Source organism: Manacus candei, unplaced genomic scaffold, assembly GCF_025592945.1.
Source record: "Manacus candei isolate 608988 ecotype Guabito, Panama unplaced genomic scaffold, ASM2559294v1 h1tg000008l, whole genome shotgun sequence".
In the NCBI taxonomy this organism is placed as follows: Eukaryota; Metazoa; Chordata; class Aves; order Passeriformes; family Pipridae; genus Manacus; species Manacus candei.
The window spans coordinates 22,699,062-22,950,541 of record NW_026138056.1 but is presented as its reverse complement, the minus strand read 5'-3'; the positions used below and the strand labels follow the sequence as shown (position 1 = coordinate 22,950,541).

The window sequence follows — 251,480 nt, the reverse complement described above, 5'->3', positions numbered from 1 at the left end:
CTACGTCTCTCTCTCCTTCTACTGAGCCTAGCTTACCTTAGTGAGGTGCCAAATAGTACATGGGATAAATTATATTAAAATCTCATGATATTCTGAAAGAAAGTTAAGGCCTGTAACTATTAGAGGAGAATGTCTGTTAACAATAGAAATACCAGATCATGGTTCCTCTGCTAAGGACAGTTGATTAGAATTTTACTAACACTGATATTTCAAAATCTTCAACAGATACTGAGTTCTTTTTACAAGAGGTGTGGGGGATGCACACATGCATTATCTAACATATTCCACCCCATGGACACCTCCATGAAAGATCACAGGTGTCATCTAGTGCTAGTAGACGTTTATTCTGGGTGAGTGATTTTAACATAAGTCTTTACTGAATGAGTTCTGCACAAAGTTCAAGAGAGGGCTTATCTAAGCCACGGCAATGCTGAAGAAGGGAAAATCTACAAAAAATATTTACACAAGATCTCAGCAAAACTAAGTTGTTCAATGTACATGGCACCATATGTCAAATCTTTTATATATCTCTCTGGATAAGCAGAGAGAATCAAAGGTGAAAGCTGGTTACAAAAGACATCTGACAGCAACTCATGTTCTGGGAAGTTACATAAATAAACCAAAAAGCAAGCCAGTAAACAGCTTCTTCACTTTTGTTTCCAGAGTTATAGACAATTGCCTTGGCTGGTCATATTTCTTTGGTGGTTTGCCTATAAAAACAATCCAAGAACAATTACTGTAAGTTGTTGGACAATGTTTTTCTAAAAACTATTACTTGAGCGAACAATCACACTTCTACAAAAGAGCAAAATTATTTTATGTTCTCTGTTTAAATAATCTGGCATTCATTTCCCTGCTTTTCCTTCTTTCTGAGTGTCCTATGGCAATCTGCTCCCATCTGATGGAAAGCTCATGTATTTCTGTAGCTCTGTGAATAAAACGAAACTTTTTTTTTTTTTAACAGTAAATTAGAACAAGATTCTGTATTTTCACTGTAATGCTTTTGGCTCTGTAGTGAGGTAGTGACACTCAATAACTTTCTCTGTAAAGAGGTGCCATTTCTTTCTAAAAAGAATGAAAGATTGTCAAGAAATGCACTAAAAGCCAGGAAATCCATAACATTTTGAAGTTAGGAAGTTTTCTGCATGCAGTTACATCCACTAAGGTGGCATTCCAGCCTCCTCACATGGCCTGCAATACATCAAGTATTCCTATCCCCAGTTTGTGGAAATCTGCACAAACTGGTAAGTTGGCACACAGATCTGATACAAGGGTCCCAGTGTTTATAATAGTTTTGAACATTCCAAACTGAGTTTAGGGCCTTAAACCAAAATGGAATCCTTTGGCAATACACAGCTACACTTAGGCAAAAGTGTATAAAAAATCGTTATTCAAGAATTTGAAAGAATTGCATCTTTTTTTCTTTCCAAAGGAAATTTGCATTGAATCTATAATATGAACCTAATTCAAATGAACTGGTTTTATTCCCATGGAGAAATAAAAGTTTCTATGAAGATTTGTCACACGGTAGATATTTTTCCCACTGTGGTGGCTTGACCTTGGCTGGACGTCAGGTGCCCACCAAGCTGCTCTATCATTCTGCTGCTCAGCTGGATGGAGGAGGGGAGAAAATAAGATGGAAGGCTTGTGGGTCAAGATAAGGACAAGGAGATCACTGAGCAATTACCATCCTGGGCAAAACAGACTTGACTTGGAGAAAATTAATTTAATTTATTGCCATTCAAATCAGTGTAGGGTAATGAGAAATAAAAACTAAATCTTCAAACACCTTCTCCCCACCCCTCCCTTTTTCCCAGACTTAACTTCACTCCTGATTTCTCTACCTCCCCCCTCCCTCAGGGGACTGGGAATGGGGCTATTGTCAGTTCTTCACATGTTGTCTCTGCTGCTCCCTCCTCCTCACTCCCTGCTCCTTCTCCAGTGTGACATTGCTCCTATGGGAGACAGTCATCCCCAACCTTCTCCAACGTGAGTCCTTCCCACAGATTCTTCACAGACTGCTCCAGTGTGGGCTCATCTCTCCATGGGTCCACAGGTCCTACCAGGAGTCTGCTCCAGCATGGGCTGCCCACAGGGTCACAGCCTCCTTCTGGCACATTCACTTACTCCATCATGGGGTCCTCCATGGGCTGCAAGGGGACAGCCTGCCTCACCGTGGTCTTCATCACAGGCTGTAGTGGAATCTCAGCTCCAGCATCTAGAGCACCTCCTCCCTCTCTTTCTTCACAGACCTGGGGGTCTGCAGAGTTGTTTCTCTCACATATTCTCTTCTCTCTCCAGCTACTCCAACCCCTGGTTTTCTCTTTCCCTTTCTTAAACACATTATCCCAGGGGCACTACCACCATTGCTGATTGGCTTGGCCTGGGCCAGCAGCAGGCCCATCTTGGAGCTGGCTGTCATTGGATCCACTGGCCACAAGGGAAGCTCCTAGCACCTCCTCACAGAAGCCACATCAGTTGCCCCCCCACTACCAAAATCTTGCCATGCAAACCCAATACACCCTCAAAATTTCAAAATAAAATTGCTGTTATTAAAGACTTATAGAAGTCATACAGTATTCAGTTGTTTGGGTTTTTTTAATTGAAGGGTAGAACTCAGCATCGAGTTTTTCAAATTACATTTTTGTCAGATATGTGACTAACAGCTGGGTAGTTAGCTGCTTTTAATCATATTGTTCTCACAACTTGTGTCAGCATTGCCTAGAGCTACAGAAAGCTGCTCAGTGTTGTAGAAATTGAGAATCTAGTAAACAAAAATCAGTGTAAAATGTGAACAAAACTACACCAATACGGATTTAGACAAAAGGATGTGGGAAAGGGTAAACACTCACTCTCTTCTACCTAGTCTGCAAATAGGAGAGGGAAATGGATGCAACATGGGCATCTCTGATGGGCAGAAGGGCATGTGGTTTACGGCAGCAAAGGTGAATGGAGGTGGGGGGGATGTGGTAGCAGGGAAGCCAGATCCCAGCTGCTGTGTAACCATGGGCAACTACGTGGACTCACAGGGAATTTCAAAGGTGCCAGCACAACTGTCTTTGGGGTCTGCCAAACAGCCAGATGCTGGTGCAGAGTGAATATTTTAGACCATTTGCCATACTGTTTTCAGAATTCTACCTGATCGTCTTCCCATATCTTTTGGAAAACCCAGTGGTATGTTAATTACCAACTTCATAAAAGAAAAAAAATATCCACAGTAAGCTTAATGAGTTTACAGAACTTTTGCTTAAATGCAAGACTAAAAAAAGGATGCTATTACAATCAGTGTGTTAAAATTCATGGACAATGTGTAACATTCATGGCATCTTTGATTAAAAATGAAATTTCTTTTTTCTGTAACACCCAGGGATTTTCATTAAATCAAGATGATGATCTTAACTGCAGCTACTAAAAGCAGCAGCTGGCGGTGAAACTGGTAGAGCTATATGGCCTGTGACATGTGCTTTCCCTACTTCTCACCTCTAGTGAGGCAACACATATCTTCTCTATCTTCCTTCCTCCTGAAAACCCTCTCACCACCGGCGAAATATGAGAGTCCTGTAATAATGCGTGGTTAAGTCGCTCCGATGAGAAGGGTAAGCTGAAGGTATAGATTTGCAATCGGTAGATGCCTGTCTGTTGATTAGATATAACTGTGTTTTTATTTCCATCTCTCCTCCAGAGGATATAAAAGCAGTCACCTGTCAACCCAATCCAGCAATGAAATTCAGCGGCCTATTGTCCCAATCACTGCTTTCAATCACTCTAAACGGTCTCCAGAGACAATCATTATTATAGGACATGTTCCTAAGAGTAGATAAATGGAGCTCAACCTGCCAGCCTGCATAGGGAAAGATGGACAGTCTTGGCCAAAAATATGAAAGGGCCTGGAGCTTTATTGACATTTACATCAAAAATAGTTAGCAATGAAAGCAGCTGTTGTGGAGAGCTTTCACCACAACGTGTTTGGAATATGCTGTGAATTGAAATACAGACCTCCTGACAAGCAATTTACCTTCTGTCATTCTCCATGTGCTTGCAGCATTACTGGGTACTTGCTGTGATAGCCCACTTAAAGCTGCACATGTGTACAGTTTGGATGAAAGATTAACTGCAATTTGAGGCAGGAAGTAACGAATTGTGGAGTGTCATTCATAATGGCCGACATTGTCATCTGCAGGGTGACACCACAGCAAGAAGGTGCCTCTGTTGTGATGAGCTTATAGATTCAGATGTCATTCATCCTAATGAAGATCTGCCTACAGTTCTAATAAGCAGAGTGTGAGACAGCTCAGGATTATAAGCATTAATCTGCCTTGTTTGTTGACATTAACATGATGACTAAAATGCCATTATGCAAGAGATTCTTTCAAAAGCTATTAAAAAGGGGCAATCTTAATAGGAGTATTACAGCCCAGAACAAAATATGTGCCAGGAGTTAATTTCCATGTTTACTCTTGTCATTTTCTACACTGTATTTTTCCTCCTCTAAGTAACTTAGGCTGCACAAAAGTTTTTGGTATTTCATGAGCATAATACCACTTACTGTAGCTGAAATACAACCCACATGCTGGTTTCCCCTAATGCAAAAGGTAAATCCATTAACCCATGGTGCTGATAGCAGATAATGTTAAATACAAATAACAATGCAATAAATATTTAGCTGATATTTTGTGGAAATAACAAACCCGAATCATGCCAAGCACACTTGAAAGGAAGACTTGTGATAATATTTAATTTAAATAATTGACCTAGTCTATAAGTAGATTGGATTTTCTTTTCAGCCACAGAAATAAGCCATTTTCAAACCAATGTGGTGCTCTTGACTATGGGGGTCAATGGAGAACTGCCAAGGCTGATTTTTCCAAAGACATCAAGACTCTTACAAGTCATTATCAACTGGAATTGAAATAAATCTGTGTGTAAATCTCTATTTAAAGAGGGCTAGAAGGAGGATATTAAGGATTTTGATCTTTATCCCTGCAGAAGCGGATGACATACATAAAAATGGATGTGTGCCTGTCTTTGCAACTAAGCTTAAAAGAAAACTGTATTCACTAGCAAAATCCAGACAGCAATCTAGTATATGCAGATATGGAATAAAATATTTTCTTTCTAGATGCATCTAAGAGACCCAGGGGTCAGGTTTTAGAGGACAGTGATGCAGATGGGGGATCTCTTTGAGCTTATAGATGCTTCTGCATTTTTTTTTTTTTTCACACCTAGTTTTTAAAAGCAACTTGAAAATTCTTAATTTTTAGTTTATGTAAGACACATTTCAACAGAACATGGATATTTTTGCTGTCTGGATGTGGAGCAAACTACACTCCGCAGTAGGAGATTTGGATTGGGGATAGGTTAGTTAAAGATCTTCTAAAAAGGTTAATCAAAATCTAGTGGCAGCTGTTACCTTTGTAATGTGTCAGTGGAGAAAAAGGTGAAAGATTTATCTTGATGTATGTTTGTCTATATATCAGTGGATGCAGGTGAAGCAATTTAAAAACAAGAAGGACCTGGGAGACATGCTGAGGGCCAAGGAAAATATAGACTGCATATTCTTAAGCCTTTATATCTTTGTGAAATGGACAACACTATATAGTCCTGTCTACCGGAGTTCAGCAAGAAAGGAGTGGGAAGTAAATCCATTTTATGTGCAGAACCACTGTAGGCTGCTTCTAATGAGAGCTGGGATGTGGGAGCCTTATTGCAATTCTGTGAGTTAGTGACTGAAAACTACATGGAACAGCAAAGCTAGGCATGGATTTTCATTTTCTTTTCTCACAAGGGCTCTTTTTGCTACTACGTCAGGACACCCTTAGAAAGGTTCTTTTATTACACTAATCTAAGCACATCTAAACTGGAAACTAAAATTGCCAGAAGATGCATTTACTCCATAGGAGATCCAGCTTCCTTCAGGAAGTAAAAGATGTCCCATTTAAGGTGAAGGATAAATGGCCAGTTTATGTCAGGTTTATACTTTGGGCTACAGGTCAAGTCTAGTATGGTATCTAAAAAGGCCTTCAGGTGGGGAAGACACTGGACTCCAAATGCAGTAAGTGGGATGAGTTAAAAGTCTTGGATAGGGGTTTAAAAGGGACATAGCTCAAAGCAAGGAGTTGCAAGAAGTCGTGGTGCAACGTTTTAAGCACAGACAGATAAACGAATACCACTGATGGAAATAATCCCAAACATCAGGTTATGGTAATCTCTAATGAAAGCAGGGATATGGTCTCCTTTCTAGCAGTCAAACTGGGCACAGGTTTATTAAATGACAGGACCTAGAGAAGATGGCATTTCCCTTCTCCCCTGTTTCTGGGACAGAGTAGAAACTGGTGCTGGAGGGCTCAGGTTCATCACATTTCTTCCATTTGACGGGTCCCTAAATTCCCTCTCAGGCCTCTTGATTGGTCAGGATTTTTGGTGTGGACTCCAGTCTTCCTGTGGATGCACGGGCTTTTTCTTAGCAGGTGAGAACACCATTTCAAATAAGAGGTTTATGCTGAATGGGCTGAGCTGCCAGGCACGAAGCTCCCTTGTGCCAGGGACTAGCAGGAGGGCAATGAGGAGATCCTAGCATGGAGATAGGCACTGGCCTCTGTCTACCCCTTGTTGTTGAGGTGGACTATGCTCTGAGGGTCTGAAGCACAAGGCTGCACTCACACAGAGGTATCCAGTGCTGCTTCTTGTCTTCTCCATTACTACACAGTGTTAACATCCTGGCAGCACTGCCAGGCAGTTCTGCTGGCTGTTTCAGCTGGGTGGGACTTCTGGTTCAGCTAGCACTAACTCCCTGACATATTTCTGACTAGAGATACACTCAGTCCCGAGGGGAACATACCTCAGAGAGCAGCTGCTTGCTGCTCATCCTACCCCCTGCACCAGCTGCACATCTCGGGAGCACCAGATGTACACAGGAGCTTTCATGGTATATATGCCTGGTCTGAACATTTTCAATACTGAACCATTTTCCTGTTCTGTTTGAACAATACTAGTTCACATTTCTTAATCCCATGTCAGGTAGATGAGGACAACACACAATTACAATTTCAAGTCCTCCTGAGAGAATCTCCCTCTTGCAAAACACTGCTCCTTCATGGTGGTACTTGGTTTTTCCATGGGAAATGTCCTAGAGGTAAGTGTGAAATACCAGTTGTAAAGGCACTTCTAGACCTCTTGAAAACTATCTCACAGAATCACAGATTTGTTAGGGTTGAAAGGGACCTCTGGAGATCATCTTGTCTAACCCCCCTCCCAAGGCAGGGGCACCTAGAGCAGGTTACACAGGAATGTGTCCAGGTGGATTTTGCATGTCTCCAGAGAGGGACAGTCCGCCACCTGCCTGGGCAGCCTGTTCCAGTTTTCTGCCACCCTCAATGTAAAGAAGTTCTTCCTCATGTTGAGATGGAACCTCCTGTGTTTTAGTTTATGTCTGTCGCTCCTCCTCCTGTCACTGGGCACCACTGAAAAGAGTCTGGCACCATCCTCTTGGCACTGAGATATTTATATGCTTTAAGGAGATACCCTCGCAGTTTTCTCCAGGCTAAACAAGCACAGCTCCCTCCGTCTTTCCTCATAAGAGAGATGCTCCAGACCCTTAATCACCTTTGTGCACCTCCCCTCCATGTAATCTCAAATATATGGCCATGAGAGTTATTCCAGCCCACGGAATCCCTGTGGGTGAATGCCCACACCAGGGTACTGGTCCTCTAAGCAGGGGAGGTGCTTTGAATCCCACTGTGTATTTTGCCCAGCCTTTACACAGATAGCTTTTCTGTGGACAAAAAAGGAGGCTCTGGGATGGCAAGGTAGAGGTGATGAAACCCCTGAATCTCACCTAGACAGAGCCAGCTGACTCTGGGAAAACTGCCTGGGTGCCACAGACTGGGCAGGGTCTTGCTGAGCCCAGGCTAGCTCTGAGGGTCTACCTACCTACACCGAATAGCAGGCCCAGTCCAAACCAAACAGATTCACAGGATCTCAATTCAGTCTGAATAGTGTCTGGAGATTCAAAAGTTGTGAATATTTTTGGGAACCACTTGTTGGAACTTCTTTTGGTGGGGAGTTTATCACATCTTTGTAATCAAAAAGGCTTTTGAAGTGAGCATGTACCTAACATTTTTTGTTTGTTTGTTTGTTCGTTTCCAAGGAACAAAAAGAAACATTCCAACATTCCAAAAACAGCTGACACTTGGGATGAAATTGTTCTTTTCTGGGAAGAGCTGAGTGACATATTTTTATTTTCTGATAGAATCTAGCTGTCCAGAAATCTCCACAAGCTTTAAGTTTAGAAGAACTGAGTCTGCGAGAACAAGGCCCTCACCACACTTTTTATTCTGGACTCTGAGAGCAAAAACATAGCTGATTTATTAGACATTTCTAGAAATGTGAGCTAATTATTTGCAGCTAACTACAGATTTTGGTGGCATAAATTTCCCACAGAACAGACTGACTGAGGAGGTGTGAACAGGTTAATAACATCCAAATTATTGATTACTTTCCATATTTAATAGAAGTGGAATATTTCTATAAGGCAAATGAAAAGGATAGCTGAAAGTTTGAGGAGAATTTGAAGGAGATATTCAAAAAAAGCTTGAAGGGGGAGATTTTTTTTTAAATAAAAGTAGAAAAAATACCAAAGTATATGTTATTGAACAAACTCATAGTATTTTTAACTAAGAATTTCAGCTGTTTTGAATTCACTCACTGAATAAAAACATTGCCTTTTCTAAGCAAATTCTCATGCACTGTTTTCCCAGACCTTGGCAAAATTTCCATCAGATCACTTGTGTCTTTAATTAGACCTTGTGCTGGGAAGAAGCTGACTGTGACTTTAGGGGTCAAGATGGAGCATCTTATTTTTGAGAGAAAATAATAGTCATTGGGTCATTGAACTGCTGGGTAAGTATTCAGAAAGCAGGAGTATTTGACTGCCTATGAAGTTTCTATTTGGATCTAGGAGTAAATCAGAAAAATTCCATGAGCCTCCATGGAAAATCATCAAAACTTGTCGCAGGGTTAAGGGAGGGGTGTTGAACTGGACAACCTCCAGGAGTTCCTTCCAACCACAATCATTCTGTGTGTGAATCTTTGAGGTAACTAAGTTCTCCTGGTGAGCAGACTGATCTGACAGAAATTCTGCAAGGGCTTTCAGTCTGTGCTTGAATTTTTTCATGTCAGAGAAAAGTACTGGCCTTAATAATGGAAGGGAAAAAAACCAAAACTAAAGGTTTGAAAATTGTTTATTTTCCCACAAGTATTAGGAGAAGCAAACAAATTAATGCACTGGAGGATTTTTTTTTTCTCTTTTCAGACTGCATTAACTTTCAGCCAGAGCTGTGTAGGATTATTTCTAGCTCAGAAGCTGGACCTACTTTTGCCTCTAACACTGTCGTTAAACAGTAACACTATCTGGCAGCAACAAACAGCACAAAATAAGTCTAAGATTATCCAACAGTACACACAGCTGAGAACATTCAAAACCAGCTGGCAAATGTTTGGAGTTACTCCAGATTCTCATAGTTGTCTTCCTTAATGCAGATGAAGGTAACAAACGTGTATGAGGGGCCAAAGACCTCTGGTTCGCTCCTGTGCTGTGCTTTAGCCATTAAACTGATTATTGAGTTAGCTTTGCTAACAAGGACACACAGCAATTTTCTTTCCTTAAATCCCTTGAGTTTTGTTGAATTTCAGCAAATGATAGAACAAAATTTTAAAAAGCCAACATCTGTGAGCACAGTGTGTAATGGAAACGAAATGTTCTTCCTACATATCTTACCAAGACCTTGCAAAATGGTTATATGTGACTTTTCTTCATTCTGCTCAAAGGAGCATGCAAAAGCAGTTCTCCAAACCTGAAGTCTTGGTTTATTGCCATCAGAAAAATCCAGACTCAGAAAAACAAGTCCTTAAGCAAAGGACTTGTCTCTTTCACACAGCTCTTGCAGGAGAAGGAAAGACTTCAGACAGAAATTGCCTGACACTAAAACCTACTTGTCTGCCTAGTGGTAAATCTGTGCCTGATACACAGACACAGATGTCCCCATGCTTGCCTTTCACTTGAGACTGCTCATTGCTTGTAGCTGCAGTTCAAACCAGCAAATGGAAGAAAAGCTGGATTGCCCCAAACACACTAAGCACAGGCGCCAGTCCCTGCCCTGGAAGCAGCTGGCTGCTCCACGTGACACTGGTAAAAGGAAAATTGTGAATGTTGTATTATTATGTATTTCTGCTTTTTCTAATTGTCTTCAAAGGGAAGGCATGCTTTTCAGATTAAGTACAGCTGCTTCTCCTCAGTCTCCCCAGCCTTACCAAGTTCCTCCTGCAGACTTGGGAGCTGCAGGAATCACATCCTCTGTGGAACATCGAGGTTTTCAGGTGTTGTGAGCTCCTGCCCTTTAGCCCAACAGTGTATTTTCTCTGTGAGTGGCTACATGCAAACATAATTTTCTAAGTTTGGCAGTGAGAAGTTAGTGTAGATGATGTCCCACAGCTCTTGTTCTCAGTGCTCTAAAGTGCAGAATTAAAATGTTCCCTAGTAAGGGAAATCTTACTGCTCTGGAAAGAGCCATTCTGTTCTGCATGGCTGCAGAACCTCTGTGTCCCTTTCTGAGGACAATTTGGACAGAAGGTACTCATTCCTTTGGGAGTAATACCCCACTATGAATTATCTTGAAAAAAAAGGGAGTGCTTCTTATTTTGATTTCTGCCTTCCCTGGGTATATAGGTATGATCAGGGGCCCTGGCTTAGCGTCTTCACTGGCAAAAGGGGAGCTGCAAGACAGAGGAAAAGATAAGTCATTGCTTAATATTTGTAATATGTCAGGGCCCAGGAGCCTAAGTCAGTCTCAGGATTCCCTTGTGCTAACCTTCATTCAAACACTTTGTCCTTTATTCTATTTACCTGTTAATAGGTCTCCTCTCCCCTTTTTACCTTCTTCAACTTTGTTTGATTTATTTTTCCTTTCTTTCTCAAGGGCTTGTTACCTCTTTCTTTGTCTTGTTTCTGAAAATCAGTAGAGAAAACAGAAAAAATACTTACTGTAATGTGCTTACTAGATCTTATCTAGTGACTAAGTTACAAAGAACCCTCCCTTCTAGGGAAAATTTCCTCTGAGATCTTCCTTTTTCGTAATAGGAACAGTTTGAAAGACCAGTACTTTTTGTTTCTCTTTGAAGGTATTTTTTGAGTAAACAATTTTAGTTGGAAATTTTTGTTTGTCTCCTTTATGACTTTTGGAGTATTGGTTGCAAAAGTTACCCTCTGAACCAACTTTTTACTGTGTTTCACAAACTTATCTTCATTCTGACCTTGTACCTTGAGTATCTCCATGGACACGTGAGGGCTGCTTCGTAGCAGGTATAAACTGCCCCAAGTCTGAGTGAGCTACTGAAGGAGACAGAGAAATGGGCAAAAAGCGAACATTTTTCTGAGGCATCCAAGGAGACATCATTTGCAGGCTTTTATTTCATGGTACCAATGTGCAAACTGAGGAAAAAAAACCTGAGTGCAGTAGAACCAGCCAGCTCCACTGTGCTCTGATTTGATTATAGCTGTAAATTGAAAAGTCTTTAGGAACAAAACTTTTTAAGATAAGTACTGTTGAAGAAACAGCTGTCAGTCTGTAATGTCCATTAGACAGTCATGGCTGAGGAGCTGTAGATCCTTGTTTGAACAGTAGTGAGACAGAGATGACACTGCAGGGCCTCCTTCCAGACCTGGCCCCCTCCTGCCCTGGGGTCAGAGTTTGCTGCTGTTTTATGAGTTGAGTAAGGAGGTTTAGCAGCATCTCTGGATGGCAGGGGACCATCAGGGACCCACTCACTGCAAGAAGCGACCCGGTGAGTGCTAAAAGGCTGGGAAAGCCCTTGAGATGAGTCCACCTAGAGGTGGACTTCCCAGCTGCATCATTCTCCTTCCCCTTAATCTCATCCTGTCCCCCAACCTGTGTCCCCTTTGATTCAGACTCCTGGTGTTTTAGAAACAGGCTGTCCCTCCCCTGCATTGTCAGGCAGAGCCTAGTTCCAGGCATAAATGACTAATGACAGCAAAGGGGGATGGGGCAGGATCTGGGTTTCGAAATCTAAAGTTAAGCTCTGAGATAAGGGAAGTTGTGGTCATTTAAGCAAACAAACCTTGGACAAGTAAGGAAAGTTCTGGGGAGAACAAATGAATAAATAAATAAACAGATAAAGTGCCTGTGTGAAGTTTTAAATAGAGTCAGCTGCTTCATAAAACCAGGAAGCCTTTAAAATACAAGGAGAAAGAGGTATTTGTCTTCCGTACACCAAAAAACAGCCTTGCCGAGGTAGAGAGAGCAGTGGTACTTTCATTTCCACTCAAGGTGCACATAAGCATAGGAGCAGGTTTCTGGTCTAATGAGACTGGGGGAGAGAAGGTTTAAGGTTGTAGCTTGAGCAAATCCCTGTGGATGAAAGGTATAGTTCTGTGTGTCTTAAGATGCAGACTGAATGAAGCCTCAGCACTACTGAGATAATTCCAGTTTCCTTGCTACTTGCTCCTTATTCTTTCTTAACTATTCTTGAATGGAAATACTTTTAAGTAGCAGGACTGGTTATAAATAGCTCTGAGTAATCAGTTTGAAGAAGCATGGAAAAAGAGAGGTATCTGAATATATCTGCTTTTGCATTTCACTTGTCTGTTTCCAGTTCAAGTTCAGTAAAATTTCCCTGTTTCTCATTCATATAATAGAAGGGATCCTCATACAAAGATATTGAAATATCTTCTTGATATAGATTTGATATAGACATATAGATATGCCATTTCTGATACAAAATGACATATTTCTTTGTTTGCGTATTCTTTCAAAAGATGAGCAAATAAAACTGAAATTGTAAAGTGTATTGCATTAAGAGACTCCTAAGAATTTCTTTAACAACATTTGCAATTGTTTCCTTGTGAAGAAATTTTATGAAATGTGTTTAAATATTTATGGAATGTTAAAAATGAGGCATTAATTGGCAAACAACTTAATTAAAATGCTTTCTCGAGTAATTAGGAGCAAATACTTTCCTCTCTGTTTTGCATACCATTTGTCTTGTTCTCTGTTTGATAAAGCCTGCCTGTCAGTCAAACTTTGCTGCAGGTAATTTTTTAGCTCTGTGGGGAAAATCTTCAAAAATTACATCTGAATTTAAAATATTTTTATTATCATTTTTGTCTAACAAATTCTCCTTTTTACTTCATCTTCTATATGTCCCAGTAAAGGAGCGTCCTGGGAATTTAGGGCCTGAAGATGAAATTCTGCATCAAGGCATTACTGAGTTTCCAAAAACGCTCTCCTGAGAACAAACTGAATCAATCTAGAATCAACAAACAGTGCAGTTAATTAATGAGTACACCATAAGGGAGCTTTTTTAAACAATGTTGACTGCTGCTGCCTCAGGACCAATAGCACCAGAAGTTATTGCTGGTTTCAAAGAAGTGATTCTTAGGGTTCCCCCAAGGCACCTTTTGCTTACATTAGCTATTTACTACAACTTTTCCTCTTATTTGCACCCTAGGGAAAGTATACTTATTTGCTAAATTACTTTTTAAGTGATGCTTCTTCATGCCAGTAGCCTGAGGTATATGAGGGAAGATGCTACAGCATAAATAATAGCAGAAACTGAGCTGCTTTACAGCAAAGTGCAAAGAAAACCTTTGAGCTGGACACCACCCAAGCAGTGCTTCCAGGCCAAGCTGAACCCGGAGGGCTGGGGAGAGCCTCAAGGACCAGCTGCACACCCAGCCAGCTGAGTCTCACCAGTGGTCACAAACCTACAGAAGTCTCCAGAGGAAGAAGTCCTGCAGAACGCTTTGGAGAATCAGGATGGAATAATGGAGGAAAAAAAAACCAGATTTCCAGCCACTAAAAAACAGGGAAGCTGAATCAATCTTAGGAGAGTGATACAGGTTTGCACCAGGTGAAATCCTGGCTTGCAGACTGTCCCTAACAATAATCAAAATTAATGGAATATTCTATCTACAGCCTTCCATGTAAAAAAATCCAAACAACAAAATATTAAAAATAGGACTGCATTTTTTTGAGGTCACAGTGTTACGCTATGGTAAAGCAGTGATTACTTTTCTTGTGCAACTTTTGGAATTTCCCTTTCAGGCCACTCTGTAGGAGGAGAAAAAAAATATCTAAAGTAGGAGGCTGTGTTTACCAAACACCCTTCAGAACATAAACTGGGTAGATCATCATGTTCTTGCAACATGATGTTTTCTTATCACAGATATGTTATAGGAGTTTAAAATTCTTATTAAGTAGGGTCAAATTATCAATGGCCTGGGGTAAAATTGTATTTGTATGTAACCAAATTCAGATATTGGATAAATTGCTGAAACTTCTTTTTAAAGATGCTGGATGGCAATTGTACTTACCCCAGTCATGTTTGGAGCTCTTATAACTGTAACAGCATCTGTCATTCACACAATTTAAAGTGTCCCATGAAATCATAGTGTAGAAATATTAATTTAAATCTGAATGGAAGCATTATACATCAGTAAACCTCTAGAGACCATACAAGCATTGGGTATAGCAATAATCAGTTGATATTACTAATGCAGTCTTGCTGGAAGGTATTTCTAGCCTTCTCATGCTTTTAATAACATTTACTGACAAATTATCACTAACAAATATTTCAGTGGGGATTCACTGATGTAAAGTAATCCCTAAAAGTTAGGAATGACTGATGTTCAGGTTTGTTCCTGCTGTAGAATGTTAGACAGTTTTTTGTAGGACCAAGGAAAGGGTGATCACCAGTAGGATGGGAGTAAAGCTGGAGAAACCTTTGTGTTTCTGGAGGGCTTGCTTTGTAAAGGGTTCAGGCAGACTGAAAACAAAAGGATCCTACAAAATGCAGCCTTTGTTCCCAGAAAAGAAAGACAGTGAAATCTGTTTCCAAGAGGGCAAGTGCAATCTAAACCCAGGAAGTTAAACTCAGTCATTTAATTCTCCTGTGTTTATGTCTGGTTTTGTTAATTTACTGTAAATTCGAAGGGACTTTACACCACAGGCACCATGACAGGGTTTGACCCCGGCAACAACCATCTGCTGGAAGGGAAAGACCTCTTGCCACCGTGGCTCGAGCACATGGCACATGAGCCTTGTGCAGCTGGCAGCTGAGTACGGGGATGCTGCTTCTTTGGAGCTCCTCCTGGCATTGCCAGTATATATAAATATACTATTCGGGATCCACTTTCCCCAACTGAGTGCTGATGTGTGCTGCACACCAGAGCAGCTTCATCCAGGAACTGTGACCAGAGTTGGGGTGTGAAGTAGCCCTAGGCTCTAATCTCAGCACACCAGTGCTCCAGCAGGTTTGCCTGCAATGAAAGGTTCACAGAAGTTGCCATTTCCTTATGGTTGATTTTGAGTTAATTCTGCTTAGTTCAGATTGCAGTCACTTCAGTCCTGACATCAAGGAGCAACTTCTAATTGTGTTTTTGATGCTAATTATTTATACCTGATTAAAAACATAAAAGCCATGGATTGCTTAAATATGAAACAGAAATGGATTAAAAATTGGTAGTGAGGTGGGAAGTTTAAGTACTTCTATTAAAAACAAACAGGAAAACCCCATCAGATTTGTACTCTTACTAGAGATGGTTCTGATTTCAGCAAGCTCTCAGAGCGTGTTTCTGAAGCAGCTTGTTCATGCTGTTTCATATTTCTCAGTAATAAATGTTGCTTCTCCCCCCAAACTTCAAATATAAATGTTTATTACACATAAAGGATTAGGAGTGTTCATATCAAGCCTTTTTGTAAAAAACATCTTTTGTATCAAATAGAAACAAGAGCAATTCACACTTGGCAATGATACATTGAATACTACCTCAGTAGTATTGGATCATCGCTATGCCTGTTTGTTTCTTGATATTTAGTTAAAGTTCACCTTACAGATATCTATCAGATAACAAAAGTTGGATATGCCTGCAAAATTGGAGATGTTTTCCTGTTTATCTTATGTGATGTTCTAGTAACATGAGCCACAAAAATCCTGGGACTGCATTCTGTTTTGCAAAAATGATTATCAGTATCTGCTTTTGTTTGTGTCCTTAGAATGTCAGGTAAAGTACAGTAATGCCTGACCATTGTGATGATCAAAACCCAGGACTGAACCAACAAATGATGGTTCATATTTCTACAGATTAAATATTATAAAAGGAAAAAAAGTCTTTTCAGCTCATGGGTATGATTTCATAGAAATAAGACTAGACAGTGCAACTCTGACAATGTGAATTAAGATGGTGTGGTGAAGAAAATGTTCTATGATGATCTATACTTACACTATACATGTAGTTTTTCCTATGGGCCAGCCAACGACCAGTGCAAGGCACCGGGCTTGATCCTCCAATGTGGATGTGAAGAAGTAAACTATCTTCAGTTGAATTATCAAATCACTCCAAATTGCCAGTGTGTGAAGAAGACCATTAGCAACATGCTTTCTGGTATCAGCTGCTGTCCTGTCTAGTCTATTTATAACACAGCATTCCCACTACAAGGTCTCCAGGCTTCTGTAATGAATTTGATCTACTCATGTTCCCAAATCCTTGCCTTCTCTCCCGCTGGATGTGGGAGCCTGTCACCTTCTTTATAATAACTACAATAAGTTGACTTGTTCCCAGTGCTATGGGCTGTGTTTCTGTGCTTCTGTCTGGCTGTGTCCCTTGGCTTACAGTAATTGTAAAACCTTGGAAGAGTATTTATTTTATGTACATCTTGGCCAGCTGATTCAAGTTGCTTTTTAGTGGGTTTGGTTCTCAAAATTACCTCTCAGTTTACAGGGATATTTTCCTCCCTGATGATCTTACTGACAAACTGTTTAACTACTACCAGTAGACCTTCCTTGCACCATCCACTCCAGAAATATTGTCTGCTCTTCTCTGTCCACAGTAACTCTATCTGGCATGCAAGATCCATCCAAGGTCCTTGGAAGGTTTGAACTTAGACACTGTTACTAACTTGCATATGTACAGGCAGTTTATAGATATACTTCAGTATAAATACTTGGCAGGGCCAAATGATAGCTCTCTCTGCATGGCTCTGCCTCTGAAACATTTTGAAAAACATGAAGCTCTCCATATCTTCATGGTGAAGATTTCAGTCAGAAAAGAGAAAAACCTAGATTTCTGAATCTGCAGGTCAGGTACCCTAGATTTAGGTATGATTCTGGATTCAGTGACAGACTATATGGATTGACAGTGCTTTACAGCTTTTGGAGTGCCTAAGGATTTAATTCTTGACTGAACACAAATTCTGGGTCCTCTACAACTTTATAAGTGCTGGCCTAGTATGAACACATTCAACCAGATCAAACTCTTTAAAGTTTTTGTGAAGAGATGTCTTCATACAGCAGGTTTTATGACAGCTCAAGTACTGTCTATGCATACAGCTTGCTAAATCAGGCATCACCTAGCCTCCCACAGATGACACAGAGTCTCATAAAATATATGGACAGAATGAAATCTGTATTCTGACTAATTTGACAGACAGTTGTGAATCCACACTTTACCTGGATCAAGCTTGTATTGGTAGTTGATTCTATCTTAAAGATGACTGATATGAAGAAAAGTGAACAGTCTCTGACCTGTTCATAGTGAAGTTTAGAAAAAAACAATTGCACTTTTTCTGATGTCAGTTTGTCTGAATTAGTGGAAGATGATGTCTACTTTAAGATGTTAGCTGAACTAACCTTTTAATTACCGATGTAAGTGAATATGAATATTGACACACAGCTCATTTCTAACTAGACCTTATGAAATTCTTGAAAAACCTGAGCTACCAAGCATCATATTTCTGGAACATGTATTATCATTGCTTGTATTGTGGAAGGGGGATTTACAAAACTGGATCTGTAGGGGATAATGTAGTAACAGAGTGTGGGACTGCTAATTTCCATGTAGTTCTTTGCTGTAATCAAAAGAGTTTGGTTGATGCTCTTGCTGTGTAACCATTTCTTTTTTTCTGTTTGTTTCTCCCTTGTACAACACTGGAATGCTCAAGCATTATAGCTGCAAAAGTTTGAAATGCTGTTTGCAAGTCAAACTGTTTCAAAGTAGCCCTGAGGGGAAGGAAAACAAATATTCCCTTAACCTTCATTCTAATTATATCAGTCATTAAAATACAAGGAACAAAGAACAGTGTTTATTAAAATTCCCTTCTGTTGATAGCTCCTCTTAATAGTGTGATTCATATCAGCAGATGTTTAGAGGAATAGTATGCTTATGAATTAAGTTCACCAAATATTTTAAAATATTCTAATACTCTCTATGATCTTTTATACTATCTGTAGGCGGAGGAGTTATTTTAATGATGCATTTTCATAAAAGTTACCTCTGTGGTTGTCCAACTTTGCACAGTCCATTAAATCTACAAACCTGATGAAATGACAGCATTTGATACTTGTCGACTAAGATCCAGAGCTTCATTGTATGCTCTTCAGAGAGAATAGAAATGGCTGTTTTCAACTGAAGACTTAATTTCTTTTTGCTAGGAGAATTCTTGATTCAGTAATCATAAATTAATAAGTTAATTCTGAGATTATTAGTACTACTGGCATCTACTTCAAACAATGAACCGATCTGCTTTCATAGGGGCATTGCAGAGGTACACACTTCTTCTCTAGATAATTTACTTTCTTCATAGGTCTTTTCTCCTTCCCTGTGCTGCAAGTTTCAGAGTGGGTTTCAGTGCAGGTGCCACTATCCTGAGTTTGTGAACAAGGTGACTATCGCACTGGCTTCAAAATACTTATACTATGCTTTGGAAAGATTGGTTTCAGGCTGTCTGGTGATCAATAGAGATGAACAGAACAAGAGTACTCTGCTTTTTAGCCAAAATGTGCACCTGAGTGGATATTTCTCTGTAATTTAAGTATTTTTCCATGATAATAACTAGAACAGGATGTTGATGTCAATTTCTTTATCACAGAAATTAGACTGGAACCATTTATTGGATTCAGTTTTCACTTTTAACTTCCTGATGATAATAGCTTTGTTATAATTAAGAGTTTTAAAAATCCTTAAACTTCAACATTTATTCTAGAGGTGATTTCAATTTTCTCTCATCTTTGCTTTCATAAGCAGGGTCCTGCATTTTGGCCATAACAACCCTCTGCAGCGCTACAGGCTGGGGACAGAGTCGCTGGAGAGCCACCAGGCAGAAAGGGACCTGGGGTTCTAATCAACAGGAAGCTGAACATGAGCCAGCAGCGTGCCCAGGTGGCCAAGAAGTCAATGGCATCCTGGCCTGTATCAGGAATAGTGTGGCCAGCAGGACCAGGGAAGTGATTCTGCCCCTGTACTCAGAAGTAGTTAGGCTGCACCTTGAGTACTGTGTCCAGTTCTGGGCACCTCAGTTTAGGAAGGACAAAGAAGTGTCCAAAGAAGGGGAACAAGGGCAACAAGGCTGGTGAAGGGACTGGGGCACAGGTCCTATGAGGAGAGGCTGAGGGAGCTGGGGTTGTTTAGCCTGGAGAAGAGGAGGCTCAGGAGAGACCTCATCACTCTCTTCAACCCTGAAAGGAGGTTGTAGCCAGGTGGGTGTCAGTCTCTTCTCCCAGGAAACCAGCAGTGGGACAAGAGGGCACAGTCTTAGGCTGTGCCAGGGGAGGTTTAGGTTAGACATTAGAAAGAAATTCTTTACAGAGAGTGATCAGACATTGAAATGGGTTGCCCAGGGATGTGGTGGATTCACTGTCCCTGGAGGTATTTAAGAAGAGACTGGATATGGCATTTAGTGCTGTGGTCTAGTTGACAGGGTAGTGTTGGGTCATGGGTTGGACTTAATGATCTCAGAGGTCTTTTCCAATTCTGTAATACACCAAAATGAAAATTCACTGTGATAATGCTTTAAAAACTTCTTAAATATTTTTAAGCAGTATGTTTGTCTGCAAAAAATGGAAGCTGTGTACGCTACTAGTCTGATATAGAGAGTAACAGTTCATTTTCCTCTGTTGGTGTTCGTGCCACAAGGCCTCCAACTTGCTTACAGGATGATTCGGGTATAAGCAAAATGAAGTAGGCAGAGCAATCAGCATGGGACTTAGGGGCTCCATCTCTCAGAGAGGTGCTGTGTTGCACATCTCTGCTGCACAACACTTGTCTACCTTTATAGGGAAATACATGTTGCTCTTGATGGACATGATGGTGATAGCATATGCTATTGATGCAATCCTTCTAAGTTGGGGAATTCTAACACGTAAACCAGGTTACTGAGGCTTGTATGAAATTCAGGTCACACCTGACACAAGAAAGACAAAGGAGATGACTTCTGGGAAGCTGCATATCCCAGCAGTAAAAGGGGGAGCAAGAACAAGCTCCTTAAGTTGAGTTACCTAAGCTCCATGGTATACAAGTGTCAGCTGGTATCTGAACTCTGTCATGTTCTGTGGTTGTGAGTATGAAGACCATTTGGAGTGAAAAGAGCACAACAAGAACACCAAGCATAGGGCTGGTGGTATGAAAACAAACTGTTCAGGGAGCAGGTGGAAAGCCATGGGGCCAAGCACCTTAACCCCACTTCAAGCATGTCTACTCCTCCAGCAGCAGAAGGCAGCTGTAACCATGGTGGATCCTGAGGCAGCTCAGAACCACTGGTGTGACATGTAGATCCCTTAACACTGGGGTATAGTCTGAGACTGCCAAAGCATTTCTATTACACTTGAAAAATCTTCTTTATTCAATAAAAAATATTATTTCCTCAATTGTGCCTATGATATCCATATAGGTAAGGAGTGGGCTGCTGAGCTACCTGCTATAGAGGTATATTGAGACAGAAATGACAAGGAAGTAGTTTCAATACCTAACCCTCCAGAGTTCTTCAATAAATTTAACTTCTCTCATTTGAGAGAATAGTGCTGTTTCCTTCTTTTTCAGCCTATTTCATGTTCTGATGGACTTTGTGCCTTTTGCCTCTAAAATCTGTCCCTTGCCTTTTTCTGTAAAAAGAAAAGCAGAGGAAAGAATTTGGTTCTGTTAGATTTTTATTTTACTGAAGTGCATAATTAGTATATAATATATGGAACCACACAAGTATCTTCCCATCATAACTCATAAAAAATGTTCCTAGTTTCCAAAAGTCAGAGTGAGTGGAAAAAAGGAGAAGCCTTACAAAAGCATCCAAAACTGAGGAAAAACTGTCATGAAGACAAAATGCCCGATGTTATCAATGTATACAACTTGTCTTCAGGAATGAGTTTCCACAGGTTGTTGAATCACAGGTAAAGAATTTTTGTTTTCTTGGATGATCTTAGCATTGACACAGGCAGTAGTACACTCAGTTCTAGCTGGAGCAGAATAAACATTTTTGCTCTGCACATGGGTGCAGGCTACAGGGTGACTAGACCTTTCCAGCTGAGGGGCCTGATTCCATAAAGGTAGATTTGCACGGAGCTCTGGAAGATACTCCCTTATTGATGCAAGTCTGATGGCATCCAAAAAAACCCCCCAAAACAAAAAAGGATATTTAAAAACTCTAAAGAAGTTCTAACTAATTTTTTTACCCTGAAGCTGTCATGCAAATAAGGTTTTCAGTAGGCTGCTATTTTATGTGAAACTAAATGCATGAGTTGCGAATCAGTGCTTCAGATTCAGTTCTGTGATACTGTAAGTGAATTTAAATTAAGGATATTGATTTCTACTTAAAGTCGGACCAGAAGGATTTGCTCATTGCTAGATCTTATGGGTAACATGCAGTAAGTCATTAATAGTCTGCTTTTATTTTTGAAATACCACATTCTCCTTCATTTTGCTTTGAGCCTTACACAAAAAACCACTTCCATTGTTAAAAATCAACAGCAAAACCCAAATAATCCAGTATTGCATGTATTTTGGAAAATGAATATGACCTAATTTAAAATATAGAGGTAAAAGCACCAGTTGAATTCAGTAATTGCCAGCAGGCAATGTTATTGCATGCAGAAAATTGACTAGTACATCCAATATAAATTATTGATGCACTCATATTGACTTACTCTGACTTTGATGGATAGAAAATGTGACACTATTGTAATGTGCATATTGTATTAATAACATAACTAATCAAAGATAATTTTTAACAAACTATGACATAAGGCCCTAAATTATTGATGGATAACAGTTTAGAGATGGTTAGTGCATTAGTTGAATGTGTTCATTTCACTGACCATTTGGTCTGGTCCCATCTGCCACAAGTTAGCTTCCTCATCTCTCTAGTACCCATTCAGGTGCATTTGGAGCAGCTGGGATATTAGTTCTCTATGGAGAAATAAGATCTCACCATGACTTGCCAATGCTCCCTGCAGTTCCATGCTCCCCAGCAGCCTCTTCAACAATAGGACAAGGCCCTTCTCAGTTCCAGGTCTAATAATTTAATCCCATAAAACAATGTAACTTAGTCCCTCAGAGAGCCCAACCTTATTAATAAAAAATGCAGGCATACAATTTACATTGTTATAGTGACATTCCTCAATATTGCTTTTTTTTCATTCTGTCAAAAGCTGCTTAGAAAAAGAGAGACTTATTCAAGGAAATAATGTGGCCATTTGAGGTAGTTGGCCTAGGATTATAGCATGTAAACTAGGAAAAGGTGGGGGCAGGGGGGGAGCGATGTGAGAGTTAGGGGAGTTACTGTATTAAAGGAGATCTGTTTCCTTAATTCTTTACTATGGAATACTTACAACAAAAAACAACAGAGTATGGATTTCAAAACAATAAATGCTCACTTTTGATCCCCTTTGCTGAAGGACTGTTCTTAATACTAGTAGCATCATTTAGCAATCTGTTAGATAGTGAACCAGGACAATTCAAAATGTATCTCAAAGCACTAAAACAAGTGGCTTCCCATGACTTTTATTTAAGTTTTGTGGTACAAATCAGCCCTCTGTATCATGCAGTGTTTGCAGATTGTGTCCATTTCCACAGATGTTTTAAGTTAGATGTTGTTCTTTGTTGTTAACCCTGAACTAACATCTCAAGAGGAATGCCAAAAAGGAAGCAAATGATTGGAAGTCTAAAGAAAACATTACCTGATGGCAAGCATCTTTTGAAAGAAAATATGTCTCATTGCCAACCTTCAGCAGGGGTGGTGGGAAACAATGCTCATAACAGACATCTTAGTAAACTTTCCAGAACTCCCCCTCCACCCTGCTGATTTTCTGCTGTGTAATGGCTTTGAAAATGTCTACATTTTCTGAGACCAGTTTTTAGACTAGGCATGTTCTCTTTATGCTGGAAGACTTGCCATACTCCCATATGGCCTTCTAGGCTGAATCAGCTTGCCCACCTAAGCAGCATCCTGTATGCTTACACTGGGTCTCTGCTAAATGGGCTAGCAGCAGTCAAGGCATGAGTCAGAGGATGAAGTCAGCCTCTGAACGAACAAAAAGATATGTCAAAGAACTATTTCATTAATGTCCTTATTTCTGAGTTTCCATAATCAGAGAGGGTACAGTTTTACTTGTTTTTCCTTTAGGTAGGCTGCAATTTACTCTTCCCACTGAAACAGAATGAGGTAGGTCTGAAAAAGTAGGGGAATTTCAGGAAGTATTCATATAGCAAACCACTGTTTACTGTAATAACACAGACCAAGCAGACTGTGATGAAACAGTATCTGGATTTTCCATGCAGTTCCTGAAAATCAAGGGAGTGTTTCTGTCTTCATCCTCGCTTGCCTTCTCACTCTCCAAAAACAGTAGGAAAGACTTCTCCAGAGCTAGGTTTTTGGTCCTAGTGGCAGGTGAGAGATTATTAAGGGCAACCGAGAAATATCACTTCCCTGCTGTGGTGTGATTTGTCGTATGTGACTAACATATGACAAAGGAAGCTGTGATGAAGTTTACAGCTTTCCAGCTCTAGTGGCACACACTGAGGTCGCCTGTGGCTCTTCAGCTCAGTCATTTGCTGGGGAAATTCCTGGGAACTTCCAAGAGCCCAAGCTAGACTATTTCCCTTTTACTGATGGAAACACCACATTTGGCTTACCCGTTCTTGCCAGACATGAATCCCTCAGGATTCATAAAAGCACTTCTGGAGAACTGTTTTTTTCCAAAGGATTTCAGATGTATAAAATTAGATGACCTTGCTTTTTTTCTTTCTTTCTTTTTAAATGACACAAGGAGACTGTGTCCATGACACAGCTGAACCGTCAAATTTTAGCTCAATATAGTGTTCAGATCTCCCAGGTTGAACACGGCTGTGATATCAGTATGTGATTTTAGGAAACATGGCACAATGTACAGAAGGGACAAAAACGTGTTTTCCTACTGCTGCTGGCAAAAGGAGTACTTATTTTGGTATTCTAACTGCTAGAGAGCATATGATCTCCAACTGTTTCTTCCAGAAGAATTAAAAATTGTCAAGTGGCATTCTGCCTTCTTCCTGCATTTTATTGAAACAGCTGGCTAAACTTCTGCTCTCCCTCACCCTTCTGCTGGAGCCTGGTTTTCAGTCACCAGCTTGCTTTTTTGCCTATCTATTTAAACATTGTTTACAAGTTATTAATCTAGGCAAAGTAAGACATTCTGCAAGGCTTTGCAATGAAGCACAAAAATTGTGTGGTGGATTTGTCAAAACACACTTGAACAAGGACTGAGATCTGACACTCCTGGTGTAAGTTGAAAGGTTTATCCATATTGACAGAAGTTATTAGATCCCTGTACAGTTTCACAAATACACAACATGAACAGTCTAATTTGTGAAAAGAAACCTCAAAAGAAGCTCAATTTTTTCTGAAGTATATATTTTATGATTAAATTGTTTGTTCCCATGTCAGAGAAATCTGTGTCTATCTGCATGTTTAAATCCTCAGTGTAATGCGGTTAGCTTTACATTGCTAACTGCAGTGTCACAGGCCATACAGCAACGTGAAAAAAAATGATGTAGCATAGGCAGTGTCTCACCTACATAGAGCAAAGAACACAGAGTTAAAGGTATCCCAGGGTAGGATTTATTTACCTATACAGACTGTCCAGCTAATGCAGCAGATCCTAATTAGAGACATTGGCCAAAGTGCTCTGCCATCCCAGTGTGAAAAATATGGGATCACTGGTGGTCTCAACTGCCCTTCCCACTCACACAGCAGTGACAAAACCATCTTGCCCATCAGCATACCATTGTTTAAGGATGGTACATTAAAAAGGTATGACTAAAAATCTGATGTGGTTTTATATGCAGATTTCTAAGCCTCTCTAACATGTTTTCTGAAGGGACTTGGGTTTCATTGGCTATAGCTATATTATAATGAGTCTGTGCTTAAGCCCAGAGCATGTGGACACAAGCCCAGGCTGTGGCATGGACATTCAGCAAGCTCCAGTGCTTGGGGAGAGAAAGCCTGATCCCTCCCACCTTCCCTCTTACAGAAAAGCCACATCCCTCCTGCCTGCAGCATGAAGTGGCTTTGTGCAGTTGTCCCAGTCACACACAGTGCCTTACAGCGACTGCACCTTGCCAAATTCAGGCAGCAAAGCTGGGCTGGACTCATTGCAAGAGAGAATACCACGTATAGGAAGGACAGAAGGGGTGCAACAGGAAGCCTAGGGTGGCAACAGGGAGGTGGGAGGGGTGCTGTGCCCTTGGTGGGGCTCTGGCTGGTGCTCTGCTGAGCAACGCAGTCGCTGCCTTTGACTCTGGCAGGAATGTAACACCTCACACTAAGGTTACAATCACTTGATGCCAGCTGAACATGCAATTTAGATCTTTAATAGCAGGGAAAAATGTTTTGTTTCCTCTTTTTAAATTGATAAATTTGGTGCTTTCTCCTGCTAAATAGCATCCAATTATTTCATCTTCTACTACAAAAGCATTTGAAAATATGAAAGTGCAACCTGTTTTATTTGGTCAATGGAGATGTACACTTAAAAGGAAGTCAAGCTATTATTTGCTTACTACATCCAGTTTACTCATCTAGCAAGATGATGCATTTATCTGAAGAATGGTTTCTTTGGCCCTGTGTCATGGAATATATGGAAAGAAGAACATATCCACAGTTACTGCAATCTCAAATTACTGATTTGTTTTAATGAAATTAAACTCCTTACAAGATTGCACCAGAACAATATAACGATTTGAAGTGCAGCGTGTGCACTGGGATCTTTACGTTAGCAAATAAATCTGGGAAAATAAATATATCCATTTGTCTGCCTTGCAGGGATATTCCTGAGGAGGCAGCTGCATGCTGTTTTGTTTCATTGTGTTGTTTTGGTTTTAACCAGCTTGGCTTTCTTTTCAGCCATGCTGCAGGACAGGAAGGCTCCATTTCAGTGGTAAAAATGTTTCATTTTAGCCAAAAAAATAAATATGTCAACTCCACCAGAGAAGTTGTAAGACTGCATAGCACAGCTCTATTTAGAGTAGGATGGACTACAGCAGCACATCACTGGGAGTCTTCACTGCTTCCCCACTGAGTTCCCATCCTGAAAGCACCCTGTAAGACTAAGGTGGATTTTATTGAGCTAGTCTTCCTGAAACCACTAAAAGCCCGTTTGCCAAGTTTAAGTTTCATAGAAATAATAAACAAGAGCAACCAATGTGCATCATGACATGGATATAAAATCTTCAGAGATGGCTGAAATTAACTGCTCAAATAAATCCTACACGAAACTAAATATAAATGAAGAATTCAACACTTAAAATAAACAAATAAAAACATTGAGAAGTCTTAAGCAGATGATGAGAAACTTTCAGCACATAAATTAAGGACCAAGCTACAGATTTTAATGGGGAACGAGAAGAAAAATATCAGAAATATCTTAGATGAAGTAGAAATGTAAATTCTTTCTTAAACTGAGATCATGTCTCTGAAATTCAACATATTTAGGGGTTATCCTCAAGAATCCCTCCTTCAGGAAAAGTTTCACTGACCAATCACATGCGATGAAAAAAATAAGAACTGTAGGCATCTGAGAATGTTGTATCTGACTTTAGATATCAGCTAATGTGACTGAAAAAAATTGTTTCCCAAAAAGGAGGCTAATAATAAATCCTATTTTCAAGTAATTGTTTGACTAACTCCACAGGAGGACAAACCTTGGGAATGAGATTACACAGCTGCAAACACACTTATAACTGCTACACATCTCATCTCTTGACTTTGCTAAGTAATATACCTTTCTCTCCTGTATCAATCTTCAGAAATGGGGAAAAGAAATAAAACAACCGATAAATTCTTATTTTTCACTTGGAAATGGGAGACTGCCCCTATTCTTTACTTCCATTACTTCACATGAAGATGCACCTACATAAAAAATGTTACATTTTCTTTAAAAGATATCTAGGCTGGTAGGTGCTTCATCTAATTTTTATTTCAAATTTTAAGATGTTTTGAAGAGAGAGATACTCAACACCTTCTAAAATCACTGTCTCAGCTCTCCAGATGGTGAAAAGAAAGAGGTATTTCTAGATAGCTAGCTTAGATATAGGATCTAACTTTTGGTGGCTTAGGTTAAATAAGAAAAATCCCATCCCCAGCAAAGCTCTGCTGCCAATCGCAGATAAATAAATGCTCTGTCTAAAATCTCCAGTGCGAAGATAAACTGGTGTTTGGAATATATTGGCATCTTTACTGGTTTTTCTGATCACAAAAATAATAATTGGACCTGTCAACCTGGGATATATATATTTTTTCCCATTCTGTGTCTAACTACCATTACTGCTAGTAGGAGATGTATGTGGGTATTGAGAGCAGAATATACACTAGTTTCAAGTACTTGAATTATTTTTACTTTGCATGGAAATATGATTAGTTGTAATGAGAATTCAGGATTCAATGAAGGTGAGGTAGCTTAATGGTGAGAATTTAGTGCACTTTTACAATCTGATTAACTTAAAATGTCTCAACTTATAGCTTTTCCAAGCAGACATAATGGACCTTATTCAATAAGTTTGCTTAATCAGGTGTTACTTGCAGGGAAATATTACCATTCTTCTAAAAATAAAAGATTGTGTTTCCATGTGTTACTATTGGGCTTTTTCCTTTTCTTCCTGTGGAGGGAATTTCTGATATAGCCCTGAAATTATTTTATTAATGTCTTTATTTCAGTGAAATCAAAACAGCCTGTAGAACTAGCTCCCCTATGTTCAGGTTTTCATATATATATATATATATATATGTATGTATATGTATAAATATAAATATATATTAGGATAGCAGTAATTTGAAGATATTTTAGCTTCAATAAACACTATTTGGCAGAAATATCATAATTAACAAGCCATGGCTTTGCAGGAACCGGGAAAACCATAGTCTTTAAGGCTGAGGCACTGAAGAATGGGCCTCCTAAACCTGGCTTTGTCACTAACTCATCACATTGTTTCAAGCAGCTTGTCACTCCTCTGCCTCAGGATCTTTATCTTTAAAACTGAGGCAGCAATACCCATATTGCAGGACAAACCATGATTGTGGCCATGACTGTCTGCTTGAACAAGCTGCATGAAAAAGCTTAGCTGGTATTGGCACTACAATGAGTTGTCTGTGCCTTTCCCCACATGAAGAGCACAGTCTCTTTCTTTTGGGTGCAGAAATGAGATTAAGTTTGTGAAAATGGCCTTGGTATGTCTGCTTAAGGGCACAGACTGGGCCCACTTTGCTTCTTGCAGAGTGCTGCACTGAGCATAAGCCACAGGCAGAGTTGAGAACACTCCATTTTGTGATTCCAATATTTTAAAGCTTTTCCTAGATGCAGTTTTATGCTTATGATGGGATTAAGCAGTCTCAACTAAGAAATGTAGTCTCCAGGAAGAACACTCGTAAATTTGCGGTTTGGGGTTTTTTTTTTTCATTTTACATATATTGTGTTTATGTATGTGCAAACGCATTTGAAACACCTAATAAAGAAAGCCTCATTTCTCCTTTCCACGTTTAAATGTCAAGACAAACTCAATACTTACCATATTACCAAAGCAGGAGGGTATGAGGAACCAGAAGTGTGTCTTACACTTGCAATGCTTTGTGGTGTGCTGTGTTGAGCTGTATGCTTATCTGTGTTAACTCAAGTTTCCTAAACACTAATTTTCTAATCTAAGCCAGCTGAACCTGAACACAGCACTTCCTCTTATCTGAAAAGCAGTGTTTAGGAAGGTGTCGTGTTCTGTCCTTTGGAAGTGGTTTTTTTTCCATTGAGTATATAAGGGCCTAAATGACCATTTTAGTCTAAAATTATGGAATAAGTTACAGTAGCATTGAGCAGAATGATACCAGCCTTCAGGTTGCTTGAAAATATTAAAAATGTAAAAAAGTACTGTACATATACAGAATAGGTTTAAATATATTCATAATTCACTTTCATCCCCATAAAGAACAAGGTTGCTAATGTTATGGAATGGCTATGGATAATTTTGAATGCCTTTTTTTGATAGAAAACACAGGCATTGCTGGGGAAAGCATGAAAAATATGTAGATTTCTGACTGAAGGTTCATCACATGAGAAACCCACTATCATTGAACAGACTGGTACCCTATGCAGAAATACTAGGCCAAACAAATGACTAACATGTTAGGAATGACAAAAATCTGTCATCTCACTCTCTCAACATCTCACCATGTTCTTTTCGTGCTGCCATTTAGTATCAAACAGAAAGCCTATGGTATGAAGAAGACTAAAACAAACAAACAAACAAAAACCAAAACCAAACAATCAAAAACATTTTTGAAAGAATAAAATTATTCAGAAAACATCAGGACAGGGCAAAATTTTAGTGAAATTTCTTCTCATTTTTCAAGCTGTGATAGAGCTACTTAAAGAAATAATAAATAACAGAAAAAAATTGAAATGTTGTAAATCCTCTTCTTCTGCATTAACAGTACAAAATATTGAATACTGTAATCCATATTCCAAGATTCAAACTGATTAAAGTTTTTTTTGGGGTAAGTAGGAAAGATCACATCTTGACATCACTTGCCAAGTGGTACTTTTTACTGATGAATATAGGACATCAGATGTGCCATTTCAATCTGTCAATTCCCAGACTATATATCAGAAAGAAAAACTAATCTGGGACTGAAATTATGAAACCATTTAAATCCAACATAGAATGAAGAACTTTGAAAAAAGCTAAGAAGCAAGTATTGTGGTTAGTGCTCTAACTGCAGCAAGAAACTGCCAAATGGTAATGTGACAGAAGTAGTTTAGAGATCATTCTACGGCTCCTGGTGCTTGAAAAAGTTTAGGGTTATTCTGGATTTTGATCCAGAAGGTCATTCCTTATTCATAACTAGAGAAGTCTTTGGAGCTGTTCTGCCCTCACTGATGATGCCACTGGAAAAAAAGCATCACCCCCAGCTTTTGATTTCCTTCACTTGGTAATATGAGTTTTCCTTTGTCTCATGTACATACACTGAGAATTCACTTTTATTGCTGCAAATGGTTGTCATTAAAAATGACAGTTTGTGGAGCAGGCATTTTGGGTGATATTCAGGGTACTGCCATGATATTGCTGTCCATTTTGGAGTCTGACATAGCCCATGAAACTCCACACACGTTCAGAGAAAGTCACTTTCCTATTGTCCCTGTACCATACACACATATAGACATGTATATGTTTTTGAAAACTAGAGCTTTTAGTGATAGGCTTAGCTAGCACCATCCTTAACAAGCTTGTTTTAGGCTATTACTTCAAATTAATTTTTTAAGTCTAAAGCATTAGAGAGGATGTCTGCTGGGGCTGCAGTTGGAAAGACAAGTCTGAGGGCTAGTTTATGAAATAAAAACAGCACATAAGGGAAGAAAATTGCCTAAAGGAAACATACTTCTGTTTGAATAGCAGGCGAGAGGTGGGAGGCAACCTTGTTAAAAAAAACAAAAACAAGAACAAAAACAAAAACAGGGAAAAATGTCCAGATCCTCTTTAATATCCCAAACTGAAACTGAGTTTTTTCCAGTTTTAATGTATCCTACACATTTTTCTTATCGCAGTGGTTGACTTTTGAGAATTGCTGGTAAAAAAAAAACTTAAAAATTGCCAGTGCTTTAGGTTTGTGTCCTACCCACTGATACTTGGGAGGTGGGGTGCAACGCATGCTGTTGTTGTCTCTTTTGTAGTTGCCTCTTTTGCAGCTGCACCCCTCCATTTGATGCATCTCATATGACATGCAGTAGGGAAATGTCATTTTGAGTACAGCTTGGTGTACCCACTACACTTTGCACATCAAATTCCAGGTTCCCAGAACATTCCCCAAAGTGGAGTTTCATTTGTAAGATAGAAAAGAATAAGAAAGCAGACGTGACAATCAGAAGATTGTCATCAATACTATGAAACTGTATGTGCTGGTTCCTTTTTCCTTATCTTTACCTTTCCCTTTTCCTTTATCTTTACCTTTCACTTTTTGTTTTTTTCTTTTCTTTCTGATTTTTGGACTTGGAAAGCTTTTAGTTAATATCTAAAAGTAAATTATTATTTCTTAAAGAAAGCTGATGTTCTTCTGTTGTTCCAAGATCTAGACGTTAAAAGAAACACTGTTCAATACCATGAGGTTCGTGCTATTACTGAGAAACAGGAAAGCTGAGTCTAAAAGTGTGCCCAGAGCCTGTAGCTCTACCTATACTCAAACCCTGACTCCCTGTGCAAACAGAGAAGGTAGTATGGGACATTCGTGAACAAGTTTTTTCTAATACAAATATTCATCTAGGTGAAAGGAGAAATAGGAATGGCTACACCAATGTGATTTGTGTGTACAGACCTCCAAAATTGTGTCTGTGTGACACACAGGCTACTGCGAGTTGTGATTTTGGATTTACACATACCTAAAATATTGTCAATGCAATCTCAGCCTGGAAAATGTGTCCATTTTTTTTTTTTTGCCCTATTGGACACATTGCCTGTAGTTATCCAGGATTTGTTTAGAACTGCAATCTCCACCTTTCAAATTTACCCCTGCATCCTCACGTTAAACTTGTTATTTAGCTAATACATGTCATGCATATAATTCTTACCAGGTCAAACCCACTAATTAGCACTGAACAATCATTAATATGCCCCTCCTGGGTAATTCTACCAGAGTAAATGTCAAAAATTAGATAAGGACACCATCAAAATGACTAGAAACTGGTAAGATTACTATTTTAAACTGACAAAGAAACTCTCCTAGAAAAACAAAACCTGTGAAGCTGCATCCATGCTGCATCATGTAATCCTTTGTGGAAGAACTGGACAATCAGAGGAATTCCATACCAGCTCAGAGTAGGTTTGTGCATATGCACTTGTATGTAAAGTTACTTTAAATGTGTACTACTCTCTCTCCCAAATGTAAATTGGGAATCAGTTGAATAGTTTGTTGTCAATTGAGTGATACTCACATTTAACTCCTTCTCTACAAAGTGACTGTGTTCAAAGTGGGACAGAAACATTTTTTCCTGAAGTGATTAAAGAAAAAAATTATGCTGAAAATTATGGCTATATCAATTTTTAAATTATGCTTAACAAAATAATTCCTGCTAAACCTCCTTTTTCCCACCCCCTACCCCCCGCAAAGAAAAAGTGCATTTAAGGATACAAAATGTCATTGAAACCCTGAGAACAAAAATATTTCAAACTGCTCTGTTGCTAGCATACTAGGGCTATAGCAAAACACATAGTAGCAAGTTGGAATCATATCATCCTGAGCATCTGCACTACTCCTCCTTGGAGAGTGCATACTAATCATCTCTCTTCATGGTCAGTAACCACATAAGGACAACACCAGACGATGCCAGTGGTTTTGGTCCTGTAGCATTTATATGCTTTCCTGCAAAGATAGTGATGCCAGATAATATTCGTCAACCTTGTCTTTGGTCTTCTCTCTTGATTGAGGCAGATGTTTATTTTCCATCTGCACTATATGTCAGTGCAACTGCAGTCTTCATCTGGCAAAGGGTGCCTGTAATATTATGAGGCCATCACATAAGCTGCTGGAAAGATTACTCTTGTGAATAAAATCAGTTTATAGCTAAAAACATTTATTCTTCATTTTGATAAGCCCTTAACAAATGAAAATTTGCTTCCTTACACTTTTGCCAAGCATAGGACCATGTTTATTTCTAGCTATATGGGTCACGAAGGATTCCCAGCTGTTAGATGGAGTCAGTTGTGCATTGCTGCACTCAACAACATCTGTTTCACAAAAACAGTATCCAGCTTTTAGCGCTCAAATGGAGGTTATACCATATGCCAGCAGACCACTTAGTTTTTACCTTGGGAACCAACTTTACACTAGTCAAGGTAACAGAGGAAGTACTGAGTATTTAAATGCTACCAGGCTTCAGTCATATCTTCATGTGCTCTTGTCATTTCCAACTATATATAGTAAAATTAGTTCCAAGTATATACCGCAAGCTGTTCCTCTGTTTAATTATTAACTGGAAGAAAGTTTGTTTGCAAAACAGTTAAAATGTTTTTTGTGATAGACTCTGATGTTGAAAGTGGTGCCATAAGATGCTTCTGCAAATACAGAACCTTGTTAAAATGTCAAATAATATCAGCTATCAACAAAGGCAGATCAGGCTGAATACCCTTTAACTACTGAGCAGGATGTTAAAAAGCCATACTACCGTGGAACTCTTCAGAGCCTCACAAACCATTCAGAATGTCTGGCGGTGTTACACTACCAGGATGTTTTTGATTATGATTTATGTTGTGCTACCAACTGTCTGCTTTCCCCTCATTTTGTTTTAATCACTTAATGACTCTCTAGAAATAAAGTTTTAAAAATATGTATTTTTACAGCAACAGATAAATTAGTTTGAGAGAAATTACTCTGAGGGGTGAATCATTCTCTAAGGAGAATACCAAATAATTTTATGCCCTTAATGGTTGCAGAAGGACAGTTGTTGCTGGTAAACATTGCATAGCATTGTATTGCACGTAGTGATACAGTAAAGCAGATTTGTTTGTCAATGATGCAAATGTTGATGATGATGTTTTCTTGCAAAATTCCCTTATGCCAAGTAAGATATTTTCAGTAGCACATGGATTAAATTTGGTGTGTGCTCCAGAATAGCTACAAGACTCCCATTATACTTGATTCTACCAATTGTATCACTGAAAATGTAGATTAGGCCCATGAAGTGAATGAGATAGATTCTGTTAACACAGACAAATTTTCCTTGTATGTGATTCAATTGGCTGCAGTGAAATTATGCTTCATTTTAATGATGCAAAAAGTCAGTCATGATGCTACAGACCAGTTTGCTCCAAGTCCTGTCCTTAGTTTGTAAAACTGAACAATAAGATGATTCAAGTTGCACAGAGAAACTGCTTATATTTATTTCCCTGCCACTGCACAATCAAGTCAGTAACAGATTCATATAATCAAAAAGATTCTGTCCTGATAACTTCCAAGAGAGCAGTAATAAATTCACTTGGTCCATTGTAACTCTTCTGTGAACATCACATGTAGACAGCACTAGCTGTATCTGGTTTAGGCCTGTTTCTTTACTTGTCTTCTGAGCTGCGCTATGGACATGCCTCAAGCTCTTCTTGTTCTTTTCTACTGTTCATGCTTTTCTTTTGGATGAAATGATGTGGTGTTCACATGCTGATATGGAGTTTACATCCTGATATGGAGCAAAGTATAGCCAGAAAAGCAAACACCTCCGATAACAGATGCTTCAAGTTCCATACTACAGACAATGCCAGAGTCTGACAAAGCCGTGCTTTTGGGAAATGTGTCAATAAATCCACAAAACACAAACCAGAACTCTAAGTATGCCAAGTCATAAATTATATTAAGAATTCAGGGAGCTTGTTTCCAAAAGGGACACCAACAAAAACAAAAATTCCAGGGCAGATCAGAACATCAGAGGCTGCAAATTTGTGAATAAGATGATGTGACCTCATGGTTTAATTTATGTACCCTTTTGCAGAAAACATGTATTGAAGCTTCAGAGAAATAGGTTTGGAAGAAAAATATGATTGCCTAGTTTTTAAAATTCAGGTTGGTTACTTGATAAATAGAAAATCATCCCAGGTAGCTAAGGCCAAGCTGCTTTAGCAAAACTGAAGTCAGAGGAGTGACTTCTCTTTATACAGCATCAGGACTTGGCTTTTGTTGTTTTTTTTATTTTGCTCACTGAGGTCAGGTATGGAACTAAGCAACTCCTGCAACACCACTTACTTAAATCATGGGTGGCAATTTCAGTTTTCAAATCTGTTTTCTGTTTCCAAGCCCTTAAGAAATCATCCAGCTAAGAATAATCGACTCAAAGGACAGTATGAAATACTTCATGCATTATAAAAGCCAACAAATCCTTGAAATTATCAGTTCTATCCATTTATGATGGGAAAAAAAGTCCTCTTTCCTTATATTTTGAATATTCTTTTTCCTATCTCCATCAACATTAAGTTCTTTGGGACACTGATGCCTTTCTGTAACTCTGTATCATGACCATGTTTGGCTAATTCTGTATTACAAGGAGTAACAGTTTAGTTTGTTCTTTCCTCAAGGGCTAAAATTACTGAGACTTTGGGTTTACCATTTTTGTCACCAGCTATTTTCTGAATATTCACACCCTCTGCAAATTAAAAAAGGATTTTTATTTTAAAATTAAGGGATTTTTGCAGAAATTAATGGTACACTATCACTTTACAGATTTCATCTTAGAATGTATCTCATTTTTCAAGGAAGATGGGAAGTGTTTTGTTTTTCAGTCTTCAGCAATTTATAAGCTGCTGGGATATCTTCCCTTCCATTCATTATTGTTTGGCATCCAGCTCAGTTTTGAAGTATTGGCCCTTGCTCCACTTGGAAAACATGAGGATTCGTGGAGATGAAAATAATACTGGGTTGTCTAATGTGCTGTGAATATCGCTTTTCCAAATGAAACAACAGCAAAAATTGTTCACTCCTCAATCCACAAACTCATCACAGATTTTTTTGTAATATTTCTGACCAATCATGCTAAACTTACAACAATAACTCTGAACAGACAGTACACAGAGGTGCTCCTGCCCCCACAGAAATAGGAAAGCTGTTAAGTTCATTACACTCATTCTGGATTTTGAAACTTTGCCCTTTCCTCCTACTGAATCATTAGCAGGAACAACCCTTCGTGTCCCTTTTCAGACCCTTCATTTCCACAATGCATCTGTACAGCCTTGCTCCACAAGAGAAGAATTGCATGGGTACTTTGAAAGCCCACCTTTGGTCTGGGGTGTCTGTGCTGCTGCTGCTGCTGCAAAGCCACGATGTCTTCAAAGCTATCAGCTAAAAAGAGACACTCTTCATTTTTCATCAGCAGGCAAAATGTCCATGTTGATTCTGTGAGTCTCACCGAATGACAGTCCTAGACTGTTATTTCTCAGAGCTCAGCCTACTTCCCACAGCCTCAGCAGGTTAGCAGGAGGGCAGCAGTGTGTGTGTCCTTTCCAGGGCAAGGGGGTCAGACAAATTTTTGCTCAACCTTTTGGTGGTTCCATTGTCCCATTCTACACTCTTTATACATTTCACCTACAAAATCAATGATGACTGGCACCATCTGCTTCTGACTCCCCATTAACTGTTTACCATCTAGTCTTTATACTATGATTTTGTACTTCTGCTTCATGTCCCTTTCCCCTGTCCCCAATTTAAAACTCTCCACTGGTTTTATTTAAGCTTTCCCTAAGCCTACAACTTTGGTGAGCTATTCTGAACAAAATGTATTAAAAAACAAGCTGGTTTTCCAGGTGGGTTTTCCCAAGCTCTCACAGCTCCCATTCAAGTAAAGTTTTTACAGTTACATCTGTGCAAACAGTGAAAACAAACACAGTGTAATGGCATGGAGCTGAAGGAAGTTAAGTGCACCTCTCCACCTGCCAAGGCCCAGATGTGGGAAATAACATGGCACAAAGACCCCAAATATTGGGACACAGAAAAATTATTGCTACAGAAGGCTTTGGTACTATGTTAGTTTAATTTCTTGAGGCATAATCTTTTCTGCAACCATTGTTTTCCCATCCCTGCTGCAAGCAATTTTAGCACCAAGCATGAGGTAAGATTTACAGTGTCTCTAAAAGCAGAGATGAGCAAAATGTTTGTCTGCAAAGAAGAATGTCCATCATTAAGAGAGACCATAAAGAGGCATGTTTATGTCTATTACCAGAGATAGGCAAGACATAACTTACAGCAGAACTTACTGCTTTAGAGAGTTTGGATGTTTATTTAGAGAGTCAAACAAAAGTCTGCTTTCTAAAATTTTTGAGATTTTCTAACCTCCCTCCAGCTCCCCAAAAAGAGACCAGTAACACTCACACTGGATCTCTTTCTCTTCATAAGTCATTTTATTAATTCTCACCAAGTGATACTACGTGGCACATAGAGGCAGTGTTGTTTCTTAAAGATGTTTCCTAAGCAGAGAAATCTCCTCTTAACTCTAGACTCTTGTATCTGCTAGACAGGCACAAACTGACATTGTAACTAGAGATGGTTAAAGTCTGGAAAGCTTCTGAGGTGTACTGGACTCTGCACACCTTCTCATACTGGGTCAGGCCACAAATCTATTCTATCCAGTACATGATCCTTAATAATAAATATGACAATGTACGAGTATGTACAGCCCAACACTCCCTCAAATACACTCCTATTTTGTGCAGTCTTACCTAGTTTATAGACTGGACAAGCCAGCCACATCTTTCCATTTAAACAGCCCTGTTTTTACACCCATGCACACAGTCTATGATATCCTTTAGGTATGATCTCTATGATCTAATTTCCATGTGAAAAAATCATGGTTTTTTGTTTCATTGCTTGATTATGTACTTGTTTTTATATTCGAGAAACAATTACTAATTGTTCCCAGTTCTCCATCTCCACAATACTTGCAACTTTACAGACTTGCCATTAAACTTTCCTTTTCCAATTTGAGGGGAGTTGAGTCCATTTAATCCCTGTTCATGAAGGAAGCCTTTCCCTATTCTTCTGACCACCATTTTCACACTCTTCTTCTGTAGTGTCCTTTCTGGTATGGAGGGGACCAGAACCAAACACAGTACTCATGGGACACACAGGGATTCACAAGGGCATAATGATCTTTCTGGTTTGTTTTTTATTTCTTTCCCAATCATTTCTAACAATCTATTGGGGATGTTTTTATTGCCTCTGACTTTCAAGCTTACATTTTCATACTCACAAGTGAAGATCTCTTCTCTGGCTAATAATAGCTGCATTAGAGTGTCTCACTGTGTATGCATAGTTTACAATCATTTTTTCCTATTTGCATTATTTGATACTTTTGGATATTGAATTTTCTATATTATTCTTAGTCATTCAGTACTGCAAGATCCTTTTGTAACCCTTTGTAGACATTTACTATTATGAAAGGTTCTGAATAATTTGCAACTTTGCCACATCTCTTTCCAGATTATTTATAATTCAGACAAAGAGTCTCAAGCCCACACCCCTAAAAGACTCTCATGGCATTGTCCCCTCATTGTGATACCCGATCACTTCCTTCTACAACTTGTTTCCCATATAGAAAAGTTCCTGTACAGGAACCTGTGTGTCCTCCTCTAGAGCAACTATCAACACAGAGAATTCACCCAGATTTTCTCCTATGTCATTATGATCCTTGACCGCTCTATTCACTTTTGAGTAATTTCTTAGCCCTCAAAAGTTGCTTCACACAAGTTCTTCTCTGTTTGGAAAAACATTCTTGTTATTGTTTTTACACTTTTACCAAATTATTTATTAATATTTCATTTTGTTATCTTTATTAGCATTTACATTTACAGTACTAGCAGTTATGCTTTCATTTTTTTCCCTTTTTTGGACACTTGACCAGAAAAGCATTTCCTGCAACCCAAAAAAGGCCCACTATTCCTAACTGCCTTTCTTATTCTGTTGAGTCTCCTCCCCTGATTCTTTTTCAGACCTTCAGGACAACTTATGTCTTGATGTACATAGGTCTGTTTCGAAGTTAACAATTATAATTACATAAACAATAACTCAGAAAGTCAGGGATTCTGTAGAGTGAAAGTAATTGCCTTGTAAACTTACAGAATTACAGCTCTAAGTAATACAAGAAAGAATATAGATGGTACTGTAATAAGCAAGTCTTTTTAAATGCTACCAACATCTGGATGAATGGAAAAGGGTAAATGAAAATATAAGAATGCCTTGTATTTACCTTCTGACAACACAGGCAGTTCACATCTGCCAGATTAGGATTGGTAATGAGGTCATGTACCCTTGTATTTCTGTAGGGAAAATTCTGTTTGTTTGATTTTACCCCAACTATTTGTTATATTTTAAGAATTATCAAGGGGAAATAGTCTCTTGGTCTAGTAAAAGGGAAATCTGGTGTTTAATAGAAATTACATAAAATCCTAGATTCATCCTTCTTTTGTCAGTTTATGGTAGATGGAAGAATTGGACAAGAAGGGTGTTTAGATTTCAAGTGTAAGGATTTGTTTTCTGTCATGTTACTTCAGTTTTGGGATATTTTTAAGAAGGGATATTTATCAAGTCATAATGTAGGTTTCAATCGTCTCTGTCAGTAGAGGATAGTGGAAATTGATGAAATATAAACATCAAATGTAGGGGAAAAATACAACAAATGCCTTTACATAGATATTTCTGTGTCCAAGTTACTTGACTCTTTAATTTGCCGTAACAGCTGACTCACTATAGTATTTTTCTGTGTTTATTCCTAACCACATCTGTGAACCTTTTGTTCTTTTCATGTGACTAAACTTTCATATATATGATCAAGTAGTGTTGTAATTTATAAGCAAGAGATTAATAACTCATATAGACAGGATCATATTCCACAGATAACAAACTGATACAACAAAGGGTAAATAAAGGGTATTATTTAATAGGGTACCACTAAACGTACATTAAAATATGGCCTTTTATTAGTGGGTACTGGGCAACCAGGCAAGTGTTCTCCATTTGTATTTAGCTCAGAAGTTGTCTATCTCTGTTTGAAAAAGCAGAATGTTTTAGAGAAAAGATTTCTATACCTAAAACCTTGTAGCTTTCTCAATGACTTGTCTCAGTGACAAGATCAGCTGTTCTGATGGGAGATATTACTGCTACTTATGAACCCTGACTTATGCATGTCCTTAAACCTCTGTGGGTAGTGATCAGCAGTAATTCTATCACTTTTTTTGCTGATAATTTTGAAGGTTGTTGATCCTCTCACTGCCAAAAGACTCAGGTAGTTTATGTGTCAACACCCTCTATGGAGAATTTGAGACCGACTCTTTCCTTCAGTCCTCATATTGTTGTTGCCAGCTAAATGGACCTATAAAGACCCTATTTAGTTGGTGAAAACTTTCTGTTTGGGTTTTGTTGCCTATTGTTCTCCTGAATCCAGTTTCCCTGAACATTAAAGTACAAAAAATTTGGTCCTTGTTCTGACTTTCTTAGCATAGGTATAAGGAGTGTATGATCTCAAAAGATTTGGACGTCTGTAGTAATTAATGGCTATATCTGAGATTGTTTTCCTGGGCTTTTTCAATGGTCAAGAGAAAAGGAGAATGTATCTGACCTGTCTTAGATGTCTGCTTTATGATGAGATGAATCACACCTTGGAAGAGTATGTCTCTCTGCTGCTAACACAGGGGTCATGGCAAGTAATCCATATGTCAAGTCTCCTCTGTAGTTGACCTATGTGGTCGAATGAATCCCACACAGAGTGTGCTGTCACTTTTTCAGAGTTGTAAAATTTCAATTGTAAAATTTCAGAGTTCTAAAATTTCAAGCCAACTGAATCTGAGCTGCATCAAAAGGAGTGTGGCCAGCAGGTTTAAGGAGGTGATTCTTCCCCTCTGTTCTTCTCTTGTGAGACCCCCTGGAGCACTGCATACAGTTCTGGTGTCCCCAACATAAGAGGGACATGGAACTGTTGGAGCAAGTCCAGAGGAGGGCCATGAAGTTGATAAGAGGATTGGAGAACCTCCCCTACAAAGACAGGCTGAGAAAGCTGGGGCTGTTCAGCCTGGAGAAGAGAAGGTTGTGTGGAGACCTCATAGCAACTTTCCAGGATCTGAAGGGGGCCTAATGGGAAGCCATAGAGGGGCTCTTCATCAGGAACTGTAGTGATAGGACAATGAGTAGTAGGTACAAATTGAAAGAGGGGAAATTTAGGTTAGATATTAGGAAGAAATTGTTTACTGAGAGGGTGGTTAGACACTGGAACAGGTTACCACAGGTTGTGGATGCCCCATGAGCAGTGCTCAAGGCCAGGTTGGATAAGGCCTTGAGCAACCTGGTCTAGTGGGAAGTGTCCCTGTCCATGGCAGAGGGGGTTGGGACTTGATGATCTCTAAGGTCCATTCCAACCCCTTCACATTCTGTGTTTCTATGATTCTATGATTAGCAAAAACAGTTGAAGGAGAACATACAGTATTTGAAAATCTGTTCTTTTACCTCCAGCTCACTGATTTGAATGCAGACTGAGAGTGCTCACAGTCTAACAGCTGTTCAGTGACCTATGTGATATACTTTGAGTGTTCAGATTTAGGCTTTGCAAAGTCCTAAAAATAACCTTCTTTTTGCCATCCACCTGCTCCATTGCCAGTGCCTGCATGCTTGGGGTGTCTGTTCAGGCATGTTAAACATGCTTGTTTGTACCTCCTTGAAAACAAGCTCTTTAGGTAATTATTATGTCAAATGCAACAATAAGGGGAAGAATACAGATTTATCTGATTATGACAGCAAACTCTATTGTCTAGAGCTATTACTAACCAGCAAAGTACCAGTCAGGATAGCAGGAGACAGGGACTTCCTAAATACGGAATTGCACTGAAGTTCTCTACTGTCTTGATATAATTTTTCAATGCCAACTAAGACCTTTGTCCTAATTTTGAAAATAATTCATGGCTTAACCCCAAGTTGCATCAAATTTGCATCTATGAATCCTGCTGACAGCTAAGCTCTTTGGAGACTACACAGACCAGAAAGCTAAGAGTGAAGCTGGGGACGCAGTGTTCTCTGTTCAGGGCATCTGGCTAAGGAACAGCATTCCAGAGGAAAACAGCATTAGGAAATGTTGACAAATCCATGTGAAAGCCTTTCAACCCTAGAAGTAACAGTGCACAATTTGAATGCCTTTCACTCTCTCCATCTCAAATTCTTATCTGAGAAAGCCATACCCCAACAGAGGTTTGGCCTTAAATGTATTGGAAATTCCCTGTGCACTTTGCTACTACAAATGCCTTCATATAGTACCATGACTTCTGGCAGCAATATAAAACTCTGAGGCGTACAGAAGAATTAGTGTTGTGCTACCCAGGACATTGAGAGGGCAGGTGGTACAATTGTACCAGGACCTGTAGGTTGACACAGAGGTGAGCAAAGACGAAGGCAAATGCCAGTCAAGTTGGTCAGGTATTTTTTTTCCTCATGCCAAGGCACATGCCAGCTCCTGGTGCTTGAGGTTATCTGGGGAAGACAGTAGTCTTGTTGCCTATTGAAGAGGTTTACGTTATCCTTTGTTCAATTTCCAGGGGATGTTACTATGTGCCTGGCAGAACTAGGAGCCAGTAAAAGGATTAAAAATGTAACTTTCCTTAAAACATTCATGCAAAGTCTGTATCTACCTAGTTGAATGCCTAAATCACTTAGCCTTTCTGAGGATTATATAACTATACATTTTCCATACACAACACTATTTCAAGGAGATTTCCTGGAAAGGCTGACTATCCAGGGCCCACCACACAGAAGCATTAATATATTAATAGTATCTGTTTGTATAACTGGGAAACAAAGCTGTGGAGTGTTATTCAATCAAGTGATACTAGACAAGTTAGAAAATGCTCACAGTATCATTTTGAAATGCTTTGATTATGGAAGTGTTCGTAATGTAATGATGTTGCCACTAAATCCCTGATACGTGTTCATACCACGCTCATACAGATGCCCTGGGGACCTCATGGGGCTCAAGAGTTGTATTTTGTAGGTAGTGAGACTTCACAGGTACTCTGAATTAGATCGGTTTTGTTGTCTCACGACAAATTATTACTAAAGCAACTGATTACTAACGAGAAGAAAAAAGTCTCTTCCCATTGTTGGTGTTGCCCCATTCACCAAAGGTTCCCAGCCCTTCATTAGTACAGAGGCACACAAGCAGTGGTTCTAAAGTTTTTAACAGCTGCAGGGGTAGATTTCGCAGAGCAAAAGTAGGAAGGAAGAGGTGGCTGGTGAAAGAAACTCCAGAAATCTATGCAATAAAAATGTTTCCAACCATAACCTTAAAATAATAACTATGCTGTTCATCAGGCATTACAGCCAATAGCTCATGCTCTGTCCCATTGCATCATACACTTGCATCCCACTGGTAATGACTTGTTCTTTGAATTGCAATTAACCTATTTAAGACCAATTAAGAAACAGATCTTGAATAGGCCTGCAGTATTACAGCTCAGTACTCACAGAAGATGACAATGATGTTTTAATTAAATATGGGAGCAAAAGGTCTCAAACTGAAGCTTACAGCTAACTAAGCAGCAGTCATTTGGTTACTGAACAGGCAAGGAGCTTTACGATCTCCTTCCACATGGTTCAGCCTCCATAGCTCTCAAGTTTGCTTAAGGCTAAATAGCTTTCCTAATCTATTATTGCACAGAAGAAGTCTTTCCCGCCCCCATTTTCCAGACTGCAGTTTGGTATGTTTTAACAGACTATGATAATCCCTTGGTTTTTGCAGGGCAAGAATATTGCTGATAAAGTGATTTCATTTAGGCAAATTAACTCTGTTAGTTACATGAAAGATTGAACACTGTTATCTTATGCTGGTATGTGCAAAGTCTCATAAGTGCAAAATACACATCGAGGGCCAATTTCACATGAAAAACTCCTGATAGTATAAGAGCTGGTTAATATTTCTGAATTATTAAGTCTGACAGTATAATCATGCTTTTTTGTTGTTTAGGCTGTTGATACCAGATGTTTAATGCACAATAAAATGTGATAGTGTAATAGGAGGCATTCTAAGGAAACGCAATTTTGGAAAACGAAGAAACTAGTTGGGGTAATTTAAAGCATAAAAACAGATGCTGGAATTTGGAGCTGCTTTAGTTTCAAATAAAGTGGAAGCCTTCCCTCAGAAACCTACAGATATTCCCAACCATTTGCTTTTCTCTCCTGGTATTGTTGTGGTCAGTTTAGGCCAGGAAGTCAGGTCAAAGTGTTGAAGTGTTGATTCTCACTATTACGTGGTGTTAAACACTGTCCTCGACTGTGGTCACCACACCACTGTGTCAGAGGTGATCGCTCTGCATCTGCTGTTATTTAGCACATGAGGACCACAGGGCCAAATGAAAAGCTTGACTGAAATGTTCTTCCCGGTTTAGTATTGAATTCTAAGAAAGTCTTGCATGTGTTTTCAGGGACACTTGATTTTAATTTGGATGTGTTATTAAGTTGGTTATAAAAGTTGGCTGAATTTAGACAATATGATACTTTTGTTAACTACTATAAATTGAGGTTCTTAAAAATACTGTACAATAGGATAAAACACTATTATATATTCATTTAAAATATACATTTCATAAGATATATATATATATGTGTATTCATTGAGTTACACATTAAATACTCGCTCCATATGGAAGCAACAGAGAATAATCAGTAATAATCAGTACTGGTCAGTATTTTGGGACTGCTGAGTCTAGTAACATAATTGTGCTTTCTTTCTTCTTGCTGCTTCTTTTGGCACCAGACGTTTAAAGCAAAGTAAAATAGAACCTTAATATTCTCTGTAATTAATGGGTGAAAGCACAGAAGCAGGTTGCAATTCTATTAAGACATGGTCATATAATTTATGAGAGAAAACAGATGTTCCTTTGAACAATTTTCACTTGGTGTGCCTGGAATTCCCCCTGAGAAATGACAAGTTGTGGGAATTTTCCATGACATAAAGGACTGTGTTTCATACTTAAAAAATAATTGTTATCATACACAGCTGCAAACTTTATCATGGCAAGAGCCATTCCAGTGTCATTATACATCTCCTTGCACAATGCAAGAGGTCCAGATCAACTAAGGGAAAGAGGGAAGTTTCAAGTTACAGGAGATTAGGTCTGTTCTGATCTCTTACTATTTAACATCTCGAGTTGAGGGGTTTTTCCTTTTTTTTTTCTTTTTTCTTTTTTTGAAAGTCACTGCTTCTTGTTGCCTCCAGTAAGCAGCTCTGTCAGATCTACTTTGACAACCATCTGAACACAACTGGTATTGTGACTGTCTTCATTGGCCCTGATTTTCAGAGAACAGCTGCTGAGATCTTTCTAATGACTGGGTGTTTTTTAAGGCATCTCAACACAACCACCCAAAAGAAAGAAACTGGATAGGCCTTAGTTCAAATGGGGTTTGGGTCATTGACTTAATGGCCCAGTACTTTACATCTTCAAAAACCTTGCAAGTATTTTCTAGCACAACATCCTTCACAAGCGAAGAAATTGTTTTCAATCCCTAAAAAAGTGTGGAGAAAATGAAAGAACACAGTGAGAAGCTACCCAAGTAGAAGCCAGGCTCAAATCAGAAGTCAGGGCTCAAACATTCCATGAGATTCTTGCAGCTTCTCTATTTATCTCGTATCAGCTGAATGGCAACATCTGTGAATACATGCTTAGTCCATGGCAAAGGAAAGATTAATTAGCCTACTACAGTCTGTGGTGAAACAGGTGGCTTAGACTCTGCACAGCAATGTTCCTCTTGTCACTTGTCTTCTGATTCTGTGTTTAGGCCTCTCAACCACAATTTGTAAAATACCTAAGGAGATAATCAATGTATTTGCTATAATTTGCTAAATTAGGATAAATCTTCCATTGACTTGTCTTCTGATCACTGGTCTCCCCCAGCTTCAAATGATGTGACCAAAGGCTGCTGCCACGTGATCCAGGTCGATAGGCAGGACAGTTGGAAGACATTGGGCACTTCTTGCTCAGCACTGTTCCAGAGCAAAACAAAGATTCAGGAACAGATCCTGGATTTAAGACTGTCGCATTATCTCATTTCAAATTAAAATAAGCTTCCCTAATCTTTCATTGCACAATCTGGTAATATGTTTTGTAAACAGATGTGTAGTAGACAGCTGTTTTGTTTAACAACCAACTGAGAAAACCAGCCTCCTGCATGTAGTAAATAAACAGATGAAATGTTAGCTTTAGAATTGCTTCTTTCAGAAACAGCGGCCTGGAAACATTGGTGGGGCCAGAGCTAGCCATGTCTCTTCTCCTTAGCAATTCACAATCCTGTTCTGAAAAACAGGGAAGTTCTCTGCTGTCAGCACGCCAATGAAAAGCATAAAGCATTCACTCACCAGTCTGTACACTGTTAGTTTAGCTTATACAAATATGATTAAAAAAAAAAAAGTCAAATTTGGGGCGTTTTGGTGAAAAATTGCACTAATGGACTACTTATAAACATGAATTGCAGGAGGAAGTACAGATAATATCATCATTTGAACCAAGAACACCCACCCCTCAAAATCCTACTAATTTACCACAGGATTGCAACAGTTTTTCCTGCTTCCAGTCACTTAGCACAGTCAGGTCAAGGCTTCTGGGAATTTTGGTTGATACATTTAGAAAATTCTCTTTTTTACTTTCTCTGGGGGGAAAAAATAAAGAAAAATCCATTTCTGTATGGTTTTGTGGATTTGACATTTGCTTCCCTCATTTTCCGTAGTCCTGGATTGGTAGAATGTCTGAAACATCATTCCACTATGCCTCCATATGGCTGAAATTAAAAATGAACATCTGTCAAAAGTAACTTACTATTTAATGAAGAATCAGAATACCAGGACAAAAAAATATAGTCTTTGTTCCTTTTTTACAATAAAGACTTAAGTCTCCTGACAGACTGGTCAACTGAGTGCTGTTCTCATTAAGTTGTATGACTCCCACAATGTCAATGAATTATTTGACATTACCAAACAGTGGAAAGAAATATTTTTCAGAAATTTGTACAATACATATGTGTATATTTATTTGCATAACAGAGCAACTATTTAATATGATAAAGATTCCCAGTTCAAAGTTCATGATTGCCAGAAATAATTCATACAGGGTTACTGTATTAAGAAAAAAAAGCATGGAACTTTTTCAAGTATGTTTCTTCCTCTTTTAAGAAAAAAATAATTTGAAGAAAAAAACCCAAAACAAACAAACAACTCTATATCTCACAATAAGCTCCATGCAAACCAATGGGTTATGATAGAAACACCCCTCAGGAGGAAGGAACACTGAAAATACTTACCCTGAAACTGAAGTCATGATGATTCCTTTGCTTGGAGAAGCATGCCAGTCTAACAGAAGTGTTCTCTGCAGCTTCCCTAACCCCAGCTGTACTTTTCAAGGATACAGATGACTCTGATGATAAGCCAGAGTGGCTCTACAGAGCACTTTGTTCATTCCCCAAAAGATCTGCTGCTCGAGGACTTGGTGTCAAGATAACTTACCTTGCTTTGCTTGCTATGCCCCGGGAGACTGAAAGAACTCCCGCTCCCAAGAGCTTTCATAAGAGATGTGTTTTTTAAAAGTCTGTTTAAAGTCAGGTGGTTTTGTGTGTTTCCCTGCAAGAGGACTGTTCCTGACAGTATTTATTTATTTCCAGAAGGTTTAGGTCAATATGCCTACTGTATTGATCATACAGGCAGATCCTGATCTCAGTTAGGCTGGAATAAAGAAAATGAAATCGGTCGAGGTTTAAACTTGCACAGTGATGCTCAGAATTTAGCCCGTAATTTTGTTGCGCGTGGGGCAGTCTTCTTATATTTGCTCAGGGAGATACATCTGGGGGAACGTGAGGATTGTTCAGTGTTATCGTCATTATGTGTGCATTGCACACAGGCTCTACTCTTCATTTGTTTCTTTGTTGCTGTGCTGTCCATATAGACACAGTCACAAACCACCACGGAAAGAACGCTTCACAGAAAACAGGAGACACATTAAGCTTCCACAGCTCCCATTGATTTTAAAGGCATCTTAATAAGAGTGTAGGCTGTGTCAGTTTTAAAACATAGCTAAAACAGTAACTGGTCATGAAAAATTCACTTTTCTTTAACAGAACTAAAATTTGATGACAAATCTCCCTCCCTCAGAAAACAAACAAACAAACAAGCATGTTTACACATTGAACATGAAGCTGAGATGAGAGGATAAATGGTTTGTGTCAATGTCAGGAGGAGGAAGGCATTTTATCACAGCGGCAGTTCAACTAGGTACGAACAAAGTTTGTCTCGTTCAAGAGCAGATTTTGCATACATTGTTCCAGAACAATTGATGACACAAGATGGCAAAACAAAGAGTTAAACAAGACATGTAGGAGCAAGAGGAGGAGGTAAACAAGTAAAATGAAGAGAGAAAAACACTGAGTGAGAATTTTTGGGAGAAAGAAAAAGTACTGCTGGCAATCACCTGGGGTGGGACTTAGTTCCATATTTAAACATCCAAGGCTTAGGCTTTTGTAGGTGTTTATATCTGCTTTTGTTGACCAGCTCCCCTTGGTGCTCACTGGAGAGCTATGCTGAGTGGAGCCCAGAGCTGTTGATGATAATGTCTGTCCATTTAAGGATAACTGTCTCCATTTACCATAATAAGAGTTTATCCACCTTATCACTAGGCACGAGTAGACACATTCATCTTTGCACTTTAAACATATCTAAGTGTCCTAATCTTGAACATTATAGGGTATGTTGAAATGGGAGGTGATGATGTTGCAGGAGTCAAGCTGAGGTCTGGCACTAGAAGACAGGCGTACATAACATCACACCAGAGGAAGGCAGTGGATGGGGAAGGAAGCTGTAACCTTGAAACTGGCTGAAAGCATGCGGGAACCATGTCGTCTTTTCTTCGTCCCACCCTACAGTGGGAGAAAAATCAGGTGAGGTAGCCTATGCTAAGGACACTGAAAGGGATATCAAAATGTCCATTTAGTGTGGTTTCAATTTACAGATACAGTTATATTCCAGTTAATATATATAGACCAGTCAACTCTTAGAAGCATTTCTGGTGCTAGGTATTAAGAAAAAAAAAAAAAAAAACACAAAACAAATCTAATATCATTAATATGGAACAAAAAAAAAATAATGTGACTTTTAAACCTTAGCGCTATTCCTACTTATTATTTCTCTTCTGCAGCAGTGCCTGTGAGAATAAGAGAATGGTACACATTCAGAGGCTGATGGTAAACAGAGAGGATAGTCCTCAAGATTCTTCATTAGTGAGGAATACATCACATTTCCAGATAGCACTTTTGCTGAACGTGCTAGGCCATCTGCTCATGAGGCTTTTGGTTTCATTTCAGACACAACTGGCTTCAGCCCATCTCTAGCAGTGAATAAAAAGAAAGTTTCTAAAAAATAAATTACAGTCCCAAATCCCAAATCACTTTTTGCAAATGTTATGATAAAGTTTCCAAGCAATGCAAAGAAGGCTACAGTATGTGCAAACCTCTGCGGACTGGTGAGGAGGGAGACACACCCTCTGTAGCTCTCTGCGGCCATGTCTATTTTCATTTTAATTTTTATATACCAGTATTAAATTTTCTATTTGTTCTTCTTTTTTGTTAGTCACTACTCAAAAACACTTTTGCACAGTTTAAATATTCAAGTTTAACAATTGCTTTTCTTTTTCAAAGTAGAATGTTAATTTAAACAATCCTAAGAATGCAGCAAAAAGGGCAATTATTTCATGTTGGTTGGAAGTTATTTATGGACATTTTCTATTGCTGCCTCTCACTTCAAACAGGACTATCACCCACTCAAGATCAGGTCAGGTGTGACTTTTTCCAGCCAGCTGCTGAAAATCTGTGTGAGATAAACTGATTTCTCTGCGTAACCTCTACCACTGCTGCATTACTCTCTGGTTTCCTAATGACCAACCTGAGCATCCCAAGCCACAACTTGAGTGTACTGTCTGCTTTCAATAAAACAGTGGGCCAGCAAAACCTGTAACAACGATTCAAGCATCAGATAAACTTGATCAATAAAAGTCAGGTAGAACCTAAGGGACACAGGTTCTGTCTGCATGCAACATTTCATTGATAATCCTGTGCCCACAAGCATTTCCATCTTGTGAACAGCATCAGAAGGGATCATCAGAGGAAATCAACTACCTGGTTTTGTCCTAGTGTTAGTTAGTCCTTTTCAAAATGGCATACATAAAAAAGAGAGGTTGACTGAGGCATTTTTGTCACAGGAAAGACAGCAAGGAACTGCTGGGTCTGTTGCTGTTGAGTATTACCAGTAACTTGTTTTAAAAGGTATTTCCTGCATGCTTTGGCAGATAAGTACTCACTGCCTTAGAAGTTTACACCAGAAATTTGATGTAGGTGATTTATACTTCCCATATAGTAATCTGTACATAGCTAAAAATGGTATTTGTGGTTCATCAGTTGCCTCCTGACACTTGAAGAGCAAGTGTTTTGTTGACATTTTAAGATTGGGATGGTCTTTGAATTTGAAATTCTCTCTCAGTGCAATAGCCTGCTGACTGCCAAGCTGCAGCACTGAGAAGCCTTTTAGCAAGGGAGGAGGACAGTGCAGGCTGGGCTTTGGAAAGACACTTGACTTGTTTTGATTGTTTTGAGTAGTCTGGAATCTAGTGTCATGTTTTCTTGAGCATCTGTTACCTCTTGGTCAAAATAAGCACTATCTGTGCTAGGCAGCTGTTTATAGAGGTGTAACATCAAATAGATTAGTGGACTTGACTGCTCAGTCTAAGCTGAAGAATTAAGGCTCTTGGATCAATCTGAATGACCCAATGGTTGAAGCAACTTGCCAGGGAAGATATGGCTCCCTCTGTGAAGCACTGTTTGCCAAGATGTGTGATAAATCTTGCATGGATATGACCCGTGTTGTTGCCTTTTCATGAATTCACAGAAAAACTTCAGCCTTGAGGGCCACTGATCTGGCACCTTTCCAAAGCACAGTGCTGGACCAGACCCAGAGATTTAAGGAGGAGCTGAGGCGCCCAGCCCCCAGCCTGGAGCAGCTCTTTGCCAAGATGTTGGAGCCATAATACTGGTGCACTTTGGACTCACATGCTCAAAGCTAAGTACAAGCAGAAAACCTTTCAAGAGAAAGTCTAAGGGTCAAGTGCTTAGCAGGATCAGACATTTCTAAAAACAATAATTATTATACATAAGCAAGAACTATAAAAGCATATGAGGGAAATATTAATAGGTTAATAATAATAACAAAGCTTATAGTTACAATTCTAAATATTACAGTAAAATCAGGTGTTTGGGAAGGGCTACAGCATCTCACTGTTCCAAGTAGAAGCACAATTTCCCTACAAAATAGAAGGAAACAGCCTTTACGCAAATTATTTTGTAACCAACTTCTGCAAGGACCTAATCACTTACACTACTGCTTTTGATACAAATCACTGCCTTAAAAAAAAAAAAAAAAAAGTAGGCCACTTGTGATAGCCAGTATGATGATACTTACTTTTCAGAGTTCTGGTTCATAGCCCCAACCTGGCATAGTTGTATTGGAGGCGAGAGAAACACTCTCATTTACACCAGACCATGAATGACCTGATTGTTGCCTCACTCCATTTGCTGTCATCCAGAGCAGAAACATTAGTCAGGAAAGGGAAAAGTTACTTTTGCGAACACTTTCAATACAAGTCCTTATTTTCCTGTCTGCAATTACTAACACTAATTGTTAAACAGTGAATGAATGAGAAGTACCAGAGTAATTCACATGTCCTGGGTGCACTTTCAGAGTGTCTTTTCTCCAGACTGCTTCAGAAGACAAACAGCTCATTTGAAACTCAACATGTTGCACTGCCAGTAAATTACACCATAAAATGCTTTGCTTTGGTGTCAATTAAAATTCTTTTTTAAAATAAAAATGAATTGAGACATCTGAATTTTATTTAGTCGTTTGTTATATCATTCCCTGAGGTTTTGCTTACAAAAACTATATGAAGGTGGATACCATTGTAAGAAGAAAATATTTGCCTAATATTTGACTTTCTGTGGACTTTTAAGGACAAAATTTTAAGATTCAGAAAAAAAAAAACCAAACCATTTAGCAATTCCTGCACATATTTTACTACTTCCAAAATTATTGAGATAGAAACATATAGAAGTATCAATTTTATTTTAATAGGTGATAGAATAATATGCCATTTCCCAGTAGATGAATAATTACACTATTAGACTTTTCTGCTTCATGAAGATTTCCTCTGACTTTGGTAAGAATTCTAAATGTGAAAGACTTATAGGGTCAAGTCCTTGGTGTTGTTTTCAGAGCTGAAATAGTATCTGTTACAAGCGTAAAATTTCCAGCAGATGTCTCTGACTATGTCATTGAACTTAAGTAGTTCCTCAATTTGAGTTCAGTGAGACCATTCAGGCTTTTAAGGCTAAGCATGTGCTTAGATTGGATGGACCAACTTTTTTTTCTAAAACATATATATAATGAACTTAAACATTCATAGAATTAAATTACTGATTGAGATACTTAAGCAAGTAACCTGATAAAAACAGATTCTTTAAGCAAACCAATTTTTATTCCACCCCAAAGGCCAAGCACTCAGTGAAAAATCTAAATGCAAATAGAAATAAACTATAATTTTCAGAGAAGCACAAAAGTTATCAGGAATTTTGTACCACTAATTAGATATTTCCTTTACTTTTTAAAGTTAATTGTAATTTACCTAGAAAAAAAATGCATGGAATTCTAGGGATAACTCCAACACAATATCACAGAAATGTAATTAGGTGTAACAGAAATGAATACAGAATTCAATAGAAAATTATCATGGTGTCATTACATTTTCAACCAGCCTATGTCTGAGGAAATGGAGAATTCTTTAAGTTATGAGAAAAAGCAACAGGAAAGACTTTTTTTTTTCAATTAAATGGGACCTTTTCCAAAATATGGAAGGAAATACGATCATTTATATTCTGAATATACAGAAGTTTGAAATTTACATGAGCCTGTTAAAATACATATATCACCATTTAGTGCTTGTGAATATAATAAAAGAGCATAATGGATGTTGGGATTGCACATCTTGGAAGCTGATGCAACCGGTTACTGACCTTCACAAGTTCTCCTCCTGTAAATGTTGTTGTATCAGTGATTCCTCTACCTGGAGTAATGAGAAGAAAAGGAAGTCACAGCCTGAACCCCAGAAATTGAACCTGGGGAAACTGGGCAGAAGGGTACCATTAGGTACTGTGTGCTTCTGGAAGCAGAAGCCGGCTGTGATCCCTGAAAGTGTTCCAGGACAGGTTGGTTGGAGCTCTGAGCAACCTGGTCTAGTTAAAGCTGTCCCTGCCCATGGCATAGGAGTTGAAACTGGATGATCTTCTAACCCAAGTCATTCTATGATTCTACAATCTGCAGAAGAGAAACAGTCTGAAACATCAAGCAGAGAGCAAAAGCAGGAAACAGTGGACCTGGCAGAAGAAAAAAGTAATGGCTATAGGAAGGTTTGGAAATGTGAACATGGAAATACCCAATTTTAGTCTGAGCTGGAAAAGGTCTTTGGTCTCTGTGGAGAAACAGGGTTGCATCACATTAAGGAAATATCTTAACCTGTTCAGCATCAATTTTCCAAGGAAAAAAAAAATCACTAGATTACTGATATCTTTCAAGGCAAACAATTATTTTACTTATTAAAATATTTCTTTTCTGTTCCGTGAATTGCTTACATATATAATAGCCATTTATTTGATTGGCATTTAAGAACTCCATTTTGGCCTGGTTTTGCATGCTCATGTGTGATATGACCAAAAGACTCTGCTGCTTTTGTTAAACGACTCAGATCTGCATCTGACAAAATATTATGTTGACTCCTCCCTCATTTGCAGAATATAACTCAAAGTACGAAACCATCATTTGAATTAAAATATAGGTATGTCCACAAATTCAAATACGTTCCCCCACAGGCACAAAATTACACTTTTTTTGCAGGTTTTAACCAGGCATTGACTATTAAGCAAGAAGCATTTTTTCAGAGAATATTTTTAAAACCAAAGCACTTTTCAAACACAATGGTTTCAAGGTGCAGCCAATATTTCTGCTTAGGAATTACATGTTCTCTCCGATTTTGAAAGCTTGAATTCATAGGGCTGTATCTACTTTTCTATTCCTGCATCTTCTTCTAGCATCGTTGATTCTGCCTATGGAGGTGACATCCAAGAAAGTATCACTTCTTTTCTCATACATTGACCACCTGGAGGCCAAACTGAGTACATATGTAGAGGGGATCTCCAGTGACTTCCAATATCATAATAAAGCACGAGTATCATAGTAAAATTGAAAGCTTCAGTTTCAACTTAGGCTGTGACAAACCTGAAGAGTAACCACGAGCATACGCTGCCTGCATACCTATTTCCCACTTCCCTTTTTAAAGGATCTTCCTTGCTTTGCTCTTTAGGGAGATATTGTAATAATGTAACCTCTGAGATCCCATTTTAGACCGGTCTGAGCTTAGTCTATCCACACACAAAACATTTAATCTGGAAAAAGTATCTATTTAGGATAGAGTCCAAAGTACAGACTCTACCCCACACTCCACCCAATTTCTCTAATCAGAACACCGCCCATAGGTGTGCCCCATGCACAGGGAGGCACACATTTAACAACCCCAGTAGCTTTACCTGCCAACTTCAGGCTTTGACAGATTTGGAGCCCAAGATTACAATCTGACTGGAGTAATGATGTACTGCACTACAAGGTTTTGCCTTTTGTTTTTCACGGGCTTACTTCAAATTATTAAGTACAATAAAATATAAATTCAAATCCTTTAAATAATATTTTAATCATGACATCAATGATCAGCAAAACCACTATCCAAAGTAGTATCAGAGGAACAAGTGATACAGTAAGTTAACAAAACCCAAAGAATACAAATTCATCGCATCTAAAGACCTGGTTTAAAAAATCTGTAGTACTAATATATTGAAACTGTGGTCCAAAAATGACAAATAAAAACAAAAACTGGTTGTGCAGAAGTATAGTTAGCACCATGGGAGTTATTATCAGCTCCAGTCTACGATATCAGGATTTAGAAATCCTGTCACTGAGTCATGCTATTTAAGTCACATTTCAGGTCTATATGAGCCTTTTTTCCCTTGAATCCTTATTTGTTAATTGCATTTCTTTTCAGTGTGAATGTGAAAACACAAGCATGCATTCAAAACTTGTGCATATCTCCCCTTCTTTACATAAAACATGATTTTAGTTGATAATTACCCTGTATTTTATTGCTAATAAACTTCTATGTGTGCAGTAACTCTTAGCATTGCTCTTGAAACATTTTCTACTGCACTTTGATCTGACCAGCACTGCTCCACTTTTTTTGCTTTTGCCAAGACAGTTCAAAAGTTTTTGAGTGTATTTTTTATTTTATTTCAGTTTAGGAGGTCTAGTCTCCTTTTTAAACATTTTCTTGTATTTTTTTTAAACGTATCTACCATAAGCATCTGCCCTGTTTTGCAATGGCTAGCACTCCTGACATAAATGCTTAATCATTTTAGGGCAATACCCCAGCCACTGATTTTCTTTTGTTTGTGATCATGCATTTCCCTATGTGGGGTTTCAGAAATGTCTGTGGATGGATTCACAATTGTATTATCATCCTGATGACAAATTTGTCTGGATTTTACTGTCTCCTTTTTCACTACTTCTATGTCTAACCATTTCACTCATATAATACCACTCATATAATACCAGTCCATTAATAATACACTTCTTAATAGTTCTGGGATTTTTCATCTGCAATCTTCAGTCATTCATTCTTTTCACTTGGGTAACTGTGTACTCTTTAGACTTTCTCTTGAACTGTTTCTGTTTGCAAAACAGGATATTCCACCCTACAGCTGATTCATCCTTACAATGGACAGCACTGTGAAAGCTGAATCTTTAATGTTCCCTTCCCACCCACTCCTTTTTATCTCCTCTCCTCCTCTCTCCTTTCCTCCCCTCCCTTCCCCTCCCCTCCCCTCCTCTCTCCTTCCCTCTCCTCTCTTCCAGTTTGTGCTATAGCTGTGTTCAGTACACAGGAGAAATGCAAACTGTCCAGATGTTGTTTATATACATACACCTGCCAGCTAATGAGTTAATACATGATATTTGTTTTTATAGTAGTACAAACACTCTTTAGTTGCCCCAAATATTTGCTGTTAGCAAGGACTGTAGTATTCCCAAGGCAAATAAAACTGAATTATAGCAATGAAAAATAAAAAGTGTATTTTGAAGGTTACAAAGTCAGCTATTAGAAAGTTAGAAAATCCAGAACTGTGGGCTTTTAATGAAGGTAGAGTATGATGTAGTTCCATCAATTTTTTGGGATAACTTTGCCAAATTCTTAATATATAATCCTGTGCAGGGAATACAGCATTCTTCAAAATTTTATTATGTTACTCAGAGCATACAGTTGAATACCTTACTATATTGCAAATATAAATTTTGTTTAGGGCACACCAGCATTAAAATTTTCATGGAAGCTTATCTGTAGGGCAGGTAAATGCTGGGGTTTTTTATGCTAAAAGTGCTTTATGTGTTCAAAGGGCAAGTCTTGAATACATCACTGTTTCTTTACATCTAGATAACTATAGATATGTATCACTTTTTATGGGCTTAGCACTTTGGCAAATCAGACCCAAGTTCTCAAATTAACCTGCAGAAAATGAGGGTGTATCAGATAATTAGCCTATGAGTGGTATGATGGTATAAAAATTAACCACAGAAGTGGATGGAATATAACTATAAAGGAGAATCTTGAGTTAACTTAGCCATGACAGCCACAGCTTTTGCAGTCACCTCCTTGCCACACCATGTTTCCATCTACAACAAGGAAGAAGCAGGAGTTCTCCACTCTCTTTGTCTACATAATCTAGGTTTATCTGTAAAGCTCATTCCTAAATTACATCCTTGTAGATATCTGTATATATTAAAATTTTCTCATTACAAACTCAGTGAAAATATAAAAATTCTCCCTTGTGGCAGCTGTAGCACAGCTCCCTTGTATTTAACTCCCAGAATAGGATGTCTCATTTTCCCATAGTCCACATCTTAGATTGCCAGTCCATCTCCTTGCAAAGCTAAAGAATCTATGGCTTCAGAATGATTTGAATCAATGGCTTATCTGATGGCATGCTAGCTATTCCTTCTTTTCCTTCAGTGAATGAGTTTTATGCCAGATTAGGAAGTAACCTAACAGTTCTCACTGTGACCACATGATAGTTAGCTACAACAGAAGGGAAAATACAGGATTGCATGACTTGTGGCAGAGATGGCAGTACAGAGAAACAGTCTATTGAGGTTCTGCCATTGTACAAAGTAAGACTGCATCCAGGAAGATGGAGCATCTTCTATTGGTTTCCTCTTGATCCTCTTGCCCATCACTTTTATGCTTTCCCAGTTTCAATTTTTGATCCAAATCCCTTTCTTCTTTCCCACTGAGTCCCAGACTGCAAACTGTAGGAACCAATTCAGTCCTCTTGGCTTCTCCTCTCTCGTGCTGTCATTCCCACTCATTTCCAGTTTCACCTCTCTTCTTGGATTTCCCCTTTGAGTCATATCACAATTCCATATCTTAATCTCTACACTGAGGCAGTTGTCTGTTCTGTCACATTTTTCTTAAAAATCTTTTCTATTCTTACTGTCCTCCTATCTCCTTTCCTTTGGGTCCCAGATTTCATGCCCATTCATCCCCAGTTTGTACTCATCTGTTCCTAATCCTCTTTTTTTTTCCCTCTCTGGATCCCATTCATGATCTCTTTGCCTATTCAGTTCCTGCCCCGTGGACCTCTCAGCTCCTTTTTTTCTGACAAAATATGAGTACATATGCTGATGCATGTAATAGGTATATGTTTGGCATAGTAGTTCACATGACAGTGGATTACAGCATTTGAAATGCAGGGGCAGATGAGTGAGACTTCTCACCTGTCTCGGCATGGGGTCTTGTTCAGAGATCAGGCCACCTGGCTGTGATTGACACAGGAGGCCATGTGAGAGAGGCTGCAGTGCTGCCCATTCCAAAAGCATTAAATGCACCTTGGTCTGTTCTCAAAGAAGAGAACACAAAGTGAGAATTGAATGTATTAATCTTGAATCTAGTGAGTGAGATTTGAGAGGTCTGTAGCCTTTCCGTTCTACACTTACATCACTGCACTTCCCTTTGCCTGTATTCTAGCAGGAAGGGAGAGGGAGAGCAGGGAACAAAAAGGCTTTTACTTTCATTGCCCTGAATACAGCCTGATCTCTATTAGCTCAGAGCTTCACTTCCAGAGAAAACAGCTGCTGAGCTAAGAGCTGGAAGCAGACCCAGTTCCAGTGGCATCTTCACGGAATTAAGCCCCAAAGGTCCAGTAGGTCATTAGAGTGTACAAAACCTCTTTTCTTGTGGGGCTTATAACCTAAATAAATTTGGACAGATTATCTTTGACACAGAGGTTAATTTGTTGACCTCATTTCAAAGTCTGATGCCACTGCCGTTTCTCAAAATCACTAAAAATGTTACCACGGGTATTTTCCCTTATCATTGCTCACAAAAATACACACATTGTTTTGGTTGAAATACTGCATGCGCATTTAAACTGAAGGCAAGAATGGACTTGCAGTATTGCAACTGCAATGGTTGCAGCAGAGCAAAGCTATAAGCTGTTGAAAATAGCCTTTGAATGAGTAGTGTTAGGCGAGTAGAAAAGTAAGCCTTCTTCCTGCCATCATTTATAACACATTATGTCCCTGGTGTTTCAGTGATAGAGAATCTGCTCTTGTCTAAGCCTGAGAGTTTAAATCCTTGTGCACATGAAAGCTACCCAGTAGAACAGGCATTTGTCCATGTGCTGTACATAGCAAAATCACACTGTGATGTGTAACATATAGTACAGATTGCAGTATATACTGTTCAAAGTTTATTTTGAGTCTTCTGCATTTTCATAAGACAAAAAAATATGATCTATATCATCTTACAACATTGGCAGTATGAAACATACACACAGTATGCATTTTGAACTGTAGCATATGTACAGAATGTTCACAATTTAAACAGGAGAAATGTAGCTGAGCATCTATCTGTCTATCTATCTATCTATCTATCTATCTATCTATCTATCTATCTATCTAAGCTTACTACAATGGTATTAGGAACCTCTCTGAAATCTTTGGTGTATTCCAATTGAAAAGCCTTCAAAGCTTATCTCATGAATTCTCTGTCCCTTCCCAGTAGGTATTTGCAAATGCCTTCACCTCTCTGGAGCCTGCGCTTGTTTCTAGCAGCTTTCTAATCACACAAACAGCACTTGAAGAAATTTGCTAAGGAGCCAATACTACTGTCATGGAACAACAGCAATTACACCCCACCGGTAAGGATAACAACTGGACACAGTTGTATCCAGCTGGAAAGTAACATTATCCTTTTCCAAATATAACAGCATTTGCATTCTTTCTCCTCACTTATGACCATGCTGCAACGATACTTCCATAAAGATCTCATGATAGCTTGAAACTGAAAATCCCTCCAAGCCTCAAAAAACTAATTTTTCAGCATGAGACCATATCACTATAAGACTAGGCTTGCACCTTCTGAAAATTAAATTATTTTCCTCTTTCCTGCTAGAGCTACATTAAAGGGAACTGTTCAGCCTCACCCTGTTTCTCCAGTTAGCTGAGATGCCAATATCTACGGATACATCTATTATAATTTTAACTGGTACGTTATGTGTAAATATCATCCAGTTGGATCTGCATTGACGTAATACATACTATATATAAGACACCAAACTTAAACATGTTTCGGTTTCTAGCTCTTTGAGAATCCTTTGCTAGTTAAGAATTCAATCCATCCTCTTGGGATTTTTAAAGAGTCGACACAGAACAGTACACAGCATTCTTAGGGTACTTAGGACCTTTCAGGTTGCAGTCTCTGTATTTCAAAATAACACAGTCTTGCTGATGGTGTGGTGCTTTTTGGTGTGTGAGGTGTGGTTTTCGCATCTGCAATTGACCTGAGACAGTAACTTTCAGCAAATAGGAAAAGTGTAAAATAAAAAAGGCTGTTGTAACCGCTTCACATCCTCTGCCAGAAATACAGTGATCTTCTTGGTGTTTTGATGTTTGATTGTGAATGAGGGCTTACTCTAGCTGTCATAGCTATTTAGTTGTACATGAACAGTTATTTCTCATTAAACTGAACTGAAACACTAAATTTTCACAGCAAAGGTCACTTGTAAAATGAGTAATATTTTACTGTGTAATGTCTTACATCTCAACGCATTTCAGTTTTGAATTACTCCTTTTCCATGAATTTACTGGACTAGTAGCTAAGAAACCTCCTGGGATTCCCAAGCTGGGGATTTCAAACATAGTTCCCTACCAAAAGCCCTACAGAACTACAAGTATAACATCAGTTTCTCTTATGGTTTCCCTTTATGCATCATATTGCACAATAAGGGTTTCTGGTTTTTTTAGTCTCAGGAGGGACAGACAGCTGATGGTTTTAAGCAATAGTGACCCAATTCTGAGAAAATTTAATGTGAGACACACTAATTAGATTTTTGCTGATTAATACAATGGCATTTTTGAATATGTAACAGAAATTAACAGGAATGTTTGAGGAAGAAGACACACAGCCCTGATGACTGCAAATGGTCAGAGATGACTCAAGCTGGTAAAAATGATGAAGTCTTTTAAAGTTCAGGACGGCTTTTAGCTAACTGGCTTTTTATCTGCTAAGATACATTTGGGACTCTACAATTTTGAGAAAATTTACAACAGGGCAAGCCAGAAGACTGAGTGTTGTACAACTTGTTTCCAAGATGAAAGGAATGTATAAACCACCAAACATTGTGAAACATATAATGCATGATAATACATGCAGCTGAGTAAGCGAGCTAGGTGAACTTTTTGTCTGTCAGCATTCAATCGAACCATGATTCCAGAAAATGAAGCATCTTACTCCTTCAGTGTGAATTTGCATTGAACGGTATCTTACATCACAGCAACATTTTGGAGTGTACACTGTGCCAAATGGCAGTGGAGCTGTAAGGTACTGCTGCTGCCCGGGTATTTTTTTAGTCCCTGTCCTGCCATGCAGTACCAAACTACCTGGACCTCTGAGTCACTCCACCTCATCCCACTTCCTCACGCTGGGGATTTCTCCATTGCCTCAGTTTTTGGTTTCTCACCTCCTCCGCTCTTCATAACACATCAGAGAGACTGGCACAGTGGGGGACTGGACCCACATTATTCTCATATAGCACAGCGCCAAAAGGCAACGCTCACTATTCATATCTCATTTATCCTGTCTCAAGCGAAGTTTTATGAAGATGGTGGGGTGTTGTCCTGCTGTTTAAGCGGGGGACACACATCGGTTGTCTGTACCAAAACCGAGCAGAGGTCAACGGGATATCAGAGTCGCTACCTGCCCGAACCCAGCTCCGTTCGCAGTGGGGACACGCCACCGCCGCTCCGCCACACGAGCCCCTCTGCAGGGCCCCGAGACCCTCACAGGGCGCCGGGAGAGCTGACAGGGATTGGAGGGTGGGGAAGACGGAGACCCGGGATGAAGGGGGGTCTCCGTCCTGGGACCTTTCCGCCACATCGGAGCCTTTCCCCGCGAGCAGAAGGCCGAGGCTTTCCCTCCGCCGCCGCCGGGAGGCCGCGGGGGCGGGCGGGCGCGACCCTCCCCGCGCCGGGCGCTCCCCGGGGAGGAGCCGGCCGGGTCGCACCGGGCCCGCTCGCCAAGTCCGGCTCCGAGCAGCCAAACCCAGCCCCCTGGGCTCGGGGTGGGCGGGGAGGGACGGCCGGCCGGGATCCTCTCCTGCCGGGAGCGGGAGGACGGGCGAAACTTTCCTCCCCGGCGGCGGCGAGGCACCGGCGGCCGCCGCGGCGAGCGCCGCCAGCATGGGCCCCGACACGCTGCCGCTCGGCACCTACGGCGGGGCGGCCGCCGCCGCCGCCCTGCTGCTCTGGGCCGCGTGCGTGCTCTGCAGGAGGAGAAGGTACCGGGGCGGGGGGTGGACGCCGCATTCCCGCACGGCCGCGCCGCGGGAGCGGGGCCGCCGGGCGGGCGCGGCGCCGCCGAGCCGCGCATTGGGCCGCGCTGTCCCCGCCCCCCCCGCGCGGGGACGCCCTATCAGCGCCCGGCGGGCCGGGGGCGGCAGGGCCCGGGGGCCGCCGCGGGTGGCGGCGGTGGCGGGCCCCAGGGCGGCCGGGGCTGGCGGGGGGATCGCGGCGGCAGCTGCGCTCCCGGGGGCCGCGGAGAGCCGGGGAGGTGCGATGGGGGCGGTGGCTCCTCGCCTGACCGCGGCACGTGGGAGTCTGGTGTCGCCTCCCGTGGGTTCGGGGGAGCCCGTGCTCCAACAGGAGGTGTGCAGGGAGCACACATCCAGGCTCCGAGAAGTTTGGCGTGTGTGAAAACATACGTGACGCTGAGGTTCGCTGCGAACGTGAATGCGAGCTGTTCGTGTAGCAGGACATCCCGGCGCGGCCCTGGGACCGTCCCGCGGAGCCCGCGGTGCGCAGGCCGTACCTGCGGCCGCTGCGGGGTTGCAACATCGGCCCTCGCTGCCAGTTTTCTCTGTGATGAGTAGCTCGGGTCATGGACATTCTAGTGACTTCTGTTAGTGTATCTCACGGGGTTGCCTTTAGTTTCTGTCAGCTATACGATCTAAGGAGTCACAGAAGGTACACACGTGTTTTGGGACGCTTTAAGAAGAACTTGCACTCTTTTTGAGGGGAAAGAAGTACTGTCTGTAACTATATTTTCTGTTTCTGAATACCTGTTATTTTATATACTATCATTTTCACAGGTATTTATCACTTGATGAGGTGAAATGCTTGATCAAGTGTAGCCAATGCGTGATACTCTTCAATGTCTGTTCTGCAGATGATGATCCCAATGTTTGATTGGGGTCATCCCATAAGACAAACTACTTGACAGAGTAGTCTGTGCTTCATGCTTCAGCTTGGTTTATGAAATGGATAGCTGCTGCTTAACTGGTCACTCTTCCTCCCCCTCATCATCATCCCTGTTGCTTATCTGACCCTCTGTAAACTGGTTCTGGGAGTTAAACCAGCCAAAACCCTAATTTTTTTAATAGCTTTAGTTTGCTGCAAGTCTAGCTCCTTAAAGAACATCAACACAGTAAACAAAAGGGGAGCAGGAAGGACAAATGGGATTGGATGTCGTTTTAAGGCTAGAAGTTGTTATACTGGCTCAGCCATATTATAAAATTGTGCCTGTCATCAGTCAAAATTCTAGTAAAATTTAAAAAAAACTTGAATTTTTGAAAATGGAAACAGGCAGAGCTCTTACTTGTAAAGTTTTCAGCCAGATGTGAATGGTAGGGAAAAAGGATCAAAGAACCCATTTTGAGTTATTTTTATAACCCTTGTGGCTGTGGAGTTTTTAAAGTGCACTCTTTAGAATCTACAGCAGAATTGTTTGGACATTTGTGCCACAGCAGAATGATATTGTACAGGAGGCCTCAGCAAGAAGGTGTACTGTCTTGCCCAAAAAAACCAAACTTCTGTTTGATTAATAAACCACTTTAAATCCTGTGCTGTTTCTCAAAGAAGTATACAAAGCACTGGCATAGAAGCAACTGGAAATAACAAATGGATAAACCATCAACCTCTTTATAGCACAGCCCTCAGCATAAGGGGCTGGTGTTGAGGTACTGTCCTGCTCCAGTAAAATGTGCAATTAATTCTTTTTTTTTTTTAGCACGAAGGAAGAAAAGAAATTATGCATTATCTGGAGAGGTGCCTGGGAGCAGCCTGGCTGTTGACAACAGCCGTTTCTGATCAGTAGGAAGAAAATCTGTACTAAGGGTGCAGCAGATTAAAAAATAGGGATAGGTCTTAGTTCATGCTCCTAAGTTTTGGTGCAAGTCTGTGATATCCCTTTGCTTATCTGACCCTTATCTGTTTATCCATCCCCATGTGTCCTCCACGTGTCTCATTTCTTCTTTCCCTCTCTTCTATTTGAATCTAACAAACCCAGGGAGGGTTTGTTAAGCAGCAGGTGAGGCTACCTCTCCCCTCAGGAATCCACTGTAAACATATGCAAACCTGTTTACATAGGGACTGTTGGGAAATTACAGCATAAATAAATGCCAAAGTCAAGGTTGTATTCCTGGATCACACCCATTTGGACAGAAACACAAACAATATTTGTTTTGTGGCGCTTGTTGCTACTTCACATCTGCATGTGTTTTTGTATAAATTAATGTTTTGCTCTAATGTTAGTATGCTTGTACCAGTGTGCAGACTCTGTATAAGGGGATTGTTGTGTTTAGGGTACCAATATAAACTTGACCAAAATAAAATTTGACAACCACAGCCATGCGTGGGTTCCATCAGGATAGGTGCAGTGATCAAATATGTGTATATATAAACTAAGAGTTTAAGTACATAAATAAACAACACTAAGTGCTAACTTGCATCGCAAAGTTTGGTATGTTTGTTTTGCTAGATGATGCCTCTGTCGAGCTCCACTGAGGCAAAGCACAACCACCTCTGTGGCTCCAAGAGTTATACCTCTAGGAGCCTGACGAGGGTTTGTGTATCCCAGAGAAGAGAACTCTTAAGCCCATCACAAATGTTGCTTAAGCAGATGTTTCAAGATTTCACCTTTCCTGGTGTAAGGTGCTTCTGCTTGATTCCTCTCAGGCTGAGTGCTTGTTACTGGAGAAAAGATTTTGTCAGAAGAGGTGTTGATTCACTTAATCTGCCATTGCCTTTTTCTGACAAAGTTGGTGTAATCTGGCATTACAAGATTTCAGGGTGAGTTCAGTACCGGTTTTCTTCTTAAAGTATTTAGATCTGCTCTTTAGAGACAGGGTAGAAAGGAAGAGGAATTTCCTTTTGTATAAGTGTTTATCATTTGAGTGCTTATGGTGGTAATAACACAAAGGAAACTAATTGGAGTCTTTGCCAGGTTTTGTATCACAGATGGTGCAGAAATAGAAGAAGAACAAAAGTTTCCATAATCACAGAAAAAATTTATTTTGAGTTAAACTTCTATGTCAGATGAGCCTCAGTGTGTTCTGCATGCAGCAGAGGGATCTCCTTCTTACTGGTTAATGAAGAAAAGCCTATCTGGGCTGTTTGCTGAGGAATGTATTTTCTTCATAGAGCGCTTCCTTTTTGCTGCTGTACAAAAGTATTTCTGCTATGGCAAACCCTGATGACTTCCTAGGCTGGAGACTGCACAGATTATTCTCTTTTGTCTTTATAAAATGTCTTAAGTCATCCCCAGATTTATGTGGGGTCTTTTTTGGTGTTTTCAAACTGTCTTTCAACGAGTTGTGCATGGTCTCATGGAGCAGGAGGTGATATAGCAGGTGAGGCTAACTCCTGCTTGTCTTCCAGCAGTGATGTTGCTCAAGTCAGTGAAGGGCCCTGGAGATCCACGAGGGCTGTCTCCTACTGGCTTTGATAGTTGTAGAACTATTCCACTTCTTCTTGCTCAAATTGATGTTTATATTTGGCTGCTTTTTTTTTATTGTGGGTCCATGACTGCAAATGATCACAGATTGTAACCAACAATTTGTGGACAAGGCTGGGGTATTCTCTGACTCCCTCCTTGCAGGGCAGATGCTGCTGATTACTAGGAAGGGGAAGGGGCTCAGGCTGTGACCACAAATTAAAACCACTGTCTTTGGGGAAGGGAATAAAAGGAGAGAAGGGGAACAAAGATTGTTGTGTCTGTATTTATCTATTGAAATTGGATCCTTCTTCTGAGGTTTGAATCCAAAAGTTTTTCAGATAAAGAAATTACAGAGCGAACCTGGTAATACTCATCACAGGTTTATAACTGCTTAGGAAGTTAACACACATCGGATGTGAGTTACATCAAAGAGTTTGCAAAAAGTATTCCCTCTGTAATTCTGTGGCTTTAAAAAATGAAAGAGGGTAGATTTAGATTACATATTAGGAAGAAATTCTTTACAATGAGGGTGGTAAGATACTGGAAGAGGTTGCCCAGAGAAGTTGTGAATGCCCCATTCCTGGAAGTGTTCAAGGCCAGGTTGGATGGCGCTTTGAGCAACCTGGTCTAGATGTCACAGCATCCTGTGACAGAGGATTGGAACTAGATGGTCCTTAAGGTCCCTTTCAACCCAAACCAATTACTATAAATGGTTTTCACAGTCAGAATTGCTTGTGAGGAAGGATATGATAGATGGTGCATCTCTCTGTGGGTCTTGCTGTACAGCAGCATAGGAATTCCCATGCTGTGTTAGATGGGACATTTACGTTCTAGTATGTTGTTTCTGCAGTGCATCACAGTATGGTATTAAAAAAACCCAAACAACTTTTACAGTATAATTGTAGATTAAAGTCAACATAAGAAGAATTACATTTCTCAGAAGGGATTTTGCTGTGACATGAGCTACGGATTTAAAACCTTGTTGGAGCAAAGTGCCTTTCATTTTTCCCTTTTATTCTATTCTCTAAAATACCTCCAATCTATACAAGCATGTTCATCTAAGATACTTTTTCCCAAAATTGCTCTCTTGAACCCAGACAGATATTGTGGAAAAGAATATAGATTTCGTCTTTGCCTTCAAGAACATCTTATCCTTCTCTGTGACAAGCTGTGAGCTTGCTAACAGCTCTCTTACCAAGTGAATTGTAGTTCACAAGATGTCATCAGCCTGTCTTTTTTACCACTTCTGCTAATTTAGGCAATATGTTAAGGTAGTTTTCAGTTGGAGGGAACATCAGGAAGGACAGATACAAGGATATCAGAAAAATCTGGCCTCTTACTTCTTACCTTGGCTTTCTACTGAGGCCTTTTCCTCCATCCTTTTGACTGGAGTTCTAGGGAGTGCATGCGTTTTCATGACCTCCTTTTGTTTGCTGTCATTGTCCACTCTGAAAAGGACTGAAGACTGAAGCTGTTTAAGGCAGAAAAGTAACAGTTCTGTTTCTTAAGTAGCCTTAGAAAACCTTTCTCACCATCACACTTGGGTTTTCTGTCAACTGTTCACTGCTGTGCCAAGATGTGGTGGAAGCTTATTTCTTTGCTTGCTTCTTCTAGTCAGAGCTTAAGTGAAGGTAGAATAAAATGAAGTAAACAAACCCATAATCTTCTCAAGGTGTACAGGACTCCCTTCATTGGCTTTTGGTTTTTCTTATGGCACTAATAGACCTGGAGAGCTGTTATGTCATGGGTCTTGCACAGTAGTGTGTCTCAAGACAGGCTTTTATTTTTCTTATTATTTTTTCAGTGTAACTTCTCATCCTTCTGATGTGTAGTGTGTGTATCATGTACATTTTGGGTTCTGCTTCCTACCAAAACTTTGAAGATGACACTGAAGATGAGACCTCTTTTAGCAGATAATGAACTTTCCCAATAATCTATGATTTACAGTATTCTTTGCTTAAGGTACACTGCCACCTAGCAACAGTTTCCCTTCCCTCCTAGTTTTCTTGACCTACTTTGTTGGGGGTTGTTCAGCTTTATAGTTTGTGCCTGGTCTGGTCTTGATTAGTATCCAGAACCCATCAGTAGATGCTGTCGTGGTAAATGTATGTATGTGTGGGGTGGAGATATTTTTAGTGGCAATAAGAACGGCCAGCTTCAGGTTTCTCAGTATAATACAATAGTTTTTACTTTCCGGTGTTTTTTCCTTAGTGTGTTTTTTGGAAAAGGCCTATAATATTTTTTTTCTCTTGGAATGCGTGATTTTGCTTACTTTTGTTCTTTATTCTTTGGACCAAATAAAATTAAAGAGTAAGAGCTAAAGGAATTTGCTTTCAGCTTTTTTTATTATTCCATTGCAACATGAAGCATGGAGTGTCCATCTAGAGCACTGTATATGAATGTACAGAGCTTACAGAAAGTTCTGAACGATTAACCCTTCTGCTCCTTCTCCAAGCTGATAGTCTTAGAGGTATGAATGAGGACAACCCAAGTGAATACAGAGTGCTTCAAAAATTATATTCATGCTTACCACTATATTTAGAGGAGGAAAGCACACTGGTTGACAAATCCTAGCGGAAACGTTACATATAAAGGCTGGTGTGAAGGAAGACACAAAGGGGCAAATCCTAAGCCTGGTATCCTCTTACACAAGATATTAACTACTTCTCCTTTAAGCATGATGGCGAAATTTTCCATGTGATGTGTTTTAATCATTGGTGATGTAACTAGAGAGCCACATCATCGGATGACTGATTGGGATCCTGACCCACAAATCTATTTGGGCCTTAGGTCCCCCAGCAAGGAGTGACTTCAGTGGGATGCAGGGACTTGGATGAGTCCCAGGCTTGCAGGCTTTCTTGTGTGCTTCCCCTCAGTTCCCCTGCTGTAAACTGGAGGTTAGTGTGGTCTCTTGATTTACAGCTAATGCAGAAGAATGCTTCGTTGGGCACTCATGGAGTTGTTAGAGAAGCTGAAAAAAATTCTTCCATGGTATAGCCACTCAGCGTGTGCTGAGGATCCGTTGCTTGTCCATTCCTTTTCTCCTATATGCTGAAATATGAGCAGTAGGTGCTGTATTTGTGCAATATTCAGTTAAGCTTGTTGAATCCTGTCAGGCACTTTAGTGTTTTGCTCAGTTATATGAATTAGGGTCCCAAAAAAATTTGTTTGGGTTTTTTGTTTGGTTTGGTTTTTTGTTTGGTTGTTTTTTTGTTTTGGTTTGGGTTTTTTGGGGTTTTTTTGTGTGTTTTTTTTGTTTTGGTGGGGTTTTTTTAGTCTATTGTTTTGATTAAAAATTTGGTCAGGGCTTGTTTTAGTACAGTAAGATAACTGTTCTCAGTACTCCATCAAGATAACTGTTCTCAGTACTCCATCTAGTCACTTATTTAACTTAGTGCATCATAATGCCAGGGAGTGGGGGAAATACAGAAGCTAAAAGAAACAGCATAAGTGCAATGTTAATACACTATATGAAGTTAAGGAAAATCTCACTGTTAAGTTGGCAGTCTTTTTCTCTTTTATCCAAGTTTTATAGATCTCCTTGTTAGTGGAGCCAGGCTTGGAACACATTTTCCTGACTTCTAGTTTTGTGCTTTAATGTGCTGCCTCTCCTTTCCAAGACACTTACCATATATGTATGACACTATAGCTGTCTGGTAAACTAACTTTTTCAATCATGAGGCAGATTTTGCATTCTGATTTAAAACTTCAGTAGTGTTCTTTTTCTTTTCCCACCGTTTACTGATCCTTCTACAAGAAGCATGTAGGTTTTTAGGCTAATATCCATTTGCATGCCGTCTGGGAGAATTTTGGCTGACTGAGAGTCCCATAAAACAAAAGTTTCCTCTTTACAAACCACATGGAGCTTGGCTGTAGATATTCAGTCCCTTTCTCCACAAACTGTTTTTAATAGTGCCAGATTCTTCTGTTTCTTCTCCTTGTTTGGCACATGTCAGGAAAAAAAAATCTTGGCTCTTGTATAGAACATATCTTGTTTCCTCTTAACTGCTCGTACTTTCTATTCGTAATTCAAATCAGTAGAAAAATGCTATGATTGTGCTTCTTGTGATTTAATCTTGTAGTTCCTAAGCAATATTCTAATGTTCTTAAAAAAATAGTGCTCTCTCATACTGTAGGCCTAGTGGTAGGAGGTTCTAGCTGAATGCAGCGGATGTGTCTCTGTTGATTTTGGAGAGTGCATGGAGTCCTGACCGGATAGCCTGCTCAAGTCCTGTGGAGGCACGTGAAGAAAGAACAGATGAGCAAAGTGAAGCTAAAATGGGATGTTAAAGGAGTATCCTCTCCACCACCCAGCTGTGCCTTTCTGACACTGCAGTGGAAACCGGGACTGCAACATGGCACCTTGTAGGCTCATTTCCATAGTGGGAGGTTGAAGAAGTGTCTCCTTCCTGGCCCATGGCATCCCAGCGACCTAGCAGAGAGCCTATGCATGTTTGTCACAAGGTGCTAATTTTCCTTGCTGACAGCCTTCCTCTGTACCCATTGAGCTCTTATTTGTAAGAGTCAATCTGCTTCTGATGTCTAAGGCAGAGTGCAGCAGCCCTGCTAAGTGTGGTCGTCTGTCTGCTTTATTGTGGCTCCCCAGAAAAATCAGCAAACTGCTTAGTCACCTGCACTTTCCTTATCCCATTGCCTTGGATACTTCCCAGATTTCTCCCGAGTGGTCATTACAAACTCTTATGTCACTTGCTTTGCCTAAAAAGATTGAACAAAATCAGAAATTTTTAAAAGATATATTGAAAAAATGATCATAGAAAATTGATGCATTTTCATTACTTTATAAAGTGATATAGTATTTAGAAAAAAATTATGATCTCATTTCAGCACTGTGTGAGAATGGAGGTTTTGCAATTATTAGCTCTAGCAGCTCTGTTTTTGTTGAAAGAAAAAACAAACCCGAAAGGAACCCATATATTCCTTAACAGCAGGAACTACTGCTGTTCAAGCACAGTAGACAGAACTTATGAAGAACTGGTGATTAAGTTTCTGAGAAGTCTGTATTTCAATGTTTTTGTACTCTTGCTTTCCCTTTGTATGTATGCCAGCAGAAGGGTGGATCTGCCCCTTTGTCACAGTATAATTCTGTGGTCTCTGAAGGCTTTAGAGAGATGGTCTCTAACTTTTTAATAGGGCCCCAAGGAAAACCAACCTATTTTTAGAAACTCTCATTTAACCTGGTTAACCAAAGAAGGATGCTTACTGAAGGAAAGGCAATTGCTACTATCTTCTCAGGGAGAATTTGAGTGACTTCCATTGCTTGTCCATTCATGTGATGCCGCAGTAGTGTTCGGTCATCGCTTCCCTAGCTGGAAAGTACTGCTCCATGTTTTTCTCTTCGGTGCTGGCATGGTTTTTTAGCTTGCAATAGCTCCTCTTCAGAGCTTCTGGTGTATGGTATATCATAGCCACGCTAATTCTCTTCAGCTGGTTTTTCAGCATGAGAAGCTTTGGTAGTTGCATTTGGTAAGCTTCTCTGAAATATCTCAAACAGTGGATTGATGACAAGGCATATTTTTTTCCTTCAGTTGTTCAGGAATTGATCCGCGATATTTACTCAGCTGACTTACGCTTCAATAAGACAGACAAAACCTCCCTGGAAGATTTACTTTTGTTTTTGTGGGTACCAGTAATTGTGAAACGTTTCCAGTGCATTATGCGTTTCTTCCATATTCCTTTCAAAAACTTCTGTTATTCTGTTGGATGGTATATTTTTTCACATTTTTAAAAGATTTCAAGATAACTAGGTTAGTTTTCAGCATGGTAACTATTTTGCTTAAATAGCAAATTTCCAAGACCTACAGCTGGGGGTGAGGCGTATTGCCAGAGCCCGTGCTGCAATGTTCCTCTGCGATTCCCATTTAAAATAGCAGCTGTGTAGCTGTACGAGAAGTGAAAATGTCTCTCAGTTCAGGAGTCATCCAAGAACCAATTGTAAAACATGATGAACTGACTGAATTGATATTTGGGAGGCAAAATGAAAGTACTGGGAGGACAGGCTTGTATGTGGTGCTCTTTTTAAGCTTAAATACATGCCTGAAAGATTCTGATTCAACAGCAGTAGGACTTAGGTGTGTGTATCTGGTTACGAAATTGTGCTTATAGTGCACTACACAGAAGATGTTTAGGCCTTTCAGTAACAGTTGCCATCAGAGCATACCTGACTGATGCAGATTCATTTCCAGGCCCTGGAACAAGTGCAACAAGCCGAGTTCAGAGCATGGGCTCCTTCAGAGGACCAGAGGAGGGAAACTTGAAGTTTGTGTACTAGCAGCTTGCACATAATATCCTTTAAAGCCAGGTTAAATTATCTGTCGCCGTTAAGGAGCGACACAGAATTGTTCACAGCAGGACTGGAGAGGTTTCTCCTGTATGTCAATGTTCAGTGGCTTGGGAAACAGCTGCTTGCGCAGTGTCTGGTTTTGTGGATGAACAGACAGCTCAATTTCTGGCATTGCTGCTTTAAGATACAAAAATGATAATTAAATTTCAAAGAAATCTTGCATATGTGAATGAGTCAGAATTATTTTTTCTTCTATAAGCTGTTTAGTTTCTTGCATCTTATGTAGTGAAAACACTGGTAGATCCTACTTGGTATTATCACATTATGAGTGAAAGGATTTTTTCCATAACCTTTGGACTTCCTCAGATAGAACCACATCAGCTATAATAAATTTAGAGCCTTAAAAACCTGTTGTTATGAAGACTTTAAAATAAAACTGTGCAGGCTGTGGCTGTTCAGTGGTAAGAAGCTAAAATAAGACAATGCTGAGATATGTTGGGCTCAAAAGAAAGTTCATATTTCCTGGCTTCATGATCTCCTCTGCAGAAGGAAACCTTTGTGTTTCTCTCTTGGGAACAGAAGTCCAATAAAGCGCCGTTGTTGTGACCTATCCAGTCTTACCTCTCACATAATTTAGACCATTGCAATGTCTCCTGCATTAGTTACATTAAAAGGTGCTTGAACACAATTGTGCTTAAAACTGTGCATGGCAAGTGTCCTGCCTTTGGTTTCTTTTATCCTTTGAGGGATGAATAGTCTAGTGCTAATCCAGTAGGTTGTTCTTACCATTCTGTTTTCACTTTCAGAAAGAGGGGTGGATTCAGTCTCATTAGTGGATGCCTATGTCCTTTTGAACATTGAAAAGATTTAATTAAAAGTGATGAAAGATATCCCACGATGTCATCCAGAACAAAAAAACAAGGTAATCTCCCATTCAAAGTGTTGAATACTGCTGTTCCAAATAAATACTTGCTTAAAGGCATAGGCAAGCTCATCTGACATGTCTTTGCTTGTGCCTCGATGGCAATTCAGTATAGACTGAGGCAACTAGCTTTTTATGCTTTCTTCCCACCCCAAGAACGTTTGAGTGGACCAATGTGTGTGCACTGCCTGCTGCTGCTCTGTAGTGTCTGCGTTGCATGCTTGCTTGATTGTTTTGGAAAATAGATCAACAAAGTTTTTTTAACCAAGACTATGAAAATCCAAGATAATTCAGATGGGACCAGATGAACCAATGCTTTATTTTTGTTACTTAGACATAAAAAAACCCCCAAATCTTGTTTTGTTTTGCACACTATTTCATCATATCTTGTTATTAATAATACCTCTGAGACCATTGTTTAGGAGTCAGGCATATGTGTGATCTCACGCCTCCAAATTGTGTTGCAGCAGTTTCAGAGTCTCAAATGCACTGTATACAGTAGAAATATAAGGGATAAAGCTACTTAAACTGCAGTGATGCAATTTTATTTCATCAAAATGAAAGCCCAGGAAGATTTTTCTTGTAGTTGTGTTCAGCACAAGTGTAATGAGCTGATTTGGAACATCAGATAGTTTCTGTCATCAGATCATGTGAAGAAACCCTCCAGTGTGCATATAGTTGTAACTTCATAGGTAATTGGTGGTGTTAGAAATGTCCAACAGAGATATGGTTTTGATCCCTTGGTTGTTGCATTGAAGAGTGCATACCAGGCTCAGTTCTCAGGGAATGACTGCAGTATTGGAGATGACTGGAAGATGGAAATCGCCTGATATGCTATGATGATGATGGCTTCCAAGGTGAAGGCTGCCCTAGAATTCCCACATGCACAGGACATTGTCACCCCCCCCCATAGCTTTTTTTCAATGGGAAGGACCCAAGGCTCTGGGTAACAAAATCCCTGCTGTTGCCACCCGTGGCCATTTGTACTTCTGGTATCCTATTTAGTCCCAGGTGCATGGATCAGTTACAGCTAGAGCTTCCACCCTGCTGTATCAGATGCATCTCTTTACTTTTTGTGGCAAATATCAAATCATCTCCTTAAAGACAGCAAGATACTGGAAAGTCTGTCCTGCTCATGGCATCAGTTAATTTCTCAAGATTGTGAAAGGGACAGATTAGCTAATTGCCTGCCAAAGTGTGAATTTTACTGTCAAGACAGTATGGAATAACATAGAATCATAGAATGATTTGGGTTGGAAGTGGCCTTAAAGATCATCCAGTTCCAACCCTCCTGCCATAGGCAGGGACATTTTTCACTAGACCACATTGCTCAAGGCCTCATCCAGCCTGGCCTTGAACACTTCCAGGGATGGGGCGTCCACAATTTCCTTGGGCAGTCTGTTCCAGTGGACACCTCTTCGTTTTCCAAGTTTGGGCTGGTCAAAGCAGCCTCAATAAATATGGCTTTACCTGCTAAATTTCTTAAAACTGCTTTGTATATGGAAAGCAACCAACACAGTTGGATTCTGTCATACAGGTAAGGTCCTTAGGCCCTATTGCAATCTGTTGATAATCATTACAACCTGACTGTAGAGTTTGGCTGATGCTTAGCACTAGATTTATGTCACTAAAGGATAAAGTCTGTATTTATCACTTTTCACTTTTTCAGCAGGCTTTATGTTTTGTATCATCCATTTTTTCTGCTAGATACTAGAGTGCTTTTTTTGCTTTTTCACTGTTCACAAAATTCACTGTGCTGTATAATAACTGTCCTCATGAATTCCCATTGCTCTACTCAGCGGGTAAGCTGGGCTAATGAGACCCTTCTTTTTTCATTTGAGTGGGTTTTGCTAATTGCTTTTATCACACTGGAACCTGTAAAGGGATTTTCTGTAGACAAAATGACAACAAAAAAATGAAGTGCTTTTGTTGGTAAGTCACCTGGCAATTCCTCATGGATCCTCAACATATCTGTCAGAAAACGTGAGTGACTCCTTAATGTCCAGTGCCTCTAATTGTCCTTTATTTCTCCCCTGCTCTTCTTGTGTGGGATTTCTCATTTGATGGAGTGAAACCTAAAAGAAGGTTTTGATGGAGTGCATCTGCAGTCAGCAGTAGGGAGAACAAAAGAATGAAGTTAAGGTGGTCAACAACCATCAGGAAGAGAAATTTCACTCAGTCTCCTGCCTTGTCTTGTGATTGTGGCTGGTCTCTTGCTGTCTCAGTTCATACTTGTATCATTGCTTCCATAACAGCTTTGCTCATGTGAGGCCCCTGTCACTTCTGCAGTCCTGAAGGATGGAGACTTCAACACTTACTCTTCACAAGGGCTTATGCTCCCCCAAATATCTGTTTGTATCCATCTTCTGCCCCCAGTCTTGCTCACTATACTGATTATCAACCTAAGCACTCACCTTTCCCAACATCATATAATTATTTGCAGCATGAGGGTGGTATAAGGTTTTGTGACCTTCCTAAGAAAATATGATTGAATGAATTTCAAGCCTCAGAAATGAGATGGCAGCTGTTAGTTAGTTAGGAGGAGACAGCCTGCGTGAGTCCTGGGTAGACCTGTGCTCTGGCTTTTGAAGAAAATTTACATTGAATCTTAATGGAGTTTCTGAACCATTAAATTTGTAATTATTGATGTTTACAAACTTCACTGAGTTTGTGTTAAATCAAGATATGTTTGGATTATTTTTTTTAGTCTAACTTGAAGCTTTGCCCTTGAGCTACAGTGTAGTCCTTTCTTATCTTCTACTTGGTGGAGAGTAACTTGAGAGCTTCTTGCCTTTCCTGCCACACCTGCCTTCTGCAAGACTCCTTCCTTCACCCAGAGAAGGGATTGGAGCCATTACTATTCTCTTCATTTATATAATTCTGTCATTGCCTTGACATCAGCGTAATCTTCTTGACTGGCTGATCAAACTGATTTTCAACAGTTTTAGACAGGGTAAAAAATTAGTGCATTTGTCTTCCTTGATTTTTTCAAGCAGTTTCTCTGTCATTCAGCCTAGCATTTTCTTTCTTTATCTCAAGTCCTTTTTGTTTTTTTTTTTCTGTGCTTATCTTTTTCCTTATAAAATATCTACTACAGCTGGTATTTTCTAACCTTTAGACCTGTAATTCTCCTAATCTTATGTCAAAGCAGTTAACAAGTGATAACAGACCCTTATCAGACTTTATATTATTTCAGTGTTCAGCATGACTTTTTGGCTTTACTGTAGACATTTGAGATTTTCCACAGATTTCAGCAAGCCCAGGATTTTTTTATTTTATGTATTTACTCACAGGATACAGCTTCAATGGTAGCTGGAGCTTTATCATACAGGCAAATGAAATAATCTCTTCTGTAAGTGATATGTGTAGATTTAGCATTTTTGTGGTTCATAGGACATCAGTAACGACTGAAATACTGTTGCAGTAAGAAAATGTGTTCAAAATCACAGCAAATCCGGCTGCTGTGGGCTTTTGAAAAGGGAACAGTACTTTGGTTTGTGGTCCTGTTTCTACCATGAAACAGCTTTGGATTGTGTAACAGAGGGCGATTTGCGTTTTTATTTTGCAGGATGAAAATACACAATAGTTAAGGGTGCTTTTGGGAGAACTGCAGACACTGAATTTCTCAGGGACATTTTAAACACCATCAAAGTTTTGCCAACCTGGCTGCATTAGATGGGCTTGTGATTTGTCTCTCTCCACCACAGCTGTGTCTGCAGAAGCCCCCCAGCAGTGGCAGCAGTACTTGGGGGTAGAGGGGATTGCCATCGTAGCTCTTTCTGGTTGAGGAACCAGATTAGTGTATTTCAAGACCTATTTGCTTACATGAAATTTACTGACATTAGGGCAGACCAGGCCATACAGGAAGGAGTGGAAATCTTGATGCTGAAGTCATGCAGCCTGACCATGCATGACTTCTTTGCAGGACCTCATCTTCGCCATCTCACTGTCCTTACATGGTGCCTTACCTCACCATGTAGAGGATGATACTCACAAGTTTAGTTGAGATTCATAGAAGTTCCCTTGAGTTCTGATTCACCGAATTGCTGAAGTGATGGCTCTTTTTAAGCCTTTGAATCACTTCTGGTTTTAGGGGGACTTGAGCTTTTAAGTGGACAGATCGGCATATTTGACATGCTGAGTCAAATGTGAATTTCTGGTTTGATGGTATGATACAGAATATGCAGTAGTATTTCCTCTCCTTAGTACTACTAACTCCTGAGGGAAAATGTGGTTCTAATTTTATACTTTGAACAGAATTTCAAAGTTCATAGAGAACGAGACCGCTTCTTGTTGGTAACTGAGGTTACTTAAAAATAACACTTTCACTTCCATCTACACAGCCATACTGGATGACAGTTTACAGGGCTGGGGCTGGTTTTAGGTTTCCTTTTATATGCAATACTACATATGTTTGAACTTATGGATTGCATGGAAGTATAATGGCCACGTGGCCCTGATCACAAGGCAACCTTTTTTCTCATTGCTAAAACTGTGAAGCAGTGACTTGTCTCTCAAACTCCTTTCTAGGACTGTAATGCAAGCAGCTGCCTGTGGCTAGACCGAGTTGGCAAACTCCTGTCTTCTGCTAAGCCCACCCCTTATTTTTCTTCCTGTAAGGTGGCACACTTGTGCAACCACATTAGCTAACGAGTCTGATCTGGTGTTGCCCAGTGGGATACTAACCTTTTAAAAGCAGTCTGAAGCTTATTCTCCTTTCATGAAAAGTATGGGGAGGTGTAATTCTGTTGACTTACACGGAACAGAAGTGCTTTCTTTCAGTGGTTGAGAAGGCTGAAGCCTTTAGAGCCTTTTTTCAATTATAAGCAATAAGATGCAGAACACAGTCAAAGACTTCTGTCTTCCAACTGGGGACCCCATCATATGTGAATTTTCTCTAATCATGATGAAATTAATAACACAGTTGCTAAGTGTTGCAAAGTCATTTTTGAGCCATGAAGATTTTCTGACATTATAGTACTTCTTGTTTGTTTTGGGCATGTAGAAACTAAGAGAACTTCTTTAACAAAATCCATCCTGAGTTTGTGAGAGCTTCCCGCAAGAAGCTCTTCATGTAGCTTTCAGCTGCACAGTTTGTTACCATTGAATTTTTAAGATTTTCTTCTGGTCACTTTAGTACAAGATAGTTCCTTCTAGTAGGAACAAAAGTGTGTGGGTGGTAAAAATAATATTTTTTTTTCTATTGTGAAATCTGCCTGTGTTTCAGTGCATTTCTTCCCACAGAAACCAGCTGTGGGGGGAGAAGGAAGGTAGGGTGGGGGGAATCCCAGCATAGTGCGAGGGTGAGTGACAGGATCCAGTCAGTGTCTGGGAAGCTGTCTTGATCCTACCCTGCAGACAGAGCCACACTGAGCTTAATTATTTCTTTTTTCAAAAGAAAGGACATTTGCCGCATCAGTAATCGTATTTATGACATTGCAATCATGAAGAGTGTAAGTCCTCTGCTCTGTTTTTCCTTAGTATCGGGAATATCACTTCTCATAATGCTGATGCTCAGCCCTGAACTGGCAGCTTCTACTTCATCTTTAAAATCATTCCTTTATTAGGCAGTTCTTCCTAAATTAATGAGGACTGTAAGTAAATGGGAAGATAACTTCCCATTTGAATGATGAGAAAGGTGAATGATGAGAAAGGTGTAGGGTAGGTAGTTTAGTTGGGATATAATTTGGGGGTAAAACTTCTGGAAACAAAGAGAACTCATAAGAAGAGAATGGTAGACTGAAAACCCCAACTATCCTTTGATTACTACCAGACTCAAACATTCCTGTAGTCTTAGAATGCTAATTAACCACAACTGATACATTATGGATACTTGTAAATAAGTGATTTTCCTTTAACTCTGATTTAACTCCTGAAGATACTATTTTGGGTGCTTATTTTGATCTAAGCTTTATATTCATTTACCTGGACTGTCTTGTGTCAAAAATATTGATAAATATTTCATGATATATATCCTTTAAATAGTATCGATACATAGGTCTTGTCAACCTACACCTTTATGACAATAACTTTTAAAAGAAAAAGATCTCATTTCCCCTTAAAACTGATTTCCATTGGTTGTCATTTTCTTCAGTGTCAATTACCATTTGTTACCAGTTCAGACACTTGAAGATCTTCATGTGAAACTGGAAGCACAGTCCAACTCCTTTAAAGTGAGTTTGTTTCTTATTAACGTGTTGAAATGAATGTGTTTTCAGAGTTCACATATGATCTGAGCTTGCATTTTTCCTTTTTTTTTTTTTTTTCTTCTTAAACCACAAAGCATATTAGGGGAACCAAACTGTTACCAGTCTTTGACTTTTTTTAGATTTGTGCTTTGACTCCCCAGCATGACTATGGTGCTGCAGCTTTGGCAGTGCTGGAATCCTGCTGTATGTGTGCTGTATTGATGATCTCTAAATCATGTCATCTGTGGTTGAGTGTGCTGATTCTTGGTACCAGAAGGTCATCTTCAATTTGTTACTGCAGGGATGGTGCCACATTGGGACTCAAATCACTTCAACAAGACCACTGAAATTATGATGCAGAGTGTTCACCACTAAATTTCATGGCAAAATTCAGTTTATTATTGCACAGTCATATGTTGTTGTTGGAAACTTTAACCTCCTTTTACAGGCTGATTAGTCAAGAGTTCAGTGGGCAGTTAGTCCACACTTGGGATTCCACACTTTGTGTCATCTGCTATGTTTCTCAGCTTTTTGTGTGAGAGCACCGGACATGCACCTCTCCCTAGAAAGCCTAGCTAGTTCCTCACCCTCGTGCTAGTGCCAGGGGTGCTGTGAGGATCCAGCCTGGTTTTTATGTCCTTTGCACCATTCTTGGACTGATGGACTTCACTGAAGTTGCCCATTTACAGCAGGGATTAGGATGATGCCCAGTGTATCTGGCTCCTGCAGAGCAGAGAGTTCCTCCCTTGTTCAGCAGGGAGCATCCTGTTATACAAGAAGGTTTTGTTAATTTTTTCCTAAGTAATTAGAAATTTATCAGGGTAGAACTCATGTACAATATAGGACCACTTGGATATTCTCATGGATGAAAAGTAAAGGCTCTCTCATAAGCAGGAGTAATAGAAGATGATTGATACAGTGTTAAGAATACAGTCATTTTATCTTGGCTTATTAGAAGTGATGACTGCAATAATTAATACATTTTTTAAATAAGAAGATTATGGAACAAAGACCTTCAGGCAACTTGTTTGTAATTCCCTTAACTATGCTGTGCCTCACAAAAATTACTGCAAGAAGTTGATAAGTCTTTTTTGCTCCACAAAATCAAAATGAAAATTGCTTTCCATTTTTTCAACCTGGTGCTGCTGCCAGATTTGTTATGTTGGGAACATGATGTGGTGAAAAAGGCATCTGTAACCTCAGGCTCTCAAGAAAAGGCCCATGTTTTATACATTATTCTCTTCTCTTCGATGGATACCTTCTAGGAAATGTCTTTGTTAGTTGTTCTTTTTTTCCAGTACAGAAATACTGCTTCAACATGTTCTGTGCTGAAATGTCAGCGTTGCGCTGTTGTGTAGGTGGTAGTATGTATTATACACAGTTTTCAAAACCTGAATAATCAGTGATGTGCATGACTTTGCCAGGGAAAACAAATGGCTGTGTCATTTTGATTTCGGTATATCAAGAAAATGTAACCTATAAAAGTTAATTAGCATTCTTCCAGAAGGGGGTTGTTTAACTAACATCTTTATTTCCATGTTTTCAGTTTTGTCAGAAGTTGGAGGGTAGTGTTTTATTCTGTTGCTAATATATACCCACAGATTTGCAGAGTATTTCACGGAGTTTTAGCTACCATGCATCTGTCCTTCATTTCAGCGAACGGCTCACTTGAACAGCCGCTTAAATCCGCTGAAAAATTTTATTCAGTTTTTCATGTAACTTTTTTTACATAGTATTTCTAAATAAAATTCTTTGAGCCTGATGGTGTTCATGTTATCTATCAAAATGAGGTTTTGACAGTGATTTTAACAGGAGAAATCGTGTCATTTGTCATTGAAATCCTGACCATCTGCATCACTGGTCACTGCGGGGAATTGATGTATCTCCACCTCTCATGGATTTGGTTCTCTGGTAGGCTCAGTTCTTCCTGTTCAGCCTGGATATTACTGGCATTTGGCTGTATTGGATGCACAGAAGTTTCTGGTCTGAAACAAAACTGAAGTTTGAGCACCTATAATACTAAAAGAAGTAATCTCACTGTATTTTCCTGTATAACTGCAATTCATTAGCCTTCCTCCACCACTTTAGAAACTAACTGAGAGAAGGCATAGCCATTTGCACACCAGCATTACACAACTGTGTGCTAAGGTAAGTTATAAAAATTAGAGAACAGGTTTCTCACACACTAACTGGTTTGATAAACTCTGTCTAGACTAAGGTCTTCCCAAGGTTGAAGAATCAAAGATGGATGAAATTGTCCTGTCAAAGTAAAATTATATTAGTAGCTTTACAAATACTCTAGAAGTGGGGGTGAGGTTTTATTCTGGATATTACTTCTGGATGTTAATATTTACAAAAAGTGTTTAAGAAAAAGCACTCAGTAGAGAATTCTAATTTTTATTTTAATGAGGCCCTTATAGAAAACATAATCCTTAGAGGCCAGATTTTCAAGGCTGCTGAGGTATATTTGCTGTGTATCAAATCCTTCCTTCCTTAAATGCTGAAGTTAAGCTGATCTTGTGGATAACTTGGCTTCTTTTCCACTGTTCTGTAAATGCACACTTGAGACTTTAATTTGGGAGTCAACTTTGATATTGTGTTACTAAACTATATATTGAAATGTTTGGTGTCCTTTAATGCAAGCCCTGGGTGGTGGCTAGAACCTGTGCAGAGACTTCAGCATTGTCACTGCCTGTGAAACCACCTCTCCTCCTTTCTTAACTAAACCACAGGGACTCAGAGATCCCTGGTTTTGGGTGAAAAAGTGATCAGGAGCAAATATTGTAAAGATAATAAGATTGATTAGCCACATATGTCTGCGAAGACACGTGGAATGGACAGAAAGATGTTCTCAAAGGCTTGAGAATATAACCAAATGCCAGTAGTATCCAGCCACATGGGATTTATTAACCACAGTGAGGGAGAACTGAACAAATGGTGGCAGGGAGAGGGACTGGGGACGAAGTAATTTAAGAATTAATGGTAGATAGAGGACTGAATGGTAGGTAAAGTGCTGTTGGTTCTGTGTTACTGTTTTTGAGATGATGTTTCTGTGCTGCCTCATCATTCTTAGACCTGTTCTGAGCATGAGCTGTTTGATTTTATCATCTCTTTGATTATAAATCTGAGAGTCTTGGAGAGCATGTACTCTGACCGTTTGCTCAAAGTGGGCCTTAACATTTCACTTGGTGGTGCAATGCCAACATGTCTTTGGAGAGTACACATCTCCCAGACCATCCCTGTAGCTTTCCTGGTAACCAGTTCCTTTTGTTCCTCATCCTTGTGTTTAAAATACTTTATTTATAACCCTATTTGTTTCCTTGTCACTGGTGGTTGCTATGTGTTTCTCTAAGATGAAAACCTACTAAAGCACAATTTTTTCATTTATCTGAGTTTTTGCAAGCGTCTTCATTTACCTGTTTGGTGTTAGATTCCTTTCCCTCTTTTAGAGATAGTATCTTTAATTTGTGGATTAAAGCCCTATTTATGTAGAATGGAATTCAAGCCCCACCTCCGCTGATAATGAATACCCTTCCCCATATTTCCAAGCCAGTATGCTTTCTTACAAAGTTCAGTTTTCCTTGTTTTCATAATTGCCACTGTTTCAATATGCTGGTTCTGTCATCTCTAATTTTTAGTCCTACCAACCACTACCATGTTTTGAATTTTTCTATGTCAGGGCTCCAAGTGCCCTTACTCGGTTGTAACAAACTAATTGACTTGGGTTGAGAGATGTTGTTACAGAGGATTATTAAATCTAAAAGGTAATAACCATTAGCAGTAAAGTGTGGATAGTGTAATCTTTAAGGTAATGTATTTTTCATTACGCCAATAGTATCTCTCTTTTCTGTGCTTAGTTTTAATTAATAAATGTTGTTTTCAGTTCTTTACTGACGCAAATTGTAGTTTTTTAACCTTTGGTATTTTGACTAATAAGTCTTCTTGAAGAATTTTAGTTCATTCACATTTTCTCTTTCTCATTTTGCCCTCCGGAGTTACAGCTTTCCCGTAACATTTGGAAACTGTGTTCTTTAAAGCTGTTGACTTTGGAACTGTCCGTGTTGGACATAATCCAGGGCATGGTTACTGGTTACTGCAATACCAGCTTCCAGCCCAGTGATTTATTTCATCTGTGTATGTCTGCATAGTTACTCTGTCTTGAACAGTGTATCTCTAGTAATGATAAGAGATGAAAACTCTGATTGTGTTTTCTTACTGTCTGCCTGGCACCTAAAGAGCAGAATAATTTTATTTCATATACTGGATAGGTGCATGAGGATGAGCATCCCTCATAGTGTGAGAAGAACTTAGAAGAACTAATGATGCAGTTTCTTATCACCCCTCATCCCCAAACCACTTAAGTGCAGAGCTGTAACTATGAAACTACAATGAAACTGGGCAGTAACATGGCTTTGTTGGACCATGGGATCTGCAAACTATACACAGCCACAAGCCTCCACCCCTCTGTGCTTCTGATGCAGGAATGATTCTGATTTTATTTAAAATCTTAAATGACGTGGTGGTTTGGTGAGGAAGAGAATGAAAGACTGTTTCCAAAATTCTTCCTACTTAGAATGGTGAGACTGGGTGGAAGGATGGGGAGCATGCCAGTGCCAGGACAGGAAGGCAGGAGGAGAGTGCAGTGCAGCTTGTGCGATGGACCAGTTCTTTGTGAGCATGGATGGGTTAGTAAAGATTTGAACAGTAGCAAAGTTGAAAAGTACTGTCTCATATGCACAGGTATCTGTGAGAGTGGGGTAGACTTTTATGCATGGGCTTGGGAGAAGGTGAAAGATCTGGAGGTTGGAGGGAGATAAACAGTCATTTGATCAGATTTCCTACAGGTTTGCGTTTTCTGAGAGTACTTTGGAAAAGCCCTAAAACAGACAAATATTTGGTGATGAAGACACAGGGAACGGACAGGAAGGTGTTCTCAAAGACTTGAGAAGATTTGTGTTCAGTTTAGTATCCTGTTCTTAAAATGGTGAATTATGCAGGAAAATTTTGTAGCAGAAGATTACTATGGGGGAGGTCATTTGGTTGCTTTTGTATTAGTATAGAATATGTTCAGACTCAAATATACAGCAAGATCTCATCTTCTCCTCTAACATGAAGATAACCCAGTATATGAAAATGTGTCTGTAGAAACAGAAAGTTTAAACAAAGAATTATCAAGAAGATATCATAGGAAAAGAAAAGAGGAATTTCAATAATACGGTGAACACTTTTCTGGGCTAAATGTTCTATCTTACCCAGTTAGTAACCTCATCAAAAAATCCTCAAAAGTTCACATTTCCTTTGCCAAGTAGAAAAAATTTATGAGTTCTACCTAAATAAATATTCAGTACAGTATTTTGAACAATTCATAATGTCATTTTACCTCAAATAATGATGAAAAATGGAGAGATAATATATATGCATATTAATGCCAAATGACATGAGCTTCCCTTTAAAAAGTTTTCTTGGAAAAACCAGCAGACTTCATCCCCTCCAGTACTGACAGAACTGAAGCTGTTGCTCTATATAAAAATTATAACTGACTGTAAAACCTGTCTATCTGAATTAACTGCATGAAATTAATTCCATGAGAAAGGGTTAATATGTCATTATTACAATAATAACAAGTCTTGGAAAAAGAAGCATTACAAAGTGAGAAAATAAGTGTTGCATTCAGTTCAAGCTCTCTTTGAGGGGTTACATTTCATTTTTTGAAACTATTCTACATTTTGCTTCTGTAGGTCTTCTGTATCAGTGTGAGGACAAAAAACATACCTTCCACAATGAGCCCCTCCTGTAATAAGAATTATAGAAATGGGCAATAGTGTCTTTGTACTTCTATAGAAGTGTAACATTTATTTTTATCTACCTATATATATATATATATATATATAATATTTAAAACTAGTCCTTTCTCTCTTGTCAGTGTGCTGTGCCATATGGTGCCGAGCAACATGCCAGATGATAAAAATATTCCTAGAACATATGATATCATCAGTCAATTCAAGAGGGGTGAGACTTCTTGACCAAAGCATTTGTGGCTTTGATACATTTTCCTAGGTGTAAAGTGTATATTTTGAAATGATGAAGCGTGTCCAAGAGGTCTCCTTTGAATTTGCATAAGCAAATTTTAAGATCCCAGCTTAGAACATTTTCCTTCTTAAAAAAGATGGAAACTAGATAAATTTTGTTCTAACAAAGGATTTCATGGCAAAGTAGCAGTTCTTTTCCTAGCAAGAAATGATTCACCTTCTTCCTTTCAATATATATTGCTGATAGCTGTTCTGGTGTTGGAACCATGCCATGAAGAATGGCATCTCTCCATCTCCTTTCTCCACTTTCAGAGAAGTCAGAACATAGTGCAGGGTCAGAGATTTGCACCTTGGGTTTGGTGCAGCTATCAGTACATGCTTGGGAAAAGACCGTGTGTCCCCAGAAAGAAAAAAAAAAGAGAGGACAGTATTAAGTATTATGGTTTTCTACCAGTCTAACTGAAGTAGCTGAAGTTACTCTGGTGTTAACACTGGAGGTTTCTTACTTTATGTTGAGCCTGTTGCTTGTTTTTATCTGTTTGCACAAAACACCAAAAAAGAGAAAATGAAGTGTTTTCACTTGGCAGGGAGAGTTGTGGTCAAATGGCCTGCTCCAGGGAAACTGTGGGTGTTTCCTCAGTAAATATCACAAGGATGCTAAAAACCAAATACAAGAGAGATGTTAAGAGCTGTATGGACAACGTTGCAGGAAGAGTGGCCTTTGCAATGGCATGAGTAATATATACTGCAAATAACAAACGTATGTGCTAGAAGTGCCTACACAGCCAGTGTCTTTAGCAGCCTGCCAGTTCTCTGTTCATTTGTGTCTATGCCATGAGAGGAATATTAAGGAAAAAAACCCTCAACTTTGAGTTAGGACCTAAAAACTGTGCTAGTTGATTTATTGGTATCATCTCAATGTCACTGCACTCTTTCTTCCTGCTTGTCTTCCTTCATCTATTTCCTTTCAATATTTGTGCTTTACCTGAGAATCTCCTTAGTTGTCAGGTCTGGGGTTCCTGGGTCAGTAGTTTTATTTGAGTAACCTCAAAACTCAAGTGTGTATTGCAGCATTCTTGTTCTGTATTCACCATTTTCAGATTTCCAGTCCTTAAGTCATCCTCACTTCACCTCCTGTCAAATATCTGTTAGGGTCTTCACTGACCTATTTGTGGTCAAAAAATGGTCTCACAAGAATTCTTGAATATCCCAGAATAAAGATGTCAGTTATACAAAGCATGGTTTAAATGAGAGTGTTTGGTCCGATTATAAGAATCTAATTTGTAGAACGAACTAATTAATTTGACCTCAACAAAAAGTAACATTCAGAAGTGTGGTTAAAAATCTGTTTTGCATGTTGCCGAGGCTCAAACCTCTGCTGTTACAGTCCCAGTAATTTTCCAGTCATCCATTAAGTTCTCAAAGAGATAGGATCTATATTTATAATTAAAACAGTGAAAAAATGTGTATGTGATGAAAAGAAAAAAAAGGAAGGGTTTGTTTGTTTATTTGTTTGTTTTGCACAATGTGAAGAGGAGGAAAAAGGGTTCAAAATAAAATATATAAAACAGGGAACAAAGTGTAAATGCTGTCATAAACTATTATCTCTGTACCAGCATGTGTGCCGTTGATGTAGTGGAAAAAAATGCAGTCCTAACTTCCAGTCTATACTTTTCACCCTTTCCTTGTTGTGAGTACTCTTTGTCATATTTAATGGTTCCCCATAACAAGGTCTTTAAACCCATTAACCCATCAGCAATTTGCTTTTACAGGTTAATATACTTACAAATTATTTTGTAATAGAATATCCTCATTAACGGGTAGATTTATTAAGAATTCCCTCTTCACAACTCCCCAGTTTTTTCTTTGAAACTCAACTACGTACCTAATTTAGTGCTTTTACAGTTACCAATTAGTTTGGCAAAAGGAGTGCTTTGACTTGTGCTTGGCCTTGTAATCTTTTGAGTGTCTCCAGAGGTACATCACGCCACAGGATTTTAATAACTCAGACACTGTATGGTTGTTTGGGGTTTGTATGTTTAATGCAGAACTAAATGGGATTCAGGTCCAGAATCCATAAGATTATACCACCTTTTAGGATTGTGGTTCTCTTCTGGAGAGCTGTATTTACCATGCCAACGTTATTCCCTCAGAGCTAATGCTTACAGCTGTTCTCTTCTCAGTCAGACTTGGTTGTGCTCATCATTTATGAAACAGAACACATGACATTTTTCCATATATATGTTTGATAATATAATCACAGAATCACAGAATTGGTCAGGTTGGAAGGGACCATAGAGGGTCATCTGGTCCAACCTCCCTGCTCAAGCAGGATCATCGCAGAGCAGATTGCACAGGATTGCAGTGAGATCATTCTTGGATCTCTCCAATGAGGAAGACTCCACAACCTCTCTGGGCAGCCTGTTCCCAGAACATGGTCACCTGCACAATAAAGAATTTCTTCCTCATGTTCAGGTGGAACTTGCTGTGCATCAGTTTTTGGCTATTGCCTCTTGTCCTATTGGTTGGCATCACCGAGCACAGCCTGGCTCCATCCTCTTGACATCCACTCTTAAGATACTTATACACATTAATGAGGTCCCCTCTCAGTCGCCTCTTCTCAAGGCTGAACAGGCCCAGCCCACTCAGCCTTTCATTGTAAGAGAGTTTCTCCAGACCCTTGACCAACTTAGAAGCTCTCTGCTGAAGTCTGCTCCAGGAGCTTCATGTCTCTCTTGTACTGTGGAGCCCAGAACTGCACATAGTACTCCATATGTGGCCTCACCAGGGCTGAGTAGTATACTACTAATTCAAATTTTGAAAATGCAGCCATCCCTCTTGTATTCTTTCTTTTCCAAACCAAGATCAGATGTACAGATCCTATATAAGCTTGTGGTTCAGTTATGGATATGAACTTGTCCTTTGACTGGAGCATGTGAGTATCATTGTTGAGGTTTTCTAAGCCAAGGTGATCAGGGCCAAACCATATTGCAAATGTGATCCACTGTTTTCAGGAAGACAGAAGTAGCTGTCTGTATTTAAAAGTAAAAGACTTTAAATGATTTCTTAGTAGGGTTCAGGCACCTAAAAGTATTCTTCATCACTAACTTTAGGCTGAACTAGTATGTCGAAGCAAAAGACATATATGTGGTTAAATGATAAAATGATCTATGCTCCATCTACTTCAAAAAAGAATAAAGCAGTACTTCGTAATGTTATACCATCATCTTTCACCTCATTTCTGAGGATCCTATCATTACAGTCATTTGAGGCTAGACAGCATTATTGTCTATAACCCACTGATGGGAGGACTGAGGCACAGATCAAGACTTTTAAGATGCTGTTAAAGGGAGTGAGTGGGTTCTTTACTGACATGGGGCTAGGCTGTGCAGCCTCAGTTAGATGCCACAGGAGCCATGTCTGATCCATTGCCAATCCATGGCAATCTCATGCATTGGATAGGTACTGGGCACTGGTGTCCACATCTGAACATTTATTAATTTGCTGTCTTAATATTGTAACGTGCAGACCATCTCAATTGATTTGCAATCAAGAAGAACCAACACAATGGGAACAGAAACCCTGTCTAAACAAGTAGGAGCTAACGAGGCCGTGCGGTGTTCTGTGCAGTGATGAGGCAGGAACCTGCCTGTAGGTCATCTTGGCAGATGCATTACAGCACATGCTCCTCTTGTGTAGCCTCAGCTAGGCTGCCTCTGGGCTGCAGCTGGCTTCTTTGCTATATAATGTACCTAAAGAAAGCAAATGAAGCACAGTTTGCCGTGGTATAATTCTTTTTTAATGGTCGTGAAGCAACCTTGGCTAACCGCACTCAATATTTTCTCCTAAGAGGAGAAGAGTAACTGGATACAGAAAAGCTCAGAAGTTATGGACAGTGGTGAAAGGGATTTGTGGACTCTTATAATCTTGAGTATTCATTCTCATAGGAGATCACATTTTCAAAAGGTACAGAAACACAGTTGCGAGCACAAAAATATGCATGTTTGTATGGGTTAGTGCACTTGGTTCACTACACAAGCTAATGCATATTTCAGTACCTAATTACCTCTCCTGAAGTGTAGTTATGCAATGCATCCACCCACTTGCTATAAACCTGAATGAAGATATAAGCTGCATATAGGTTGTTTACATTGCAAATCTCTGCCTCTTTTAGAAAATCCAAGTTTTACTCACTTCATATGAGCAGCTCACAGGATTTTAAGAATTCATCTTAACAGAAAGCAGATGGTTTCAGAAAGCTGAAATGAAGAAGGAAAAGGAAGAAGTTGAACATCAGAACTATAATGTATAGCATTAAGTGAAAGCTACCATGATAGATTTTTTTTTTTTTTAGAGACGAGGGATTCCAACAATTAGTTTTGTGTCCTGGCATGCAAGTAGAAAGAAGTGCTAAAAATGCTTTTAAAGAAGCAACTTTACTTTTTTTTTTTAATCTAGGAAGTGTTCAACCATAAATTGCAGGGCACAGGTTATCATTCCTTCTTTGGTTTTCTGTCTCATTAGGAGGTGGTGGCCGTACCTAACTCTTCCCTAGGAGCTTCCCTTGCAAGATCCTGGTATCTCTTGTCTCAGTGCTAAGGTTAAAGAAGCCATCATCTCCCAGACAAGGGAATGCAAACTTCTCCAGTGTCTGTGAGAGAGCTGTGTCTTTCTGCCCTGTTCAGCCTCCATCTCCACAGATATATCCTGCCTCTGCAAGACACTGTGGATTAGTGAACCTCAAAAGGACACTTAACAGTGCTACTGCAAAAATCAACAGCCTGTTTTAAATTATCAGGAAGAGTAATTTTCTCTTTCAGTATCGGTATTTCCTTAAAAAATGAGAGGACAAGATTTAAATATAGCATAAAACTTCCAATACTGTGTAGTATTTCTTGGAGGACTGTGTTTGCTATGTTTATTTGCCTCAGGGGTAACACTTTTTTATGTACATTGTGAGGCTCAATAGTCTGGCAGCGGCAGCGCTCAGAGCTGCTTTTCTTGATACTGTGCATCTGTCTCTGTTATGGTATCTATAGCAAAGTTGGTAGGAAGAAATAGATAGTGAAGATGTCTCTGGACTCAGTTTTTCAGTGTTGCTGTAGTTAGGTTTTCCAAAGGGTTGTGATTAATTTTTGTGTAAGGGAAAATACTAACCTTTTTTGCCGGTGACTACTCTTAAAGAAAGAGTGATGAAAAATTCCCAGAGGAAGTTTTGCTGTAAATACTGTGAGGATTAATTGCTGCCCCCTGCTTCCACATGGATAAGTAATCCTTTTGGGCTTATGTGGGAAGCATCATGTGTGCTTTATTAATGATCAGTATTTGGTCAATGTGACTTTTTTTGTTATTTGAAACTTACTTTCTGTCATGAAATATTGGTCTCATCTTAAGAACAAGGGGTAAATAATATGGGTATATTGTTCATGTAATTCATATTGTTCCCTACTGTCATTATGTTTTTTTATGCTGAAAGCTCATCTTTAAGTGAGTGATATAAAGATTGGTGTATCTTCTCTGTTCCACCTTCATTTCTACAGGGACTGATTTCCAGTCACTATATAATATTGTTGTTCTCACCTGTGTTGTGTGGACTTCCAGAGCAGAACCTCGGCTTCCCAGTAGAAAAAAAATTCAAAACAGGACACTCTAAATTGCGTTGATGAGAGAATAGTCAAATGCTCAGATAGGTGGAGAATTGATTATAAAAGCTTTTGTTCTTTAAGCTTCACTCATAAGCAAGTGATTCTATTTTAAAACTACTTCATTCCAGAGATTTTTCTTTCTATTCATCCTCAGACAGTTGATGTTTGCAAACCATTTTTGGTTCTTAGTAGCAGACAAGCATTAGGCAGCTGTTTAGCAGCAGTAGCAGAAGCACCATTGGTGTATGACTACATAAAAATGCAGCTATTTATTATTCTTATTGGGGAAAAATATATATCTCTACATATTCTCTGTATCTCTGTGTGCCATATAGTGAAAGATATATTCAGAAAAGGGCAAGTTGTCCACGTGGCTTATGAAAACATATGACTTCTGTTGCTTTTCTTCTTCACAGGTTATTTACATAGCATGGTTAGAAAAAAAAATATCTCCTCAATGGAATTTTTTAGTCTACTTATACTCCTATTCAGAGTTTTGTGCTTATAGCCATTCTACACTTTCTGAAGACACCAACTCAGTTCCAAAGCCTGATAAAGACTTGGACTGGAATGGATTCACTTGCTGGTGAATACAGAAAGTCATAGCATTAATATAGAAAGAAAAGCATAGTGTATTAGTCCTGCATTACACCTAGTGAATAACTATGGATTTTCAATGGCAAGAGCAATGGATTAATTATACATTAAGTCTTTGGCTTTTAGTAGCACTTACAAGTTGGTGTGGGTAAATTCTTACTGAAATCACTGCTAGAATCAGTGTCAAGGTTGGAGAGCCCAACCCTTAGGTCCTGTTTGTGTGATCAGATGGTTAGCTTGTGCTGTGAATGCACTTTCTTAACTTTGAGTTCCCACATGGAGAACTGGACAGAGATAATTGATCTGTTTGGAGTTCATAGCCTGATTTGTTCATATTGGTTGTGCACAGGCAAGCTCTGAAAGCTTTTGAAAACAGAAGCAGTTAGCACTGGTTTATACTGGGGTCAGTACTGGTCCCACCTAGCCCAAGAGAAAAGGTGGTAAGTTCATTATCTGGAATGCCATTCATCCACAGAGTCCAAGGGTAAAATCCTCAGTCTTCTTTCTTGTGCTTTGGATTTACCAGCAGAGGAGCATTTCTTTTGTTCCTTTTATTCCTTAATGTGGGTTATGTTAGCTTGTAGTTACCGTAAATATTAATACAGAGAACCTTCCTGGAGGTCCATCTGACTGCATGTAAAAATAGGGGAAGGGAGCACTTCTAAAGGACTGTTCATCTCATTTTAAGTAAGTCTAAAACAGATTAGACAAATTGCAACTCAAAAGGAGATGGCTAATCCAGATGTGTCCTTGCGCGTCTCTGCCAGAACTGGCCACATACATCTAGCCAGATCTTTGTTTTTCATGTTACTCCTAAAACTGTTCATTCTGATAGCACATGTGCACAATATTTCCAACTGAATTAAATTTTCCTGGAAATTTGGTATCTGATGAATTTCGCAAACACTTTTGTGTTTTTCTAAGCTCTCCTGAGGATAAAATTCATTTTGTGTGAATGTCCCAAGTACAATTGCTTCTTGATTTGTAACAGCTGCTGCAAAAAAAGTCTTTTACATTAGCAATTCTGGGCAGGCACTCAGATTTTAAACTCTGGGCTACTCCATTCTCTCTCCCCGACTTCCTCAGGAGACCAGTGGATCAAAAACAAAAAAGATTTGGATACATGTAACATTGTGCAAACCAATGTGCTTTGAGCTTACTGGAGGGCTGCAACAAGCACATGATGATTGGTAGTTTAAATTGGAGACATGATGTTATAAGACATTTTAAATGAGGAAAGAAATTAAATTGAAAATTTCATTTAAAATTTTACTGGTGCAAATATTGTTTAAAAACAAAATAAAAGAGTTTCTTAGATGGTCAGTAGAGGGCAGGCATATTTTATTTCTGAAGAACCTTTGCCCACTACTGTGTGCAAAGAATATTTGTTCTATCTTCAGATTTGAGGAGTATAAGTCTATTTTTGTCACATTACAGTGATATAAATCAGCAGTAATAATTTAAAAAGACATTGTCAACCCCTTTGAGAAGCTAAATGTCCATTTTAAAGCAATTGGAAGATATGAGTTATGACTACAGGCATTTAATTTCTGTGTTTAGATTGTAAAAACCATGGCATAAAAAACCTGAAATATTGCTGCTACCGAGTACTAGATAAGAATCATTTCTCTGCTGAATTCTGTAAAATGCAGTAGTTCTTTCTGATGTGAACTACTATATCACTAATGGGGTGGAAACACACTCTTGAAAGTCATGATTGTTTAAATCTTCAGCTCGGTAACAGAGATTCTTCTTGAAGATCTGACTAGCCAAGCGACTTTAAACCTAAAGGAGCAATGCCTCTTTTAATTTCTACCTGCCTTCCTCTGTAATTGAAACAGTGTTTGTATTTCAGCTGGACAGAATACCTAACAGGTTCTGAGTACAGGGTAAAATCAGTGTCATATCTGATTAACTCAAGAGAAAAAATTAAAGTGGATTTAAAGAAGCATTTATTCTGAATGAGCTCATTCTTCCCCAAATACATTTCAGCCCTGAAACAAAATGTAGACAGAGTCTTTTCTGGAAACACATTAATACAAACACATCTCTAATGTTGTTATGAGATACCCCTTTCAAAATCTTGTAATGAGATTTATTCTTAAAGAGAATGAATGATAAAAAATACACGTTGATTCTGTAAAAGACTAGAAATTATTTTTAACCTGTGCATAAGTGTGCATACGCATATATGAACTCTTTTTTATGTGTATAGTCAAACTTGCTGCGGTGAAGCTATACATGTAAGTAGCAGTAACATGAGACAAGGGTTGTGTCATCTACCATTTCTTTCTGTGACTTGACAGTTCCATTTTTTTCTGGCAAGGTTGATGTTCACATAGACACCTTTAATTAGGATCAAAAATGGTTTGAAGATTTGTCCCAAAATATGCAGTTTGCATTCACTTTGTCCACTCTGTATCCATCAATAGAAAGTCTTTGTTAGATTTTGGAACTATTCCAGCTAGAAGAAGTGAATGCTCTGAAAGATGGTTGTCATCAGCTCCAACTTCATGGCTTTGGACTTATGAGTTTGGGTGCCTCGTTGCCTTCATTATGACCATGGCTTAGACACGTGTGACTGAGATAAAGAGGTCCTTGAATTTCATCTGTAACTGAAGATGAAACCAAGTTTGTGTGATTACTTTAGTTCTTTTTAAAGAAATGCTCTGGCCTTACAGGCAAGGAGCTGAATTTATATGCTACTCATGCCTTCCAGATGGTCTCTGGGATTAGTTTCAATTTTTCCTTCTAGAAATTAATGGAGGTCCATATTTTTGTGCAATCCAGTTAGATACTGAGATGATGAATCTCTGTAAGAAATGAAAGCTGATTGAAGAGATGCAAATGTTAAAACCCTCAAATGATTTCAATCAAAATTGGACTTGCTATCATGTGGGTACATGTTACTAAATTAACTTCAATTTTATCTACTTGTATCTTTGTTGAAGTTATCTAGGCAGATGGAAGAACTGTCCATATGCAGCCTATACCATGTACAAAATTTACAGGATATACTTTATTCTAATCTTGCACTTAACCCCTAAATGATGTAGTGTTATGTTTCCTATGAAATACTGAGTATAAAATCTGAACCTCCTGCTTAATGCTTTTAGGTGATTGGATTTCACCACACTTAGACTGGATAGAAAAATCTAAAACTTCATCATGTATTGTTCTGTAACAGTGACGACGCTGCAGCAAAATATATGGCACTTACTTTAGAAATGGTATTTTTGTCTATAATACAGTAACCTTCATCAGACCAACAAGTAGCTTTCAAAGTTTTAATGCATAAGCTCTCAAAAATTACTTTTTCCTTTAAAATTTTTGCCTTTGATTTGATATGGTGAAACTACTATAGTGTAAATTTCAAGATTACTTGCACTGACAACATCAACTTGAAACCTAGTAATTTCATAAAAAAGTAGAACTAGTAGTTTCAGGAAATGTTTCTATTTCTATATTACCTTACCAGTTTCTGTAATTCTACTATTATGTTTTCCTCTTTAATGACTTTTATGCCTTGTGTTGGACTGCAAGGCTGTCACAAAAGCGGGGGAAAATCCATTTATGCAGGGTAACACTGAGACTGACTTTAAACAAAACGGTACTTTCTAACACAAATTCTTAAGTGAATTTTTTACACAAATTCTATATTCACACAATAAACAGAAATTTAAAAATCTGATTTTTTAATGAGTTTTGCCTATTCATGCAGACCTATTTAGTGCTGAGCATGACAAAACCTGGAAATAATTTCTGCAAGAAACTGCCCCTTGAAAACAAGACAAACAGATGGCCATAGAGGAAACAGCGAAAAATGGGAATGGAGTGATCTATAATAGGTCAAACATTTTCATCAAGGAGTACTGGAACAAGGTCTTACTGAACATTTTCAGTACCACCTTAAAAAATTAGAACTGCCATTTTAGCTTATCTGTTTTTTTTAAAGCCGAGGACGCTGGTACATGTACGCTGCTGTGTACCATACATTAGCTGTCTACTGTAGCCTCCTTAGGAATGGTATGTGGACCACCTGAGGGCTCCAGCAGTTGCAAAATCACTCATCTAAATAAAGCTGAGGAACAACTGTGACCCAGAGTCAAGTGTGAGCTGTCCTTCAGGGCTGTGAAGACTTCTGGTAAAGCCATGTTCAGTGCCGTGGAATCTTGTGGTCAGTCTTCTTCATCTACACCCTCTTGTCTTCAGAGGTGCTGAAATGGCTATTTCCATGGCTCTGCTTGTGTTACTTCTCTTGATGCTCTGTAACCTCTGCAATGCGAAGGGTGAGATGTGTTGTAGCAGACATGAAGGGAAACAACAGTGTGGGAAGCTGAATCGAGATAACCCAGACATGGTTGCAAAAGGATGTTCAACGTTTAGTTTGATACCTGTATGAAAACCTGTATGGTTAAGAAGACTTATGGAAAGGAACTAGGAAATAGTTCCTATGCAGTAGGACAGAAAAAAATGCATGACAGGGGATTCAGAGATGAGTCTGTGGGTGGGCATGGATGTATTGGAAACTGAGAGGAGCAAAATGGAAAAGAAGTAAGAGGAAGCTTGAGAAGAAGTGATAGAAAAGAGAAAGAAAAGAATCTCCTCTTTGTCTCTTGCATAGAAATGTGAACATGAGAAAGAGCTCACTTGAATATTAGAAAAATATAAAGAATTGGGAAGGGTGACCAGGGAAATGTTAAACTGGAAGTAAAACAGAGAGGGAAAGGGCTTACTTGTTTGGGTTTTGCTTCTTTTTTTTTTTTGGCAACAGAATGCTCCCAGATTGCTGCTTCCCACCATCCCCCACTTTTTTTTTTTTCCTGGCTAAATATCTTCTGATTTCCTAATATCTTCTCATTCTATAAACTGAGGTGGGATTTATGACTTTCACATAATATTTATTACTCTTATTGCAGTACCACTCAAAGTCTCAAACAAGGTCAGGACCTTTCTGGGAAGGTCACTATGAAAACAAGGAAAGATGATAAATTTCACAGCCTCATTCAAAGGCTGTTTAAAGCCTTCTTCAAAGGCTGTTACAAGCAGTGTGAAGACTCCCTTTAATGTGAATGAGTGGGTAACATTTTAAATGTGCTAGAAAACTAAGTATGTTTCTGCATATTGCAATGGCGTGTCAGTAGAGATGCAAAGCCAGCCTGAAAGTCTGAGCAGTGGAAGTCTGAGGTAATTCATCTCAAGATGCAAGACCAAGTCGTGGCTTTATTGGAGAAAGTGGGAGTAGGACTCCAGCCCTGCAGCTTCTGGGACAGCAATTAGATCAAATGATTCTTCTACATCTAAATGATCTTCGCACTGTAGCAATGTAGTGCAGCTGGACTGTTTAAATGCAAGAGGGTCCTACTGTAGAAGTTGGCCAGGTTTCATTGTTTTGATCTTTAGCTGTAAGCTATGTTTAAAGTAAACAGAAACAGCATGGCAGGGCTGAAGAAAGTCAGGCTTAGGACTTGTCATTAATTCCCTGGATACTCCTTTTTCCAGTTGCCAAGTCCAGTTTAGCCCTGGTTGATCCCCCAGAGAAATGTTAGAACAATTCATAAGCACCTAGACAATAATCAGGTGATAAAAAACAGCCAGCATGAATTTGTCAAGAACAAATTGTGTCAAACCAATCTCATTTCCTGCTTTGACAGAGTAACTGGCCTAGTGGATAACAGAGAACTAGGAGATGTGATGTATCTTGACTTAAGTGAGGCTTTTGACACTGTCCAACATGACATTCTTTTAAGCAAGCTTGAAAAATATGGCCTAGATGAAATCGCCATGAGTGGCTGCAAAGCAGTTGAAAAGTGTTCTCTAAGAGAAGTTAGTGGTGGTGCTCTTCCCAGCTGCAGCAGGGGCAGCTCACCTGACATTGCTAATTGGCCTCTTCACGGAAAGGTCTGCTCTCTAATCCACCTAATCCATCATTCAAAATGCTAATGAGAAAATACACTCTATTTTTTTAACAGGGGCAGGCGGGGATGTTTGCAACACTTTGGAGCAATGAATTGGAGCAGAAGGATCTCTATAAAAATTGACCAAGTGAAATTTGGTAAAGAAGTACAAAATACTGCCCTTGGAAATGATACAGCAAATGCACAAAGACAAAAGAAGTAATTGGAAAGCAGAAAAGTATCTGAGGTTTTAGGAGATCACAAATGAAATATAACTCACAAAGGACATGCTATTGCAAATAAAGCACCTCTTTTTTTGGGATTCTTTAACAGGAGTGTCATGTGTAAGACATGGGAAGTAATTATTTTGCACCATATGGTGCTGGTGAGGCCTCAGCTGGAGTATTGAATCCAGTTTTGGGGACTGCATATAAAGAAAGATGTAGATAAATTGGAGAGTTTCCAAAAGAAATCATGAGGAAATTAAGAATTTTAAAAGTATGATTTAAAATGAAAGGTTCAAGGAGTTAGGTTTTCCTAGAATATTTATGCCCTTTACCCCTAGGAGGGTCTAGACAGTCTCCTGAGAGTCGTATGTTTTGGTAGTCCTAGCTGTAATATCATCAATCTGAATAACATACTCATCTCAGTTATGATTAGTTGATGTCATAGCAGAGGCATCAGAGAAGTTCTGGAAGAGGAAGCAGATACTTGGAGTGGCTTCAGAGGCTCTCTGTGTGCAAGTACAGCAGTAAGAAAGAGCTTATTGGGGAAATAGAGAAGCCAGTGTTCAAGACTGACTGTGGAGAAAACCGACTTTATACTATTTTTTTGTGTGGCCACATGGACTGAAGTAGCATCATTTTGACAAACTGGTACCATCCTTTGCCACCCGGGGGTTTCTTTCAGTAAAGTTTTCATCACTGGAGATTTCTGATTGGATCCAGAGTATTTTTTACCCTGAGCTGAAACAGTAGATTAAGAACAACGTTTTTAGGAAGCAAAAATTTTTAAGAAGAAAATAGATCCACATTTACAGTATATGGTCAGATTTTTCCCTCTTTCTTTTCTATATTTATTTTTCAATTCCAAAATACTTCTTCTGAGTTGTAGCCTTTAGACACTGAGGTATTCGCAACGATAATTGCTGACCCTTGCTTTCTGTTTCTCTGCTTTTCTTTAGAACTGTAGTACACATACTTATGTACAGCTGTGAGAAAGTTCCCAGCATTTGCAAGATTCAGTCCCATGTGCTCCTCTGAAAAGCAGAGTTAGCATAAGCATGTCCAGGTTGACTATACAGCAGCTCAGCTTGCTGGACTAATGCAGTGCCAAGTATGGCATTTATCTTTGCTGTGGAAAGTTCATGTGATCTCCAAGAAAATGTTAACAGATCAGGAATAATGAATTTTTTTAAGATAAGTGAGGAATAATAAATATAATACCTTTTTTTTTCATAGAAGCCACATCCTCCCTCAAGGAGAGTTGGACTTTCCAGTGTGATTTGAGGGAGTTTAAGCTTCCTCAGAGTTTAGGGATTTGTGGAGCAAGTGAGAGTAGTAATGCATCCTCTGAAGGATAACACTGCTCAGACATCCCAGAAGGATAATATTGCCCATTTCTCAACCCCTTGTCAGGCTTTGTGGCTGGTGGAGCTGAAGAGCCACTGTCGTGGCTGCTCTTCAGCCTGTCCTACACATCCTTCCAGATAGGTGGCACAGGGAGCATAGACCTTCAGCTTTGTAGTTCCCCAGCTTCTTTGCCTTAGAGGCTGCTTAATACCGGTGACTTAGTTGGAAATGATGTGATTATCCATAGGTATGAGCAGAATCTGTATCATAGCTCATCCTGTGCCTTCCAATACAATGCCTCAAAAGCATTTGTATTTTAGCCTGAAAGAAACAAGCAAAAAAAAATCTCTCTTAGATACACACAAACAAAACAAACAAACAAATGAGAAAAAATAGCAGAACCTGGTTTAATCCACAGCAAACCCGAGGCAGCTCAAAGTTAAGCTTCCCATTCAACTACTAATTCATTGCTTTTGTTTGTGAGTATTGCAGTATAGATGGTTGGTGAGAGTACCCGATGATTATCATCTTTCATAGTGATGCAGCTATCCCACAGAAGGGATTAAGAGTGAAGCTTCCTTTAAGTGCTTGCACTTCGCAGTGTTACAGAGCGTGGGGAAGTCGTTTCATGTGTGTGCAAGGGGGGCTGCACGTGGGCGCGAATTAATAGAGTTTTTAAATGTATTTTTAATTTTTATCTCCAAGCACTGCTCTATTATCAGCTAGATGATAAAATGTCTTGAATAGTTGACTCTAGGGCTTTCACTAAACTGCCCATGAATGCTGAAACCATCTGTTTTTCTGGACGTTTGTCAGGGTGAGTGTGGCAGAGGCAGCTGTTTGAAAAGGGACGCTTTGGATGATGAACCAGCCCATTGTTTCTGAGCGATGCGCTTGCATTCAGCGGCTCTACCCAAGCGTACTATAGAGCAATCAAAATCAAACTATTGTTTGTCCCAATCATATTGATCTGAAAAGAAGGTGGTGGGATGACCGCATTGTAGATGCAAATAGTTGTTTAGAGCAGCTGTATGCTGGCCAATATGTACCACAGTAGGAATCCCACATGGAAGCTAGAGGGCTCCCTGCACCCTACTGGGGACAGAGAAAAGATGATGCCAGATTGAACTTCAGTCTACAGCAAAAAGGAAGGCTCTGGACTGTTGGTATTGCTAGTAATTTGCTTTTTACAGCAATGGTTGACGTTAACCCTGTAGTGCCTTAGTAACTAAAGTCAATTGTTTGGGGTTTTTTTCTGCAAGCACATTGTGAAGAGAGGTTATCAAGAAGATAATTACCTAAAACTACTGCGATGAAATATAGAAGTAATTGGATTGCTTGGATGTCAACTATCAATTTTCTCTTCTATAAAAATTAATTGCATTTTTGTTGTTTTCTATGCGGAATCATTCATGCAGTGTTTAAAGTTTTCATAATTTATTTATGATGATGAAAATATAGCAGCTGAATCGAAACACATTGTGGTGTATGTTTCTGTGTTAAATATAGCTGTCTTATCTCTGCAGAAAGCAGGAGAAAATACGATCTTTAGTGCATGTAATGAAGATTATAGCTTTTAGTTTAGAGGAACTAAGAAAGCTGCACTTCATCCATTAACATTTTAAGCTTTTTAGTTGTCCTTGTCACTTCATTGCATGCATGCTAATATCTCCTCATATAAAATTTAATCTGTCGAACTAAATGAAGGAATTAGTATCTGAAAGACATCTTTCATTAAGCAATTAACGAATCTTTCTAACAAATCTACAAAAGCATATGTGTTTATATTTAATAAGTATTTGTATGATCAGCCAATTATAATACATAGATACATCTTTTTTGTTTAGTTGTGATATTACAAAATCTAAACTTACAATTAAGTTGCAATTATGCTTTACAAAATGTAACTTTCTAAACAACTGTGGTTACGAAACTGCTGTCTTTAAGAATCATATCGCAGTCCCATAAAGCTTAATATCTATTTCTTTGCATAAGAATCTTTTTTCCTGTCTCTTTGTGATTCATGGATGGAAATGATGAAGTAGTAAAGAATCTGCAGAGGGAATAAATTCAAGGATATGTCTTTTTTAAATTAACAGTTATGTATATGTGCATGTAGGAGGGAAGCAAACAAGAAGAGGATGGCAGCCTGGATGAAAAGATGATCACCTGCACCAGCTGCAATATGTTTCCTTTCACAGCTCTCTTTTCAGGCTGCTTGCATAATTTAATGAAGGGACACCCCAGCCTAACTTAAAGTATTACTAAACCAGTGTCAGCCTCTGTGTAAAAAGAGAAAAAACATGAGTAATAATAGTGACATTGTCCTTTTGCCTTTGCACCATCATTAACTTCCTCGTGAGTCTTTAACTTCTTTTCTTAGCAGTATCTGTGAATGCTTCCTTCCTAGGCTTCCTTCTTGTTTGAATTACTAGTCTTCAGAATGCTCCATCTGATGTATAAATGTCCAGCCGCTGCAGCACTTGGAATTGCCAATTGACTAGTAAGTCTTTAGTATGAATTTTAAGAAAAAGCTACTTGATTTTCTTGAATAAAGTGGTGCTCCTGTACTAGTTGCTCTATATGTGACCCACTTTTATAGGTTTTTTTTGGTTTGGTTTTTTTTTTTTTTTAATAAATGAAGTCTTCACTGCAATCATGTAGTTTTTTGGAGAAAAAGATTATGGTAAAGCACAGGAGCTATGAATCATACTAGCTTCAAAAAATGGCCATTTTTCTGAGTGAGGACAAAATTCTGCATTAACTTGTTCATTTTCAGGCACATACAGTATTACAACAATTCTAAGAATTTCCTTCTACTAAATTTTGAAGAATAATGTTCTTCAGAAACTTCTACCTTTCTGAGAGCATACAGATCCATGGCAGTTGGGAGGAAAACTCTGTAGAGAAAAACTTGAGGTAGGTAAAAGGAATAAAACCTCAAGTACATAGAAAATGCTGCAGCAGCAGTTATCTCCAGTGGAGAGACCTGTGAGTCAGGTCAGTTAATGAATTACAGGAAGGCACTTGGGTGTTAAAAAAATGAATTTGACCAGTAGAAAGACTTGTTTTTCTTTCCAGGCGTACCAACCAACATTAAGACAGACAGTGTAGCATGCTTGATTTGACTCATTTGCTTATCTTTTTCATTAGCAGTTTGCTACCTGACTGTTTCAGAGCCAGTTCTCCAAGTGTTAAAATAACTCACCAGCTTGACAGCTATCATATATGTCTGGCACTATTAACAAAGTGCAATCCTTGCCATGAAGTTTGAAAAAAATGTATCAGACACCTACTTGCTGGTTGCCAGAGGACCAAGCCTCTGAGCAAGAGAGAGACAGAGGGAGATGCTGTACCACCAGTGAAGTTCAGGGATGGTGAGGAGCCAAGACACCTGCTATTTTTACCTCCTGGAAAGGGTGGAGTGGAGGAATCCTGGAAATCTTTGTTTACTCTCAGGTACTTCTTTGTCGCATCTCTGAGTCTGCTCAAAGTTTCACTCTTTGTGTCAATCTCAGGGTCGTGTTTGTCTCATCCTGTGTTGTGGTGGAGTCTGAAGTCTTCTGCTCAAGGATGCATTTTAGCTGTGTGCAGTGTGCTTCACAAAGTATTGATAAGGCCCATTCCTATGCTGAAAGAGCTCTGGCCACTCTCAAGCATTAGCAACTTCCTTCTGCTTTTAATCTTTTGTTTGCTCTCACATGGCTTTCTGGACATGGGCTTTTATTACACTCCTTTTGTCATATATGCCTTGAGCAACTAACTCCAGTGGCTCCTTCAGTGGTACTCAGTTTCGCTGAATATTGGCATCCTGAAATTATTGTTCAGTTAAATCCAGAGATTTTACTAAGTGCAATTCCTGGATCTGCTTTACTTCAAGTGGAATTACACAAACCGGAGCTACAGAATATCAGTGTTTGGTTATAGTCCTTCTGATCAAGAGCAGTATAAATACATAGATAGACAGAAATCAGTGCCTTGGAAAAATGATACATCACTAGTGTATTGCACTTTAACATTTTCTCATAGCCAGTTTTCACCAGAAAAACTGTGGAGTTGCACTTGGACACAGATATAGGGTTGTGGTTTTATGCTGCAGTTACCGGAGGCAATCATTCGCCTATGGTCTCCGGCTGGATTAGACTCTACTTTAGTCAACCCAATGCCTGTGTCTGCCGTGCATTTCCCAGTGTGAACATGGATTGTAGAAGAGATAGATGCAAGCAATAATGCCAAACTATTAGTACTTGGTGCCTGTGTATTAATATTATTTGGCTGGAATTTTATTAGGGAAAAAATATGAGAATTTCTTTTTCAGACTGAGTGAAGACTCAGATCTCTAAATCCTATCAGAGACAGGGAAATAGTCTGATATAAATAATGTTTCTTTGGGATGGGCGCACAGAAATAAAGCTTATTTCACTTTGTTGCCTTTCAGATTGTAGTCTGCTTTAGTATGTGCATTCTGTATGCATTAGTATAAAAATGCATACATCTGAATCCACCTTTTCTTCTTTCCTTATTTTTTTTGTGTTTAAGACGTGTTGTTATATCCCCTAAAAAGATTTTTTAAGAGTCTCCTTTTCCTAGTAGAAATTTTTCTTCCCAAAGAAGAATTTTGACAATGATACTGATTAACATCCTTTCACAAGGTGAATAATATGTTAGGCGAAAATGTAGTGGAGTTAGAGAATTTGGCACAAAATTGGAATAAGGACAAAATGTTGTCAGAATTGGGTGCTGGAAGCCATATGCTTCTTTTTTGAAGGTGGGTCACGTTTTTAGCTGTCAGATGGCTAAGAATTCTCACATCGCCCGTGGACTTCAGGCAGAGACAGGTTTTCACCACGGTGGGAAGGCAGACCTGCCTGCTCCCCCCAGTTTGGCACATGAATTCAAAACTTGTATGACAAGGCATCTGATTTATCAAGCCTAATTTGTGACGTGGAAGGACTTCTCTTACACAGATTTGTTTTCTACTCTTACTGGGGTGAGCTGTCATTTTATTACAAGTTTTGAAAAATGGGGAAGATTGGGTTTGTTGGTTTATATCTTTCTCCAAAGGATTAAACTTGCAAAATGAAGTGCTTGAATAGGAATTTCATCTTTAAAAGGGCACAATCATTCTTGCGTTTGAGAGAACAGAGAGACAAAGACGAAAAAAGCTAAAAATCCCCATAAAATTAGACTTCTGTTCTCAAACCCAGACGAGCTCATAGGTAATTTACACCAGACTTTTTTGCCCTCACTTTTATACCAGCTTGAATAAACCTGCTGGTTTTATCTTCCACTTCTTCCCAGTGTATTTTTAGGAAAGTTATTATGCTAAATAAGTATAACTCCTTGTCCAAAGAACTGATCTCACTCCTTTAGCATATAAATTAATATCTTTATTTACTTATTTTTTTAATTGTCCACTAAGTTTTCTTTGAAATTCCAGAGGAGGTTTCATCAGAGATTTTTTGGAGGTGATACAAATATTTCTGCTGACAATATGTGGATTGACAGTACTATTGTGTTTCAGTGTCTCATTAGTAGAAAAAAATTAATAGCTCTTGGTCCTTGGCCTTCTCTGTGTTTACAGTTCTGGAAGCACAGCACCCAGAAGTTCTTGTCTCTGTCCTGAAGTGCACGGCCTCTCAACTAAGGCTAACAGATCTTCCATTACTGATGTCCCACATTTCATCTTTGTGATTTCTGGTCCTTCTTTTTGTTAGGAGTGAGTCTTAACTTCACGTTCTCATTAACATCCTTATATTTATTATTTTGGTGGTGAAAATATTAAAACTAACTAACCTTAAAGCCAGTTTTTAAAGTACTTTACTGGTATTCTCCTTCTCATATAAATAATTTTTTTAGTGTGTAAACTACTGATTTTGGTGGCTGATTCCAGAACTGTTTGTGACTATTGGAGATGCTCTGCTGAATTCCAGATAGGTTAATAATTACTGGGTTTGTTGGTTTAGTTTTTAATGTAAAATACTGGTTCACAGAATCATAGACTCATAGAATGGTTTGGGTTGGAAGGGACTTTAGAGATCATCTCATTCCAACCCATTTGCAATGGACAGGGACACCTTCCATTAGACTAGGTTGTTCAGAGCCCAGTTCAACCTGGCCTTGAACATTTCCAGGGATAAGGCAGCCACAGCTTCTCTAGGCAGCCTGTTTCAGTGCCTCACCGCCCTCACAGTAAAGAATTTCTTCCTAATATCTAATCTAAATCGACCCTCTTTCAGTTCAAATCATACCCCTTGTCCTATCACTACATGTTCTCCTAGAAAAGAAAGATTTCATGTCTAGCTGTCCCCTTTCAAAAATTGTTTCAAAATGTCAGGGTCTCTAGAGGTGTGTAGTACTCTAGGACTCCTTTTCTACATTATTACCATTAGAAAGATGTGGGCATAATCATATTGTCCAACTCCTGATTTGTATGAAGAATGTGTTTATTTCGACAAAAATCAGTACAGTGGTTTTTTCAAAGCAGACTATTCTTGACTTCTAATCTTTTTTTTTCAGTGTTTGGAAATGAAGCTCAGTTACACTTTATGGATGTTGTATGTCACAAGAAGGAGCTTTATGCAGCAGTTTATCATGCAGAATTTCTGTTTCTGAATGGTTTTTAATAAGAAACTTGTTTGTGTTGAAATGTGTCTTTGCAGCTTTCCAAGTAGAAGCCGACAGGTATGGACCCATTCACACTGAGGGAAAAATTATCCTACTTTCTTGCAAATGAGTTCTAAAAAAGGAAACTGCCTATGGTTATTAGGAGATCCTATAGCAATCTTTGTCCTGGCTTGCTCATACAATTCTTCTTTAGATGCTTACCAAGTTACGTATCCCAGTCATCTCAGAAAATATCTTCCCTTTACTAATATTTGCTTTAGGTTTGATTTGATACTCTAATCTTTATTTTACGTCCTCGGCTGTCTGTGGTTTAATCTCAAACCAGTGAAAGTGGTTTCTGAGTGGCTGCACTACTGTGGATCTCGTGTAGCTGAGCGGCATCAGCCCTTAAAACAGAGCTAGTTGCCAGCAGACTGGAAATTATTTCTGTTTTCCTCAGGCAAGGGTGGCTCTCAGGTAGCTCTCTCATGTTTTATTAGGAGGAATCTATGGCCTTTCAGTTCCTATGTGAATTTTCTATTTGTGAAAGCGGGTGGTATTTCTAGACATGGAAACTTTTGTGTACAGATTTATCGAACAAATTTGATATTCAGTACTCACTGCAGACAAATGCTGCACATTCAGTCCTCAATATGCACACGTATCAAATGAGGAATGTGTACTCAGCCTTCACTTGAAGGAAAGGCTTTTCTCATTCCAGCATTGAGTGAATCAAAGTTTAATGATAGTAATGAGGCTAAATTAACAGAGTTTATGCATGAAATAAATACAGAAGATTATAAATATAAAATTAGTTCCAGAATCTTAAAGATTTTAGGTCAAAAACCTTCTGCTACCATTACTGTTTTTAACTGATGAGATTTACCTCCCGTTCTGTTTTAAAACCAGTTTCTCTCCTGCACTGAACATACAAAAAATACAATATAAAATACTGAATAAAAATGCTGTGTAATAACATAGCACGGTGATGGTTCAAGTACAAGAGTAACCAAGGGATGGTGATTAAAATAAAATAAATATTTTACATAATTAAAAAAAAAACAACCAAAACCCCACAGAGTTTTGTTCCCCCTCTTTAAAAAGGGTTTAGCAGTAAAATTTACTATTTTCTTAATTCTATGAGAAATTTCACTAAGGGTTAATTGGTTTGATTTATATTGCCAGTATAGGAAAAACATGAAGAGAGTTTAACTTAATACTCCCCGTGCCCAGCTAAACTGAGATATACTTTTTGATCGAACGGGATAATTTGCCTTTTAGAGAATCACCATGTTATGGCATATATTAAGGGAGAGTTAAAAGTGTTTACCATAGTTGCAGTAACTTTTGCAAAAATGGGTGTTGACGTTGTTTGGGTATTGCCAGAAAACGAGGCAAAGTGTTTGCTTTATTAAAGGATAAAATCAATACTGCCATGTGAGGAAGTGGGAGTGCTCTGGTGCTCTGCTGTTCCACATAGTCTATGTGTGATGCCCAGTTTTCAACATGATTAGGGTGATGTCCAGTTTTTAGTGTGACCCCTAACTGGGGTTTGGTGGGATACATGCATCCCTTATTTGTGTGTGGTGGTATTTCTGTCTTTGAGCCACTGGCATGTCCAGATAGGCACTCAGAGCAGTTCCAGTGTGTTTGTACTCTGTTTTTGTTCTCTCCCTGGTCACTTCTCCTGAGACACTGTTAATGGTTTTGTGGAAATCATTTATGATGCAGCGACATGCTGTAATGAAGACGTAAAGGACACCATTCATTCTCCTAAACAGAGATTTCTGTCCTGTGTGGCCTCCAGCTGTGGGTCCAGAAGGTTGTAATTCTCCGTCCATGGCGCTGTCAGACCTGCCAGCTCTGTGTGAATGTGGAATAAATATGGTGGAGCATCTCACAGTACTAGATGTCTGTCTTGAGGCAGCTGAATTGAGCCCTGCTTGTTTACTTCAGGTGAAGTAAATCAGTTCGAGCTCTACTGATGGTAAGGTTGCTGTTTGGCACAGGGAGAGCGCACAGATAGAACAATTTTAGATACCTACATTCTGGTACCTAAATTTACTCTAAAACCAAATCCCACACATGCAGCCAAAACCAGGGAACTTACTGTCTTCATTGGTACATGGGTTGGAGGCTGTAAACTGTTGGCATGCCACTGTCTACCAACCTAAAACCATTGTGGTGCATACTCATCTTTAAATAAAATGTGAAATTCTGGTAAGTGAAGTGTAACATATATTCAGCCTTACTAAGTTTGTGCATCTGACCACTTTAAGTGAAGACTGCAGTTGTCCCTGTGCTGGGGAGGTAAGACAGATATCTGTAGAGAGGAACTCAGATCCTGAGCACCTGAATTAGCACTCACACTAGGAACTATACTTTCCATCTGCTGTATAGTATATGCAGAGTGATTAGGATCCTTACTGCTTGCTTTAGTTTAAGAGAGATGAATCTGGACCTAAATTGTTTCACGTACAGCCCTGAGAGAGGCCCTGAAATGTAAAACAAGTATAATAAAGAATATGCATGGAGGGTGGAGTGCTATGCAAGCGGTGTTAGGGAGACAGGCAAATATCAAACAGATTTAGTGGTTGGGTGGCTCAGGTGTTGGTCTGAGTGTTGAATTTGAGTTAGGAATTATTTTCTTGCTCATCTTCTTTAAAAGCATGGCCTGGGGTTTTTTTGTCAGATATGGGATTAGCAATGGTTCATTCCAGATGTCATCATGACCTGCAGCCTGTGTCTTCTCTATTGAGAATTCATAAAAAAATAGTAGCAGACAGTTGTGATTATTCCAGTGGGAAGGAAGGAGAAACCACTGATGATTCCCAGGAACACTGAAGTGTCCCTAGAATAAAATAAAGTTCTTTAGGAGCAATTCCTAATAATTCTTTTTGTTCTCCAACAATGGTTTCTGTTCATGGGACAAAGCTTTACTCTTAATTTAGTTATGTTCTCTCTGGAAAGCAGAAAGAAGAGTTCTTCTGGGAAATAAGGTGGCCAAAAAAAGAGAAGCTGAACAGTCACATTCCACCTCAAGAGCATCTCTACTGTGCAGAGGTCCCTGGTTCAGAGACCCCTGCCCCAATGTTTTGTCCAGCTTGTGCAGCAAGAGCTGCAAGAACTTGCAGAGACTTGGCTCTGCTTATAAAAGGTCAACTTCAGGTTGAAGGCACTTTGATCTATTGTATTTCCTGCTCTGCTCTCCTGAGGCAGTGGGATGCCCACTTAATTGCAACAACACTGTGCGTTTATCAAGATTAAGAATCAAAGCTGAGAGGTAGGGAGGGATGTGGATTGTCCAAATGTGAACTCCTGGCACCTATGCTACCCTGCGTCTCTGAAGGGTCATCACAGGGCCTGAGGCTTTGCAGATGGTGGCAGAAAGGCTGCAACCTCATGTTTGCCAGCAGCAGCCTGTCTCAGCAGCTCTGATTAATACCAGTGATGATGGTATTGAGAATAAAAGAGAAACATTGTTCCCATTTTTAAAAAGTGGAGAAAGGAAAATCCAGAACTACAGACTGGTGAGCGTCACTTCTGTGCCTGGGAAGATCATGGAGCAGATCTTCCTAAAAGATATGCTGAGGCACGTAAGAGACGAGGTGATCTGAGGCAGCCAACACTCCTTTACCAAGGGCAGTTTGGTGGCCTTCTATGATGGAGGGATGACAGTGTTGACAAGGGAGGTCTGACAGAAGCCATCTATCTAGATTTCTGTAAGGTCTTTGATATGGTCTCACATGACATCCTTATCTCCAAATTGGAGAGACATGGATTTGATGGGTGGACAACTCAATGTATAAGGAGTTGGATGGATGGATGCAGCCAGAGGGTTGAGGTCAATGGCTCTATGTCCAGGTGGAGTCCAGTGACAAGTGGTGTCCCTCAGTGCTCTGTCTTGGGACTGTTGCTCTTCAGTATCTCCATCAATGACACAGACAGTGGGAGGTGAGTGCACCCTCAGCAAGTTTGCAGATGACATCAAGCTAAGTGCTGCAGTTGACACAACAAAAGGATGGGATACCATCCGGAGGGATCTGGAAATCTTGAGAAGTGGGCCACGGGAACCTCATGAAGTTCAACAAGTCCAAGTGCAAGGTGCTGCACGTGGGTCAGGGCAATCCCAGCATGAGTAGATACTGGGAGAAGTCATTGAGGGCAACCCTGCAGAGGAGAACTTGGGGGTTCTTTTGAATGAAAAGCTGGACATGAGCCAGCAGTGTGCATTTGCAACCCTGAAAGCCAACTGCATCCTGTGCTGCATCCTGCATCAAAAGAGGAATGGCCGGCAGGTCGAGGTAGGTGATTCTACCTCTCTCCTCTGCTCTTGGGAGACCCCAGCTGGAGTATTGTGTCCATGTCTGGGGTCCTCAACACAAGAAAGACGTGGACCTGTTAGAGCAAGTCCAGAGGATGCCACGAAAATGACAGAGGAATAGAGCATCTCTCATATGAAAACAGGCTGAGAGAGTTTGGGTTCTTCAGCATGGAGAAGAGAAGGAAATCTCATTGAAAACCTCATTACAGCCTTCCAGTACCTTAGGGGGGCCTATAAAAAAGGAAGGAAAGGGACTTTTCATACAGGCCGATAGTTACAGGACAAGGGGAAACAGCTTTATACTGAAAGAGGGCAGGTTTAGATTAGATGTTAGAAAGAAATTCTTTATCCAGAGGGTGGTGAAGCACTGGAGAGGGTTACCCTGGGAGGCTGTGGATCCCTGGAAGTGTTCAAGGCCAGGTTGGGTGGGGCCCTGAGCAACCTGATCTGGTGGAAGATGTCCCTGCCCAGGGCAGAAAGGTTAGAATGAGATGATCTTTAAGGTCCCTTCCAACCCAAACCATTATATGATTCTATGATCCTGAGGGAAAGCCTGTGTAAAAATACTAGGTTAACTTCTACCCATGTTTCATGGCAGAAACATCCTTTTTTAGGTTTCTGGAAAGCATGTTCTGAATTCCTGCAGCAATCTCAACTTCATGACTTAAGAGGTTTCTTCCATCCCCATGTTCTCTTATTGCTGTTTGAGTTGCTGTAACCTTAATTAAGGTTGCCTTCTTACAGTATTTTTTTAAAATATGTTCTTGGAACTGTTGAACTGCTTGTGAGTTTAAAGCAAATTAACAATACTTCTTTTTTTCCCCCCTCTTGAAAAGCTGTTTTACAATATGTCTCTTGTAAACTTGCAGCTTTCTAAGTTTCTGTATCAGAATGTGAATTGATTATGGGATTTGACGGATTGTATCCCATTAGCTCTTTGGCTTGTAGGAAACAGCCCTTGACCTATTTTTTTAAGCTTTATTTCATAAATGTTTTCAAAACTGTCTGAAGATCAAAAAAGCAGGGTCATTCATTTAAATTTACTTTAAAGACCAGTGGTTCATGGCTAATGAATGTATGGTTTATTAATCAAATGTATGTAGCTGAAAGAAGCCAACTACAATTCGCTTACAATTGCGATTTTACCCTATTTTAACGTTATTTTAATGAGCTACAGATTTGAATGTGGGCTTTGTTCATCTGTTGCTTCCACTCAATTGCAGTTTCACCCTAAGAAGACACAAGACAGATTGATCAGGCTTCCAGTCATTGTGAGACTTAAATGAAGTGAACAGGGCCTTATGTTTCAAAACCAAATGAGAGGATTAAAGCAACAAGAAAAAAAAAATTCTCCTATGTTATCTGTCTGCTGTTCTTAAATTTGATTAAGCTACTTGCCACTAAGCACTTTTGGTTTTACTGTAAATACAGCCTAGAAATAAATTTTCATGGCCGCAGGCACCAATCAGCAAGTGATACCATGAATAATTAGCACTTAGAAACACTTGTTCATGTTAGAATATTTCTTTGATTGCCATTTCCAAAAACACACTCAGATAATAGGACAGTACATTTCTTTAAGGTCTAATTGGGATAGAGCTCTGTGCCAGCAGTTACAATAGTAGTATAAGCAAAGTTTTCTGAATATTTGGGTTTTGTGTGTGTATGTAGTGCAAGTTTGTATTTTATGAGAAGAGGGAAAAAAATAGTCTCAAGTTAAACTATAGCAATATGATGTATCCATATTTTATTTGTTAAACTGCAGCATTCAGTTTTGGGCTATAAAAGGCACTTTTGAACCTGAATATGACCATATCTAATATTACCTTTGCAAAATATATGCAGATTGCAATGACCTGTAAAATAATTAAATGGCCTGTGAAGACAATGTAAGCAAGAATTCTGTATCCTACTTTTATTCTTTTCTGCTTTATTCTTAAAAGCTCTCCGGTTCGCTTGAGAATGTCTGATAGGGAGTAGCAATCCTTGTGAGTTATACTGAACATAAACTCTAGGAACAGCGATGTAGAAGCATAGCTCAGTTTTATAGACTTTTGCTTTGGTTTGTATATTTAGCTTTTGACATAAGTGTGTTTGAACTACGAAGTCCATCAAGAAATACTTTGAAAATATTCATCATGTGAGTAATAATGCTCTATTTTTCAAATATGTTTAATTTACGTATTTTATAATTGATGTTGATGCCAATTACACATTTCTGTATTTGATGTACACCTTTTTTGTTCCAAATTGCCTTCTGAATTTTTCATTAAAAACTTAAGGAACAAAGCAATCTAACCTATCTGCAGTCGATCCCACATTTCTTGTGTATCCAAACTCCCACCCTACTCTAGGGTGATTTTCTGTGCAGAAAAACCCTGACTGCACATTCTGGTGGCCTGACTAATGTGGGGCTGTTCTCTCAAATGACTTTATAGATTGAGATTTTAAATAAGAAATACAATAAATAAATTTTGTTAATGCTGAGAATTTTTGCAGGGTTTAAAAATGCTTTTAGAGGGGAAAACAGCTATGTAATGCCATAAAAGAATGGTTTTGAAAACTGTTCTTTATATAGTGTCCTGACTACATTAAGTACAAGCACCAGCTACTTAGTGCAGGATCTCAGTGGAGCAGGCTAAATTTGTGGCTGGTGAAACTGAGGCAGAGAAGGAAAAACTGGACTTTCTGGTGTGCTTATGCATATCTCCAGTGATTGGCATCTCTATGCAACAATTGAAGCACAGGCTACCATAACTTCTCATTTAGTTAAGCTAAGAGCAATAAAGGTAGGGAAGCTGTGGCAGTGTAGCAGTCAGCATATGGACTTGGGACAGCTTAAGTTGTGTGATGTTGTCTCTCGTACCAAGATAAAAGCTAATTGGGGTTTGCTTCACCAGACTGTCAGCTGTACCTTCATTCAGTATCCTAAGGACATATGCAATATAGAAATTGTAAGATTACGATCAGATTTGGGAGTACCAGACTCCCAGATTTGCATGGCTTTCTCTAGAGTATTCAGACTCTCCTTGTCTTGTTTAAGTGTTAGACTAATGTCTATCAGCCTCAGGAATTAAATGTGCAAGAATGAACACATTGATAAGAAAAACTAATTTATAATCAACGCTGAGTCTTTATGCAAAAATTTAGAATAATGCAGGTCTTAAATCTGTCTGATTCCCACACATTGTTTTTAAATAACGTGCTGCATGAAGTACATTTTTTGTGTTCTGGGGAGATGATCGTTAATAGACCTTTGTGTTTTCTCAGCCTTTGTGTGGCCATATGTAAACTTGAGGAACTGGGTTCTGTTGTGTGCATCTATGTCTAGCTGAAATCAAAGGTAATTTGATATTTGTCACCCCAAATGAGAATTTAGGTGAAAAAAATATTGGTGGGTGAATTTGAAGCACAAACATATTCATCTTCTGTATGTTAATCTTTATGCGTGCCATATGCTCTTATTTAGGAAGAAAGTTCTAAGAAATATTTGCACGTGTTTTTAATAGAGTTGAATTACTTTGTATTTCGTAAAAGTATGTATGAAGGCCAAAGCACATAGTGCGATGAAATTTCGTAAAACGTTTGTGGGCTCATTTTCTGGAATGCAGGGTGTTTGGTGGCACAGTCGGTGAATATTTCTGTATAGCTTCACAGTGTTAAACAAATTTCTCTTGACATTCAGTATATGTAAGTAACTGAGAATATAGTTCATTTCATTTAGTGTTCAGTCATCTAAAATCAAAGCATTTGGAATATTATTACTCAGCTTTGATATAAATGAATAATCTACCGTGTATTAAGCTTGCTCTGTTTCAACTGGGATTTCCAGATAGCACAGGTTACCATCTGTATTTTTTCATATTATTATTGCCCTCATAATAAGTTCAAGGTGAGATTTTCAGGCAGTAAGCTGCAAGTCAGTTTTCATATAAACACTTTAGAAAAGCCATCTTGACATCAGCACCTTATGCAGTCTTCCATCTATAATGTAAATGACTACACCTGTGTTATTTTTATTTCTTCATTACTTTGTGTCTGCTCATTTAAAAATGTTTAAAGCATTAAAAACGCCTCTGCAAATATGTGTGAAAGGAGACAATTGTTCTTGTAGGAAAGGCCTGGAAAACACACAAAAGAGGCCACAGTGAGACGATAAACATAAAGGTCCAGGAGGTATTATGATGAGGTTCACAGATACTGTGTTCCAATCAAGCTCAATAAGCTCTGAATTCCTATTATGTTTCTCAAGCCTCCAAAAAGACATGGGAAGAAACCAAAAGTTTAAGTCAAATAAAAAGCACTTAAGCCATGAGCACATGAATGTATAGCTGGGTAATGGAGCTTTCATCTCTGAAATAAAAACAGTTCAATTCAATTGGAACTGAAGTTTCTTCCCCCTTTGTAAAAGTTTATTTTAATGAGTTTCCATTTTATGCGTGGGCTGTTCTTTAATCGATGCTGCTCCATTGAAGTTTTACCCAATGAAGACACAAGACAGATTGTCCAAGCTTGCGGCTATTGTTGGGAGTTGATGAAGTGTATGGGCCCTTATGGTTGATAACAGAAGTAGATGGTCAGAGCCAATAAATAAAACTTTAACTCTGATTGTTGGCTGCTTTATGCTGAAAAGCTTTCTATTGCCATGAATCTTTGGTTTTGAAGGACTTGTGAACCCAAAGGCAGCTTGTAGCTCTGTCACACAGACTAAGTTGGTCAGACAAGCAGCAATCTGTCCTATCCAATAAACCCAGTTTTGTCTTTTAAATTCTAGACTTCTCTTCAGGAATCAACATTGTTAATATCTTGACAGACCATTAACTTCATAATACATGTATCTGCTGCCCTGTTGATTTATCATAAAAAATTGATGTTTGCAGAAGTTAAATTGTGCTGTCCTTGATTGTGTTTTTACAAAGCACATATGAGAAAGAACAATTTTAACAACTGGAAGCCTGTGCTGATGTTTGAGGACAGTAACAAAATATTTTTGTGACAGCACTGAGAGTCACAAATGCAAAAGAACCCTAAGAAGATTCCGATTCTGTATAGAAAGGAAAGAGAATATTAACCTAGGGTTTTGATTTTTTTCAATGATAAATGAGATTTATTTTACAGATAGAGCAGTCTAGAGACAGATTTGTTTGTCGCTTGGTCCGAAGAGAACTCAGTGAACAGAAGAGCAAATATGAATTCAATTAAAATACTCTGTATATTTATGGAAGAAATGTCATTCATTTCAATTTTAAGAAGAAAATCTGTTCAATATTTGTGTTATAACTGGTTTTGTCTGAGCAACTATACTTGTGGGGCAGCTAGTGGCTGCCTCACTTTGGAAGTGTCACGCAGATACAGTGGAAGATATCTGGCCTTAGAGATGCATTGTGTATCCTGGAGTTTCCTGATTCTTGGGGTGAGAGGGAAAGAAAGGGGGCAAAGAGCCCTGACTGGCTGGGAAAACGCAGGGAGTGCAGGTGTGAGTACCCTTGGGATGGATTGCAGGAGGAAGAGTTGTGGGGAAACGGGAGAGAGGTCTCTGGGAGTGTCTGTTGTGTACTTGCATGAAGGTCACTTAAGATCTGCCCCTCCTAATCTTCAGAGGTTCTTACTCTTCTTCAACATCGAGGTATCAGAACCTCTTTCAGTGGCACATGGAGTAGGATGACTAAGATTTGTCACGAGTGATCTGTTCTGTTATTCCTTACATCTGAACACAAGAAAACACTTTTTTACTGTGAAGGTGGTCAGACATTGGAACAGTATGCTCGGGCATGTTATGGAGTCCCCCATCTATCCATACACGGTCCTGGCAACCAGCTGTAAATGACCCTGCTTGAGCAGGTGGGTTGGACTATACAATCTCAAAAGGTCCCTCCCAACCTAAATGATGGCAAGTTTTTGTGTACTGTGCAGTATTTTATTCTGGTAGACATGTTGCTTGGGTTCTAATACTCCATTTGGCATCTGTTTCAGGAAAGAGAGAGGAGAAAGATGCAGCTTGCATATGGAATAGGAGGTCATTCTTAGACTGGCTGCCAAAAACTCCTCTCCTGTAATGATGATCTTTCAATCTGCAATGGTAATTGAAACAACAGCCACTCATATACAGTACATGGGGAAGATGGGCAAATCTTTTTGATGCACATTTATTATGCCTGAAAAAACCCTCTATTTTTCTTAATAGTATTAATATAGTTACAATAATATTTATACATTTGCTTTATTAAGTGGCACTGCACTGAACACTGTTGATAATTCTTCACTCATACATTTGATGAGGATGAAAATTCCATTTTCATCATTATTTTCTTCATTAGAAGACCTGTATTTTGTCCACTTTCTAGAAGAAGTTGGTCTTGTGAGAAGAGGTGACACAGGGAAATAATGTACAAGGTGTGGGTGGTCAAATGGATGAATTTAGTGTATACCTAAGAATCCTGGACTGTAGCTATGGTACCTCTAAACTGTGCACCAGTATGTGTTTAAGGACAGGCTTTGGGTGAAGTATAGAAGCCCTTTATTGTACATGTAGTACAGTAGCTGCTCCTGCAATGTAATATGCCAACCCTGGTCTTCATAATCACAAAGATCTCATATCTTTTGTGTGCTAAATATGCTGATATTACCATGTTCTTGCAAACCATGTGTTAACTCCAAGTGTGTTAGATGTTGTAATGGAGTAAATGTCTTGAGTATAACTATTGGGATGTGGGTAGCTGGAAAGGCTGAACTTAGAGTAAGAAGCTTTGAAATACTTGGAGGAAAGCCAGCTACTAAAATCTCTGTGAAGAGTGGACACAAATGAAGACAATTTCATGGCAAATTAAAGGTCAGGCTAATTTAGTGTTAACCAGAGTTGTTTAGCACCCAAGATGAGTTGGTCAGACCCTTGTGAGAGTGTGCTGATTGCACAAATCTCAAAGAATTTAACCATCGTTTGTATTGTGCAGGATCTCTTTTGGCTCTCTCAAAGCCACTAACTGAAAGGATTCAAAGACCTAATACTATCTTACTCCAACTGATGACACTTCCATCCTTATTACATTTATCTGTTCATTGCTGTGGAGAAATACTGTGTTCTAGGCACTGGTGGTAGCATGACCTGCTAATAAAGCGGGGGTCATACATTTTCATGAACCAGATCTTCTTACTGCTTTTTGCGTCTCTTCTGTAATATGCTTAGAGATTTGAACAGGAATAGTGATACAAAACTCTGAATAAAAGCCGAGTGGCTTTGTGCAAGCAGATCTCCTTGTTGGGGAATATGTTATGTGAGCTCTTGCAGATGAATCAGATGCAATACATTATTCTTTCATTTATATTACATCCTTCTTTCTTTACTTTTATCAAACACTCAGTGTCTCAGCACCAAAGACTTGCAATATAACTGGCTGCATTTGCTGATCAGCTTTTTCTCAAGATATGGACAATACAAGTCATAGACAAAAAATTCATTCATCTCCTTGCCATTACCCATCCTTGCACAGAAGCTTTGCTGCCAGTTCTTTCCCAGAGAGGGACTGTGACTGTACAGACATCCTAAAGAACAGCAGGCTGGACACCCCAAAGAGCCCACTGAGCGAGAGAGAGAGCACAACCAGTAAACAAAGTAATTCAGAGACTCACTTTGCCACTCCCGGTTGGCACAAAGAGAATTCTCTGGCAAGTTTCAGATTCCAGAGCTGGCTCCAAGCAGGGAGAGTGGTGCTCCTTCCTAAGGCATCTAATTATGAGTCTGTTCCTGGGTATTATCTGGTACAGGGAGGTGTGCTTGCATTTTCCTCATGAGATAAAATTATTCCTCTCCCTCTAATTACATGTGATAGGAATTAATTCTTTTTACATTTAGATCAGATTTATATCAAGTTTCTTTTACGTTCTAATACACCTCAGGTTATAGAGTTGCTTTAATTCCTCTACAAATGGAATTAGAGAGTCTGATGGTTGTTTCCACAAGGGTGCTCTGAAGTAAGCGTCCTTATCCATGCTTTGCTTTGGATAGACTAGTTCATCTGGGGATTTTACCAGGTTCAGCAGTTACACTTTGGGCGACAGAGTCCCAGGCAGTTGAAGTCTGCTGGCACCCTCACATAATTCCTTCTTAAAAAAATGCTCTCTTCTCTTATATAGCATCAGTAGAGCTTGGTGACAGTATCGAAAAGAAGTGTAGCTTAAGTTTGGGGTTGTGTGCCCTGGCTTAATGAAAGGGAAGGTTGTCGGAGAAATGCTGTTCATAGTTTAAGATAATGAACAATGTGCAGTTAAAATACCAGCTATATTTTGAATAAATTTTTAGCCATTCATGCTTTTCCATGCTTCACCTGCAGCTATGACAACTGAGGACCATGGAATATATTAGGAGTAAGGACTTTGGCTGTAGGGAAGGACTGCAATGTCTGTAAACCACTGCTGAGGCTGCATCTCAGGTCCCTAATCACGCTCTGAGCTTGGGCTTCGTCCAGGAGCTGCACAACTGCTCAGTAACAAGCTTTGGCTTTTCTGGTCGAGTTGTAGCGGTTAATGACTGGAACTCTGGAAAACCCTGTTGCATTAAGGAAAATGGTGGGTTGTGTCAGGTCATCAGAGCACTGACTTTTAAGTCTCTGGAACATAAAGCAGCATCCACTAGGAAAACTGTACTTGATAAAGCAAACTTCTTTTGCCGGAAGATAAAGAGGATTAGAGTTCGATTTATATGATAAAAATACTGGCTAGAGGCTGTAATCGCTTGCTGTCCTTTATTATAATCCCCCAATTGCCAGATACGGGTCAAAAAGGTAAGATGTACTCTTTTGTACCAAAGCAGTGGAGTAATGAGGACATCTGTTTTCATATGGTACTTGACACACACTACCAGAAATTTGATGTCATGCTGTCCAAACTTGTACATCATTGCAGAATTGCATTAGCTTTTCTGATTGATTCTGACAAGTCACTGACAGTTTTTGAGGTGAAACACAGACATGACAAAGGGCAAGCAGAGGCTGCATATGTCAGCTGGAACACTCCCTTGTTGACTCAAAAGGGTGAAAATCTCTCAGTCTTGTCTCTATCTGCCCCTTGCTGCTGTTTAAGCTCCCCAGCCTTGCAGCTTTAGACATTATGTTGTTACAAGAGCGAGTCCTTTTGAAATTTTACTTCAAAGAATTATAGTTCCCAGGAATCATTTTCTCTTCATGGGTTAATGTGTGTCCCCATAAGGTAAAAAAGTGTAGTTCAGTAAATTTATTCATCATGAATCATGAAAAGTTGATTTCATTTATTACATCACACCATAAACATAGTATTTTTTGCTTTGTATTTATGCATAAACTTAATTTACCCCCACGGTGTCAAGTAAGTCTATTTCCTTTCCAAAAAGTGTCGACATATATGTGCTAACGTGTGGTGGTTTAAAATACCAGTGCTATGAAAAAAATTGTTGGTTTGGTTTTAATGTTGTATGGATTTGAGGTGGTTATTTTTTAAGAAAAATAAGGACAAATTGCACTCCAGTGATGATATATGTAGGTTTACGAGCTCTGAAACAACACAGGATTCCCTCCGGTGCTACTGTCAGTAAGGTCAAATGCACCATTTGTTCTCAATATATATTTCTAGGTATGCTGGCAAAAGAGCAAATGATGTGCTGTAGCATAGCAAGTTGGGGTTGCATTCTATTTAACATTTTACATTCTATGTTCTGCTCCAGCCCTTCTCTATGAGATTGATGGTCACTTTTTGTCCATGACTTGTATTGTCCATATCTTGAGAAAAAGCTGATCAGCAAATGCAGCCAGTTATATTGCAAGTCTTTGGTGCTGAGACACTGAGTGTTTGATAAAAGTAAAGAAAGAAGGATGTAATATAAATGAAAGAATAATGTATTGCATCTGATTCATCTTGCTAGACTTGAACACCAATCTCAGAAAAGATCAGGTCACATATGCCTTGGTTTTGCAGATAGGTGTGTGTTATGATCTTTTGGCTGATTTATACTTTTTCATAAGAAAACACAGAAATGCAGTGATTATTTTAGGTGAGATACTGAAGTTGGCATTTATTATTTGAATGAAAAGATAGCTTAAGACTATATATTCTTATTAGTAAAAGAAAGCTCCTCTTTCACATGTTAGGGGTTTTGTTTGTTTGGTTGGTTGGTTGGTTGTTTTTTAGTCTCTTTTTTTTATTAAATAGAACAGGTTGTTTTGGAGTGAGTCCAGAGGAGTGCCTCAAAGATCATCAGGGGGCTGGAGCATCTCTCCTGAAAAGACAAGCTGAGAGAGTTGAGGTTGTTCAGCTGAAGAACAGAATTGACCAGGTTGGAAAAGACCTCTGAGATCATCAAGTCCCACCCTTGATCCAACACTGCCGTGGTTGCTAGACCATGGCCCTAAGTGCCACATCCAGTCTCATCTTGAAAACCTTCAGGGACGATGAATCTACCACCTCCTTGGGCACCCATTCCAATGTCTGATTACTCCCTCTGTAAAAAATTTTTTCCTAATATCCAACCTAAACCTTCCCTGGCAGAGCTTAAGACCGTGCCCTCTTGTCCTACTGCTGGTTGTCTGGGAGAAGAGACCAATGCCCACATGGCCACAACCTCCTTTCAGGGAGCTGTAGAGAGTGATGAGGTCTCCCCTGAGCCTCCTCTTCTCCAGGCTCAGGGAAGACCTTAGAGCAGCCTTCCAGTACTGAAAGGGTGGCCTGCAAGAGAGCTGGAGAGGGTTTACAACAGTATATAGTGACAGGACAAGGGAAAGTGGCTTTAAACTGAAAGAGGGCAGATTTAGGTTAGATATTAGGAAGAAATTTTTTACTATGAGGATGTTGAGATGCTGGCACAGGTTGCCCAGAGAAGTTGTGGATGCCCCATCCTTGTAAGAGTTCAAAGCCAGGTTGGATGAGGCTCTGAGCAACTGGTCTAGTGGAGGGTGTCCCTGCCAATGGCAGTGAGGTTAGAACTAGATGATCTTTAAGGTCCCTTCCAGTCCAAACAATTCTATGATTCTTTTTACCAAACAGTATTGTAATAGTATTGAAGAAGCATATAAAGGAAAATAAATAATAAGGAAAAATACAATTAATCATAGAATCTTCTAATATTATCCAAGTCTTAAACCACAAATTATATGAATGTTGTTTAGATCAGTCTTTTTTTAGAAATTTCATTTTGAAAGGGTTGTGATCTCTCAGCTAAGTTAGTGGAAGGCATTGGTAGACAAACCACAGACAGTATTATCAACTCTTCCCAGAAAGGAGTGTGTTAAACAATGTGTGAAGCAAAGCAACAAATTTTCCCACCTTATTGTTATCTAAATTCCAAGAGAAAATTTTATCTTAGTGCATTCATCCCACTGGGCTCTGTGAAATGGAGCAAGCTAGACACTTTCAAAGTGTTTGATCTGTGGTCACCTATTTTCTTTTTCTTCTGCAGATGCAGGCATGTCCTGGTTGCATGAGACTTGCTTTTCTCAGTTAAACTTTGCAGACATCTGAGATTGCTGAAGATTCAGGGATCATACATTCAAAACTCCTGATATTTGGAGGGCAGTGTCATCTTATTTTACATGCTGTCTGAGCTGCTAAAATTATGCACTGATCAATTAGTGGTCAAGGTGGTGGTTACAGGTATGGTTGATATTTCTGTGGCTGTAGAGAGCTATGGTGGAATAGGCAAACCCACGAGAAGCTGCCTTGCTGCTTAAACTCTGTTATTGGACTGTCACACCGCATATGGCCAAAGCTGGCCAAAGCAAGAGTGTAAACACAACTTCCTGCATCTCCCACTTGGAAGGAGAAGCATAGCATGATCATCTTCATCTTTGATTGTTTCAGATTCCAGCCTGAATCATTCATATTCAAGGATGATTTTATTCTGTTTTGGGCACAGGAGAGACTTGCACAAGACGTGCTCCTATTTGGGAAGGCTTGCTGTCATCAGTTTGAGCTGGGTACCCATAGAGGAGAGCAATAACAAAACAAACAGGAATACAGCAGCTGAGATGCAAAAAATTGTTGACTTGTTGCTGCATTTGACATCCTTAGTGCATCCTTTTCCATTCTTTTTGTATTTACAGTGCAAGTTTACATGTAAAACAATACATCACTATCAAACTTGCAGTATTTGGGACAGATACATGGAAAAGGGTGATCGGCATATTCTGCAAAGCATCTTTTGCTTAAATGCTCTTGACTTGAATATCCATTGTATCTTTTGTGATGAAACTTGGAGATATATAAAAAAGTATTCTCTGTTCGTTGTGCATACATAATTTGAGCTTACCAGCTGGAATCATATGTATATGTAAATTACGGCAGATTTGGGCTCATAATTGTTCAAATTGGCTATGGCATTTGTTATGTCAACCCTGTGTTCTCAGTGCTGACACTTAGATTTCAATCAAAATTTTGTTAGGCAGAAGTCATGGAAAACTCCATTCTTTTAAGTGTGTAACTTTCTCATGATACAGTCTGGAGCTAGCATACACTTAAAGAATTATTTTAGCAAATGGTAATCTTTTAATAGTTTAGTCTGTGGCATTGCCTTAGCAGGTTATATTCTTCAGAGACTTCCAAGCTGCCCATCAAGATAGTATCCAGTACTAATGATGTATATTTTTCTTTATTCTATTAATGTAAAGCAGAATGCCTTTTTTTGTTTTTGAATTCTGTGTTACTATTTTAGCCTCCTCACCTGCAAGGACACGCTGTAGCTATTAATTATTAGAGACAACTTTTAGCTTCAATGCCATTTTGAAATTAGGACCTGTATTACATTACTCTTAGAATCATAGAATCATTAAGGTTGGAAAAGACCTCCGAGATCATTGAGTCCAACCTTTGACTGAACACTACTACGTCAACTAAATTGCTAATGTCACATCCAGTCATTTCTTGAATACTCCCAGGGATGGTGATTCCACCACCTCCCTGGGCAGTCCATTCCAATTCTTAACTACTCTGTCAGTGAAAAAATTCTTCCAAATGTCCAGCCTGAACCTCCCCTGGCACAATTTGAGGCCATTGCCTCTTGTCCTGTCACTAGTTGCCTGGGAGAAGAGTCCGACTCCCACCTTGCTACAACCTCTTTGGAGGTAGTTGTAGAAAGTGATAAGATCTCCCTTGAGCCTCCTTTTCTCCAGACTAAACAACCCCAGCTCTCTCAGCCGTTCCTCATAGGGCTTGTACTCCAGACCCTTCACCAGCTTTGTTCCCCTTCTCTGGACATGCTCCAGCACCACAATGTCTTTCTTGTAGTGAAGGGGCCCAGAACTGGACCTGGGATTCAAGGTGTGGCCTCAGCAGTGCTGAGTACGGGGGCAGAATCAGTGCCCTGGTCCTGCTGGCCTCACTATTACTGATACAAGTCAGGCTGCCATTGCCCTAATTGGCCACCTGAGCACACTGCTGGCTCATATTCATTCAGCTGTTGACCAGCACCCCTAGGTCCTTTTCCACTGGCCCTTTTCCAGCCACTCTGTCCCAAGCCTGTAGCACTGCCTGGGGTTGTTGTGACCCAAGTGCAGGATGTGTCACTTTGTCTTGTTGAACCTCATACCGTTGGCCTTGACCCATTGATCCACCCATTGATTCAGATCCCTCTGCACAGGCCTGTTCAGCCCACAACATACTTCTGCTTTCTGGTTTTCAGTTTTTCCAAATTGTTGACTGTTTCACTAACATATACTCTGATTTTTCCAGCATGCCTAGAAAAATCCCTCTCCCTTCTCATGCATCTGAAGATATCAGGTTTCTGTCCATCTCAGGCTTGATTTTGGGAGGATTGCAGCTTGAAGAAAACCAGCTGTGGTTATTTTTCCCTCCTCAGAAGTTGTGTAGCTGTTATTACTTTTCTAACCTTTCCTTTATATATTTCCTGTTATAGTTCCTTTAATTCTGAGCACAATCACACAGATAAGTAGGCATCAGAGCAAACCTGGTCAGGCAAATGGCTGCTCTTATAATATTTATAAAAGATAATGCCAACAGTTTCACAGTTTACCACAGTCTTGACTCTTCATTAAAAAGAATTGAAAATGCAGTGCCATCAGCCTTATAATCAGGGAGTGACTAGCACAGAAATATTAACTGATCTGGACTGTCACAAAGTACATTTTGGTGTCTTAGTTAGGTAGGGCTCAAGCAGAGTAGAAGTGCCTTAAGGCACAGACCAGTTCTGAGCTTTATGTTCAGAAGCATTTTACAGCCATGATAATATATCTCTGAAATTAAGCATCCTAAGCACAGCTGATTGTCTTTTAGTTAATTTATTACTGTGGATTATCTATACAGTCACTTACAATGACAGGCTGTAGTATGGACAGTAAACCCTTCCTGTGGCAGGCTGCATCTGCAGGCTTTGTGTGAACTTGTGATATAAATGTCCCTGATAGACCTTGTTTTCCTACCAGATGAGATTGGTTATTGTCCCTGTTCGTGCATACATATGGAAGGGAAACAAGGAACCGCGCTGAGTAATGCTGGAGCTGCTCCAGGTCCTTCTCAGCAGAGGACAACTATCAAGTGTCCCCAGTGTGTTTGATGCATCAGCTCCTATGCTAGATACTCCTCCATTCAGAGACCCACAGATTTTTATCACTGACCTTTTCAGGAAAAGTGCATTTTGGACATTTTCAATGTAAAGACCTTGATGCACTTCTGTCTAGATAGGTGCTTGGTTGGGCCATTAGCAAGGTCTGAATTTCATCCAGTGATTGTAGGTCTGATGCTCTCACCACATTACCTTGGTTTCTGAGCATTGAAGTGCTGTGTAATTGGAAGTCTAGGGTGTATATTTTAAATTGCATTTTATGACAGTAAGTGCTGGTTTGTATGATCATGTTTGAATTTGTATGGTACCTGTTTATGAGACCAGTGTGTGTTTACATCATGAGCTCCACCTTTGTGTATTCCATTTGAACTGTTGAGGATGGCTTGATGGATACCCTGCTAATACAGAGCTTAGCTCCAATAACTTTCTGTTACTGGTTTTAGCATGCTGTTGAAAGAGAAGCAGCGCATTCTGCTCTCTCCCTTCCCACCCACGTCTAATGCATGCTTCTTAAAAGTAAGAATTTCTACCATGGTCTGGATTTCATTGCAAGCTATTCAAGAAACAAATACTAATGCATTCTAACATTTGAAAAACACTACTGTACATTTGTTATGCTGCTGAGAGCAGCACCATTTCAATATTAATTGTAAGGAAAGTGCTCCTGAATGTTTCAGCTTGGTTTTGGTACTGAGGTCCAGATTGCTAAAAACTTGCTGAATTATACCCCATTGGATCCAAATGTTTTTATGCTATCAAAAGAATTGTAAGTGCACCTTTAATTTAGAATGCTTGTTAAGGTATAAATTGTAGTTAGTTCTATTAATGTACTGAAGAAAAATTGAAAAATATCTCCCTGGAAAGATTATCTTGATGACTTTTTGCCTCAAAGCAACTCTTCATCAGACTGAGAGGTCTAATGAATGAAAAGATAGGGTATGCTATAAGGAGACCAAACACAGAAAAAGTGTTTGAGATTAGGATAGGCAGACACATCTAGTGATCCAGTGGTGAAAAGGAGTTATTCCTTAAAGTTCAGGGCAAATCCCACTTCTCCTATGTTTTCTTTTTTAGGAGGAATCATTCCCTTAAAAGGAAAAGCTTAATTCCCTTTATGAAAATCAACATTTATGGGTGGCACAACCTGCCTATTAAGTTTTCTGTTTGGAAAGTAAAACTGTTTTGATGAGGAATAATAAAGCAACATCAGAAGGAGATAGATTTTGTTTGTCTTCCAGAAACAAGCAAGGCTGCAAACATCCTTTTAAGCTTTAATTTCATCTAAGCAGTGGCTCATTTCAGAGACTGACAGGTAAAATGATTGGTGCCAGGAAGGCAGTTTTCTTTTGGCTCCTGTCACTCTTCTAGTTCTGTCACTGGACACTCTGCAGCACCGTTAGAGTTGCTCTGCAATGACTTTCTTACAGCAGAATTGCAGTGCACAAACAGTGCAGTGGAGCTCTGAGTAGAAGTGTAAGTGGATTTGTATTTAGGGGAGTTACCATTTCTTATCAGTTCAGATGCAACAGTTGCATAGATGATATGCAAGAGGACAAAGCCCAAAGGCACAGGGAAGTTTGAAGCTTAGGAAACTTCAAGAAGTTGTTCAAAATGTGATGGTGGTACTGTTTTTTAGAATATATATCAGCTTTTCTCTTGGAGCTTCTACTTACACGGTACTATGACTTCTGTTTTAAAATGCAGATGGTTTCCAAAATGTACAAGGTCTGACTCAGCTGGAATTGATTGCATGGGTTTTGGTTTCTTTGATTCAATAGCAGAAAAACCACACATGTTAAAATAGGGGAAGGGGGATTGGTGGGGCTTGTCTCATTACTGGACAAATGTTTCCTGAGATGTTAAAATGAATCCATTTCGTTGTAGGTAAGATAATGCTTAAAATGCAAGCCCTCGGTGTAACTGAATGTCTGTGGAGCCATTCTTTAAGCTGTTACAGCTCCTTCAGATTATGGAAGGTGACAGGAGTACTTTTGAGAGCTGCATTCTTCAATCTTTGGTATCCCTGCTGTTTCACAACACTGATTTCTCCACATTTTTCTGTGCATGTTTGAGAGTACGCAAGTGGCCTCATGTACCAAATAGCTCCTCAGTTACTGGGGCTTGGTACAGGACCAAACAAGTCAGTGACAAGATTTCTCTCCAGCAGACCTTGTATCATGAACTTTCAGTATGTACTGAAAAGAACGTACCAAATCAAAGCAAGTTTTCCTTCAAAGAAGCCAAGATATCTTCCCACTGAGAGAATTTTTCTTGCCAAATGCTGGCTCTCCAACTGTGGCCATCTTGACTAGGGAGCTATTTAAAGCAAGGATGCAATGATTTTTTTTTTCATTATGGCAAGACTTTATTTCACTTCTCATGGATGGCTGAGCTGTTGATGCTCAAACTTTCCTTAAATGTATGTTCAGACAGAAATCACTATCGGGAAGTTTTAGAAGGAAAGTGATAATTGGGATGAACTGAAAGCAGAATTAAAATGGACACTTAGTATAAATATTTGTGTTGTTTCTGCTGTTGTAATCATAATAATTTCTCTTTATCTGATATATTCCATTCTCTACTTAAGTCAGAGCACACCCCACATGGTTGTTGCATCCACTTGAATGTATATTGTCTCTTATACTCTCTGACATGGTTTCTAGCTGGTAAAGAAAGGGCATCATAGGGGTGGTTCAGAAACTGGGCCCAGATATGCCAGTCTCAGTTAAGATAAATGCCATTGCCTTGGATGAGAAACTGTCCCTTGTCTGATCCCTTGGTCACAAAACATGGATGTGGCATTATGTACATTAGAAGGCATCTTGTGTGAATTTGGTTTTCTAAGTTTGCTGCAAGGTTACATGCCATGGAATAAGTACTTGGTTCTTCAATGTTTATTATTGCCCTTAGGATGAACAACCAATGTCTTTTTGACAGAAAAGAATTGATCTTTTTCAAAAACTTGTAGCAATTAATCATCTAGGTTATGTATGTAAATAAAACTCCTCACTGCCTAAACACCAGTAATAGAATTGAATTATTTTATGTAAAGGTGTAAATATGCACATGCTTGGTTTTAATTGGAATAACTCGTTTTCTTATTTCTGCCCTTGTTATACAAAACAGGTTTACATTTATCCAACCTTCTTTCCAACACCACTATTCTTGTTACTCTTTTCTCCATTGCTGTGTCCCCTGCCGCCAGTCTTGTAAATCAGGTGTGTGATGCAGACATCATTATCATTTACTCATATCTTCTAGTAAGACTATGCCAAATCTTACAGATTATTTTGCATAACATCTTTAAGAGACCATCTTTCTTCTCTATGTATCCCACATGCTCTGTTCCCTGCTCTGTTATGCCTTACTTATTGCACCTCAGCATATGACCACTGGGGAATCCATCAAATGCAACATGCTTAGTCTCATTCTTGCAGTCTCTCATGGTGTGACTTCTCTCTAATTCAACTAACCTTTCATATAGTATCAAAGTATTTACACATTCTTCCTTATCAGCCCAGAATGCCAGTTCATCTTTGAGGATATTGAGGATATTGCCCTTGAGAAATGACTTTCAGAGCTTGCATTTCCTTGTGACACAAAAATGGTTTATCTGCTTATGTGCCAAGATGACTACTAATTGATGTTAACTGAATGCTTTTCCTATGCTAATTCCTTCTGTCTTTAAACAGCTGTTGTCTATTGTCTAAAAGTAAGATCTTTCAGGAAGAAAATGTCTTCTTCATGTGCTTTGGCTTTGCAATGTACCTAATGCAATGGGTTCCTGATCCATGATTCAGATTATAGACATAGTTCCAAAAATAAAAAAGTACAACTTGTTTGTACTAGTGATTACCTCTCATAGCATTGTTTATGTCTTGTCTTTTTTATAGTTTTATTTACAAGCAGTGCCTTTTAAATTTCTGTAAATTTCAAAGTCAGAACAATACATTCTGGGATTATAAAGTAAGAGCATCCCTAGCTAAAACCTTCCATAAGTATTCAAGACTACTGAACACAAAAATAAAGGATGCCAGCAATTTAGGCTGCACTTCTGTTATTATTCCAAGGCAGTTTACAGTTTTGGAAAAAAGGAAAATGTCTTTTTCTCCATTTGCTTACATTTTATACTGCTTTGTTTATAAATGGTTCGACTGTTTCCCTGGAGGAAATGGTGAGAATGAATTCAAAGCCTGTTGAACTTAGTGGAGTATTAGTCAGATTTGACATTTGTGTGTTTGTACCTTTGATACAGAAGGAAGGTTGGGTGAATTTTTTTAAGAAAAATACATAAGTCTGATTGCAAAGCTACAAAATTGGTAAATTGTCTTGAGGGCAAGTCTGAGCCCTGAAGCTCTGATTTTAAATTATGTTCTTAATTGACTGAATTTAAGGATTACTTCTTTTTGAACAACCTCATATGGATAAGAAAGAGAAATCCCAAATTCATTAATTGATGGTTTCAGCTTCCCTTTTTTTTTTGGTTGATACTTTGTTTGACAAGACAGGCGTCACCAGAATAGTTACCTGGAAAATGAGTTCTTAGTTTCTTTTACACAGATTTTAGTTTTGACTCAAAAAATAGTGGCCTCTGCCAGAGGCAAATTGTAATCTGGCAGGCACACAAGGCCCTAAAGACTTCAGAGGAGCTGAGCAGAATGGCCCGTATATCTCATTTTAAAGCTTCCTTCAATACCTTTGAGTCCAGTGAGGATCTGTGTGTTGGAAAGATCTGCCTCTTGACACAGCAACAGAGGAAGAAAGATTAGGCAGACACTGTGTTCCCTATGTGGAGGACTAATTTCTTTCTTTATCAAAAGGACCTTAGCAATGTGCTGCTAGATATGATAAATGTGTTTTTTACCTAAACCAAGATGACGATGATGATGGTCTTCACTGTGTCATCATAATTTTGTGAAGCAAATTATGAAATCGGGGTGGGGGTGGGGGGATTTTTAAGATACGGTAGGAGAAAAGAGAATATGCATATTACCTGCAAAGCTTTTAAATTTCCTAAATCCGATGAGCGTGCTGTGTTTTTTGAAACTGCTAATGGCCTGATTACTTTTGGAGGAGACTTAATAAAAGGATGGGCTTTAGCATGGATGTTACCTGTCTGCTACTGCGTGCAGTTTTGTGTAAGGCATGCACATTGGATAAAATGTGCATGTAAAGAGATTGCCTTAGACCCGTTCACACCTTCATGTGAATGTGCAGTTGAGGTAAGTATGGGCAAAATTCAGTTGCAGAAAGCTTTTAGATAAATAGAACAGGGTCTCTGTTGCTGAAAATTAGCAGAGCTCCTTTGACATCAAACAGTGTAAATCCACAGAGCATCCTTGGTGACCCAGGCCATCCCACCTTAGTTTACATATATGACTCTTTTCATCTCTGCTACTGAACTGGATGGCCCAAAGTATGAGGAATCTCTTTCTTTCTCCTGGTTAGTCCGAGGTCTGGGAGTTAGTCTGGGAGCTTCTCTCCAGCACGGCAGGAGCTTGCCTGCTTAGAGAAGTGACTGTGCTGGATTAAACTGAAGATCCAGAAGACTGTAATCTCAGCTGTCTCTGACCTTTGTGCAGTAACAGCTCATAGGCTGTTTCCAGTGCCATTTGTCCTATAGATGGCCTGGATTCAAGAGCTTGCATGCTTTTTGAAGGTGTTCCTTTTGACTTCACCATGGCCAGGATATCCCCAACAGAATTCCCACACAGGGACAAAATCTGGTAACAAAACAAACCACAGGTGAAAGTTTAGGAAAGAAGTTGTACTGAAGGTAGACTAGATTAAATGTTTGTCACAAATCCATGGCATGCTGCTGGGTGTTTCTTCTGCTGCTTCTGATTACAAGGTTAGGAACTTCTTCGACTGATATAATGATTTATTGGAACTGAGCACAAGGCAAGTTGTTATCAGAAATCATCATAAAGCTCAGGGAGAAACACAAAGTATTCCTCCACATTTCCATACTATGGTAGTAAAACTCATTGTGTATATATATATGGATATATGTCATATATTGATAGATACATATGTTTTACACATGTGTATTTATAGAGCTATGTATGTACTTTTTGAAATACAAGACAAAGCATAAGATGGTTTGCATCTTAAAGAAAAATTACCCTCATAGCTATCCCTAAAGAAGTAGGCTTCTCTATATTTTTCCCTTTAGTGTGAATTCTCACAGGTTGTATGCTAGGCTTGTTTTGGAGGAAACTGGTTACTGAAGGAGCCCTGTTCTGAGAGCACCGGATTCATCTTTCAGGATTCAGAGTTCCTGAGGGGCAGAGCTGTCAGGAGTCGTTGACATTTAAAGGAGAGGAGGCTGTCTTCTATGAATGCTGTGCAAGTCTCTCAGAGGTTTTGAAAACAGGGAGTAAATGCAAACTATATATAAAGATGTGAAGCCAAGGTGCTCCTGGTAACCTGCATGGCTGCAGATGTGAACTGCTGCACTGCACTAGATTTGGATACAGAGGATGAAATTTGTTGTTACGCCAGGAACACAGCTGATGTTGACATCCGTTCAGATTCATTTTGCTTACAGAGAAAGAATAGAGAGATCTTCACTGTTAGTAAAAACTGTTGTTGAATATGTTAGAATACAAGACGAAAAGAATTACAAAGACAGATTCAAATTAATTTGGAGTCACAGAAGGGGGACTAGAAGGCATTTCAGTGGTGTAGTAAATTAGGACAGAGATCTTTCACCTCCAGCCACTGCTTTCAAACTCATGCCAACCTGCAGGCTGATAGAAACTGAGTGATTTAAACTATGTCCTTACTAGGGCATGTCCATGGTTTCTTATGTGTGCCTCTCTTCAGTTGGAAAGTGTTTTCATTCTATTAAATTATTAAATGCCAGAGTGTGAGATTATTACTTTGTAAATTTACAAAACTGATATATTTTCAACGTTAATTATAATATTTATAAGAATAGCTTTGTCCTGATTGAATTAAAGTATTTCAAAACACAGCTATTGGAATTAATGCAACTGTTTTTGCAATGAGCATTCTCACAGGAATATGAAAGCTCTTTATTCTCTTATTTATATATGATGAGTTAATGTATGTGTGTTATATGATGAGTTAATGTATGTATGTGTACTCATTGTGGTCCTTTTTTTAATAATAATAATTACTAGAGAAGGGAGTTGTCTGTTTTTAAAAAACCTAGACCCTCAATCTTTCCTTTTTACATAATAGCTAGACTTGGATGTAGCTAATGTCATTTGGATGTTCAGTACAACATATGCTCAAAAGCACAACCAGCTATATTGATAAGATAACCCTACTTCTCCACATACTATGGGTGCAGATTTAAATTTAACACTGTTAAACTGTGGAGGTGAAATGAGAAATCATGTGAGGCCTTTTTCAAAGATCCAACCATAAAGCAAACATTCAAATGATACCAAGTGATAAATTAATAAAAGTGAAACAGCTCCATGTTTATGTTTCTCTCATGCTCCATAACTCAGACATTTTGCAGATATGTTAGGTTGTGCCATACGGTCTTCTTCTATCAGAAATTTACAAAGATCTGAATAATGTTATATAAAAATTGGGAGAAAAACTGGTATTTTTCATTGTTGCGATTATGATCTGGTGCATGGTATAGGTGACAGAATACCTAAATTCTGGACAAGATGAGATACAACTTTCAGTAGGTGTCTCTAACAGCGTGAAATAAATATTATTTTATGTATTTATTTTATTTTGGAAATGTATTATAATTTCTTATTGCTGAGGCAATATTTTATTAATCGTTCTCTCCTGGAAGAAAAATAATATCTCAGTAGTCGGTCAGGAATTCTTACAGTTCTGGAAACTACATAAGACAGCCTTTATGGACAAGAAAATGACCTTTTATAGAATTAAAGAAGCATAGATATTTGTTAATAAAAGCCCAAATGTATATATGTGGCCCAAATGTGCCACTCTTGCTCACTGGAGTAATTCTGTTTACTTCAGGAAAAGGAACTATTCCTATGACAGTATAAAGCAAGTAGTGAAATTTGTAATTCCTTAAATAATTTGTCTCTGGGGATGGATAATGCATATTCGAGCATTTTAATTGCAGTGTATTGTATTTTATTTTCAGACTAAGGGCTAGTGTACACAGCAGTTTTCAGTGTTATTGTATAATGTGTAATGTCTCTGATTAAAGATTATTTGTGTGCTGGGGGTTTTATTATTATTATTTTTATTTACTTCATAGACATACTTCACAAAATATCATAGGCTGGCATCTCTACAGTAGCTCGGAGCTGCTCTTTAAAATGTCCTTGACTTTAAATAAGTATATAGCCAGAATAGGCATATTCTTGGCTTCAATGTAATTTGCCTTAGTCCACTCTCTGACAAGGCTGTTTAGGAGGGAGGATGCCAGTGGTTTCCAAGAGGAAAATTTATAGTGGGGGAAATTCAGTGTTTGACAGTAACACAAAAGGACATGAAAGGCAGGTATGAAGGCACCTACTACAAGGGATTCCAAATTTTAATTGGACTTTTGTTTGCTTCCACAATACTAACTGTTGGAGAATTTATTAATTAAATAAAAACAGTAGAATCCTTCTGACATCATTAGGCTTGGGGGAAGCTGCTAATGTACTGCATTGCTTTAGCAGTGAGTTGTATGTTCTGCTTGGGCCATTGCAAAGAGGAACATGAAAGGATATCAGAATCCTTCTTCTCCATTGCATTTTCTTGTTTTTTTCACATGTTGGGGTTAGGGAATGGGACAGCTCAGAATACTTATTTTTACTGAGATAAAATCCCCACACATTGAATATTCTGTTTTAAATATAAAGAACCAGGACAGCCTAACTCTTGGCATCCCTTTCCAGTAAGGATACAGGGCCGAGTACCTTTGCAGCTTTACCTGGGCTTTCAGGGTGCCATCTCTAAAATACACCATGTTGTATTTCCCCTCTTATGTCATGTTGAAGACATGCAGGGCTCAAAACGGCTAATGGGTCTGTAAACTTCCTAAGGCCCTCCTGATTCTCTTCAATTCAAGACAGGTAGTCCTGAAGGTTAGATCCAATGCTATAAGGCAATAATGATCTTTTTATTGCCACGTGATAACATCTGATTTCTTATTTTCAGGTAATTGGCTGGTTTGTAATAGAGGAGTGAGGATGATTTAAGAACTTCTTGGAAACATGCCTCACTGCATTAGCAACTGAAACCAACCTAGACTTAGCTGAGGTTTTTTCATACTTTTCAGTAGAGTATTTTAGAGACCATTAAATGTGAAATTAATTAATCCTTATGATTCCTTTGGGAGAAGTAAGATTGTTATTAGTCCTGTTTTACAGATGGGGGAAACTGAGATAGTTTCAGGCAACTCACTTCTATGTAGTGAACCACTGGTGGAGCAAGGATGATAGCATAACATCTCCTAACTGATTCCTAGACTTCTGCCTTAGCTGCAAATTATGTTGTTTTATTGCTGGACTGCTGCATCTCCAAACTCTTTCATATCTATGCCAGCTTGTAAGTGCCTTAGGCATACTTAAGTTCGGGGGCCAGGTACCACAAATTCTACATCCAAAGAATAAGACATATAGTTGTCTGTCAAAATGTTAATTTAATAACCTTGCCACACATGACATAAGAATTCTGGGAGAGCGTGAGGTGCAGGACTGGTTTTGGTGTGTCATTCATTTCCTTTGATCACACCAGTGCTTCTCTCCAGTTCCTTAACACAATTTCTTTTATCTCGCTCTTGAAGCCTTGCTAAAAACAGCCTTGTTTACTGCGTAGTCTTAATTTGCTCCCTGAAAACCACCCTTATGATATGCAGGGGCTGTGAAAGAAGAGAACATACACAAGCCTGCAGTTGATGGCTGGATCATAACATGTAAAAAGAAAGGGAAAGGGATACAGTAATGCTCAGCAACTCTAATTCTGATACATCCTAACTCTATACTTGATAAAACAATGTACCTTTCATTTGAGATCTACAGTGTCAGTCTTTGAGTTTGTTTGTTTCCCTTGTATTCTCAGAGAACCCAAAGGAAGCGTGCTGCTTGCCAGTGTAGCAACAACATCCTACATAGGTCATGATAGCCCATCCAACTCCAGCCTCCAAGACTACCACACATGCTGTTTCAGCTTGTTAGGAGATTAACAACTTTAGCTGAAAGAGTAATAAGCCTTTTATCCTTTAGGCATCAGGTATTGCAGAGGTATGCAGGTCATGTTTGAACAGTGCCCTCTCCAGTGGGATTGAAAAAGAAACAAAGGAGGAGTGGAGGACAGTTGAGGGAAGAGACCCCAGCAGCCTGGGACAGGGTGTATTGAGCCCTGGATGATCTTGCTTTCTGACTGATTTGGCTGCTCCCAGGGTCGATGCACAGCCTGAAAAGAAAAGGGCTCTGCTGGGGTGGTGGCTCCTGGGGACCCTGCCTCTGGCTGCCTTTAAGTACGTTGTATTTCCTTTTTATTGCACCTGCAAGCAGTACTCGGGAGCAAGACACTAAATTTTGTATACCGTCTGGATGTCAGCAAGCATTGCAAAGAGTGGGGTTGTATTCCAGTTAGGATGCCAGTTTGGCTTAGCAAACTAATGCAAGTGGGACAGAATAGCTCCGGGTTTGTTTTGCTCACTCCAGCACGCTGAGCTGGGCTAAAAATCATTTTCATTTTCACCTCGTTTCCCAGAGAAAAAATCCTCCCCATTATTATCTTTCCTCCTCTCCAAGAGACTGTTTCATTTTGTTGAAAACAGACAAAAAACTTTTGTTTCTAAATTCTTGTTCGTCTAAACCTCATGATGACTGTAAATCCAGGAGTAGTGGTGTAATAGGTTTTGGGCCATGCTTTTAATCTGATAAGATGGACCTTAAACATTTTTTGTCTGTTTTTGACTTCACAAGAAATGTGTGATATTTCTGCATTTGGTAGCATGTTGTTAAATTTGTAAGGCGGATCACCAGCATTATGTTTATGGGCTGAGTTCATGATACGTTTCTGATATGTCCATCCTTGGATCCAATATTGACTTCAGTAGAAAGTTTCACCTTCCTGACTTTCAGGTCAGGTATATGGTAAAAATACAACTTTCAGCAGTTCAAATGCCTCCCCATGTCTGCTGTTTTCCTGGATCCTGGATATTTTACTTGAAATATGGTGGTCTAGGGACTTGTGTCAGAAAGGAGAGATTGAGAGGGTGACAGGACAGGGCAAGGGGTGGCTGCATCCATACGGATGTCAGCAAAGTGCAGAGCAATGCCACATGCCAGAAAATACTGCAACTACCTCTTGCATTTTGTATAAGCAATTTTCCAGTCTGTTGTCTTCTGTCAAATGCAATGTTCTGAGACATTTAAATAAAATAAATATTGCTGTTGAGATATATTTAGAACCATGTGAAATTTCTCTAGTGAAACTCCCAGCCAGGCAAAACATGCTGGCTTTCAGGTTTATGTACCACTTGAAGCTTTGTCTGGGTTTGTCAAAGAGGTTGTTCTTGAAATCTATCAGTGAAGGTGGGCTGTTTTCCCAAGGAGGCAATCAGAGGCCCTGCCTGCCGCTACGGATGCTGCCGGAAGATTTAAGCAAACCAGGAGTGGGTCCAGGTGAGGCTCAGAATAGAGTTGAGTTTCCCACAGATGGCAGGTCAAAAAAGCAAATGATGAGAACAGGCTGCTGATGGAAATTGAAATGGAGGTTTGCATAAACCTCCCACCCCTGCTCATTGTAATCACTGAGCTTTCGCATTTGCCTATCTTCCCAGATGTACATTGCTTATCTAATGGGGATAGGTGTTGGTGTCACGAGTACAGGCACGCATGGGGACTGGCCAAGGCAAGAATAGGTGCATGGAAATCCTCCAGAGTTGGGGTGAGAGCCCACTGGAATGGAGTCCATGATGGGGCCCTGGGGCAGGGTGGCCTGCCCGTGGCTTGAGCATCCAGCTTCCTCCCTCCTTCTCTAGCCAGCACAGGATTGCTCCCAGAACACCAACTCTGCCCTGTGGAGTCACCCTCACCCTAAAGTGCTTCTATTTTGCCCCCTGGGGTGCAGTTGGGTGAAGCACACCTGCTCAGCTGTAGCCCTGTTTTGAGGCTTCTTGAGCATGAATGCGTTAGGTGTGCACGTCGCATTCCTCTGGCTTTGGGGAGGGAGGCTGGCAGCACAACAGTTTGGCAGGCTGGGACCGCTGGTGCCACACAGGCTCCAGTTGGTGCCACACAGGCTCCAGTGCACATTCTACTGCACTTTTGCCCCAGTACTAACATCCACTCAAATGGATTTTGATAAAGCAGCAAACAATGTTCTCTCCCTTTTCCTGGTGAGATGGGGAGGGGAGGCTGAACATATCTTTAAATCACTGTCCTTTCTCTTCGTAAGGATCCTCAAAATAATTTCAAAATATACAAAGGCTTTATTATAAAATATATATTCTTGAGGAAGCAGGCAGTTTTGTTCACTGCAGTGGTGGTCTAGCTGTGGACGTTATAAGATAAAATTTTAAACAGCATTTCAAATAATAACATACATTGTTTAACAGCTCTTTTTATTATTATTTTTTAACTCGATAGGGCCCTTCTTTTATTCATTTAGAAGTTAGCCTTGTTTGATAACGTGCTAGGAAGGGATACAGAAACCTTTATTCTTCCAGAGGGTTGAATTCTTTTGTGAGATATGATAGACAAAGCTGGCATCCCTTGTAGAAGATATGTAAAGCCTGTCTCCAGACATTGTGACATTGCTACAGACAGAGTTTGTCATCCATAAATTTACAGCTTATTTCAGTCTATTCATAAATTGACTAAATTTTTTTTTGAAAGAAAAAAATATATATAGGTGTATAAAATACCCAGTTACAGGTTGTGTTCTATTTAGCCCTTGATTGAAACGTATTGCTCCTCAGTATCTTTTAGCTATGAAAATTATAATATGGAACAGAGATTAGAATGAAATTATCATGGCTAGAAGGCATTTACTCAGTGGTGGCAGCCACATAAACCTGAGCCCTGAGAATGATGATAATGCATTAGGTTCTGCATGCCCGATATTATTGCTGTACATTATGTATGTTTCATTTATACTATTTCGCACACACCAGCAACGCTGACAGATAGGTAATTACTCTCTGCGCCAATGAACACTTATCAGTCCCGCCGCTGTTTATTGCAGGGATGAAGTGCGCTTGTCAGTCAAGGTCACTTGTTTGTGTGTCCTTTTTAATAGTTCTTTCACAGTTGTTGAACTTTGCGGGTGATTCTCATGGCAAGCTTTCGTCAGGTTGCTTTACTACATCGCCTGCCTTATTAAAGGCGTTTGTATTTATCGCTTTAATTGATAAACAACCAAGTTGCAGGAAGCAAGACTGGAAAGAAGAAGGAGCATATTTTACTGGTCAGCTGATCCACAGGGGTATTTGGTCATGGATGACCTAAAAAACTAGCATTTTGCAGAGACCCTCAGACCCTGCTGTGCCACCAGCATAAGCTGGTGAAATCTCTTGTGATAAAGATAAACATGAATTTAATGGTAATGGATACCAACACAATCTGCAGACTGCTGTAGGGCTACTGCTTGTGCTTTTTGGTAGAATATTTGCCAGTTCTGAGCAGGGCTCTTATTGTTTGCACCCTCAGGACATGCATGCAATAGACCAAGCCACTTTGCCTTCAAATCAGGGTTTCCTTTTCTGTAAGAAGCCTCACAGAAACTGTATTATTGCATAAAATATGCTTTACAGACTACATGTGTGACTCTAAAATTATTTTTTTTCCTATTCTTCAAATTAATAGTGTCAAAGGCATTATGGCAAGCCCAGAATTTCTTTGATGACAAAGAAAAAATCAGAAGCTTTCTCTTTTTCTCTTTTTTTTTAATTTTTTTTCTCTTTTTTTCTCCTTTTTCCCTCTTTCTTTCTCTCCTTTCCTTCCTTCCTTCCTTCCTTCTTTCCTTCCTTCCTTCCTTCCTGTTTGCTGCTGAAGCTTTATTAGAAAACAGAATAACCTCTAGGATATAATAATTTATCCAGTCAAGATAACTGGAGCTATTTCCTTAAGCCTGTAATCACCCTGAGTTTGTGTGTTGTGAGATTTATACTGCAGTTCCTTATTACCAAAGAAATAGTTAGAAAGGATTTATGTAGTGTGTCTGGAACTTCTGTATGTTCCCAACTTCTGCACTCTGGTACCTCCTTGGTCCTTATTTGTAGAGGGCACTATTTTGAAGTGGAGACTGAACATTCAATTAAATGCAAATTTTATTCAGGCATTAAAGCAGAATCACATTCATTCATTAAACTCAAATGATGCTTTTATTTAGAAAAATATATCAGCACATGGTAGCACCACATGCTGCTTATAAATAACTATGGTGATCTGGTTGTGCAAAAGTATATAATTTCATTATTAAAGGATTTAAACTCCTTACAAGGTGCATGGTGTCCATGAATGTTTCACTTAATTTGATTACATCCATAGAAAAAGCATTTCACTTACATGGGAGGCAGTGGGTCTCCTGTCTTACGGCGCCGTTCTAATGCATTATGATCCCAGTCTCACACTTGTAGGTTCCAACTTGGCTGGACATGTTTAATATTTCGAGGGCATAAATGCAGATTTGAGCAATTCGGTTTGTTTCTGAATCTAGCCTACCAAGCTTCCACGTTTTCAAACCACTTCCTTTTCTTAGTTCTTAGTTACCAGAGTGTTACAAAGAAAGGGGTTTGATCTCATGTAGATAGCATAGCATTAATTACCCTGACACTAATTAAACTGCATCAAACAAATACCACCGTGTTCCTCAGGGGGACAACAGAAGGCAGTTTAAAATAATTACTGGAGCTTCATGCATGTGTGAAGTTTTCATTACTCTTAGGACACAAGCAAAAGAGATTTGATATCATTAAAATCCCCCCCCCCCTTTAGTGTTTGCAAAAAATGACTAAAATTTCCTTGGAGCATATTGATGTCTAAATAGTAGTGATTTCAGTTCTTGAGAATAGTAACTTTTCTTTAAGAATTGTAAGCCTGTGAAGCAGGAACAGGTGTTCCAGTCCACATTCTGGTATGATTATGTATTAGCTTATGTTTGTCAGACCATTTCATTAACCACCCACTGCTATCACATATACATATACTTTGTTCTTTCTGAACCATGAAATGAAATGCATATATCTTCACTAATGCTTGCTATCAATGTAAATGAGAAAAGGAGGCTTATTACCAGTCACTGCTGCTGTGAAGCACACACCTCTGTACAGTTACAGGTAATAAACATCTTTTTGTAAGTAGGAAGCAAGATATATTGAGTTCTGTGTACAGTAAGAAGCAGACGTGCCTTCGACCGCACTCCAGTATTAATAAATTGCAATTCCCAGACGTGTACACATTCAACAGGATATCCTAAAGCACCTTTCTGAATCAGAAGGTGCTATTCCCTTTCATGCTCTTTTATATCTTGCAAATGTTTTGAAGCTAGCAAAACTTTGCTGGTCAGCCATTAATGGGCAGCTTCTACAAGGAAAATGTGAGCATGTTTGCACCACTGAGCAAGTGCCAGTTTCTGCACCAGCTGTTGCCCCTGTCAGAGCCAGCATCAGCTTTATAGGCCCTTTGAAAAAGTCGGTGGAAGAGTGATGTCCCTGCCCAGGGTGGGGGGTTGGACCAGAAAGCCTTTGAAAGTTCCCTTGCAACCCAACCCATTCCATACAGTTCCTCATGCCACAGACTGGCAAGCAAAGATGACACCAGAGACAGTAAATGCGGACAATGTGGAGTTCCAACCTTCTGCAAATGCTGTACATTGCTAATGCCTACTTGATTATACAGGAAGCACCACTTGCCCTTTTCCAAGTTCATGAGTGTGTGTACTTCGTATTTCCCAATGCTCTAAAAGCCACTGAACCCATTGTACAGGGTCATTTATCCTCTTTATTTCTAAAGTCAACACAGTGTTAGTAAACGTCTTTAAATTTAGTACTGATGGCAAGGGCCTATGGTGAAAGGTATGTGAGACAGAAAGCATTTCTAGATCTGCACTAGTTGTAGTGTTCTGACTGTGTGATTCTTTCTCAAAATTTGATTATGTATAATTTGAATGTATATTGTCATTTATCATAACCTGCTTACTTTCTGGAACCTTTGAGGAACTATTTAAAAGATTTTATCTGTAATGGAAGGTCCGATTATGCTGGGGATGCTTCTTTTTTTAAATTAAAGTATTGTCTTGATATTACTAAATCTACTGCCTGCAATATAACATTGAATTAGGGTTGTGCAATTGACAGACTAAGTAGAGATGATCAAAACTGATTGGAGAGGAAATACAAAATTAATCCAGTTGTAGGATTCTGTGAACCCAACAAACACGCACAACAGAATACTTTTATTTCTTTGGAGCCAGATGGTTTGTCCTATTTTAAGCTGATAGATTCTTCATGCATTTCTTTTGGATGTCATTGGTTTTAACTGCCAGACAGTATCTACTGTTAGAAGTTTCCTTATTCCTGGATTATTTAAAGAGTATTTTTGGCACATTCAAATGATCATACTGTATACCAAGTTAATTTTTCCTTACACTTAGCTCATACGTGAAAAAAGTGTTTATATAATGAAAAAAACCCTCTAAAATGAACAGTTCTTTTTTTCCTTCTTTTGACATGATGTTGACAGAAGTCGCTTTGATGTAGTTTAGAGTCATGAATTTTCTATCTGTTCTGTTTTTCCTGGGGCTCCATCTATTCAGACATCCTGATCTGTCATTTTGCAACACTTTGTGAAGTGCTTGACAGATAGCGGTTTTGACAAGTGCTGGACATCAGCAGCAATTCAGAATAAGCAGTGTATATTTCTCCAGGTAAAGTGACAAAACGTCTAAAAGCGTAAGAAGAACTGTACAGTCTTCAATCACATTTAATGTTACAAAGCAAGACTTTTTCTGCTTTCTCCATTTATTCTAGTAGCGTGCAGTGGCTCAGAGTTGGGTATCTGCTGGAATTTTGGATTGATAACTTTTCCTTTTCTTTTTGTATTTCCTAATATATGACTAATTTCTCCGATCTGATTAAAAAATGAAAGGGCTTGCTGAGACATATCCAGAAAAATGCAGCACAATTAAAGTTTCATGTAATATTAATTTCCAGGGTCTTCTAGTATTTGACATAAACAATATGTATGTGACCAGTTATCTCCGCTTTCATTATTGTGGTTTGTTGGTGTGTTTGGGGTTTTTTTGTAATGTCATTTTAAGTCTACAAATATAGCATGTATGAAGAACATAATTTAGGAAAATCACCATTATTCCTTAATTATTCTATTTCCTATTCCCTTCCCTAATCCTTTCTTGATGGTGGTCTGGGCTGTATTACCCATAGGTAATCATAGATTTCATATTTATATTATGTAGTATATTGAAAATGTAAAACATTTCATATAATTATTCTGCATCTGTATTCACTCAAGAAACAGCTGTTGAAAGTTGAGGGGGATGCAAAATGGCACAGCCTGAAGATGTTCTTGTTCATTCAGCTAACTCCTTTTTGATGTGATACCTACTGGCAGGGTTGTGTGGTGAATTCAACTTCTTTGACAGCCATCAGCCCCACTGACCAGCAGTTTCAGTTTTTGTAGTTAGGGGAAAGATGAGAAAAAATATTTCCATAATTTAGATTTTTTTTTTCAGCTGCTGGATCGAAAGCCCCTGCCAACAGCTATCTAAATCAACACCATGCCAACATGTTCTGTAGTCCGAAGGTCACTCAAACATCTGGCCCCACAGTCTTGTTCTTTAAGGTTTGTCACTGGGCAGCATCTGTTTATAGATTCTTTCTCAACCTCTCTTTGATCACTTTGACAGCAAAAAGAAGCTTCTATCACCCTTGATGTGTTAAGATAAAAATATCAGGAAGATCAGACCATTGTAAAATTTGGTTCAATTTCATATAATACTGTATCTGAGCTTTTAATTTCTTAAGTTTAGTTGGGTTTTTTTTTCTCGACTGAGTTAGAGAGTATTATATATTACTCTTCACTGTTGAGATTTAAAAAAAATATTGTCAGAGCTGATATGTTCAGTGGGAATGTGAAAATGACTACACTAAGCAGGTCTTGCCCAGCTAAGCTTGGTCAGCATTAAAAAAAAAAAAAAAAAGTTTGGAAAGTGAGCAGAGCCGGCATATTTAGCTCTGATCTATTTTGAGTAACGTGTTATCTAACTCCCTCTACCATGTCTGTCCTCTGTACTCCGACAAAGAGTTACCTTTTCATAAAGGTTTATTTATCTCTTGTGTCTGTAGATATTTCTCTTATAAATAATCATGGGGAAAATGGAAATATCACTGCTTCCCTTTTCTTTTACTAACTTTGAGTTAACTTTTACATCTACCATTGCCAAACAATGTGGAACTTCTTGCTTTATAAATAATAAATAAGCATTCTTTATCCTGATCTTTTTATTTAAAAAAAAAATGTGGTAGTGTTTGACAATATTAGAATGATCATATTCATAAACATTACTGAAGTCTAGTTTGTACCATAATGGAAAAGATCTTAGGTGACTTATGGAATCTTATGGGGTCTTATGGTCCTATCCTCAGCAAAGATACTTTGTTTGATATGTAACTCAGGGACAGACTGTCCCTGAGTCATATTACAGACAACTGTAATATGCATAAAACTACATGTATGTGGAATTAATTTTTGTTTATGCACCTCCAGAGTTTGTGGCAAACAATGCAGACAGCCCTAGGGTCCTTTATTACTCCAGGGAATTGTTACAGCATGGTATCAGTTATTCAGACCTATTCATCTTCATCAGAGAGAGGTCTCTACATGAGAGTCTTATTAAATGTGCACATAAAGGCCTTAGTCCTGTACATCTACCATGGGTAGTCACCTCGGTTCTGTAATGGTGGTTTTATGGATATATATATCTCCATCTGTTAAAGAGAAATGAACCACAATCTCATTTCACCTTGACTATTGACAGCCAACAGGTAGCTAAAATTTTTTATCATAATCAGTCAAGTGTGAGAAAATAATCATATGTAGAAATCAGGAGCAGACACATCTTAGTTGGGTGCTGTCTAGTTTCGTGAAATTATACAGGAATGCATATTTCAAGTGGCCCAAGTGAGGGGGCTACATTCCCACTGTTCTCTCAGGTGCAGCCATCCTGGGCATTGGGTGCATGTAGCACTCTCCTGTCAATTGCCGGTAGCGTAACAGGAAAGGGGCACCTGAGCAGTGAGGGTCAAGTACTGCTGGCAGATTGGAGCTTTAGTGGAAAACTCTGTTTTCCCCAAGAATACAGGAAAGTCATGAAGAGTCTTAGCGGAGAAGCTAAGTTTGAATCCAACACAGGGAAGAGAAGAAAGCCAAAAGGCAGGTACTGGCTCCTTCCCCACCAGAACACGCCACCTCAGAGGTGCTCAGAATGAAGAAGGTAGAACTTAATCCGTACCAAACGATGTCCAGCATCTTTGAGGAGCAAGATGACATGGCCAGTTGATGAGATTTCTAGTTGTATGAAAGAAGGGAAAGGTTGTTCTTCAGAGATATTTTTGGCAAGAAGTGACAACATTTTGTTATAATCTAATATGCAAAGAAGGCCAACTCTACGACTGTAGATCTGAAATATACAGAGGGTAGGCGCTTCCATAGTAACTGTGAAAGAGATGTAGGCTTTGAATTTAAATTCCAGCTAGCACATTTAATAGCGTATGTTTAGGATAGATTATTTCAGAGTAATTCTGCATAGGATCTTCCTTTCTATTAGAGCAATCTTGTGACATGGGTCAGTTGCACAATCCTACATCTTCTGACTTCTCCTATCTCTTACTTCATGTCATGATGCTTTCTTTGCAGTTTGTTTTTCTGCGTAATCTTTCAAATCCTATGAGGAGAGGCTGAGGGAACTGGAGTTGTTTAGCCTGGAGAACAGGAGGCTCAGGTGAGACCTCATCACTCTCTACAGCTCCCTGAAAGGAGGTTGTAGCCAGGTGGGCGTTGATCTCTTTTCCCAGACAACTATCAGTAGGACAAGAAGGCATGGTCTTAGATTCGGTCAGGGGAGGTTTAAGTTGGATATTAGGAAGAAATTTTTTACAGAGAGAGTAATCAGACATTGGAATGGGCTGCCCAGGGAGGTGGTGGATTCACCATCCCTGGAGGTTTTCAAGATGAGACTGGATGTGGCACTTAGTGCCATGGTGTAGTAACCACAATGTTGTTGGATCAAGGGTGGGACTTGATGATCTCAGAGGTCTTTTCCAACCTGGTTGATTCTATGATTCTGTGACTTTATGAAAGCATGTGCCTTTTCATGTGCCTTACTGCTTTTAACTGTACGTTGCTCAATCCCCAGCATCCTTCCTCCTTTAGCTCTCCTTTCCTTTGTAGCAATATTTTACCTATTCTCCTTGTCTGCTCTAATAAAATTTCATTGTTGTAGAGCTGAATTAGTGAAAACAAGTCTTAGACACTTCCATTCACTTACAGACAGTATTTGGCTCAGGAAATATGTTACCTGAAGGAGATGACATAAGAAAGCAAAGACTATTCAGTGGGAATTTTGCCTCACAATCTTTTTGTAGAGCAGCTGCAGATGGTATCACCTGCAAGAATCAGATGGTTAGTCCCATGCTAACATCAGGCACTTTCTGAGAAAAATAATGCAGATTTGCACAGGAGAAACCCTGCTGTACCCTCTGAGGTGAATTGTGGAGAGTTGTTATTGGAGGTGGTACAGTTTTGAGCAGCAGGAAGGCTACATGTTAGTGGTAGTTGGACTGAAAGATGATATTAGCTAGAAGTAAGAGTCTTTACATAACCCACAATTGCTTAGTTTTAATATGAACAAGTAAATAGTTGTACAGAAGCTCTCCAGGAATACAAGAACCTGAAAGAAAGGGAAGAATCAGGTAAATCCTATTTCTTATGTAAGGCTTAATATGGTTAAAACTTCAGGCAAAACTTGAACAGATAAAGTAAAAAGCTAGATAGGAATGAGTTTATATGAATAATAGCACTGTGAGCAGTGCAGTGAGCGTACACATGAAAGCAGTACAATTTTCAGCACTACAGCTGCAAGATGAGAGCTGTTTCACTAGTTTCTAAAAAGTTTATATTGGCTTGTGCTTTTTTATGTAGATTTTCTTTCACAGGTAAACCTTTAGGATGTATTAATACAGAACGAGCAAGCTTTTGGTCTAGAAGTACACATGAATGAAGACTGTGTATTCTCTTGTGTCTGCTTCTGGCTTTTTTCCTCCACTCTCCAAGTCAGAAACATTTTTTATTAACATTTTGTGTTTGTCATTTTAGGTTTAAAGGTAAGAATGGTCAATATGAGACCAAAAAATCCCCTAGCTGGATTTCCTGTTGACTCTAAGGCCAGAAGCAGATGTGTGCCAGGGAGTCCGTGGCAGGAGAAATATGCACAGAAACATGCCTTTTGCATCTTGCAGTTTCTGTGAATCAGAGAGTGAGAGGTTTTCTGGCCTATGAGCAGTATTTTTATAATTTTAGACTTTCCACCAGTGGATTTCACTGGGTGGTTATCATTTCGAACTTCTAGTTTCTACAGTAGTTTCCACAGACACCCTGCCAGGCTCTAGTTAAAGGACAGTCCTTTAAAAACTATGAGGTCTGGACCAACTTGGTTAAGACACTGCTGCCTTGTCCCCAGAGTTCGGCATTTTTATTGCTCTTGTTTTCTGTTTTCCTAGGTCTTTGTGTGACTTTGAAATCTATTATTTTCTTCTTCAGCTTGATGTTCCCCTTTGTTTTGTTCTTGATCCTGTTCTCCCACTTCTCTTACCTTCTTCCCTCTCCAGGAACTTATCTCAGACAGCTCAGCCCAGCTGGCTGGTTGGGAACGTGTCTGCTGTGCTCTCACACGACAGAGGTGGGATCTACTAGGTGAGCACAGGGTGTTGCATAGAGCCATCACAACCAATAAGCTTGTCTCTGGTGGACTGAGAATGTTCTGGCACTTAGAAAACAGTCATTTTAGTGGGATTATCAGCTCCATTTTTGAGTCAAGAAGTGCTTCTAATTAAGAATTGTGGGTCTTTAATGTGTCAGTTATGTCTTCAAAATGAGTTGCTGGCATTGTTCTGTGTTGTCTGGGAGCACAACTGGTTTAAAGCCCCTAGGAAGACATGCCTGACTCACTGGCTGCAAGGCAGATTTGAACTGATGGCTGATGTTTGTTTTCTGTGATGAAGCTTCCCATAGATGATATTAAAGGCTGAAGAGCCTTTCCAAGGCAGACTGGAATATTTTATGTAAAAAAAATGGACTGAGTGCAGTACAAAAAAGCATATTACAGAGGCTATAAGTATTTTGCTACATTTCTTGCACAAACAATGAGACTCATAACTGTTTATGCCACCTGTAATTAAAAATGAGATAACCCCAGCAATTTGAGAAAGTCTTATATGATTAATATCCATTTCCTAGTTGCTTGCTGCAGTGAAAGATAATTAATTGTAAAGACATTTTTAGAAGCAGCGCAATAATCTTCTCTAACCAAAAGCAAATGTTTAAAAAGTAAGAAAATTGATAATGCAATTAATTACGTGGATATTACAGTAATCTAACCTCCTTGGTAGAAAGTTGGTGCCTAGGGACAGTATTATCCACACGTTAAACTGAAATGAACAATAATAACATTCTCTTTGTCATTGCAGTCTAGGAAATGGCAGATGTAACATAGCTGCAGCCCTACAGACTTGCCTAGGTTGAGATTTCAGAGCAGTTCTTGAAAATGCAAATCTATTCACAGACGGTCTTTCTCTAGATATTCCAAAAGGATGTTTCAGATACAGATTTTAAGACTTACCCTAAATGTATTCATAGGTTCTGCATAGAAAATTTATCAATGCTCCCGAATTCCACAGGTGGATTTGTAGCTACATGATGGGTTAATGATTGTGTCCACCTGCTTTTGAGTTTTAACCTGTGTTTTAAATACACTAGTTCCACAAGTAAGCATTCATTGAACATGGATTTTAGTTAATTGTAAACATTATATTTCAAACTTAGGCATATTATTTCCAAAACAAATCTTAATGACAGAAATAGTAAACATAAACATTTATTTTAAAATAAATAAACTATATTGTTAATAGTAGATATGGAAAATAATACACAGTTACTGCAAACTGGTGTGCTGAACATTTTCTTGAAGGACTGTAAACTCTTAACCAATTGGGTATATGGTTATAATTTACCTACAATATTTTCCTAATATTACAGATGGCAGTAGAAGCTCAAGATTAAATTACTTATCTGGTTTTCAATTAGACTTCAACAGGTTGCTTATAATATAACAAGAAAACGAGCATTTAAAGTCATATGAGTTGTAGCCGTAAAATGATAATGCACAAGTAGGTAAAATAAAGCACTAATAGTAAGGAAAATGGCAAGAATTGAATTAGCTCTGTATAGGTGTGTGTAATAATGTGTTATTTGTACTATGAATGTATGCTTTGTTGTTTATTCATTATAAAGGAGAGAGGTCAATATGAACTTTATAAGTGAAAATGAAGAAACAATGTATCTATTGCAAGTAGTAGAAGAAACTTGAAGTGAAATGAAATCATGAAAGATAGAGGGATAAAAGGAAGTTTTTGTGTTTGATGTGTTGGTGTTGATTTATTTGTACGTATATATACCGAGACATGTATTTCTCTAATCTCAGGAAGTCTGTAAGCAAACCATGAAGTGTCTGCTGTGTGATTCTCTTTTCTATGGGTAATCGATATGCTGTTCAGAGGAGGAGTATGATGTGCCAGGCAGTGCCCTGTTGTTGGGATGCAGAGCAGCAGAGGCTCAGAAGCTGAAGACAACATAAAGAAGTGAAGATTTATGAAATAATTGCTCTGTAAGAATTTTGCTGTATGAGTTTTGAGCTTGATATGTAATTTCAGCTGTATTCCAGCTGACTTCATCTTGGGGCATGCACAGTATGTCTTGGGCTCTGCCTCTACCTAGGAGATATCTGCAATTGCAGGAGCTCCTGTGGGTTTCAGCAGGTATTGGTCAAGGAAACTTGTGATTCTTCTTGTTGAAATGGGACCCAAACTAACAAAAAGGGGTAATTTTTTAGCCTTATTTGGAAACCATCCCAAATTCATGGATTCGGTAAATGACATAAAGCTTGTTCTTAGTTTCTTTTTCTAGTCTGTGTATGGCCTGGCCTTAGGCTTGAATCAAGATGACTTGAGCTAGCAGAACTGTAGCAAGACATGGCTGTGTTAGCAGAGTGCATGTTTCAGACAGTGCTGTCCATCAGTTTGATCAGGAGGTTGTCACCTGCAAGCAGGCATTCAGAGGTAGCTGCATTTAATTTCATTTTCCTTACAAAAATATTTAGCACGAACTCTTCCTGCTACACGAGCATCAAATCACATGAAAATAAAACTAAAACAAACAAAAAACCAAAACAAAACCCACAAACAAATGCCAAACAAAAAAAAACAACAACGAAAATCCGTCTTTGAACCTGTAGATCTGTAGTCTGTAAATAGCTGCACACTTAATTCTGCAGTGTGGTTTGAATTAAGCATTTGCTTGTGATCTGCAGGGTTTGGAGCCCTGTACTGCATAGTGCTTAATTTTGTTGGTGGCGTGTTAAGACCATGATATTCTAATGTGCGTGTCCTGAATTATATAATACTACTGAGCACCCTTTCTAATTTTCTTAATGCTGTGAGTCATTCAGCTTCTGGGCATTAGTTAAGTTGTTACATAGATGATTTCCCTCATAATTGTAGAGAGTTTTGCTGCCTTGTTTTTCTCTTTTTCTTTGGCAAACAGGATTGTTTCAGTAGTGGTAACAGAGTTGCCCGTTGCTATTGTGAGTTTAGCCAGCTGTGAAGCTGCACTTATGTTTGTTATTACCCTGCACTTCGTTATGAAATGCAGCCTATTAATTATTTCACTGAAATGTAGTCACTGGGCCCAATCCTGGGGGACATTCCACTTTGTCCTGCTGCCTTGCATTTCCACTCATTTTAATGGCAGTTCAGGCAGTTTCTTTACGTTGATGTGTAATTTCCCTTGGCTGTCACTGTTCCTTCTAGATACTTCAGTCAATATTTTCCTCTGTTGATTAAATTCATATTTCTGCTCAGGAGCTGTTATTGTAACTTCTGATCCCTTATTTCCTCCTCAGTGCTATAGTAGAACATTGAGGCATACAGGGATGGAGGTCAGGAGTACAACACTTCTGATTCATTGTGGAGCAGCTTTCCAGAATAATACTCATTTTTAAGCATTAAAACATTTGACCTGTAACTCTCCTTGGTTGCTGCATTTGACTTAATAACTCTATTTTGATTTTTTTTTTCCTTTGGCTCTGGTTGGTATTGCAATGGACTTGTTGGGAAGTTAATAGCTATCATGTCAATTTTTATTTTCTAAATGAAACAATGCCCCCTGGTGCTCTAGGATTCGAGAGGTCTGATTTTACAGTCAAAATAAAAATAAAATCAAATAAGTTCTTTTCAGACAGATACTTATTATCCCTAAATCTTCCAGCTACCACTCAAATGCTGTCACTGTCACTCACAGGGGATGGGGAAGAACTCTTGTCAGCACCGAGCAACAAAGAGAAATCACAAGGAGAGTAACAGGGAGTAAAAGCAAATTACAAAAGAAACATGCGTCCATTAGGCAGAGTAAAAGCAAATTACAGAAGAGAAAAATAAAGTGAGAGGGTTAAGACAAGAAAAAATCTAATGATAGAACAGTCAGAGAAAAGTCAAATTAAAACTGTCTGCTTAATGGAATGTAAAATCTAGATAGTGATAGAGAAGAAGCAATAATATTAAAAAATGGAAGTACTTTTTTATAAAGGGATTGTATTTAATAAAGGTATTATAGAAGAAAAGGACAAAAAGGGTGTGAAAAATATGCAATGGCAAGTCTAAAAAGGAAGATAATATAGAAGGTATATATAAGTGCATGAATGCTACAGGAATTAGTAGAATAAATGTAGTTTGATATTTTCTGTGCATTAGAAAATAGATTATTGATGCAGAAATTTAATCCAAAGTCTCATCCGAGTTAAAATGTAAGCAAAGCTGATAAGCAATGAAAGGAAATAGTTGATCTCTCTTCAGTTTAGCCTGTTACCAGCATTTGATTCCTTAAGAATTAAGATGCTAAATTACAAAATGATTCTTGATGGGCATGGCATGCATGGGAACCACAAGAATGTTGCTTGTCCTGGTTGCAGACAGCAAACTCCAGCACAGCATGCCTTCTCACAGCCTCGCAGCTGACGGGAGCCTCAGCTTTGGAAGAGCAATCAATAGAGCAGAGACTGCCATAAATCACCATCTCAGATGGAGCACAGGGCTGTGAACACTACCAGAGCTATCTATAAAGCCAAAACAGACACACACACACAAAAAAAGAAGGCAGAAGAAAGGAAAAGGAAACCACCACTTGCTGCAGCTGCAAGATGTGTAAACAACCCGTGCTTTCAGGTTTTTTTCAGTCAAAGACAGAGATAAAATAGCACAGCTCAGAAGCAGGGATGACTGAAATGGCTTTAAGGTAGCTTTATGTTCCCACAGTCCTGGAGTAGCAATGAGTCAGTCAAGTCCCTCACTGTAAGTTAGAATAGCCTGAAGGCTGCTCTAAATCATTCTGGCTGCCAGTGACCCTGCAACAGCAGAGAAGGGTTGTTGGGGCATAGTAAAGTCTTGGCTGCACTTCTCTTCCTTTGGCCATGTCCTCTAGCCTGTCCAGAAGAACCGTTGGGAGTGGGGGGATGAGGGGGAATTGGGGGAGAAAAAGAGAAAGGAAAGCACAGAAATAGCTGTGATGCCTGTTCTGCTGGAAGACCCCTGCTTCTACTGTAGCTGGCAGACATCCAGTGGCTGGCTGTGGTCAGAACTGATCCCAGGCAAGAAAAATTCTGTGACTGGACCATAGCCAGGTGCAGTGGTAGGATTTGGTTTTGTTAATCTGATTTTCAAAGGCATTTTTTGAGAGTTCTTCAGATTATGTAGAGTCCCTTTTCTCTGGGAATCTCATCTGATCATGACTGGTTTGTAGCTCCTACAGACTGGTGGGTGTTCGTATTCTGTGAGCGCTGAGGTCATTTTGTTGTGTACCAGTGTTAATGAGGTATTATCCCTACCAGTATCATTTGGCCTAGCAATACCAATATCTTAATGAATACTGCTGTGTAGATTTACACCATTAGTCTAGCTATTTATTTTAATTTGGTTTTTATTTACCTACTCTTATAAACTAAAAACATAGCCCAGTTTGGGAGAAAAACATGAGACTGGGATTTGATTTTTTTTTTCTTTTAAGAGGAAAATTCTAAATACTATTAACAACTAATATTAGCAACCAGTTATCCTAACTCCAAACGTTTGCATTTTGAATTTGGATGCTTTGATGCTGTTGTCGGTCACCTCCCAGGTGGTGATGGAAGCTGCAGTTGAGAGTGTAATTTGTTTCCAAGCTCTTCTGTAATGTCCCAATCTTGCTACTTCAGCGTGAACAAAATTTTTGTGGCTTAGAAGGAGATCATGATGCTTTTCAAGCCAAAGGGCATACATTCTGAAACCTTCCCTTTCTCTCACTAAACAGTGAACAGACCAACCTTACTAGTGGGTAGTCAGAATTGGAATGTTAATAAACTGATTAGTAACAATAGGTTATTGAGTAGGCTGTTAGAGGAGATCCTGCAGCAGAGGTAAAATATTATCCCTTTTAATAATTCCTTAAAAGCATTCACAAATTTTCATTTTCAGTAAACTGGGTATTTCATGTTGTGAAAGGAGAGCGATGTTTTGAGGTACTGAGCAAGACCATTGGTCTTGGAAGTAGTAGACATCTCCTATCTTGCACAAGTTATGCAGAGACATGTGCTTAACCTGCACATATACAATGGAAAGGTTATAGTTTGTACTTCCAGATTTATTTTAATGAAAGTGTGAGGAGGTACCTTCCCCACTGACCAAACCTCTGTGAAGGCAGAAGTAGAAGGTCATGGACATTCCATTCACTGCCTGTAGTTATCTGAGACAAAAGGATATGATCCCTTGACAAGCAAACAGTAGAGGAGTGGTAGTTTGTAACCACGGGTGCCGTGTGCATGTGAGTGAGCACAGATGCTATAATTAAATTTAATGCCGTTGACACTGTAGCTTATAATGTCTTAGGTTTTCTGATAATTTAGAACAGAAATTTTTAAAGGAAAAAAGAAATATGTGTGTGTTAGTTGGATTTATGTCAACACTGTTTGACACAGTCAGCAGCTGAAGACTAGATCTTCAGGGTGTAAATTCATTTAGCGCAGTTGATGCCAGGAGAGCTGTGTCAGACTGCAGTACTTTAAGCTCTGTCCTGAGGACACCCAGTACCATCAACAGCAACCTCATACACAGAATCAGTAGAGTTCCTTGGAATGGATTCAGTTCTTTCCTGCCAGGAGCTCAGCACCAGCAGTGGTCCTGAAGATCTAGTGCTACCAGAAGAGACACATAACCTCTGTCTGTTGCCTTTAATCACAACCGGGAGAAAAACTGTTTTGTGTTATCTTCGAGTCTGAAAACTGCTAACATCCCAAAATATTGAAGATGATCTGATTCTGTGCGATTTCCCTGCTGCTGTCTTCTCCCTGGCCTTTTTAGGTAGGACAGAGTGCAGCAATTTGTGCTGGTGTTTGGGAGATTGTTCCAGAGTCTTACCTGTGACAATCCAAACACAAAGACTTTCCTGCAATGGTGAGCATTTCATCCCATCCACAGTATTATCTTAAATATACCTGTCAGTTCACCAGGTCAAGCAGTCATTGAAGCTAGTTCTGGTTCACAAAAGAGAGCAGAATTTTTGGTACTTGGAGGAAGTGGTGCAAACTGGATATGCTCTGTACTTCCAATTCATGTGTAGGGCCACATTGGACAATACTTCCAGATATATTCCTTTGCATGGAAGAGCCCTCTGAGTAGGTATGTCTGATTTAGCAGTAGGATGGAGATGAAATCATGTCTGACATGCAAGTATTTTGGATTATTTAATAACTTAATTTTTCCTGGAGGATTGATGGCTTAGTCTGTCATTTATTTGTTTGAGATATTTTATGATCTGATGATTTCTTCTCACATATTTTAATCAGGCATATTATGTATCATTGTTGCTTTATGTTTTCTATTACTGGGGATTAATTTTTCACACAGTATCTTCATTTAATTATATAATACAATCACATGTGCATCTGCATGAATAGGAAGAACCTATTCTAATTTAGCCATTATATATTATGGTATCCTGGGTTTTCCAGTAAAAATTCCCAAGTTTTTTGTTTTAGCATAACAATAGTCATATTCATTGCTTCTTACATTATAACAAAAGCACTCAGATGTCAGTTCATAGATTGACATAATCAGCTTTGTCTCTTAATTAGAAAAGAGAATAAAGCTGCTTAGGGGTGTCAATAAAATGACAGATGTATCATTAACAGAAGGCTACATTGGATCAGAATGGTGCAAATACTTGGAATTGAAATGTTAAAAATTTTTACTGATAACCTTTCATTTCTCATTTCCATTTTCTTTTTTTTTCATAATTGAAAAATAGCAAAGGTACATGATACTGCATGTATATGGAACAATTATTGGTGATGGAGAACTCAAGTTTATAACCAAAGTAGAGCTATAGCTAGGAAAACTTGTTACGCAGGATTCCTGCCTACCCTCAAAACAAAACTCAGCCTGGCTAATGCACCCTTTGGCCATGCCTTTGATGCACTCCTCATCACCCCTATGATGTCACCAATTGTTTGTGAACAATGGAACAGCATGTAGATTTTATTATGAATTTCAGGACACACCCCATTTCTGACTTCTTGGTGCAGCACACTGTTTGAAACTTTTTGCAATCAGTATGAATATTCAGTTTAGTATTGACTTCAGTGAGTCTATACTTTGCAAATTTTTCCAGCAGTTTATGATGCTGTTGATATCCACCCTTTGGTATAAAGGAAGTATTTACATTGTACTTTTAAGACACAATGACTTTCAGTCGGAACTAATAGGAATTGCAGAATCTGATAAAATCACAAATATTCAAACACTGGGGCAATGGGAAGTACATGCTTTGGGATTCAGGCATACAGATGGAAGTAAGATTGCGTGCTGCATCTATGATCTGTCAGAGGGGTCTTATCCCAGCAGGGTCTGGCACCCAGGGCATCCGCAAAACCCAGCATCTCATATGAACTTTACTGACAACCTGAGCTAGAGGATTTTCAGACTTCCTACAGATCCAACTGTCTTCTGGCAAGCAGTATTAACGTCCTTCCTAGGAGGAAATCTGGGCTGTTTTGTCTATTCAGCATCAGTCATATGACACAACTTGGGGTGCAAATGGGCTAGCTGCTAGGTCAAATAGCAAGACATTTGAGAGTCCACCCTTGGGTATACTCTAAAATACCCATACCCACAGCCTCCTGTACTAGATGAGTGGCTGTACAGCCAGTCTTGGAGGCATTTCTGCAAGGAGAATGATGAATGGGTGAGTCACCTGTCTGTAGTCTCAAGTTTGCATCCATTTCTACACAGTAATACCAACACGCTCATTATCTCTCCACCAAAAATGTTTTAAACTTCAAGATTTCATGAAGTTTTGACACTTCCATAAATTTTGTGTCCCATGTAGAGACAGCTGCCTCATCTGCTGTTTGGGATTCAGCATTTAATTATGTGAGGCTCCAAAACAGTTGTAATGATGCCCAGTTGAAATAACTGGTTGGAAAATATTGAACATTTTTTTAAATAAAATATCTAATTTTCAAATTCAAGCCTTTTACTTGATGGAAAATTGAAATTGCTGTTACTTCTACCAAGGAGTTTAGATCTATCCTGTATCATTGAATCAAAATAGGAAATTACTCAGTCACCAAGGCAAGTGGCTTTGGTGCTGGTATGATTGACAACAGTCCTCCAGTGTGGTTCACAGGGGGGTTTCCCAAACTGGAGGAACCTTGGGAGAGCTGAGAGAGCTGCCAGGAGCCTGTGAGTTGTGCCACAGCAGCTGATAGGACCTAGACAGGGCCAGGAGAAAAGATATCCAGCTCTCCACGCCTTTAAAAGAAGTCCTGAGGGAGCACCACTGCCCAGGGTACGGTGCAGCAGTTTGTGTGAAAGGGTGTGCAGGAAGGGCAGCAGGAAGGGCACTGAAGCCCTGGCAGCTTGGTGAGGGAGCAGTGGTGTCCACCCAGCAGAAAGCCATAGCCTCTCCAAGCTCTGCACTCACCATGACTGCCCATCTGCCCAGATAGAGCTCCATGGGGAACATGCTGCCACCCAGGTGTAGGGCTGCAAGGTGGGCCCTGCTTTGCCACCCGTACCAGACAGCAGCAGCACTGAGCTCCCCTATGCCCAGGAACTCCTCTGCTTAATGACAGAGCTCCGGGAGTGGATGAGCAGGTTGAAGAGTATCAGGGAGTGCAAGAGACAGACTGGAGTCTCACCCTGCCTTCCCTGAGACAGGCTTGATAGGTAGACAGTACAAGAGATACAGAGGATTCTCTGTCCTCTCTCCACCTGTTTGAACACAGCGACTTAAGGAATAGGGAGCAATGTAGACAAATTCCTGAGCAATGCAGCAGGCACATTGCCTTTATGACTGCCCCACTGCCCAAGGTGCCCTGGCATAATAGGTGTGAGGCTCTGTAAGTAGAACTGAACAATAGTGAGCACAATGGCTCATGTAGCATGGAGGTGTTGTCAAGGTTAAGTCAGCCTACTCCCTCTGTCAAAAACACTTCCATAAAGGAAGAAGACAGGTCACTGTCACAGGAAACTCTCTTCTGAAGGGAACAGAAGGCCCAGCATGCGGACTGGACACACTTCTCAGAGAATACCTCTGCAGCTTCCTGGGGCCCAGGTTAAAGATGTGAAAAGAAACCTTCCTACCATGGTATGGCCTTTAGATTATCATCCATTATTGATTTTTCAGGTGGCAGTGATGAAGTCCCAACAGGAGGTCTGAGGGCAGTCAAGAGAGACCTCAGGATCTTCAGACCCCTGGTTAAGGGGTCAGGTACAGAAGTACCCAAGTTGAGTGTTCTCAGTTTGCAGGAAACAATGGAGTAAGAAACAGGAGGAGACAGCAGATCAATACCTGGTTCCGAGCCTGGTGTCACCCTTTTTTTTGATCATGGGTTGGTTGAACAGAGAGCTTTGTCTGGAACTAAGGAGAAAAAGGAGGGTTTATCACCTTTGAAAGAAAGGGCGGGCAACTCAGGAGGACTGCAAGGATGTTGTGAGATTATGCAGGGAGAAAACTGGAAAGACCAAAGTCCAGCTAGAATTTAATCTGTCTACTGCCATAAAAGACAATAAAAAATGTTTCTAGAAATACATTAGCAACAAAAGGAGGGCTAAGGAGAATCTCCATCCTTTCTTGGATGCAGGGGGAAACATAATGACAAAGAGGAAAAGGCTGAGGTACTTAATGCCTTCCTCACATCAGTCTCTAATAGCAAGACCAGTTGTTCTGGGGGTACCTGGGCACCTGAGCTAGAAGACAGGGATGGGGAGCAGAATGAAGCCCCAGTAATCCATGGGGAAATGGTCAGTGACCTGCTGCACCACTTAGACCCACATAAGCCTCAGGGCACTGAGAAAGCTAGCAAAAGGGCTTACCGAGCCATATCCCATCATTTACCAGCAGTCCTGGTTAACTGGGGAGCATCCAGTTGACTGGAGGGTAGCAAATGTGATGCCCATCTACAAAAAGGGCTGGAAGGAGAAACCAGGGAAATACAGGACTGTCAGTCTGACCTCAGTGCCAGGGAAGGCCATGGAGCAGATCATTTTGAGTGTCATCATGGGGCACATCCAGAACAACCAGAGAATCAGGCCCAGCCAACATGGGTTTAAAAAAGGTCAGTCGTGCTTGACCAACCTGATCTTCTTCTATGACAAGAGCTCCTGCTTAGTGGATGAGGGAAAGGCTGTGGATGTTGTCTACCTGGGCTTCAGTAGAGCCTTTGACACCATTTTCCACAGCATTTTCGTGGAGAAATTCGCTGCTCGTGGCTTGGATAGGTGCATTGCTGCTGGGTAAAAAACTGTCTGGATGGCCGGGCCCAGAGAGTGGTGTTGAATGGAGTTCAATCCAGTTTTTGGCCAATCACAAGTGGTGTTCCCCAGGGCTCAGTATTGGGGCCAGTCCTGTTTAATGTCTTTATAAATTATCGGGACAAGGGGATTGAGGGCATCCTTAGCCAGTTTGCAGATGACACCAAATTGGGCAGTGTTGTTTGTTGCAGGGTAGAAGGCTCTGCAGGGGGATCTGGACAGGCCAATTGTGTGAGATTCAATAAGGCCAGTTGCCGGGTCCTGCCCTTGGTTCACAACAACCCCATGTAGCACTACAGGCTGGGGGCAGAGTGTCTGGAAAGTTGCTCAGTGGAAAAGGACTTGCGGATGCTGGTCAACAGTCAGCGAACATGAGCCAGCAGTGTGCTCAGGTGGCCAAGAAGGCCAATGGCATCCTGGCCTGTATCAAAAATAGTGTGGCCAGCAGGACTAGGGAAGGGATCGTCCCTTTGTAGTCGGCACTGGTGAGGCCACACCTCGAATCTAGTGTTCAGTTTTGGGCTCTTGTGTTTAGTTTATAAGAAAGACATTGAGGTGCTGGATCGTGTATGGAGAAGGGCAACAAAGCTGGTGAAGGGCCTGGAGCACAAGTCTTATGAGGAAGGTCTGAGGGAGGTGGTGTTGTTTAGCCTGAAGAAAAAAAGGCTCAGGGGAGACCCTATTGCTCTCTACAACTACCTAAAAGGAGGTTGTAGCCAGATGGAGGTTGGTCTCTTCTCCCAAGTAACAAGAGGTAGGACAAGAGGAAATGGCCTCAATTTGCACCAAGGGAGGTTTAGATTAAATATAAGGAAAAAATTCTTCACCAAAAGGGTTGTCAAGCATTGGAACAGACTGCTCAGGGAAGTGGTTGAGGCCCTGGAGGTATTTAAAGATGTGTTGAAGTGACACTTAGGTACATGGTTTAGTGGTGGACGTGTCTGGGCTAGGGCAATGGTTGGACTTGGTGATTTTAAAGGTCTTTTCCAACCTAAATGACTGTTATTTTATGATATTATGCAGTTGGATGGTATCTGGTTTTGAAAAAAAAAAGGATAAAATATTTTTGTAAATCTAGGACAAGCAAGTCTTGGATTCTTCAGAAAGATGATCCTTTTATAACCTAAATATTATTTTGTGCAGGAAACAACTTAGGGAAAAAATGAAACAAGTATTCATTTGCAATTGTAATGTCTCTGATTATAGTCCTCAAGTTGACATTTACTCACTTTAATTAAAAAAATTGAGAATTTTATTTATATTTTTTATTCCATCTTTCACAGCAGAGGGATTTAGAACATTTTCAGACCTACAGTTACTGTTCCATCTTATGATCTTCAATTAGTAATATTTTACTCTCTGTGACTGCAGAATGAAAATGTATTCTTGATTTACCTAAAACTGGAAGTAGTTAGTTTACTTAGAACCAACAAGGGTTACATTTGAGAGAACTCACGCAATACAAGACCAGAAGCTTCATTTAGGTTTAACTCTTGTGCCCTTGAATACAGTAGAGTTTACATAAATATTTAAGAAGGGTGGCCACGGACCAATTAAAGGAATATATTTTCCAAGCATCAAGCCATTGTTTTCAGGCAGTGCACTAAAGCTCTTAAATTAATACATATTAAATCTGTTATGGGCTTAGCAGAGTTTTAGGCTCAGGAGAGGGAAAAGCAGATGAGAGCACTCCAGAGGGAGGTCGAGCAGAGATTGCCTGTGAGACACAAGAACCACTGTGCAGCTCACAGGATGTCTGCATGAGCTGAGGGTGGCTGCAGGCTGCTCTGCAAATCTGCCCAAGGAGGAGTGGGCACCACCATCGCTCTTGTTAAGTCCTTTCTCTCTTCATTATGATATTTGCTAAATAAAATTGGGGAGCAGCTGTTTTGTGGAAAATATATTTTAGGGGACTTTTTATTACTTCTTTAATAATACAAATGTTTTAAGATACTTCAGTTTCCCTCGTAATGAGAGATTTAGTTTAAGGCTTGTTCTGTCCAGAAATGTTTAGTAAAAGACTGTGCTTTAGTAAAAGACTCACTTCAGACTAGAGAGTCTGTGGGGTTGCTCTTACATAGTGTGGAGCATGAATTATAGAACATTATACTGCTCATATGCACAGTAATGTGAAAAGTATCACTATCCAGACCTAGGAATATAAATTTGCAAGTAATCAAGTTTATTGCTCCCTAATTGTTGCAGCTTGTTTAGGCAGGGACAGGACTTACCCTATATGAACTATGAGAAAGTATGACTTGAAAAAGACAGAGCCAGAGCAGAGCTCAGAGTGATAGGAGGAGCGAAAGGTACAAGTGAAATGGAAAACCTAGCAGAAAAGTTTTGGAAGAGGAGGAAAGAATGCAGAAGCACATCTAGGAGGTGGCGTGGGGGGAAAGGAGAGACTCGTTGCAGCTAGTGAACAGCAAAAGACGAGTGCAGACTGCAGCGTGCTTTCTACTGAAATAGATCACCTGCAGTTTCTGTTGAGAGAAGTAAAATCAGTTCAGATGGAGAAACTGCGATGGTAATCTAGGCTGGTGGCAGAACAAGATGAAGCAGGAGCAAATGAATGTTTCTGGAGAATCTGGTTACAAGACTGTTTTTCTTAACATGTGCAATAGACTTGTAGCACTGAAGGGAAAAGATGGAAAACAAGTATCTGGGAAACAATTATAAATAATAATTCAAAAGGGAAGAAGACTAACTAATACTGTGCTCATCTTTCAGGTTTTAAAGCTTTTGAAACGTTCACCTAAGTACAGTGTTCAGCTGCTGTTTTCCTGTGATATATGCCTTACTGACAGAATTAGTTACCTTCTCTCATTATATCAACTTTGCGTTTTATCTGCAAATAAGTGAACTAAATAAGGTACCTGGGGTATTTTTGTGTTTATTCAACTACTGAGACCATACTTTGGAATTTTTGAATAGATTTTTGAGCAAAATGTGTCCTGACTGTTGATTCTGTAATACCATTTGTGAAATGTCTGACATCTGAAACTCATGGGGGAGAGGAGAGAAATTGCTTGCAGATCACCATGTGCTTCCACTTGGGGAATGCATGGCCATAACTGTGGGAGTCATGAAATCATTAATTGAAAACTTCTTAGATGTATCGCATCCTTTTTTTAAAGATTAAAGGTAAAGTTTTTCTTCCTCTGAAGTTATGCACATGGAGATTTTAAGACAGAGTAGATGACCCCATTTCTGTAGTTAATTACTTCGATAAATCAGGAGTGGGCTGCTGGTATTTGAAAATTCTGTGCATGGTAGACAGAGCAAGGGAGAGAACAGTTTTCTGTAGTGTTCTGTTGTTGGTCTATAACTTAATATAATGCACTCAGGTCAAAAGGGTATGACTGATACTCAGGATGCCACCGTGGCTATAACATCAGAAGTTTGCTACAATAAAACTAAATATTGCAATAAAATTAAATGTTTGTGTTATCCCTACAAAAAAAAAATTGCAGCACCACTCAGTTTTTCCTATGATGAAATTACTCTTTGTTTGCATACATGCATATGTGTGTGCATATAGAAATAAGTATGCTTATATACACATAATCTGTGTTGATAAATACATGTGTACACACACACACATGCATTCTGAATGAGTTGTGCTTGCCTCTTGAAAATGGCTAATACTCCCTGAAAGGGGAAATGGAGAGAGGGAGTGATTTTATCAATACTAGTAGATCTCACAACTGAAGATCAATTGTGCAATGAGCAATGTACACATACGCTGTAGAAAGGCTGTTCCAGTCTCTTCCTAAGACAGGAGACAACAGATGTGTGTGGGCAGACAGGAGAGCACAGTGGGGAAACTGGACAAGACTCACCAAGTCTTACTCATCCTCTGTGCTAGTGCAGTATGCAGTGGTTTGCAATGGTTACAGCGGTGGTTGGGATTCAAGAAGGGATTTGACTAAGGATGAACTGGAAGGGAAAGCGGGTGGACAATATCTGGACTAAGAATATATTGCAGGACATGAGAGCAGAGGCTCCCCAGATCTGAACAGGAGCTTGGTTTGAGAAGAAAGTTAACATTGGGTGAGCAAAGGGGCTGAATGGTGGTGGCAGGTCCATGGAGGCACCTCAAGAGGGATGGGAAGCCAGGGTGAAAGTATGCAGAAGGAACTAGAGGAAGGAGAAAAGCATTTGCATATGAGTGGGCCAGGAAAACTGACATAAAAAACCAAATGTGAGAAGAGACATGACAGAATTAGGGGAAATCTAGGGGAGTTATCATCTTGGCCACCTAAGTGAGCACTTCTGGTCTATCTGTGTCATTAATAAAAACTAATACTCCCAAAAAGCTTTGCACTCCTTTTCTCTCTAGCGATTAGAGAACTTAAAAGACATCCAGTTAACCAAGATTCTAAACTTTTGGACAGCTCGGTTACCTGACATGAAGGGTCTATTCTCATTATCCTTTTTGTTCTAACAATCATGCTGCATTATTTAGCATTCATACTGTTTTATAGGAAATAATACTCAATTTTTACAAGAATTATTTTTTTACCTCTGAAATTATATAGTACATACTCAAAGAAAATACAGTTGCTGCACACAGAAGCAGCAATATTGCTCCATCTAGCATTCTGCTCTCTTTCCTTGTTACCAGCGTTTTTTAAATGTGATAATGTCCCACCACTGTTTCTGAGATTTCCTGAATTTATTTGTTTGCTCTTTATTACGTAAGGAATGATTTCTGCCTGTTTGAATAAATTTCTGTGGGGAGTGCTGACATTCTTATCCACACTTCACTTGTCACTTCTAGGCCAGACGGTTAATATGATTTCCTACTATGAGCTACTTACTGTGTACAGTTTTAACATGTGTTGCAGCAAGGCAGTATATTAAGGTGCAGAAATTACTTATGAAAGAAATGAATATTAGACAAAAGTTGTTGGGTTCTCTTAGGTAAAGTCAGCTAATGTACAGCATAAATATGTTCCTGATAGGCAGTAAGGGGTGGCCTTCATGTTGTACTGCCATCCTTCTCACATGAATACAAGGAAAAAAAGTGTTTATGTTTGTGGATAATACCTAAAGAGGAGCGACTGCAAGTCTGCAAAGGAGGGATTAGCATTCCAAATGGTGAACTGAAAAACACAGAGGACCGATCAACAGCATCTGGACAGGAGCACGATCTCTTCTCTGGGAAAAGGTTGAGGGCTGTAATGGTTCCCCGAGTTCGATTTTTATCTACATGGTGGTGTTTTTGCACAGAAAACCAAGGTTGTGCTGGGAGGCAAAACCAGGTGTGTCACCCCTGAGATGGAAAAGGTAATTGCTCTGCTGTGCTTAGGGCAGGACACTGCTGGAAGAAAGGTGTGGGCTAATGTTAGAAAATTAAGAAAAAACTGACATAAGTATTTAGAGGTCTAGAAAACAGTTATGAGGAAGTACTGGAAGAAATTGAGGTTGTTTAACCTACAGGAGACTAAGGGGGAACAAAATAAGTATCTTTAAATACATTAAGTGTTCCTGCAAAAGTGAAGGGAGTAATTTATTCTCTTATCCTTTTCAGGCAGAATGAGAAGTAGTGGGCTTGAGGTACAATATGAAGATAAAGGCTAGATGTGAGGAGAAACTTTCTGATAATAAAGACAGATTGCTTGGGGAGACCGTAGAGATTTTTACTGAATATCTTCAAGAAGAGCATAGGCAAATATAAGGGAAGATACTGGTGCACAGCACCCTACCTGAGATACAAGGTCTGGAATAAGTAACCTGTCATTATCTAGCTGATTTTTCTTTAAATGAAGCTGAATTAAGAAAGGAAAACTCCTGGGTTGGAAAAATAATTTCATATGTAAAATGTAATAGAATAACCTTGGGCTTGGTCATGGTAAGTGTTGAGTAGTCATGGCTGCTCTCACTGCCCTCACCCAGAGCAGGAACAAAATGGGATTGCAAAAATTCAGGCTATAAGCACTAAATTTGTATTAATTTTTAATATTGCTGATTTATTGTCGAATTGGTCAGGTCTTGTCTTTACCATGACTCCTCTCCTGGCTGTTATGAAACTTTACATTACATTTTGTAATGTAAAGTTTCTCGGAATTTTCAGCCTCTGGTAAAACCTGAGGCACAAGGGCTTTTTCAGTGGGTTTCGATTTTAAAACTGCTCAGATTACTTTCCCACAATGGTATTTACTTGCCTTTTGGCTTTTTAGGCAATGTCCCAACCAGTATCTACAAGTACTGCTAGAATTTGTGGGTGTGTCCTTCAACACAGTTTGAAGTGTGAAAAATTGTTATGTACAATGTCAGCCTACAATTGTTGAGATAGTTTAGCCTAAACTGCAAAGGAATAAGATTTCCTAGAGACTGATATTTCAGAGCTACCGAATGAGTTATTATTGCTGTTTTTTTGATATTTGTGGATGACCTAAATGAAATTACTGGAAGAGAGAAAAAAAGAGGAGGCTTCTGAACAGATTACAACAGAAGTTGGAGATCTTAACAACAAAAAGCTTGTATGGTTTTGCAGGAGAAAAGATGTATTTTTAACTACAATCCCAGAAGTTCTTGACGTGAAAAACTTTCAACAAAAAGATTGCATTTTTCTGTGAAAAAAAATCACTGTAAATATTCACTTATTGGTTGATTTGCCTTTGTCGGTATTCCTCCCAGTTTGTTTCACATTACCACTGTTTTGCTGTACTGCTGTTTTTGGGAACTCTTCTCTCCTTGATGTGCTGAAAAAGGTATTTGCTACTTTTTCCTGAGTAGTTTTCCTTTTCTTTTGTGACTAATCTTTATCCTAATTTAAAAGAGAAGTTTATCAGTATTGCATAATGAAACCACTTTACCTAGACATAAATATAGGCAGCAACAGTGTGAGGTTTTTTCCATCCCAGGACTCTCACTTCTTCTTCACTGAGTCAATCCATATCTGCATCTCTCTGTCAAGATGATGCATCCATTTACTCCGCCCAAGCCTCAAAACAGTGATCAGAGAGGAGCAACATCTGGTCCTTACCTTCACAGGAAGTATGTAAACTGAGAATTTAAGGGTAGAAGACTGTCTATTGCTAAAAGTCTCATCTGACTTGTTCTGCAGGGAATACTTTTTCATACTGCATGTATTCAACATGGAGATTTAGAGTTCCAGGAGATCAACGAGTTAGATAACCTGGGTGGGTTATTTAAGGCATGCATAATTTTAAAAGTGTCAAGAATTTCCTTGTGGCCAAATATCTGAAAGATAGTTTTATTTTCTGTCCTCATGGATGTAAAACACCTAATGCCATGAGCAGCTCTGGAGAAAAACTGTAACTGCAAAATTTAAAAAAATAAAAAGATAGACTTACTGTCTTTCTGCTGTCCTAAGTTTCCTGTATTCTCTCTCTCATAATACAAGAAGACACTCCAGACACTACATTTCTGGGGATTACCTTTCTTGGGGTTGAAGCCTTTGGCCTCATTCCTTTCCTCACAGTTAGAGTGTTCATAAGCCCCTGGAAAGACACTGTCTGTCATGTCTTGTTGCTTAAATATTGTGATCAAGCCTGTGAATAATCTCTAACTGCTTTGACATGTTCATAATAACTTTTGTTCTACTCTGTACCAATCCATTTCCATTCCTTAAAGTCCCCCGACACGGTGTGTTCCAGCTTGGACGTGGTATGTGATGGTTTAGCCAGGGATATTATGAAAAAATCAGAGCAATACTTTTAACTTTTGTGGATGACAACGGTGGCTTGGAAAGTAAAAACGACTCCTCTGTAGCTATTGATATTGTTAGACACTTTTCTCCTCGGCTTGTGGGGTTTTTCCACCCTTTGGTGAGAGTTGTTGGGAAGCGATCGGCTGAACCGGCGTTACCCTGCAGAGTGACGTGTTCACGTCAGGCTTCCTCAGCTGTGCTGTGTGCACTGAAGGCTGCGTTAACACCAGATGCCAATCATACACCACCAGTGGATTTGCAAGATTATAGGACAGGAAAAAAGATGAAGGTTAAGCACGGGGCACAATAGAGATTACTTATGGTAATGAATTGTATAATTTTTCTAGACAGATCTGGATTAATGTTTATCCCAGGCAAGAGATTACTGTATGTCTGATTCTAGTTGTAAACAGACATTATTAAACAGAAGGTTTATGTTCATGAAATGCGACTATGGGTGTTAAAGCACTTATGATTTATTATGTGCAAAAAGAAAAATTAACCTGTTCATCTGCTATAGTACAAGATGCGCTGTGGATTTTTGCATAATTTGAAAGGCATCTGCTCCTTTGGAATACAAATAACCAGTGAAATGAGAAAGATTCTCCTCTCATTTACACTGATCCAATGCCTTACAGTGCAGTGAAGTTGAAATGGTATAACCAAGAAAAGAATAGTCTTGTATATTTTTATAAAGCAATAATATTTCTGTGAGAGATAATGTTGGCAAAGTCTATTTTCTTGTGAATCTTTAGGGTATTTTCTTTTTAACTTAAAAAAAAAATCATGTTCAGATTGCTTAACAAATGACCTCATTTGGGTTTTACAAGTAATTCACTTTCACTAATTGAAAACATAATGTTTAGAGACCTTGAATTTAATAATTTTTTTTAAAGAATCTTTTCACAATATGTACGTTGCAGCCCATTTTTCTTCTGCTTTATTGCATCACTGCTGCTTAGCATAAGTGAAATATAGATACAGCATCCACAATTTTGTGTGCTGCCTTACCTCAGTAGTTAAATAATCACACCTGAGTCAGTGCCTTCTATGTTTTAGGTAGGCTGAAAAACCTTCCCTTAAAGAAACTGTAAACAAACTCCACAACTTTTCTTATTTGAAGTAGATATTGCAACTCTATTACTTACTAACAAGGAACTATCTTTTCACTGTGAAAGCAAAGAAAAATTACAGTTATCAAAATCTGTTTGTTCTATTTATGGGCTGTATTTGTAGCCAGCTGATTTTTGCATAATGCCATTTGAAATTATCCATTTAACAATGATGGATGATACAACTGTGTTGCTCTCCCTCCACTTTGTAACTGATCTGTCTACTTATAGATTGCGTTGGACATGTTGCTGATGCTTTATTTGTAAAATTCACTCACATATGTGAGAAATTTGTTTGTTAAGTCTTGCTGACTTCAGAGAGGCTTCTCAGATAAGTAAAAATATTCCTCTAAAGAAGCAAAACCAACCCAATATGTGGAGCAAAAAACCTGGAAGTATCATGAGGTTTGTTAAGTGAATTAGAACTTAAGCAGTTAAACTAGACCTAAATAAAATATAATCTGTAAGATGTTCTGAATGCTTCAGTTAAAAAAGTTGCAGTCTTAAATTGCCAACAAAACACGTCATACTGCTCTTTTGTATTTCTTAGCTATATTTCACATTTGGTACAACAATATATATTGTGTCATGAGAAAAATATAACTTTAACCCTTGTAATATTTTGCCTAATTATCAAATTTTACAACTTCTGTTAAGTGTGAGTCCAGAGTTAAAGTGCATGAGCAAATTATTAAGCAGTAAAAGTTTGTGTGGGCTTTGTTAATGGTTCAGTATAGCATCTGAAGGCGATGAGAACTTCTGGAAGTACCCATGGGTACTGGAGGTACTTCTGGAGTGTAGTTAAGTGTCCTTCAGGAAATGGGGTTAGCTGCACTACGCTGTCTAAAAGTTTGTGCAGAGAAGCGTTGTATTTGGGGAGGCACTAAAATATACGCGCTGCTCGTTTCTTTGCTGTGTGTTAACAGACATCAATAAGTCATGGAGATGACCTCCATCTTCCAAAGAGAAGGAAAGCTAGAAATGAAGACACATTTCTGTTATCAGTCTGCTGGGGGTCGTAAGTTGAACTGGTGTTATATTTTCCTCCGAAAGCCACGTAGCCTTGACACGGTGTTTAACAGTGTTAAGCTTATTGCTGCTGAGCTAAACATGTCTGAAGCGAACGATGACCCTCACGTCTTTGCAATAGCAAAATGTCTCCCTGATGTGATCCCAAAGACTTGGAGCATTAAGTTAATTTTCCCCTGGATTTCTGAGCTGCCTTCTTTTTACCCGGTGGAGAGCTTGTGAGGAATACAGCTTCTGACCGAATGACAGAACATGGAGGGTGAAATTAGATGCATTCAATTAGAAGATGACAAAAAGCCTATCTAAATATTTGTCAGGATGCTACTTATGGGGCATAGTGTCCAGGAGAGGAAGTGAAAGGTGGCTGCTCTCGGGACTTAATAGTCTGGGGAGAAAAAAATGGGTAAATCATCCAGATTCTTTACAGGCTTGGAGGGGATAATTGAGGGTATCAAGTTGGCTGCTATGCTTCCAGGGGTGGTGATCTTTCTCATGTAATCTCAGATTAGTTCTTTGCTTTTATTTGCTTAATACAGAAATAACCGTTACAAAGTTTTCTGGACCACATGTGTAAATAATGTTGTTATTTGACCACAGAGGATGATTAATGGAGTGGTTTCTGTGAGGTATTGAAGAAAGAGGGGCTCCACCTTCTCCTCAATATAAAAACCACACCACAAAATGACCAAACAAAACCCCACAAAATCAAAGAAATGAAAAAGGCACAGCAGATGTTTTGGCTGTGAGACTGTCAGGTTTGGACCAGAAGATTTACTGATTTTCCAGGGGACAAAAGGATGTTCTCAGAAACTAAAATTCAAAATTAGTAGTCAGTTACACAGAAAGAGATTGAGATATGCAGCATGGTTTGGTCACATCTGCTTATCTGTAAATTAAATTTATAGCAACTTTTTAAAAATAAGTGAGCAAATCTCTGGCTTATAATTTCCTGCTCAAAAAGTTTTAATTATGAAAATAAAATAAAACAGTAAGTACAGCATACCATGGTTACCTCTTTTTAATTTTTTTCGTTTCTGTTACAGCAGTTCAGGAGAGAATGTGACTATGGTAGGGTTAATCCAGCTACATAAAAATCCATGCTGTGTATGATAGTAGTAAAGCTTGTGATCCCTTGATCTTTGATTAGATCCAAGCTAGTAAATATCTTGTGTTTAATCAGAATGAGTTGTTCTGCATGTAGTATAAGTCACCTTCACAGATGGGATGTAGCAGCAGAGTTGTTCACGAATATTTGTTTTAATCCTTTCCAGAACAATCACGCTTTATGTTTCTTTGTTGTAAATCAGAGTCAAGCAACTAAATGCCAGCATGAAGGAAAGACATTTACTTGCAGTCAGGAATAGGACAGTGTGGGAACCTTTTTTCCTTTTTAAAGAAAAATGTAACTTAGTAGGTTCTTAAAAGGTATTTTATACTATTCTGTAAACATAACTAATGCACCATGGCTGCTTTTTTAGACTGGGATGCAAATATTGTTATCTAGAATTTCATCCTAAGCTGTTCACACACATTTCTATCTTAGACTATAAATATAAAGAGACTGAGATTTATTATGGTTAATGTTCAGCCTCTATTATTATCCTATATTTTAAAGGTATTTAGTTATAATGGTAGCTATTCTGTGTGCTGGTAAGCTGAAATTACTAAAACATTATCTGTAAGGCTAGTTGTTTTGTGTGGTATGTCGGCGTCCTATTTACCTAAATCTGTCATAATTGCCTTCCAATACATCTTTCTCTGACATGCCAAATATTGAAAATGAGAGGACTCTTTACTGGAAGACTTTCTACTGAATATCATTTTTCTGTGTTCATAACTTGATGGTAATAGCTGGACAACCTGTAGTTAAATGCATCTCAATTTCTCTCACTTATTTTTCCTAATCACCACACAGAGCCTTCAGTGCTCAGAGGTGTGATTAGATTTAATCTGCCATCATAGCTGAAGAACTTTCTGTACAACGTATTATACATTGCAGGAATTATATATGTAAATGGTGGGTCTAAGTATAATATATAAATAGATATAAAGATGAGTTGCTCTCATGCCAAAGCTAATTCCTGGTTGGTTTTTTTTCTGTTTTCAACAGGAAGACTGGAGAGCCCCCACTAATAAATGGCTGGATTCCTTACCTTGGGAAAGCTCTGATTTTTAGAAAAGATGCTTTCAAATTTTTACTGGATCAGCAAAAGAAACTTGGGGATATTTTCACTGTACATATTGCTGGTGAGAAATATTTTAGTGTATCTCTTGATTTTTTACTATCTGTGAAGTTAAACACTAATTCAAATGTTTAGTTTAGAATCTCACTGAACCAAAAATATTTTTCTGTAGCATAGACCAATAAAAATGACTCATATTTACACATATTATAAGCATAATAATTATCCATAGAATATCACTATGAACATGTGGATTTATATACATATATATATATATATGCATATTGACAGAATTTGTAGGTATGTTATATATGAATGTAGATTTTACCAGCACATTTAATTGTGTATTGGGGTTTTTTTTTTCCCTAAAGAAGGGAGAACTAACATCATCTTGACACTGCACAGAAAAATATCAGATTAAATTTAGAAAACACTTTTAAAAAAAAGTGCAGAATTTGCTCTCACACATTTTACAACTGGTTGACAGGAACACAAGGGAATGAATGACACATTGACTCAGTGATACAATCAGGACTGGAACACAGGAACTTCCCGTTGCCAACCTCTTTCTCTGATCATGCTTACTGAAAATAACAATATAATAAAGTATGGTATAACCTTGTTTCTTTCTGTATTTATAACTGTGTTACTACACTAGATCGAATACAAACATTTGAGTGATTTTACATAGATGCTTAGCTGTAGAAGAAAAACCTAGAATGAAACTGGAATCTTGAATGAAAGTTAAATATGTAAATTTACATATGTATATATATGTGTATATATATATACACACAGAGATCTACTTTTTACTAATATCAGTTTAAAATCCAGTGTTTGCCTATGTTCAGAAGAAGACAAGCTCTTTTTAGTGTAGGTGGATGTAACTGTCTCCTGCCCCTCTACATGCTGTTATCCTTGTTCAAATTATCAACTTTAGAGTTAAGTCTATCTCATTTTTAGTTATTCCTATATTTTTAGGGAGTTTCAAACAAAAATGTTAAAGGTAAAGTATAAAGCTTGCTTCTTTCATGGCAGAAGCATTAGCTTTATATTTCCATATAAGTAATATTTTGCAATAAAAATAATTTTTGTCTTCAAATGTCAACTACTTTAATTGCAAGCTGTGTGTTTAATTAATAATTTTTTTTTCTCTTAACAAATCTGTCTTTTTGTTCCTTTGGAAGAGCATTTTTATTCTATTAAATGTGTGATTTTTTTAATTCATTCCGGATTTTTTCTTTGGAAACTGGTATGCTCAGATTTTTTCCAACTTGAAAGTGAGTTTGACACAGTTCAACACCAACTTTTGTTGAAATACAGTCTTTTTTTATTGTTAATGTGCATTCACACTACAATAAAGTTTTGGCTGCCTACAAATACAGGTTAATAACTGTAATTCAGATATTATCTTAGTACATTCATAAAACCAGATACAGTCATACGTCATAATCCTAAGTGTGTTTAATCAAATATTTATTTCTCTTTTACCTCTTTATTATGTTATGCAAGACTGTGCTTAGAAGTTTGTGTTTAAGCAATCTAGGAGTGTAATTTAATTTCAGAAATCTCTATTTGCATGATAAACCAAATTCCATTTCAGACAATCTCCCTGTGTTCAAGTGTTTTCAGCAAGCCTCCCTTGATAAAGACTGAAGTAAATAGAGTGAATTCTGGATATCATTTCAGCCTTGTGCAGGGAAATGTTTGATTTTGTGCATTTGTCATAATAGGGATACCATTTTAAGTTCACTTTTTTTCAGTATAGAATTACTGACCGTCAGGACTTCACTAAAGAGAAATAGTTTGTCATCCGCAAGTCAAGAAAGAAACCTAAGCTTGTTAGTACCTCTTAACGTGTCCTGATCCAAAGGCGTACGGGATTTCTCTATGTCTTACTGATTTGACAAAGATGATGTTTATACGTTCGGCAAACATAGCGTAGCCAGCTGTATGTGGACTATCATTACTTTACCCCCCTGGTGGATGTCTAAAGGTCCTGTCAAAAAATTCTATCAATATATATTGTTCTAATTATTGGTTCTCAAACTAGTTCATTTGGAAAATGCAGAACGATGCTTGGAGTTTCTGGCGTTGCCCCGTACCGGTGATGCGATTTTGCTGATTGTACTTTCCCATGTGATGAGCAAATGATTGTCATCCCTAAAAGTCGCAAGGGACATGGATGTCATCTTAATAAAGAAATTAAAAAGCAAATCTTTCTATGAGAAACAATGTAAATTCCTGACCTGTCGCAGAAAATAGTTCTCTAATTGGTTTTGTGTGGTGGTGCAGCAGAATCGTTTTCCCCAAACGTCATGCCAGCGCAGCACCACTGTACATCATTGTCAGCAGTTCAGCAGAATCTCCCTAATAAGTGGATGATTACGTAAATGCAATAGTCTTGAGGAAAAAAAAAAAAAAACAGAAAAGAAAAGAATAAGGAGGGGAAAGCGAGAGAGGGAGTCTGTGGCATTGAGATGATCGTACTTCCCAAGCCTCTCTGCTTGTTAAGGGTCAGCAGCATAGGCAGACGGCTAGGTAAGAACTTAAAGAGCTTGAAACAGTTTTGTCATTGTTTCTCGGGATTAAACTTTTCCTGATAAGTTAGTGGGAGTGATACTGAACCTTGCATCACTCTCTCTAAGACTAACTCAACTTTAAATAAAATAATCTTATTGTTTTTTACTAAGCGCACTTGCCTTTTCAAATACTGCTGCTAAGTCATTCTTTTCTTTAAAGCACGATACACCTACAGTAACATATCACATTTTTCTCTCTTAGGCAAAAGGTAATTTACATTAACTTCTTACCAAGCTGAAGCCTGCTGCAAGCATTACAGAAATAACATCCATCATTAGATGCTGTCTGAAATGCTTGTCTTTCATCATTAGCATTAAAAAGCTCCAGAATGCATTATTAGAGTAATTTCTTAACTATCATACAAATACTGGCTTCTGTGCTCAGATTTACCAAAGTTGACAATTTTCATATTTTCCACATCAATCTTCTATTTCTAGGAGACTGTAGAAACTAAATGGAGATAAACAGGCTATTTGCAGGATGGGTGTAATGCAGACTGAAGGACTGGATAGTGAAGTATGAATTCTCTGTAGCCATTTAAAAAAAAGTCAGAGGGCTTTTAACAGAAACAAGGATACATCTCTTGCTTTGACTTGTTTCTACTGTATTAAATAAAATAACTCAGTGACTTAAACTATTAAAAATTGGAGTGTGACTTTTCTATTATGTACGTCTACTTATTTTTGGTGTTGGAGGATTTTTTTGCAAGCTAACAAGGAAAGGCTTAGTCTCCAGTGGTTTTTATATAAACACCTTCAATATTTAAAGCTTCCTGATTTGTGGAGCCTGTGGTATGCCTCCATTCTTGGCTGATTTGGCATTTACCTTTTCCAATACTCTAAAGGGAATTCATGAGTATCAAGATTTTGGTTTGATTTCAGAAAAGGTTACCTTTTAGAGATAGTCTTGGCATTAGCTGCAATGGAAAGACAGGGGAGGGGAGGGGGAAGATGCATTTTAAAATACCAAATAATAACTGGAAACTTTAAGAAAGATTTGAATTTATTAGTCTCTGACACCATGAGGGACAATCAGTGGGAAGAAACCTCACTGGGGACAATGACAGGATTTAAAAAGCAAGATTAAGGACCATATTGACACTTAAAAAATTTAAAATCGTAACTTGAGGTGAGAAAGTTTGTTCCACTTCGGATGTTTGCTGTTCAGGGTAGAGGAGGTGTTGGGGCACAGTTTTGTAATTAGCAATCTGTTCCTATATGGAGGAGACTGAGGTAAGCAGTGCAGCCACATAGTGCATCTGTGTGTGAAGATGACTGTAATTGTTAAAGGTTTCCATACCCACTCTCACAACAACAACTTTCTAACTGCCATTATTTACTCCTAGATTTTAGTATTTTTCTAATTAAGAGATCTAAAATTAGATTCTCTATGACATACATGAACAAGCTGCCTTTGTTATAGAAGGGTTCCGCTTTCTGACTGTCTAGACCTTTACTAAATGGCAGCAACAAGAAATATTTTGGTTTATGTGTTTATATATGTTGTTGACTTGCAGTGGTGTGGTCTGGAGCCTGAATTGATTCTACAAAATGAATTATATTTTGGTACATACTTACTTTTTGCTACCAGGAACCTGATGAGAATAATAAAATCGGGATATGTAATATTCTGTTTCTCAGGGATTTTTTTTCAAAGTATGTGCTAGTGTTGAGTGAATTTTGATTTAAAATTATTGCTAAAATAGTTTGTTGTCTGAAAACTCGTTTGCTGAAAATCATTTTCTTACTTAAAAATGATAAGAATTGATGTGCGTTTGCTAAGTGTCTGATTAAAGATCACAAAGAAACTCATATTTTGCATCAGAAATAAGCAGATGGTGGACAGATGGTTTAAATTAATATTAATTAAAAATCTTAACTTAAATTGTTTACCCTGTAAATGCAAAGTTAAGAAGCCAGCTTTCATCTTTAGGGTTAATAACACTCCAAATCTATTTATTAAAAATTGCTCCAATGGGCATTTTTTCCAAGCTTTGATCACAAAGATGGTAGCCTCAATAAAGAGCATGAAAGTGGGCGAAAGCTGGAAAGAGAGAGTGATTCTAGGACACTTAACGAAGATCCTGCACAGGTCGAGACTAAAAATTCTTTTCAGCCTCTGTGGTCTGGAAAGGAAGAACTGGTCAAAAAAAGGAGGCTGAGAATTCAAGATCTCTATTTCATGCCAGTTTCTCAAAATATTTTTTCTTTAAAATTAAATTTATGTGTATGGTTGATTATGTTACAATAAAGCAAAATCCACGAGTATCTTAAGAACTCTCACACACTGTTGACAAAAAAAAGGGGGTCAAATTCTGTCTCAACTTATCCTTTACATTTCCTTACTGGTTCACTGAGATTGCAGTTGGTGTAATTGGGAGAGAAATTATGGCAGCTGGTGACTGTAGAGGAAGTCCAGGGTACACCCAGATACCACGGAGCACTCTGTGTGTGTATAAGTCAGAATATGGAATATCTATGATAATTCACGTATCACTATATGGTAACCATGGATACTTGTTGACATTTTTAGTGGTAGTGACTACTTTATCTCTGGACATCTGTCACAGAGCCAAATTTGGTCCTAAGTTAAGCATGTAGTGTTCCCATTAAAATCAAAGGAGATTTGTCCCTTTAGTAAGACAGAATTAGACTGTAAGTGCTGGAAACTTTGCTAGTTTCCAGATTTTGTAACTGGGATATTTCACAGAGGATGTGTACATTTTAATAGGTACCCTTTTTCCATCTTCATTCAAGGTAAGAATCAGGAACTCTAAATTTAGAATCATGTATGAACAGTTAAGATTTAATTGAGCTTTGGGAGCATTAACATTTTGATTCATGACAGTTCACCCAAATGCTTTTCTTTATAAATTGATAAGAATTTTAGGGCGAAATTGCAATATTTTTTCTGGCAGGGGCAATTTAAAAAAGCATCAGACTTGATGCAATCCTATCCCTCTGTACAGGCAGCTGAAGGCATCACTGTGTCACCTAATTAAGTACCCTGGGAAGGGTAGGAAGTTGTTGGTGTACTCTGACACAATGGGACTGTGTGTACCCCAAAGGAGGACCCATGGTAAAAATGGTGACCTTCTACATTGTAAGCTATGACTTCAAATTCACATTGTAAGGTAGTCATGTTAAGCATACTAAGCACATTCTTAATAAAAAGTTAGCAAAACTTCAGGGGAAAAAACACAGATGTGAGAGATGTGAGAGAAGGTTTAAATGTTTAACTGCAGTGTGCAGTTAAACCTGTAACTGACAGATTTTGAGTTCCTGTGTCATTTACCTGGAAAAACACTGCTTAGGGTGGCATGTTTTCCACTCCAGCCTCCATCATCCACTTTCCTCTATGAAGGTGAAATGTGTATGTTTTTCACTTTCCACTGGTAAAAACCTTCAATTTTCAAATGTTGCTACGACTCCACACTGTATTTTCATGAATTAGACCAGAGTAGTAAATGATTTATTTCAGAACACTACAGTTGAAGAGATCACACTCCATTGTTGGCACTAACAGGAGATCAGTCTTAATAGAAATGGCTTCACACTGATTTTAGAAGAGCCTTCAAAGTGTACGCAGGTGGAATCTGCGACCTGACAAAGAGGATCTAAATAAAAGTTATTGCTTTTTTTATTTTTTTTTTCTGTGCAGATTTATTCATGTATCTTTGGTTTTTTGGGTTTTTTTCTTCATGCTTATTTCGCAGTCTTTGGTTTATCAGTTACTGCTTCTGAAAGTGTCACCAGATTATAAAAGCGCATATGTCTCTTAATTTTTCTTTTCTTCTATTCAGGTAGATATATTACCTTTATCATGGACCCATTTCAATATGTTTATGTCATCCGGAATAGCAAGCAACTTGAATTTCATGAATTCGCTAATAAAATGGCTTCCAAAACTTTTGACTACCCAGCCTTGTCAAAAGGAAAATTCCCCGATCTCAAGGAAAACCTGCACAGAATCTACCAGTATCTACAAGGCAAGCCTTTGGATATCATTTCTGACCACATGATGAAAAATCTCCAGGATATATTTGAATGGAAATGCTCACAAGCAACAGATTGGGAAACAGAAAAAATGTACAAATTCTGCTGCTCTGTAATGTTTGAAGCCAGTTTTGTAACACTATATGGAAGAGTTCCTGCTGCAGATGGCCACAAAGTTATTAGTGAAATCAGAGACAAATTTATCAAGTTTGATGCCAGCTTTCCCTATTTAGCTGCAAACATACCAATTGAGTTGCTAGGAGCTACCAAGAAGGTTCGAAAGGAGCTTATACATCATTTTTTACTTCAGAACATGACAAAATGGCTGGGAGGGTCAAAAGTGGTCCAAGCCAGACAAGATATATTTGAGAAATATGAGCTGCTTGGAGATTATGACAAAGCAGGTAGGAAACTTATGAATGATTGCTTGTCTAAAATAAAATAATTTACTATAGACCTTTGAAATAAAAAGGCAAAATGGCGACCTTGAAATTTTTTTATGTTCTTTCTAATTGGCTAATGATAAAATGTTTTACTCTGAAACAACCCTCTATGATAATTGATTTTTTTTTTTGTGCTGAGGTGGTAAAACAAGATACTTAATGGTGATAATGAGAAAGATTATAACTGAGCTGCATTTCCTCCCCTTATTCCCCCCACCCCCCCCGACATTACATTTCAAACTATTCTCATTAAGCAGAAAATTAGACTTCAGAAGCCTATTGGTCCTCATTAGCATTCACTGATCCTTGGCTGGGTCTGTGTCCTAACATCTTTTAATTAGCACACTGCAAATCTAATCAGTGTAATAAACGCTATTAATCTTCCTTTTCACTTATTTTCTCCCAGCACATCATTTTGCCTTCCTGTGGGCCTCTGTGGGAAACACGATTCCAGCTACATTCTGGGCCATGTATTATCTTCTGCGGCACCCAGAAGCTCTTGCAGCGGTGCGTGACGAGATTGACCATTTGCTGCAGTCAACAGGTCAAAAGAGAGGGCCCACATATAACATCCACCTCACCAGAGAACAATTGGACAACCTGGTCTACCTAGGTAATTTATTTTTATCTGTTAGGAAGAGAAGAGGGGCTCTCCCGGCAAACTCAGTTTATCACTCATTTCTGTTTACTGAGAAGGTGGAGGACACAGCTGCCTAATTGACATAATAACAGCCATTTACATCAATTATAAATTATGTAGTTTATAGCTGTAGATACTCTCATTGCATGTAAACATTAAAGCCTAGGTAATTAACTATGCAAGGTATGCAAAAGGCTAAATCGAAGCTTTGCAATTATTTGAAAAAAAAGTTGATGCCTATTAAGTTGTTTGATTCTGAGCATCTGCCGATGTGTTAATGCATTTCAAATACTTCTGTATGGTACTGCCAAGAAAGACCCTTTTCTGAAATTAAAGTGGGGTAGTGTATTTAAACTGCAAATATATTTTTTTCCATGGGCATTTCTTGCTCTCTTTAACAAAACAAAAAAGACTTCTAAAGCAGGCTTCTGTTGGACAATGCCTCCAAATGAAATATAAGAAGATAAAAATTCACACAGTATAAATGTTGTTTTCAGTACTGAAAAAGTACCTTTATTCAACATAATGAACTTTAAGGGAGCTACAAGTCTTCCAGTTCTGGATCAGAGGTTCAGAGGGAGACCCTTGCCAGTGGCCATTGGAAGTTGTTTGATTCAGGAGCTGTATAGGCCTTCAGAGCATGAGCTGTTGATTTCACTTCATTTGCTACTGCACAGACACTGGCAAGAGAAACGGTAAAATTAGCCCAAGAGAGGAGAGAGGGTATAGCAGGTAGGTACCTTTAAGCGTCTGGAAGTCTCCACAGGATACACAACAGCTGAATAGAAGTTTAAAGGTTCAATAATCCTCTCTTTTTAAATATCAGAAACAGTCCCCTGTTCAAAACAAGCTCATGTCTATAGGTCTTGGTAGCGCATGTCTATTATGTCTTGGTAGCTCATGGCGTGAACTGATATTCCACTCTTAAACAAAGCTTTGTCAAGAGATGATGGTGAAGCAGTGCAGTCTCTGTGCCTGGTCTGGATCTAAGTAACAGCTGCCATTCTCCAGGACAATCCAGTGTGACATGTCTCAAGAATCTGTGTTCAAACTTGATTTGCTTCTTGTAGTACAAATATAAAATTGAGTTTGATCCAATTCCTTTATGTTAGAACATTAATATTAATCTTATATAGCATGAGTCTACTAAGTTGGTTTCATCTGGAGTCATGGTTGTTTTGATGCAAATTTATCTCTAACCGATGGAGAATGCTTTTGAAATAGAGGAGATATTGGATGACAAGGACACTTCTGATGAATAACATGACATTCTAAGCATTTAATGTACTTTTAAGGAACATGAGTAAATCTGCTTCACATCAGAGCTAGCATACACCAAACAATAAGTTACCAAGCATCAAGAAGATCAAAGGAGAATTTAGTTTGTATTTGGAGACTGAGATAGGAATGGCAAGGGAAAAAAGGGGAAAAAAAAGGCTCCCCAGAAGTGTAGGAATCAGGAAAATAAAAGCATGTAGTTCACTAAAACCATCTGGTGCAAAATGGTATGAACAATTTAAAACATTAACTGTGTCATTTCTCTGCTTCTCCTTGAAATCTTGAAGTACCTTGGTAGCATTTGATTTATGTGTTGAGAGGGAAGTGCCACATCCTACTTTGTAGTATTCTTGTAACACTTTTGTTAAATTTTATAATCATGTTAAACATAATGTCATATGAACAGAAGCTCGATTTCAATCCTTCTGGCACTTAAGTCATAAAGGGTTGGATACTGTCCCATAAAATAATAATATAGGGAAAAAATCTGTACCATAAGAGAATTGAAGTCATGCTTCGGTGGAAAGGGGAAAAGGGATGTTTTGTTAATAAATGTGGAGGTGGGACAAAGGTCCCAAATTGCATTGTTTGCACACCAAAAATTCCCCTGTTGCAGGAAGGCTCAGGCCGCTGACCCCAAACCTCCAAGGCTGAGCTTTTCTTCTTCCTGCTCCCCTTGTGCCAACCCGGGGCGTAGGAAACTGGGATTTGTGTCCCTGCTCTTGAGTAAGGCAGACCAGGTGGGATTCTTGCATGTTCATCACCTTGTCATCTCATTCTCCTGTTTTAAGCGCTCTGATTCTTCGTCCTCTTTTTGGCCTACTATAACAAGAGACTTCTTTTTGATTCCTCATTCTATGGAGAACAAGCATGAACTGCTAAAAGTCTTTCTCGGGAAATAGCATTGTTATTGTGGTCAGGTTCTGTGGGTCGAGAGAACAACATGGCCTGATTTATTCCTGAATTCTAAGCACAGTTATGTGATTTTTTTAATTTAAAAAAAAAAGGGGGGGCAGAAAAAAAAGCCCAGACAAACAAACAAACAAAAGGAAACAAAACAAACCAACTAAACAAAAAAACTAAAGCACTTTTAACCCAAATGTTGGCAAATGTTGACCCTCGTTATCTTTTTCTGATGGCATTTCTGGGGCAGTACACTTCTTATTGTATACGTAGGACAATACAATCCTAAAATCCAAACGTGTATTTGTGTGCACAGAGTAACATACATTGTTAGTCGTTATGTCTCACAAGAGAGTTCTAACATGGCAAAGGACACATGAGAATGGTCTGTCAGTTAAAATGGTTATAATGAAAATGCCAAGGGTAAAGCAGAGATATACTTAGTGCATGTTTAATGCTAGGCATGTTTAGTCAGTTCGTTTGTTTAATATTAGCCCATTCATTTATATGGTGAAGTATTCTTGCCTCAGGTCATTGCTGAATCCCAGATATTTCCTGCAAAAAAAGCACAGCTTGAAAAATTGTTTTGTACATGAGAAGGGATAGGAACCCAAAAACAACTAATACAGAGTGCATATTCATAACACAAATGCTAAACATTAAAATCCTTGGTTGGATTGAAAGAAATAAATATATTTTTCTGGAATGGGCTGGGCAGTACCATTTAGTTCTTTGTACAATGCAAATGTACTTGTTTCAAATTATCGTTTGTGTTGGCACACCATGATGCCTGTGGGTAAATGACCCCCCCAAATATTTGCATACTCAATAGCTATTTTCCTACAATACACTCTAATAATTATGATACCCTATTACCTGCTATGTGTTAGTGTAAAATTAACAATCCATTATTGCACAATAAGTTTTATAAAACATTTACCAATAGAGATCATGTTTAATTAAAATTAACTTGCCTACGAAAGCCAAATGCACTTATGATTCGCAATGACCTTTTATTACCTGCAGTCCCTTGTTTTGGCTGGATGATTGACAGCTTGCTGTTTGGCTACCATGTTGTATTTCAGCTGACAAGACTTTTCATTTTAACTCAATTTGCCTGCCTATCACAAGCTGGTGGCAGGCCAGGCTCAAGTCACCCAGCTTTGCCTCAGCAGCTTGCTCTATTTCTCATTAGTACGCATTTATTCAGTGGAAATTGGAAGACAAATGCTTGAAGGCATGTGAACTAAGTATAGCAAATTAGGGTTTAAAGACTGAATATTTATAAGTATATTGAAACAGTTTTTTTAAAAAAAAAGTCTAGAATGAATTGGAAGCTGAGTGCTAGCTTTAGTATAAGAGAAATGAAGAGAGAAGTGGGAGGATTCTAAGAATAACAATACTATGAGAGATATCTCTCTCTCTTTTTTCCCCCTCTCTCTCTCTCTCTAGAAAATATGTAAAATCTCTCTGACAACACCTTATCAAACAACAGCCTGGCTTCTTTATGTAGCGCTCACACAGTGAAGTTTAGCATCTCATGTGTGTAAGAAGGGAGGAAAAAAATGAGGGTCATGTTCATTTGCTGCTTGGTTATCCCTTGGTATGCTTTAAATTGCCTTGTTTGTTCGGCACAAGCACAGAAACAGATGTTGCTCTACCGTGCTAGATAATTTACTGTACCTCACGGTGCAGAATGGAAGGCCTCCCAAGCTACCCAGCTGGTCTGTCAGCGGCGATGGCTGGTGTCTGCTGAACTATGACAACTGCAAGTAAAGGCTGCAGTTTTATTGTGCAGTTGTCATTCCTCTCAATGTATAGCTCCGGCATTTGTGGAAAGCTGACTGTCTATTTTTTTAATGTAAGCCTGCAAAGCCATATAAGCTCCATTCTCCTTTGTTGATCATAATGTGACTCATTACTTTTGTCATCTAATGATTATCGGCATGATCGCTCAGAGCAAGAGCCAAGCTTGCCTTCCCCACATAACTGGTACTGGAAGGTAAAACAGATTTGTCATTTACGATCTGACCGCTAAGCCACACTTTGTGCTCCATTATTGTGATTAACTTCTGCATAAGATATGCTGCCCGATTGTCATTTGGGATCTGGCAGCGGGCAGGGACTGTGCGTTTTGTGGGAGAACGTCCACCGATAGGATGTGACCGCATCGCTTGGGCGGTTAAACATAAACCTGCTATTTCGCAGCACCATTTTAATAATTATTTCTCTCTTTTTTCCCCTCCTTCCCTCTTCCCTGTTTGATTTCTGCTGTTGCTATGCATGTCACCACCATTCCTAAATGGTGGACCAGCATGAAGTTACCAGCTTCATTTTCCGCGGGTTGAAGGCAGTCTGGAGCAGAGACTGGACCCTTCCTTCGTACCGTGCAAAGTTTTGTTGCCAGAGCGCTGCCAGTTGAAATCTATCGTGTCAGGTGCCTTGTGGCTATCTGCAGTAGAGGCCATCTTCTGGAACCAGGGTTCTTTTCTGGCTTCGTCACCAACAAGCCGATTTGACTCTGCCTGATTATAGTAACGAAGGCAGTCCAAAAGAATATGCACAGACTCACTGTACGTCACATTGAATCACGGCGCTGGCCACACAAAGCTGACCGCAGCCTCATTTCTTTAGACAAATGCATGCTTAAGGAAAAACCTCCTGCAAGAAAGCATCCAGGGCCACTTTATTTGCTATGCATGCTGCACCAGATTTAATTTTTAGTGAAAGAACGTTTGTTATTATTTTTTTTCAGAGGCATCTACACTGGGTAGCTACGGTCTCTAATAAACTAACCTTTTGGGTGCAGCAATTGCAGTGCCTTGGTGAACACTTAGAGAAGGCTTATTTGATATCACAAAATGTAAATGCAGACACAAATGGATTACTACGTGCACATGAAACCCCATTTTAGGCTGTTTTTCACACTAATGATTAGAAGGAATCAAGTCACATATAACAGTGCCCATACACACTGGTGGAAAAATAGTCAGTTTTGATTACAAAGTGAGAGATGCAGCCCTAGACAGGAGCTACATGCTGATATACATGCTATCAGAATGATTTATGCAAATTATGCATATTATTCCCAAAGGAATTCCTCCTCAAACTGCCAGGATAAATTGCCGGAAATTAGCCATAAAATCTGTCGTGCTAGGAGCAAAAGGTGAAGGCCACTGGGAAAGCAAGGACATTCAGCTTCTGGAGCCTTCCAGAATGTGATGGTGGAGACAGAAATCTTGCTTTCCCCAAACCTGAAAGAACTATGTTTTGTTTCCTCTTACTCAATTAGAAGTGTCTTTCTCTCTTAAAATTACCAAGCAATAATGAATTGCTTTCATTCACTCTGACCGTAACAGACACTATCATTTGGCAGCATAGCGCATTGAAAAGAAAATACATTTAAAAATTCTCAGAATGACTGCAGAATTAACAAGCAGAATGATCTTTCTAACATATAGTCCTGCCATTACATCCAACAGCTTTTGAAAAGCAAGCTAAACAGCTCCATGGATGCTCTGGCTGGTGTTTGCTTGCAACCGCCAAAATATATGTAAATGCATAAAGCGTTCATATCTTTTTATTGCGTTGTTTTCAACATCATGCCTGAATAATGACTTTTCACCCAAAACTTGGTGCTGCTCACAACCGACAGGATTTCTCAGCACCATCAGTGAGAATCACATCGGGAGGTTCAGCATCCCGGCTGCCCCACCCCAACCCTGCGGGGGTGTTTATTGCCTCCTCCTGATCTCTGCTTTATGTTTGGTTGGTTTATGTGCTTTTTTCCTTTCTTTTCCTTTAGTCTGCTCTACTAAACCCGTCGAGATTAAGCAGCTGTAGCCATGTATAACTTCCAGTCATCTCCCATATTTCTGACGCTTCCCCCCCTCCTCTGCTTTTTTTTAATCGCAGAGAGTGCCTTAAACGAGAGTTTAAGGATGTGCTCGTCCTCCATGAACATCCGCATCAGCCAGGAGGATTTTGTTCTCAAGCTTGAAGGGAATCAAGAAGTCGTTTTGAGGAAAGGAGACTGGATAGCCCTTTACCCGCAGATTTTACACATGGACCCTGAGGTCTATGAAGATCCTAAGGTAAACATTCAGCTGGTGCTACTCTTTCTACTCCAGGCACATCGAGGCAGCCAAGCCGTTTGTGATCTGTGGGTTGTTTTTTTTTTTTACTGCTGTTCTGCTGTTCCGTCTTGTGGAACAAATCTTCCTACTTTCAGATGTATTTTCTACGGCCCTACAGGTCAAAGGATTCACGGCCTGAAGAGAAATATGGTGATGAGACTGACTGCGACTGCTTTCAAAGGAATTGACAATTGCACATTGACTACCATAAACTTTAGGCTAAATGTGGGCTTTGTTTGGCAGTGGATCATTTGATACCCAAGGAGGGCTGAATAATAGAAGGTGGTTTAAATAGCAAATAATGTGGGCCATTTAGCTAAGTGCCCGCAAAGCATCATTGACTCTCTGAAGCCCTATAATAGCAGTGTCTTACTTGAGCCTTATGCTTTTTCACCTCCCTTCGTAGGGATTCACCCCTTCTTGATCAATTAGAGTGTTGTGAACTTGAGACTGTAAAGCTGTTGCTCTGCAGTGGAGCTCGGAGGGTAATTGTGTCATCTCCTTGTATTTTTCTCTGACGCTGGAGTTAATGAATATCAAAGACTCGAAATTAATCCACCCTGCCTCAGCCTTAATACGGCTTCAGAAGTTCACCACCTGCATGCAAATTGAATAGTCCTCTCGGCTAGGTTGCTCCCCAGATTGCTGTCCCCAGCCCGGGGTGCCACAGAGGAAGAGCAAGGAAGAGCAAGGGTGCAACGCTGAGGCTGTTAAATGGCTCCTCTGCCTCAGAGGCAAGAGCTTGTACCTGATCCACTCCACACCCCTATATTCCTAAGCAAATGGCTGTCTCCCATGTTGATTTCCATCCTTGGCATTTGAGGCAAATAAGAACTGGATTTTTTTGCATGCTTGTAGAAAGCCCATGTTAGAGACATTGCTCCCTGAGGCTCTCCCTTTCAGGGATTTAAAGATGTGAGGTTGCAGAGAAAAGATGAGAATCAAGTGTCTGGTTGGTGTGGGACAGCATCTCGCTGTGCAGGAACCCTGCCAGCCTCAGTGAGAGGAGGTGTGGAGCATGTTGGAGTCAGCGGGAGTAAGGTGTAGTCACTGGGATGAACACTGGAGCCATGAAAATTAAAATTACTTCCAGGAGGGTTCTGCTGGCTGTCCCCACCCAGAAATGAAGATAAAGCCTGCTAAAAAAATTAGGATTTTAAAAATAATCTGTCTACTGGCAAATAGTTTTTTAATAGTTTTATCCTTTAAAAGGATAGATAGCAGCTAAAAAATAAGCTTTTTTTTCATTTTATTCTTAACACTTTATTTTGGAGAACATTATTGATTTGTCAAAAGTCCATCTGTTTGTTTAGGTCCTAGACCAAAAGCATCAGTGTGGAAACTGATCCCCTCCCTTATCCAATAATTGCCGGAATATATTACCATATTTCCATTGCTTGAATATATCTGCTTAGTATCAGCTCTGCTCAGCTTTCACAGTACAGCTTTAGTTCATATATTTTATCTTTTTGATAGTGAATGAGCAATCCACACATTGCAGTACATTGATTTCAGCACATGGGCCCTCTCGAAAAGTGGGGAAATCACTGTTCTGTTTGGTTCTTAAAATATGCAGTGTGCTTTCAACAATAACTACTGAGGATCAGATAGAGATGGAGAATGAATTTTTTGAAAGGTGCAGTCTTGAGCTTGTCATGTATTTAGGGAAAACTTTTCCTGGGAAAACAGGCAGCTTGACGAGATAATTTTGTAGCAATGCTTTTTCTCCTGGATACATAAATTTAAGTTCAAGCTATCTTCTGCTTTGGCACCATATTGTATAAGTGTAAGCATATATTGGTGACCTCTTTCTCCACTCATTAAGGCCTAAATAAATGAGTCAGTTTTCTACGAAGTGGATAAATGAACCCCTAAATCCTAACACAGCTAGTTGAGGAGCTCAGTAGATTAACTCTGCAAAACCTGTTGAGTGAAATATCAGGAAACCCTGCAGGAAACCCTATGTGGTGACTTCCCAAACAAAGCTAAATACAAGATTTGACTTATATCAATCACAGGAGATTGCTCAGTTTTCATAATACCCGTAGCAGGCCATCCACACAGAACTTCATCGCCTGTCTTTGCTCACTGTCTTCACCTCTTCCTTGCTTTGAGCCACCCTGTCTCTTCTAGGAGACCTTGTGCATGGCTGAAAATTTCTTCACTGTCAAAAGTTAGTCTTTATGTAGCTAGTGAACTAGTTTTTAAGGAAAGACTACTCAACTCAAGGGGCTTCAGCAGCACAAGCCTGAGTCACTGTCATTGGTTACATTCCTGTCTTGCACTTGTTTTCTGCTTTCCCAATTCCTTAGACACCAATTTATTTTTTGTTAAAAGCAAGTACAAGTCTCAGAAGGCTTTTATTATGACAAAGCAAACATAAGGTTTGACCCAGTGTGTCTGTGTGTTCAATACCACAATTCTTAATTGCTCCAGACACCAGGAATGCACCTTGTGGAAATGTTTGAACAAAGCTAAGAGCTCTGAGTGGGGTTGGGTTGGGTTTTTAAGCCATTGCAGTTCATATTTAGTGGTGCTTTTTTAGACCGGCAGGATTTAGATTTCAGGAAGTGAATCTTGTTGTTATTCTGGGCTTTCAATCGTTACTGTGCTACTTCAACTGAAGCAATAACTTCCCAGGGGAAAAGATAAGGGCATGCTTCCTTTTGGCTGAGGTGTTCAAAGAGATTGAAAAGCATTACTTGTCAGTGGAAGCAGACATAGAATCACCTTTATTTTTGTGGAATATCCAGGCCTCTGCCATTTAGAGAAACAGGCTCCTGTTCTTCAGCACCCAGGGTTACATCCAGTGCACCTTGTACTTGTTCCCTTTCTCATAGACCACCTCCCCTGACACTGTCTTTTCTCAACAACAAGATCTGCATGGTCTTCAGGGCCTTTAATCTGATGGGTAAATCAGTATCAGTGTATTTTTAACGGTGGTGTGGGTTTTTGTAATCAGTTGAGGTCGGTTTCTGTCTGACTGACTTGTTCCCAGCCAGCTCCAAATGGCTGCTGCTATAGCAGATGTATGCAAAGCAGGACAAATGCTAATGAGTGACCATAAGCAAGAAGTGTCTGTCATTTTTATTCAAAGCATGCAGGAGGGTTTTGTAAGTGGTTAATTTGCCATTGACTGAGTGAGGATGCCAGATCTCCTTCATTCAAAAACGTGAACGATCTCTACACAGGGATCCTGCTACTGGAAATTGGTCAGAGAGATGTTCAGTTTATGGAACGTAGGTTGCAAGTACAACCTCAAACCTTACTTTGTAATGGTCAGTTACTGGCAGTTGTCCTGCTTTACTCACAGCTTCTGGAGCAAAACATTTGAAGGAAAGATGTGGCAAATTAAGCAGCAACTATCTCCAACTGAAATGAAAATTGACTGCAAAGCATCAGATCTGGTTTTCAAATAATCTGCACCACTAGGTGCAAAAGAAGGATGGGTTTTGTTCTAGCTTGCAAGAGCAAGATCAGTGCAATGCATTAATTTATGCATAGGCATTTGCAGAATTTGTCAGTTTATCCTTATTCATGATGTATGTACCACACTGAGTGCGTATGATGCTTTACAAGAAAATTGTCCTTCCACTAAGGTTCATTGTCCCTGCTACAAAGCGGTCAAAATCTAATTACAATCAATACAGGCCAGACACTCAGTGGATGAGATGTGGAAGTTGAAGGAGCTTGATGAAAAAGGGCTAAGCTAATAAGTGGATTTAAGGAGTGTTCTTTGCAGGAAAGATAATGTGAGTTAATGAAACTTGAGGGAACCAAGTATAAAGAAGAAGCTGTCAGCTCCTTGTCTTCCTCTTTATCTTATTTTCTGGGTTTCAGACGCGTTACCATTGTGCAAAGAAAGCAGCTCATGTAACTGCCTTGTTAGATATCACGCTGTCTCTCTCTCTTTTATTTTCAGGAGTATAAGTTCGATCGATACATAGAGAATGGAAAGAAGAAAACAACATTCTACAAGGCAGGAAGAAAACTGAAGTATTTTCTAATGCCATTTGGCTCTGGGATCAGCATGTGTCCAGGGAGGTTCCTCGCAATGAATGAGATGAAGATGTTTCTTTTCATACTATTGTCTCATTTTGATGTAGAACTAGCAGAAAACAAAGCTGTCAGACTTGATAACAGTCGTATGGGCCTTGGTATCCTCCTGCCAGACGTTGATATTGCCTTTCGTTACAAGCTAAGGTCCTTAAGAAATTGAGCAGCTGTCTATATGCCTTCTACTAATCTCCATGTTTGCTCTGTTTCATCACTCAGCTTTATATTTTTGAAAACATTTGCTTTTCCCCTCTCTGCTTTTACCTCCTTCCTCTTTGTTTCTAAGGAGAAAAGCCATCAGGCTGGAGGTAGATATAAGATGCAGGGACACGCAACCTCAATTTGTCCTACCTGAGTTGTGAGAAGTGAGGTGAGATGACAAGACTCTGGCCAAGTAAATAGCTCAGCATCCCTACAAGATGGATCCCCATACTCCTGGCCATGAGATGAGCAGGATTTACAGGGAGGATGAGAGCAAGCTGAATCCAGGCCATTTATATGGGAAACAGGCTCAGCAGCCCTCTGTCCTGGGGGTTCACCCTTTTTAGGTTGGGAGGTCCCATATACCCATCATCTGGAGGAGTCTCAGCATCTGCTCAAAGAAGCATAATAGTGAGAAAGGGGGAACTTAATTCTAGGGAGTGAAAGCATTTTTAATGGTTATTATTCTGACTTTTTACTTGCTCTGTTCCCTTCATGGTCTTGAGAGTCTTAGCCCTTATTTGGAAGATGTGATGGAAGATGTGTGGGGTGGTGGAAGATGATTTGCAAGAATGTCTTACTGGTAACACATTTCTAACTTCAGTTTTATGTACTGAGGTTGAATGCTTTGCTTCTCTTACTATTTCTTTTGTTGCAAACTGGTTAAATATAATTTTTTTTCCTGCAGTCATTTAAAGTCAGAAAGGAAGTTTTGTTGATTTTAATAGGCTCTGGATCAAGCCTAAATTATCTATTTTGGCTTTTGAGCCAAAAGAGGTATATTCTTCATGGAGGAAATATATGAGCCTGTTTGAAATGATTCTGTCATCTCAAAAATTACCTTCTGTTTGTCTCACTGTTTCTTAGTAACACATTCATGCATTTATTTTGACTATTTTTTACCTTTGTCCATTTCTCTAAAAAGGCAAAAGAAGAAGAGGGCTTCAAGGGCAAATGTGGTATCTAAAACTGCTTTTTAATATTGTTTTACTGTGCCTAAGTTTTGAATAGGCAGAGTGGTGTGACCTGTGTTTGGAAACAGACTTGTCCATCTGCAAAATTGGAAAGTAGGCTTTTCCTTGGGGCCAAAATTTGAGTGAGTGAAAATTCTGGGCAGCCACAGCAGTTGTCGGCATGCTGACTGCCCAACCCGCTTCACTGGGTGACCAGCTCTTGTTTCAAAAATCAATTTCCTAGTGCATAGGATCTGAGATTTTAGACCCTGTTCCTCTTCCCAAACATCACTTTTGAGACTGATGAGGATTCTCATCACTGTCCAGTCTCAATTTGCCAAGATGATAATTGTGATGGGAGAATAGCCATGTCTGTGGGCCTTGCCTTGTGTTCCCAAAAACCATCTCTCTTTAGAATGTGCCAGTATAAGTCTTTCAAAATCAGAAATTTTACTCATCTCTGAAGGACTTGATGATCTATGGATGAAAACTGCTATCTACATACTAAGGATTAGAATTGTTTATTATTTATTGTTTCTATGTAGGGGCTTGTTCAGTTACTCGTGTAAAGCACACACCCTAAATAAGCATCAGCAACCGTAGAAAGGCTTTCAGAGATTGGCACAGCCACATTCCAAGTCCTCCAAGGAGAAAACTGTGGTTTTGTGAGATATAATGGATAAACATTTTCTATTCATATATAGTATCTATAATGTCTACAAGTCTGGAGTACACTTACATTAAATGGGCTTTGCGGTTAATTCAATGCTTTAACTTTGCTTCAACATTTAATCACCAGCAAAAGCTGATTATTGCTTTGTGCCACAGAATAAAATTGGGTTTTATGGAGAGATTCTTGTACTTGGGTTACTTACTCCTGCAGTTACTCTGTAGAAGCTATTCTGTACTCGGCTGTAGCTCACAATCCAGTTTGGTCATTAGAGCCTGGTTTATTGGGAGAGGAAATGTTGATATCATTACACTGTTGACTGTATTCCATTATTGCTTAAATGTAAGCTGTAAAATGTCTCATACCACAGTTATGATAAATCTTTCTTTGGCATCCAACTTTAAAACAAACCTGAAGCAACTGTGAAAATAACAGTGGTTATTTGTTGTAAACAGAAGACTCCTTTTTCTAATTGTGTTCTATTTTTAGGATTTTGAATTAGAATATCACTGGCTTCTGCATAATTTGATAGGGCATAATAGGACTGTGCCAAAAGGACATGCAAATCATTAGTAGTTTCAGATTAGTTTGCGATCAGTTGGTATAGTATCTATTTAGAAATTAAAAGAAGAACTCGATTGTCTCCAAAATAGCGAATTAAATCCGTAGGGTATGCTCCATTTAAATAAAAAAGAAAGAAAGAAAGAAAAATAGTCAGAATCTTTCCCAAGAGTTGCAGGAAACCGCCATGAAGACACTTGGAGGCCTTGCGTCAGAGCTGGAGAGCGGTCTCTGCACCGCACAAGAGGCCCGTGTTTTGCTGGGAAAAAAGTTATATGCTCTTTTTGCTCAGGCACTAAAATAATCAAATGTTAAGCAGGGCCCGCCCAGCTTGTCCTGGAATTGTATTCCTGGTAACCCAGGCTCCTGGTAGATTGGTTTTGCCGGTAAGTGATGCATCAATACCTTGGCATACCCCAGCTGCAGAGGAAGTAAACCTCACCCCCATCTAAAGCAATGACAGCTAGAGCAGGACAGAGGAAATGTTAAGACCTTTGGGTCCATGTACTCAGTAACTGAGGAGATGACATATTGAGAGCCAGCAGCTGCTCTGTCTCAGGAGTCACTCAGTCTCCATGGAGCTGGGATTCAAAGGCCCCTGGTTTTGGTATTTCTGGTCAATAAACTGAGGCAGCACAACAGGGTAAGGGTGCAGCATCCCTGGAAGTCCCACCTGGAGCCAAGCTGGCCACAGAGTGCTGTGCCAAGGAGAACACATTTCATAACGCAGGGCACAATGCTGTTTTTGATGATCTCCTCTGGTGCAATATCCAGGAGCAACCAGTTCTTGGTGTCTGTCGCCGGAGCACTAAGATGGCAAAATCATCTAAGCAGAAATAGCAGTGCCATTTGCAAGCATTCAGGTGCCAGTGGGGCTGCCGGGAAAGGTGGTGGGAGGCAGTCAGACATGTTCTTCCTTGTCCTAGCTCTTCACCTCAGCAGGGGGGTCTGCCCTGCCAGCCCAGCAGTGTCTGGCATCCACTGACCTGGCAGGTGTAGGGTCAGGCAGGAGGGGTGCATGGGTACCCCATGAATTTCTCTGCTGTTCCTCCAGTGAAATGGTGCATTCACTCATCACTTTGAGATGTGACTCAGCTGGTCACTACCAGCCTCTCACTATAAGTTGTTGATATCTATGGCTGTATCAATAGTATCTTTTGCTATTAGAAAATATATATAAGCACCTTTTTTTCTCATATAAAATGGATTTATAGAGTCAATACAGCCCTTTATAACACTGAAGAAGAAAAGTTAATTTATCATGAACTAATGTGAATGCTAACATCTCATTTTTCAATTATTATTATTATTGTAATTTACAGATTGTGTTTTCTCCATTTTCATGCTGGCACTCAATACTGCTATAAGCTATTACTTAAAAAACCATCCAGTATATGTGTACCTGTTTGTAAATTAGACTTTCATATCTCTGCCAATATGTCCTAATGTACTAACATAAAACCATGTAAGCGTTGTTCTTTAGTTTATGCTTTTAAGTCAGTTGCATGTCACTACTTTTGGCACTGCTATTTTTATGAATAATTACTGGTCTGTGAGTTTCTCTTGTAGAATTATACATGATCTTTTATTTTGTCATTACTGAACTTTCTGTCATTCAAAAGATTGTGAAGTACTCTTAATTGTGCAAACTGACATTTTGTATATAGATGAACAACAACTAGGTTCTACTTTAATAGTTAATATCCATCATTCAGGCTCATAAATTGACTAAGGTATATTGTGAATTTTTGAGCAAGAAAATTGAAACTTCATTATTTTAGTAATCTAACATCTTAAATGAATTTTGTATTTCAAGGAAGCAATAAAAAGGAATATATATATTTTAATATTGAATGGCTGTCCATGGTATTTTTTTCCAGCTTATGGTTACACTTTTCTCACAGATTCACAACTATTGCTTTGATTTTTTAATTATTGTTTCAACATACTGCATTTTTCTGTTACTTGATCTTGAAAGATATTTCTGTAAGGAAAAAAAAAACCCCAAACCTTTAATTCAGCACTGGCATAAAGCAACTCTTTTGAATTTAGGAAATTATCAAGTCTGTTTTTTATCCCCCCATGAAACATAAACCAGATCTCATCAGATGAGGAAAAAAACCTGGTACATCTGACATTCCTAGGACGGTATTAAAATTAGTATAAAGATCTGCAATCCACTAGCTATTCCTAAATGCAGCTCCTAGGCTTTTCCCTTTGCAAACCTCTGTGTAGTACAAGATGTACTACGTAGTGTAAAATATTCTGTCTTCTCAGATCATTCATTTTAAAAGGGGAAATGAATGAACTTGCTACGATATACAGCACTGCACCAGCAAAGCATAACTTGACTTTTCTAGGTATCACTGTATAGCTACTGAGTTCTACAAGTAGGTATTTAATATCAAGGTTGTACCCTAAAGACATCAGTGTTTTTCTTCATTCCTTCATGCAGAAATGCTTGTCAGGTATGTCTGCGAGGGTTGTTGAAGATATGTCCTAGAGAAGACAGACCTGCAGCATTTTTCTGGGTTTGATAAGTGTGTGTGTAACTGTGCAATTGTTTTAACTCCAGGCTATATTAGAAGTTACTGAAGTTTATAAATTAAAAAGGTGGCATTGTTCGAGATCTTAGAAGGGCACATTTCCGAGTGAGCTTTCCGTAATGGTGTGAAAGATGGCTTGGCAGGGAGGAATTAATTAGATCTCTTAACATTGTATTTTATCTAATATTTTGTTTGATACTAGGTACTTTCTTACCATTACTTGCATTGCACTGTATTTTAAAATTATTCAAGGCATTAATTTATACATGATATATGCTTAACTCCTGTGAGTAGAGCTATTCTATCAGACCATAGAAAATTAAGTATTTTCCTGCCTATTGCCTAAACCATCCTATATACCCTGGCCACATACCCTCAACATATCAGAAAAATGATCTCATTATAAAAACACCCCTTAAAGCTATGCTTATGAAAGTATTGTGATCCTTAAATTACTGTCTATGTTTATATGAAGAAACAGTTGCTGCATATATTAAAAAAAAAAAAGTAGACAATGTCCCATTTTCATTTAAAACCAAGAAACTGTAGTGGGATCTTGATCCTCATACAAACCAGTACTGTGCCTACATAGCCTATTCTATGCATCAGCCTTGCCTGGGATCTCAGGTACTGAGGCTGTGTGAGTCCATCATTCGTAACAGCAGAAATGTGCTTGTCTTCAAAACTATTTACACCAAAATAAATAATCAAAAGAAGTCTAAGCTTCAGCTTGTTCTTGCTAGAAGCCTTGCAGGATTCTATCTTTAAGGGTTTGTTAAACCGATTTTGATGTGTTGGCTGGAGTTTTTTTCCCCAAAACCAGCAGCTATGAGTGCGGCAAAGTTGAATAAAAGTCTAAGTTCTGGCTACAGGGAGAGTAAAAGTCAGTAAGGAAACACCCTGTGATGACTTTTGACAGTGACTTCTTTCCTATCAGCTCATCTTTCCAACTACCTCTTTCTTTCAAATAGTTTGGTCGCTAGCTAACCTCCTACAGGCAGCAAGTCTTTCACTGTCTAATTTCCATCTTGTGAGCCAGTGAATCGCCTCTCTTCGCAACGTATCTTTCAGTTGCTTTCTAAAAATGAATTCTTTACAGCAGCTTCTCGCAAAAGCGGCATCGCAGGTGGCTGCAGCTGGGAGAAGTGCCGCCTCGGTGAAGCTTTGAACCTGCAAAGCGGATGGGCATTAGATGAGCTCGGGGTTGAAGCACGGGGGGATGCCGGCGCTTCGGGATGGCTCCGCTACGGGATGCCCCCGGCCCGCGGCGGCGGCAAGAACCCGCACCCTCGCCCGCCCGACTCCCCGCCCGCTGCCCGCCGGGCTCCCGGCGCCGCTTGGGCTCCCTGCGCTCCGCTCCCACCTCCACCGGCCCCCGACCAAATCAGGGGAGAGGGAGGGTGAGGAAAGACTCCTGCCGCCCCTTCCTAAAAGCAACCCGAGCTTCCAGGGATGCTGCAGTGGTACAAGGGGACGGGACCCCGAGGAGGTTCCTGGGAAGCGGTCTGGGTGTTCGGTGAGTTTGGAGGGCTTCGGCTGATGGAGAGGAGGTTTACTCTGGAAAGGCGATTGTTTGCCCCTAATCCTCAATTATGAGTATTTAAAAACAGTATTAGAGGGGCAATCTGTTCTGCAACTTCTCGGAAGAAATAATTGTTGATTTAGATAAGCACTGATCCCTTCAGTGTTTGATGAAGACGTTAATTTATGGCTGTCTAGCAGTTTATGGCGGTCATTAGATTTTCAGCTTTGTCTCTGTTCGAAAAGTATCTTTATTTTTTATTTTAATCCAAGACAATTATGTAAGAAAACGGTTATGTTTGATCTAAAATACATCATTTTCCTATAGCATTTCAAATTATTCACAGATCATAGTTCTTATGTGTGCATATATGAATTTAAAAATACAGCAGTAAAGTGCTTGAAACAGACCATAAATTTGCTTCCTATTTTATTACACGTCTCTGAATCAGGTTGAGAGGACAAGGGCAACTAGGGGCTTGGGGAAAGATTTAACCCTTCCTGAGGCTGGAGAACCAACCGAACCAGAGCAAATTCCCCTCCGAAACGCTTCGGGGATGCGCGGGGGGCGGGCTGGGTGACACCGAGCTGATGGGTGACCCCGGGGAAATGGGGCTGGCTTCAGCTCTTTGCTCATTTAGCAGATGTCCCTTCTGCGACGTATTTGGCTGGTAGGAGCTCCAGAGTCGGGCCGGGGGGCCGGGGCAGCCACACTGTCTCCTGCTCCCGGCAGCGGGTCCCACCTTAGCCCCTGCCCCGGCAGGATGGCCCCGGAGCGGCGGGCACAAGCGGGTTAACCCCTGCGGCGCCTGCCTCAGCCAAGAGCAATACTCCACAGAGAACCTCTGTTACGCCTCTGATAGGCTCCTTTAGTGCCGGAGCCTTCCCAGACACCGGACGGGCCCCGACGGGCAGCAGCGACCCCGCGGAGCGGGAGGGCGGCGGGGGCCGGGGCAGGCGCGTAGCCCAGAGCGACTTCCCCAAAGTTTTGTCCCGCTCCAATAAGGACCTGTTTCGCCGCTTGCTTACAGCCTCGGGATCCCTCCGGCCTGTGGGCAGTGGCAGTGCGATCACAGTTACAAATGATTCTGGAGAGTCGTACAGTCCTGGCTCGTCTATTTAACCCCCCAACAAGCCCCCTCCGCCACCACCACATCACTATAAAAAAAAAAAAAAAAAAAAAAAGGTGTTAATTGCTGTAAAGTTTCCGAGCACGTGGATAATTTACTTTGACTGCTGCTTTTTAATTAAAAGCAAACTTATTTATGTTTCTGATGTTTATATTACGCGATTTAATTACGTTTAGAGGCAGCGTCGCACTTTTTCCCCCCCTTCCACCCTAAATCACATTTTCATTAAAGGTTTTAATAAGAAAACTCACTTGACCACTATTCATTATCTAGTTCCCTCCATGCACACAAGTTCACTTACCCATTCATTTATTCACTTACTCATTCCAGTAGATCCGCTGCAACTGCTGCTAGCAGGGATGTGAACACTCATAATTATTTGTCAAAGTCTGGAAAGTGTATTATCCCTTCTTCTAGTGGTAATTAGTTACCATAGCATCTAATACGTAAATGTGCCCAGAGCACACCATTAACAGTTAAGCGGAGGATTCAATTTAACACATGATTATATCTTTCATAAGTCATTACATTAGGAAAGCCAATGTCACTCATGCTGGGACAATCTCAGGCTCCGAGCTGGGGTAAGGGGCCGGGGAAGGGAGCCGGGCTGGGCGGCGGGGGCAGAGGGAGCTCCGGGTGAGGCTGGGGTAGATCCCGGTTCGGTAGGGCGGTTGGAAACCGGGAAGAAGCTCTTTTCAAAAGGGGACATGTTCATTTCTAGCTAAGTCATCTGTCAAGATTTAAGGGGGGCGGGGGAGCTTCTCTCCTCCCCTCAGCCCCGACATACACGACGCTCGCCTTGGCAAGACCTTCCCAGGGACTGGCCCGGTGGCTTCGCGCCGCTTCCCAGCTATGATGCTCGGTGCAGGGAGACAGGAGTGGAGCCAGGAGTGGCAGCACCTCTAGCTGGCACAGACCCCTCGCCCCCCTTCGAAGGAATCGAAGACGAAGTAAGGGAGCCCAAAGTCGGGCGGCAGCGGTAGCCAGGGTTTTCATTCCGCTGTCCCGTCGCTCCGAAGCAGTGACAGACGAGAGAGTGGTGAAGGGAGAAACCGCTCCATGTGCCACAGGCGGCAGCGCCCGCCCTCGCTCCCCAGAGCCGGCGGGGAGCATTCCAGGCGCGGCCCGCACACTTCGGACCCTGCCCACGGGAGCCAAGAGGCAGGGCGTGGGCCTCCTCCAGCCCCTTGCTTTACCCACAGCCCAGATCCCGGCCGCTCCAAGAGTTTGCTGGGACCTGGCTTGTCTTCCCCCACCCCACGGCAGGGCAAAGCCAAGCAGCGCCCGCGCCTTCCAGGGGAACCTCCCCGGGAAGAAAGCCCGCTCGGTAGCCAGATACAGTAAGCGGTAAATATTGCAGCAAATGTGTCCTGCGATGTTATATGCACGAACACACACTCACGCGGACACACACACGCACACACACACAGGCACGCACCACGCCAAGCTGGTGGCGGTGGTTAATTCCTAATCAGAATGATGGACAGCAGAGACAGAACAATACAAACTAATGGCTGTGTTGCTGATCACTTTACCCCTTGATTAAAGACACCCAATTATGGCGCAGAACAGTGTCGTAATTATGTTCCTTAATCACATCCAGGAGGTTTAATTGCCTTAACGATGTGTTTCATTAAATGAATTTAGGTATTATAGTCGACAGTTTTCATATACAGTTGTTTTCAAATTAACATAATATTAGACATCGTCATGGAAATTGTTTTAATAATCATAATTAGACGCACCCAGCCTTTGTCTAGTAAATGCTGAGAGACGCTTCTCCTTGCGCCTGGGGGCTGATCTGCCCACCCTCTCTGGGCTGCCTTCCCACAGCTCCGTGGCACTTTACAGTTATGTTTCCTGAAAAGTTACAGGTTCTGATTAATCTTTTTTGATGGGAAGTGGAGCAGAAAATATTTATCCCCTTCCCCCGCCTGTGGTGCTGCCGTTGGGAGAGGCGGCTCCGCGGACACCCGGCGCCGGCCCGGCCCGCCCGAGGGAGGGGGGACACGCAGGGCTGGGACTCCCGGCCCGGCCTCAGCGCCGGGCGGGCAGCTTTGGGGATCTGCGCGCTCTCCCTGCCCTCGGGTTTGGGGCAGGGCGGAGGGTCCACGAGGGGAGGGGCGGATCCAAAAGATGGGGGGTAGGGAGGAGGCGGGGGGGCGGTCCTGCAGCTTACCCCGGGGCGCATCCAGCCCCACTGTTCAGGGCGTGAGTGGAGCCGCAGAACGGGCGGGCAGGGCCCGGCGCTGCCCCACGGCTGCCCCGCAACGCCGGGGTCCGCCCGCCACGGGCGCGGCAGAAACGCAGCGCAGGCAGGAACTTGTCCCCCCCCGCCTGGGATACCCTGAGCCGGTAGTGGGGTGCCGGGGGGGGGCGGTTTTGAGGCGCATTCAGAGAAAGGCAAAGGAAAGGAAACTACCCACCCCCCTCACCATCTCCTTAATTCTAGAGATATATGCTTAACAAAGCACAGCATAATGAAAGCGTTTGTTCAAAATATTTTAATAAAGATTCTTTCCGACATAGATACACATACAAACGATCGTACATTGCTGTCATAATCTGATTGACCTATTTAATATATATCACTCTTTACACATCCGTGACCTGCCAACAGATCCATCATGGCTCCTATTTTGCCATCCAACCTGACAGTCCGAATTTGTATTATCTGCAAGTAGTGGAAAATAGCAGGACTCGTTTTTGAAAAGAAAAAAAAAAAAAGGAAAAAAAAAATCTTAATTTACAAATGGCAGAGAGACAGCCACCCAGCCATGCAAACTAAACTGAAGGCTCACTTTGGGTAAATAGCTACTTCTCTTGCTTTTCATCTCTCATTTTTCCTTAAAAAAAGAAAACCACCCCACTCCCCCATCTCCACGGAAAAAGAAAAGAGAAGAATTCCACGCGTTCTGTAAATCAGCCTAAAGTATTTTAAAGTATTTCAACTTAAATAATCATCCACAGTCAGAATAATTTACATACACATTAAAAGCGGTTTAAATTATACCCTTGAAAACAGCGCCTGGGAAAACACTGGCTTGGCAAGTGTTCTTGTAGCAGCTATTGCTCTGATGCCTTGTAAAAGTAAATAGCTATTACCTGTTATAAATGCAAAGAATACCCTTTCAAAAATCAGTTGGTTGAGCAATTAAGAATACACTTTTCCTCTAATTTTTGGACTGAAGCAATTTATTAAAGCTCAATTTAAATACAGGGATGATGCAACTTAAAATCCAGATGACCTTTCATAAACCTAAGCAGCTCGGATACATCAACATTTCTGGTTATACGTTGTTGGCAAATAAATGTTTTAAACACTTGGCACACAGTTGAAGTTAATCCATAAACAGAATTTTAGAAGCATTTAAAGTAACTGCACATAAGACCCATGACCTTAACACATGATAAATATTGTTGGCGTGGAAGGGTCATTTAAAGAATAACAAATAAATAGCATGTCTTGTTTATACATCATTGCAAACTGGAAAGAAACAAGGTGCACATAAATATTTCTTTTAAAAATGCGATACTTTCAGCCGCACGGAGTAGGGGTTTTGATCAGTTATTTTTTTGTCTTTTTTTTCTAACTCTCTCAATTTTAAATCACTCTCACCAAACTTTGCGCATTTTCACAGGATCAAAGTTTAGAGACGATAAAAAATACGAAGTCTTCCATAGCAATGGTCCAGTCTCTTTGTTTCTGTAAGTCACTTAAATAATAAGTTTACATTTCAAGTTTGTTTGTTTCCTGGCTCAGAATAATATTAATAATACTGCTAATAATAATTAATTAAAAAAAAAAAATCTATGTTCAAGTGCCCTCTCTGATTTGTCCCCGGCGATAGCCCCGGCTCCCAGCCCGGCCTGCTATTTCCCGGCCGCTCCTTTGTCCGGACGCGCAGCGAACCCCCCGGCGACCCCTGGGCCGGGCCTTCCTTCCTCCCCGCGGCACCCCCGGCCCCTCGCCCCCTCCCCACCGCCGCACGCACGCTGGCTCCCGTCGCGGTCCCATCCCGGCGGCACCCGAGGAGACGAGCGAGGCGAGTCCAGGCGGAGAGCGGCGGGGGCCGGGCAGCGGTCAGTCCCTCCGCCGCCTCCGCGCCCCCCAGCCCGGGACCGGGCCGCCGGCAGTCGTCGCTCCCCGGGGCCGCGGCGGCGGCGGGGGGCGACCACGGCGGCGGCGCTTAAGGCTTCTCCGTGCACTGTTTGCAGAGGCTGGAGGAGACGCTGTTGAAGATGGCACATTTCTCCGGGCAGGAGGTGGCGGGAGGCAGCCCGGCGCTGAAGGGGTAACCGGCCGCCTGCTCGTAGGCGCCGAGGGCGGGGTGCAGCGCCGCCGCCGCTGCCGCCGCCGCCGCGGCGGAGCTGGGCAGGGAGGCGGCCGAGATGGCCTGGCCCTGGTTGAGATAAGCCACCAGGCGCCGCATCTCCTCCAGGGCCTGCGCCTGCATCAGGATGTAGTTCTTGGCCAGGAGGAGCGTGGCGATCTTGGAGAGCTTCCGCACCGAGGGGCTGTGCGCGTAGGGGATGACCGCCCGCAGCTCGTCCAGCGCGTCGTTCAGGTCGTGCATCCGCCGCCGCTCCCGCGCGTTGATGTTGAGCCGCAGCGCCTTCTGCTCCTTGGACTTCTTGCTGCCGCCGTGCCCGTGGGTGTTGGAGCAGCTGCCCTCGGCCGCCTTCAGCCCCCCGCCCCCCCCTCCGCCGCCGCCCGCCGCCGGCGAGGCGACGCGCGGGTCCCCCCCGGCGCCGCGCAGCACCAGCTCGCAGCGGCCGTCGCTGTCGTCGTCGGGGCTCTGCTCGCCGCCGCTGCTCTCGGCCACCGAGCTGCGGCTGGCGCTCTCGCCGTACTTGACGCAGACGGAGCCCGGCGGTAGCGCCAGCGGGTCGCCGCCGACGCCGGGCTGCAGCAGCGCCTCGGGCTCCGACGCCTCGTAGCAGGCGAGCGGCGAGGGCTGGCGGTCGCGGGGGTGGGAGAGGTCGAGCCCCGGGGGTGAGCGGAAGGCGGACTCCATGCGCTTGGCCGAGGCGGCGAGGCTCTTGTGGAAGAGGTCCTCTTCTGCGGGCAGCCCCAGCGCCCGCTCCATCGGCGCCCCGCTCGCCTCCGCCTCCGCCTCCTCCGCCCCCCTCAGCTCCCGGCCCGCTCCTCCAAGGCTCCGCGCCGCGGCAGGCGGCTCCCCGGCGTCCCGCTGGCAGAAATCGTCTCCCGGCTCCCGCTGGGGCTGCGCCGTGCCCGGCGCCGCGGCTGTCCCTTCTTTGGTTCCGGCGACAGCTCGGACTGCGGCTCCGGTGGCTTCGGTTGCGGCTCCGGCGGCTCCGGCTCGGGCTGTGGCTCCGGCTGTGACTCGGGCTGTGGCTGTGGCTCCGGCTCGCCCTCAGCAGGCGCCGCGCTGGGGCATTGTGCGCTGCCAGTGGAGCCGCTTCCACCGTTTATCTTGCTTGGATTCACCTTCAAGAGATTTCCGGACCCATCAACCAGCAGCCGCCGCAGACGGGGGAGTCTTTTACATCATTATCTCTGAGAGTAGGTTATTATGAAGAAGACTCGCCTGTTGGGACAGAGCTTTCTACCCAATCAGGTTAACGTTTTAATTAATAGGATTAAAACGGTAACAAACAATCCCAGGCACTATCTGGCCCTGAGTCTGAATAGTTTCTTTTCCCAGGTCTGAAGACAGGCAGCAGCTAGAGCTTTATAAGAGGCGCCTGCTCCATTATTCTCCCTGCCATCTGTATACACAGCTTAACGCATATGTTTGCAAGACGTTGTGTCCTGTTAGTAACCCAACAACTGCCTTTAGCTTGACATGTGTGGCGACTTTCACTCATCAATGAGCACACTAAAAGCCCTACTTAGATCGAAGGATGTTCTTTGCCTCCTTCAGCAAATTACAGTCCTGCACTGCAGAAAAGCCCACTTCAACACTTCTCCTTCCGAGTGCTGCCAGCAGACTTCTGCTAACTTAGCTGTGGAGTCAGGAGTGACACCCTCTCCCCCCAGCCCACCCACCCCCTGCATTTACATTAACTTATAGCTCCCTCCCACCCCCACCCGTCTTTCCGAAAAGCATCGCCTGGGAAATAAAAAAAATAAATTAAAACCCCAGGAGCAACCCCAGCCGTCGTGCCCACTTCTGCCTACCGCCAAAGTCCACCTTGCTTCCCTGGGAGGTGGTCCCCAGTCCTCCCTCTTTCCCCCACCCCCCTCCACCAAACGGAGACCAAACTACGGGGAGGTTCCCCTCCTCCTTTCCTTATCCCTTTCCAAGTAGCAGATTGCTGCTTGCGAGTGATTATCCCCCGTGTCCCTATAAAAAACATAAAGCCCCATCAGTTACCTTGAAAATGAACGGATCTGGAGAGGAGAGGGGGCGGGGCGAGAAAGGGCAAAATCCACCAAAGTTTTTTTTAATTTATTTTTAATTGTGACTGACCAACTCTTTGCAGCTCCGTGCCCTCCTGCCTCCCTCCAGGGAGCCCAGCTCGGCGGGAGCACCCTGTTCTTCTTCCCAACGCCGGGATGCTGTCGACGGTGCCAGGGCGAGGCGGCCACAACTATCCGGTTACCCTGGCCCTCTGCTCCACTCCCAGGGCTTCTCCTCTGAGCCGGGCACACGCTCCTCTGCCCTCTCCCAGAAGCTGCAGTGGAAACCCGAGAGTCTGTCCGAATTTTGTCCGACTGCTCCTCTGATGCTTGAGACTAGCAGCTCGCTCTCTCCTTACTGTTAGCACTCAGAGTATTTAGTGGCAGGTTTTCATTCTAATGACATCAGTAAAAACAATATTTCCCAACACTTCCAAATCATTCTTATGTGGCAGGATTACTGAAGGCTATGAAATTTTTTTGTTTCTCTGGTTTCATTAAAAACCTTTTAATTGTGTCTTTCGGAGTTGGCCCCAGGTGTTGGACTCTTTTCATTACATTTTGCTCTAATGTGATGAAATTCTAATTCTCTCCTTACCATATGGTTAAATTTCCCCACTGAGAATTAGTTGAAAAAGGAGAAATAATCTATTAATCTCTGTAATAGATTCACAAATGAGGTTTGCCACAGAACCCGTTTTTGAATGGTAATATCAGAACAGTTGGGTGCCTTGTTTCAGGAAAGAAAGGGCCAGGCGACAACAGAAAACGTTTGAATTTTCACCTGGAAAGAATGAAAAGAAGCCAAGCTGCAGATTTCAGAGTAATTGACTGAGATTTCATCTAGCCAGGACATGACTACAATACAGACCTTCCTCACCTCGTGTCTCCGGATCAGAGGCGAACATACAAGCCGAGCCCTCCGAAGAGGGGGGGGTCTCGCCCCCCAGCCCCATTTGGCTGCTGCGCTTGTCCCTGGTCGCCGTCCAAGCGCACAGTCACCGAGCGCCTTGCTCCCCTCCCCCTTTCCAAGGGATGGATGCCACCGTTAACCTCTATCATTATTAATCCAAAGGCATTTTAGGTTTATTGTTTTTCAATTAGCAACTTCATTTTCCCCGGGATCATAAACAAAGTGCTTTATATTCTCAACAGAGGTTTGGGGGTTTTATTATTATTGTTTAATCTGTTTAATATCCAACTTGTAAAACTCATGTGGTCACTTAAGGATGACGAATACTGTTATTATAATTTAATGGCTAGTGGGAACATTTCATTCCCCTCAGCTTATTTCTTCGAACACAGTGGTGTCCGGCCCGATCTCTCCCACTCATCTGTGGGTTCAGTAGCGCTATCTCCCCTGTTTTCCTGTGCAACTTTGGGGACGGCGTACACCGCCACTCCGCAGGCGGCGGGGCTGGTTGCCCCGGGACTGCGGCCACCGCAGTTGCTCCGAAGGGCGAGGGGTGCTGCCGGGCCGCACCGTCGGGGCGGAGGGACAAGGGCACCACGGCGACCTCCGCGGCAACCTCGTCTCGTCTTCGGCTGCGTTCGCTGAGATTTGCCCTCTGCGTCTGAAATTTCTCTCATCGTCAAAGCCTTTCCTGTTCTCCCTGTCCACCGGTCAGTCTGCATGATCTGCCCCTGGATCTGTTTGTATGCTTGCCCTGCTTCACCCCGTCCTTTCAACCACGTCGCTTTTTCTTTTCTGTCCACCCTTTCCTTTCCCTTTCTTTCTTGGTCTGCCCCTGTTCTGGAGACAGGGATGTATCCCAATCATCTTGGCGATGCGTTCATCTGTGACTTGTGCTCTAATGATGCAAACTTTCTTACAAACTTTAGCTTGTGTGGGGTGTGGGAGGGCGTAGGGAGAGCAAAGTGGAGTAGAGTAATAGAGAGACCCCCTCTTGCCTCTCCCGGAGCCGCCTGTTGTGATGTATCTCTCCCCCCCCCTCCCGAAGAAGTGCCCGTTTAATAGTCTACGAGAACTTTAGTTTGGAAGCAGGCAGAGGAATTTATAGACGCTTTAAATGCGGGGCTTATAAAAATACCGAGGAATGGTCTTTGAGGTTTATGCACTCGTAAACTTTTGCTGATTGCTTCTGGGAAGTTGTCAGGCATTTAACACTGCGTTTATCTTACAGGGCAATGAAAACACATCTGCCCAGCGTCTCGTTACCTGGTTTAATTGTACCGCAGCCCTCCGCCACTGGCTCCTCCGCACTTGGGTCATTATTTCGGGAAATGAGCAACCCGGAGTCGAGCCGCAGAAGGACTCCGCCGGCTCGGAGCATCCCCCAGGCTCCGCTGCGAGCGGCCGGGCACGGGCCGTCCCGTGTGGTGCAGGAGACAGGGGAAGGGGGGAAAGGGTGCTTGAAGGTCCCAGGATACAGATGACAGCGGACAGCACGGCGATTGCTGATTTTCCGCGGCGTCTTTAGCAAGATCTACTCGAGAGTTATTTTGTTCTGCTCCCCACCTGTGAGAGAAGTTAAACCTCCCTTTCCCTCTCCCCAAGTCTGGGTTTTCTGAAAAGTCTGCGAGATTAAAGACACTTCCCAAATTTTCCCTTAAGACACTCAGGAGCTGAATGCAGACAGATTTTAGTCAGGTGAAGTCAGCCTCTCCCTGCCATCTCTGGGGGGAGCCACGGCGTGTGCCCGCTGCGGCAGGACGGCCCCGCAGCAAGCGGAGGGCTTGAGATCTCCCATAACTTCCCGGTTTTTCTTCTAGTGGCTCAGCCCCAAGTCTGTCCTGCCTCCGACATGCAGAGCCGGGGGGAGAGCAGAGGCGGGCGCCGAGCGCCCCATGCAGCGGGGACAGCCCGGCTTTTCCAGCGCTAAGTCAAGCGTCGGAGAGCGCTTTCGTTCGCCGCAACTGCTGCTGTGCAGTCTTCCCCGTGAGACAAACTTTATGTAAGTTCAAGGTGAAGAAAATACAGTTAAAATAAAAAAAGTTACGCCCCCATTGCATTCGCTTCCAGTGCAAACATCCTCAGAGATGTCTGTCTGCCGAGAGGCAGCCTCAGAGGCCAGTGAACTCCCAGCCTGGGAGCTGTTCCCGGCAGCAGGCAGGGGCCCGGCAGCCCACCGGGGACTCGAGGCCGCAGGGGAGAGGCCTGTAGGGGAGGAGAAGGAGAAATGCTCTCGGGACGCCCGGCACATCATCCTGCTCCCCGGTGCCAGGGGGAAGGGGCAGGGCGGTGGGACGTGGCGGGTGCGTGTGTGCAGCCGGGATGGGGGGACATTTGTGTGGCCAGGGGCTGCAAAACGGAGGTAAGCACTCACGACATTTCAGGTCCTTAGCAGGAGGAGAAAAACGGCATTGATGTACTTGTCTCACAGCGCACCAGAGTTGAGGCTTCTTGGGGTGAGGGATGCTACCCCGATACCCCAGCCCTGCGCCTCTGGAGGGACCGCTGGAGATGGAAAGCAAATTCTGGAGGACTGTAGAGAGGTCAAGGGCACCTGAGGATCCCCATGGAGTCCGGCTGGTTGTCTAGGGGGTCCACTTTGGGCTCCGCGGGCACCTACCGGCCCCAGTCCCCGTCCCGGTCTCTGCGCTCCCGATCCAAAATCCACAGCACCATCTCCTGGGCAGCGGGAGAAGTGCATGGCACGCCTCGGAGGCGGCGGGGCTGGTGGCGACGGTGGAGGGAAAGGCCGACGTGGGGTTGGAGCCATAGAAAACTACATGAAAATGTAAAAAGAAATTACATGGCAATGTAAAACACCCCTTCAATGTGTTTTGGCATGGGGAGATTAATAATTCCTTTGGTATCCCTTTTGGAGCTGAAGCAGGTGGATTGATGTCTGTGTGTGGACAAGAGTCAGGAGGCTCTCAGCAGGTATTACCTATCCCATTACATAGACACACTAGTGGATATATATGCACTTGAAACACATTAAGGATGGAAGAACCTGATGCTGTTCCAGTTGCAGAGACAACACTGAGTGTATAGGTAGTGACAAACTCACCAATACGCTGAGATTTGTGGAGAAAGACTTCCTTTCTGACCTGTCTCCAGAGAAGCCTCTTTAGGCCCTCCAAGACATTTCTCTCCTCATGCATATGTTTCCCCATGTGTGTGCACTTCTGCTTTGGCCAAACCAGGGTTACTGCTGTAGCTCCCCTTAGCAACCCATTCCCTGCATTGACAGAGCTGCCGGTTATGCTTACTTTTCTACTTCAGTCTGTACTCTGCCTCACATAGCTCTGTCTGCGTGCTCTGTTCTTGTTTCCAGCTCTCATAGTAAGTCCTCATTCTTTCCACTCCTTTCAAACACACCCCAAGGAATGTCTGGGTGGGTCTCAGAAGCAGCAGAGCCCAGAGCTCTGGTCATGTACAGTTAATATTTACTCCATGTCCAGCTTTCACTTTCACTCCTGACCCTATTTTTTTTTTATACTGGAAACTTTCCACTGTAAGAAACATGGCACTGAGCTTATTCTTCCCACCCTTGTTTGGCCAGGTTATAGATATCTATTTTCAGTTAATATTTCATTGTCAAACAGTTTCTATAGGCCTTTACTTTTTCTTCCATGCTTCTTGAACTCCATCCAGTTCACTTTTATTGGTACTGAAAGTACTTAAATCTGAAAGCAGTAGTTGAGGTGCTATCTCATCAGTATTGTATACTCAGAGAGACATCTATCACTTCCCAGGTACATGACACAATGCCTCTGTGTTAGAAGCCCAAAAATTGCATTGGATTTTTTTTTTGGTCACACTGCTGGATCCTATTTAATTTACTGAAGCCCATAGATAAAAATCTATATGTTAGTAGGCCTGTATATTATACCTACTGTATTCCCTTCAGTCACCACTTTGCAATTATAGGAAGAGAAAAATACTTTTGCTTGCCTTCCTTCCATTCCTTATAAATCCATGCTGTTTGTTGGTTCTGGATCCATTCTCCCCTAAGTGCTTAAGATTTTTACCTTTTAATATTTTTTCCAGTATATTACTGCAGGCTGAAGTTAGGCTTACCAGATGGTAGATGACAGGTTCACTTTTTCTCTTCCTTTACCCATGCAATTTTTGAAGACCAGTAACATGCTCCCTTTTCTTTTCAGATGCCTTAGAGCTCACTAATTCTCCAGGAACACTTTAAAATATTGTCAGTATTTTGGATAAGTTCCTTAGTTAATTCCCTTTCTTCCCTTGCTGCACATCACAGGGATACGCTCAGTTTCACGTACTTAGTTTTCCCTCTCACAACCTTCCTTATGACCTTCTCTCAACAATCCTAACTACAAGGTTGTTTTTTCTAATTGTACTTTATTTTTCACAAAAATTGCAATTTAGTACTTCTGCTAATTTGGAATCATCGCTCCTTTTGTTTTCTTCTTTGTAGAATAACAAATCTCTTTTATTCCTATCCTCCCTTCTTCCCTTTGTAATTAAAAGATCATTTAGAATCTATACACATCTAAGTAGCTGCTACATTGAAAAATGGAGGCACTATCATTTGCAATGCTGTTATATGCTATAAATAAGGCAATTTTATATGTTTAATAACTTATCATGGGCATAAAATAAAAAAATGTGCTGAAATACAGTTCAGTAAGAGTCAAAATCCACATATTTAACAGTGAAAAATAATTTTGTTCTCAAACTATTCCTATATTTCAGCTGATTTCAGTAAGTAAAGAGTAAGGTCATTTCCCATTACATCCCTTCAGTTGCCATGATAAGTAACAAGAAAGAACAAAGAATTTCCTTTCTGGATTACTTTACTAAATTCATACTTTAATCTTTTGGTAGATGATGTTTTTCAAACACACTCAGATGCCTGATTGTCAGCTTTATGTCCTAGGAAGTATTCCCAGCAATTCAGGCACAGTAAAGTATCTACCTCTAGCAAGTCTCTGTGTACTATATAACTTTTATAGTCATTATAAAAGTAATTTATTGAAAAAACTTAAACCTTTTCCAACTCAACTGACTTTTGATTTAAGTGTGTGTGCTCCTGGTTATGGTAATCAGGTGTGGTAGGTGCTTTTTTCAGAATTAGGTTTGCTGTTTATGTCACAAAGTTTAGAAGCTCTAAGAGTAACATCCTCTAAAACATAGCATGTTCACAGAAGCCGAGATATCAGCTCATGTTTCACTGTTACAGTGCCTGGAATTGCACATAATACAAGGTAGGAGAACTTTTCCCATTTTTAGATCACATTTTTTTCTGGTAGCTATTATTTCTGTTTGCTTTCACTGGAGTACAATACAGTATTGACTATAGACTGGCTCTGGGGAAACAACATGTAATAAAAAGGGGAAGTAACATTTCTTCCTTCCTTCCTTTCTCTCTTTCTTTCTTTCTTTCTCTCTCATTCTCTCTTTCTCTCATTCTCTCTCTTTTTCTCTCTCTCTCTCCTCCTCTCTTTTTCTCCTTCTCTCTGGTCAACTGGCTGTCTGGCTTTCTGGCTTCCTCTGTGTCTTTCTCTCTTTTTCTTTATTACTTCTTTTTCTTTTGCTTGCTTCCTTACTTCTGCTTACTTGCTTGCTTGCTTGCTTGATACACATATGACCTTGCTTAATTTTAAAAGTGACAGCAACGATCATAACCAAGAGGAAAGCTCCTTGCAGCAGTGCCTAGCTCTGATTAGCACTGTGACACTCACTTGCAATATTTTTGAGCCAAACCATTGCAATGGCATTTGAACTTGCTTTTCGATCCAGAGAGGAGAATGCTGCCAGCTATGGTGCCAGCCTTTCGTTGACTGTATGATGCAAGTTAAAGCACTCTATCTCACCACAACCTCAAGGACAAGGAAAGAAAAAACAGAGAGGCATCAGCAAGTGAGGTACAGACCCTGCTGAACTCCTGAGAGGTCCAGCTGCTGAGTTCTGACATCTGGAGAGTCCTACAGCACCTTGGTGTTGCTCAGTTGGTCCTTTGCTCAAACCAAGGATTAGCACACCCACTGCCAGAGCTCATCCAGAAACCAAGGTGGGATAAGGACAGAGGCCAAATGTTACCCATAGAGAAAAAACCCATACAGTCCAGTTTTGTGAGGAACTTTGGCTTTCAGAGTATTTTGCAACACGGCCTGCGTTGCCAAGAACAGTCCAAGTACCACAAAGCTTACACTCAACCTCCTTTCTGAGAGTAAGATTGAGTGACCAGAGAATGCTTAAGGGCTGACAAAAGCTTTTAGCATCCTTAGTTCTGTCTTAGACTGTCACAGAGACTTACTGATGTTTCCTTTGCAGAGTGATTTGATTATTCCAGGAGAGGACTCCTGGAGCAAGGGGTTCCGTGCACCTGCAGGCTGAATCCACCAAGGTGACAAGTCATCTTTGAAAAGGCAAGTTTGCATGGAGATTTGAACATATTTCAAACTGATTTGCTTCATTATTGTTCCACTTCTCTCACTGGTGAACCGCTTGGACAATGGTTAGATTTATTTGAGTTTAAATGGGCATGAAAACAAGTGGCAAGGCTGGAGGCAAAGCTAGGTGCATCTGATCTACAAAATATGCAAGATTACATCTGCGAACTCATGAGCTGAGGTACTGTCAGGGAAAGGGCATAGGCAACCTTTTCACGTCCTTGGCCCCATACACACCTGCATGTAACATCAGACCATGTTAACTCAGGAAAGAAGCACTTTTTAATGTAGTGGTTGGTTCCCTACTTCTTGTCAATAACCCTGAACTGAAGAACTTAGTGAAGAACTTAGTGAATGCCATTCTTCACTAAGTTTTTCCAAGAGGTGAGTTCACTGAGGTCGACCTTATACCAGTCTGATTGGCCATCAGACTCAGACAACATTGGCATGTTGGAACAGTCAAAGGTTCCCTGAGACACATTTTTTAGATTACCAAACAGGGTGTGGGATTTTCCCTGCCTCTCTCTCTTAACTGTGGCCATAGGAAATTATGCAGGAATTTCCCAGTGTAATAGCAGAAGCTCATGCATGGGAAGAATCTGTACCCAAGTGTTCATACACCACAAGACTTGGGCACCGTTTTTGGTGATAAATTCAGAATTATACCATCAGTGTAAGACCAGGCACAGTAAGAAGCATGGACCCTGCAACACATTGTTATCATATTCACAGTGTCGATTCTGATTCTCTGATAAAGTTAATTGACTGAGTCAAGGCAAATTTGCTCCACACCTGCTCTGGACAGAGCAAGCTCAACCAGCTCTAATCAATCACTCCCCCCAGGAAACTGGCACAAACAGTGCTTGTTCAGCCGGTGCCAGCCGCTGAACTTGATGGCACCGGTGCAGTCTCAGGGTAGCGCTGTGGGGTGTGCAAATGGCCCTGGGGGAACCACATCAGAATCTTACCCCAAGGCACTTTATTTTTTCTCTGTAAAATATACATTTCTCAAGCCTTTCTGGTAACTCTGCTAGTCTCAATGCCTTTCAGTTAATGCTCTGATAGCATTTCCTTAATATAAAGTGTATTTTATTGGATTTGTAATCTGTCCATTATTTAATTGGTTCTAGGATGGACCAAGGGAGAATCTTTGCTCAGGTGTCCATACTCAACATCCTCATCCGACAGCCTTCAGCAAGGAAAGATGACTATGCTTTGCTCTGTGAGTAGGGCATTTGGGCCAGGAGTCCAAGAAACTGTGCCCTGCCTTTCCTGAATTTACTCATCAAGAAATTCACCCCAGAGAGGGCTTTTTTAGAAATGACCATTAGACACACATCAAATATACCTCATTCTTTATTTCTGAATATTTCTGAGCCCTTTAACCTGTTTTGCCCTGCCCTCCTGTCTGCACACAAAGCACTCCATCCAAAATCCATGCCTCCTCTGAAAGGGAATATGTATTTAAAGGCTCTGACACAAACCTATGGGAGCCTGTGGTTGTCCTACACAGTGGTTCCCAGTACATGGTACAAGGAGTAGTTGGACCTAGGCCTCGAGAGGAACAGAGCTCTGCCAGCTCCCTGAAACCTGGTTATGACATGGGATACGACAGCCTTGGCAAAGCTAGGACCTTGAGTCAGACAGAAAACTGGTTAAAATCTGCAGCAGAGCTGAAACTCTTCCCAAGGCAGCTGCAGAAGTTTAAACTCTGTGTTTCCAGACGGTGGGTGGCAGAAGAAAGGAAGGCAGACAGCAGCAAACCTTACAAATGACAGAGTTTGCTTTTGAAGCACTTAAATGTGTTACTGGCTTTTAGTTAGCAGAGAGAAGAACCTGGAGCCTAGGACCCTTCCTTTGGAGTTAAGTCAGACCACGCCACAAACTAAGCAGAAAAGGGATGTGCATCGAGGTTGAAGGTATTTTGACAAGAAGAACAACAGCAGCAATAGCAGCTGCAAAAATCTTAATGCCCCTTAGCAGAAGGCAAATAGACTTCAAAGTAAAATAAATTGTAGGAAAGACCATTTAAGCATTTGAATCCTTTCAGTTCTATGTTTACATCCTGTAGCTACAGACCCTCATCCTATACTAAATGTGGGTTTGCTAAATAACTCTCTAAGCATTGTGGGATCAGGAGCTTCAACTAGGACCAGTGGGTACTCAAGGAGTTATTGTGGTTTGTGCTCTGCCTCATGATAACTTGCTTGTGTGCCCAGAAGTTCAATTAGAAAAAAAGGACAACTGATATTTTAGACTGGATTCTGACAAACAAACCTGGGGAGGGGCAGAAACAATGCTATCAGCCCTCCTGTCTTCACCCCTGCTCTGATGGGCACAGTGGTGGTGTGCTTGTCTCTGGGCTAGGCTCTGAAGGATTTCATGAAGGAATTCAGCTGTCCCACTGAATTTAATTCCTTGAACATCTGGTCTCCGTCTGCTACAGGAAAGATGGTGGGCCAGATGGGAAATCCTAGTAGCTGCAGTCAGCCTGGGGGGGCACCTACTACATTGTTCTCAAAGATGATTTGAAAATGATAGATCACAGTACCTGAACAGCTTTCACATAAAAGACCTAATGCTACTATAAAAATAAATAAGGTGCCTTTTTTTTAATTTGTTTTGTGAGGGAAAGATGTTAATACATTAAGAGGTAAGAGATATGTTCACTAGAAATTCAGCAGGTAGACTGCACTTCTAGGAAAAGGAAAATAAAAGGCAGAGAGTGAGCCTGGGCTGTGCACACTTTACAGTTGCTAGTACACACCCTGCCTCTGCTTTCAACTGTTCCAGCCAGCTACTTCCAAAACAGTTTGGGAAGAGACAGGCTTGAGGTGTGGGCTCACATGAATCTCATGAAGTTCAGTGGGGCTAAGTACAAGGTCCTGCACCTGGGTCAGGGTAATCTGTAATATCAGCACAGTCTGGAGAATGAAGAGATTGAGAGCAGCCCTGTGGAGAAGTATTTGGGGATCCCAGTGGATTAAAAACTGAACATGATCTGAAAGAACACTTGCAGCTCAGACAGTCAGCTATATCCTGGGCTGCATCACAAGAAGCATGGCCAGCAGGTCGAGAAAGGTGATTCTTCCTCTCTACTCTGTTCTCATTAGACCCCACGTGGAATACTTGTCTGACTCTGGGGTCCTCCATAAAGGAAGTACATGGACCTACTGGAGTGAGTCCAGACAAGGGCCACAAAAAGGGTCTAAGGGGTGGAACACTTCCCTGTGAAGTGGAGAGAGTTAAGTTGTTCAGCCTGGAGAGGAGAAAGCTCTGGGGAGACATTTTTGCAGCCTTTAATTACTTAATGAGGGCTTACAAGGAAGATGGAGAAAGATGTTTTATCAAGGCCTGTAGTGCCAGGGCAGGGGACAAAGGTTTTAAGGTGAAAGAGGTAGATTTAGATTGGACGTAAGGAAAAATTTTTTGTGAAGACCGTGATGAGACACTGGAACAGGTTGCCCACAGCAGTTGTCCAGTTGCCTCCAGAAGTGCTCAAGGTCAGGTTCAATGAACTTTTGAATAACCTGCTGTAGTGAAAGATGTCCCTGTCTGTGGCAGAAGGGATTGGACTAGATGGTCTTTAAAGGTCTTTTCTGACCCAAACTTATCTGTGATTCTAAGAGTCTGAAAGAAGTTCATGCCAGTTCATGCCCAAAGGGCAATAAGGCCTGCAAACAAGTCTGTCTCCTTCATGTTAGATAGTCCTTTTAGACCAACCTGGAAGGCTTTGTGTTTCCAGATGCCAAACCTATCATCATGCTCTGTTTTTTCTTAGTGTAATGGTGCACATGCTGTGTGTGTTGCCTATATCATGTCTCATATTATTTCAGGTATTGTAAAGTGGCAAAAGAAAGAGAAACTATCAATGACATCTTAGCTACCAGAGGCTTGGGTAGAACAGAGGCCAAATACTTCTGGGCTCTGGGTAAAGGCAGTCTGTTGAAGAGGGGTTTGGCCTTAGCAATGTGGGTATCCATCAGTCTATGCCACTTTGTCTTGGGGACTAGGGACTGCTCCCCCCACCCTTTACTTAGGAGTGCAGATATAGCCTAAAAGTTTGAACCTTCATCACTGGGATAATTTCAGATGGCAAGTGAGGTTGCACAATTTCCCCAAGTTGTTAAATGGTGAAGCAAAGTTTGTTCTACTGAATTGGCCAAATCAGACAGTATAGAGGGTCAGCAAATTTAGGGGCAGAGACTCAATGTCATTGGCTTCAGCCCTTGGATTTTTTTTCAGCTTTCCAGTCAATGACAGTCAGAGATTGATCATACATCACTTACTGCCATCACTAAGGAGGATCTGGCAGCTTCTTTGCAATTATAGAAATTTTTCTTTCAGCTTCAAATCAGTGATGCTGCAGTTTGAATATAAACCTGACTGAGGTTGGGTAGTTAATAGAAATGAAGTGTAACAAAGTCTAGTACTAAATCGTGTTTATGCTATGTTGTGAGGAAAACAGAAATCAATCCAATTCCAAATGAAAGGTGGACAACAGCTGCCAGAACTGCTGCTGGAATGAAATCCTGAAAGAAAAACAAAGGATATTAGCATAGGGTAGTCAGAACAGCCTATGTACAAAAAATTATTGTCAGCTGAAGGAAGGGACCAGAACAGGCAGGATTTTATTTCACAATATTCACAATAGTTAATTCACAATTTCACAGGATTTTATTTCAGCCTATATTGTGATTCTTCAGCAGTTACAGAAAAATTTTATCAAAAATAAAATAAAATAAAGTAAAATAAAATAAAATAAAATAAAATAAAATAAAACAACAGAAGAAATTATTTTGGAACAGGAAAATCCAAGAGAAATGTGAAAGAATTGTTTAATGACTGCAAAGAAATTGTGAATGTTTGAACAGTTAAGGATTTTATACAAAACATACAGATCAATTAAAGTGAAAGAACATAAAGACCATCCCCCTATGTGACAGAGCTTGTACAGATTTAACCCTTTGGATCAAATGACACAGATTATTCACTGAAGTGTTTGAGAAACCTCCCTGTCCTCCCTGTTCTCACATCCCTGAGACAGCCTTGCTACTAAAGAGGAGGTTTTGGTATTTCAGGTATTTTTTGATGGTTTGTCTGGAACAGAAGGCATAAATTAGAGTCACAGTCTCAGCTATGTGGATAAGAATTTAACCATTTCCAGTAAAGTGCAGGCTTAGGTGAATGCTCTTTAGTTCTCATTTTCTTCAGTCCATTTGTTGGAAACTGTGACTCAAATAATAACATACCTATTGAAAAAGAAAGGGCTACAGAGTCAACTTCTGACTGTTTAGTACTTCTGTTACAGAACAGTGCCAGTGAAACAGGGTTAACATGACCTTAGATTTTGCTTACAAGAACAACCCAAAAATTCTGCTATAAACTGAGACAGATTGATATGTGCAAAAATAAAAGAGGGAGATAAGGCAAAACCAGAACACCTTGGGAGCTGCCACCACTTGATAAAAACAGTCTGCGTACATGTGAGGATATCGGTTGTGTCATGAGAGATAGCCTGGTGGTCATAGGAGGTTGTAAATCCAGATGGACACATGCTCTGCCAAGAGGAGAGCAGACAAGAGGCATTAAGTCAATTGTTTTGCACAAGACATTTTCAGGCAACGACCAGCAGGTAGAGTTGACCGAGTCCCAAAATACAGCACAGTCAGGAAAAGGCTGTGTCAGGGCAGACCCAGAGGTCCAAATGAAAAATATGCAACTCTAATTCAGCATCAATTCTGTTGATTAAGTTAATAGTTCATTTGCAAGTGTTTGAAGGTCTTTTCTGTGTTAACCAGAGGAGAATGAAGATGGTGATGTCGTGTGCCTGCTAAGGGAAGGTGTGGGGAAACGTGTTGTAGATGGTGCTGGCACATGCCTTTTGGAAACAACTGTTGGGTTGTGCTCCTGTAGCGCTGTACCGATCCGCTCACGCACAGGCAATGCATGGAACAGACCTCTGTTGGGCTCCTTGGCTCTTAATGAGTCTAAACAACAGCTGTTCTCTCTTTCTTTGGGCCAAAGTCAAATGCTGAAGCATAAAACATGTGGGTTACAGTGCCATGGAGGGAGTGTGCAATTCATCCTCCTGTAGCTATGGCAGGCATGTGCACTTGTGTGAGCAGCATTTACATGTTCACAACAGTCTTGGGAGGGCAGGAGAGTCACAAAGTGTAGATTACAGTTAAAAAGCCCAAAGGAACCACTGCAAGCATCTAATTGGACCTCCTGTGCACTGCATAAGACTGCACTGAACTAAATTGTTTAAACTAGATCATGCCTGTGGAAAAGAAAAATCTTAATATTTCGATTTTCTATGTTAATGCAGCATGACCTTAGAGAAATTGATTAAATGATAGCTGTTCTGACTGTTTAAAACATGTAACTTTTCTCCTGGTTTGAATCTGGCTAGTTTCAACTCCTTGGCACTGCATTGCTGTACTTCCATTGGCTAGACCGAAGATCACTCTTACTAATGTAACTGAGCTGTCAACTTCACACTTGTTAAAGTCAAACCTTCAGTTTATCATACTAAAACACCCCTTGGTGACTCTTCTGGTTAATTTCTGAACCCTTTCTATATTGTTACCTGTCTTCCTGAAGGGTGGGCAGCAGAACTGGACACCATGCTCCTACTGCACTCATTCAGGGGGTCAGTGATTGACTGGCTGCTTGAATGCTGAGCCTGAATACCAGGCTCTTCTTCATTGCTTGATATTCCCTGTTTATGTTTTCAAAGATTTCAGTAGATTAAAAACTGAAATCTCAGTTTTTAGCGTATTAGCCATTTTGTTCCTCAATAAAACCAGCCCTCTTTCTTTGTTAAGCTCGTAAAGTTAAAATCCAATCAGTAGTTTTGTTTAAGATGATGTGGGCTTGATATTACTAATTTTAGTAATCCTGAACTTTTCCAGTATTTTACATACTATAGAATATAGTAAGCTTCTTTGTCAACTCTTCTGAAATTCTTGTATACAAAATGTCTTGCAAAGTAACCCTCATCTACATTTTGTCAGGGAATTCATATTCATTTAAATGCACCTGCTATATCTACAAAGATTTGCATGTGCACTTCAAATATGCTAGAAGTTATATATAAATATGCATTGCAGACCAGAGAACTGGTGTTCAACTACTACCAGATTTTAAAAGCAGAAAATGCCATTATCATAATTTTATCTATGTCAGTCTGTGAGCATTCGAGAGCAGGTTCAGTACAAGAAGCAAAGAGAAGCAGCCTGACATTGATTACCGAAGTTGTACACTTTGATCTAATTTTTATCTGATTTAGGCTGCTGCTTTCTTTTTTCAGTACTTGTTAGAAATAATATCTAATTCCTGTGTGATCTGGAGCAAATTTTTCAGGCTCACATTTTCACTTGATTCGTAAGCTTCAGCTGATGAGAATGTGTCAGAGTAACTGAAAAATTTCATCAGTCTAATTACCCTCACCATTAACATTTTACACAACTTCTAAATGCAGTGTATTCCATGTCTGTTGCTAGCTATTGGAACTTGCAAATCAGAGAATGGTTGAAGTTGGAAGGGACCTCTGGAGGTCATTGGGTCCAAACACCCTGCAGGGTCTGTTACAGGAGGTTGCATGGGACAATTTGCAATTGACTTCTGAGTAGCTTCCCAGAGGGAGGTTCCACAACCTCTCTGGGCAAGCTATTTCAATGTTCAACCAACCTCACATGTGATAAATGTGGGGGGGGTTTTTTGTGTTCAGATGAAATTTCCTGGATTTAGTTTATGACCATTGCCTCTTCACTTGTCTGTGAAGATTTTTTCCACATGTTGATAAGATCCTCCCTGAGCCTCCTCTTCTTGAGGCTGAGCAGTGCTGTCTCTTTCAACCTCTCCTCACATAAGAGATGCTCTGCACTCTTAATAATCTTTATGACCCTGCACTGGATTCACTCCAGTGTTCATCTCTCTTATATTGGGGAACCTGGATCTGGACACATTGCCACATATATGCCTCACCAGTGCTTTGTGACAGAGAAAGATCATCTCCCTCAACCCACTGACAACACTCTTCCTAATGCAGTCCAGGATACTATTGTCTTTTTTTGCTGCACTGGTGGCTCATAATCAGCTTGCTGTCCATGGACCCCAAGATCCTTCTCTGCAGAGCTGCTTTCCTGATGGTTGTCCCCAGGGGTTCTTCCTCCCCGGGTATAAGAACTGGCATTTCTCCTTGTTGAACTTCAAGAAGTTTCTCTCTGCCCAGTTCTCCAGATTCCTCTGAACCTGGAGCACTGTGGCATATGAGACAGAGTTTTATACAATCTGTGAACTTGCTGAGTGCAGTTTGTCCCAGTACCCAGGTCAGTAATGAGGCTAAACAGTATTGGCACCAATGTGGTATACCCTGTGGTATACCACTAGTAATTTGACCACAAATGAAATTTATGCTGCTGATCACAACTCTCTGGACCCAGTTGTTCCCTCAGTTTCCAATCCATCTCACTTTCCACTTATGTAAGTTTTACTTTGTCACCTTGTCTGTGATTTAAGACAGTGTCAAAAGCCTTAATAAAGTCAAGGCAAACATCAACTTCTCTCCCTTAATCCCCCAAGGCAGCCATCTCATTGTAGAAGGTCATCACACTGGTTAAACATGATTTCCCCTTCACAAATCTATGCTTACTACTCCCAGTTACTTTCTTCTTTGAAAAGGGTTTCCAGGCAGATTTTCATCATCCCCTTCCCAGTCAGTGACTGAGGTGAGGTTAACCAGCCTGTAGTTCATCAGCTCTTTGTTGTTGCCTTCCTTGAACACAGGAGGGATGTTTTCTTGCTTCCATTCTTCAGGAACTTAACCCAGTTGCCAAGACATTGCAATGATAATCAAGAGTGACCTTGGGATGAAATCAACTGGTCCTTCAAGGACTCACTGTGTGTGTTTAACTTGTCTAAGTGTTCCCTAACCTGTTCCTCCTCCATCTAGAGTGAGTATTCCTTGCTCTGGGTTTTCACTCTTGTAGAACAAGCCTGGTGGTCCTGAAGACTAGTCTTACTGATAAAGACTGAGCCAAAGGCAGTATTGATTACCTTACCCTGTTTTGTGTCCTTTATTACCAGGTGCCCTGTAGCAGATACCAATGGCACAGATATTGTTCTGATTGCTAATCTAGACCCATAAGTTCTCAACGAGCTCTGACCTGTCCCAATACCGAACTCCATACAGTTCACATGCATTTTCACTTTAAGAGTAACTCCTCCCTATCTTCCTGGTGTGTCCCAACCAAAGAGCCTGTATCAGCCCTTTACAGGCCTCTGACCTTGTGACCCGTCCCACCATGTCTGCATGTTCTCAGAAGTCATAGCCCTCTAACTACATGCAGACTGCTAACTCTTCCTGTTTGTTATGCCTCTGTCTACTTGACAGAACACATTTCTTACTAATAGAGATCTTCCCCTGGCTTGTAGAGCTCTAGTATCTTCCTAGAGAAACCATATTGAATTGTGTTATTTTCTCATTTTAAGACACATTTCCCAGACAATGAATTATAATTATTTTCTGTACATTTTTCAATCTGTATCCTAATCAGTATCCTTTTCCAAGTATAAATCTCAATGCTGAGTGCAGCTATCCAGATGTGGTCTCCCTAATCCTGTGTACTGTGCAAATAATAATTTTCTTACTATTCCTACTATGCTTCTCTGGTTATTATTCCAAGGACTTGACATTTATGAGTGATGAAGATGAGAAACAATGCACATCAGAGAGTAACATGTACTTTTTGTTTGTTCACTAATCCATCTTTAAATCTAAACCTCCAAAAACTTTAAAAGATTGCAAGTGCTCCATTTGTGTACTGGGATAATCCCTCATTTGCTCAGTGCAATCTGGAGAGACATCAGCCAGCCTGTGTATAAACTTCTGAAGCCTAGCCTGTGAAGGCTGTTGTGAAAAAGGGATGTACTTCTAGCCAAGGAGAAGTGAGAAGGAGGCCCTCTGTGTTTTGTGAGGGCAAGTCCTTCCACAAAAATTTAAAGGACTGCCAAGTTTTCTGTCTACCTTGCAGGAAAAATTTATCCCTACACATATACATGTTAAAATTAAATAATAATGGCTAGATCTTAACTCAGTGTTGATGCTAAAATAGAACACAGAATGACAGAATAACTCAGGTTTGCAGTCCAAACTCCTGCTCATAAAGGCCTGGATCCCTCTTCTTGAGAACTACTTGTAGATATTGAAAAGCTGCTATGAAATGTCCTTTTCTCCAGGCTGAACAAGCACGGGGCCCTTGACTGCTCTTCACAGGACAATTACTCCAGCTGCTGACCATGTTTCTGGTCTTCTGCTGAATTCACTCAGTTTGATCAATGAAATGCTGGGCAAAGGAGGATAATCACACCCCTTGGTGTATTAACCTCACTGCCGTTGATACAGTTCTGGATGCTGTTGACCCTTTTGTCTGCCAGATTGATGATCAGCTTGCTATCTACCAAAAATCCCAGTGTCCTTTCCAGCACAACTGCTCCCCAGTCAGTACATTTCCAGTCTGTATCCCTGCAGTGGGATCTTCCTTCCCAGGTGCAGAGCTTGGCATTTGTCCTTATTGAATTGCATTAAGCTCTTGTTGGCCTATTCCTCTAGTCTGTCTGGGTCTCTCTGGGTCTCTCTGGCATACTCGCAGGCATATGGACAGATATCAGTTTAGTAGCATCTGCAAACAAGATGCAAGTGCATTACGTTGCTTCCTCCAGGCCGTTGATAAAGTTGTTGAACAGGACAGGTTTTGTACAGATGCTGCAGTATTTAACTTGTAACTGACTCCCAGGTGGAGTTCAACCAATTAACCAGCCCAACCACTGACCATCTTTTCATTCATATACTTGTCTGTTGTCCAGACCAAAACATTCTAACTTGGATATTGGAATATTGCAGGAGGTAGTTTCAAAAAACCTTGCTAAAATAGAGATAAATTACATCCACTGCTCTCACATTGAACACCACACCAGTCATTTCATTGTAAAAGACAATCAAGTCTGTTGGGCATAAGGACTTTAGTAAATTCATGCTGATTCTTCCCAAATATCTTCTTCATGTTGCCCAGAGATGTGTTCCAAGGTGATTTGTTCCACAGTTTTGTCAAAAACAGAAGTGCAGTTGACCAGCCTGTAGTTTCCTGGATGACCATTTGGGCTTTTTCTGAAGACGAGTGCAACAGTTGTCTTTCTGCACAAGTCATGAATCTCTTTCAGTTGCCACAACTTTAGGAAAAATGATGGTCACCTTGCAAGGATATTGACCAGGTCTCTCAGCACTCTTGGATGAAGCTTGATCAGTCCCTTCAGCGTGTATGCGTCAAATAATTTTAAATAATCCCTGACTGAATCCTCAACCACTGCTGGTAGTTCTTCTTCTCAAACTTCCTAAGCAAAGAGGCTTGGAAGACTTTGTTTGTTGGGGGAGGCTGAAGCAGCCTCTTGTGTGTGTCCACTGACACAAGATCACCTGCTTCATTCAGAAATGGACTCATGTTTTCCTCATTCAACCTTTGACTACTACTAACTCAATGGAAGGAGATCTTGTTGCCTTGACATCCCTTGGGAAGGCCAACTTTAGGAGAACCTTGACTTTCCTAACATCATCCCCACATGTCCAGGCAACGTTTATACATTTCTCCTTTGTAGTCTGTCCTAGATTCCATTTCTCATATGCTGCCTTTTTGCTTTGGAGCTCTGTCATATATTCCCTGTTTAGCCTAGTCTGTATCCTAATACATCTACTTTTCTTTCTTTGTTTTTTTTTTTTTTTTTTCCTGAGTATTGACATGAAGCATTGTTCTCAGAGGATGCTGTCCTTAAAAGATCGACTAGCTTTCATGAGCTACTTTAGCATTTGGAGCTGCCTCCCATGGGATCCTACCTGTAAGATGCCTCTCCTGAAGAGCAGTCCTTACTCTGCTATTAATTTTCCTCAATGAGTGTGAATTCTTATAGAGATTTACCAAATTAATGTACATTTAGAATATTTTAGGGGAAAAAAAGTCCAAGATTCAGTAATTGCTTAAGTAAGTAACTTTAGCTTTTGGGCAACAAGCACATATTTGTGTTTATGCCAAATTAGAAATTCTTTGAAATCAACCCAAGACTAATAATAAAATGCCTTTTTCAAACAAGGGACAAAACTGATCCAGTTTTCCATCTATGATGCTTTAGATAAAAAGGGATCCTTCATCCTTCTCACTTTGAGGTCACTACATGGGACATGTGATTTCTTGCAGTGAATGTCTAGCATCTCTTGGCAGGTGGCAATGACTTTCGATAGGCAGTGCAGATGGGCCACCTCATTTTGGACAGAAAAGAGTTTGGGCACATAGATAAAAACTACACTATTCCATTTGCTTTCAGGGTCATCAAATGGACATGATTTATTTTATTTACTGTCACAGATGCAGCACATTTTACACTAGTAAGAATTACTTTTGCATAGTTCTGTATTATTATTATTATTATTATTATTAAGCTCTGTATATGTCTTTAAATAAGGTCTTCTAATGTATATTAGATTAAATAGAGGCCTTTCCACATATTTTCTCATTTTCTGCTCTGGTGACCATGGTATTTGCTCTGCAAAGGGCTAAATTTCATTCACATTTGTAGAGAAGATAAAACGAAATGAGACTGAAGGAAGAAAAGTTTGGGATTTGTTTTTATCTTTTTTTTTTAAATAAAAGTTAATTGCATAAGCTCTTCCTTGGTCGTTCTAATCCAGCTTGTAAAATAGTGGCGTGCAATTTTCTGTAGTGTTAATCCAGAGCAAATGAACATGAAGTAAAATTTACAAGTCTTCAACTGACACTATGTTTTGCTTATTTTTTAGGGCAATGTCAGGATACTTGCACTGCAAAGGCCTGTGCTGTATATGTTCTATGATAAACAACATTTCTCTCTTAAAAATCTACCAATCTCACACTTTTTAAAAGCACTAAAATTATTTAAGATATAAATTATTTGTATTAAAGTATTAGAAGTTGAAAAAATCCAATAAATAAATATTCACTAAATAGGGGTCATTCCTGTGCCTCAGAGAGGCATGAATTTTATAACCTCACATAAACAATTATGAAGTACACTATGCTTTAGAAAAAAATACCAAAGTAAAAGGTTCTGTTAAACTGGCAAAAGCTTGTTAAATTAAAAGCAAATTTAAATCTTATTCTGACCATTGTTCTTATTTTGAAATCTTGAGGTTCCTGGAATTTGCGGGTTTAATTTTTGTATCTTTTATTTCCTTTTTTGGAAGTGAACAGTTGACAGTCTGCTTTATATGCAGCATGCATAGCACATAAATAGCATTCAAATTAAATTCTACACCAGCTGTACATATCCCATACATGTGGTTTGCGAATGTTGCTGACTGCAAATGGTGCATATTTTGATTTTCAGTTGATATCTAAAACTGTGAATTATCTTCTGAATATGTAGTGTTTTGCTTTCAATCCCTAGATTACATTTATATCAAGCAAAATAAATACAACTGTCTGATAATCACAACCTGGATTTCTTCAACTTAGGTAAAGATTAATTCCTGGCAAACTGACCCCAAGTCTTGTCTTCTTTAAGGCAACAGTCCCATTTCAGATCTGAAAGGGAAGTTTGAAATGAAAAGTAGCCACAGAGGAGAAAATCCAGCATGTTCCTACACACTGCACCCTGTTAACCTGAAGTCTCTTGAACATGGGGACGCTTTTACTTCTTTAAAATCCTGGTGTGCCTTCAATGTAGTAAGGTTTGGTACTCAGCTATTAGCTCTTTCAGGCATGTTCATTCTGCATGACATTTATATAACATTGACTCGCAGAAACCTCTTCCAGCATCCACTGGGCCCAGTATAAAACCTGTGAGGATTTTTTTGGATGTGGCCTGTGTCTGGTTCTTCCAATATCCTGGTCAGGAATATGGCAGGGAGCCATCAGAGGGAGGAGAAGTAGCCAGATGGCACCAGTACACTGTTGCTTTGGCATTTTTTTCTGGCCAGCTGACGGGTGCGATCTCTAAGGAGGATTTTTGTTTGTTTGTTCATTTGTTTTGTATCTTTTCTTTCAGGTAGCCTGTGGACCTGAGTTAAACTCACTGGTAGCTTGATCACCTTACACATTTGCCACTTTTTCTTTTCTCTTTTTTATTTGTTGTACACAGTGTTGGGGTAAATTTACTTTGGTATACTAAAATCTTGCCCTGATTTCATATTCATTTTTCATACAAAAGCCTTGTTGGCTCTAAGGAGTGCCATATGCTTGAAAGACATGCAACACTGATATTTTTTTCTATCAGCATGTCTATGAACATTGTAAAAATTCAAGACAAACCTCAAAGGGAGCTAAGGGTTATATAGATATTTACGTCCACAAACCTCAGAGGGAGATAAGACCCACATAGATACCCACAGCAAAGATTTTATTTTAAATCCTGTCCGAGTTTGAAAATATCCTCTTTCACTGGCTGTATCTCAGACGTTGGCATCTTTTTTAACAAGTTGAAGGGGTTCAGGGTGCACCCTCCTGAGGGTGATCATATATGTGAGATTTGTCTCCTCATCCTCTGATCTGGCCAGGCATGAGCCATTTCTAGTCTATATAGCTGTGTTAACATTGCTCTGTGCTCAAGTCAGTAAGGCCTGGTGACAGGCTGTGTATATTACTGGTTTGTGTCTAAACAGCTTTGAGACTAGAGCTGGCTTGTATCCAGCCTTCTGAGAGCACCGACCAAGCAGCCTGCATGTATCTGCACCTGTCCACGTGGATGCATTATAAATCGTATATGATGCAATATAATTTGCTGTTTATAAATGACATATTGTGACACCTCCTCCTTGAAACACATTTTTTTTCCATCTAAGCCTTTCAGCAATAATCCAACACAGAAACAACATGGCTAAGAGAATAAGTGCATCACTGGGAGTTACCAGTTCTTCTTTGTGTTTGAACCCTATGATCTGCCTAATTGAGAGATTGATCTTGATTAGTTGTGAGCACCCATGGTTCCTTCTGATGGGAGCATATGGTATTGTACTGTATGTGCTTTGAGCCAGGGAACAGATCTCTCACTACCCCTTTTACACATAGGGCTGACATTACTAGGAAGACAGGCAGCAGTAGTATAATGCCTTCCAGCAGCTCTGAAAACTGTCTGCATGATTCAGATGCTTTCCTGCTTACTGATAATTTAGTCCTAATAGTACCTTAAAAAGTGGTTTGTCAGCCTCCTGAACATAAACACTCTGGGGTCATCTGTCTGCTTGCACCTTTACAGGTGATGATGTTCCTTCTGGTTTAGTATAGCAACAGCGAATGGGTGACTTCAACGTAAAATGCAATTGTCAAAACATTCAACAAAAGCTGCTTTTGACCAATATGGTTTCAATGCATCAGTCGAGTTCTTAAAAATTCTGTTCGACTAAGGTGGTTGATGCTCTGTGGGATGGAGAAGATAGGAAGCAGCTGCATTTGTGGTCTGCAGATGTTCAAGTCAGGAAACTGCTAACTACCTTTAATTGATCAGCTCACCAAAGTGGGGGAGTGAGTGTTCACATCTGTGGCCCATTCTTACAACATGTTTCCTCCTCACTAATTCTTGCTACTGTCTGGAAGCTTTCCAGACTGCTGCTAGTGATAGAAGACAATTCTTCCATAAAGCAGCAGGCATTTCCAGCTCTCGAAGGACTTTAAACAACTAAGTAGAGGTATTTTCTGTTATAATAACTAGTTAAAGTAAATAAACTGTACTTAGAGAGGATTTTAATTTACTTTTAAGGTTTGCTACTCCTGTAACATCTCTAAGCCTTGGTGCTTTTCTAGCTATGCTCAAAATCAAGTAGGGTTAAAAGTCTTGCAAAAAGCGAAATAAAATTATGTAATAGACCACCCTAAGTCACAGGCAAGAAAAAGCAAAACAAGTCATGTTTAGTCTGCAGGCCCAAATGCAAAAAATCTTTCTCCATCTCTTTATTCAGCAATGAATCTGTGAATGCTTTCCTAAACCCCTGTGGTTCTGTGCATACCTCTGTCTCCAGGTAGCAGAGAGAAGAGCAGTGAGCTTCCCCCTCCTCAGGGTTTCCGTGTGTCCCATTCAGATTTAAATTTTCTTTCTCTCTTTACCCCTAAGGCTTCCTAATCCCTAGCTGTACCAGGGAGGAGTGCTGAAGCTTCACTCCCAGCAGACCAGGGCTGCCTCTGCCTCGGAAATGGTAATGTCACCTCGACATGGCTGGTGGTGACCAGGAGCAGCCCAGCCGCTAAATTGGAAGCTGGCTAATCCCTAAACAGATTGTTAGCCATGGCTCAGGCTAAGCACAGTTCAAATCCCAAACTCATCTCGTATTCTGCATCTCTAAGCATTCTTTAAGCCCTCGTAGTTTGGGAAGGTTCATATAAAACACAACTGCCTTTGGGGTGATAATGTGACTGTTCTAACCTTGATACTGACAGTTACCATGATAAACATGGTGATAATCATCTAAGAAAGGTAAAGATGGATTTAGAAATCAGAATCTATTCTGTGAATCTGAGAGATGAAATGTTCAATAGTAATAATAGGTAACAAATTGTAGAATTCCTTGTAATAGGATGTTGTGGAGACCAGGAACTTAACTAGGACTGGATGTTTATAGAAGTAATAATATCCAGACTTATAAATAGTCAGAAAAACAACATTTGTTTTGCATTTGAACCTTTTTCTTAGAGACTTTTTGTCAGTTGGTAAAGTTAAACTTTGTTTCTTTATATTGCATTCACATCTGGAAGCAAAGTTGTATCCATATCTGAAATTTAGCAGCCTTGAAAGATGTCTGCCTAGTGTAACTGCATAAAAGTGCATTGGAATCAGTGTGGAGAAAGTTTACTGTTGTGTTATTCCATTATGTTTGTTTCCTTTTTCTGGACATCAAGGTAATGAACTGGAGTACAACACAGAAAAAGATTACCTAGGCTAGGCAAACAAAATCATGTAATCTACGGTGCAAAATTTAAACTTTATTTATTTATCTCAAGTATGAATATTTTTCAGTTTGGAGCACAAGTTTTTGTGAAATTTTGAATGACCATAAAAAGAAGAAATACTGTATTCCCTGTTTTCTATCAGAAAGATACGAAACTAGCACTTGAACAAGAAAAGGGAGAAGAACTACTTTTTTCTTCAAAAGTGTGACACTGTTAAACATGAAATATGGGTCTAAAGTCTCATCTATCTGAGAGGAGCTAATGAGAAACTGCTAGAACTATCTGTCACAAGAATCTTTATCTGAGGATAAAGATTCTGCTGGGGCTCCAAATTAGTTAAGGAGAATCTGTCTCTGAGGGGTAGAGCTGACTTGCCATTGTGCATACAGCTGATGCAGAGTGTGAGAGCTCATGCCAGTTTGACATGCAAAGGCAAGCAGAAGGATGTGGAAAAAACCCACATCTTTTGGCAAAAGCTTGACTAAGCCATGCCTTTGCTACTGCTGAAAAATAGTCCAGGACAGGCTTCTGGCAGTGAGGCCAAACAACATGATACATTCACTTCCACATGCCTAAATTCTTGTCCCCCTTGGAACAGGGGGTGTCTGTATCCAATCCACCACCTGGGCATGCGCCCTGGCAAGGGCTGTGCTCTGAGCCATACCCAGCCAGCACAGGTTGCTGCTGCTTGGCACAGACCAAAACTGCACCAGGGAGCATGCTGACCCAGTGAGTGATCGTAGTCTTGAGCCTTCACCCTGAGACTGGCTTTATTTATTAGTACAGACACTGCCTGAGAGAGCATGATGGAGCTCTTAACCATGTGTCTCTTAAGCATATTCTCCTCAAGTGTTAGCATTCTGCCCACTGACCTCACCTCTTGTGTCTTCTTTATGTGTCTCCTCAACTTTTAGTTTGTCTTTTAACCAAAATAAATTGTGCTGGGGACATTTCTGGGGGCAATTGTTATCCACATCGTGGAAGTGGGGCATTGGACCAGCAGCATGCCTTGTTCAGTCTCCAAGGATTCATTGAGCTTTCTGCCTGGGAGCCTCCAGTTTTGCAGTTCAAGGTCTAAGGCTGCTTCTGTCTATATATATAAATAGGTTGTATATGTGATCGATTGACTGGCTGGCTGTTTGACTGACCAACTGTGTCTGCTCATAGCAAGAGGAGATTTTGTACCCAGGGTGCTGCTTGATCCTCTTTGTTACTTATGCTACTTCACCGAAAACATGGGATAAATGCTGTAGAATTTTCCCAGTTAATCAACTAACAATGTTGTGTGCTGAAAAACATCTTAGAACTCAGATATTCTGAATGTTCTGCATACTTCTATATTCTGTGTTGAGGTAATCTTTCATTCTTTTGTTAATACTGATGAGAACTGCAAATATTTCCCATGCATAATGCTAAGTGATGTCCATGAGAAAATGTCTTTTCCTTGAATGCAATGTGTACAAGAGGTGCCTAAATGTACTGGTGTAAATTACACATGTTGAGGAGTAAAATTTTTATAGCACTTGACATCCTTGTGGTATGGGGTTTTTTTCTCCTGAAAGCAGAGGACTTCATGTGTGATTTCACTTCTGAACAGTCACCCCTCATTATTTTTTAGTTGCACTTTGGACATATACAATTTGACTGTCCACTACCTGCATCTGCCTAATTCTGTGGGGTTCAGGTTTTAGAGTTCTAAGTGAAGGGTTGATCTATAAATCTGGCCAAGAAGTCTCCAGAAGGTCAGTGTGGAATAAATAGTGACAGTGTAATGTTCTCCCTTTGTTTCATTATTAGTAGATGACCTGATTCTGCACTTTTAGTGAGACTAACTCGGCACTGACATAATTCAGAAACAGTTCAGTTTTTATGGACTGATGATAAAGCTGGACTGATACCAATGTCAGGCTTAAAGATGGATATAAGAGGCATAAGCCAAGAGTTATATACTAGTTTTTGATTTCCCCATGATGTGATCCCACTCTGCCCTTGCTCTGAGTCAACTATAATCTACTTAAGAGAATGAGCCAGAGACTGTATATTGCCTCATGTCTCTGGCTTGGTAGTTGGGGCTTAGTGTTGTGTTATGCATTGTCACAAGGTTTGGCATCACCTTGGAGAGTAGAGGGTAAAAGATGTGCTTCTTTTTGTGCCTGCATGGCACCACTCCTGTGACACTGGGCTAATTCAGCAAGGAGTGGTTCTATGCAGTTGGAAACTGCAGTCATTAAAATAGTCAGGAAGGTTAAAAAGAAGCAAGAGTGGGCAAAAGCATTTAATGTGTGATAAAGTAAGTGATTTTATAACTGATTTTATTACTTAAAGTTCAAACATTATTTTCGCTAGTCTTTGTCTGGTGTAAATGAAGATGAAAGAAGTTGGACAGGGAGAGACTTGAGTACTGCAGGATGCTTCAGGGATCACGTCTTTAAGGGTTATTAAACACAATTTGTTTTTGTCAGATTTCAATTTGTCTGTGTTTTAGCAAATCCTAGAAACTTGAGCTCTGACATTTTGTATATCCCTATTAATTATTCATTCCTGAGAATCTGTACTTGTTTGACCTTAAGAATTATTGCCTGTTTACATTGAAGAAGACCCAGTAAGACTTGTCATACATCGTCCTTCACAAAAAAAAAAAAAAAAATCAGAGTCTTTCTCCCTGGGTAAATGAGGAAATAAAACAACCTGGGCTGGGTCAATGGTTTTAATACTGGTGGGAAAGTCTTAACATGCTGCAGAGGCAGCATCTAAGAAATCTGCTGAGATAGCTGGATCTACAGTTCTAGGTTAAACTTAGGGATACAGGATCACATTTCATCAACACTATGTGGGATGAACTGACCCTTGTGCAGGGTGCCACCAGAGGACTCATGCATCGCTTATGTCTGACAAAGCATCCTAAGTGGGACTTTGGTGGTGCACAAGGGCAATGTGGATATTCTTCACAGGAGCTAAGTTTTAACCACTATGGGAAAGGTTTATACAATCTTTCTCTTTGTTTACATTTCATTTGTATTGAGACAAACTTCCACTGAACTCAATGTGATATTGGGTGTGTTGCACAAACCCCGCTAACTTCAGCAGTTCCAGGGCAGAGCTGGCTGCAGATTTCTGGTTAAAACAAGCTTTCGCTGGAAAAATCTCACCTCCATGAAGCATCTTACGGAAACTATTTGTTTTCAATGATGTCAGTGGGTTTTGCTCAGATTGTGTGGAAGCCTGAACTAACTGAATATTTGTGGCAGCCTTATGTGTCAGATCACCATGGAATTGACAAGCCCAGGGCTCAGGTTTTGCAACATTAGGGCAGCTCAATCAGCTCATCTTTCTAGAGCTATGAGGGAGCAAGCATAGCACTTAAAGGTCCTGGAATTAACACTTCTAGCCAGGACTTGTATCTTGTCTCTACAGCAGGATTCTGGGACACAGTTTTCACAGAAGACAGAGGTTCTGGTGTTTCTGTCACTGGACTGAGAGCAAATCATGGTCTTCACAACTCTGGTCTTCCTGTGATGCAACAGTGAACAAGACCTGCCAGCATGTTAGTTCTTAATATTCTCTGTTTTGAGATTGGGTATGACATGGATACTGAAGAACTCATTAGTATGTTAGTCTTTCCTAGAGATAGCCAGAAGTTCAGCTGATGGAGTGCTATTCCTTTATCTCAAAGAAAAATACCTCACTGAAATATGTTTTTTTTTCCTGAAAATAATTATTTTTATAACTTTTCCTTGTAGTATCAGTATTTATAGTTTTCATCTCAGATCAGGAATTAAACCCTCAATTCCTTCATAGAGATTTTTCTTATAGAAAAGCTTGTGATGATATTTAGGGTTACAGGACTGAGATTCATCAACCCTCATCTCCCTCTCCTTCAAAGGCCAATGAGCCATTCAAGCTCAGCACTGCGCTGAAAATATGAATGATTCCAACTTCCCAAAGAGAAATGGAAGAAGAGGGCGAATCAGTGAGCTCAGAAGGTGTTGAGTCCCCACCAGGAGGCCTAATCACATATTTCCTCCTCAGTAAACTGTGATTCCTTTGTCTGTCACAACAATTTTAGTGTTAACTAATTCAAAACCCATAAAGGTGAAATCCATATATTTTTTCTTGGGGTCAAAGACCTCAGTTGCTGATATTTCATTACTTGCTGATGAATGAGTGACTACCATCATAGCTATCTTTGGTTTTTGGCCTGCCTTGGAAATAGGAGCTGAACTAGAGCATCGGCTCGGCTGTTGTCTTTCCTAAAACTGGTTTAAGACATGAGGGGAAAGCTGTGTTGCTGCTGTTGTGAGACTGCACTTTTTATTTGAATGTGTATATAATTTCTCAATTTGTAAAGTGTATGCATTTGGAGAGACACTACAAACTCCACAAAGTAAGCAGTACTGCTGCAGAGATTGTAATTAAGGAAAAGCTTTTAAACAGGGCCTGGACTGAAAGGACTGAGAAGCAGAAAGCAGAAGATTTTGTTATCTTATTACCTATAGATAGGAAATCTTGCAGAGCTCTAAATTAAACATGAACATCTTGACTTCTGTTAGGCCTTTGACACAGTCCCATGCAACATACTCATCATTATATTAAAGACAAATGGGTTTGGTGTATGGACCATTTAATGAATAAGGAGTTGGTTGGATGGCCATGCTCAAAGGCTCAGTGTCCAAATGGAGATCGGTTACAGTGCTCTTCTTACAGGGCTCCATACTTAGGATCAGGACTGTTCAATAGCTTTATTAATGACAATGGGATTGCAAATTTGCTGGTACAACCAAGCTGAGTGCTGAAGTTTGTGTCCTTGAGGAAAGAGATGCCATACAGAGACCTTGACAGGCTGGAGGAGTGGGCTCATGAAGTTCAATAAGACCAAGTGTAAGGTCCTGAACCTGGTTTGTGGCAATCCACAATATCAAAACAGGCTGAGGGATGAATTGTTTGAGAGCAGTCCTGTGTAAAAGGACTTGGAGATCCTAGTGAGTGAAAAACTGTACATGAGACAGAAAAGAGCACTTGAAACCCAGAAAGCCAACCATATCCTGGGATGTCTCAAAAGGAGCACAATCAGCAGGTCAAAGAAGATGATTCTGCCTCTCTTCTCCACTCTGGTGAGACCCCATTTGGAGTGCTGCATCCAGCTCTGGGGTCCTCAAAACAGGAGGAGGAGCATGGACCTGCTGGAGCGGGTCCAGAGAAGGGCCACAGGAACGATCAGAGCGCTGGAGCACCTCTCCTATGAAGTCAGGCTGAGAGCGTGGAAGTGTTCAGCCTGGAAAGGAGAAGGTTTTGGGGAGACTTTATTGCAGCCTTTCAGTGCCTAATGGGGGCCTAAAAGAAGGATGTAAAGAGGTGTTTTACCAAGCCCTGTAGTGACAGAACAACGGTTAGCAATTTTAAATAGGAAAAGGGTAGATTTAGGCTAGGTATAAGGAATTTTTCTCTATGATGAGGGTGCTGAGACACTAGAACCGATTTTCAAGAGCAACTGTGGATGCCTCTTCATTAGAAGTGTTCAAGGTCAGGTTGGATGGGGCTTTGAGCAACCTCATCTAGCAATATATGTCCTTGTCCATAGCAGTACCTTTGGACTAGGTGATCTTAAAAGGTCCCTTCTGATGCAAAACATTCTATGATTCCATGATTCCATCATTCTATTCAATGTTCTTTAATGAAAAAAACATGAAATCTCAGTGATTCAGAAGACAGAATTCCCATTTAAATATGTCATGGGGATTCTGAATTTTTTTTTTTTATTTGGGAGAAGTATTTTCCTGACCATGTATTAAGGAAGTCAGTAGATGCAGGCTGAGAGGCTACAGACCACAATCTAAAGGTCCCATCCTACACCCTAATGTTTATGAATGACATCCTGGAAAACCGGTGAAACATCCTGCTTGAATATAGTCATTTTCACAGCAGCTGCTAGGGGTCCATTTCATGGCATATTCCTTTCTATGCTTTAAAAGCAGATCATAGTTTTCAAGCCCAAACAGTCTGAAATCTTAAGGTTTCATCATCTAAGATGCTGACCCATTATTTTTTATTGTTTTTTTTTTTTTACTTAATTTACCATAAATCTTACTTTTCTTTTTTCCCCATGGCTTCTCTCCAGCCAAGCTGCAGCTATTAAAGCATTCTTCTTTGGCTGTCACCCCGAGTTTTTCTCTTCTAGTCCCTGGCAAATTCCTCCTCCTGATATAAGTTACTCACTGCTCTTTTAATATATTCTGTTTAAATCTGGTTCCTTCTCTCAGCCTTTGGATATTCTCAAGAGTCACCATCCCACAAAGGAAGACACCAGATGCATTGGTCCCTCTTGTGGCTGCCATGGTATATATTTTTAGAAAGTTCAGAATGAGAAAAAAACTTCACATTGAGACTTGGCTGCTGTCTAGACTGATGGTAAACATGTGATAACAGACTGACCTAAGGTACTGTCAAACAGTAACTAGCTGTCGTTGTTATGCTGTGGCAAAAAAACCCCCCAAAACCAACCCCCAAACCCCTTTGCCCACAGCACCAGCTTTCCAAGGCAGAAAAGCGTAGGTGATAATCTTTTGTGAGCAAGACTGCAACTACTTCCTGACTGAATTAAGGACTTAGAAGTCCATCTCAGCTAAAAGATGTGCGAAAGAGGAAAGAATTAAATTAGTTATTCTCCAAAGGAGGTGAAGCACAGAAGGAAACAAGGTCCTCAGGATCCATGGGAAGGTGTAGAGTGGAAGGTGGATCATACGCCAGGAGATTGTGAACATGTTACACCTTGTTATCTGTATAGAGGTCACTTTTGGAGCTAAGGTAAACATAGAAATATACATGGCTTTCATTTAATTGCTTATCAGCTTCTGTAAACTGCATACTGGGAAAGGCTGAGCAAATGCCTGGGACTCGGTGCTAAAGCTCTGCCTCTTTGGACAGTTTCAACCAAGCAGTGGATTGAGGCTTCTGCACTGAGTGAAACAATCAATGAATACAGTGATCTTCTTTCCCTGGTGAAATGAAAGACAGACAGTTTTTCGTTGTCATAATTCATTTGTTCGCCAAATATTCTACTCTGTCTGATCAAATTCAAACCTCCCTATTTGATATTAAAAGCTGCATGAAAAGGCACAAGGCAAAAAATAATCCTCAAATATGTTAGTATCCCTGGGAATATATAATGAGCACTTACATATTTTCAGTCCAAGACAGGAGACAATGTTCTGTGTCACAGATATGCACACTGCACTTTGCGGCACCAGTGCATCCAGCAGAAGGCATTAAAAGGTGGACCAGATACTGGGGATGTCAGGACACATGCTGCCCATAGACAGGCCATGTTCCAGTGAATGCTTCCTTACAGCTGGTAAGAAGATTGTTCTGCAAAAATGCACCTGGATCTTCAGGTGCTAAGGCTGATTCTGACCCTCATTGTGCTAAAGAGAATTTGCAGAGATTTCCAAAGAGAAAGTTAGAGAGGTATGACAAGAAGTAAAGCCTGTATATTGAGAACTAAGAAACTCAGCTACTATAGGTACCTCCATACTGGTAAATAACGCAGAGCCTCATTTTGGGAGTTTTGGTACAGCTAAAGGGTCACAAGGGATGAAACCTGGATTTCTGTGAGTCACTTTGATCAGCGGACTTAAAAGGCGTTTTTGAATTAAATGGAAAGAGATCATGACTTCTGTGTGGGGAAAAATCCCCATTACTGAAGACAGCTTATGAGCTGAGGATGGATTTTCTGTGACCGCAGGTGGGGAGCAGGGAAGGGGGTGGTAGGAAATGCCCTGAGCCTGGAGGCAGGGCTGTGAACTGAGGAGAGGGTTGGAAGAAAACCAAGGGCTTCCTGACAGAAGAAAATTGGTCTGTGGGTTTACATCTGAGTGTGGGGCTGTGGCTGTTAGAGGGGTCAAAATATAACAAGTTAGACTGATTAGATTATGAACCCAGGAGGCAGCAGGTCTAATTTTTATTTTTAACTTTCTGTACGATTAATGCCAACTCATCTAATTTCTCAGGGCATCAGTTTTTCCATCTGTGAAATGCGGATGATGTGACCACCATCAGTAAATTGCATGATGCAAGTACAATGTGATATCTACCTCCAATGCTTTATGGACAGATTTTTATTTAGATACTCTACCACCTTTGAAATTACATTGAACAGGTGATTTGAAAGCTTTGTCATAAATCTAAATATTGCTGACACATTAAGAAGAATGAGGTGATCAGACAACAAACTGCATTAAAAAAAGAAGCATGTTTAAATCTGGTATAAATGAGTTTGAACTGCAGTGATATGAAGGTATTTTTATTTAGACATTCAGCCAGAAACGTGCAGCATTCACATTTTTATCCTATTCATGGATTTTCTTGGAACATAAACAACTTATATATTATTGTTACAACTTCGCAGAAGTGACTCAAATACAATTTTACTATTGTTGATGAACTGTATAGATAAGATTTGTTGTAGAGGAAGTAAATTTGCTAACGTAAAATGGAATAAAAAGGAGAGATGTATGAGGCATCCATCACAGAATATATATTTTACTTTCTCACAATAAATTGATCAAAGGGAAGGCATTTATTTTGCAGAAGACTGCACTGATTCAAGGATAGTCTGCACCAACAACGCATGTTACTATACAGAATATCCCAAAGTCTTCTACCAACTTCATAATTTTAGGAGTTGGGTATGTCTTTTTAACAGAGGGTAAAAGAAGATTCAGAGAAGAAATTCAGCTTAGCCTTTTCCATATAAAATATTTGTGAGGGAAAAAAGCTATGGTATTGGTCCTAGAAGAGAGCTGAATTGAACTTTCAGTTTCAGCGCTGTAATAGAAGCTGTGCATTTTAATGTGTACATTGTGCTTGCAGCAGTATGATAATACAGAAGCAGAGCAATTACATCAGTAGAATGAACACATTTCTAATGGTATTTGTGTTATATGGATATATGGCTGTTGGCCTGTAAGCTGATACTTTCATTGCTGCCATATACATGCAATCTACTTATGGTTAGGGTTGCCAGGCAAGTAATTACCAGAATGGAGTGCTAAGCAAGCAGTCCTGGTGTCAAAGAATCTGACCTTGTGAAGATAATGAGACAAGGAGAATTCAGAACAGATGAAAGCCAAGAGCACCTACTTTATCTACTGACAGCCAGAGAACACCTTCATGCTCAATCAGTTCCTGCTAATGAGACAAGATGGGGCAAGATGGTAAAACAGCAGTAACGGGCAAACTTTTTTTCAGCTTAATGATCTATAACTTAGTCAGATAAAATTGTCTTTTAAACCAGACAGTGACATAAGTACGAACAGAGAAATACAAAGAATGTATTTAATACATTTTGGGTTTGTTTACACTATAATGGGGAATGATTAATGGGTGGAGAAATATGCCCTGTAGTGTGGCTGGGGGAAGCTTAATCCATTTAACTTATTGAAGGGAAGGCAAAAGGGTAATGTGATCACTCTCTGAGAGTCCACACTAGGAGAGGAGCATGGTAATGGAGGGCTTTTCAGCCTAGCTGGCAAACAGACTCAGTATATACTCTCTGGAAGGTGAAACCAGAGAAATTCAGGTAAGAAATGGTGACCTTTTACTCATGAGGGTAATTTCTTGCTCAAAATTGTGAGGGACTCCTTTTTCCTCAATTTAAAAAATTTCATTTAATTTATTTAAAATTAAGATTGGATGATTTTTAAAAGTGTATGTGCTTTTTAATGTGTTTATAAACACCTGGTGGTCCAGAGGTGACTCTGAAAGGATCTTAGAGAGGTAAACTAAGAAGTGCAAACTGATTGTCAGTGGACATACAGCATCTTCAAATCTATTGGAAAGTTTAAAGGTATGCAAATTGCAAAAGGTTGAAAACTAATGGACTAGGCAAATTGACTCTTGGACTTGTATCAAGAATTAATGTAGGGGAATGTTCAAATCTCTCTTACACAGAATATCAGACTAAAAAATCGTTCTGGTCTATTCTAATTTTGCAGTCTATAAATAGGACTAATATTGTGGAGCTAGACCAAGATTAGGAAATTCTGGCATATGCTGTGTATTACCTCTTCCATTGCATGTTAACTAGGCAGCCTTATGAGGCCTTTGCAGGTAGCTAGCTGAATTTCTATATTATCTTTGTGCATTCTCTTTTTCCTGCCATTTTAAAGCTGCACAGGAATTACAAAGTATTCCTGTTACTTACACAAAGTCGTAGTCTCATTCTTTCCGTTCTCTGTTGAAAAACTCTGCATTTATTAATAGAACCATATAATCATTAAAGTTCAAAAAGGCATCTTAGACATCGAGTCCAACCATTAGTCTGACGCTGCCAGATCCACCACGAAACCATGTGCCTAAGCACCATATCTACACGTTTTTTGAACAATATCAGGGGTGGTGATTCCATCACTTCTCTGGGCAACCTATTCCAAAAGGCCATATTCTCTAAAGCCTAAAGGCCACAGCTTGGTGAGAAGGTCGGAGGAGGATAGGGGGATGGACTCTGGTAAATTGTCACCTGTAGTCTCAAACGTACTTCAAACTCCAGACAAAATTATAATTAAGAAAGGACCTTGGTAGGTTGATGGCAGAGAAGAAATATAAGCTCAATACGTGAGTCACTGTTTGAAATCCTTTTCCTCTCCTGTTTATAGCAAAGAATTTAAGCCATGAGCTTGAAGAAAACCACCTAAAAAGCACAGATTAGAGTTTCTGAGAGGCATTTTCCTGTCCCAGTTTTCTGGGAGCAAAGGGAAGGCCTCTGTCCTCTTCTGTGGCTCCAGTTGGAAGGGGACTGAGAGATTACAGAGCCTCAATTTTCCCAAATCCATTTCACTTCAGAGCTGTCTTCACTTCAAATAAAAAGGCCTTTCTGTGATTGATGCTGAAGTTCAGACCCATCTCTTCAGTTGGTGGAAAGGATAAGTTCTTGTCTCTGGAAGCTGCTGGACAGAAGTTCTGCTCTTTCTGTACTGAGAGAGAACTGAAGCATAAAGCCAGAGGCCAAGGTCAGGAAGGAAAGAAGCAGTGGCATGAGGGAATATTTGGAATCGATTTCTCTGACCAGCCCAGAATTTCACCAAGCACTTTCTTTGCTGATCCAAGATGAAGCTGGTTGACCTTCTAAAACAAAACAAAACAAAACAAAACAAACCTAGTCTTGATTTAGTGTCTGCAAGCAACTGAATCACTCCGAGGACTTGACTTGTTCTTAATTGAGGCAAAAAACTAATAGTACTTTCTGAATGCAAGTCACTCACGAAGCTTGAATGAGCTGTCACTCCTACTGCAATGCTTCCTTCCTTTTCTTATCCCTTCTAATAAGCAATGCAATACCTAGTAAAGTGGAGACCCCACCCAGATGGTGAGTTGCGTTGATTAATTTATAGATCTGTCAGATTTTGTGCATTGTCACTGAGACACAGGTTCCTAGCTCCTGCTTTGTTCTCTCAGTAGTTTGTGGTGGTGCCTGGTGGCCCTGCTCTGACTGTGGCTTTGGGTGTCTGGTGCCCTGGCTTCCTGGGACTGTGGGTTAATAGCCCCACAGGGCTTAGTGTACAGGGTCACTGTGAGTGGTAGGACAGCTACAGAGTGTCAGGGAAGTGCTGCTATTACAAGTTTGCCCTCAGAAGACCTTTACTGGAAGCCACATCTTTCAGCTCAAAAGCTTCTTGCTCTGGACCCTTTCACCTCCACTTTGCACAAAGTCTTCTACATGTTCAGAGAGGAGATACTGCAAATATCTGAAGGCAGTGCTTCTCTTCCTAACATGTCAAAAGTTAGGACTGCAGCTCTTGTTGCTGTAATTTTAGCCTAGAACCATTCAATAAACTGTAAGGTGGTTTTTCAGTTTTGTTTCTTTGTTTGTTTTGGGTTTTTTTGTTGTTGGTTTTGTTTTGGTTTTTTGTGGTTTTCTAATGTTTGGGGGTTTTTTTTGTTGTTTGTTTGGTTTTTTTTAAATTGGGGAGCTTAAAAGTAAAGGCATGCATGTTGGTAAGAAGTGTGGGCTTTTTTTTTCAGAAAAATACATATTTTGCTCTGTTCAGTTTGTTCTGTCTTGCTTTTCTATTTTGTCCAGTGTTGCTCCAGATTCATCTCACACAGCACCTCTGTCACTACTGCATCAGATCTTCACAGTTTCTTTTATTGTTTCAAGCTGGTAAGGGTGGAAAAGTGAGCTGTAAGAGCTCAGATTAGCATAGCTAGAAAAAACAGGCAAGTGTTTTGGTCTCAACAGCCTGTCTGCACGTGAGAAAACCAGATTCGATTCCTGTAAGGTGGTAGGAACTATTCATAATTTCTATTACCTTTCTGGAAACACTCTACTTTTTTTTTTTTTTTTTTTTTTTTTTTTTTTTTTTTTTATTTATTTCCACCTTTGCTATTGTTCTGATGAATGAAGGCTATGTGGACAGGCACCTCTGCACAGTCACCCTGACTTGGCTCCAGGGGAGCTCCTGTTGGAAGCCACAGGATGCTATAGGTTGGCCGTTGTGGTCTTTGGTCCTTCAGGTTCACCCAGTCAGGAGAATCTCAGTAACAGCACAGCCCATCAGACTAAGCAGAGCATTCTACCTGCATGGTGGTGTTTCTTCCCACTGTGCACATTGGGTTGGTCAGAGGTATCTTTCTTGCCTTCTGCACTTGGGACTCAGGAGCCCTTTCTCTGGGCCTGCACGGAGTATCATTGTGCTGCTTCATTACTCCCACCCATATATCCACTGTGATTATTTTCTCTAATGTTGAACTGAACCCCCCAACAACATGTTACCTTCAGTCATCTGTGCCTTGGACCTCAGCATATATGTTTTGTGCTCTGGGACACACAGTCTTACATTTGACTGTCTTAAAAGCATCACTAGCTGTGCTTGGACACCCCTATCACCATTATTTGCCTCTGTCCATGTTCACAGATTAGTGGGAGAATAAATATCTAACAGTTATTTAAAGGTTTATTTTTTGTTTTACCTACAATGCTGAGAAGTATATTTAACCTCTTATATACATGATATGTAATGGATCATAAATGGTATAAGCCTTGTACATAATTAAATGTATTGTATACATATTATGTTATATGTATTTTATGTATGTATAGATATTTATGCATATTAAATATCCTAAAATATTCTTTCTCTTTCAGTGTAATTGGGGATCTATCTCAGCTGGGACAGTACATTTCTTGTTCACCAGTTTTACTTCTTTTCAGAACTATGACCAGTGGGTTCAGCAAATCCCAATCCCTTCCTTCAAAATTACGCATAAGATTTGCTTCCATTTGAGGCAGAGTGAAGGTTTAGATAATGTGCAACTTCTTATCTGTTCCCATCTTATCACAGCTACACAGTGAGCATGGGGAAGGCCCATTGCTGACCCATGCTTCTGCTGACCAATTCCTTGGTTTCCCCATCTCCAAGGATAAGATAATAGCCTAATGCCTGTGCAGAACACTAAAAAAGTCATGTATTAAGATGAGCAAGAGCTGGGAAAAAGGCATGGACTGAGAATGCCTTCCACCTCACTGTCAGCAGTAGCTCAGCTGCCCAGACAAGCACCAGTTCACAGCAAGAGTATTGTATTCGCCAAAGGTCTGCTAAAAACTGGTAGTGTGTTAGGGTCTTTGTTTTGGTTTTTTTCCCCTGGAACTCCAGGGGTGTTTCTGGAGGGCTCAGAGCATTTTCCATTGCACCCATTTTCTTTTGAGGTGAAAATAATCAAACAACCCTTCAGTTATAGATCAAGTATGATTTCAGTATAGATAAAGTATAGATTGGGCAGCAGCTTCAGGTCTTTCTCCTGTTATCTCACACAAGGAATTGCTGAGATATCCCTACTATCCCAGAGAATTACTGATTCTTTTCTGCTTTTCACCCTTTTAAACCAAAGTTTTGCAGCTGGCACATCTAGCCCTTTTTTCTGATCTTGCATGGTGGTCCTGTCCCCAGGAGGCATCGTGACCCAGGGTGGCAAAGTTATTCTGTTTTACATGATCTGATCACAGCTGCCCAGCCCTGATTTGTCCCATTCCTGTCCCATGTATGAACTGTCTTCATCCCCTCTGCACTGTAGATTTGGTGATATAAAGTCACATGTGAATCTTGTTTCACTTTGAAAAAAATATGTGCTTTGTTGTCTCCTCTTCCATCAGTTGTTTTAATGTTTTTCCCATTACATTTAAAGGAGAGGGGAAAATGTGATTTAAGGAGGGGTAAGAAGCAATTTGCCCACCCACTCTTATACACCAGAGAAAAATGTTTTTCCCACCTTTAGCCTTGCTTTTCTCAGTCGAAAGAAATAAAAAGTTAAAACAATGAAAGCATTTAACACCAGTATGATTTTTATCACTGCTGTCATCCTTTCATAAGAAAAACTTGAACAAATGTAACTAAATGTTGAAAATGGGCCTTCTCCTGTTATTTCAAACAACAACTGAAATAATGATATCAAAATTACATCTGAAAATAGAGAATTATGACTTTTCTTATAACAGCTGAACTGCCTTTGGGAAACAATAATTCCAGTGTTAGTGTAGAATAAAGCAGAGAGATTTAGGGGGTTAGAGAAGGATCGACCCATGTCTTTTAATTCTGCTGTGCTGTGGAAGACAAATTTTCTCTCTTACTTTTTTTTTAAAGTACTTAATGAACAGCTTGCAGAAATAATCTCATATTTTACAATCTTTGAAGAAACTGGAGTCTGTCTGTCTGAGCATGTGTTTATATGCACACTGATACATAAAAAGAAAAGTAAAAATAATCCTTTTGCTTCTTCACTTTGAATTATAGTAGATATAAACAAAAGAGCTGGTGGCATTTTTATGTCATTTTGTGTGGTTTTGTCTTTTTTTTTTTAATACCTCACTTTGTGGCTAATTAGCAGCCAAATGAAACCTGATTGATAAAAAGAGAGAGCAACACACATTTCTTGAGTCAGTCAGGAGTCACTTTAGTCATGCAGGTAGCATAGCTCAGCAGGGTCATTTTGGACTGTCATTTGGCATAAGAAGACTAATTCATGCTATTTTTTTAATGTGTGTAGCTAGACATCATACTGAAGATTTTTTGTGCAAGTAAGTGCTTAGAATGCACAGATATTTTCTGCAAATTGCAAAAGGGGATTGCTTAATCTCAAAGTAGTGCTTTTCAAAGAATAGGACTATATTGCAAATAGTTACTGAGAGTATTCTCTTCATTGTGGTATAATTGCACATTTAATACTGGGTCTTTTTAAAAGCTGTCTTGATTTCTACAAAATATATTATGTCGTGCCAGTATGATACATAACTTCAAGATAACACAGAGAGGATGGTATTGCTGGGTGCTTCGTCCTGGCAGTGTTTGGCTGCCAGTGGGAGAGAGGAAAAAGACGAGATCTGTGCACCTCTGGGTGGATGTGTGATATCTCTCAGGATGTGCTCCCTTGGGTGCAAGAGCTGCTCAGGCAGGAAAGCAGCAGAAGCATGTGGGGGGAGGCTTCCTTCCCCCTTCTCTTTGAGAGCAGCCAGGGTGTGAATATGGCACTGTGTGTGCCTGGGGGGTGTCTGTCACCCGTAGGCTCGGGGGAACAGATCTCCCATTAACTCCTTTCTGCAGATGGAACTGTGGATCCGAGGTACCCAGACACTGCTGTGCAGCAGTACATGCTCCTGAGGTTACGGAGCAAAACTGAGCCGATGCTGAGAGCTGTGAAAAGGTGCAGGGATTCAGAGCAGGAAGGGCCTAAATTGGAAAGAAACATGTAATGAATGAAACAGCTGTTTCTGCTCTGAAGGTTGGGGCTCCTTGTGCTTCAGGCAGCCAGGGCTTCCCTCACTGCAGTAACCTCATTTCAGTTCATCGGTCTGTTGAACTGAAAAAGAACCTACATGCCTCTGCTCTGTGTGCTCCAGGGGCGGGGATGTTTTTGGGGCAAGCACTGCCAATAAGGAATGCTGATGATTAGCAGAGCTGAGGTAACAAGTGAGTTTAATCCTGCACAGAAGTCCCATGGGGAGGAATGGGAAACCAGTATCCAGAAATCTAGGAGTGGAAGAAGATCCTGTCCTGTGCTGCTCCATCCTTTTCCGTGCTTCTGGCCCTCACTGCAACCTGCATTTTCACATTACTGGGCAGTCCTGGGAGGGAGCACAACTTAAAGATCCCAGGGTGCAAGGCCGATCTGGGGGAGAAGCAGGCTGCCAGCACACTGGGGCATTAAGATGCACACACTGCAGGATGTCTGTCAGTCAGGGTCATAGGGATGAGACACAGATGGAGTGAAATTCAGCCTCCTGACGTCTAATGAGAGGCTGACAGTTCTGCAGCAGACACCAAAAGTAATTGTTAGGTACAGCTTTGTGGGAGAAAACGATCTAAGGCTGAGTGAGGCACAAACTGTCACACAGGGAGTAATGATGGCAGCATCAGCTGTCCTACCGTACAGATCCCTTCTGAAAGCTTTACCTCAAATGTTACCTTTCTTTTTTTTTTTTTTTTTTCTTTTTTAAACCCGCAACAGATAGTATAAACTGGGATTCCAGGCAAATCTGAGTTTACCTGCTGGAGGTTGAATAGTAGCTGAAAGACTGCTAGCTGAAGAACTGGGTAGAAGAAGTCTTGACAGCCGAAGTTTTGTACCCACTTAGAGAGACAGAACAACCTGCTTCTGTGGAGAGTGGTCCTGGGCAGTAGTGGGAAGGGAAAAGCAACCTTCAGCTTGTGAGGTATGGAAGAGATATGAAAACAAGGGGAAGCTTCTATTTGCTGTTATTTTACTGACACAATGGGATATGTGAATCTTCAGTAACAGTAACAGTCATATGATTATAGATAGGTGCAGTTTAAATTTACTTTTCATAGGAAAACTTGAACTATTGTGTTGTTCAGTTCAATTTTTCTTCTTATCTACTGATATCCTTCTATATCACTTTGTGACACATTTCACCTTTTTGTTTTCAAACAAATTGAATTAAGTACTCCAATGTACATTAACTGACCAAATAGTAGAATTCCAGGGTGTTTCCATGACCTCTAGAGGAATGGGCAACTAACTCACTTAAGAATCAAAATTTTAGGCTGAAAATCCTTCAGTTAAAATCTTCCCATTTTTCTAAGTCCACATTTTCTAGGTGCAAATTTCTGAAGCTACACCAAGAAGAACTGAATTGTGGTATTGGATGTAAATTCCATATTTTCCCTACTAACAGTTTAGATTTGGAATGACTGTTTGACTACCTCAGAAGAGAAGGAGAGATAAAATGACAAGATCAGTTTAGTGAATATAGTGTGATGATCTAACTTTAGATGCTGTTCAGGTCTGCAATTCTGGTTCATGAAACTTGGCTAATGTCTATCTTTTCTGGATGTACTCAGACTGGGAATTTTGGATAAAAGCACAGAAGTGTAACTTCTTTTTAGGAATCTGTTAAACCTTATGGCTATTGATCCATTGCAGTTTTGTTTAAAATAGAAGCATACATAAAGGCAACAGTTATGTGTAAACAAAAAAATTAAGGTTTTTCAAAGCAATGAATCTAAATTGAATTTAAAAATATCCATGAACAAGTTGACATGATTTTCAGAGAAGTCTCCCATGTTTTCTGAAAGTTTGTCCTTCTCCAATGACTGGAAGAGTGGCTGCAGACTGTATTTATTTTATTTTCAAAGTGTGATGAGACCAAGAAATTTAGAAGCAGAATAGCTATTTAGAATAACTTTAAAATTCAGTAAATTTGTATGTTTCATACAAAACAAAGAGATCAGTAAGAGGGAACTAAAATAGGAGAAAGGGATGGCTTATGTTTTTGATGAAGAACTAAAGCTGAGCTATACTGTTCATTCTGTAATTTTTAGCTTATCACATCTTCCTGTGTGTTGTCTGCCTTGATACGTAGCAGGATGACAGATGACATCTGCTTGCATCTGAACACAGTGGTAAAACATGTACAGGCACTCAGGAAGGATCCATTGTCCCAGTGAAGCGCCAGCCCTAGAAAACCCTAAAAAGCCCCCAGACCCAACACAAACCATAGGGCTGAAACTGAATCTTTTTTTCCCCCTGAAATATCTTTAATTCTAGAAATCATGTGTCTGTATAAAACAGTTTATGAATTTTTTGTCTCATGATTAGGCATGCTGGAATGACTGGATGCCTTGCAAAGATTTAGTACAGTCTTTTTATATCTATTGTTTGAAGTGTTTCACAACCCTATTTTATCTGAGGCTCATTATTACTGCTTGATTTCCCTTACCACTTTCTTCCCCGAACCACTGCAATGTCACTTTCTCTATTTTTTTTGGACTCCAAACTTACATATTCTTTCTCTCTTGCCTTATTGTTTACCATGATATTTACTTTCTCTTCTCTGTTGACTGTGTTCTCAAAGAAAAAAACAACAAACCGAAACCACCTAAACCTAGCACCTTTTCCCAGAATCACAGAATTTTTAGGGTTGAAAGGCTCTTCTGGTGATCATCTAGTCCAACGCTCCTGCCAAGGCAGGGTCACCTAGAGCAGGTTGCACAGGAATCTGGGTTGGTCTTGAATGTCTCCAGAGAGGGAGAATCCGCCACCTCCTTGGGCAGCCTGTTCCAGAGCTCTGCCACCCTCAATGTAAAGAAGTTCTTCATATTGAGATGGAACTTCTTGTGTTTTAATTTATGGCCATTGCTCCTTGTCCTGTTGCTGGGCACCACGGAAAATACGCTGGCACCATCCATTTTCAGTCATCAGAAATCTCTATGCACTCAATGGAAATAACTGTGGCATTATTGCTCTGGAATGGTGATAGAATGATTCCTAGGGAATAATCTTTAGTGAATAAATTAATCTTGTATCATCCCAAGCTTTTCATAATCAATATGTATACTGCCAAATGTCTGAAATTGAATGGATACATTTTCTGCATGGAATAAACTTTCTCTTTAACTGCCCATTTGGAGTCCTACTGCACTAACAGAACTTGCATTATTAAATTATTATAGATGCCAGACTCATTAGGAATTATTATCGTGGACTAGGTGGAGGGAGTCACACTACATGTACCTTCTTCTTTAACCCTGTTTTCTACAAGTATGCAACTTGTGCAGATCAGGTAGAACATTATTAATCTTAAGGAAGAAAACATAACATTTTTATGTTGAATGTTGATCTAGGTGCAAGATTTGCATTATTGCATACCTCATGATTTCTCTGTAAATAGAATCCAAGTATCGTGAAGGTTGGAAAGGACATCTGAATATCATCTAGTCCAACTTACTCCTCAAGAACTAAGCAAAATTACTTGTTGCTGTTTCTCTGGTGATCCAGATAAATATAAAAAAATACTACATTTTTACTTCATCATTTAAATCAATCTCTTATAGTTGTGAGGCAAACCTTAATTATAGCATCACTCCATTACACCTGGGCAGACCTCACGCAGACTGAGAAAACTTCTTTAGATTTTATAGGCATTCAAGAGTTCAAATGAATACTGAAGTAAAAACTGGATAAATACTATCTGGTAGTGTTTGTCAAAATGTTAGCAGAAGTGCATTGTTAATGGGTCCGACTGACCTAAAGTAATTCTAAAAGTTTCAAGTTACATAACCATTCTCTTTTGTTTTTATCATGAAAAAGAAATCCATGTACCATGGTTGTTTGAAAAAGAAAGACACCTGATTGAGCTATTAGTAGTCGGTAACAATTCAAGTGACCTCAAAAAAAAAATCTGTAGAGGTTTTGTTTTACAAATTCTTCAGAACACTAATTTCACATCCTGTTCTTTAAAATGTGTTCGCTTTTGTGGCAATAATTATTGAGGATGTGAGTGAATCAGAGTCTGAATCACTTAAGACCTCTATATCCATGAATAATGTTCACCAGTGACTATTTCTCAGCTCCATATTTATGCAGTAATTCCAACAATGAAGTCTTGTAGCGTTTCAAGAAAATAAATATTAAAGTAAACAGCTTGTTCTGTATTGAGGTGATTAGAGGAGGAATTCAACAAAGACTAGACTTCTGTCAGTCCAGTTAGGAGTTTATTATCCAAAGCTGTTTTGATAACAGTGTTATTTCAGTGGATACAGGCTGTTCAGGTTTCCTGGGATTTAAAGGTGAATTCAGGTCATTCATTACTTTTGTTGGCACTATAAATCTGTAGCATTAAGAGGGAGTGGAAAGAGATAAGTATGCTACAAATAGTACAAATAAATATGGAAAAGATCACTTTGACCCCCTAATTCTTCTTGTATGAAAATCTCACTCCCTTCATGACAGAATCACAAAAATTAACTGGAAGAAAAAACCACCAAATTTCCTTTTCCATCCATACTGTGTACACTTTCTTATGCATGCAGAACATCCTCTGAAGCTTTCAAGCCTGTACACTCTATGACTTCTATTGGGTTCTTTGAAAAATGGAGTTCAACACCAACAGTGCAAACAGCAGAGAAACTAGGGAACTTGTCCAATAAACTAGTTCTTGTACAGTGTGCTCTGTTTTTTAACGACTGTAATATATACTGAACACTCCCCAGTTGAATGTGACTTGTGAAAGAAGCTGTGTGGATATTTGTGTTTCAGTTGTAGTTGTAGTGACTCTACTCCTCAGCGGCCAAGGATTGAGTCTGGTTGGGCATATTCCTTTATCTTGAGTACATTCCTCTTCTTTTTGTTCCTAAAAGAGTTGAAAGAGAAAAAAGGCCCCCAAGTTTTCCAGACCGATAGTAGGATCTTCCTGTTTGCTATTTGTTCCCCTCAGATAATTTTTTTGCTATGAAAAAATGTAGAAAATTCATTTGCTGTTACATTGTGGCTAGATGGATAGCTTCTAAGTGGATTAATCCTGCTTGTTCATTGCATTAATTACTCCCTTTTGCTAATTCCTTCATAGTTAGTCTATTTCCAATTATAGGATGAAAGCTGTTTATTTCTTTTCCTCTGATTAGCCATGGTAGAAACCTTCTCTGTATCAGGGAGAGAGGTCTGATGGTTGTCCTGCTGCCTTGGGTGTTTCTGATGAGTGGAAGGCTGCAGGACCCAACTCCCTGGAGATTTCATGCATGGAGATGAAAGCTAAGCTTCTGTCTGGAGCAGCGTTAGAAGAACATCTCTGATCTGGGATCTCATTTAGGAAAGCCTCAGATACACTAATGGTCAAAGGTGAGTCTTACGAGGGATGGAGCTGAGTTTTGTAGTAAAGAATTCAGGTTGCAGTTAATTGTTGCTTTTCCTAACAGGAGAGAAACTTGAACTTTTTATGTAGCTTTTCAGGGTTTTGAGGTTTAGTGCCATCAGTACTAAAGTTTCACTCAGAAATCTTAAAATGGTCATCATCCTACTTGTTCCCACTTAAATGTGCAAACTCAGAACACCTTGCCCATTTGGGACCTGTATAGTGTTTTGATTATCACATTGTGATGTCCAATTATACACTTAGAAAAGATACAAATAAAAAGGTGAAGAATCTGTCCAAGTAGACACGAAATAGGTGGATACTTACAAAAACATTAGAACATAGTCCTGCAATGTCCTGCAATCCTTTCTGTCATGAGTTGTTTTAAAAAAGTATCCCTTTCAGAGTGTAGTACAAAGATACTCTTGTATTTGTAGGACCTGATCTGAAAACTGTTTGACATCTTAGTTTTACCATTATATCTCCTGTCTTCAGAATCTGTCTTCCAAAGGACCAAATTCAAAACAAGGTGTTGAGATGAAATGAGGTGAGATGAGATGGGGTGATGCAGGCAGTCAGCTACCCCTCCTCCCTCTGTAATCATCAGGGGACCCACTTTGAATGCTCAGCTTCCCTCTCTTCCATTCAGTGTGTACAGAGCCTGTCAGATAACACATTCACTCAACCCTGTACTCACAATTAAACACCTTTCAACAAACACAAGCAAAACCACTCTACCATAGTAACACTAACTCCCACTTCCACTGAAAAGCTTTTGCAGTTATGGGGAGGGGAAACATCAGCTGCGTGGGTAAAAGTGTGCCCTCCTGTGAGCAGAGCTGCTGTCAGGATGGTTATGTGTCTCACACGAGTGTTTGTGCAGACTGCATTTCAGCGCAGCTGGGAGTCCTGCTGCCCACTGAGCCCATCTCACTGCACAGAGCATAGGCTGACTGACAACCTTTAAGGCAAATGTAGAAAGTTTGCTGTAAAACCTGATACAGTTTCTGACATTGATGGATATGAATAGTGAGAAATGTCAGTTCAAGATGAAAAGCTACTGGTGAAACAGCATTCTCCAAACATATTCCCATGATACCACAGCAGACTTTAGCAGCCTTGATTTTCTTGACACAGAAGCTGGTGACTAGAAGTCTAGATGTAACTTCAGTTATATTATTTTAAAACAGTCACTGGAAAGGCTGTAGCCTGATTTGTAGCCTGATTTTTGATTTTCACTTCTAATGCAAAAGAAGGTTGTTTTTGTACTCTTGGATACATGGAATACAATGTATATGTATGTGTTCAGGCACATATGTATGTCTGATTTTAACAAATATGTGTGTGGGAATAGAACATACTGCAAAGTAGCGTTCTCTTTCATCATATTACTTTTCCCTAGCCAATAATCCAAGTGTGCTGATAAGAGTAAAGACATCTATTCAAATATTTACAGATTTAATTTCTTTCCTCAAAATATTAAAGTTTCTCTGCAGAATTGTACTTCCCAGGACCAAGAGTTAGAAGTCTGTATCATTGCCTAGGTTTGAGATCCAACAGACTACATGCTGCTATATCACGGGCAAGAAGATATTAGTGTTACTAGTGCGTGCCTAATATCAGGTTTTTGCCCTCAGGGTGATTAAAGTTGCAGGAGAAAAAAAAAGCTTTAAAAGACTTTTCTGTCCTGTCTTGGCTGATAAATGGTTATTTGTTTGTTAGTTTGTTTGCATATTACTAGATTGCATTTTTACTTTTTGAAAATACCTAGACATTGGCTCCTGATTTTTCACAAGTATCTGTGATTTATGAAAAAAGTTTACACAGAAAAAGTTTAACCAATCATAGCTAATGACATTTTAAGTTATGTTTTTACATAATTTGTTCTTACTGTTGTTTTTAAGGAAGATATTTGAAGCTCTTTTTAAAGAAAGGAAGTTATTTCTCTATTTGGATAGATTTCTAAAGGTAAGAACATGACTTCACATACAAAAAGATATGGCAAATAGTCCTCAGAAGACATTGAAAAATTTTTCTAAATTATTTGTAATACTTTCCTTGTAAATTTTTTTTTACTACATCTCTTCCTTACGTACTGCAGACTGTAGAACAGTACAACAGTTTAAACAGTCAGATCTTGACCTCGTGTTTGGAAGCGATTTCCAGAATTAGTTGTGTTATCACCTTCACAGGACTGAGGTGAAGCTGACTGGCCTGTAGTTCCCCAGATCCTCCTTCTTGCTCTTTTAGGAGACAGGAACAACATCCTGTCCTCAGAAACCTCTCTGAACACCTTGACCTTTCAAAGATAGTTGAGAGTCACTTTGCAATGACATCAGCCAGCTGCCTCAGCACTTTTGGGTGCATTCTGCCAGGTCCCATGCAGACATTATGTAAGTTCCAGTTTGTTAAAATATTCCGTAACCCAACCTTTCTTCACTAAGAGTATGTCTGCCTTGCTCCAGAGCTTCACTACAGGCCTCGGGTTCCTGAAGGCCAATCTCACTGGTAAAGGCTGGGGCAAAGAGGGATTCAACACCTTGGCCTTTTCCCTGTCCTTTGTTACTCTACCCCATTCAGCAGCAGGCCCACATTTTCCCCAGTCTTCCTTTTGTTGTTTCTGTGCTTGTAGAAACATTTCCTGTTGCCATTCACATCCCTCACCAGATTTAACTCCAGTCAATTTTTCGCTTCCCTAACCCCATCACATGCTCAGTGTCTCTGTACTCCTCCTGGGTAGCCTGGCCCTACTTCCACCTTGTATGCTTTAAGTCTGAGTTTAATCAGGAACTCTTTGCTTATCCATGCAGACCTTCTGCCACCTTTGACTGACCTCCTTAACATGAGAATAGACAATTTCTGGTCTTGTAGGTGCTGGTCCCCTAAAATCAACAAGTACTCCTGCATTTCTCTTCTCTCCAGAGCTTTATCCTATGGGACTCTTCCAAGCAGTTCCCTGAAGAGGTCTAAGCCTGCTCTTCTGATGTCCAGGGCTGGGGATTCTGCCATTTGTTTTGCTTCCTCCTCTCAGGATCCTGAACTCCACCATCCTGTGATCACTACAGCCAAGAGTGCTTCCAATCTTCGCATCTCCAACAAGCTCTCGCTTGTTTGTAAATATGAGGTGCAACAGAGCATGTCCTCTTGTTGTCTCTGTTTTAAGAACTTGTCATCAATACCTTCCAGAAACCTCCTGGATTGCTGTGTTGCCTTCCAACAGATAATGGGATGAATAAAATCTCCCAGGAGGATCAGGGCCTGGTGAGGTTTCTCCTTGTTTGAAGAAAGGACCATCCTCTCTAACATCCAGGTTGCACAGCCTCTCTTTATTAGATCAAGGCATATCTGCAAAATGTAAAACATTTGCAAGATAGTTTAAGGTTTGCAAGACAATTTAGGTTTCAAGATAGTATATTTGTTTTTGATGAAAATGTCATGCACGGCCAGCTTCATTTCTGAGAGAAAAGTTCCTAATGTGCAAAGAATTGTAACTTTTAAAAAAATACACAGAATTGTTGCTGGCATACATGGCTGGGATTCAAAACCAAGCCATCAGTACTCTGAAGGTAATCTGGAATATTCTGGTCAAGAATATTCAAACTCAAAGAGTGAAAAACAAAAGTTGAGTCTGATTTTGAGTTCCTGTTTGACATCTCGTATGTCTTTTTTGGAATGTGTCTCTTGGGAAAACCTCTGGCCAAACCCTGTTCTTCACTAAGCAAAGGGATTTTATAAGAATTTACCTAAATCTCCTCCATTCAGTTGCATTCAGTAACATTCTCCTCCATTCAGTTTTTAATACTTTTTTTTTCTTAGATAGCTTCTATCTCCCACATGAAATGTGTTGCTGGAAGGGATGGTCTATCTCTTGTTTTGTGCTACTGTTTTCTTGTAGTTCATAAGAATCCTTTAATCTGCAGAATTATACCTGCATTTCTGGTTCCCACCACATCGGCCAAGGTTATTCCCTAGGCCAGAATGGTTTGGTCACACCACTTTTTCTATCTAGTGAGGCAGTGCAGCTATTATTCTCAGGAGATGATTTTCTCCACCCTGCCACCTCTGACTGGGCTTCAGCACCAGTCTGGCTTGGATTTAAGCCTGCAGACGCAAAACAAAGCCTATATGTCTCTGATAACATGCAATGAGAGGCCTTTTGGGAACATTTTTATTGATATTCTATTTTGGAATATTATTTTTCATTGTCACTGCCTAACTTCTGGTAATATACTGTGGCATTATGATTTCTCTAGCAGTAAGTTAAATATCTTGGTGGGCTTTACTAGTAATTCTTAGTTGTATCTATTTATTTTGATTAATGGATTATTTTGAATTAAGATTAATTCAGTGATTGTTTGTGGATAATTTTTTGAGGGATTAAATTTGCATTTTATTATTTTTCCCTAAAATTTCCCAAAGTGATAGGCTTAAGCCTCCACTGAGTTTTATTAAAATATACCAGTAATGTGACTAAAATTTTTAAAGACACAAAAATGCGGGAAAAAAAATCTATCTGTTCTCAGTAGTAAATGATCAAATAGAGATAATTCCATTGATTCTCAAATAACTAAATTAGAGTGTTTGGATTTTGTGCCGTCTATTCAAGTTCAATTATATGTAATTAAACCCTGGTTTTAATTCTTACTGTTTTGATCCCATGGCTAAAAATCATATACTAATAAAATATAAAAATAGGAGATTATGTGTCCTTTAATATTCCCATTGGTGCGTTGATTTGGGTCACTTTTGAGCTGCGACAGTTTTGAGGCAGTTCTGATTTCTGCAGCTGCAGTACTAGATTTTGACCACTGAGTGTCAGACACCGAATAATCTTTTGACATTGTTTTACCTTAGTGTTTTATCCCTTTCCCTTTATAGCACAGTTAAAAGTAAAAAGTTATGGCAGATCTTTCTAGCCCTGTTTTAACCAGAAAAAGATATCCTGAGTGCTCAGCAGACTAAACTCCATCACTAAGACTGAAAGAAAAGAAATTTGAGCTTGATGAAAAGAAAACTTTACAGCAGACACTATAACAAGTGCCTTGCTATGTGCT

The 251,480-nt window shown here is 40.0% G+C and overlaps 2 protein-coding genes across 5 annotated transcripts; one reads left to right on the top strand and one right to left on the bottom strand.

Annotated features, from left to right (window-relative positions):
• The first annotated feature begins 61,649 nt into the window (after positions 1-61,649).
• LOC127462446 (cytochrome P450 7B1) lies at positions 61,650-191,281 on the top strand. 4 transcript variants are annotated; one of them, XM_051771084.1, is made up of 6 exons: positions 61,650-61,853; positions 168,936-169,072; positions 175,394-175,990; positions 176,436-176,642; positions 182,766-182,944; positions 186,909-191,281. In XM_051771084.1, the coding sequence occupies exons 1-6, from the start codon at positions 61,756-61,758 to the stop codon at positions 187,203-187,205; spliced, it is 1,515 nt and encodes a 504-aa protein (XP_051627044.1). In that variant the 5' UTR covers positions 61,650-61,755; the 3' UTR covers positions 187,206-191,281. The 4 variants fall into 4 exon arrangements, with proteins under 4 accessions (XP_051627044.1, XP_051627060.1, XP_051627037.1 ...); XM_051771100.1 differs by lacking the exon at positions 61,650-61,853 and adding an exon at positions 96,053-97,024; XM_051771077.1 differs by lacking the exon at positions 61,650-61,853 and adding an exon at positions 104,849-105,121.
• Positions 191,282-198,804: 7,523 nt separating this feature from the next.
• BHLHE22 (basic helix-loop-helix family member e22) lies at positions 198,805-199,753 on the bottom strand. Its single transcript, XM_051771261.1, has one exon. The coding sequence runs from the start codon at positions 199,712-199,714 to the stop codon at positions 198,815-198,817; it is 900 nt and encodes a 299-aa protein (XP_051627221.1). The 5' UTR covers positions 199,715-199,753; the 3' UTR covers positions 198,805-198,814.
• Positions 199,754-251,480: the final 51,727 nt, after the last annotated feature.

Bases quoted from the DNA above. Each gene is read 5' to 3' on its own strand.
- LOC127462446 (XM_051771077.1), top strand. From the start codon at position 104,997: ATGTCACAAGAAGGAGCTTTATGCAGCAGTTTATCATGCAGAATTTCT. The intron at 105,122-168,935 runs GTATGGACCCAT...TGTTTTCAACAG, and splicing joins TTCCAAGTAGAAGCCGACAG to GAAGACTGGAGAGCCCCCAC. The intron at 175,991-176,435 runs GTAGGAAACTTA...ATTTTCTCCCAG, and splicing joins TGGAGATTATGACAAAGCAG to CACATCATTTTGCCTTCCTG.
- BHLHE22 (XM_051771261.1), bottom strand. From the start codon at position 199,714: ATGGAGCGGGCGCTGGGGCTGCCCGCAGAAGAGGACCTCTTCCACAAG.